Below are 283,574 nucleotides of genomic sequence, written 5' to 3'. Positions count from 1 at the left end.
GCTCAAGTATAAAGTAATGCATTTTACATCATCTGATTATACATTGATGCTTCTGTGCTATTAAAATCACAGTGGTTTGCAACTGGCCACAGTAGCTATTGTTAGATGCCAGAATAAAATTAAAAAAAACAATTACCAATTCTCTTTCATTCTTAAAGGCAAAAGCATTTTCTCACCTCCTTCCTCTAAATTATTCCTGATGGATAGGTAGCAAAATGAGCTAGCCTTTCGAATTTCAGCAAGCTCTGCAGTGGTGATCAAAAAGAGAGAAGGGGCTTAAATGTCCCCAAACCCACTTGATAAGGTCAGAAGGTCTAGAGCCCCAGCGTTCAGGTTTATTTTTAAAGCTTTTTATTAAGTTTGCCTGTGTGCTTGCCATAGACTAATTTAAAAGCAAGAGTATTAGCAAATGAATCAAAGATTTACAGCAAAAAAAAAAAAAAAAAATGCCGGAAAGGGATTCAAACCTGGTTTTTAGCCTTGTAACCTTTCCCCTTATATTGAAAATACACCCAACACAGTATTTTTAGATATTTTATATAGCAAAAAATAGTACATCCTACTGCCAAACATTTTATTGCATAGGAACAAAAGGGCTTGAGTATTTTTAATTACAAAAGCAAAAATCTAACAGAAAGAATATATTCAAAACGTTTACATGGTAGATCATGAAAGGGGCCCAGATGTCAGCAAGGTAAAGGAGTTCATCCTACCTGGTGCTCATTCATCCCAGTCTTCATCTTCCTGCATCTTGCTACATCTATAGAAAAGCAACATTTGGTCAGAAAAGAGTGGGTCGCTTTTTGAAAAATTAATAGAATTTATTTTTGTAAAACACTTTTAGATTTACAGAAAAATCAAGCAAATAACATGGAGAGTTCTCATACACCACATACACATGCATGCAGTTTCTCCTATTATTATCTTGTATTAAGATGGTATATTTGTTATAATGAATGCCTCACTATTGCTGTATTATATTAACTAAAGTTCACAGTTTACATCAAGATTTGCTCTTTTTGTCATACAGTTGTATGAGTTTTGATAAATGCAGAATGTTATCTATCCATCACTATATTATCATACTGAGCAGTTTCATCACCCTAAAAATCCCCTGGGCTTCACCTGTTCATCCTTTTTCTCCCTCCCCCCAGCCCCTGGCAACCATGAATCATTTTACTGTCTCTATAGTTTTGCCTTTTCCAATATCATATAGTTAGAGTTGCTGAGTATGTAGCCTTTCTAGATTGGTTTCTTTCATTGAGCAACAAACATTTAGCACTCAAGTTTCTTCCATGTCTTTTCAGGACTTGAGAGCTCATTTCTTTTTAATGCTGAATAATATTCCATTATATGGATATATCACAGTTTGGTTAATCATTCAGCTATTGAAGAACATTTTAGTTTCTTCAAGTTTGGGGTGATAAAGATTAAAGCCTCTATAAACATTTGTGTGGAGGTTTTCATGTAGGCATAGGTTTTCAACTCATTTGGGTAGATACTAAGAAACATGACTGCTGGATTGTATGGTAAGACTATATTTAGCTTTGTAAGAAACTTCCAGACTGTCTTCCAAGATGGCTGCACCATTTTGCATTCCCACCAGCAATGAATGAGAGTTCATGTTGCTCTGCATCATCTCTGGCATTAGATATTGTCAGGTTTTTGGATTTTAGCCATTCAATAGTTATGTAGTGGTATCGCATTATTTTTTGAATTTGTTTCAGAATGCAACTCCCTAATGACATATGATGATGAGCACCCTTTCATGTGTTTATTTGCCATTTTGTGTATCTTGTTTGGTGAGATGTCTGTGTAGATCTTGGCCCATTTGTTAATTGCCTTGTTTTCTTATTGTTGAGTTTTAAGAATTCTTTGTGTATTCTGAACACAAGTCCTTTAACAGATATGTGTTTTGCAAATATTTTCTCCCAGTCTGTTTTGCAAATATTTTCTCCCATCTTTCATTCTCTTAACAGTGTCTTTTGCAGAAAGGAAGTTTTTCATGTTAACAAAGCCCAACTTAATCAATTTTTTTCTTTCATGGATTGTGCTTTTCATGTTGTATCTAAAAGCTAATCACCAAACCCAATGTCACTTAGATTTTCTCCTGTTATCTTCCAGAAGTTTTATAGTTTTGCACTTTGTATTCAGGTCACTTATTCCTTTTTTGAGTCAATTTTTATTAAAAGGACTGTGTCTAGATACTTTTTTTTTTTTTTTTTTGCCTGTAGAATTATTCCTGTACCATTTGTTGAAAACACTATCCTTTCTCCATTGAATTGCCTTTGCTCCTTTTTCAAAGATCAGTTGACTATATCTGTGTGGGTTATTTCTGGGTTCTCTACTCTATTCTATTAATCTGCATGTTTATTCTTTCACCAATACCATGCTATCTTAATTACTGTGGCTTTATAGTAAAGTTTGAAGTCAGGTAGTATCAGTCCTCTGACTTGTTCTTCTTCTGCAATGTGTTTGCTATTCTGGGTCTTTTGCCTTTCCATATAAACTTTAAAATAAGTTAGTTACTATTAACAAAATAGCTTCCTGGGATTTTAATTATGGTTGTGTTGAATTGATAGATCAAGTTGGAAAGAACTGATATTATAAAAGTATTGCATTTTTCTACCTATGAACATGGGATATCTCTCCACTTATATAGACCTTTTATTTCTTTCATTAGAGTTTTTGTTTTCCTCATATATATTTTGTGTATATTTTGTTAGGTTTATATCTAAGTATTTTATATTTTAGTGCTAATGCAAATAGTATTGTGTCTTCAATTTCAAATTCCAATTGTTCATTGCTGGTATATAAGAAAGTGACTTACCTACAACCTTGCTATACTCACTTATTAGTTTCAGAAGTTTTTCTTCAATTAAAAAAATTTTAGATAGATAATCATGTCCTCTGTGAATAAAGACAGTTTTATTTCTTCTACCTTAAACTGTATGCCTTTTCTTTTCTTTTCTTATCTTATTGAATTAGCTAAGATTTCTAGCACAATGTTGAATAGGAGTGGGAAAAGGAGACATCATTGCCCTCTTCCCAATCTTAGATGAAGAGCATCTAGTTCCTCACCATTACATCTGATGCTAATAGTAGATGTTTTTTGCAGAAGTTCTTTATCAAGTTGGGGAAGTTCCTCTCTTTTCCTAGTTTGCTGAGAGGTTTGTTTTTTTTTTTTATCATAAATGGGTATTGGATTTTGTCAAATGCTTTTGTACATCTACTTATATATTAAATAATCATATAATTATTCTTCTTTAGCTTCTTGATGTGATGGATGACATTAATTGAATTTCAAATATCAAACCAGCCCTCACATACCTGAAATAAATCTCACTTGATTGCAGTGTATACTTCTTTTTGTACATTGTTAGATTCTATTTGCTATTATTTTGTTAAAGATTTTGTATCTATTTCCATGAGAGATATTGGTCTATAGTTTTTCTTTTCTGTTATGTCTTTATCTGGTTTTAATATTAGGGTAATGCCATAGAATAAGTCAGGAAGTGTTCCATCTGATTCTATTTTCCAAAAGAGCTTGTAGAAAATTGGTATAATTTCATTCATAACTGTTTGGTAGAGGCACCAGGGAAACCATCTGGGCCTGATGCTTTCTTCTTAGAAGGTTATTAGTTATTGACTCAATTTCTGTAATAGATATAGACCTATTCAGAATATCTATTTCCTTTTGTGTAAGTTTGGATAATTTCTTTCAAAAAATTGGTCCATCACATTTAAGTAAGAAATACTGGGACATAGAATTATTTATAACATTCCTTTATCACCCTTTGAGTGTCCATGGGATTGGTAATAGCAACACTTCTTTCTGATATTAGGAATTTGTGTCTCCTCTTTTTTCCTTAGTTTGTCTGACTAGAATATTATCAACTTTATTGACTTTTTTGGGATGACACAATTTCCTTGTGAAAAGTGTACCATACCAATGTAAGATGTTAATAATAGTGAAAACTAGGTGGATCTATGGGAACTTTCTATACTCACAAGTTTTCTGTAAATCTAAAACTATTCTGAACATATGATATGAACATACCATGCTCGCAGATCAGCAGAATCAAGATTGCTAAAATTGTCCATTCGACTCAAAGTGATTTACAGATTCAATGCAATGCTCAACAAAATACAAACATCAATTCTACAGATCTAGAAAAAAATAACTCTATGCTTTGTATGGAACCATAAAAGAGCCTGAATAGCCAAAGCAAGCTTAAGCAAAAGGAACAAATCTGGAGGCATCACCTTACCAGACTTTATACTATAAGGCTATAGTAACCAAAACAGCATGGTATTCGCAAAAAAATTGAAGGTATAGACCAATGGAACATAACAGAGAGCCCAGATATAAAACCATCCATGTATTGCCATCTTATCTTTGACAAAGCAGACAACAATATACACTGGCAAAAAGAATCCCTATTCAGTAAACGGTGCTGGGAAAATTGGATAGCCAAAATTCAAAGATTGAAACAGGGTCCATATCTCTCACCACTCACAAAAATATTAATTCAACATGGATAACAGGCTTAAACATTAAACATGAAACCATAAGAATTCTAGAAGAATATTTTGAAAAAATTCTTCTAGATATCAGCCTAGGCAAAGAATTTATGAAGAAGATCCCAGTGGCGATCACAGCAACAAGAAAAAATTAATAAATGGAACTTGATTAAATTAGAAAATTCTGCACAGCCAAGGAACCAATCAACAGAGCAAATAGACAACCTGCAGAATGGGAGAAACTATATGCATGCTATACATAACCAGAATCTACAAAGAACTCAAGCAAATCAGCAAGAAAAAAAATCAAACAACCCCTTTAAAGAGTGGGCAAAATACATGAACAAGAAGATTTTCAAAAGAAGGTAGACTAATGGCCAATAAACATATGAAAAATGCTCAATGTCACTAATCATCAGGGAAACACAAATTAAAACCACAGTGAGATATCACCTAACTCCAGTGAGCATGGCTTTTATCCAAAAGTCTAAAAACAATAGATTGTGGCAAGGATGCAGAGAGAAAAGAACACATATACACTGTTGATGGGACTGCAAACCAGTACAACTTCTATGGAAAACAGTATGGAGATTCCTCAAAGAGCTAAAAGTAGACCTACCATTTGATCAAGCAATCCCTACTGGGTATTTATCAAAAGAAAAAAAGCCATTTTATCAAAAAGACACTTGCACTGGTGTCTTATTGCAGCACGATTCACAATCACAAAGATGTGGAATCAATCTGAGTGCCCATCAATTGATGAGTGGATTAATAAAATGATATTTGTATCATTGGTATACATATATTTGTGATATATATATACCATGGAGTACTACTCAGACATTAAAAAAATTAATTAATACCTTTTGTAACCATCTGGGTAGAACTAGAAACCATTCTCCTAAGTGAAGTATCACAAGAATGGAAAAACAAACATCACACATACTCACTATTAAATTGGAACTAACTGATCAGCACTCATGCACATATGGAAGTAAAACTCAATGGACATCAAGCAGGTGGGGGGGTGGAGGGGCTGGGTGAAATCATACCTAATGGATACAGTGTACACTATCTGGGTGATGGGTGCACTTACAATTTTGACTCAAGCAATACAAAAGCAATCCATGTAACCAAAACATTTGTATCCCCATAATATTCTGAAATAAAAATAAATAAATAAATATATAAATAGTTTATATAAAGATAAATAAAATAAAGAGTATTTAAATAAATAAATATAAACAAAATTCATGTATATAATACATACAGTTTATAAGATACATGTGGAACATATTGATAAGAAAGTTTGGCTGGGCGCGGTGACTCATGCCTGTAATCCTAGCAATCTGGGAGGCTGAGGCGGGAGGATTGCTCGAGGTCAGGAGTTTGAAACCAGCCTGAGCAAGAGCAAGACCCTGTCTCTACTATAAATAGAAAGAAATTAATTGGCCAACTAAAAATATATAGAAAAAATTAGCCGGGCATGGTGGCACATGCCTGTAGTCCCAGCTACTCGGGAGGCTGAGGCAGGAGGATTGCTTGAGCCCAGGAGTTTGAGGTTGCTGTGAGCTAGGCTGATGCCACGGCACTCACTCTAGCCTGGGCAACAAAGCGAGACTCTGTCTCAAAAAAAAAAAAAAGAAAGTTTGAAAATGAGATCTATTTATACTCAATTTACCTGGGTAAGTGAATGGACAGAAATATAAATATCAGTAGCATAAACAAGTTGAGATATTGATAAAACATATGTCAAAGCAAATAATATGCCTTCTTTTCACAGTCTAATAAGACATTAATTTTCTGACCACAATGTAATAAAACTAAAAGCCGACAACAAAATAAGATTTTAAAAGTATCTTCCTGGAAATAAAAATTTGATCTGTAAATAATTCTTTGTTCAAAGAGAGACTAAAACTTGGATTATATATTATTTAAGAATTAATGGCAATAGGAATACTCCACAGAAAACTCAAGAAATACAACCAATGTCATTTTCAGAAGAAAAATCCATTACTTTTAACATTGTCATCACATAAGAAAAATTTTAATTCAATTAAAAAAGCATTCAACTTAAAAAGCTAAAAAATGAACAAATAAAAAAGTAAGAGTAAATAAAGAATAAAAGAAATAAATTATTTATAAAGAAAACAAAAGTATCAGAATGAAAAAGATTTATCAGTGAACAGATGCCCAAAATAAACTAACCTGTGAGAAGAAAAAGTGCAACTATACAATATTGAGAATTTTTATAACTATGTATAGGTCAGATTTTTTGTAAAAGAGTACTATGTAAAAACTTATAATTGTTGTAATTATTTGTAGGGAAATTGAATTAACAGAATTTACCCCAAAACAGATAGAAAAACTATTTTTTTACATTGAAAACATAAAGATGTACACCCCTGAAAGTATATAAGACCTGATTATTTTTATATGTAAGGTGCAGAAAATCTTCAAGGAATAGATAATTTCTGTGATATTTATTGGTTCTGAACAAATAAAAAATCTGGAAGTTTCCCATGTTTTTAGACTTGTATAGCTTTGATCCCCAAACCTGACCATGACTACAAACAGAAATAACTACCCTCTAATTTTGCTCCTGAATATTTATGCCAAAAATAAATTAAATATTAGCAAATATTTTACTAGCCAAAAATAAAAAAATAAATATTAGTAGTACATTAAAGGAATAATGCACATAATTAAAAGGGATTTATTCTAAGAATGCAAAGATCATTCAACCTGGGGAAAATCTACTTACAAAATTCACCATGTAAATTAGTTAAGGGAGGAAAAAAACCATATGATCATCTCTATAAATTTCAAGACTTGTCTACTGATCAAAATACTCAGTAAAGTAGGAATAGATGGATACTTCCTTATCATGATAGTTATTTGTGTGTATGTGTCTGTAATCAAGAGTCCAACATAAGTGCTCCAAATTAGTTAGCAACTAGAAAATTTTCCTCAATCACCATTTGCATTTAACATTGAATAATCTAATCAATGTGATTGCACAAAAGCCCACAATTAGAGTCAATATTGGAAAGGAAGAGGCAGAATTAGCATTATTTATAGCTTAAATAGTGAGAGTTCAATAAAACGGAAATATACTAAACCAATATGTGGAAAATTAATTGTTTTCGTGTAGAAAAACAAACACCGGTTAGAATTTTAGTGTAAATTGCATATGCCCATGCCCAACAGCAATCAAACCATGAGCTAGCCATTAGGAGAGAAGAGCCAACTAGCTCCTAGATGCCTTCAGCTGTCCTTCAAGGAGTCAGAAATTCCGCCTCAGCAGAAGGCTCTGAGCCCCGACAGGCAACTTCCCAAGTGATTAGTGAGTGCCCACAGGATTTGTGTCACACCAGCAAAGCTGTGATTTCACTTGCAAAACTCAGGTCCTGATAACCTGAATTTTTTTGTTTGTTTGTTTGTTTTTATTTTTTATTTTTTTATTTAATGTATATTATGGGGGTACAAATTTTAAGGTTTCAATAAATGCCCATTTCACCCCTCCCCCCACAAGTCTGAGTCTCCAGCATGACCATCCCTCAGATGGTGCACATCTCACTCATTATGTATGTATATACCCGCCCCCCTCTCCCCTCCCACCTGCCCAATACCCTATTACTGTAGTACCTCTGTGTCCACTTAGGTGCTGCTCAGTTAATACCAGTTTGCTGGTGAGTGTAATGTGGTGCTTGTTTTTCCATTCTTGGGATACTTCACTTAATAGTATGGGTTCCAGCTCTAACCAGGAAAATATAAGATGTGCTATATCACCATTGTTTCTTAAAGCTGAATAGTACTCCATGGTATACATATACCACATTTTATTAATCCATTCTTGGATTGATGGGCACTTGGGCTGTTTCCACAGCCTTGCAATTATGAATTGTGCTGCTATAAACATATTTGCTTAAATAGTGAGAGTTCAATAAAACGGAGGTATACTAAACCAATATGTGGAAAATTAATTGCTTTCATGTAGAAAAACAAACACTGGTTAGAATTTTAGTGTAAATTGCATATGCCCATGCCCAACAGCAATCAAACCATGAGCTAGCCATTTGGAGAGAAGAGCCAACTAGCTCCTAGATGCCTTCAGCTGTCCTTCAAGGAGTCAGAAATTCCGGCTCAGCAGAGGGCCCATGCAGGTGTCTTTTTTGTAGAGTGTCATTGGATCATTTGGGTAGATGCCCAGCAATGGGATTGCTGGATCAAATGGTAGATTCACTTGTATCGCTTTAAGGAATCTCCATATTGCTTTCCACAGAGGTTGAACTAGTTTGCAGTCCCACCAGCAGTGTAGGAGTGTTCCTCTCTCTCCGCATCCACGCCAGCATTTATTGTTCGGAGACTTTTTGATAAAGGCCATTCTCACTGGAGTTAAGTGATATCTCATTGTGTGATAACCTGATTTTGACTCTGCCCCTCCCAGCTTCTCTATAAACACGGAAGGCAGTGGAAAGATCAGGGTTCTACTGGTGTTCAAACTGCGTCCTGTTCTTGTGTGAATGACTGTGTGCATACCGTAAGTCCCCATCTGAAGCTCTCCTCACAGGTTTGCATGAGCCTGTCTTGCTCGTCATTTTTCTCTGCCTTTTGTGTGCCAGTTAGAGTCTGATCAGACAAGCAGAAATACTGTAAGTACTCAGGAGTAAGGAATTTATTATCGGAATAAGGCCTTAGATAATCAGGAGAGGATAGGAAAGTAAAGGACTGGAAGGGACCAGAGAAAAGGCACTAACTAGCCCTGGGGCGAATGAGTCAGAGCTTGCAGGAAGCTAGGCACACCCTGCTGCTGGATGAACAGAAACTGGCGTAGAAGTCCATGGAAAGTTGGCAGCTCCTCATGGCTGCCACCTGTGTGAGCTGAAGGGACACACATAGTGGCGCACCTGGAGCCGGTGTCAGTGGGGTGAACCAGAGTCACCTGGAGCCACTGTTCATCAGTGGGGAAGAAGATAGGGCACTGGGAGAAGCCAGGACAAATTGGAGCCCACCAGGTCCTTTGCATCCGTCCCTAACCACCTCTGACCAATAGCTGCTGATTCATTTCTGACTCCCAAATTCCATGTGAATTTCTCTTGTGGCCAACCCTAACCTGGGTCAACAAGAAAAAGAAGTCTGGAAAAAGTAGTTTCTTATTAGCAGCCTTGACACAGTATATATAAAACATCACACTTTGCTGAATAACTAGAAATAAACTTCATCAGTAATGCACAGGACTTTTACCAAAAAAAATATGAAACATAAAACATTAGTGAAAGACATAAAAGAGAATATGAACAAATAAGAAAGGTATTCATAGATAAAAAAAGAACCAATATTATTATGATATCAGTTCTCCCAATTGATCTATGAATTTGATGTGATCCAAAAGTTAATCAAAAATATTTCTAGACTGGGTGCGGTGGCTCACACCTGTAATCCTAGCACTCTGGGAGGCCAAGGCAGAAGACTGCTTAAAGTCAGGAGTTCAATACTAGCCTGAGCAAGAGGAAGACCTCCATCTCTACTAGAAGTAGAAGAAATTAACCAGGCACGGTGGTGCATGCCTGTAGTCTCAGCTACCCCGGAGGTTGAGGCAGGAGGATATCTTGAGCCCAGGAGTTTGAGATTGTTGTGAGTTAGGTGGACGCCACTGGCACCCTAACCTGGGCAACAGAGCAAGACTCTGTTTCAAAAAAAAAAAATTCTAAAAGGCTGCTGGCAAAAAAACAAAACCATGAAAACAATATCTATCTGAGAAATAAGAGAGAATGGAGATAGGGTTAGCAATAGGGAGCTTGCCCCATCAGATATTTTAAATTACACAATAATAGTAATTTTATAAATGAGTCACTAGTGCAGGAATGGATAAACTGATAAATAAAATAGAAAAAATACACAATTTCATAATAAGTCCAAATATATGTAGAAAAAAGGTAGTTTTTAAAATCATTAGGAAAAAATGATACATTTAGTGAAAGATGTTGGAAAACTAGGTAACTATTTGCAGTCAAGAGAGAAATACAAGATCCCCTCCTCTTTCTTTATGTCAAAATAAATTCCAGAAGTCTCAAAAATTTGAAGACTTGAAAAATAAAACTATATAAATACCATATAATGATTTGGTGGAATATTTCTACAGCTGTTGGAATAAGTATAAACTTCTCTCGCACACACAAACACACATACATAACACCAAACCAGAAATAAAAAGACTGATAAGTTTAAACATATAAAATTTGCAATTTTTATTTAAAGAGCAGAGCATAAAAAAAATTGAAAAAAATATCCTAGAAGTAAGTGTTTGCAGTATATAGTACATGAAAGACAAGGAATTTATTATACATCCCCCAATAGGGTGTGGTGAACAGGCATTCATGTATCACCGGAGGAAAGTATATAACATGTAGCAAAGTATAAATTTATATAAAATGAGAGCCCAGTTCAGAGTTCTGACAGCCTCTTCACAAAGCTTTTATCTGAGGAAGGAGGCACACATTTAAAATGTTTATAATAATTATATCATACATTCACGGATTCACGGAAGTTTAGAGAATGCAAAACTATACCAGCAATTTATGTACGTTTTTTAATTTAGCAAATGGCCAAGAGTGTAGCTCCTATGAATTCACATGAGTGCAGGGCCAGGGGGGACCAGACCCAGATGGGTTCACTTGCATGCGGGGAATGACGAGGAGACCTATGGGGATGATGACTGCCACCCTCTGAAGAAAGATATCTGTTGACCTCTCCAGCTTCCTATGCGACTATTGCTGTTCCTCCACCAAACCACACCGTCTCACCTCCTTTCTACACACATCACACCCACGTCCTTTTATGTAGCTAACTCCTACTCATACTTCAAAACTTGGCCAAGGTATCACCTTTGTCTTCATTAGGTTTGCCTACTGGGTGTCCATTACACCATATTATAATTTCTCCATCACCTTATCTGGATCTTTGGGGTCTATTACTTTACCTTTTCTCTCTGTATCTCTAGTTTCTAACACAATGAATGGACACCCAATAAATGATGAATCGATGGGTGGATGGATGGATGGATGGATGGATGGATGGATGAAGGGAAGGAAATCATACATAAGGAATGGAAGTGAGCAGGTGTTACTCTTATACCAAAAATAATGGCTAAGAATAGGAGGAATTATAAGTCAGCTTTTGCTGCATAACAAATGCTCCAAAACTTAGTAACTTAAAACAACCATTTATTTATCTCACAGTTCCATATGTCACACTTTGGGCTGGGTCATTGAATGAGCTGAGGCATTTTTCTGGTCTAAGCTGGGTTCAGCTGGTCTTGCCTGGGCTTTTTTTATATCTACTGACAGTTGGTGGGTGGCCTGAGGTTGGCCAGTTTACGACAGCCTTGCTAGGCTGGTGGAGGACAGTTGGGGCCTCTCTCCACGTGATTCTTCAACCTCCAAAAGACTTCCTAAGTGTGATTACATGGTGGTTTCAGAGTTCCCAGCAATAACAGCAAAAGTTGCAAAATGACCTCTCGAGACCTAGTGTCAGAACTTCAACAGAAAAAACCTAATCAAAGAAAATCACAAGATGAAATTCAAAGACTGAGAAAATAGACTTCACCTCTTAATAAGAGGGGTTGCAAAGTACTATGGCCATTTTGGAAATCGACCTTAGAATGGGATGGAAGGAATAACTGAGTTTCAATATCTCATGCTACACTCAAATTGTCCTTTTACTCGTTAATATATCTTTTTATTCCCAATCTTCACTTCAATTTCCGTCCTCCCTACTTATAGGCAACCATTCTGATTTGTTTATTCTGTACCTTTTTGTTTGTATAAGTTCCTCAAAAGGTATATTGGTGTCTTGTGTACATGTGTTTTCAACTTATGTGAAAGGTATTTCATGTATATCTCACCTATTTCTTTACTCAGCTTTAAGCCTTTAAGATCTATCCTTGATGCTACGATCCATTTAATGTTATTCTTGCGTTTATCGATATATCCTACTTGACCATGATGGTTTATGAAAACATTGTTGCATTCAGTTACCTAATGTTTTACGTAAGGATTTTGCATCTATATTCAACAGTGAAATGGGCCTATATCAGTTTATAGTTTCAGAACACAGTCTATATGATACTCACCCTTAGGTCTTTAAGGTGACTTTCTTTATGGCTTAATAAATGGTCTATTTTCTTTGTCTCTGATGTTCTTAAATTTCACTATAATCTGTCTAGGTGTGGGGTTCTCACTATCTTGCTATGGGTCTTTTAATCTGTTTTTCCATCTGTAATTCTAGGAAGTTAATCTCCATGATTTCTGCAAATATTTCTTCTTTTTTTAAATTTTTATTGTTCTAGGACTCCTATTAGATGAATAATGGTGTTTCTACTTTTATGTTCTGTGTCCTTGGCTTTGGCTTTTCTTCTCAATTTTCTATCTCTTGACTCTTTCCTACAGCCTCCTTGGGAGGCCCTCAAGCTGGTATTCTAATCCCCAAGTTTAGTCTGGATTCTTCTATGAAGTATTTATCACTTCACGGTGCTATTTATTTCAACTATTAACTTTCTCATTCATATTTTCAATTTGTTCTTTTTTACTTCTCAACTTGTTTCATAGCACCAATATTGTCCCTGGTCTCCTCAGGTGTATTTCATCATACTCGAACATTCCAATGGTTGTTTAGGGTGGTGAATGCTATTCCATTCATTGTCCTTGAGGTAGTTATTCTAACTTGGGAGTCATTTGCCTAATTCCTGTTTTCTGGAAATGTGTTTTGGTGAAGAGCTAAAAGTTAGCCCCTAGTCTGTGTCACTGTGGATGATCTTAAAGAGACAAGGGGTTAAACCCCAAGGTGGGGACTCTCAGGCCCCATAGCAGCATCGTTGGCAGTCCCCATTTGTGGCTCCTCCCGAAGCCACTACTCCAGCCAGAGCTGTGCATGGAAACCCTAGGGATACACAGGGCTAAATCCCATGGTCTTCCCAGCCTGGAGACTTAGAAGAAGGGTGCTAGTCAGCAGGTCAGTCTGTTCCTGTTTCCCCACCTCCTCAGTCGGGCAGGATTTCCACACCATCCTGAAGTTGCCCCAGACCACTGGTACCAGGTGTCCCATGGTGCAGTCTCCTGCTGCTGCTGTAACAAATCACCACAAATCTCATGGCTTCAAATAACCAAAATGTATTCTTTTACAGTGCTGGGGGTCAGAAATCCAAAGTCAGAGTCACTGGGTAAAGTCAAGGTGCTGGCAGGGCTGGTTCTTCCCAGGGACCTAGAGGGAAACTCATTTCCTTGCCTTTTCCAGTGACTAGCAGCCACCTGTATTCTTTGGCTCGTGGCCCCTTCCTCTATCTTTAAAACACCTCACTCCAACCTCTGATTGTGTGGTCACATCACCTTCTCCTCTGACCTCCTCCTCCTGGGTCCCCTTGATAAGGACGGCATGGTGACATCAGACCGACCAATCACACAGGATAATTGCCCCATCTCAAGATCCTTAGAACGGTACCATTTACAGGTTCCAGAGATTAGGATGTGGACATATTTGAGAGCCATCATTCAGCCTACCACAGACACCCAGCCTCATGTAGGCTGAGGGAGCTTAGATTACACAAACATTTTTGAAGCATCCGCTATATATGAAGTATTGGACTGGGGGTGTGTGGATATTAGAAAGCACAAAAAGCTATAAATATAATTAAGATTAGAACTCTACCTAGAGTAAAAAACTGTAGAGCACAGAAGCTGTACAAAATCCAGACATGGAGATGAGTAGGATGTGGGCTGAATATAAAATTAACCAGATTGAAGGTTCACAATCATCATGTTCTGACTCTGTCCTGTGGCACAACTATCCCAGAAGGATCTTTGAATTCCGAAGCACCGGTGCTATGTTGGGCATGACACTATGGATAGTGCACTTCTTGCACTATCGATCTTCCTTATTAGGCAGGTTCTGTGCTGGGCACTTGGGCCTCAGAATGGTAGGAGGTGTAAAGACAGATAAAGCCCAGCTCCCTCCTGTCCTTAAAGAGTTCAGGCTAGTGAGAGACACAGACACACAATAAATGGTAGAAAACAACACCATGTGCTGGAGCTGGAGGTCAGCCCAATCCCAGTGAAAGCTTCACCATTCCAGGTGAGGAGGGAGAACAGGGCAGGCCTGGCTGAAAGGACCATAACTGCAGAAAGGCTCAAAGGAACCTGATGCATCTTGGAAACAGTGAGCAGCTAGAGGCATTTGGCCATTTTAGAGCCCCTCTCCTCCTTCTGACCTTTTAGGAAGAGATCCTCATCATCAAAGCCTTCTCCTTTCCCCCCTCCAACCTTCCCTCTTTGCTCCTTTCTTCTTTCTCCTTTCCCCAGTGGGGGATGAGGGAGGAGACCATCAGGGTACCTTTCTCCCCCTCAGCTCAGGTCCTTACCTGACAACAAACCGAATGCCAGGGGTTTGGCGAGAAAGACAAGGGGAGGGGGAAGTCAGCTGCAGTGAAGTTGTCAACCCTCAAAAGGCCTCCTGACCACTGATTCCTCTTGGGAAACTTTTATCTCACATTCTTACAGCACCTGCCTTCAAAGGCCTAAAAGCCTCACAGATACTCTCCCACCCTTGATCGCAGGCAGGGCTCTGCTCTCAGATCTGCACTTTGCAGGTGAGAAAGGAGCCCCAGCAGGGTCTCAGGCCTCCTGTGCAGGTCTTCCAGGGAGCTGCAGAGCGCTCAGACGCAGGAGCAGCCCTGACTCCAGGCACCGGGTCCCAAAGGGCACACAGGGCACACAAAGCCGCAGCTAGGTTGTCACAAGATAGACTCTGAAAATAACAACCATTCTCCAAGTCAACTTGGGCCAGGATCTTTTTTGCACCCTCACTCTGCTGGCTAGAGAATAAAAAAAAGGACTGAAAAAGCACCATCTCCTTGCATCTTCCACCATAGTGTTTATTTCCACAGTCTCACAAAGAACACTTTAAAATTACCATAGCAAGGGAAAATGAAAAATGACTATTGTAGGATACAAATTGGACCAGATATCTTAGATTATTAATAGTGTGTCTCCTTCATAAACACTGAGTCAGGAAATCCACAAAGACCAAGCTGACATCATAGCTCCTTTCCAGCTAATAATGACTCCTTAACTAGACAGATGCAAACAGCACCCAGCTGGGGTGCTGAGCCTGTGTGTGCACTTCTTTCTTGGAGGAAACTTGGAGACTGCCCATGGGAATTATTCCATAGAACCCCAGCCCCAAGACTGCTCACTGCTTGTGCTGCGTTGAGGTTGGAGCATGTGTCTGCTGCTCTCTGTGCTGATCTGACGGGCAGCACCCACCGCAGAGGATGTGCTGACACACAGAAGGCTGCCCTTGGTCTGTGCACACATACAGGGCATCAGACAACCAGGTTCAAGGTCTACATGAATTATCATGAACAATGCAGTCAGGTCAGGGCAGTGACCGTACATTGGCCACAATTCAAGCCCAGCTCAGAAGCACAGCTCCAGAGGAGGGGGACTCTGGCAGATCTCCCATGGTGGAATGACTGGCGGCATGCAGAAAACCACCATCACAAAATCATTATGGTAATTTTCTTCACAATTTCCATGGCTTGCTTGAATGGGTTATATTTGTTACATGAGTAACACAGAAGGCACCGCCATGTTTTCACCCCAGATGTATAATTAAGTCATCCTATTCTCTCAGTCAGGTATTTCATATGCTCCAAAAAACGAGAAGGTGGTTGTGCCTCATAGGATCAGCTCAGGGCTTTCCAAGGAGCCTGTAATTTTTAAGCATTTGATTTTTGTAAATTTGCAGAATCCAAGGAAATAGCTGAATCAGATAATGTGGGAATCTCTAAGAACATGGATGCTCTTGGAAGCATATTTTGCAAGTACAAGAGAACAAATTCCATGATTTTCAATCTATGAGCTTGTAAAAATTAGAAAGGAAAACATTAGAATAAAAATTGATCTGTATGTACCCCCTTGTGAGGACCAGGAACCACTCCTAACATCTTTAATTCCCTTATATTTCTTAACCTACTTAACCAAGGCAAAGTAAATGTTGCTGCCATACATTCATTCATTCAAAAATATTTTTTGAGTAATTTATTATAAGCCAGGCACTTCTGGGCACTGGAGATACAACAGGGAACAAAAGAGACAAAAAAATTCCTGCCTTGTAGGTCCTATATTTTAAAAGTTTCCAAATCATCATCAACAGTACAAAGATGAAGAACAATAAAATCACTAATATCCCTGAGTAGACATTTCTGAAAAGATGACACACATACAAATGGGCAATAGGTATATGAAAAAATGCTCAACATCACTAATCATCAGGGAAATGCAAATCAAAATCACAATGAAATATCACCTTATACGTGTTAGGATGGCCATTATCAAAAGGACAAGGCCAGGAGCGGTGGCTCACACCTATAATCCTAGCACTCTGGGAAGCTGAGGCAGGATGATCACTTGAGGTCAGGAGTTCAAGACCAGACTGAGCAAGAGTAAGACTCCATCTCTACAAAAAATAGAAAAATTAACCAGGTGTCATGGCATGTGCCTGTAGTCACAGCTACTCAGGAGGCTGAGACAGGAGTATCACATGAACCCAGGAGTTGGAGGTTGCAGTGAGCTATGGTGACACCACTGCATTCTACCCAGGGTGAGAGGGCAAGGTTCTGTCTCAAAAAAATAAAGGACAAAAGATAAGAAGTGCTAGCAAGGATGTGGAGAAAAGGGAATCCTTGCACACTGTTGGTGGGAATGTAAATTAGTACAGCCATTATGGAAAACAACATGGAGATTCCTCAAAAAAGTAAAAATAGAACTACCATATGATCGAGCAATCCCACTTCTGGATATATATCTAAAGGATATGAAATCAGTATGTTGAAGAGGTATCTGCACTCGCCTGCTCATTGCAGCACTAGTCACGATAGCCAAGACATGACATCAACATAAGTGTCCATTAATGGGTAAACAGATAAAGAAAATGTGATACACACACACACAGACACACACACAATGGAATACTATTCAGTCTTAAAAAAAAAGAAAGAAAAGAAAATACTGTCATTTGCTGCAACAACATGAATGAACCTGGAGGACATTATGCTAAGTAAAGTAAGCCAGGCAAAGAAAGACAACACCACATGATTCCACTTACATGTGGAACCTAAAGAAGTTGAACTCATAGAAGTAGAGAGAGAAGAATGATGGTTACAGGGGCTGGAGGGGATTGGGTTGGTGGGGCTGGAGAAATGTTAGTCAAAGGATACAAAATTTCCCTTATACAAGAGGAATAATTTCAGTAGATCTCTTGTACAACATGGAGACTATAGTTAAAAACAATGTATTATATTCTTGAAAACTGAAAAGAGTAGATTCCAAGTATCCTCATCACAAAAAATCATGAGTATGTGAGATAATGCATATGTTAGCAAACTTAGTTGAGCCATTCCACAATGTATACATATTTCAAAATACTTGTTGTACATGATAAATGTATACTATTTCTATTTGCCAATTATAACTAGATAAATAAATAAGTGGGGAAAGGTCACTGGGATCACAGACCCTGAGCCTTCTTTGAGACCACGACTCTATCCTACTGAAAGAAGGGGGAGCAGGGAGGATGGATGAGATAGAACTTAGCAGGGAAGCAATTGATTTGCTGGGACCTGGATTTATTGCAGCCATTAACAATGCTGTTGTAAAATGCATGATTTTTCCTATTGCCTAATCCCCTTTCAAGAATGTCTGAATAATTTCTTTTTCTACTTATAATGCAAATATAAATTTTTTAAAACCTTATTTCAAATAATATGCAGTAGCTTTGCTAGTTGTATGAACAAAATTCAACTGGCCCAGTGAAAAAACCCCAAAATATATAAGAAAAAAGGGGAACTTATTTGCTCACATGATTGGGACATCTAAAAGGTCCTGCTAGCATCAGTCACATCACAGCCAGGAATTTCTAAAGCTGTCTTCAGGATGTCCGTTCCTTTCCCCAGTCTCTAAGCTCTGCCTTCCTCTGGGTGTTTCGTTCCCTGGCAAGCTCACTCCAAGTGGTGGCAAAAGTAACTCCTACAAACTCCAGGTCTGTGTGATCCTTTGCCCTTGTGATCTTGGTAAAACTGGCCGTAGGGACACCAGAGACTCCAAAGATGTAATCTGGTCAGTGTTTGTGTCGGTGCCCACTCCAACCAGTCTCAACTCTGCTTCTGTCAGTACATCAGCCTTATTCTCCCTGCTGTGGGTGCACTTCCCTTAGGCAGAGGGAGAAGGGGGCACGTGGGGACAGAGAGCTCCCATCTTGCGAAATCCTAGCTCAGCAACTCTAGGAGATAAATAGCTAGCCCAACCATTTCCATGGTTATACTAAATCCCTGGAGAGGACCCAGATTGGTCCAGCTCAGGATGAGACCATCAGGCCAGACACTGTGGCCTTAGGAATAGGGTACCATGATTGGCCAGACACAGGTCATGTGCTCATTACTGTAGCTGGGGTAAAAGAGGGTTAACTGCATTTGGCAGGAATCTCTCCCCTACCCCCAATGGCTTTACATTACTCTTTTAAAAATGACCCAAATTTCTTACAGCCCCACTTCAGTTGCACTAGCCAAAGTGCAACCTACTTTTGTTTTTGTTTGTTTGTTTGTTCGTTTTGAGACAGGATTTTGCTCTGTCTCCCAGGCTAGAGTGCAGTGGCTTCATCATAGCTCACTGCAACCTCAGACTCCTGAGCTCAAGCCATCCTCCTGCCTCAGCCTCGCAAGTAGTGGGAAGCTGGGACTACAGGCATGTGCCACCACACCTGGCTAATTTTTCTATTTTTTGTAGAGATGGGGTCTCACTATATTGCTCAGGCTGGTCTCAAATTCCTGCCCTCAAGTGATCCTCCCATCTTGGCCTCTCCAAGTGCTAGGATTACAGACAATAGGCACAGCACCTAGCCCAAAGTGCAACTTTCAAGCCCTCAGTAGCCACCTATAGCTAACAACTACCTTACTGGATAGTATAGTTCTAGACTCTTGGCCTGGGCTCTCCTCTTTTACTCTGAGGAGTGCAAAGCATTTGCTCAAATAAGAAGTTATGGTAGTAGTTTCCTATTGCAGTAACAAATTACTATAAATATAGTGGGTTAAAACAACAGAAACTTATTCTCTTACAGTTCTGGAGATCAGAAGTCCAAAGTGGGTTTCACAGGGCAGAAACCAAGGTACAGGCAGGGCCATGCTCACTCAAAAGGCTCTGAGGAGAATCTGTTCCTTCTCATTTCACTCTGCCTCCTGTGTCCAATCTCCCTCTGCCCCCTTCCTACAAGGATCCTTGTGACTACACGTAGGGCCCACTCAGGCAATTCACCATAATCTCCCCATTTCAGGAGAATTCCGTTATCCATATCTGCAAAATCCATGATATCATTTAAGGTAACATTCACAAGTTTTAGGGATTAGGACCTGGATATCTTTGGGGGCCATTGTTCAATCTGCTACAGAGGGGTGGAATGAACATTCCAGAGAAGACAGCCTGTGTCAGGGTAAGATTGTGGAATGGAGAAGGCAACCCCTGAGAACCACAAGGCCACTGGTACCGAAGTCTAGAGAGAGGGGATGGGTGGATGAGATGCGGCCAGAGGAGTGGGCAAGAACTGATCACTCAGAGCCTGTGCCCTGTGAAAGATTTGGGTCTTTTCCCTGAGAGCAATGCATATCCATTGGGAGGGGTAAGAGGAGTGCATTTGTATTGTTTAAAAGATCACTCTGCCTGTAGAGTGAAAAAAGGACTGAAGGAGGAGGGCCATGGAGGAAGGTAGAAGACCAAAATAGGATGCTAATGCAGCCGTCTCAGTGCGAGGTGGTGGTAATGTGAGCTGCGGTCATGGGTGGTAGAAATAGCGAGAAGAGATAGAGGGGAGAACTAATTATTGGAAATACTGGTAGGAGTTGGTAACGAATTGCTCCTGGAGGAAGAGTGAAGGACTAGGCAGTCCAAAGGATGGCTCCTGGGTTTCTGGTTCATGTAGGTGATGGGGCCATTCAGGGAAACTGGAGACGGCACTGAGGATAGAGTGGAGAGGATGAGTTTAGTTTGGTGCCCTAGAGACACTGAAGTGGAGATGTCTAGTAGGCAGGCTGGTCTGGAGCTCAGAGATAGGAATTTAGGAATCATCAGTCTAGAAGTCGTCACCGATGCCTTTGCCTTCAATGGTGACATGTAGGGAGGGAGGGAATGAAAACAGGAGAGCGTCTAGCAACAAGCTTTAAGAAACACCAACCTTTAATGGTTGGGTACAGAAGGAAGAATCTTCAAAAGAGACTGAAAAAAAGTAGCCACAAAGAGAAGGACATGTTACAAAAGCCGAGAGATAGTGTTTCAAGGAGGATGCAGCCAACAGAGTTGAACAGTGGGAAGAGACTCAATAGGAAAAGGGCTAAAAACCACACACTGGGCAGGAATGCAGCATCTAAGTACTGTGTTTTACAGCTTCCTCACCACCACCAATCACATACGCTACACTCTGCACATACCATGTATCCACTAAATATCAGTGTACCTATCAGTCTAACTCTATGCACTGCACAGTATGGGGCAGTGTGGTGTAGCTAAAGAAAGATGAGCTTTGCATCCCAGACCATCCACTTGTTAACTGCCACGCCTTGAACAAGTCATCGAATATTCATGGGACTTGATTTTCCTCACCAGTAAAACAAGGATGGCAAAGATAGAATTAGTACAGGCTCAAGAAATAGTGACAATTTATAACTCTATTCTTCAAGGTGACTTTGGCAAACTGCAGGTTAAGCTTGGACCCATAAGTTGCCAAACCACTGTTTCTTGACTGCCAATCTAGGGCTACGGTAAGGAAAAAGACAATCTGAGGATCTCAAAGTCATTGCTTTTTACTACTGCTGTTCTGGTTCTATTCAATGGTCAGTCATTCCTGGGTACCTGTGGCATGACAGATTCTGGGTGTGGAACTGGAAATATAAAGGTGAGTGAGATACAGTTCCTGTCCTCTAGGTGGTCATGGTCTTATAGAGGAGACAGATAATATAAACAGATAATTATAACATCACGTGATTAACTCTCAGGGGTAAGTGTGGGAGGTGGCCTGTGAGAGCAAAGCACTGTGGGAAGCCAGTGGAAGGAATGCTGGACCCTGGAATGTGGGGGAGGGCAAAGAGGGCTCTGGAAAGTCTTAGTAAGTGAGAACAACACATCCTGACTGAAGCTATAGATAGGACCATTTGATTGCTTTCCTTTTTCTTTCGTTAGAATCATAGAATTTCAGATCCAGAAAAGACCTCTTAAAATTATTACCCCCTTATACCAAAGACGGTGGAATTGAAGACCACAGAGGTGAAGTAATTTCCTGAGGTTAAGAGTTGGTTAAAAAAAAAAAGAAAGAAGAGAAAGAAATACAGGAGTCCCAACGTCCAGTCCACAGCTCTTGAGGCTCTTTCTGTCTGAGTCAGGAATGTAGTCACCTTGCACAGAGGGCTCTGCTCGGTGCTCAGATGGAGGGCCCATCAATTCTTGCAAGAATCACCTGCCTTCATCTGACAGGCATCAACTCCCAAAGGGGCCACTTAAATCACAGGGATCAGAGACAGGAGGCATTGTTGAGCATGCACTGGAAGACTGTAAGAAGTATATCATTATATCTGTATGAGAGACAACAGCAGTGTCTTTCCTGAGTAGTTGATACGTCTGGTTTTAGAAAAATAGGGGGAAATGGCAGGGTAGGGGAAGGCCCAGCAGAACCTTCATTAACACCGGAGATAAAGACAGATTGGAAAGAAGGAGAAAATGGTGACTCGCTCCATTTATAGATCAAAGTAAGAACCATTGCGACAAAATCTCTGCATTAAAAAGAGATTGAAATCCAAGGCCCATAATTTCAAGAATATTCAATACAATACATTCACAAAATGGGCTACTAAAATGAGACATTAGCCTAAATAATTCAGACCCATTTAAGGAACGACAGAGGGTTAGTTAGAGGGAAAAATCTGACCCAGAACAAAACAAAACAAAGTCTATCATTTCATGTAGACTAATAACCCTTGGAAGTTGAGTTTAAAACTTTGTTAATTAGTCGTGTCACATGCCACACACCATTTGTTTGTGAACAGACACCTGTAGCAAAACTTGATGATGCTTAAGGAGTTTGTTTCCTGAAAGTAAAACATATCATTTGCTTTGTAAACCCTGTCTTTATAGATTGTAAAAACATAAGCTTCTATCAGCCCCATTCTGAACTGAAAATTCCAAATGGAATGGAAATAAATTAATTTGGAAAGTCCCTTGAATTCTTTGGAGTGGAATTAGACCCGAGGGTCATTTTTCTGAGTCTTGCCACGGCCACCATCATTATTTTATAGTGACACTTTCTTAAACAATTTGAATGGAGAGAGAATAGTATAATCAAATATAGTTAAACCAAGTAATAAGCAAACAGATCTGTCTGGAGATAGCATTTTAAAAAGCAACAGTATATTTTTTAAGAAAACTAAATACAGTAAAGGCCTCATTTATCCAGTATTGTTAAGCAATGAGGTTGTCCATACAAGTGCATTTTCCAGATAGCAGCTGATCTGCCCTTTAAATAACAACGCTTCAAAAATTATCTTGATGGAGATTATTTTTAAATGGATTATGCATGTCCCACACTTCCCACTAGCTTATTTAAGCCAATCTATTATGTCTTTGCTATGCCTTTTTTTTCAATGACTCAAGATCCTCAAATATTAATATCTTCTGTGATATAGTTTTATCCACAGGGCTGCCTGGAGTTCCTAGGGTTTTAGCTGTAGACCCAACCGCTATGCTTTCTCAATTCTTATGTGTCACTTTCTCCTTTTGTCCCCTTTTCTTAAAATTATCCACGTCTTCCTCCTGCAGTTGTTTCCCTTTTTTAATCTGATACTTCAAAAAAGTGTCTTCCACTTTTTTATTTTCTATTATCAAAACAATGTATGCTTATTCCATAAAACTTGAAAAAATTATGGAAAATTTTAAATTCCTCCTTGTGTTTTTCTTTAACTCATGGATTTGTTTTCAAGTATACCGAGAAAGCCATAGCTGCAATAAAACAAATAAAAATGTGTATTCTGCTTTTTGAGCTTAATATGCCAAGATTTTTTTCTTTAAAAAAAACATTATAAAGGCAATAGAATACTCCATCAGAGAGAGGGATTTTTCTTCATTAAAAAGATTCTCCTTGTAACCACACATGAGTAACCTCTGGTTTTTCTATACCACCTTGACACTGAATGCCACACTTCACATCACAGCCCTCAAAGTAAATCCACCTCACAAAGCATGAGTGAAAAATGTAGATTGCACTGAAGATTTTATGGAAAGACAGGGAAGAATCTGCTTCATAATTTACAGTTAAATCATATGCATCAAAGTAAAAATGTACTAAAATAATCATTGCAATGTTTGTAACACAAAGCCTGGATGCAATCTTAATAATCCATTTATAAGGGACTGATTTTATATACCTATGAAATGAGATACTACATTGGCATTTAAAAAAATGTATAGATTCATATTGCAGATATGGAATAATCCCTAAGATATATTATAATATGAAAATACAAGGTGGAAAACTATACATATATATGTACGTGTATGTGTGTGTGTGTAAATAGGTATGTATACACACGCATTCAGATTCGTAGACAAGGAGGCATACACATATATATGCTCTAGAAACTCAAATTGATTCTGAAAGGCTACACAAGAAATGTTAACAGGGACTGCCTCAGGTTGGGCAGGTGATTGGGAGGCTGAAGGTGGGAGTTGCATTTACTATTCACCCTTGGGTGAATAGAGAGCTGTGGGTGCTACCTTTGTTTCACCCTGTGCATGCATTACTCTCTTTCAACACCATTATGAATTCATTTAATTCATTTAGTTTTTAAAAGCATAATAAAAACAATGAATACTTCTTGTTTTCTCTGTGTCAGAAAGCGAAAACTTGCTCGTGTATAATTCCACTTAATTCTCACCATCATTCTGAAAGGTGCATATAATTATTATTCCCATTCTATAGATAAAGAAACTAAAAAATCAGTGGAGGGAAGCAGGTAAGTAAATATGCCCAAGAATAACAGAGCTGAGATTTAGACCTAGGCAGATTGGCCCCACAGTCTGATTCTTCAGCCCCAAAACATACAGACCACAAGCACAAAACAAAAATAAAAGCCATAAAGCCATTTACAAAGTCACAATAGACTTAACACATGAAAGAATGTATTCATTTTAGAAAGCAAAAAGAAAAAAAAAATCCAGGCAGGTGGCAGGTACTAGGATACTGGTGCATATTTTTTCCCACATCTTCTTAAAACTCAAAACTGAAACAACAGGATAGTGGTGAGTGACAGCTATACTGGATAAAGAATTATGCTGGACATTTTTAATGTATATGTAAAGTACATTTTACATACTCCACACTGGGATAACTGGAAACATGTCTCTACTACGGAAGCCTTCAGCAGCCCCACTCCAATGTCCCTTCCCTTTCCTATTTCCCACACTGCTCCACAAGTGCCACAGCAGTCACAGAGACCTACTGAGGGTCCCCAAGGGCAAGCCCTGACATGCCCCACTCCTGTGCTCTGCTGTGCCTGAACTGCCCTTTCAACTGTATGTTCCTGCCAGTCAAAGTCCTAGATGTCCTTCAAGGTCATAATCAAATTCTATCTCCCACAAGAAAACCTTCCTGGTCATCTAAATCAAAGCTCATCTCTCCCTCCTCTGGGGCTTTCCTTTTTTTTTTATTTTAGCGTATTATGGGGGTACAAATGTTAAGGTTACATATACTGCCCATGCCCCCCTACCCCCTCGAGTAAGAGTTTCAAGCATGTCACTCCATTCACTAGAAATGCAATGGCAAGAAATGGAATACAAGGAATGGCATGAGTCATCAAAAATCACAGGTCAGATGGAAGCGTGCAAAGTGTGAGCAGCCACTTCTGGGCTCTTGGAGGTTAGTCATCTTTGCTTGCTCCAGGGAATGAGATGGACATGCCCCTCACACAAGAAGCAGGAACTTGCTACCAAAGGAAGCATGTGTTTTGAAAGAAACAGAGATGACTGGGGCACATATTTTCTGCCATAGTGAGACTTGTATGATGTAGCCAACTTCCAAATCTAGATTGATCTGAGAATCCTCCAGGCTACTGGCAAAAGATGAGCTTGTCTTCAACCTCACCCTCCCAACCTCACCCCTCATCTGTGTGCTGTGTGTGTTTAGTAGGGTTGGTAGGTCTTAGTACATTGTGCCTCCAAATTTTATATTAGCAAGAGGGGTATTTTTTGTTGGTTTGGTGAAGGGGGTTTCATTTTGCAGGTCATGGTGCTGAAAAACATTAAGAATACAAGATTAACAGGTTAAGAATCCAGAGCTTGTCCACATATAAACTAGAAGAGAAGCTGTCCTTCCTTGCTGGATGAGGTGGAGCCCTGAAAGAGAGAGAGAGAGAAAGGGAAAATGGGAGCAAAGGCCAAGACAAAAGGAGATTCTGGAAGTCTGTGCACGGTAGGCTTGTTCTGATCCAAAGGAAACCCCGGAGGAAACCCCCAAAGAAATGCCTGAACCACACTCTGGTATCTGGGTATGTTCCAAATTGGCCATAAGGGAAATGGGACCCTTTTAATAATGGACCAAGACATCCATGGGCCTTTGCAACTATTGCAAGGTAGGACCCAAGAGCCAGGTTGCAGCATCTGAATGCTGAAAGAAGCCAGCCTTCCTGAAGACTAGAACATGCCTTCATCTTTGGGTGGCATTCTAGATGCTCTGTGACAGTTCAGAAAGAAGAAATGAGTGAGAGGTTAGGGAAGAATCCCACTGAGACCTCTGAAAGGAAGAGAATGAAGAAGGTGACTGCTAGGTCAGAGCTGGGTGGCTGGAAGCCCAGAAGAGCTTCCTTGGGGAACAGACAGGAAAGTACCTCTTCAGAGGGGGGCAGGCCTGGAGAGGAACTGGCAAAGGAAAACACAGGCAGAGGCCAGAGGAGAGGACCCAGGCAAAACAGGCGAGGAGGCAGATCCTGGGCAGGAGCACTGGGTCACCAACGTAGAAGCAAGACCACTAGCTCCGCCTAGCGCTTCCTTCAAATCCACAAAGATGCACGAAGATCTTTCTTCCTTATTTGTATCTCTATCCATTTTACACTAGCTCTCTTACAATTCAATTGCTCGATTTTATTTATCTAGCTCTTCCAGCCAGATTATCATTCTCCATCTTTAAGAGCTTTATGAATACGAAGAAGAAAAATCCTTTGAGTGGAGACTCAAAAGGGTCACTTGGAAGTCTTGAGAGATCCTTGATAGACGTAGATAATCAATCACACAATGTGTTGGAATTGCTGTTCTGGAGTTGTTGGAGTTGTTTAGCACGGACTTGCATTAGATTATTTCTGATGTGGTTCTTTTTCCTCTTTACTGTAGGAATGAAATGACAAATTTTTCCCAGGTGGCAGCAAGAAAATTAAAAGTACAGCCCATCTGCACTCTTGCCTCAAATGGGGAAAAAAAAGACAAAAATCCCATTTCAAATGAATTTTTGCCATAAACTCAAGTACAGCAACAGATGTGAAAAAGCCCTGGGAGACAAAACATAACACTCCCAATTCCCAATAAAAATAATCAATACTGGTTAAAGTGCTAAAAAAAAAAACCCCACACATACACAATTGTTTCCAGAATGCTACAGGGTGCACCAAGAGTCATACCTGGAGGGTAGCTGCTGTTGACAATGTCACCTGCCAGACGAAGATTACCTGGAGGAAGTTCACACATTTCCTCTGCAGGACTAAGGAAGTGAGGATGGGTGGAGGAGTGGTGTGGGGTAGAGGAGGAGGAATGATCGAAACAGGTAACAGGAGAGTGTACGTAATAATAACTGACAAATGATTCCCGGCTATGAAACCAGACATTCAGCAGCTTTAAAATGTCTTAATGCCAAGGAGTTGACATAATTTGTTGTTATCACTTAACAGAAACACTGCCAGATGCATTCTGAAAAGGTAAACCCACATTTAGCCATGGAATGGGAGCCAAGGCAAACATGGAAACCAAGGAAGAGCCAAGAAAAGCAAGATCCAGGTGCTTGCAAGCTAGGGTGGTTTTGTGTGCTGTGGCTGCATTTTCATCATCACTGTAGAGTGTTCAGTAGAATCTGAAGTGGGTACGAGGGGCACCTCCATGATTTGTTGGGTCGACAGACATGGCACGCACGTTCTGCGGCAGCTGCCTCTCAGTCTAATCCAGTTATACGAAGGTAGATGGCAGTTATCAGGGTAGATTGGAGAAACACAATGGACCCTTGAACAGTGAGAGGGTTAGTTGCACCAACCCCCTGAGCAGTGGAAATTCCACGTTTAACTTTTGACTCCCCAAAACTTTAACTAAAAATAGTTTACTGTTGACTGGAAGCCTTACCAACAACATAAACAGCCCATTAACACAAGTTTTGCATGTTATATGTATTATGTCCTGTATTCTTACAAAAAGTAAGCTAGAGAAAAAAATGTTACTAAGAAAATCATAAGGAAGGGAAAATATATTTACTATTCACTAAGTGGAAGTGGATCACCATAAAGGTTTCCATCCTCATCATCTTCACATTCAATAAGCTGAGGAGGAAGGGGTGGAGTTGGTCATGCTGTGTCAGGGATGGCAGAGGCAGAACAAAATCCATTTATCAGTGGACTCACACAGTTCAAACCTGTGTTGTTCAAGGGTCAGGGTTGATTGTATCTACCCATATGCAAGAGTGCATGAACTCACATCCGCACATACGCACTCGATACCCTGTGCCAACCAGAGTCCCAACCCTACAGCACAGGCTCACCCACACCCCGGCCTTCCTCTGCACAGCCCCTCTCTGAATGGCACCCAGCTCCACTCCACAGCCAGCCGTCAGTGTCACTGTCCATCGGTCTTTTCTGACCCTCCCTCTCTGGGAAGTCACCAGAAAGCCCTAAATAGCAACTGACACTGCTCGAGACCCTCTTTGCTAGTGGCTGGGCTGATACAGAGCATCTGTTGTCCTCACCGGTGATGTGCCTGTGCCCAAAAGCCCTGCTGCTCCCTGGAAAACGCTTCACTGATGGTTCTGGTCAGTTCTCAGACTCTCTCTCTTTTAAAAAATTATTATGTTTTAATGGACAAATAGAAAGTGTATATATCTATGGTGAACAACATGGTGTTTTGAAATATGCATACATTGTGGAACGGATAAATAAAAGTTTTTAACTTATGCATTACCTCACATATGTTTTTGTGGTGAGAACACTTCAAATCTACTCTCTTAATGCTTTTCAAATATACAATACATTGCTGCTAACTATAGTCACCTTGTTGTACGATGGACCTCTTGAACACTCTTTAGTCTGGATTTGAACAACTGCCTTTCTGTACGTGCACTGGCTTTAGATGTTACCAAATAAACTAAGAGAAGTTTTGAAGATACGTATAAATTCTTCCATGAGATATTTCTTTTTACTACTTTGTCTCACATCTGCCAATAAACAGGATATTTGGAAATTTCTGGTCTTGATGGCTGAAAATGATAAATCTTGAATTTTAGAGTGTGATAGAGTTTGTTGAAAATTTGGATTTCTGGAGTATCTTAGAGTGGCAGAAAATGCCGGAAGTACTCCCAGAATACTACAAGAAAGAGGATACATCAAAGAGTTATGGGAGCCCACTGAAAGAGCTCCCCAAGGATAAAGCTGGAACAATTTGATTAATAAAGCAGTACTAGATTATAATCCAATATCCATGTGTCCAGATTGATATAAGTAAATGATTAAAGAAATATTAATAAGTGGGAGAAAGTAGACAAATCTAGCAGAATTCCATAATTTATGTAGCAACCTTCTTCTCAGAGAGGTGGAGTATAACACCCCACTCCCTTCAGGTGTGAGCTACCCACAGTGACTTCTTCCCAAAGAGTAAAAAATGAAAAGGTGGAAAAAAGACTCACTTTATGGTAGAGAAAGCTATCAAAAGTACCTCAGTCAGGTGATCAAGGTTAACATTGACAGTGAGGCATGCTGGTAGTGCTTCTCTTGATGTGATGGGACCAGAGAGGCCATTTAACCTCTGTGATCTTTCTTCCAAAAACCCATAACACCAGTCTAACCATGAGACATCAAACAAACAACATGAGACATCAAACAAACTCCAGTTAAGGGACATTCTACAAAATACTATCCAGTACTCCTCAAAACAGTGAAAGGTCCTTAAAAACAAGGCAAGTCTGAGAAATTGACACAGCCAAAGAGGAAGCCATTATGGTAATACGACCATTAAAGGTAATATGGTGTCCTGGATGGAATCCAGTCATAGAAGAAAGACATGAGGTGAATAAAGTAAGGACTTTTGTTAATAATGATAATCTATCAATATTTGTGCATTGCTATAAATGTATCATACTAACGTACAATATTAATAAGGAAAACTGGGTATGATGTATATGAAGACTGTCTTTGCAACTGTTCTATACTATTGTAAAATTAAAAGTTTATTTAAAGAAATTTGGGTTCGTGGGTGCCTCATCCCCAAGAGGCTGTGATTCGATAGGTCTGGTGCAAGACTCATCAACCTGCTAACTAACTAACTAACTAACTAACCTGTTAGTCAGCTAGCCAAGTGATTCTGTTGCCAGTTGCATGTGCAGTCTTTTAAAAGGTCCAAGATGTATTTGTTCAAGCACAAAAACAATTGGCCATTGAAATGTCCACCTCCCTCTACACATGAGTGCCAGCAGCTTCGAGGAAAAAAGTGACTGCCTCTTACTCGCTTGGCCCAACGGTACCACTCCCAGTGCTGGACCACTCCGAAAATGTTGTCATATTATTCCATGGCCTTTCACCAAAGGCCACATTTCCTCAGGTTTTCTACAACCCTCAAGTACAATCACATACACAAAGATAAGTTTTAAACAGTGATGACATAACAGACTGCCCTGTGGCCTCCAGCTCTGCAAACTACCAAAGTAAAGAAAATGAAAAGAGCATAAAAGACAGTGCAGTAGCTCTCAAACTGAAAGTAACGTTACATGGACAAAAGCTATTCATTTACTGGGAAGAGAGCCGGGGAGGCGCCATATATATCTTCAAAGTTTGATCCAACTGCACTCACTTGTACATTGTCTAATGGTATTCTTCAAAACCTTAAGGTGTTTACTTTATATTTGCTCAATTCAAGCATAATTTTCGCTAAGGAGATGATCTTCAATACTAAATAAGAACCTTGTGGGACTATTTAAACAGTTCGGTTGAAGAGGATAAACATACATGGCTATTATAAACCCTGTCCATATCATTAGAATAGGTTGCTATATACTATTACAGAACAGTTGGATTGCATCTGTATTATTTTCTATGTGGGTATTTAATGCCTTGATCCCTTCATGTATAGCCTGTTTTTTATTTTTGGCAGGCATGCTATTAATTTCCTGTGAATATGACATTTTCATAGTGACAGGATGGTCAGTTACTCCCAGGCTGTATCGTTTGTCTTAACTTACAGACTTTCTTGAAGCATCAGGAAAAACATAACTGGTGGCGATGGTGCGTGTGTGTGTGCATGTGTGTGTGTGTGTGTGTGTGTGTGTGTGTGTGCATTTTCACACTGGCCACCCACACCATGCCCCCGTGTGGGTGCCAAACTCATGAGCTCAGCCTGTGTACCAGGCAACAGTCTCCATTGACAATGTTTTCATTACTAATTCTTTCTTGCTCTTGGGATTAAATTGTAACACTCTCTGTTTTTGACCAAAATGTAATGAATTCTCAGCCTAACTAACCTCAAAGAAGGATTTACTGTAATTTTGGACAGGCTGGCAGTCTTTCAAGAGAGCTCATGGGCAGGTTTGCTTTTGGAAAACAGCCTAGAGTTGAAGATTTTTGGTCCGAAGTAGAGAGACATAGAAAAAACTTCATTGAAGAAATTTAGCCCAAATCCATGTTGCCAACCTCAAATGATTAGTTTCCATATAGAAAACAAAAATAAAGATGAGGACAAGATAAAGTTTATCCCCCAGACTGCTCGACTACATGAATCATCCAAACCCAGTAACCAGGATATTTCCGTCCACAATACCTCAAAACAGACTCAAATGGCATTGAAATAAATTGTATTTCCCCATTTTTAATGGCTGAAAGTTCATTCGAGTTAAACAAATGACATCATACAGGGGGAAAAACAGCAACATTTAGCTGCCTATAACCACGGTGGACACTTTCAAATACAATCTTTTGGACTTATCTGTTAAAGCACAATAGATTCCGCAAACGTCAACGTCGGGCTGTTAGTGAAGCAACTGATCAGAATCCCAAATCCTACACTGCCAGGATAATTTGTTACTGAGGCAAATTATTTCCTTTTAAGTAGAGTCACTAATTAATCCTCACAGTGCTCACTGTTGATAAATATAAACACTTGCCTCCTTTAGCAGGCATGAGCTACAGCGAAGCTAAATTGTTTGTGGAGCAAATCAGAGGAGAACTGAAATTTCAAATGAAATGTTTGTCTCCTAATTCTGAACTCAAGTCATTTTTTTTTTCTGCACTGCTGAGAAATTGCTACAGAGATAAGAAATAGGCCAAACAGAAATCATCACTACATGAATGTTTCTTGGTATCTGTGCTTAGACACCTGAGGCTGCCTTTTGGTTTCTAACTCATTTTGACTCTTTTCTTTCCTGGGTATGGTAAATGACCCTGTCCAGGAGGGGTGAGGGAGGGCAACAGATAACTGGCCAAAAGGGAAAAGACCCAGTTGTTGCATCCTGTTTTCTGTTAGACCACAGTTTCAAGTTCCTTCAGGGCAATCGTTCAAGACAAATGTACCATCTTGCGGTATCTTGTCAAAGCACTTTCTAGAGCCAGCAACATCAAATACACTCTCTGCACTCAATTACAGATCACGTGCTTTGCTAGGTGCTGAGAATACAAAGACCAATACGACACCTTCTTTTATGGTCCAGGCAAGACGATGTAAGAAAGCCTCACCTTTCCTCTTGGAAACCTGTACCTGAGTGTTTTTGTCACTTGCCACTTGGTTGGAGAACTGTCTGCCATTGAAATTACCACCACCCATCCCTCAGTCCAATAGAAGTATAATGTGGTCCACAAACGCAAGCCACATGCATAATTTAAGCTTGCTAATGGTTACATTTTTTTTAAGTTTCAAAAAACATATGAAATAATTTTAATAATACTTTCATCTAAACCAATATATCCAAAGTAATGTCATTTCAATATGCAATGAATATGAATAAATTATTGAATTAATGAGATATTTTTATCTTTTTACACTAAATCTTTGAAATCTATGTTTAGTCTATGTTTACAGCACATCTTAATTTGGACTAGCCAGATTTCTTTCTTTCTTTTTTTTTTTAAAGGAAGGGAGGGAGAGAGGGAAGGAAAAAAAAAGGAAAGGAGGAGAGGAAGGGAAGGGAAGGGGAAGAAATTCTGGACTAGCCAGATTTCAAGAGCTCAGAAGCCACACGTGGCTAGTGGCTGCCATATTGAAGGGTGCAGCTCTAGACCCCTGGCCTGGCCTCTTTTCTTTCACTCTGCGGAACTCAAAGCATCTGTTCACACAAAAAGGTAACGTATTAGCTTCCTGTCACTACTGAAACAAATTCCACAAACTTAGTGCCTTAACACACACAAATTTTATTATCTTACAGTTCTGTAGGTAAGAAATCTAAAATGGATCTCAATGGGCTAAAATCAAAATGTCATCCGGGCATCAAAATGTCATCTTCTCTTCTGGAGGCTCTGAAGAAGAATCCATTTCCTGACTTTTCTAGTTTCTAGAACTTCTAGCACTCATTGACCCCTGGGCCCCCTCCTCTATCTTCAAAGCCAGCAATGTGGCATCTCTCCGCCCCTCCCTCTGTAATCACATGGTCCTCTGGGAAAGGTTCTCCCAATTTAAGGAAATTAGATTGAGCCTACCTGGAGAATCCTAATCTCCCTTTCTCAAAGGTCCTTAATTTTATCCCATCTGCAAAGTCCCTCTTGCCATGTAAAGTAAAATATTCACTGGGGACGTGGACATATTTGAGAGACCACTATTATGCCTATTGCAGGTACAAAGTTTTGCGTTGTTTTCACCATAAATAGAGAGGAGTAAACATTTTAAGTTGGGGACTTGGGGAACCCATCAGGCTACACTGGAAAGGCTTTGTCTTTTCCACTTAAGCTCATTTAGGAAGAACAAAGATTTCCTCCCCTGCATAAGAAAGACAGACTCACTTTCATGAAGTTCTACCTATATCCCAGAATATCAATTTTGTCTTCTACCTGCCACTATTCGTTCAAAAAATATTTTAATATCTTCTAGATACCAGACATGTACCAATCCTACAAAACAGCCACAACCAAATAACAAAAAGGAAAATGATGGCATAAGGCAATAGTTCTTTTTCTAAGGTTGGAGGTTTAAAAATTATTTTTGTCTTATTTTGTAACCTTTTTTCATGTTGGAAGCACACTAAGAGCACAGTATCTTTCCCCAAATAATGTTTCATATTATGAGAAGAAATATCCTAGGAAGAACCCAAATGAAGAAAAACAATTTTAAAAAAACCCTCTAATTGTCATAAAAATAAGCACCATTAATATATGGAGCCAGAGATCAAAACAGAAATACAAGCAAAGACCAACACATTGGAGATTTTCTTAGGAAAATAATATTTTAAAGACTTAATTGCTCATGAAGCAATTATGTGTTTATCTACATATATAAATGTATTTTTTTGATGCTAGCTTATTAGTTGCAACAGCATCCTGCCAAGAATGCATGTTGTCTGTCACCTGGATTATGGCCTTGGCCCCTTTTGGAAGCATAAACATAAAACCAAAAACTGTTGGGGCAGGAAGGAACTTCAGACCACATCATCCAGCCCACACATTTTATAGATTAGGAAACAGGCCAAGTAATTTGCTCAAAGTCCTATAAGTATCTAGTGGCTCAACTTGAGCCAGACCCTGGACTCCAAACTCCCAGCGCAGTGCTTTTTCCACTGGCCAATGGGGAGGGGTGAAACTCTCTCGAACCATTCATTCATTCATTCATTCAGTCATCCATTCAGCAAACATTCGCCCAGTGCTTACTACATGCCAGACAGTGGGGACACAGCAGGAATAAAACTGGCAAAGTCCCAGCTCTCAGAGACCTTCTGCTCTTGGGGTGAACAGGTGACAAAGTCACACTTAGGTGGTGAAAAGGGTAAGAAGGAAAACTAAGCAACATAAGGGGGTTCAACAGTGATGAGAAGTTGCTGCTCTTTGGGTAAGGTAACATTTGGGCAGAGAGTGAATTTGGAGTAAAATCTGGAGACACTTAGAATAAATCTAATTATAAAAGGTATGGACATGATGAAATGTTGATGGAAAATTCCAGAAAGGCTAGTGAGGAGTGGGACTCAGGACATATGTGAAGGGGAGGCAGGTGGGGAATGGGTGAAATACAGAAGGAGGTGACCTGACCTTAGGGGGGGACGTTGGTGGTGACAATCTGCTGTCTGCTCACCTGCACTGGGCACACCTGAGCAGGATGTGACCTCCAAGGAACCCCCTGGAACTCACCTCTGCTGTGTGCCTGGCACCTGGCACCACTCCAGGAGCTACCTCTGAGGACAGGCCCTGGGAACACATGGGAGCAGTTCTGACCTGAATCTGAGGGGTGAACCTAGACAAAAGAGGCTTTTCCTTTTCAACTAGCAAAAAATTAAGAAAACCATCCAGATTCTGAGTGGGGATGAAAGTGGATGAACCAGCAAGGAAAGACCTCAAGGGTCAGACTAGATTAGGAGCCAGCCTATTTGAAACAAGGAATGCAAGCGACTGAGAAACGAATGGTTCAAGAAGTCAGGCTCATCACGCCCAGGGAAGCTTTTCACGAAGTGTGATTTAGGCTTTGGTAAGCCCGTAGCCTGGGCTGCTGTACCACCTTGAGGCTCAAGGGAGCAACTGCAGCTTTGAAAGAGCAGAGTGGATCGTGGATGTTTCTGGACAGGGCTGATGGGCTATTTGCAGTCCCTTCCCAAAGCCTCCTTCTCACTGGAATAAAACTCCATATGGCCCCGGGGTGGTGGCAAGTACTGCCCTGTCGTGAACCGTGCGGGAGAGGCTGCAGGGCTCCCTGTGGGTAGAAGGGCAGTGTGTCCCAACAGCTGCCGGCTGTCCTGCGGCTCTAAGACCAGTGAGGCCCGGCTGCGGGGTGGACAGGCACCTCTGTCCACTGTCCAAGCAAGCTGCCGAGAGGACCGCCCTAGCCTGCCCCCGAGGACCTCCAGTTCCTGTTTCTTCACGCTGATTTGCAAGCCAGCTTCTGATGCAAACACTTCCCTACTAGTGGAGAGGACCACACTGCCCATTCTGCAGCCTTGTCCTTCTACATACCTTGTCCCGCCCTCTCCTAGTATTTACTCCTGATAAGAACCCTGGCTCAAAGCCTCCTCCTCCATCTTCTCCCTGCTCCTGTTTCTGCAACCTCCTCCTCCAATCCAAGTCCTTTACAGCAGCCGTCTCCCACCTTTTTGGCACCAGGGACCAGTTTCATGGAAGACATTTTTTCCATGGAGGGAGGGGAAGAGGTGGTGTGAGGGAGGTTTCGGGATGATTCAAGCACATTACATTTATTGTGCAACCCTCTCTGCTAATGCTAATCTGTATTTGCAGCCACTCCCCAGCGCTAGCATCACCGCCTAAGCTCCACCTCAGATCATCAGGCGTCAGATTCTCATAAGGAGCACAACCTAGATCTCTCGCATGCGCAGTTTACAGTAGGGTTCACAGCTCCCAGGAGAATCTGCTGGGGCTGCAGATCTGACAGGAGGCGGAGCTTACGCGGTGATGCCAGTGATGGGGAGGGCTGTAAATACAGGTGAAGCTTAGCTGGCTCACCTGATGCTCATCTCCTTCTGTGCAGCCTGGTTCCTAACAGATCACAGACTAGTAGCAGTCTGCAGCCAGCCAGGTGTTGGGAATAGCAGCTTACAAGCCAACAGGCACTTCCTGTTTACTACCTCAGGGTTGGAGTTTGGTCTGGAGTTTGGAGAGCCACGCCTCCAGGTCAGGAGATGGGGCCGGGCTCCAAATGTAGGAGGAACAGGGGCTGGTGGGGTTCAAGACCGTGGCAGAGATGAGACAGGCAAGTGCACCAGCCTCTCCTTGCCTGCCTTCACGGACAGCAGCCTTCCCCTCACCTGCACTCACCCCAATTTTAAGAGACTGAAGAGAAAACTCTGGTAATGTGTGCTTTCAGGGGGCAAGTCAAGAAACGCAGAAAAATTTTCTGGTTGGTTTTTTCTTTTGAATGAACTCTTTTCAGTTATGCTTAAACATTATTTCCTCTTCAAAGTTGTCTCTTTGGTTTTTGCAAAAATTTCAAAAACCACCTAATTAACACACCCATAACCACTTTGAACAAATCTTGTTGAATAATATATTTCAAATGAATTTTCCATTGAGAAATACAGGATACATTTAAAATATTATTTAACATATTGGCTGCCATACTAAAAAAAAATTTTCCTTGAGGCCACAGTGTTTAATTAGGAAAATAGAATAAAAACTTCAAAAACAAAATGATCCTTTCTAATGTAATGAAAAATTTGTTATTTTTTATTGTTTTCTGTGCATAAGTTATATGCAATTTGAAAAATGGTTGTCATGGCTCCCAAGGTGAAGACACATGTGAGTTACATGTGCTTCACAAGGCCCTGGACTCAAAACTAGCGTGAGTTAAATACAATTCACATGGCCGTTAATGTGTTAAAGGATGTATTATAATTTGAAGAAAATATAAATTAAAAATCCAGGGACATACCATTCATAAATTGAATATTATTTGTACCTTAGAAGCCTGGGTTGCATCCTCCTCCCTTTCCTCACCTCTAGATGTAATTCACTATCCAGAATTTTGCATTAATTCATTTTCATAGTCATACATATTCATATATGTATGGATATATATTTACATATATGACTAAATGGGTTTGCATATATATACATACACATATGTGTATATATCCCTAACATAGTGTTTACTTTTGTCTGTTTTTGAACCTTGTCTAAATGAATTCACTTTTTTGTATTCTTCTGTGACTTGCTTCTTTTGCTTTTTGAATAATGCAGAAAAGTAGACAAATAACATGTACAGCTCTCTGTAGAAAATTTAATGTGTATTCTATTTTTGCTTGAGAATTGTTAGGTTTCTTGAATTTGTGGATGGTTATTTTTCATTTCTGGAAAATTTCTAGCAATTATCTTTTCAAATATTAATTCTGCCCCATTCTCTCCCCTTCGATAATTATTAAACATGTGTTAGATCTCCTTTCCCTTCCTCCTTTTGCTATTATGCTTTTACAGCGCATTTATGTTGATGCATGTAGCTATAGTTCTTTTTCACTGTTGTATAAAATTCCATTAGAGAAATATATCACTATTTATTTATCCAGTCTACTGTTGATAAACATATTGGTTGATTCTAATGTTTTGCAATTACAAACAATTCCACCATAAACATTTTTGTACATATCTCCTCATGTATATGCAAGATTTTCTCTACAGTTTGTATTCAATAGGAAAATCGTCACACACAAGTCCTACTTAACTAGGTAATGCCCAATCATTTTCCAAAATGATTGTCCTAATTTCCACTCTTCCACAGACAGGGTTGCCCTGGAAACAGACTGAGATATTCCTGTGCAGGAAGTTTACTGGGGAGTGCGCTCAGGAACACCTGTGAGGAATGAGGGAAAGAGGATTTATATCTACCATCTTATTTTGTGCTTTCTATTTTTTGTACCAGTTCTGTTTCTTTTTCTATCTTTTCTTCTCATTTATTTTTTCCTCTACTAATTTTGAATATATATAATTTATTTCTGTTCTTGTATTGATCACCCTCGAAATTTTAACTTTTTGAGTAATGCAGAAAAGTAGACAAATACATGTACAACTCTCCTTAGAAAATCTAATGTGTATTCTGTGTTTGCTTGGGAATTGTTAGGTTTCTTAAATCTGTAGATGCTTGTCTTTCACTTCTGGAAAATTTCTAGATCTTTTCAAATATTAATCCTGACCCATTCTCTCCTGCTATAATTATTAGACCTGTATTAGCTCTCCTTTTCCTCAATGTCACAAACTTTCCTTCATATACCCCATTTTTTGTCTTTCTGTGTGACATTCTAGATTTTTCCCAATTCCCTATTTCTTTTTCAGCTATGTCTAATCTGCTGTTAAACCCAACTGTTGCATTTTTATTAATACATTTCAATTATTTTAGTTTTCATTTTCCTGAAGTTTCTGTTTTTTAAATATGTTCTTTTTCTCTGCTCATATTTTTATAAGATTTATTGGATTTACACTTCACAAAATTCACCCTTATAAAATGTACAATTCAGTGGTTTTTAGTATATTCAGAGTATATTTAGTATATTCAGAGTGTAAACATCACCACTAATTCCAAGATAGTTTCATCAACCCCAAAAGAAATCCTGCACCCATTAGCAGTCACCCTATTTCCACTCTTCCCCCAGCCCCTGGCAACCACCAACCTACTTTCTGTTGTTAGGCACTTGCTTATTCTGACATTCTATATACATGGAATCATACAATATGGGACCTCTTCTGTGTATCTGGCTTCTTATACTTAACATAATGTTTTTAAGGCTGTAGGAAAACAGCCTCCCACATGGCAAGAGTGATGCCATCTTGAAGCCAAATCACCGTAACGACTGATTCTTGACTCCCGCATACCAAGATGTTCCGGTAGCAAAGATAACCCCTCATAAAGAAACAATGCCGATAGCATAGGTAACCCCTTGTAAAGGTGCTTATCTAACCTCCTCAGTGTTTCTCAAGAAAGTTGGAGGTGTGACCAGATGCCCATGTTTTACCAAAAAGCATGCTATGTAAAGGATATTTTCTGGAGGGCAATGAGGGAATCCACCATCTTGCAGTCGCTCAAGATATCACTGCTGTTTGTAAGTCGCTATTGGATGTTTCTTGCTGAGAAACTGGATGTGACACCCTCTTCCTTTGGCCTCTCAGCTCCCTTGGCCTTTGGGGGTAGATTTGCACATCCCTGCTCATTAAGGACGACAGAACAAAGGATTATTCAAGTTATAGCATGCGTATTTCATTTCTTTTAAAGGCTGAATACTATTTCATTGCATGGATAAGCCAAATTTTGTTTATCCATTCATCAGTTGATTACAATTCAGTTGTTTCCACTTGGGGCTATTATGAGTAATGCTATGAACATTCACGTACAAGATTTTGTGGAGACATGTTTTCATTTGTTATATGTTATGTGTTTCATTTGTTCCATATACCCATTGGATTGGAATTGCTGGGTAATACGGCAACTCTATGTGTAACGTTTTGAGAAACTGTCAAACAGATTTCAAAGTGGCTGCATTATTTTAAATTCCATTCATACCAGCAATGTATGTATGTGGGTCCCAATTTCTACACATCCTCGCCAACTCTTAATATTGTTCCTCTTTTTTATTTTAGCCATCCTAGTGGATATGGAGTAGTTCTCCGCTTATATTTGAGTTTCCCTTTATGTCTGAAAAAATATCAAACACAGTTACTTTATGTTTTATGTCTGATAATGCCAACATCTGAATCTTTGAGCTGGTTTCCACTCTGTCATTTCTACTGGTTCTCACTCATGGTTTTTATCTCTTCCTTTAAGTACCACTCTGTACTTAAGCGAGATTTAGTGCTTACCCTCACCTTATTAAAGCACTTAGCCATTTGGGCCTGATTATTGGATGTGATTGTCATTCTACGCACTGACTTTATCCCACTATCTCTGCATCAACTGCAGACTTTGTCGCTCAACCAAGGGCCTCTCCCTCTGGAGCCATGGCTTTCTAGGGTTTCAAGGGCAGCGGAAAAGTCCACTCAGTTGCACAGGCTTAGGCAGCTGACTTCCCAGAGTTTGCCACAAGCCACCTAGGACTGTCTCAAAGACAGAGACTTACAGATTGGAAAAGCTACTGTAACATTACAGTCTCCCCCAACTCCACGCTTGCCTGCCCCACAACCACCCACGTCTTGCTATAAACAGAAAAGAGGTAAGAGGTTGGTTGCAGACATTCACAGTTCTAGCAGCTTCATTTTTTCTGACAGCCCTGTGACTCTTCAGAAATTCATGGTATTTTAAGCCCTTATGGGATCTTAGCATCAGTTCCCCTATATTTAGAAGTCCTGGGTTTATAGGATTTATATAAGTAACAGGGAAAGAACTATGTTAATATCAAATATCATATAGTATTTGAAGGAAAATACTCAAGCATAGTTTTAAAAGGAGAATATGTAAACACAGAACCTTCCCACCTTTGGAAGAAAACGTCAAATTCATGATTTGGTCAAAGGACAAAGGGAGGAAATAGACTTGAAAGTTCCTTATCTGCTCCCCTAGTTTCTTTCTATGCTGTTCTAATATCATCCTCAGTGTGCTTGCTGTGCAATGCTCAGTAATGTGCTTTGACACACCTGTTCGGCACATTCCAACAAAATCTTTGCCCCAAAGTTGATTAAAAGGGCTACACACGACATGGCCTGTGACACTCACAGCGTTGACCTCCAGGTAGACAGTGAGTGACCACAAGTCTTCAGGAACACATTCTCAAAACATTAGGAAGCCACAGTTATTTGCTCCTTCTCTCCTTATAAAACGCCTCATTGAAATCTAGATGCTATGTCACTGGCATCCTAACATGCCAGGAAAATAATTCCACTGAAAAATGAAATGTAAATCTGATGGAATCTGTTCTTGGTAAACCTATTTTGGCCCTTCCTTCCCCACAGACTGAAAAAATTATACTTTTGACAATCACTATTTATTTTTTTGCTCAGGAGCAATAAACTCATCAAGACTATAATTTCTAGAATGTTCCTCTCCTCTTTGAGCAATCCTAGAGAAGGGAAGAGTTGCCAGAATGTTGTTGAGATTTTCTGAGCACATTAATGATCTCATCTGCTTTAAGTTGGAGATTGCGTGTCTCAATTGCATCTCGAATGCGTCTCAAAAGCCTACACAGCCCCAGCAGGCAACAGAAATGAGGGAATTGACACAGGAACTCACTCCGGGACTAAAGGGACAATCATTATTCAGTTCCTGCCAAACTGTTCTTCAATCTGGGTTTCAGCGCTTTCAATGTTTGCAGAAGCTGAAAATACAAAAAACATTTTTGTATTTGAAGTCTCATTTTTAAGTGTTGGTAATTACAAAGATCACATGTCCAACCAAAACAAATTAGTGGGCAGAATTCAGCACTGGTTTTAATCCCTTGTCTTAAACTAAAAAATCCATTTAGGTGTCTGTTTAAAAGGTGGTGTGGTGCACAGGGAAGAGCTAAAGCCACTAATGGGGCTTCAATCCCCTTGAAAATGTTTCTTTTTCACTCTTCCCAGTTTAAAATATTACCCTCCCAGACCTAGAACTCAAAAGTAAAATGAGATTGAAGTAATTACAAAATTATAAAAATAATTATAAAAATTATAAAAATTTTTCAGAGGAAAAAATGCAACATATTCTTTACTGTTCCTGCTATAAATAGTATACTGCAAAAAAACTCAGATTTTTACCCTTATGCTTTTTGCATAATAGCACTAATAGTAGGATCCATCCTTGGATACATGACCACTTTTCACACTTTTAAAAATCTGTGGTACCGGTAACTCGGGCCAGGTGCTGTGGCTCACGCCTGTAATCCTAACACTCTGGGAGGTTGAGGTGGGGGGATTGCTTGAGCTCAGGAGTTTGAAACCAGCCTGAACAAGAGAGAAACCCCATCTCTACTAAAAATAGAAAAAATTAGCCGGGCATAGTGGTGCGTGCCTGTAGTCCCAGCTACCCGGGAGGCTGAGGTAGGAGGATGGCTTGAGCCCAGGAGTCTGAGGTTGCTGTAAACTACGCTGATGCCACAGCACTCTAGTCCAGGCAAGAGTGTGAGACTCTGTCTCAAAAAAAACAAAAAAAAACAAACAAACAAACAAAAAAAACAATCTGAGATAACTCTTCAAGCCCTGTCCCTTACTCCTCCTCTCTGTCCCAGCTAAGATACAAATCACAAATGATCCTTCTGTGTAAAATTGTCAAATGTCCTTTGCCACATTTCCCATTCCCTTTGAGCCATTTTTCTTTTGGAATTACAGTCTTTGGAATATTGTTTACTTTTTGTCAGCATTTTTGTTTTCTTAGTGACTGGGATATACTTATACCCAAATCTTCCCATGTTTGCTATTATTACTTCCTAGCATTTTGAAACATTCATGAAAAACTAAGAGATCATTCCCTAATTTCTGGGTTTAAAATACTTAAGGCAGTAAAATGATGTATATGATACTACAATGGTGGATACATATCATTATACATTTGTCCAAACCCAATGAATGTACAACATCAAGGGTAAACCCTAATGTAAACTATGGACTTTGGATGATAATGGCATGATTGGTGTTTCAATGTAGGTCCAAAGATTGAAACAAATATCCCATTCTGTTGTGGGGTATTGATAGTGAAGGAGGCTGGGGGTGAAGTGAGGACAGAGGGTACATGGGAGCTCTGTACTTTCTTCTCAACTTTGCTATGCACCTAAAAATGCTCTAAAAAACAAAGCCTATATACAAGGAAAAAAACAAAAACAAACTGAAGACAAAGTCAAATTCCGTTAGTAATAAAAAACCAGCAGCTAGTCTTTAAGTATCTCCTGTACATGGTATGACAGACGAATGATCTCTACTAAAACGAAAGAGTGCTCAAACCAGGCCAGAAGAATTTCATAACTATGCTCATATTCAAGGCAACCATAAAATTCTACTTTGCATTAAGTCCAAAACAGATTGGGCAACTAGCCTTTTAAATCACTTACATCAGCATTTGGGGGCACCCATAAGTAGGTAGACTCCAGAGTAAAATTTAAAACATTCCTAAGTTCTCTCATTCTCAAAAACCATGGTTTGAGCATTTGGATCCTTTTATGTGTCTTCTATCACAGCAGTCCCACTTGTATACTTGCGTTTTAGTTCAGTATGGAGTAGTTAATAAGATATTATAGAATGAAAACGAAGGACAGGTATTTCTTAAATTTATTGAAGAACTCTTAGTTGGGAGAAGAAAGATCACAGGCTTAAACAATTGTAAGATAAAAGAACAATTAATTGCAAATTATTACAAAAGAAATTTCTGAATTTTTTTTGAGCCACTGCTAAAACAAAATTTTAGTGCATCCTGAAGTTCATATTTCAGTAAGTGAACATATTAAATTACTGAAGAGCAAAAAAAAAAAAAAAGTTACTGTTACACAGTACAAAATCTTAATGTAGTAATTGAGCACAGCCAAATAAACAGCTATAATTATTAAAAGCTGCTTTTGCTATATATCTGGTATATTAAACAAGAATGTAGCTTTTTTAACACTGCACAAGTAACCAAAGGTAGCAAATCCAGCAATATTAAAACCTGATATTAAATAGTATTGAAACATCACAACAAAAACAAAATAAGAATCTCTAGAACTACTATGAAAGGAATGTACACAGATGGTAAAAAAAATAAATAAATAAAGTGACAAGAGTGACTAACACTGTATCTGCATCTTCAGAGCAGGAATACAGTCAATGAGTAAATGTTTACAAGATTTTTGCTGAAAATGAGAAAAAATGCTTTTCACTCTAGTACAATTTTTATAATTCCCACCGAAGCTCTTATTCTCTTGTGCCGGTAACAGGCAGACAGGGTTTTAAATGGAAAGTTTTTTCCCTACACCCAGACTATGGGTGTGTCTTTTTAAAAATAATTCTATGGAAAGATTCCTTTGAAAAACATAAAATGTAAAGTAATATATTGGTGGAAAACTGAATATATTAATTCTGGAAGAATAATATTAGGTAAATAAGTAGACATTTCAATCTGGACTCTGATGATGAATCAAGATTAAACTTTGCATTTGGGGAACGTGCACTAATGTCAAACTCACATGGGCAAACTATCTTTCACTTTATACACAGTGACATTTAATAAGTAATTAAATTCTCTTAGCAGCCAACGTAAAACCCTTGTTTAAGCAAAATTAAAGTATTATGAATTAAATTAATTCACATCAACTATCTGAAAGGGTAAGTGAAACATTTTCCTAAGTATAAAGATGTTATGTATATTCACTGGGTGAATACTCTTAAAGGTTTTATAACACCATTAAATTGTATTAAACCATCCAACAGATACTATCTTTTCTTCTGCGACTTATAAATGAATCACTCCTTTTGTATAAATCAGGAAATATTTTCAAGATCACTATCAACACCAAAAATATCAATGTAATTTAAACTTGGCTTAGGAAAAGAAGAACATGAAAGAACTGCCACATTTCAGTCTGAAATAAGATTCTGAAAATCCCCTATCAGCAGTCTCATTCACTTTCTTTCCACACATTGCTCGAAGGTTTTGAAAGTGGTTAGCAGAGAATTCAGCTCAATGCACATCACAACTGTAACGGTTCTGAAAAAGACATTTCTCATAAGGGCCAAAATGTGCAGAACGGCAATATTACAAAGTTACAATATAAATATGTCAAGCAGATTTGTAATAAAATATGACTGAGCTGTCCTCAACAGAGCTGTTCTGAAGATGGAGCAACCAAACAAATCTAGAACGTCTTTGGAAAATCACAAAGTGCCTTTAAAGAAAGTTCAGTTTAGACTATATTTTATTAAAAGATACTGCTCTAAACCCGAATGTTTTCTCTCTATATGAGAAAGCTTAACTCATACTTCTCTTCACATCTTCCAATACTTAATATATTTCTCTATGCTCCTGCACTGAATTGATGGACGTGTGGAGTTCTATTATTATTACTACCACACCTGCTAATACCTAATGACTGGCCTGGCATTAGGTAGTGGTTAAATTAGGAAACTCCGAATCTAGCACAGTTCCAGCAATAATACAAAGGAAATAAGAATATGAGGAAAACCTCACCTCAAAGTGATTATACCATTAACAGAAATAAACATAAACATTTTCTAACACAGAAAGTTTTACAAAACGAATATATTGTCACTTTAATTTAAAAGAAATCAGTTCCAAACAAGGTCACATTCAGAGAAAAAAAAACAATAAAATAAATTCAGAATTCAATTTTGCTGTTGACCAAACCTGTACATATACCCAAGCGACTAAACACAATTTGATAGTTAGACATTTATAAAAATGTAATCTAAACTTAATGATCAATTAGTCCATGTTATAATTAACAAAAGCAACCATTCCTGGTCCTAATGTTCAGAAATTCAGTTCAGTACTGCCACATCTCAAGTTCTAAAAAGCTAAAGGGAGGAACAATCTTGGTTATAAATTTCCTACATTGTTCCACCTTAAAAAATACTTGAAGAAACTTTAGGAAAATTTATGTTTAAGGCTTGCTCTATTTCTGTATCTTAAATTAAGAAAAACCAAAGCTTACAATGTAACCTCAAAATATTTAAATAGCTTTTTGGCATTTTTCTTAAGAAGCAAATTTGAATCTCTCACTATAAAACACATTTCTCTACCATAATTATTAATTCACATTAACGTTAAGTGCCCTTATTTCCTATTCCCTGGCAGGTGCAATGTCTTCTACATTTTGTGCAGCTTTCAAAAGCCAGTGCTTAGGAAAAAAGAAAATGTGAAGGAGCAAAATCAAAGCTCTCACAAAAAGTGATTTACCCTAGATTACAAAAATCCACTAGTGGAAGAATCAAAACTGTACACACACCCCCACACATACAAAACCAAGACACAAGCTTGGTCCCTTATTCACATCAACTTGCAGTTTCTAAAGACAAAGTAGTAGGAAACGTAGAGCCCAGGAAGATCATGGTAGAGAACTTTACAAAATAGTGCAGATACATTTTATAAGGGGGGAAAAAATTCCCATTTTTTTTCTAGAAAAAAACTTATCCTCTTTAGTAAAGTGGAGATTTTTTTTTTCAAAAATCCAACAATGAAAACAATTATTGGGCTTCTCCAAATGCATTTCCATATTAATATTAATTTTTAAAATTTCAAAATGTTTTCCAATTTGAATTTTCACTTACAGGATAAGCTGGGGCCCCAAAATAGCCAAAAAGACAAATAAAAATTCTTACTGCACAATCTTTATAGACATTTTATTTTAAAGCACCTTTTTAATATTAACAGTGGGTTTTTAACAAAGAAAACACTAAAATAAAAGAAGGAACACACCACTGGCAAGGTTAAAGTACTCTTTTACACACACAGGGACACACACACACACACCCATCACTTTCATGCCAGAAAGACTGCATAAGCAGCCAGCATTGGCAAATATGTCATTGGATGAAAGGCTGGGGAAACTATCACAGTGTTCATGGAAACCAAAAATATTAACGTTTCTGCTAAGAAATACTTTGGGGAAATCAAAAAACTGCCAATAGCCGAATACTATGAAAATAAAATTAATTTTCAAAAACAGGACAAAAAAATCTACCAGAAACAAACAAAAAAATTAGCCTCAATTTTATTTTTTTGATCTCAGACTAGTTATTAATGAGATGCCATTTGTTTGCAAAGGAGCAAAATTACAACTGCATCACTGGAACTATCCTCAGCCTCTTCAGTGCAGCAGCTAGCAGCACAATTTGGATGCAAAAAGAACGCTGTCAGACAATGCCCCTGAAAACCTCATGGTTAGACTTTTCTTCAAATACATGTTCTTAGGGTCTTATCGTACTACACACGTGTGTACAGAAGAATACATGAAGATAATATTTTTACAGATTACAAAAGTATGAACTATATACACTGTGTGATGACATAAAGCACTTAAAAAGCTCTATTTAGTTTCCTCCCAATTCACTTAAAATGTTAATAATCACTATTCGAATTTTATCCTAAGCATCTTTATCTGTTTCTTCCCCTCCCAAAACAAATACTATAATACACTGGCTTGGGGTTTGTTCTATGCATTTTCCAAGAGCCAATCAAACAGGGACTTGCATCTCTCCTCACTGGCAATTTTTTCCTTCACTTCGTAGTACTGAAGCACAGCTTGCAGGAGGTCTCCCACTTTCCATCCTTTTTCTTGTAATTGTTTTGAAAGCTAAAAAAGAAAGACATAACAAGCATAAACTAAAAACGATTTTATAACAGCTGAGTTTTCATTTTTATTTTTAACATTAGATAAAACTAAGAATCCTGTTGTTTACCGTTAATTGTTGTTTCCTAGCTGTAAAGAGGTCTTCTGCCCTAAACCACCACCCCTTTAACCCAAATTAAACATTTTCCTTTCCTGCCCTTTATAAACACATCTCCTCCACAGAATGACAGTCTGGGATTGTTGGAAACAGAACTCCACAAACCTCACCAAGCAGATAGTCTGTGTGGGAGTGCAGAGGATAATTTCTACAGGAAATCCTTCACCTAACTAAATACATCTGCCACACCCTCAATTAGGAACATAAAATAATAAAGACAACGTCAAGCTTAATAAAAGGATGTGGATTTTCCTTCCACAACATATAGTGTGGTATTTTTCTAGAATACACACTCTAGCCTCAATGGAAACATGGCTTTTGAAAAGTTAAGAAATGTTAATGTTTCAACAAAAAGAAAAATACCAAAAAAGTAGATAAATACAGATTTAAATGAACTCTATTGTCAACAATCAGAACATGCCTTGCTCATTTTTTTTTCCTATTGAGTTCTATAAAAGTTCTTACGTTTTGAAAGATTGGTAAGTGAAATTCTGAAAAATCACTTTAATTTTTTGTAATATAAATATGCCTAATCTTTTTTAAACAGTTTTATTGAGATATAATTCACATATCATATAATTCACGGAAAGTGTACTAGTCAATGGTTTTTAGCATATTCCCTGAGTTGAATGCAACTATCATCACAATCAATATTAGAATAATTTTCATCACACCAAAAGGAAAGCCCACCCCATTAGAAATCACTCCCCATTTTCCACAATCTCCTCAACTCTAGGCTACCACTTAATCTGCCTTTGGTCTCTATAGATTTGCCTATTTCAGACACTTCATGTAAATGGAATCATAAAACATGTGTGTGGTCTTTTGTGACCGACTTCTTTCACTCAGCATAATTATTTCAAGGTTGCTCCATGGTGTAGCAGGTATAGTACCTCATTATTTTTTACAGACAGATATACTACGTTTTACTTATCCATTCACATCAGTTGATGAACATCTAAGGCTGTTTCCACTTATTACCATTATGAATAATGTTGCCATGGACATTTGTGTACAAATGTGGACATATGTTTTCATTTCTCTTGAGTATATACCTCAGGGGGGACATGCTGAGTTACCTTTCAGAATGTTTTCCAATGCAGCTGAGCCACTTTACATTCTCACTAGCAATATATGAAGGATCCAATCTCCCTGCATCCTTGCCAACACTTCTAATCTGTCTTTCTGATTATAGCCATCCTAGTGGGCGTGAAGTGGTGTCTCATAGTGGTTTTGATTTGCATTTTCCTAATTGCTAATGAGGTTGAGCATCTTTTCCTGTATTTATTTGCCATTTGTATATCTTCTTTGGAGAAACAACTATGCAGATTCTTCATCTATTTTCAATTGGATTCTTTTTATTTTTATACTGAGTTGCAAGAGTTCTTTATATATTCTAGGTACAAGAATGTATATGTACATCCCTTAATAGATATATAATTTGCAAATATTTTCTCCCATTCTGTGGGTTGTTATTTCACTTTCTTGATGGTGTCCTTTGAACCACAAAAGTTCTGAATTTGGATCTACTTTTTCCTTTTTCACTTTTTTCTTGTGTAGGCACAAGAAAGTCTTAAAATATGTTATATTATCAATTATATAATTATCTCTTACCTTCTAGTTAATGCTTATGGTAATAGTGCTTATTCTAGTTAATAGTAAAGCTATCAGAATTAATTGTATATTACCTAGAAAGATACAAAATAAAGTATTTCTATCATCATCATTATCACTAAAAATATTCTCTGTACTTGCTTCTTAACTTTATAGCTTCCTAGCTTCCTGGGGTTTTAGCCAGATATGGTCAATGAGGGTCATTATTCAGAATAAGCCATAATCGGGCATTGTCATCCACATTTAAGCATCTCACTTCACTCCATCATCAGGCATAGGTCTCCTGAGCTCGGTAACATGGGGTATCCAGGCCTTGTCTCTTTCATCTCCACCTAAGGCCTTCCTTCACTCTCAGTTTATCCAAGACTAAATGACTCCCTAAAGTCAGTTCTAACATTTCCCCTAGCCATTCTTTCCCCTTGGCAGTTCATTTCCCAAATATCCCTTTCTGTCTTATTTTTTATTTTTGCCCCAAAACAGAAACTTAAACTGGAAACATCCAAAAAGTCTAAGTAAAAATAAATGACAAAATACAAAACAAAAAATGTTTGTATAATGTGTTTTTAAAAAATATCTTCATAAATTCTGAACCAGAAAATAAAAGTAACTTTATTGCTCCTTTTTTGTTATTATTGATCAATCTACATTCTTATTCACTGAACTATTCTATATGCTATGATAAAATTAAACCAAAGCTCTGATAAGGAAAATTATGGGACAAAAACTTTAAGACTATAAGCTGAAAATCTTGACAAATAGTGTGCTTGGCACATAGAAAGCACTCAATAAAAGTATTGTTTAAACTTTTATTGGCTTTGATTATGCCAGCTTCTCATACGAATGAAACTGGATTACCAGAGAGACATATTAATTATTAGGTACAATTATGAGTCAATTAAATACAGAGAATAACAACCTTCTCATAGGAACACATGCACTTAGTGTGTGCCAGGCTTCAGACTAAGCTTTTTTTCTTTTTACAGTATATATTTAATCCTCACAAAAGCCTATAAGGTAGATTCTATATTCATTTCCATAGTGCAACTAGGGGAACTGAGAAAGACTAGTTAACTTGCCCCAGGTTACTCTGCTAGAGTGGCAGAGCTGACAAATGAACCCAAACTGCTGGATGCTATAGCCTAAGCATTTAACCACTCAGCCATCAAGAGGCATCTTATTAGATCAACCACATTATAAAACAAGAATTATTACATGTATCCTCATAACCACTACACGCGGTAGGTACTTACTAGTATAAACTCCTTCTTTGCAGGGTCATGAAAATAAAGTTCTGCAACTTCAGCCTCAGAGGCAACAAGCCACTGAAGAATAATCCTTAGCTGGGGGTCTACTGTGCATGGCTCCATGTCAATATTCGTAATTAGCAGAGTCTTTCCATCTTGCCTCAAACCTAATATTTAAATTTAAACAATATGAAGTAAAACTCATCAATTCAACTTTCATTACTCTGGTTGCCAAATATGTACAAATATTTTCTATTTCTTAAGATTTCAATGAATGCTGAAAAAAAAAATTCATTTTTTCTTAACCACATCATAATATCAGTTAAAATATTTCTTTGAAAGGGCAAAACAATGCTAAAACAAAGGAATAAATTTCATAATTTAATGATAGCAAAAATTTAAGACACTATTTTAAGGTACTGAATTCATAATTTGTGTCATAAAAGAGAAAGAGAAAACAAAACTCTAAAGCTATCATTACAATCAAAATAAAAATGCAACACACAACTAAAAACCTCAAATAAACAAAGAACACTAGCAAACACTTGCACGTACAACACATATTACAGCCTCAGCACTGTTCTAAGTTCTTTATATGTATAAACTCCATTAATCTACATAATCACTTTATGAGGTAGGAAGTAGTACCATCTCAATTTTATAGGTAAGGGATCTGTGGCAGAGAGAGACCAGTCTTACAGGGGGAAATGGCTGAGCCAGGGTATGAACACAGGCAGTCGGCTCCATGCTCCTAATCCCTTCATTCTTTAGACAAAATGTCCTCTGAGACCATTTACATCCCAAAAGCCAGACTTTTCTGGCATACCTCTAGTATAAATGAGATGCTGCTCTCAAGTTTCTTTTTTTTTATGAGAATTATATTTTCAACAAAAAGAAAGATGTATCTCTATTGACTGAAAAAACTGGGCCAGGTGTGGTGGCTCACACCTGTAATCCCAGCACTCTGGGAGACCAAGGCGGGAGGACTGCTTGAGCTCAGGAGTTCGAGACAAACCTGGGCAAGAGCGAGACCCGTCTCTACTAAAAACAGAAAAAATTAGCCTGGCATGGTGGCACAGGCCTGTAATCCCAGCCTCTCAGGAGGCTGAAGCAGGAGGGAGGACTGCTCAAGTACAGGAGTTGGAGGTTGCAGTGAGCTATGATGACACCACTGTACTCCAGCCAGGGAGACAGAGTGAGTGAGACTCTGTCTCAAAAACAAAAACAAAAAACTGATGCCTTGTGGACCAATATCAATAATGTGTTCAACATTCCTGCTTAATGATGAGCAATAAGGAGTGCTGAAACCCAGACCTGCTACACCACAAGAGGTGAGCACCCTGGGCATGCTGGCAGACACCATGCCAATATGTCCCAATAATGGAAATGCTGTTGATGGATGTCCCTGATTCTCTGTTACAGTTTGCAGGCCATGCCAGACTACTACTAATCATTTTTAGGATTGGTGTTAGCCCCTAATTTTTAATCAAAAAATTACCTGTCCCACATTACTCTCTAAAAATAAATTTATTGTCTTTTCCCTCCCCTCTCTCGAATGATTCTAAATCAGAAATAGGTTTGGGACACAATGGAACAAGACATGGTCTCTGGGCCTTTTGGTATATCCAGCAGAGTTCACAGGGCTGGAAGCTAGGTCACCCCAATGCTTCTCTGTACTGCCAGTGTTTTCTCGGTTCAGAAGTCCTGGTTGCCTGGCTTGATGAGAACGTTCAAACAGCTCTCTTTACAGAAGTCACTAACCACTGGTGAAAAGAGAAGGGACTGATACCCTGCAACTACAAAAGAAAAAAAAAAATTGTTGGGATTTCTGTAATTTTGAATCTTTCTGTAAATCCAGACCAGTCAATCACCTAATTTACAAGTTATTGATACGCTAGGTAATACTTGCTTTATTTCTGTTCACTAAGAACCCGTTGACTTTGTATATAAAAGTTGTGTACTTTTTCCCCAGTAAAATCTGGGAAACCTTTAAATTTAAGAAATTTAAAGTTGGCTATAACTTTCTATATAATGAGAGATGCCTATAATCTCAAAAGCTGAGTAATGACATTATCTAACTACACATAATTAATCTCCTTATTTCTACCTACTCACAAAAGAAACCCTGAACAGCCTAACTAGTGTTAAAAGTAAATTTTTTATTTTTATATTTTTTTTGAGACAGAGTCTCACTTTGTTGCCCAGGCTAGAGTGAGTGCTGTGGCATCAGCCTAGCTCACAGCAACCTCAAACTCCCAGGCTCAAGCGATCCTTCTGCCTCAGCCTCCTGAGTAGCTGGGACTACAGGCATGCGCCACCATGCCCGGCAAATTTTTTCTATATATATATTAGTTGGCCAATTATTTCTTTCTATTTTTTTTATAGTAGAGACAGGGTCTCGCTCTTGCTCAGGCTGGTTTTGAACTCTTGACCTCGAGAGCAATCTGCCCGCCTCGGCCTCCCAGAGTGCTAAGATTATAGGCATGAGCCACTGTGCCCGGCCAAAAGTAAATTTTTAAAATGAATGTCATATTTATTTTAATTTGTATATTTCTTTTCTCTTAATCATTGCTCAGTAGTTAAGTAACAACTTAACTAATTCATTAGAGATTACCCACCACATGCATTTCCAACCATGTATAGTTTTTGGAGTAACTTTGTTCACAGGTTTTACTTGGGAAAAAGTACACAACTTTTATACACAAAATCAACATGTTTTTAGTGAACACAAATAAAACAAGCATTACCTAGCCCATCAATAACTCTTAAAAATACTGCACTACCTCAACTTTGTATCTGATGAGCAAAACTAACTTCTAGAAGCCCTATATGAAGAATGCCTACTTTCAGATGCATTATAATTAAAAAATAATAATCTTAAGTCTGAATATTTTAGCTTGAAAATTGGTAGATGACTTCCCTAAACAAGGAAGTACAATTGGTGTTAAATTGACTAAAACTCGGGTAGCAAAAAGTACATTTCAAGAAATTCTTTGTAGCAATTTTCTCAGTTTGCCCACTTCTAAAGAAAAAATAACAAAAAATTCACTGGTTCAAAAATATCTCAAAGAGTATAAATATTTTTTTATTTATATGTGCCACTCTATAGAAGACATTATTGATATTTTCATAATTAAGAAAAAAAGGCCGGGCGCTGTGGCTCATGCCTGTAATCCTAGCTCTTGGGAGGCCGAGGCGGGCGGATTGCTCAAGGTCAGGAGTTCAAAACCAGCCTGAGCAAGAGCGAGACCCCGTCTCTACTATAAACAGAAAGAAATTAATTGGCCAACTGATATATATATATAAAAAAAAAAAAAATTAGCCGGGCATAGTGGCGCATGCCTGTAGTCCCAGCTACTGGGGAGGCTGAGGCAGAAGGATCACTCGACCCCAGGAGTTTGAGGTTGCTGTGAGCTAGGCTGACGCCACGGCACTCACTCTAGCCTGGACAACAAAGTAAGACTCCGTCTCAAAAAAAAAAAAAAGAAAAAAACATTTTTGGAAAAAAACAACCATCTAAATACAATAAAAACTCAGCTTCAACATGAAGTTTCTATGACTAGAAACTCATTCAGGTATTCTCATATTCATATATTGGAATACCTGAATGAGAATACTCATTCAGGTATTCCAATATATGAATTAAGGATTACACACTATGCTCCAAAACTCTGTGACCAATGATTTACATATTGAGAACTATGTTCATTAAAAGAAGATTTAAATATTTTCTTCAAATATGTGCATGCATGTGTGTAGGATTGAAATTAAGGGACAGATGAATTGATTTAGAAATATCTTTTTGTTTTTACTTATTGATTTATATAAGTTTGACATAAAACCCTAATTCCTAAAGTTACCAGTTGGGAAGGAAAATACTATGACAGTAATATGCCATAATTTAATATATCTCACAACATGAGTAAGGATTTTAGATTTTATATTTTGAAAAAGACAATCATGTAGAGAAATTATGGTAAACTTCTCTCTCAAATAACTGAATAATTCTTTTCAAAGTATTTTAGTCTTTACATCAATGAGAACATCATTAGTATAGCAATCAAATACAAACTGCTCAATAAAGGACCTAAAACTGGATAAAGAAAAACTCATTCATAAATACCCTGATTTGTAATGTTTTACACAAATAATTCAGGGCCTATCTGATAAAAATGCACAAATACAAACCACAAAGATTCTTCTAGGGAAACTTATACAAAAAAAACACAAACACTTTGAAAAATAAATCATAGTTTACCTTCTACATCGTCCTCATGTTCTTCATCTTTATCATCATCTGGTCCATCACTTTTTGAATAAAATAACAGTAGTTAAAAAAACTTTAATTAGTAATAGTATTAAAACCAATTCTAAAAAATGTAGTAAGGAATGAATGTTACAATATGACATATGACATTTAGAAAAGGGAGACATGACAATAAAAAAGGAAGCTTTGCTTCTCACATCATTTCATGTTAAAATCTGAATTGCAAATGATATCTAAAGTTATTGAAACCAAGAAGTCCTACCTTACCATGATATATAGAGACAAGTAATTTAATGATAAAGTTTAATATAAAAACATTTAAAGCTGAAATACTCTACTAATTTCATTTTAGATGATATAGCATTTGAATATCGTAGAATGCCATGAATAAGTATTTAGTGATGCTTTGGCTGATGCCATTTATGTATATTTTTAACACAGTAAAAACATATTCTTTTCTACACTTTTCTTATATATAAAATAAAACTACATACAAAAGCAAAACAAAAGAAACCAATAGAAATCCTGTAGGAAGCAAGCTCTTGAATGAAATAATTGGTAGCATGAAAAATAGCAAGCAGAACAACACATGCATAACAGTAACACATTTTGCAATTAGATGTCAGTCATCTCAGCATAGTTGAATTTTTTCATTAGATGTGAATTTATCAAGCAGAATCATGTCAAAATATAAGAGAAAAGCAGATTGATACATACTGGCACTGTAACCCACATTCTTTTAAGAATATGACATCATGCATTAGTGGTGAAAGACCCATCCGTTTTTAAGTTTCTAGACTGGACCAACCTGTCTGATGTTGGAAAGGATAAATTGTCCTCATACAAATCTCCTTCTAAACCAAGACTGCTCCAGCTACTGCTGTTACCATTACTGCCGGAGGAAGAAAAGAACAGAGCTGAACTAGAAAATGAATAGCAAAGACAACCTTCGTTTTCTTTGGAACAGCTTCTGTCCTTGATAACTGCAGATGTTCTGAAGCTGCCACAGTGGAGTGGAGCTTCCATGGAGGTAGAGAGAGACCATCACTGCTACTCTAAAAGGTACTTGGCAGGTCCGGAGATTTGGGAGTTGAGTTTTCCTTTGTTCTTACTTACATTTATTTTACAGATTAAGAAAACAATGACAATTGAATGTATGAAGTAAGAAGTTTCACGATGAAATTAACGTCTTATGGCAGATCTTGGGATACAATTTGTAAAATGCAAACACTCTTCAGTTTGGATAAAGTTTTTAAAAAAACACCGTAAGTTAACATTCTCTTGCGCCTTTAGATAGTGCAAAAACAGTGATAGGCTTAAGGGGGGAAATTTGCGGGGGAGAGATAGGATAGAGAGTGCTAAGACATAGTCCCCAAAAGACCTTTTCTAACTACTTGAAAAAAGGATGTTTTCTAATTTTAAAATATTATTATTATGTCAATTACCTTCATTTTGTATATTATATATAATTCAGTAGATGGCAAACAATATATTTTCTTCAGAATAAAGCAGGAATAATCAAGGCTTAATTAAGGCATTACACTTGTCTAGCGGGCCAGTCACTAATGCCACACACAGATAACTTCTTATACTACCTAATCAAAAGAAGAAGCAAGCAACTATATTCTGAAACTGCAGCAAAGCAATTTTTTTAAAAAGCAACTGTGTTCAAAAACAAAATTAAATTCAATTTTTAAAATTAAAATCTTCTACATGCAATTTTTAAAAATTCTAATCATTCCTAATTATTAAAATCATTAGTATGCGCATTAGTTCGCAGTGATAAGCAGCTGTATTTCCAATATTAGGCTATGCAATTATAAAAATTAATATTTACACAAACCAAATTTTTGGTTCTAAAAAATGAATTAACATAAAATCATTTTATATTCATCAGTAAATGTTGACATGATTACCAAAAAAAAGATAATTATTTAAAGTTCCAAATAGTTTCCAAGCAATCACAAATAATTTACATATCCATATTCACTCTCTAACACTATCAAATTGTCACAAACCATAATGTATTAGAGCAGCAGTCCCCGACCTTTTTGGCACCAGGGGCCGGTTTCATGGAAGACAATTTTTCCACAACTGAGGGGGGACAGGGCGGGTGGTGGGGGTGGGGGACAGAGCTCTGCAGCCCAGACCCTAACTTGGACCAGTACTGGTCCAGGCCCTGGGGGTTGGGGCCAGAGTATTAGAAAATAAATGTTAAAAGTGATCAGAGTCTTTTTAACATATGTTCAAACAAATACAGCTCTATTATAAAGCCATTAAATCAACCAGAGTTTAGCCCAAGTAGTCTGTTGTCAAACTAAAAATAAAAAAATATAGAAATAAAGAATGGACAGATAGCTGTGAGCCAAAGAGAAGAGAAAATTAAAGATCTCAAATACTGTATTTACTTTAATAAAATGATTAAACAAAGAAAAATATTATAAAATTAAAATCATACTCATAACAATAATTATTCCTCCATGTAATTAACAAAAATCCATCACCTAAGTATTACATGAACACGAAAAGACGTAACAGTTAAACAATGAAAAGACTAAAAACTCAAACTTCCTCTAACTAACCTCATTTCCCCCCTGCTTTTCTATCTCAAAATGGGTCAGTTTTGAAGTCAGTTTTTTATAAACTACCACTTCTAACTAAGGTGACCATATTAATTTTTCATCTGGCCAGCACACTTTTGAAAATGAAAGAAGCCACCATTAACAATTACAACAGAGCAGCAGAAGTAAATCAGACTACCCTGAGTAAATCGGGAGGTGTGATCACCCTATATTAACCCAATATAAAATAAGATAATTTCTCTACTTAATAGTCTTCCTATTTTGTTCTTGAAAAATTGTCCTGCTTCCATCATTTTCTTTCATGTCCTTTCCTATTTTCTGTGTTTAGGACAGGAGTATTTATTTATACCTTCAAACCAGTGGTAGTCCAGTACTAAAATTCTTTACTGTGGCTTTCAGCCATAGGAAAACTAGTATCAATTCTGATATAGCCCATAAAAAGTTATCTCAAACTCTGTAAGTCTAGCCCATCTGTTACTTAATCTAATTCATAACTTCTAAGAGAGTCACAAACTACCTGAAATATGTAAGAAGCTCATATACACAGACCAGTTCTCTTTCTGATCAAATAATAATATAATCCCCCTAAACACTTGTGAAAATCTGAAATTATTGGGTTTTTAAGTTGTTGCCCTCTTCTGAACTTCCCACTCATGACAGTGCACGGTGTTTCCAAAACTGCCAAAGTCTTCTACATTGATTTCCATACCAGAAAAGAACAGTACCTACAGCTAATGTCATCAAAAGACACAATGGGTAAAGCAATATATCTTCAAGTGTGATCTCGGAACCACATGCATTAACATCACATTGAAGTGCTTATCAAACATGCAGACTCCCAGGACCCTCCACTGACCTAACAAATCTTAATCTCTGGAGATGAGGCCCTGGAAATTATATATTCAACAAGCACACCACCAGCCTTGGATGAACTCTACTATCTTTTTCTGAATGCCTGAACCTTAATACTACATGGCATCCTTAGCTCATACTACAACTGTGGTCAATTGAAACACAGGTCTTTATATCACAAAATACTATCAAGCCAGGTTTGCTCCTACCTGAACTCCAATAATTTTCTGAACCTAAATGCATTTCCCCATACTAAATATAATTATTCCATTCTATTCTCAGCCTGATTTGGTCTTTCTGAGCCTTTGTTCTGTTAATGGGATTATTTTTTTCAGCCTTATTTTGAGTCATCCAGAAATGAGTATTCTATATCACTAATAAAATAATGCCAAGGAGGACAGAACCAAGAGCAGAAACTGCTAAGACTCCTCTCACCAAATCAGATAACATTGTGCATGGAGCTGTTCAACTGGCTACAAATCCTCTTAATGCCACAATCCTCTACCTATAATGCTCCCATTTTAACACCAGGATGTCCTAAGCAATGATGTCAACCCCCACTGAAATCCTAAAGACTATGTTTCTCAAAGATGAGAGAAGAAATTAAATGTTAATATTCTATTCTAGATAAAGTTAGGGAAAAGGGCCAAATTATGATTTATAGCATTGCCCCACTTGCTTCTATCAGTTTTAAACACTGCCTTTTTGGACTTAGATTTTAAGAAATATTGGTGGTTTATATAGCATTATAAGAAACTATGACAAAATAAATATTCTATAAAAGTATCAATACTTACTAGTTAATCCAAGCATCAAACAAAATACTGTGGGATGAAGTATCCTAACGGGTGAAAACCCATTTCCTTTTCTTATGCTCCCTCTTCCTCCTCAATCATCTTCTTCCTTTCCCCCTCCTAGTCTGTCATTTCCAAGGACACTGTTCAACTGATGCCTCACAGGGTCCCTTCCCCATATGCCTGAAACTGAAGTATGCTGAGAACCCTTTCCTCTCTCTAGACTCAGCTACAGATGGTATGTATTATTTCTAATTATCAGTTAATATGGATAAAGATTTTATAGAGTTTTACAGGTGAGTTAGGAATGCCTTTAGGTAGAGGTAAAAACATCAGAAACAACTGTATCCTAATTAATAAAATATTTTAAAGACCACTGTTCTGAACAAAGTTAACAAAGAAAAGTTATATATGCAATAAATGCCTTCTGCTACACAAAAGACTCCTCTCAAACTTTTATAATAGTTTTGATTTATGTATTTTTCAATCATTCAAGTATAAATGTCCCAGGTCATTTTGTTCCTAACAGCAGGACAAAAAGCTGCTATTTTAACTAATATCAGAAAAATTACAGGGCTATTTTTATGTCTTTTATAGATAACTGTCTTTTTTCCTATCCTCTAAAGTAAAAAAAGGACCCTCTTTCAAGTGAGAAAATATTTTCCTCAAAAGCTCACAAAAAGTTCAGGAAAAGCTTAAAAGGTATAAAATTAAACATATGCAATATTTTTCAAATCAACTACTGGCACACCCAAAGAAAATTAGCTGGGCTAATTACTATATTTAGTAAGTGTCAAAAACCATTAGAAGCACATTGTGAATAAAATACATTTTGAAAATATGGTAGATTTTCAAATTTATAATTTTTAAATAGTCAACATAAAGTTATAGCTCACTCATGAGGTCTGAGGATCTAAATTATACAATTATATGCAAAATTTTAGTTACCTTTCACTTAGATGATGAAAACTACTGCTTTCATCTTGGTGTTCATCTTCAAAACTTAAATTGGACCAGCTACCAGTGCTGTCATCACCAATACTGAGATTCATCTGCTGGCTACCAAAAGATTCAGTTGACTGAAAGTCTATTTCTTTTGAACTAAAAAGAAAACAAAACAAAAAAAAATCAAACTGAGAGCATCACAGATTCTGAATTTATAAGACCATCAATTTGATGATAAAGATGACAAAAACCAGAAATGATAGTCAGACTCAAACCAGTGGTCCATTTAATCCTTTAGTTGTGTCTGCGAATAAAGAGACTCTGCAGGATAGCATGTTAATTTCCAAGTTAACTAAGGTATCCACCAACACCCCTAACTTATCTTACTAATCTCTTATGAATCTATCTCTAGTGCATCATTTATCTAAATTCTGTTTAAAGCAGAACACTGACGGGCAATGGAAGTTCCTAAGTTTACCATCTGCTTTGTAATACAGTACTTTAATTTGTACCAGAGGAGATTTAAGAACAAAAAGGAATCTAGCATCGCCAATCAAGCCTATATTCAAACTGGCCAAATCTCTTCAAGATTTTGAGCATGAACCATAAGACTTTTCATTTTTTTCAACGAAGAGACATTTATGTTCTTACTGCATCGTCACGAGAAAGTCCGTTTACTGCTGTCATTGCCCACTCTACATTTTTTTCTCAACATAGTAAAAGTGATGTTTTTAAACATGAAGAAAGAAAATGTTTTCTGATCAAAACCTTCGATGGCTTCTCAACAATCAGAATAAGAGCCCATTCCTTAAAACTGATGCCCTCTCATAATGTCCACCTCATCTCCTACTGTTCTCCCTGGCTCACTCCACTTCAGCAAACACAAGCCTCTCTGCTGTTTCACAAACACACACAGTCCCATCCCTTTGCCTGGATCCCTCCTCTCCCTGACTCCAGCAGGACTTATTCTCTTTTTCCCTTTGTCTCTTGGTTCAAATGTTCCTTTGCCAGTATTACTTTCCCAGCTACCTCTTCAAAACTGCAAACCATCCCTAACTGCTGCCACCCACTGCCATCACAAACACTCTCTACCTACCTTCCTTGCTTTATTTTTACCCTGCAACACTCATCACTACATGATGTACTATATATTTTACTTATCTATTGTCTGTCTTAATCTACTATGACATAAGCTCCAAGAGAACATAGATTTTGCTTGTTCTACTTACTTCTGTATCCCCAGTGCCTAGAATAGTCCCTGAACTGCACCCCCCCATTTTTTTTTTTTTGTCTATTCTCATTTTACATTTAAGATATAGAAACCAGAAATATACTGGGCCTTCCAGCGACAGGCACTCTATAGTTTTGAGCCATAATAGAGTGCTACTTTTTCTTTTTGAACACTTTTCCTGATATATGCCACATTCTTATGGTTTTTGGCTCAAAGGACCCACAGGATGAGATCCAGAGAAGAGTTTTTAATGACTACTAGGTTATTTAGGTTTACAAATGACAGCTTAGAATATAGCTGAGATGTTTTGCTCTTTTATAAATGCACTATAATTTCCCATTTGACATTCATGAGCTACCCTTCTGTATATTACAGCTTTGTGAAATATTTATGGTTACTTTTGTGAATCAAATATTTATAAGAAAAGCGACACTAGTGAAATAATCCAAACGCCTGAAAGAATAACCCATTTGAAGGAATTTCTCTTCAAGCTTGAAAGATAAACAATTTTAATGTTAGAAATAGAAAATGTGAAATGGTAAACTGTACACACTAGGGGCAACTTTTCACAGTCAGCACTTACAGTCCCCTGGCACGACCATTAAGAAGAGAAAAATGAAAAGAACTACAAAGTAAAATCCTGCCGACCTTTATAAAATGTTGGCACTGGAAGCCCTGGCTTACAAGAACTCCAAGGGCCTATCTACTCACCCAGCTCTAAGAAGGAAAAGTGAATATTGAAGAATTAACAGCAAAGGCATCTGCTAGGCCCTGGAGTGATGCTGAAACTTTAATCTAGACAGAGGATGGTCTCTTTCCCTCCCATTAGGGTGGATGTGGGGGCAGGCACTGAAGAGGAGGGAAAATTAAAATAGCCTGAGGCCACTTATATGAGGAAAGTTGCTTTGATTGTAAAAAGGCCTATTCATTTGAATATTTATTAACCACTTATTATATGTCTATCAGTGTATTAGGCACTAATATGTAGTCATGAATAAAGAAAATGTGGCTCTAGGACACAGGTTCACAAACTTTTTCTGTAAAGGGCCAGACAGTAAACACTTAAGGCCTAAGCCTTAGGCACTGGAGGCCATATGGTCTCTGTCGTGACTATTCAACTCTACAATTAAAGCACAAAGGCAGCTATAGACAACATGTAAATGAATAAGCATGGCTGTGTTCCAATAAAACTTTATCTATGAATATTGAGATTTGAATTTTATATAATTTTCACATCACAAAATATTCTTTTGATTTTTTTTAACCATTTAAAAATATAAAAACGATTCTTGGCTTGTAGCCCATACAAAAACAAGCAGTAGGCCACACCTGGCCCACAGAATACAGTTTGCCAACCCCTGGTCTAGGAGCAAGGAGGCTGCCTGATGAAGGCAAACAGAGACCTCCTCTAGTTCACCAGAAACCTGTAGCATCTCTCGTCTCAAGTGGATGCTACGGAAAATTGGGTTTAAGAGTCCTGACCAAACCGCATCTTCCTATTTTAAGATGGCTAAGAAAAGAAGCAGTCCTTGTCATGACTTTGACAAAAGCTACTAAAAAATCTTGTATAACTCAATTAAATCCCACCTCAACTCGAAGCATCTTCTTTCTAATGAGACTTACAAATACAATCCTACAAACCCTGATGTTTTCTCAGGAAGAAAGAAGGTTAAACGTGAGAATTTTAACTAAGTTGTTAGAATCACTACACACAAAAGACAGCTAATGAAGAACAGGACCCTGTAGAGCTACTGAAAAGAATTGTCCCCTTAGAATATGAACTAATCAAGAGAGGAGATGGCAGTGGTGAAAGTATTTGGAGAACTTCTGCTTTCTCCCTCGGCGTAGTTTGATTAAACCATGCTCTTTATAAGAAAACTTACGTGGTGAACAGAAAAAAGAAAACACTGTAGAAAATTTAAACTCAGAGTAGTTAATTAATATGGTAATATTCTATATTTGCTATACAATAGTGCCTGCCTTATCTGCAGAGGATAAGTTCCAAGACACCCAGTAGATGTTCCAAGACACCCAGTAGATGCCTAACACTGTGAATAGTACTGAACCTTCCCTATACCATTTTTTTTTTAATCTGATAACCAAGACTGCTACTAAGTGACTAGCAAGTGGGAAACATACACGCCATGTAAAGAGATGATTCACATCCCAGGTAAGATGGCATGAGATCTCATCACACTACTCGGGGCAGTGTGCACTTTAAACCTCACGAATTATTTCTGGAATTTCCCATTTAATATTTTTCAGCCTACAGAAAGCAAAACCAAGGATAAGAGGGGACTACTGTATGAAATTCTCCAGCTGTTTCTTTGATTCCACTGTAACTACTTCACGGCTCTGTGAACTTGGCCAAGGAGATTATCTTCTTGCCCTCATCTTTCAGCTCTGTAAGTGGACAAAGCCTTTCCTCAAAAGGAATCAGGAGAAAAGATATATGATAGTCATGTGTAGGATAGGAAATAATATACACAGGCAATAGGAAAAATTTTTGTGAAATTAGGGTTAAAAATAATCATCCCTTTCTGAACAAGATCTAAGACATATGTGGTTGCATTTACTTTTTTGTTTTATCGTAACAACCAAAGAAACTTGAAATTTACCTGCTAACGGCATGTCCAACGTTTGTCACAGCTGATGTCATTATTTCTGTGGCAAGGCTCTCAGCAAAGCTGGCACCATCTTGTCCAATGCCACTGTCAGCCGCCAAGCTGGCATTGCTCAGCTCTCGCTCTGCTTTTTCAATAGCTTCAGCAACTATCTTCTCAGCAAGCACTGTCTTATCAAGATTAACATGAATCTGAGGGACATCGAGGTGAAAAATTCTGGATTTCTGATAGATGCTGCTAAATTTTGAGTTAGAAGCTGGCTTACTACATGTAAGTGAACCCTGTCTGAAAAAGTGGTCAGATGAATTTCCGGTGCAATCATGGAGTTCTTTAAGGTCACAATATTTGCAAGCTTGACTTATAAGAGGTGATAACTTTTCGGCATAAGTGATCCTATCTGCTGACTTTGTGGTCTCAGACACTTGGAAAACTGTGGATCCTAAACTCAGCTCTAAAGTGTCATCCGCTACTTTTTTAGCATACTGTTCTATAGCTTGAACGATATTCTCTCCATTTAAGCTGCCTGTACTGTGGTAAAACCTATGACTTTGCGAGGAAGGCTGAAGAGAGTTAGGCAATTCTGGTTCAACGTGACACTTAGTATCTTCATCACATACTGATTTTTCATACAAGCAAGAATCTGTTAAGGATTTTGGCAAGCCAAAAACTGTAGATGCTATAAGCTCTTTTTTAACATCTCTTGTTATGCTGTGAGCAAGAGAAGTTGAAAAATTACACAGTTCAGAGCACTCATTTCTGTGTATATCCTGGGTCCTTTCACAAGTTTGATTTTTACAAAAGTAACCTCCATTTCTTTTACTTTGTATTTTTTTATCTACTTGGTGGTAGTCTTTATTTGAGAATATCAACAGTTCCTGGTTTGTTTTCACCTGTACACTTTGTACAGGGAACATTTTTGAGCTGCACTTCACTTTGGTTGTCTTAGCTGCTTCTTGCAATCCTGATTTAACGGATCGGTAGGCAAGTCTATTGGCATACTGATCCATTATTAACTCACTGTTACCACCTTCCTGTTTCAGTATTTGGATAATGTGACCTGCATATTCATCTGTTACACTTTCACAGCTGGGATACTTATATGTCAAACCTGACATACAAGAACTTGATGGTAATGAAAGAAAAAATGGATCTACTTCTCTTGGGTGTGCTAGGGCCTCTACGTCCAAATTCTCTTCTGATCTATAATCTTGGTCGCTATCAACATAGGAACTGCTCTTTTGGCTGAAAAGCATACAGCTTTTAACTTTTGCTATTTTCCCAGCTTCTGTAATGACTTCTGCTGCCATATCACCTGCAAAATTGCATAATGTTTGTAAATTTTCAGCTGAGTGATTTAAAAAAGTAGGTGATATACTTCTTTGACTTTGTGCACTTAAGCAAGGTCTGTTAACTTTGGGTTCTTGAATTATTTTACGATCTAAATGGGAAGCTGCCATTTCAGTTGCAAGAGAAATGATGTGTGTAGCTAATGCTTCTGCAAACTGGACTTTCTTCCCTGAGTGCTCTGACTTCACGTCTACTTCGGAATGCTCTTCGCCTTCACTGCTTTCAACTTCTTCTGAAAGAGATCGCATGAGTTTCAACATGAACTCTTCCTTTTCTATAGTATTTTGTTCATTTTCAGACAAACTACCAACAGATGAGTTGTGAGGTGTAGAAGGTGGTGTAGCAGGAGCAAATTCTTTGGCCAATTCCCCCTTGAGCTTTTTGGTTAACTTTTTGATGTCCCATTCAGAAGTAGCCTGGGATGGTACGAGAGGAGTTGATGGAGGAGTATCAGGTATTACATTTCTGTCTCTGATTTTCTGTTTGTCTTCCACATGCAAACCATCTACACAAGTAAGCACTGTAGATGAGAACGTATGTGAATGAGGAAAGGTGCTTTCCTGTCCAAAAGAAAAGGGCTCAAGTGATGTATTTTTCAAATTATGTTTTTTCACTGGTTTATCTTTAGCAAGTTCCTTCAAATCTGGTTTCTGACCCACCATAGTTGGACAAGGTGGTAGTGTCTCTAAAGAAAATCCATGAACCACAGAACCTTTACATTCTAGAACACAATCTTTTCCAACTGAAAGTGAACAGTGAGTTCTGTGATCTGGTGAGTCAAGAAATTTGGGGGACTTTTCCAGTGTCAACTGTGATTCTTCTCCAGGAACAGGCAAACTTTCCTTATCTGCTGCACTTCTATCTATATTTGGGATCACTGATTTGCTTTTATCTATAGAATGTTTAATAATAGATTTAGATAATTGGTCAGCAAACACGTCCTTATTGTCAGCTTCACTCCATTGCAGTGTTGCTTGCTCACAGTGGGAAGGAGAGTTTTTTCCTTTTGTTAAATAATCTGTGCATTCATCACTTGTTTTTGTAACTTCAAATGATGTCACTGACTCTAAAGTATCGTTTACTATCGTATGCACCATTGCTGCAGAAAAGTTGCTAATAATCATGGGATCACTTGTTAATTTTGAAGAACTTTGCATTTCACTATCATCATTAGTTGGTTTAAAATCATTCTGGTTACCTGGATTGTGTTCTGAAGGTAAGCAAATATTTCTCAGACAAGCTACTTCCTCTTCATTGTTTTTTGTGGTAACATGCGCTTGGGTAGAATCACCATTTGAATCATTATCCTCAGATGGCAGATGAGACTTTGCTTGATACATACCAGATGAAATATGATATGGGAGAAGGGCACTTCCTGCCAAGGGCACTGGTATAGAAGTAGCAATTCCAGAAGTACAAAACAAGGCCTGCTGCACTGTGTATTCCTTTTTATATTCCTGCATTGGTTTTGTCACCATAATTGCTTGATTGTGAAAAGAAGGGGAAAACGCCATGGTCTGTGCCGGTGGCGCTACGCTTTCTGCACTCACGTACTTGATGTTATCTGTAGAGACACTAACTGCTGCCTTTGTTGTGAAGGTCACATCAACTTGTGATAGCTCAATGAATGCTTCCTGTATGACAGATTCAGATAAATCTTTTGCATACGACTTCACTACTTTGTCTTCAAAGTCAAACGACCCACACTGTGGAGATGCAGGTGTTGGAGGATATGAAAACTGACACACTTCCATGATGCCTTCAAAAACAAGCTCTTCAGCAAGATCTGCAGCAAACCTAGCAACTGTGTTTGTAAATATCTGCTTCTTTACATACTGTAAATCTTTTAAGGCATTTGATAAAGCTTCACTCACCAAAAAATTAGCCAGGCCACTAATGGCACGTTCTTTCAGTGAAAATGCACGCTGTCTTCTCAGTTCATTAAATGCCATCTGAAAGACAGATGATGTCAATTTGATGGCTAAGTGGCACAAGGCATTGGTACATGAAGAGACACCTTTCTGTAAGTCTTTAAATGCACTGCCAAAACTTTTTTCCACGAGATCTGCTGCAAATTTCTGAATGCTATCTGTAATCATTAAGGATTTATTTTTAGATTTACTTTTTTGATCAAGGTTTCCATGCTTAAGAGCTACAGTTTTATTTTCACCACTTTTAGAACTATTAATGTTTGATATGGCATTAGCATGTTGCGTATGAAGAACTGAGCCCAATACTTCACAGGAAACACTATTTGCATAATCTTCATAGGTGTAATAAATAGAATCGTGATTCTCATGAATCCTATCTCCACCATTACCTGCTTGGCAATAACACTCAGCTGGTGTGCAGCCTCCAAGAGGACTAAATGCAGAGGATCGAATAGGGCTAAACAAACCACTATCTTCCCCAGCTGCTTTCACTGGGCGAGGAGAATCTGGAGCATCACAGGGGTGACCATACGGAGATTCTGGTTTACGAGGAGTTGGCTTTCTGACGTTAGCTGGGAGAGCTGGACGATCGAATTTAAATTTTTGAGGATTCATACAAGATTTTCCATGTTTGTGCCCTTTCTTTTGTGACGACTTCCCTATGACAGGATCTTTTATAAACAGGCAAGAAGTCTCTAGAGTTTGTTCTAGTTCATCAAACTGATCAAAACTATCGAAAAATTCACTTACTTCTGAGTCTGAATCCTCTATATCATCTTTCATCACAGGAATTTTAGGGAGCTCAAGTTTTGCTCTTAAACTTTTTTGATATCCCTCTTCATCTAGGAAAATAACAGGACTTGGACTTGAGCATTCTGATTCAGATGAGTAGGCAGGAGAAGAAGAAAAAAACATTTTCTGTATATCATTACCTTTATCTAAAGCATTAGATGACCTATAGAAACTCTTTTGGATCCAAGGCTCTGAAATTGATGTTGTGACTGAAGTTTTCACAGAAGGTAGTTCTTTATGTCCCTGAACATTTGTTAAGGAAGTTGAGGGTTTAGCTAATGACTTCTGCTGTCCAGAACTAGCCAGAATCCTTAAATCATTGGTTTCTAAATGGGGACCGGAAACAGTCTGAGCAGCAGCATCACACTGGCTTCTAAGTGTAGTGATGTTTATTCCTATAGGAAAAGAGTAAAATGATTAAATTATTCTTGAACAGAAATTTTTAGAAATTAATTTAAATCAACTGAATAAATTGACTTTAAACATGAAATATTCATTTACAATACCAGTATCTTCTAAACCATATTGTTTAACAGAAAGATTCACCCCAAGTAACACTGGAAAGCAAATACACCTTTTACTTAAATAATTTCATTTTACCCTGTATCTAGGGATACCTGATATTTGGAATGCTTCACATACTGTCACGCAACTTAGAAACATTACTGTGGTGACTCTGCCAGCTAACTCTTCTGAAACTTGGACCTACGCATGCTCCAGACTCTTAAAGTAATGGCGTAAACAGCACTTGAACAGTACTGCCTAAGTAAGAACAGATATGGCAAAACTGGAAACCAGATAACAATGAACTTAAAATCACAAGCAAATTAATTCTTCAAGCAACCAGAAAAAAGGCTGAATTGTTTAAATTGGATCAAATGTCAACATAAATTTCAACTGAACACATCTGCCTTAAAACTTTCAAAAGTGAATGTTAAAGTTTATCTCCATTTCAGGAAACAGTGTAACAAAATAACACACCATCACAAAAAGGCTTTGAGGTCTCTTCTTCCTCTAAGTGCTCAAAAGCAGTGACAAAGTCATCCTCTATGGAAGACACCGACTGGTTGGTATCATCATCGTCTTCGTCAGCGTTCTCAAGCTGGCACTTCTGATGCGAGTACGTGTCCAGGGTGTATCTCATACCAGTAGCATATTTACTTAGGAGACTAAAGATGAAATCAATTCGGAATCTTGGTAACGTAGGTGACACTCTCATGACACAAAGCATTTCAGAATGACGACTCTTGGGAAACATGAAAGATGATAACAATAATTTTAATTTCAAATACAAAATATATTGTCTGGAAATAAAGCCTAGAAGTAAAGATAATCTCAGATGAGAAAACAAGCAAACAAACAAGAAATACACACATACTGAAGGGCTCCTGGTTTTGTAATCTTTAATCCTTTTCTTCATACTTTCTCTCCATTTCTCGCTTCCCAGTCTCTTTTTCTTCCAACTTTCTCTTAACCAGGTATTCAAATTCTGCCTAGTTTGTTCTCCTTAAGTGTTATAGAACTTACTACCTAACCATTCCTTTGAGCAATTATGTTTTCCTGTATTACTATCCAGCCCTGTAATTTTCCTTAATCATTCACCTATCTCACCAACCATATTGCAAACTGCTTGAGGGCAGGAACCAGGTTCTATTTTATTTTTATCCCATTTTCCCATACCTTCCAGAATGATGCCATATTCACTCATATCACGATAAAAGAAATGTCTCCTCCTTTTACTTAAATTTCCCTAGTATTACAACTTAGAATAATGTTTACAGCTTTAAGAATACAAGTTACCAGATTTTTCCCCATATATTATCTAAAAAGTGAAAACATTAAGGAATGATTTAGCTAAAAAACTAGAAACCATATATAATAGCTAATCACCTCTTATATCCTAGCAAATACAGCAAAGTAAATATGAATGAAGAATATAATTAAAGAAATGAGGCAGGCAGTTCTACTTTTATCAGATCTCATAAAGAACACAGCAGTTTTTTAATACTTAGAATAAGTAATCCTTAAATCTACTGGTTCAATTGTACATGTTTTACCTCCTAAAATATAAAGCATTTTTCTGTGATACATTATCAACAAAATCATATACTTGGTAAAGAACTAAGCACTGAGTATTTTAAAACTAACCATCTATTTGAAATGGTAACATTTTTGTTTAGAAATAAAGAATATATTATCAGATACCCACTTTAGATGGAATTTTTTTAAAACTGAAAAAGGAGCTGAAGTATATTCTCTAAAACATATAGCACATTTGATTAATTTAAAACTGGCCATAAAAGGGAAAAATCCCTATACCTTATATAAAGGTAAAAGTTGTTCAAGAAATCCAGGGAAAAGATTTTTTTTAGAAAAAAATTAATACGTATTTGCATACATAGTAATGTATGCAAAATATGTATATGGAACTTCACAGATGGAAAATCTAATTTATAAGCTATGACTAAATTTATTGTATTCTTCAGGGATGTCAACACTTCATGAGTTATATTTCTTAGAAATTGTATTACCTTAAGATAGCGTTAAAAAAGAAAAGAAACTTCATCCAAGCATTTAAAAGTTTAATACTCTTTATCAACCGAAGTAAAATTTTCTCTGACTCATTAGAAATTATCTATAAAAGTTACCTGATTTAGAGGATCATTGCTTATTTCTGATGATTTATTTATATCCTTCATACAAATAATTTCATTTTCATTTAGACTGCAGACGTGGAGTGAATTCAGAAGATCTGGAAGTTCCAAAGAAACTGCAGCTAAATCCTAATTTAAAATAATAACAATAAATAACACTGTAGAAAAACACTTTTGTTAAGGTTCCTATAACGTGGGCCATACTAAAAAATTATAAGGTCTACTGGTTAATAAATTTTCTGGTTCATAACAGTTAACATATGCAGTTTATTACCCACAGATAATTTTTTTAAAATTCAAATATGTACTAAAATTATTTAACACTGGCTATTCCTGTAGCCTTTCAAATGTACTGATCTATAAATCTATAAATAAATCTATGAAATTTATTTATCCATAAATAAAAGTTTACATAACACCTTGCACATCCATGGCAACTAGGCACTTAATACTTTCTAGAAGATGTCAACCTACAGTCCTCAGGTTTAACTCTGGAATTTTTCATACCTGATTTTTGGCTAAGAGATTTAAGTTTTAACTTTGTAAAATACAAATCCATTTTACTGTCTTTCCTCCCCCAGTTATTGTATTGCAACTTTAACAGAAAATTTGATGAAAATTAAAGGAAAAGAAAATAGCTTTTATTTTTTCTTGTTTGCTCTTTTTATGAAATAATTTACCCAGTTAAAGACTTGTTAAAGCCTTCAACCCCTTATAGAGTACGTTCCTTTATAAACATGGTTTTATCAGTAACTCTTAAGGAGAGTATTAGAGAAATACTTTGAAACATTTCACTTCCCAGCCACATATGTTCTCAGGAATGACATTTCTCTTGTTCCTTCTGTCCAGATTATTTCCTTCAAGCAAGGGCACAATCAGAACACACAGCAGAATGTTTATTCATAATCTCCTGATATGCATTATTCAAAAAGCACTGAGTGTTGTTATCTCTTCCTCTATTAGAAGACACTTTATTTCCACAAAAGGAAACATGTAGTAATCACAAATTTTTAAGAAACAGCATGAGGGAGAGAAAAAATAGTATGCCTACCATGTCTACACACGCTTCAACTACTGTTCACATAACTGTGAAGGTTTCCTTTGTCGAACCTAATCTCAAATATCAGTCCAGATGTACATAACTGTCTAAATCAAACAGGCTAAAATGTTTGCATTGGCTAATTGTTACTTTTCACAAATTTTATTTTTTAAATTTAATTCTAGCTCAACTAAAAATAAAAAAATTTTCTACTAGTGAAGTCAAATTATGAAAACCATCAAAATAAGGAAACAAGGCTTACATTTTATATTACACACAGAATGAAAAAAAAAGTCAGCCAGCCTGCGGTTTACGACCTTCTCACATAAATGACTTTTGTGCTCAATCCTAAAGCTGCTTTTCCATAACAAGGGTATTCAGTATATGCTAAAAGTGAAAATGTCCAAAGCACATTCAAAAGTTGACCTCAAAATGTCACCCTTTTAACTTTTAAAAGGAACGATATCAGAAGAGTTTAGTGTAAATTTGGGGCATTAAGGCAATTTTTTTGTGTGGCCTCAAAAATCTGCTCCACATAATTTCTCAAGGTCCTTTCCAGTTCAATAAATTGACCATACCTGTATATGAGCAGCATCTGTCTCTTCATTAAAACCCAGAAAGGTGACCTGAATTAGAAAGGAAAAAAGCTCCATTAATTTGAATTTTTAAATCTTGTCTCAGATTGTTGACAGAGCTAAGAGAGAGGAAAAAACAGAAAAGCATTAGAATGCTGACTACCTTGGACAGGATAATATTTTCAAAGATAATAAAGATAATCAAATATGTTTTTCACTAAAGATTTGGCTCCAAAATCCAGTTCTTGAAGTTCATTCTTATCTCCCTCACTAGCAAGTTCAATCAATTCTACCCCCAAAACATTTTTCAAATACATCCACTTCTTATGATTACCCCTGTGACCCTTCTCACCTGCATTTCACACTACAATCCTCTCTCACCTGGTCCCATTACCACTGTTACCATGCACTTCTCTTCTGTGCTTTCCACTGCAAAATCCTAACTGGGATAAGCTGATACCTTCAGCCTTCCCTCATTTTCATTTATATACACAGGCCCCTGGTCTGGGTCTAGAACATGGCCTGTACATTTTTGCCTAAGGGCTTTGCAGCTGCACCCCTCAGTCTGAATCTCTCTTCTTTGGATGCTTATGTGCCTGGCTCCTCCTCATTCTTCAAGTTTCTACTCAAATGCCACATCCTTATAGATGCCTTCCCTGAGTAGATCCCCAAGGCTACTTCCTCACTGGCTCCTGTGACAGCATCATTTATTTCCTTCAACACCCTTATATAGAGATTACTCTGCAGACATTTATATAAATTTCTCAAGCAGATCTAATGGCATAAAGATATGTCACATTATTAAGTAAAAAGGACAAGTTACAGAAAAATGATATACACATAAATTTAATCTTATTTTTAAAAACATATGCATGGAAAATAATACTGGAAGGTGAGACATCAAACTATACATGTGGTGATGCAGTGACTAACTCTGGTTGATGGAGTCATAAGTGATCTTATATTCGTCTACTCTGCTTTTTTCCCCCTAATTCATAAGATCAATAATAGTCATTTTCTTTTTTATACTTTCAGTATTTATTTTTCTACAAAGAATATGTCCTACTTTCATAGCCAGAAAAAAATGTTATTTTTTAAATATATATTTTCTTTATATTTTTGGCATCATCATAAGAAAATTTTTCCATTTAAGGATAGAATAGTAAACTGTCTACTAAACAAGTACTGTGGCTAAAAATATACAATACTTAAATGATAGCAATATGGATGATCAGTTCTCAAGAGTCAGGAGAAAACAGCATAATTAAAATGTAAAATATAAGGCAACACTGAATATACTTTCAATCTGTTTCTGATGATTCAGAAGCAAGTCAGAATCTTAAATTATCCCAGGATCTTTATTCCGATTAAATATGGTTATTACTTCACACAAGTGTTTCAGTTAACTTCCAGGCATCTAGTAAATTGTTAATCTCTAGGATCCTGTCTCCTAATCTATAAAACTTAAGGCAATATAACTTCTCTCCCACAGTTATGTGGGTTAACTGGATAATGTAGAAGAAAGTACCTGGCACATGATAGCCCCTCAATAACAAATAGATACACAAATAACAAATTTCCTTCCTAACTTTGAAAAAATACTTGGAGATTTGCACATCCTACAAAGATGTTTGAAAATACATTGCGCATTATCAGGAAAGGGGTTAGAAAGTAATATGTCAAACCTCAGTTAAATTGGCATGTTCATCCTGCTTTAAACAGTCCTCTGCTGATACACTGCATAGTTTCTTCTCACTCTGTAGTAATGACTTTACAGACTGGAACACATCTTCACTGAAGCTCTGGGGAAAAAAGACATTCTCAATTTATTTAATTATAAGATAAGAAATCCTGGAGATATTTTAGATGGAGAGTCACTCATTCTCCAATTTATATTCATTTTGGACTTTTTGATAATTGCATGCCAAACTTAATTCAACTGAGAAGAAAAAAAACTCCATTCAGCTGAAAAGGCTTTAGTAGAGTTCCACATGCCCCAAACACATACATACACATACACAGGCTAGACATTCAACTCCCTGGAAGACCACATAAGACCTCACACCAAGTTCACTCACTTTTACCTGACACTAAAACCTAACAGATGGCATATCTGATTTTCAAGTCACTAGCAGAATAGAAGCAACAACTTATACAACAAATTGAGAGGATGCAGAAGCCGCTGTAAGGCATACTAACAATAGTGATTACTCCCTTAACAAAGATGAAGACAGAAAAGGAAGAGACGGTAATTCAAAATAAGGTTTTTGAGGAGTATTAAGGCAGCTATATGATGAAGAGGAGGGTGACGATTCCAGATTTCGAGGATGGGGGGCAGTGGCTGTCACAAGTGCAAAGGAACAGAGGGAGGAAAAAGTTACATAAAGAAAATGATGACTATTATATTAATAGGCAGACACAAATAGAGCACTAATTTCCTTCTACCTTATTCCCCTTCCACTGATTTGTTGATCTGTTCTTCTATCAGAAACGTCCTTACTCCCCCATATTCCCCTGTAGAAATCCTACCCATCCTAAGACCCATGAAGATTTTTCCCATATCTCAAAGTTCCTGCTGTATTATTTGTACATCAAGATCATTTAGTTCATATCACAACATACTACAGTTACTACACTCATATATATTTGTCTTTCCTACCCATTAAACCAGATCATGCAGGTGAGAGACTATTTCACTCACTGTGTTTCCCCAGATTTCGAACCTCATACTAGATGAACTCAACAAACCGTTGCTAATTTTAATAAGTTAAAATTAATGGAAATCTTTAGTCTAAGGAGACACAAATATAAAATCAAAGAATTTAAGAAAAAAAGATGTAATGTTGAATTTTACCTATCAATAGGAACTCATAATTCATAAATAAAAGTACTACCTTTTTTCGTTGAAAAGTGCAATGACCCCCAGTAGCAATGAGCATACCCAGTCCCTAAATTTGGGTTTCTAAGTACCAATCACCAATAAAAAGAACTTAGAGTGCCCTGGGATTATGGCTGGTTCCAGGTCTGAGGTAGAGAAAATATGAAGTGAGCTTGGAAAATCCAATAGTACCAGAATGCTACTCAAAGACTAATAGGGACATTTCAAAAAACACAGAAGTCAGCTTGAAGAATTCTCATTGTTCAAATTTAGGACACTTGGAGCATCAAGAAGAATAAAAATGGTAATAGATTATAACTGCTGAATTTTTTTAAAAAAATCTGAGTCCATTAAAAAAGAAAAAGGGCAGAGCTCTTCTTTATCTAAGAACCCTGGCTAACAAATATGGACAGAATAACAAAATTAGAAAACCCCATTTGTAACTCTCAACATAATTACTGATTTAGGAAAGGATCAGCAGTGTATCCTAAATCTACTCGGTTAAAAGCTATTAGGGAACAGGATACTTGCACTGTCTCAAAGTATCATCCTACAGATTATTTATTAATTGTATTATTTACAAAGGAATTATGTGCATTTATATTGAAGATATCTGGTGGTTATAATCTTAACCACCTGGTCAAGCTTGGCATAAACAATATGCATCTCATGATCTGATAGAGTAGAAAGAACACAGTATCACATTTGGGGTGTTCCTGCTGAACCTAATTATAGGGAAAAAACCGGATGAACCCAGAACATGAGAATGTTCTACAAGACAGCTAGCCCAGACTCTTCCAAAGATTTATTGTCATGAGAAAAGAATCTCAGCCATTGGAATGATCTAGAATGGGGGTGGCCAAAGAGACACAATACCCAAATACAGTGTATAAATCTTGACTGGATCTTAGAGGAGAGGCAAAAAAAAAAAAAAAAAGTTACAAGAATATTTGAGACAATTAGGGAAATCTGTGTATGGACTGCAAATTACATGACGTGAATTGAACTAATGATTTTCTTAGGGGTGGTGATGCTGCCATAATTAGAAGTAAAGTAAAATAATGTCTGTAAGCCTACTCTCATACAATCATAAAAGTGAGAGAAGAGAGAGGGAGAATGAGTATGGCAAAATGTTAACAGAGGGTGAATCTAAGTGAAGAGTATATGAGGTGTTCATTGTACTGGGTTTTTTTCCCAGCTTTTCTGTGGACTTGAAAATATTCAATATTTTAAACCATTTTGTTTCCATTAATGAATGGAGGCTTTCATGCTAATTTACAAGCATTAAATCAAAATAGAAAAATATGAAATGTGAAATCTGAACTTGAACTATCAACATAAACTCATGACACTGTAGGAGCAAAGGGTACTCAAGAGTACCCAAATCTTAGTTTCTAAATACTATTCAGGGATCTTTGAAGAAATAGACAATTCCAGGTTTGAAGAAGAAAGTAGGTGAAACTGGGTCATCCTATACCAACAGTATACAACCAGAAAGCAAGAAGGATATCAAATAATTGTGAGCTTAAGACAAAGGGAAAGGGCACCACCTCAGAGGGACTCCTAGGTACCAATTTTGGGACAATTTAAGCCTGCGGTCCCCAACTCCCAGGCCACAGACCAGGCCACACAGCAGGAGGTGAGTGGCAGGTGAGCAACTGAAGCTTCATCTGTATTTACAGCCACTCCCCATCGCTCGCATCACCGCCTGAGCTCCGCCTCCTGTCAGGATCAGCAGCAGCATTAGATTCTCACAGGAGCACGAATCCTACTGTAAATTGTGCATGCGAGGGATTTAAGTTGCTCGCTCCTTGTGAGAATCTAAGGCCTGATGATCTGAGGTGGAGCTGAGACACTAATGCTAGCATTGGGGAGCGGCTGCAAATACAGATTATCATTAGCAGGGAGGTTTGATGACTGCACAATAAATGTAATGCACTTGAATCATCCCGAAACCACCCTCCCACCCAACCCCTAGTCTGTGGAAAAACTGGCCTGGTGCTAGAAAGGTCAGGGACCACTGATTTAAGCAACTTAAAGAAATGAATGAATTGACAGGTGAATAACTATAAACAAAGATTGTGAAGTATATAATTGTAAAAAATCCATGTGTCCAGAGCAATACAAATAAATAAATGAATGGATGAGGAAAAATGAACTCACTTGCCACCACTGGAGATGACTATTATGCTATGTCAATAATCTAAAATTGGTAGATTAAAAGATTAAATTTGGTAATTAAAAGCCATTTACCCTTTTATAGGAAACATCATAGTTTAAGGAGATTGGAGAAAGCCCTTTTTAAGAAGAATACCAGCTAATAAATGTAAAAGGAATGGTAGAATTAGGAAAATCACCATTTTGCAAAGCCCATGAAATAATGGATCCAGGAAAGGGTCAGCAAGGGGTGTCAAAAACATTAGCAAAAAGGTTTTTCGAAAAAACAAGATATTTGTACACAGCCATGTATCATTTTACAGATTATCTGCTAAATAAAAAAACAGAAAATACACTTTTACAAGGGACAGCTCTGGAAGGGTTATCACCTTAGTCAACTGATCCATCTTAGCATCACTGATCATACGAAAACCTGAAATTATGTCCTCACATCACCCTATAAAGTATTCTTGCAAAATGTTTAACCTGATCCAATTAGGATTTTACACATAACTTCTACTTTATATGAAATATAGAAATGGAATGAACAAATTAAATAGCGCCACAAGAAAACAATCAGACAAATCCACATGTGGGACACTATATAAGAAAGTGGCCTGGCGTATTCAAGAAGTCAGTCTTTCAACTCTTTCAATCTAAGTCACAACTGCCAAACATAATGAGTCTAGGAACCTAGACTGGATCCAAAATGGGGGAGGAGGTGAAGTATAAAAGACATTTCAGGGGCAATAATGGCAATCTCAGTGTACCTGGGTATTAGATATATGGGAATTTTATTTATTTTTCTTGGATGTGATAATGGTATTATTGTTACGTGGGAGAAGGTTGTTATTACTAAGAGAAGCATAGTGAAGTTTTTAGGGGTAAAGAGACATTATGGCCACTACGCCAAATGGTTTTACCAAAAAGTAAATACAGGCTGGAAGCAGTGGCTCACACCTGTAATCCTAGCACTCTAGGAGGCCAAGGCAGGAAGATCGCTTGAGGTCAGGGGTTCAAGACAAACTTGGGCAAGAGTAAGACTCCATCTTTACTAAAAATAGAAAACATTAGCCTGGGATGGTGGTGTGGGCCTGTAGTCCCAGCTACTGGGGAAGCTGAGGCAGGAGGATCGCTTTAGTTCAGAAGTTGGAGCTTGTAGTGAGTTACAATGATACCACTGCACTCTAGCCAGGGAAACAGAGACTCTGTCTCAAAAAAACAAAAACAAACAAACCAAAAAAAAAAAAAAAAACAAAACAAAAGTAAACATACAGACACAAAGCAAATAAGAAAAATATTAAGAACTGCTAAATACAAATAGTAGGTATATAAGTTTATATGTGAGTATACTATGTTTGTAACTTTTCTATATGCTTAAAATTTCTCATAATAAAATGTTAGAAAACATGGGGTGGAAACTATAGCTATTTTTTATTTCATAATATTAATTCCCAATAAATATTCAATGTGTCTCTAACTTTAATACAAAGAAAAGTGAAATCTAGAGAACTGAAGTATACCTTTCAATTTCCACATTAGCCATTAGGGAGGTTTTTGTCATTAAGTGGTACCAAGACAAGACATAAAAGGTGGTGTATGAGTGTGCATAACTGCTAATATAAATGGTATATAATATTTGGATTCACATACTTTGATCTAAAAGGGTATCCAAGGATTCAAGTGAATTCAAATAAAATCTTTACTGTATGCTTAATATGGATAATGTGCTGAAAAACAAAAGACATTAACACAATAATAATAATATAAAATTTCAGCCACTGTCTAATCCTTTAATCTCTGGCAATATATGGGTAAATTTGAGGCAGGCAGCAAGTATCATGGTTGGAGAACACTATATATCAGCTCACTATTATATTTTGTATATATATTATTTAGTTACAATTATTAATTTAAAGCAATTAGTATAACTTAATCATTAACATAAAGCTATGATCCAATTGCTAATCAGAAAAAAGTATAATAAATACACTACAGTTCACAAAAAAATACAATTACAATGTATTTACAAAATACATTACAGTCTGTACTTTTTTCAAATTTGTACTTTTTTCAAATTAAAAAGTGGACCTATTAAATGTAAGCGTTATTTGACTGAAAACATATGGAGCATATTACTTAAAAATGTAATTACCATACTGTTTGAAAATAAGTTCACTTTCCATTTTCCAACTCTGCAGGCATCCTGTACATTTAGAAACCATTCTCTTAGAGTTAGCAGTCAAGCCCATACATTTCTTAGCTCTCTACAGAAATGAATGACTAGATCAAAAAGTGGACTTGGATGCTTGTAAGAACACTGACAATGAGAAGTTGCAAAGCAGATCACCAAAGGAGACAGGAGTTACCATAAAAGAGAAGGGAAGCAAGAAAACAATTTAATGAAAGAAGTCAAAGACCATCCTCACGTGTAAGGACTGGTGAACAGTTTTATATGCTGCAGAGAAGATGAAGTCCAGAAAAAGGGCTAGGGATGCTAACCATCCTCCAGTTTTTGTTCTTCCCTTCTTCCTTTTAAGTAATGCCTCCTAAGTTTTAGCATGACAAAAATGTCAAGAAATGGAAGGTTAACCAAACTGTTTTAAGAGAGGAAGTGAGGAGGTTCTTCTTTAGACTAGAAAGAAGAAACGATCAAGAATCCTATTTCATTTGTTTGCTACTGGTTACCCAAAATCTATCACAGGGTCTGGCATATACTAAGCACTCAAGTGCCTACTTGGTGAATGAAGGAATGAATGGTAATATTTCTTATATATCTTTAGAGTAAAGTTAAAGGTATGTAAAAAAGTGGCCTATGTTGCTAAAAAGCAGACAGAAAACTATCTGTTAAGAAGAAAAGGGAAAGGAGACACTGTGATCTTTAGGAAATAAATCGTTGTGATCATGATTTCATATTGCTATTTTCACACATGCCGATCTTTGCAGTATTTTATTGTTACTAATAAGATTCATTTAAAGACAAAATATCATAGCTGTAGGACTTTAAAAAAAATCAACATATTTTTAAAACTGTCACTTAAAAGAAACCTAAGATAGTGAACTTACTTTTCTGACAGATGATCTAGTCTTCATGCGACTGTTTCTGAAAGGCTGGCAAGTCGCCATGACTATATTGCTGTCGTGTGTAATCAATGAAGAATTAATCTACAAAACACGTAAAGAAAATTAAAAGAAAATAATTTATTTATTAATCTTAGTAATTCAGGCAAGATTTTATGTTAAAATAATTTCTTTAAACTCGTTTAAAGAAAAAGAAAAATAAAAGCAAACAAAGATACTCTGAGCCCCAAAAGTTGACTTAGTAATCCAACATATTTGAAAAATATATGAATACTGGTACATTAACGAGATAGAAAATTATTACAAAAATCTTACTTTTAGGTTCAAAATTATAAAGTATTTTACTCTTACATCTATTCAATTTCACTGCCCTTTTTTTATTGCTAAACTTTGGTCTGAATTGAAGAGCCTTTAAAAAATCTTAAATAGAAAATATCACAAAAAGAATTCTAGCTTCCCTGTCTCCCCAAAGTCACTTTTATCTCTACAGCAACAATGAATGCTCTAGACATTCTTATTTCTTGGGCAGAAGATTTGATAATGCACGAATGAGAATATGAAATCTGTACATATCAAACAAGACAGATGAACTAAATCAAATTCCTTTTGTAAGTAGCTTAGGAGCATACCAACGACTAAAGTTCAAAAGACATCCAAGTTAGTACTTTATACACATACATACACAACCCTTGGAAGAAACTCTAAAACTAAGTCTTAACTTCTTAATGATGCATTAATAAAATACCTCTGAGAACTTAAATCGACTTAGGGCATTACCACTCAATTTCTACATTTGACCCCACAGTACCTTTTCCATTCATTTAAAATTTGTTCTACATACTATGGATACCAGGGAGACAAAACAGATATGACCCTCTTGGGCCCAGAGCCTTCTTGGGAAAAAGTTTTATTACAGTAAAAGGTAGGAATGGGGAACTGAATTCTAAAAACCAAAAACTTACAAATCAACAAGGATATAAGAAATGCTTAATTAGTTCCAAGTATTTTCAGAAAATCAAACTGGTCTTATCAAGAATTATCTAGTTCAGGTTTCGAAGACATTTGGTTAGTATAACTTTGAATTATGAAGAGATTTATGTACACAAGCAAACTTTTATCTAGCCCCGCCCCCATCAGTTCAAAAAAACTAAATTTTAATGACGTTCTCATGTTATATTCTTTCACTGTAGACATAAAAACTGAAGCGTGTGGGGGCAAACACACACTCCCGTTTAGCGATTTCAATATTTTAATTTTTAAAAAGAGAAAGAATTATGACGGCATTCTATTCTGAACTAAGATAAGTCCTAGTGGTATGTATAACAATAAAATTTAATTAATTACAGAAATTGAAGCAGCATCATGAGAAAGGGTCAGCATGACACAAAGGAGTTCCCATCAGCACAAGACAAATAAAGACAGGCCAGGATGCAGAAGAGTACCATTCATGTCCCAGTTCTGCCTCTCATTAGCTTTATTTCTTTGGGGTATACTGCAATATCTCTGGAACTGTTCCATTGATGTACATAACATCCAACTTACCAGACAAGTTTATTGTGAGAATCAAATGGAAAACAATTTATGAGAAGCACTTTGAACTATAAAACACAGACAAAAGAAGAACTAAAATGTTTACCAACAGACCAAAATGATCAAGAGGACCAAAACTATCAAAATAAGTTAGGATAATCCTTTTATTTGTCCAGGCCAACTCACTCCTCTTTTTTCCTCAACGGAACTCCTTCAACTGCCAGAAACTCTCAGTGGCAAATGGACTTGCCTCGAGCTTCACATAAAACAGAAAATGCAAGGATCAACACAAAGATTCTAGGAAAGCAGAAACTCTCAAAGTCAGCTCCTAAGTAAAGTAGCACGACCTTGCTGGAGAGCAATTTTGTAATGCACATCAAAACTCTGGAAATACTCATATTCCTACTCTCTGACCCAGCAATTACGTCTGGGAATTTGACAAGGCAAATAATGATCCTGGAACATCTAGGGTTCTAATGAGAGCTCATAATGCAGCAAGTGCTTTGCTAAGAGGTTTACTTTAACATCCTATTTGATCCTTAACCCTTTGCACTCGGATGTCGGGTGCGACTCGACACGGTCAGCATCGGTAGCAGCTCGTATGTCGACCCACAGTCGAAATGTAGTTTCACCGTGGGGGGAAGGGGGATTTTTGTCTATTTTTCCTGTATCTTTTCTTGTTTTCATTAGCATGAAAGGACAAGTAAAATGTAAATGCAGAGATGGTACACTAACTTCCAGGGGTAGATTATTATCCACTAACTTAGAGCAACGTTTAGATGGAAAGCTCCATATAATCATACCTCACCCCAACAAAAAAACACAAAGATTGTGTTGTTTGTTCTAACAGAAAAATCAAAGGAGGAAGAAGAGAGACGATTTATATTTGCCCAACATGTGAATGTAAACCAGGTCTTCATGTAGGTGAATGTTTCAAAAAGTATCACACCATGAAAAATTATAGAGATTAAAATTACTCTTTGAATGTATCAGTAATTTGAAATATTAAAATATCCAAATAAATAAGTTTCTATGAAAAGAAACTCCGGTTTTCTATTCTACTGCCGTGCTTTGTAAAATCTGGGGTATTTAAAAAATTAAATCCCGAGTAGAATAAAGGAATCGAGAAAAAAGCAAGCAAGTGCAAAGGGTTAAGACTGGCAGAACAATATTTCAGTTTGACAATGAGAAAAAATGAGGCAATGGAAAGTTGAGCAATTTGCCCAGGCCCACACAGCAGGTGGTAGAGCCGAGATTCAAATCCAAACTTTCTAACTCCAGCACGGGGGCTCTTAACCACTCCTCTATAGTGTATAAAGGTTTGATAAACTGTACACCACAGCTTATAACAGAAATAAACAGCAATCTAGATGCCAGAAACAAGAGTGACTAAATAACCTTAAATTCCTTCCCACAATGCCACAATGGCAGCCATTAAAAACAATGCTGAAGGACAGAGGAATGGCACACCTAACATCGCTTTCTCTAAGTGGACTCCTAACCTAGCCTGAAAGTAGAGTCTGGAAATGAAATAGGAAACAGCAATTACCTTTGCAGCTGAGGACCAAAATCAATTGTAAAGATAAACATTAATTCACCAATCACACTAAGGTGCCACATGACATGCCCCTGGGGCAGAACAAACAGGGTACTCAGAGACAACAGCCTGGATTTGACAAGGCTACTTCACTTTATTCCCCGATATTCCTGAAAAGCACACCCAGATAAAACACCTTTATCAAGATTGAGTAATTAATAAATAGAACCCAATAAGAGACCTATGAAGGAACACTGAAAAAACAAACAAAAAAACACATAAGAATACAGGGAAAAAGAAAAAATAATCCAAATATAATCATGCCCCTCTAACTCATATTACCCAATAGTTCCTCAAAATTTATAACATTCTTTGAAATTATTTAAAGGGCAACTAAGTTTAATTAAATATTTACACTTTGCTTCACTCAAAGGAAAAGAAAAAAAAAAACAATTTACTGACCCCTACTACACCACTGTGTGTTTCACTTAAACGTAAGTAAAATACTGTTTCATGAAGAAAAAAACATCTATTCGAGAATATGTGTGCAAAGTAAAGGTGAACCCAAGATGAGATGATATCATGTACTCCCGGCAAAGCAAAGAAAAATAATCATCTTTGGAAATGATGCAAAGCCAGATGAGGTAAGAACGAATAGCAGCTAGAGCAGGGGTTCTTTAGCCTCTGGTAAAATTAGAGAGAATGTAGTTTTAGACAGATTTCACAAGAGAAGCAAAAATACAGTGTTTTCCCCTACATACCTTTGTGTTATGATAAACTTCACTTAATGCTTTTTTGCTTTGTGCTCTATTCTGGGTGAATAAACAAGAGTCCTAAGCAGGGACTAAATATGTTAGTTATAGTCCAAGAAATTAAAGTGAACCTAGATCATTTGAAAAAAAAAATAGATGAGAGACAAGAAAGTACAGACGAACAAGGCAAACAACCAAAACATGAGCTGCCAGAGCTCAGGAAAGACACAGGGGGAAAAAATGCCACTAAACAAATGAAATCCCCTTATAAAGTAACAAAAAAGCAGAACAGACATTGCTAAAAACATGAACGCCAAGGAAGTTTTAAGAAAAATCACAGAACACAAAAGAAAAATGAAAGCAATTAGAAAACAATTATAACAAATACAGAGAACAGAGATACAGGACACTGAATAAATACTCGTAAACCTTTGATCCTGCAATTTCATTTCCTAAAATTTATCCTGTGTATATACTTCCACAAAAGTCATAAAGATATGTGAACTATTCACTGAAACAAAAACTAACAAACTAAAAATAACCTAGAAGTTTGTTGATTCAAATAAACTACAACACATTCATGCAATTGTTACCCAGCTGCTGGAAAGAATGTATTAGAGTAATACATACTGGCATGAAAAAGTAAGTTGCAGAATGGTGTGATGTGCTCTCACTTGTAATTTGAAATATACACATACACACACATACAGCTTTGACACAGCGTTTGTACATGCCTAAGAAATGTCTTGAAGGAGGTACGCTAAACTGATGACACTGGCCATCCATTATAAGTGAGATTTTAAAAAATGTTGTAAAACATCATCTATCTATAATATGAGAAGATGATAGATTAAGTAAAATAGGTTCATGCAAACATGTTTGCATTATCCCATTTCGTGTAAAATCTGTGTAACTACATGTGTTTTTATATGTGCAATATAAAAGAAGACAGACACTAGATAGGTACATTGGTTTTATCTGGGTAGATGCAATTATAGGTGATTCATTTTTTGTCTGTGTACATATGTTTTATATTTTTCTGGATGAGCACAAATTCTTTTATAATTTAAAAAAAAATTCCCCAAGTCTTTCCTCCTCTCCTCTGGCATAAGAAAAGTTCAAGTCAACATCATCTATTACTCAACCTTTTTTATATGAGGAGAATTAACCTTCCCAGACAGTCTCTGAAACACCTTTCTAGTCTTCTATAGACATTGCCCTAACTTGACTGTCCTCCTCTAACACTGGTTCTCAAACCTTATAACATATATGAATCAACTTATTTCTAACATACACACCATCCCCCGAGGAAATACACATTCAGTAGGTCTACATGGAATCCAGAAATTTGTATTTTTTAACAAGTACCACGTTAGTTCTGATTAAGAAACACTTGTCTCCATATATATTAGTCTCCTTCTTTAAATTCTATCATAACTTGTTACTCAAACACTAATATTTCTAACCTTCATTCTTGTCCTCATTTGTTCCCATTTTATTTCAGTTTCCAAGGACATTTTATCTCTACCTCTGGTTTTAACTAGCAAATAACTCCCTAAATTATATCTTTGGTTCAGTTCTTACACTTGAGTTTCAGTTCCATTATCCAGTTTTCTACTAGACACTTCCAACTAAATATCCCAGTTGCTCCAAAATTAGTATGTTCAAAAGCTGAATAAAATTTTCTCCCTATACAATCTCCTCCTGTATTCTCTCAGTAAGAGCCAGCAAACAAACCAATCCCAGCAAGTAGGCCAAGCTGGAAACAGGCCTTTACCTCAATCCCCACAACTATCATGTCTAGTAAATCACCAAGTCCTGACCTGTCATCCTCCTAAACTTCCCTCAGATCTACTGTCTCTCTTCCATCAGCTGAACTGCTACTTACTCTTCATGCCACAGTTCAAGAACCTCCCTCCTTGAAGGCTTGGTTCATCTCTCCTTTATCTTCTTGCTCAAATAGTAGTAACCTCCCAGACCCTCCCAAAGTGTTTTGCCCTTTATCCTATGGTGCCGTTGTTTGCATAATTTCTTCCTGCTGCAAGTTCTTTGAGGACAAAAGTGTTTCATAGATTTGTATGGTAACGCAGTAGGCATTCAAACATCTGCTAAGTCATAAAAGTAAATTATTAAAAAGCAAAGCATGCCTTTAAATGTTTAAATGGATATGTCTACATTTGTTTGTAAAAATACATTTAAAAGTTTCCAATAATCTCTATTTTATAATATCTGAGATTATATTTAAAATAAATGCTCTAAATACACATTTTGAACAAATGTCAAATGCCCAAGTGTTAAAAAATTAATATTCTGTTTAATATAACTATAATAAAACATGACAAAATAGGTATTAAAACACTAAACAGGCAACACAGGACTGTGATCCCTGAGAGAAGGGAAGCATTGGCTGACAGCTACTTCCAGGTCAAAATGCAGGGACAGGAAAAGCAAACAGTCTAGCAGTCTCACTGAGTTTTGAAGAGAGGGATCAGTTTGAGGAGACCAAGGTATTCAGAATTTATAGGGCACAGTGCTGGAGGGAGTGGGCAAGGGAGCGAGAGCTTTAGAGATCCGCAGATGGGTTCCTCCAGAACCTCTGGACAAATACTCTGCAAAATACCTGAGGTTAGGGAAATTACAAAAAGAAAGAAGCCAAGCAATACCTGGAACCAGACAGAGCTTAGAATAGTTTTCACTCTCACTAAGCAAACTGGAAAATCCTTGTAATATATCAGGCAATGGATAGATTCCTTAGAAAGAAATCACCTTAGTAGGGGGAATAAGTCAGCACTACACTAAAGGCTGTTCTAGACCCACACTAATAAAGTCTCAAAAAAAAAAAGTCTCTAAAAGCAAGCCTTAAAATATTCCAACAGATTCCAAATAACTGGTATACTCCAACTAAAACCAACATGCTTAAGGACTATAACAAATCAAGCAAGCAATAGTATAAAATCAATGGCTGACACGCAATCAAAAATTAGCAGGTATGCATGGGAGGAGGAAAATATGACCCATAACCAGGCGAAAAAAAGTCAAATGTTCTAAAGCCGTAAACTGACAGAACCAAGAAAGCTCAACAGACCCTAAGAATAAACATAAAGGAAACCACACCAAGACACATCATAACCAAACTGCTGAAAACCAATAATGAAGAGAAAATTTTTAAAGTGACCAGAAAAAAAGTACACATTACACAGAAAGGAACGAAGAAGGTCAGCAGACTTCCTGTCTATGTAAGCCAGAAAATGGAACATCTTTAAAACAAAGAGGGGAAAATTGTCAATACCCAATGGAAATAGCTTTCAAAAATTTAAACAAAGGCCAGGCACAGCGGCTCCCGACTGTGATCCTAGCATTTTGGGGAGGCCAAGGCAGGAGGATTGCTTGAGCCCAGGAGTTCAAGACCAGCCTGGGCAATAGCAAGATCGCCATCTCTACAAAAAATTTTAAAATTAGCCAGGCCTGGTAGTGCACACCTGTAGTCCCAGCTACTCAGAAGGCTGAGGCAGGAGGATCACTTGAGCCCAGGAGTTTGAGGTTGCAGTGAGCTACGAAGACACTACTGCACCCTATCCCAGGCAACAGAGCAAGACCCTGTCTCAAAAACAAAACCAAAAAACACTTTAGGCAAAATACATTTATTCAGACTAATAAGAGCTGTGAGAATTCACCTCCAGCTGACCACCACTAGAATAATTGTGAAAAGAAATTCTTCAGCCAAAGAAAAACAACACCAGATGGAAATCTGGATCTACATGAAGGAATAACGAATACCTGAAATGGTAAATATGAGGGTAACAGAAAAGTTATTTTCTCTTTTTTGATCTCTTTTTAAAAATAACCATTTAAACTAAAAATAATAATAATATACCATAGGGTTTACAATAGATGTATAAGTAAAACGTATGACAAAAAAAGTACAAAAAATGTAGTAGGTAGGAGATGAAAAAATATTGTCATAAGGTTTCTATACATGAAATGAAAGATTGTAATAAGTTAAAATCATCTTGTAAACCCTAGAGCAACCACTAGAAAAATAATACAGAATAATACCTAACTAGTGAACAGTGGAATAAAGGTGACATTATCTCCTTTTTGCAGATAAGGAAGCTAAGGCTCATCTTCACAGGACAGCTGTGAGACTATAATGCAATATTTGTAAAAACAGTACCTGATGTGGTAGGAACTCAAATCTTAGCTCCTTCCTTGGGTACAGACCTGTTGTTTGACTCGCAAAATCTAAAAATGCTACAGATGGCAGTTACTGTTTCATCTTTCAAAACAATAATCAACTGTATAAAAAAGATCTGAGTATCCTAATATCTATTAAGATACCTGCTTCTTCCTAGTTTCTGCCCTTTTCCTTTTTAATCCTAAATCAAGCTCATTCCTGCATTCACAATATACATTTTGTTCTCACCACTACCGGGTTTCTCAACCTCAGCACTGTTGACATTTTGGGTCAGATAAGTCTTTGTTGTAGGGAGCTGTCTGTGCATTGCAGGAATTTACAGTAGATAGTATCCTTGGTTTCTACCCACTAGATACCAATAGCATCCACCCAGCAGCAATAACCAAAAACATGTTCAAATATTGCCAAACATCCCATTGAGGGGCAAAACTGCCACTGTGTATTTTAGCACTTGAACTAGGGTACCTTATGTAACAGTTAAATGTATATATACAAATCTATGCCCTATATTGTAAAGCACTAACAATATTCAAGGCATATATTCACTAAGTGTCTAAGTAACAGTGACTGAGATACAACAATGAAAAGTCCCTGCCTTCAAGAGCTTAAATTCTACCATCATGCCTTACTCATCTTATCTCTGCATTCTCCAAAGGCCTTACCCATAAAAAACCACATATTTGTTGAACAGGCTGTAAGGTAAGGGAAATTCATCAAGAACATGAATTTCAGAGGGGCACCTGGTGGCGAGAGGGACACCATTAAATAAATGTCTCCCTACCGAACAACTTTTTGAAAAATTAATCCAGGGATATTTGCTCTATCATCTTTATTGTCTCAGAGAGAAAAATTATTGGTCTTTCAACTGCATTCCAGGTTGGGAGCCACTCCTAAAGTATGTTTGAGCCCAACCACTCACTAGTATTTACAGTAATAGCATGGGCCTAGTTGCCAAAGTACTAGTACTAAGTGTGAACTGCTACTGACTTCAAAACTCCTTGTACAGGAACAACAAACACAACTTAAAATAAGCATACACACGAAAACTAAAATCTTGAGGTTGTGTTTTCAATGTGAATATGCTGCCCAGAAGTTGAAGTTATGTTCTTAATTTTATGCGTAGCCCCACCTACAAGATTATTTTTAACAAAAAATATGTTCAGAATTTTAACCCAGAAACACAGTTCTCTTTATCAGTGACATCTGCGACTCCATGACTCTAAGAGTATATTGCTGAAAAGGCATTTAAGCAGCCCTTGCAAATATGGCAAGGCTGTAGCCTAATCCGCTAGTAGCAGAAATGAATGAACAGATCCATTTTGTAGTTGGTCCAGCACTTGACAGATACAAAGCACACTATATGCCCACACGGAACCTGTTAACTGACAGGATATATAAAGCACAAAAAAAGAAGAGTGTGAAAGACATAACCTCAAGGTTTCAAGCCTAAAGGGCTGGAAGAAAAGTAAAGTCTCTGCCAATTAGAGGGTAATTAGAAGATAGTGTTTTATTTCAATATGATAATATCCAAAAGCAATTAAAATTAACAGATTTAGTTGGGGGTCAGGGCTGGAGATGTTACTCTAAGAATCACCCCCATATACAAACCTTGAAAGCCAATCCCAGAAACTGGGAAAGAACAGAAAATCAAGAGGGAATCTAAGGTGATAACCATGATAAACGATTCCATGCAGGTATAAAAGAAACCACAAATAAATGGCACCTGAAAGGTAGGTGAGGTAGAGCTTTAGAAGAATTTAGTGTCACTGAAGTCAAGAAATAGTTTTAAGCACGAGTGGTCAGCACTAGACTTCTAAACTCCTTGAGGGCAGAAATGATACTCTTTCCTCTATGAACACTCCCTATCACAGCACCTTCCACACAGCATGCATTCAATAAATGCTAATACCGTACTCTTGCACCGAGCCTGCTATGTGCCAGCCAGACACTGTTTAATTGCTTTACATATAGGAATTCATAATTCTCACAACAAAAGGTGCTGATATTATACCCACTGTACACATAGGAAAACTGAGGCATCAAATGTTTAAGTAATTGCCCTAACTAACACACCTAGAAGAATCTGTCCTGAAGAGACCACTGGATCTAGTTAGATCATTACCAAGATGAGAACAAGTTCAATGCAGTGCCAGAGGAAGAGCTAAAACTGCAGGATGTTAAAGTACATCTGAGGTACCCTTCATTTCCTCTCTGACCATATTCCTTTTCTTTAAGAGCTTGCTGTGGGGCTGGTCTAAAAAGCACAGCCGTACCAACTGTGAGACACACCTACGTCTCCTCCCCATACATTTTCTCATTCCCACCTTCTTCCACGTCCAGCCAATTAAACTAGATACCTGACCAACTGAATTCGCTCTCCAGAAATTTAGAATTGAGACTTGGAGATATTTACTGAGAACCATGTTACAAAGTCAAAGTGAGTCTGGTGTGGCACTGTGGAAAATGAAAGGTTCATACAAACCAAAGTTATGGCGATGCAGAAACCAACAGACTTAAAGAGAAGGCCAATCTGAAAGAAACTGGAACAGAACTGCAGCGAGTAGCAGTGATATAAGACCATGTATTTCCTGAGAAAAACTGAAGTAACTGCCTGAGCTAGACTCACATGATATACATCATATAACAAATACCTTTTTTAAGTAGGCTAATTTAAATGGCTTTTTGTTCCTTGCAGCCAAATAATTCTCAAGCAATTAAGGGAGATCAAAAGAAAAAACACTGAGGAAGCAGCTACTATGTGCTTCACACTAACTTTGTAACTCTCATTTCAAGGATAAGGAAGAAGAGACTCAAATATATTAACAGATATTAGTTGTCTGACTCCAAAACCCAAACTTTTCACACTATACATCATTTGCACTCATGTAACATCCTCTCTGTTCTAGGCTGCTACACCATTTACCTTATTTCCCATGAAACATTCTCAGACTAATCCAAAAATGTTAATTTTTCTCCTTTTATCATGTCCAGTCTACCCTAAAAGTCTGAAACCCTTGCCAAAAGGTTACGAAGATCAGCAAAAAAATTCTGTCTCTGTAAATCAGTTTGCCAAGATGGAAGGATAAGGACTTTTCTAATTTAGATTGATTTCCTTTGCCCATTCATGAAGAGATATTTTCTCAGTTTTTCACATTTTTTCAAGTATAGACAGAATTCCTCTACCTACTTATAACTGGAAATTTCCCTTAAAGTGGCCTTTAAGGGAATCATCTGAATTGGTTTGAGTTTTTTTCCAGACAGTTACGTTCCTAAAATTAAAAAAAAAAAAAAATTAAAACTATGATACTTTTTCCAGCCTCCAAAGGCAAGGGAAGACTTCTTCAGCTTCTAAACTTATCCCTGGAGTTCAGAGACTAGAGAAGGACACAGAATTTCTCACTGAGGTTCTGGGTCTTAGGCAACTCCCCTATCATCAACATCTGTGAAATAATATCACTGGCTTAGTATTTTACCACTAGGCCCTTATCAATCTTATGAATAGTACAAGTTATGTGACTAGTCACTAGCTCAGATTGAGAACCCACTTTTTCCCTGACTCCCTTACATTCTCTGATCTCTCATAAACCAGTTACTCATAGCTACAACCACTTGTAAAATTCACTGTCCACCCCCGTCACAGTTTTGCTGGAAGGAACATAAAAAAAGTATAAATAACCAGGTTACTACTTGAAAAATGTGACTGTGTTTTAAAAGATTCATCAAATTACACTATATTAAGTGATACTAATCATGCAGGGCACTGGACTGCCATTTACTCTAAAACCATGATATTAAAACAAAATCATCTTTTAACTACTGAGTACATCTTTTCTGAGTGGCACTCTATTTTCTGAGTATTTTTAGACACAACAAAATCAGTATCAATCAACATAACATCCCTAACAAGGTGAGAAGAAGCTGAGGGAAATTTGAGCATTTTGCAAGTGATTGAATAATTACAAAGCTGAAACGAGAACAGGAATTTTTTAACTCCAGTTTGCAGTAAGGCCATCAGATTTATATCTCAGCAGTGTGTCTTACCATGAAATTCCCTAACATATAAAGCTAAACCATCTTAAATTTAATAAGATTTTACAGGAGAGGGAAAGCAGAGGGGGGAAGAAAACCGTTACCAAGTCATACCACTGTGGTGGTTCAGATTTTTACTGTCACTGTCATATACCAAAGTTTTTTTTTTTAAGTACTTCAGTTACATCTACATATTTTTTATAAAGAAGCTTAGATGCCTGGAATAATAGCAGTATACTCAATCCCTTCGTAATACCCTATGGCCAGCATTTAAGCCATTAACAGCCCAGGAGTGTTAACAGCCTGGGAGTGTTTGACAGCAATTGCAAATATCAATACTGCGAAGAACCGCTTGATGCCTTCCGTTTCTGTCGCAAGCTGTGAGTAGCGACCGGTTCCAGGGCTCCAGCGTTCTGACAGTGAAGGATGCTCGCTGTTCGGCGATAAAGTGCAACGTCCTCCTCCTCCTGCATATGCTCCTGTGCGCGCAGCACGAACACAAACTAAGCACACACACCACCACGCAGCCTGGGGACCCGGCTCTGAAGACCACCCCCGGGGGTGGAAACTGAGCCTGTCATTCAAAGGGGCGGCAGCTCCACCGCCACACTCGGGACCCCAGAAAGACCCGTCCCGAGCCCGAGAACCCCTCCTCCCCTCGGGGCCCAGTGCCTCGGGCTTCCTCCCTCAGCCCCGCTCCTCCCGCCTTCCCCCCACTGCCGTGCGAAGGCGCAGCTCTCGGGCGGCCCCGAAGCCAGAGCAAGGACTGCGGGCAGGCGGAGGGGCTGGGGCGCCGGAGCCGGGCCGCTCCATCCATCCCGGCCCCGCACCCCGCCGCCACCCCAGCCAGAGCGCTGCTTACGCCCCGGGGGAGTCCGCGCCTGGCTCACCTGGGGCCGCAGCCTCCGCAGCTCACAGGCATGTCACCGGCCCGCAACGACCTGGCGCGCGAGCCGGGCGAGCAGGCTGTTCGCCCCCTCCCTCACCAGCCCCCAGCCCTCCCCCCTCCCAGCCCCGCGGCCCGCCCCCGCCCTGCCCACCCCCTCGGCTTCCGCCGCCGCAGCTCCAGCCTGCAACACCGCCTACCCCCCACGCCTCCCACTCACTCTCGCGAGAGCATGGCGCGCCTCTCGCGAGAAGAACTCCGCGGCCAAGCCCGCGCAAAAGTAGGTTGGCTTTTAAAAGGGGAAAGAAGGAACAAGAAAAAAACCTTCCCACGTGCTCCCGGGCAGCTAGCGGGTCAGCCCGGCCAGTCACATGACGCCCAAGCGGCCTCCCCACTGGCCAGAACCCGCCCGGCCGTGGGAGCTTTAAACTCGAGGCTGACCTACGAACCTGCGGCGGACGTCTTGCGTGCTTCCTGGTCCGTTGCCTTGGAAACGGGAACCTTTTCCTCTGGCAAGTACCCAGGCCTTGGCTTGCTCCGCAGGTTTGGTTTGAGGCTCTGCCTCCTTTCCTTCGGCCCCTCAGTCTTACAGCGTGGAGCCAGCCGGGCTCCTTCTTCGCCGCAAGGCTAGTTTTGCCTTCTTCTGAAACCCCAGGCCCTTCCCGAAGTGGCCGCCCCACCACGTCTGACGGTCCAGGAAAGGCTCATCCTTTTGGATGGCTCCGCCCCTTCTCTCCTGTGCCTCCAACGGGGACCACTCAGGGCGCACCGGGCCGTCGGCCCCATCTGGACCGCAAGAATGCGCACCACGGGTTCGCCGGGCCCTAGTGCTCGACCTGACGTCTTTCCGTGGTATCGAAATCAGAAAGTAAAGCTTTGCTCACAGAGAATGAAAAGCTATTATGTTGACTATTTACACTTAAAATCGGAAGCCCCACTCCAGTCTAGCTGCACGCCTCAAGGGCATCTATTCCTCAAGGGTGGAAATGCCTGGTAGATGAGAAAGACATTTTTAAGTGTATCCTCATTATGACTTAAGTTTTGCACTATTTGGAGGTGATGGGCAGGGAAGAAAGGGTGCATTCTTATGTTCGTTTCTTCAACGAATTTTGGGTTAGTTCCTACATATATGTTAGGCAATACTCTAGGCTGCCGATTGAGCCCTGATGAAGAAGAATAGTGGGGGTTCTAGGGAGCTTATCTGAGGAGGAAAGAAGAAAAAAAATATCTGTTGGTGTTAAGCTGCGTGCAAAGACATTACAGGAAGTGATTCGTGATGGTGATTGTAATTGGGTGGCTACTTGAGCAGCCTTTTAGAGAAGGAGACATTTAAGCAGTGATTTGAATAATAGTCATGCAAAAATCAGAAAGTAGAGCATTTCAGGCCAAGGAAAAGGTAACTCAAAAGGCCCTAGAGACCTATTATTCTAGTGCATTTTGAGGGTAGGGGGGGATGAGAAAGTAAACTTGCATGAGCTTGGAGAGAATGAATTTGGTCCACATCCTCCAAGGCTTTGTTAGCCAAGAAAGGAATTGAAAGTTCGTTCTAAATGCAATGGAAGGTATTGAGGAGTTCTAAATAGAGGAGAGACATGTTACGTTTACTTTAAAAGAAAAACAAAACACTCTTCTGCAGAGACTGGATCCTAAGGAGTCCAAACAGAAGCAGAGGCGAATTGTAGTACAGGTGAGATACAATCATGAAAGACTTAATTTCTAATGACCTTGACATTCCTCTTCTAAAATCTTACAAGGTCAGATTCCTGGTGGTGTTTGCTGCCTTTTGTTAAAAACACGTGAGTTTACCCTATTCAATCAGAAATAAATGGGATTTTTTTGTTGTTGTTACTTGGGAAAATGGCCCAAAAGATAGGCCCTGCTGTCTACATTACACAGATAAACACCTCTTCTATCTAGTCTTAAAGTCAATTCGAAGAAAATGGAACCTAAGATGATGTTCCATGTGGATACTTATTCCTTAGTGTAAAGATAAAGATTGAAGGCTGGAAAATGAAGAGGCTGTTTCAACTAAAAGAAACAGAAGTCAGGAGACAAGTTCCAAGCCCTCTCATTAGCTAGTGATGCAACTAAATCAAGGTTCCTTATCGTCCCTGAGTCTCAGCTTCCTCATACATAAAACAAGGCAATTTAACTAGCCTACATTCAAAGTGGTTAAGCCTGAATTACCCTTTAACACGCACACAGTAGTAGAACGGAAGCTGGAAAAGGAAATGAAATGAATTTTTATGAAAACCTAACAGCGGCCAGCTCAATGAAATTAGACACACACACCAGCTGAGGAACTATGATACTGATTAATAGAGATACCAGGAATACTTCCCTAAGAAACCTTGGCCTTCTCAGAGCGTGAAAACGGAAGCACTGCCACCTGCTCAACCTCATATTCCCTTTCTCTGCAGCTATTTTGAACCTTTGTAGTATTTAATAAATAATGATTCACATGTTCCTAATCAGGGTTTAAGAACTAGATAGAAAATAAATTTTTAAAAAGGTCTGAGGCCATATCTTAAAGTTAAGCTAACACCTTAACTCTAATGACAGCAAGATTCCAAGAAACACCACAGGGTTACTTTTAAAAGGAAAAATGCTAAAAAGAGAAGAGGTATTATTTTAACAAATTAAGACCATTCTTTTAAAATGCTAATTGAGTACTTTTTGAGTGTTGTTTACAGCCCTCATAATGATTAACTGAAACAGCTGCTTAGTACTGCTAATTTAGACTAACAGTGTGCTCAACTCTACCATTCTAACATGTATTAATAGAGCCATAAATCTTCCCAGCCCACCCTAGCAAGGCAGTCATTGTGGTCTCTTGTGCTAGCTATAGTAATTTGGAGTACAATGAATATAAAGTATGAAGAAATTTAGGATTGAGATCCAGTTCTGTGATGTCTCTAGTTCCTGGTTTCTTTTAAAATTCTTTTAACAGTTTTATTGACACATAATTCACATACCATACAATTCAGTGCTTTTTGGTTTATTCACAGGGTTGTGCAACCATCATCAAAATCTAATTCTAGAGCCATTAGTAGTCAACCCCCCACTTCATCCCCAGTCCTAATCACCCATTAGTCTACTTTTTTTTTTTTTGAGACAGGGTCTCCCTTTGTTGCAGAGGCTAGAGTGAGTGCCATGGCGTCAGACCAGCTCACAGCAACCTCAAACTCCTGGGCTCAAGCAATCCTGCTGCCTCAGCCTCCCGAGTAGCTGGGACTACAGGCGTGCACCACCATGCCCGGCTAATTTTTTCTATATATATTAGTTGGCCAATTAATTTCTTTCTATTTATAGTAGAGACGGGATCTCGCTCTTGCTCAGGCTGGTTTCGAACTCCTGACCTCGAGCAATCCTCCTGCCTCGGCCTACCAGAGTGCTAGAATTACAGGCGTGAGCCACTGCGCCCGGCCCCCATTAGTCTACTTTATGTCTCTATAAATTTGCCTATTCTGGACATTTCATATAAATGGAGTCATACAATATGTGGTCTTTTGTGTCTCAGTTCACTTAGCATAATGTTTTCAAGGATCATGTTGTAGCATGTGTCAGTACTTCATTTCTTTTCATTGCTGAATAATGATTCCATTTTGTCCATATAGTACATTTTATTGATCAGTTTATCAGTTGATAGGCATTTAGGTTGTTTCCACTTTTTGGCTATTTTGAATGCTGCTTTGAACATTCATTTACAAGTTTTGTGTGGACGTTTATTCTTTTTAATACTTTAAAAAAAATGAGATGTTAAATTTATCCAGTTTACAAAGTCCATATTCTTTTCCTAGCACAGTTACTTTGCTTCTACGCTTTCTCTTTTTTGCTGGCTGTAGGAAATATGTGTACTCTGTCCCCAGAGGGGTGGCGTTCCTCCTCAGGCAATCAGTCACATCTGATCATGTGACTCCCCTGCTTAAAACCCTTCTGTGACTTCTTATGGTTCTTCCCATTATCTGCTTAACATTCTCCTCTGCTCTCCTATCATTCTCTCTCAGGCTGTCCCCTTTTCAGTTCCTCAAAATAGGACTATATCCTCCCTGCCTCAGAGACTTCCCACAAGCTGTTCCTTGAATATCAAATATTCTTTCTCTGTCCATCCCCCTTAGCCTCTGAATGTCCACAAATCCAGCTTTCAACTCTATTGTCATTTCCTCAAGAACTCTTGTCCTAACTCCCCATACTAAGTAGGCTACCCTTTATCTAGGACTCTATTTTTTCGTCAAAATATTTGTCAACTTACTATGATTTGTATTTGTGTGATTATTTGGGGAATGTCTGTCTCCTCACTCCACTAAGCTGTAGGATTCAGGAGCAGGGACCAAATCTGTTTGTGCTTACTAGTGCCTGGCACATAGTAGGTACTCAATAGCTAGTCAAAGGAAAGAAGGGAGGAAGGAAGGTGTCTTCCCAGATTGTTGTGTGTTTTATTTCCCTGTCTTGCTAGGAATCTTCAGTAAAGTCTTGATAAATGTTACAAGCCAAGTCTGTACTATGGTAAGGGGAATTAATGGCAAGGACTGTCCCATGCTTGAGATGGTGCAGCAAGAGGAAGACAAAAAGGGAGTGGAGAAAAGGGAGACCAGTGTTGTACAGAGGAGCCAAGGAGCAGTGTGGCAAGTCAGAAACACAGCATCTAAGGGGCACCTAAGAGAATACCTGGGAAACCCTCTCATGTCCCCTAGGGATATTTTAGTAAGCTAATTTCCAGCAATCAAATTGGTTGTGTCTTTTCTACTATAATTTTGTAATTTAATGGAAATGTTACTTTCATTTGTAGACATAGTCTAGTGGAACCAAGACATTTGGGTTATAGGCACATGGAAGAATTATAACCCAGCAAGGTTGAATGATTTGTTCTAGATCACATGGGGCTAAATGCAATAGTTCAGACTAAAATTAGCTAGTTCTGTCTGATCTTACCTTTCAATAAAACTAAACGTACTACACAAAGTTAGCCTCTCAGCTTAATCCCCTTGTTGACCTTTGACTACAAAGGCAGGCATCATCTTTCCCCAGGAGCTTTGGAGCTTTATACTAGCAACTTCTGACAGCCAGAAGCAGATTCCATGTCGCTTCCTGTTTGAAAACTTGAGTCTCCCTTTGGCCCACTTGCTGAATTCCTGCCTGAGTGATGTTTCCTGCCTGAGTGATGGCCCCAGCTGGCAGTTCACTTGTGAAAGACAGAAGTCAAGTCCTTCTTTCTGCATTACTCAGTTTTTGGATTTTCTTTTTTAATGATTGTGAATTAATACACCCATTATGTAGAACATTGGAAAATACAGGAACAGATAATGAAGCAGACCACCTTTTTTGGCAGTTGCTTTACATGGATTATTTAATAATACTTATAAAAGTAGAAAAATGTAGAAATTATAATTTTGTCAGCAATTTAAATATATAAAAATGCATATTAAATTTAAGAGAGGAAATATCTCCCTCATGCCTATGTTTTGAAAGCATGTATATTATGTCACAGTCTGCTTGTTATACAGTTTATAACTTATACACTTACCTAATTCTTTTGTAGGGGGTCTCTTGAAGGACAGAAACATATCTTAGCCATTGTTATGATACTTAGTAATGACTAAATATATAGTAGATGCTCATTAAATGTTCAATGAATTCTAAAATCACAACTATACTTACTAGTAAATATGGTATAGATGATAATTCAGAAGTGCCACTCCAAATTAAAGACCTCTTGAATGGCAAAATAAATCTGAGTGCTATTATGTTATATATCATACTCAAATATAATGACTCTTTTGATTTAAATCATCAATAGCTAATTACTGAGTTACTTAACTTCCAATATGTAAAATATAGATATACCTTCTTTTAATAAAATATATTTGTCTGAAATTCAGAAACAAATAATTATGCCTAAATAATTACTTGATAAGAGAATTTTTAAAAATATCATTGCCCTGCTGATTTTAAATAGTTGGTATATAGTAAAATTAGAAATGCAAAGTTTTGTAAAAAGCTTATGGTACAAATATTAATAATTCAAAGAAGCATGAATGTTGTCAAGCATTACAAAAACATTTAACATAAGTAAAATAAAAAATAATTTACAAAATAAAATTCATATACAACTTTTCAAAAATGTCTTTTGCAAAAGGTGACATAGACTTCCTCTTGTGAGCCAACAGCATACATGCTTACTACTTTTAATAAGGTATTAGATAACTTTGCCCTGAATCTAAAAGGCAAGGACAATCTTTTGAATATTGTCATAACTTTATGACAAGATAAAACAGATCCTAGAACAAGTTGTTCCTGGATCTATCGTTCCTATTGCTTGACTGCCTTGCTTTTCAAATGAAACATTAATTTAGCATGTAGATAAGAGCATCCTTATTCGTTAGTTAACTCACATGAAATTCAACAGAAATATCCTTATGTGATTAGATCTTTAAAAAGAGATAATACTCATGCATATAAAACATGAATATTACATGCCTAATTCTGGTCCAGGAAGTCATAAAGCACTGTGGTAAAAATCTGGGCTAAAAAGTAGCAGAGCTTTTAAGATACCTTGACTGTTTCATAGCCTAGGCTTTAGGAGATTCCTGTCCTATTGGAGATATTAAGCCATTACACTATGCTAGAGATGTCTAGTCTGGTCCCATATTAGTTTTGATCCCTATTTTCTTTGGATTTCTTAAGGTCATCTTAAACAGATTTGTTCCCCTTCTCCACGATGGAATTTGTGAAATCAGCTGAGCTTCAGAAAGACAGACTAAGATTCCTGATGGCCAGTCTTACCAAAGTAACCCACCATTTCTGATTTGTTGGTTTACTGACCTATATCACCTCATGGTTAGTCCAATCTCCTTCATTAGAAGGATATCGCTACCAAAACAATAGCAAATGCAACCTTAGGCTACCTGAATCCTAGTGTGATATTCAGAACAAAAGAGGTGCTGGTCCTATTCTACTCTAAACTAGTCAGTCCATGCCTGCATTAACCAGAGGTGTGGGGACTAGGGAATATATCATATGTGAAAATTACCCAGGAGAAAGGAAGACTTGGAGGGATATACTAAACTGAAGTTAAAAAGGTAACATACGTGATATGTCTTAGGCTTTCTCTGGTCTTCCGGGGGAAAAGAACAGATTTTGCTTCAAATATAAGGGGGAAAAATAGTAATTAGCACTGTCTTATAAAGGAATGGGTTATCTTATAAGCAATGGATGTCAAATTTTTGGGCATCTGTGCAATTTATTTTAAAAATATTCTTTGTAGAGCCCAAATTTATAATTTGACAAATTTATAATTTGTCATATTCTGCTCTTATCTCTAAACTGATTTAAAAGTTCTTCCTTTTTAGGTGTGTCCTTATCTCACATTTGATTGTGCAGATTGCTATCCTTATCCGTTGGTTTAATAAGATTCATACACAGATTTTGTTACTTTCAAATACCATGCCTATAAACAGGATATAATGAGTATAACAAGATTCCTAATGACCAAGGATGACCAAGAGCTCTTATTTAACAGTATAATGACCTGAATTTCTGTTTCTTTTTAAGATGGTCAGTATCTATTTCAAAATTGCCATATAAACTCTTGATGAAAGTAAAGTCTGCAGTAAAATAAGGTGTGATAAAATACCACACTAATTTTTGTGTATGGTTTGAGGACATGGCATTCTTTGGTGGGAAAGAGAAGTCAACATTTGCAAGGTGCTCCTTGGCTTTAGTGTCAAGCCCTATGCTTTTCAAACTTTAATGTTAGTCCACATTTTTTGTAACTTTTTAAAAAAATTCTCATGAAGATTTCTTACGCACTTTACTCTTTATGCAATTCTAAGAATTCTCAACTAGGTTCCAGGGGGAATAAAGTCCCCCATTGAAGTCTACTCAAATACACATTATCCAGTCTGGTTCTTGATCATTATTTCTACATCAGCACCCACTGAAGTACCTGTATTTCTGCCTGGCCTCTGGCTATATGATCAGTGCTGCTTTTTGCTACAGCATCTCCTCAGTAAGACATGACTGCACAATGCCATCTTACAAACAAGAAGCCCTCTCTGCAGAAATGACACTTGATTTTTAGATACCATAAAGAGTCTGTGTTCCAGTCCCTTCTGCCAGGACGTGGCAAATGCTTCCTCTCCTTGTTTTCAGTGATCTGATTCACCACCTACATTGGGTACAGGGTTTTGCGACACCACAACATTTCATCCTGTGATCCAGCCTGTATTGAACCTCTTGTTCCTCACCCAGGAATGGCAATAATACATTAAGAGGGCCAGCAAATCCTCTGCTTGCCCTCAGAGAGAAGCCTCTCTCAATGTGATGCATGTCATAGAAGATTATAATGGATCTTCCCTCTGTTCATTTGTTCACTTTGGCCAACTTAAGATTCTACTTTCCTTGACTGTGACTTCTAATAACCCCAGGTCACAAAATGAAAGTAAAGGAATGCAATGATGCACAAGATACATACAAGTACAGACACCTGCTGGGAAAAGCCAAAGGCTTTGTGTGCCCCCTGCCAAGCATTCACTTTCCCTGGGCCACCTTCATAATGGATTTCCTCACTAAGCTCCCTTCCTCTCTGTAATCTAATACCACCTTCAGTGCTGTTCCAAGAACAAGTGGTTCACTTGCACTTATGCCAGGGAACCCCGACAGGAGTCCCTTGGATAGACAGATTGGTCATCTTTACCTCTACAAAGGCATCCACAAGATAGCTCTGGCCTGAGGACCCCTCTATATTTATATTTAGGATGACCTTACATCCCATTTTGACTGGTACAATCACAGTTGTTGCCTGTAATTAGTACCTCTTTTCTTTCTCAAAAATATTTCAGTTTGGAAAATAAAGTACACAGACACCCTTTTTAAATCCTGTCTTATGTAAAATCTCTTCTTTACCTGTCAAGTCAAAATGGGCCCATCCTAGGATACCCCCAGACTGCTAGTCATACAGAAATAACTAACCAACCCCTAAAGCTATATCTATAGTCCCACTACAAATATAACTAAAAAATTGATCATTTTTCCTTCCTACCATCTAACTCATTTATTTAAATGTCATTTACTTTTTATCAAAACAGCAAATGTGCATGAACTACATTTTCTAACCAAGGTACTTCTTGAGCTGAACTCTCGTCAGTGTTTGCAGCTGTAGAATACAATGAGGTCTGTCTGGAAAATATCCAGCCATGTAATGTAAAACATTATGAAAAGCATGGCTGGATACTTCCTGGACAGACCTCCTATGTTGAGGAATTCTAAGCCACAAAGCATAACAGACTGACTTTCTCAGGAAAGTTAAGACTTTCAAGTGATATATCAGCACTGGTACCCAGAGACAACTGTAAAAGCCTGCTACTGGTCTTCATACCATACTGGTAATTTCTCTCCCTACAACCCTTCACAAACCTATATGGTACCATTCTCATCGTTTTGACCATAATGTTGGTCACATACAGATACAGCTCCTGATGCTTTCAAATTCTACAGTGTACTTCATCAGACCCTCCCTCATCCTGCCAAATCCATGTCCCAGTCTTCATACTATAAAAGATGGGAATATGTAGTTTATGACAAATCCAGTATTTCAGCAAATGGATTACAATCAGAAGACCAGTGCTGACAGCCTGCCTCCTCATCTCTACCTGCCATCTGGGGTTTGTTGGCCATTGCCCTACAGTGAAGATATAGAGACTCATAATGCTGGGATTTCTATTGCCATCTAATCCCTAGAAAACTCCTTTGTCCACTTGGAGGAGGTAGCATCACCTCCTCTCCGAAGGATCTGACTCCCCTTGAGAATTCCTAAAAAGACATTTGTCAGGAAGCCTACTTGGGCTAAATTTCCCTAGCCTCTGACTCTGGCCCACCTCCTGCTTCACCCATTATCTTTGCTTCCATACAACCAACTGGACCCATGTACCACTTGAAGGCAAGCCTTGTTCATCATTGATTCCCAAGGGTCTGTCGCAGAACCAGGCAACTGGTATCAATTGGGCAACAGGCACATATCTCCTGTTCCACAATATCTTTTAACTTTCTCTTTTCAGATACTTTCTTGAGACTTGGCCTGAGGAATGTGGCCAAAATAGCAGTGGAGGTCTGGATGAGAGTAAGTAGTCTTGAAGACAGTAGGGTGCTCGGGTTGGGTATGGTCCATTTGCTAAAGAGTCTAAGTCAGGTGTGAGCTATGGTCTCTAATAGGGTAGAGCTAGGGTAATGAATGAGGGGTCTTGAAGAGAAACAAGAAGCCAAGCTAGCATACAGCTAGACAGAAATCTTCAGATATCAGAAGGGCCAAGTTGTTCAAATGCAGAGCTAGTCAGGTGACCTAAGGCACAAGAATTGCTAACAGGCCAGTAGCTTGGGGGGCATGCCTTCCTGGGTGCACACTTAAAGGACTCAGTATGCCTCTATCATTTCCAAGACAGAGTTACAGTTCTAAGAAGTACTTTATCTCTAGGTCTGGGAAGTGAGGAAAGGTAATGAAAGACAGCTGTGTCCTAATAAATTTTCTATTTTAAGACCCTGAATCTCAACAGTGCTTAATTTGATCAGTCTGACACAGGTTAGGAAGGAAATCAGAAAGCTTAGCAAGTGCTGAGAGCTGTAATTTTCATCACTCTTGGCTGGGTCTATTACACTCATACACTAGATTGTGACAGGTTTTAGGCAACAGAGGTGAGTGGAAATCCAGTCTGGGGCTCAGAGTTCCACATCTCCAAACATAGTTCACGAATGCAGCAGGTGTCAAAGGACCCAACAAGAAAGTATAAGAGGTGATCTAAAAAGCAAACACAATATAGCATCAGGGAATCTGGGCTGAAGACACATTCATAAATCCAGCCTGACAATCGGCAGGCACTAAGAAAGTGTGTCAATAAAATAGCCTCTATCCATATGGGTGTGGGAATAGGACACGAGTTGGGAAGCAGGTATGGCCAAAATAGTACTCCATCAACTCTTTACCAAGGACCTCAACAGCGTCAATGAAAAGAGAGGACTCAAGTCTTATGAATCAGGGAACCATATTATGAGAATGGGGGCATAAGATTAGAGCTAAAGGCAACACCAGGGTATTTTGTGTACTCTAAGGTGGTTTTGAAGTAAGGACAAACCTTAGGACCTGGGTCAACGTTGTTCCACAGGGAGAATATGGAAGCAGAAGGTAGGAACTAGGTAGGGTACCATTTTAAATTAAATGCTTAAACAGAAAATAATATAACAGTTCTTTTTTTTTAAGAAGTAAAATGTTCCAAGTACACCTAATGCCCCATTTCAGAATCCCTTTACCCTTCCTTTCTCTCTGTAGGAAACCACCATCCTGATATCGATGCATATCATTACCATGAATGTTTTTGTATTTTTACTATATGTGTATGAATCCATAAACAAGATATATCTATTTATGCAACCTGCTTATTTTTCCATTCAACATTGTTATTGAAATTATATTCATACTGATGCGTGTAAATTTAATTCATTTAATTGTATTAATAAACGAGTTTGTTCATTCTACTAGTAAATGTCTCTATTTTTCATTAATGTAATCTTACAATAAACGTTCGTATACACATCTCTTTGTGTTTATATGTATATAGCAAGGAGTGGGATTGTTAGGTCACAAACCAGATGTATCTTCAACTTATTAGGTATTACAAAATAGGTCTCTAAGTAGTTGTACTGATTTAAACTCCCACCTGCAGTATGTCCAAATTCCTGTTTCTACTTATCTCTGCCAAAAACTACCCAATTTTGCCAGTCCAAGGGTGTCTAGGATGTCTGACAGATTCTGTCTGGGTTTCCTAACTGTCAATTCTGGGTTAGAGGATGTCTGGAGCCTCAGCCCACTGACTTCTTTTTTTTTTTTTTTTTTTTTTTTGAGACAGAGTCTTGCTTTGTTGCACAGGCTAGAGTGAGTGCCATTGGCGTCAGCCTAGCTCACAGCAACCTCAAACTCCTGGGCTCAAGCAATCCTCCTGCCTCAGCCTCCTGAGTAGCTGAGACTACAGGCATGTGCCACCATGCCCAGCTAATTTTTTTTTCTATATATATTAGTTGGCTAATTAATTTCTATTTATAGTAGAGACAGGGTCTCGCTCTTGCTCAGGCTGGTTTCGAACTCCTGACCTCCAGCAATCCGCCCGCCTCGGCCTCCCAGAGAGCTAGGATTACAGGCGTGAGCCACCGCGCCCGGCCCTGACTTCTTTTAAGTGAGTGAATTTGTCCCTAGGACAATCTGAGACATCCTAGACCAGAACAGTGGAAGCAGGAGAGAGCTAGCATCCAGGGATTCGGTGGGTGCTCAGGCTTGAAAGCAAGCCCCCCAGACACTAGACCTACCATTGTGCACTGATTCCATGTACTAACCCCCACAGGACAGAGGGCTATGGAGACTGAGCCTGTTGGGGAAGGTCTCATACATCCCACGATGTTTAATATGTAGTCTCATTATTATCCTATACAAGCATATGACCATCTTAAACCCATAAATAGGCCCGGAAAAAAAATAAAAAAGAATAACATTTAAAAAAAAAATCTTGTGGAATGCAGCTAAAGTAGTACTTAGAGGAAAACTGATAATTTTACATGATTTTATTATAGTAAATAAGAGACTATATTAAACATGCAACCCAAGAAGTTAGAAAAATGAAACAGAACAGATCCAAAGGAAGTAATAAATCTATGACCTGAGAGTTTTACAGATAATTCTACCACGCATTAAAAAAAGATAATTCTTACACAAATTGTTTCACAGATTGGAAAATAAGGAAATGCTCCCTCAACTCATTTTATGACCTACTGTCACCTTGACTCCCAAACTAGACAAAGACAGTGTAATGTCACAAGCATAGAGGTAAGAGTTTTAAACAAAACATTCCAAGTAAAATACTGTTCACCAATTTCAAAGATGTTTACTGAAGACCATCAAGCTTTGCACAATATGATGGGGACAAGATGAATAATATATGCTCTCTGCTTTCAAGCAGATGCTCATTTAGTGGAAAGATCGCTGTGTTAATTATGATGTAATATGGCTGGTCAATGGCTCATGCCTGTAATTCCAGTGGTTTGGGAGGCCGAGGGCAGGAGTTCCAGACCAGCCTGGGCAACACAGCCAGATGCTGTCTCTACAAATAATAATAATAATTATTATAAAAATAACCAGATGTGGTGTTGGTCTCCTGTAGTCTCAGCTACTCAGGAGTCTGAGGCAGGAGGATCCCGTGAGCCCAGGAGTTAGAGGCTGCAGTGATCTTTGATCACTTCACTGCACTCCAGCCTGGGCAACAGTGAGACAGTCTCTTAAGACAAAAAAAAAAAAAAGATGCAATATAATTGCTCTAGTAGTGGTATGTAATTGGAAGAAAGTGTAATGGGAATAGAGATAAAAATCTCTAAGTTTTAGACATTCTCCATGAGTTTTCAAAGGTTCTGTTGGGGGAACCTCTTGAGCTGAGACTTTGGATGAGCAGGAGCTTCACAGGTGGAGAAGAGGTGGTGGCGGTTGTGAGGAGGACAGTAGGGACGCACTTTACAGTGATATATGTGTGTTCACACATGTGCACGTCTGTGTGTAGCGTATAGAGAGGGGAGAGTGAGAAACAGACTTGGATGAGAAAAAAGCAGCAAACCAGAGGAGGGCTTGGAAGCTTTCCTTTTGACTCAATACACAGAGGAAAGAAATGACTCCAATTAATACATAAAATACTCTATAAAGTTATCAGAGACTACATAACAAATATGAGTAGGTATAAAGGAATAGAGATTAAAATAAATATAAATATTTAGATTCACAGTGCTTTATGATTAAGTTTTCACTAATCTTAGTTTTTAACTTTTTGTTTGCTTATTTTTACCCATTTTATTCTTTCACTATATAGAAGTTCATATATAAAGTCTGCATTGAGATAATTTCTATCTTGATAAAAATAGAGACCAAATTTTACTTTTGAAATTAAGATCGTAGGCCAAAAAAAGCATCAAACATATTGCCAGTGTGCTATAATCACTTTCCAATCACCTGATACTTTAATAATTTGATTCCCAGTTGAAATCACATAGTTCATCAAATTATAATTAAGCTAATTAGAGACCTACATATTAGTGTTTCTTGTTGGTTGGAAATTTATCATCATAGAGTAATGAGCTTTTAGACATTTATGCCTTTGGGCTGAACAACCTTTATAGTAGCCTTGAAATGCTTAATATTTTTATCAGTTTAATGGGCATTGGCTTCTGTCCTTTAATTGGTTTATCACTTTCTGCTGAATTGCTGCAAGGATATGTATTGAACAAATTATGAGGTGATTTTTATGTTCTGTCTCAGATTCCTTGTTATTAATTTCATATGTGACTGCACTGTTGTAAGAGTCCATACTTTGTCTGATCTAAGTTCTTTAAATTTCTTGACAATCATTTGTAATCCAGAACATAGCCTTTGAAAGCTTCAGTTTCTCATCTGTAAAATAAAGGCTGATGATAACTTTCAAGATCCTCTTTTCTAGCTATCTTGAAAGTTATTACAATAAAGAAATGATAAAGGTCTGAGGTAATGGACATGCTAATTACGCTGATTTGATTATTATAGAATGTATACCTATATTGAAACATCACATTGTACCCCATGAACACGCATTAATACAATTATTATGTGTCGGTTATAAACTAAATTTAAAAGGCCAGGCGCGGTAGCTCACACCTGTAATCCTAGCACTCTGGGAGGCTGAGGCAGGAGGATTGCTCGAGGTCAGGAGTTCAAAACCAGCCTGAGCAAGAGCAAGACCCTGTCTCTACTATAAATAGAAAGAAATTATTTGGCCAACTAATATATATAGAAAAAAAAAATTAGCCGGGCATGGTGGCACATGCCTGTAGTCCCAGCTACTCAGGAGGCTGAGGCAGGAGGATCACTTGAGCCCAGGAGTTTGAGGTTGCTGTGAGCTAGGCTGACGCCACGGCACTCACTCTAGCCTGGGCAACAAAGCGAGACTCTGTCTCAAAAAAAAAAAAAAATATATATATATATATATAAACTAAATTATAAATAGGAGCTAGGGTGAATAAGGAGGTTGGATCATTCAGTGATTCCTAAACCTGTCCACCTAAGAATCACCAAGGGAGGGTGCTACAAATAAATGGCAATTTCCCAGACCTCTTCCCCAGAGATTCTATTAATAGTTCTATAGGTCCAAGGTAGTCCCTGAATTTTTTTTTTTTTTTTTTTTTTTTTTTGGAGACAGAGTCTCGCTTTGTTGCCCAGGCTAGAGTGAGTGCCGTGGCGTCAGCCTAGCTCACAGCAACCTCAAACTCCTGGGCTTGAGTGATCCTTCTGCCTCAGCCTCCCAAGTAGCTGGGACTACAGGCATGCGCCACCATGCCCGGCTAATTTTTTATATATATATCAGTTGGCCAATTAATTTCTTTCTATTTATAGTAGAGACGGGGTCTCGCTCTTGCTCAGGCTGGTTTTGAACTCCTGACCTTGAGCAATCCGCCCGCCTCGGCCTCCCAAGAGCTAGGATTACAGGCGTGAGCCACAGCGCCCGGCCTGAATTTTTTTTTTTTTTTAACATGCTCTCCAAATGATTCTTAGACAGTCAGCTAAACATTAGAAACTGTTAAACTAGCTCTGCGTTTTGAAAAGTTAGTACTGTGGGCTGTGACCTATTAGTGCTATTGTACTATAGCTCTGCAAGACATTAACATGGGGGGACATGGGTAAAGGGTGCACAGGCTCTCCCTGTATTATCTCTTACAACTGCATGTGAATTTACAATGATCTCAAAATAAGAAGTTTAACAACAACAACAAAAAAGTTTCCCACCAGAAAGAACATAGGCTCGACACGTTCATCAAATGCATTCTTTTTTATTTGAGAAGGACAATCTCAAGGCAGTGCCCTTTGGGAAAGACATCTCCCATCATCATGTACATCGAGATCAACCATTACTCTTAGCAAAGTACAAAAATACACACATCAGTGACTTCCGTACAATAAATACATAATCATGCATCCCACAATAAAAGGCACCGAAAACTTGTCACTTAGTAGTCATAAAAATTACTAGCTACATTAACAAAGCCACCCAAATTATCTGTACAAGGAAATGTAACAATATATTCCAAAGGTGAAAACACATAAAACATCTTTAAAATAGTATGCAATAAATATCTCAATTGCTGTATATATTTTAAAAAGTATGCCATTGTAAACAGCATGTAAACAAACAAAACTCACGTTGTCTTACCATTATTAAAAGTAAGTAGAGCCAAAGTTATAACCTCTGCTCTGTCAGGTATATTTCACTGGCAAGTGTGCTAAGCAGTTAAAAGTTTCACTCTTTTCTGCAGCAAACAGAGCCCACTGTGTAATAAATAGATAGATATTATCTGCATCTTTCAGATACAAGTACTTAGTTTCAAAACAGACTACCAAAATGTAGTAAATACTTAACTATAAATAATATGGCAAGGCTAAATTTAAAATATCCTTTGCAATGTAAGGGATAAAAGGAACTATATGATTATGTTTTTCACATGATGATAAATAGGAGGCAAATAATTTCTTATGATCTTTGTTGAAAGGTAAAATGAATTTGCTAAATATAAGGGGGAAAAGTCCAGATTTCTGAGCTGCCTCCTTTTGTGGACATTTTGCAAAACTGAACAAAGAGTAAAGTTGTATCAAACTGATAATTTTCTTTTGCTAGACAACATAGAAATGGTTGATACTGTAAATACTCACAAGTAAGGTTTTTTTCCAATACTTACTATTGACAATAGAGATAAAGACAGTTTTTTTCCTTCTCAGGAAGGAACCCTATTGCCTAACCATCAATAAATAGAGAAAGTTAATTTTTTATAACTCAAATACTTCTGTTTTGTTTTATCTATCTATCAGTGCCTTGTGGCACACAAATACTAGTATTATATTTACTATGTGCTTAAATAAGTATGCTACCTGTTAAATATTATTACTTCCTACTCCCCATTGAAAATAACTGAGGTGGAAACATCAACTCACAACTTCAAACAGAGCCTTAGAAGCATATTGGACACAGAATTTGCTTGGTTTTTTGGAGTGGAAGTAGCCTCCTCCAAAGTAACCTGAGAAACACTTGGTTTAAAAAAATGTCATCCTAATATCTTAAACAGACTGCAGAAAATTAATTGTGAAAACAAACTTGAACTCTACCAGATAGGAGCTCTGTCTTATTTTACTTGTATCCCCAGTATCTAATTGGATGCCAAGTGTAGAGCAGGTAGAAAAACATCTATCAAGAGAGTGAAGGGAGAGGGCATTTCATTTAATTACATACATTTTGACTGATATGTAATTTTAGAAATTACTAACTTTAAAGGTTAAACTTTCAGTGTTAACCTTTATCATTATTTGGAGACATGGTAGAAATGCTTTATAGAATCTCAAAAGAAAAACAGGCCCATAAGTAATAGGTTTTAGTCTTTATGGTCTATAAACAGTGGCAATAGTCACAAACAAGCCTTCTTGCATTTACATTAAAATGACCATTAACTATAAATGACCTGAGATCACCCAAACTCAGTCTATATCTCCCTGGATGAATATTATTTCAAAAAGTTTCACCTTCATTATTGCTTTTAATTCTTTCTCAACTCTCATTAGTGTGTGTAGGTTATCAGTGTATGTATTTATGTGGATCGTATACATTGAATGGCTGTAAAAGAGAAAGATAATTTTTAGGGCATATTTATAAATGACACATAAGAATTTGGCAGTTATGTGAAAATTCTGTAATCCTCATTCTTAGGAAAAAGCACTCTGATTTGGTAAATATTTCTGATGGACAGCTAACAAATGAATACCCTTCGTAAAACAATTGTTCTTTCCTGCTGTTTATCTTCTGTTGGCTTGCCCAGAGTGCATGAATGCTCAGGAATGCACTCTCACCTCCTGTGGACTTTCAGGGAATTCTAAGCTTTTATTTGTGAAAATATACAAATATAGGTTTCGGCTTTATATTACCTTCAATCAAAAATATTTATCAAAGTCCTACTGTGTCTAACTAGACATTGGGACTACAAAGATGGAGGGGGAGATTCGGTGGGAGAGGTAGATGTGTGTATGTGTAAAAACTATATAATTGAAATGTAACATGTTAGCAAAAAGTTTCAAGATACCGTGGAGCAAGGATGAAATATCTACCTGGGGAAGTCAGATAGGGCTTCACAGAAAGTTAAATTCAAACTGAGTCTTGAATGAGTTGATCTATGGCATTTGATTATGCCAAGGCACTAAATTGTGATTTGTTCCAAATTCTTGGATGACAAAAGCTCAGCAAGAGATGGCGAGCGAGGATGCTAAAAAGGTGGGCAGAGGAAGGGTCAAAGAGACTCCTTTCCATCCTGCTAAGGAGTTAGGTTGCTATGCTGTAAAGAAAAGAGAGCGTACTTACGAACTTTTAGCAAAGAGATGACAAAGCAAATTTGTTTTAGAAAGACTTCTCTGGTGGGAAAGAATCAAAGTAGAAAACCTGGTGGCTAAAAAGCTATGGCAAAAGCATAAGAGGAAAAAAAATGGTGAAGATTTGTACTGATGAAGGCTTGAACCTAGGCAATGCAATTATCATGTTACTAACTAATTAGAAACAGAACATAAAATGCCAGTTCAACTTCCAACATGGTCAAAAAATGGAATATGCAACTGCATAAATAATGAAAAAATGATATATGAAATGCTTTTGTTTGTACAATCCAAAACCAAGCTCAGGATTAAGCATTTGCGTTGTTCCATATTTCAGCTCATGAGTTTCTTGGCAGAACATAATTTACATAATGTTGCTATGAAAACTGTGTCATCTTTCAAAAGCTTTCCAAAACCTTTTCAAGTAAAAGGAAGAAAGGAAACAAAAGAACTGTTCAAGTTTGCAATTCTTTCATGCTCCTCATCATGTGTATTAAAAAACTGCTGCACAATTGAAATCTGTAAACAGGGCAGATTCTAATTAAAATTATAACTAATTTCAATTATACTAAGGTCATCTATATATCAGGTCATTGTGAAAAGCAAATTCCCAGAAAAATAATTTCTTCCAGTCACCATACCAAATCATTCTGGAATAATCATTTAGAGATCTGTCATCATGAAAAGTAAGTTGTGTCATTAAGACAAATCAAAATACCATGCTGATGAACTCCAATTCAGTCTTTTCTCTGTCCTACGGCTTATACCCTCTAATAATTCCAACCTTTTTCAGGGAGTGGGATTCAACAGGAGCTCCACATTATCACATTATGCTATAACAAATTCAGATTTAGCGGAGAAGACTTTAGGTCAAGAATCAGATAGTGATTGAATTCAAATATGTAAAAATAAAGTCGTCATTCACTTACCCTCATGTATAACTAATTTAATGATTTTAACTAGGTTATTCTAATTTAATTCCCTTAATCATTCCCAGATTTCCATTAATTAATAATTAAGACAATTCTAGTTTAGTTTCTTTATGGGAAGTTTTGGAGATACTTTGCATGAGAGAATACCATTCCATAGCCAGAGACCAAAGTCCTGGATCAGATAGCAAAGCAGCCATTCAGAACTGACAGCATAGAGAAAGTAATATCACAGGGAAAAACAAGGTAAGGGAGTCTCATACTCCATCTTTTAAATCATTGATTTAAAGAGACATTTTCCTCTTTGATGAATTAATCTAAAAAAAAAAAAAAGACATGAAGGCCTTAATTGAAAAAAATAAATATACTCACCTCTATAAAATGGTTGTTTGGGGTGAGGGTAGAAAAAACTGAAACTACTTAAAATTTTTGCAGATTTTAGAAGTATGTTTCTAGCCTATCCTAAAATGAATAATATGAACCTGTAGTATACATATGAAAAAACTTACAACCTCTGGTATAGAGGTACCAATTTAACTTCACTCTCATTTTTAAGCTGAACATCAAGAAATATCAATTTGGACTTTTAATTTTCAAATTATAGTCTGGGAAGCCTTACTTTATTAAAATGACAGTGGGAAAGGAATGGTGAAATTAGGTATGGTTCACACTTACATAGTTCCTTTTGTAAAAGAAAAATTACTAAGTGCCTACAATTGAAAATATTGTGTGCCATTTCTAATTGGGGAAACCAAGGCACCAAAACATACAGCTTGTTGAGAGGATATAAGGAGCCAGTGCCAAACTCACTGTAGAACCCAGTAAAGCTAAACCATATTCCCATCTCCAGAATTAGAGAATTATATAAAATTTATAATAGTGTAAATTTTAATAATTTTTTATTGTTTCAATGAAAGGAAAATATCCATCATCGCTAACAAATTTCAAGGCTTAGCAAGTCCATGAAAATCTCTTTGGTCTGCCATGGTATGGTCTGATCCACAATTACCAGTGTTTTTCTATAGGAAACCACCTCAGCCCTTCTGACTAGCTCTCACTGTGTTGCCCAATGCAGTAAACATGTGTGTGGACTATATCCAATGTCCGAACTACCTTCTTAACTAACTTCTAAATTTCAACAGTAGGATGGTCTCCCTGAATTCACTAGTTACTCTGATAAGATCTAGATATAGTTTTCACCAGTGTAACATTTTTTGTTTTCTGCTACTGTGCCCACCATACCATACATCTCATATGTGCTTTGCGTTTCTATAAGGTGAAAGATATCTAATGTTTAAACTATTTGTTCCCAAATGTTTGCCAAATTACCAACTCAAGTTCTTTTTTCCTGTAACTTCCATGTAATGTTTCTCACATATTTTCTTCTCTCCTGCTTTTTGATAATTGTTTGTGCAACAGTAAAGTCATTTTAAAACTCTATGCCTTTACAATAAATTAATTCTTAATCTCCTACTATGAGTTCTTAAATAATTTACAATCCATCTAGAATAAAACAGTTGAAGTCAGGGCTTGTTTGTGATTTCTTTGGTATACCACACAGTATTTTTTTCCTCCCTTGAAAACATGTGATTTTATTCTGTGTGGTATATTGTGCCATTATGTTTTAAATTTTTAGTTTTTTAAACAGTGAAACCGAAAATACATTTAAAGAGAAATATTCCCAAACAATAAAAATCTGATTGACTTACTTGACAGAAACAAACAATTATCCATGATGGTTACTATTTGTAAAATAGCCCAGGGTCAAATGCAAATGTGTGTTATAAATATACACCCTGCAACTGAGAGCAGGATACTAGAGGTATGTGGTATTTTTTTGAGTTCAAGATTCTTAATGGTCATTTGGATGTCATATTGGCAGTACAATCACTGAGATCTCTCTTACAACAAAAATTGAAAATCTACCACAAAAAAAAGTTGAAGGTAAAATAAGTTAACCTTTAAGTTGAAGGTAAAATACATATTTGCATGATGAATCCCTTGACTATATTAAGTTCTTAATATTGGTGATTTCATTTTAGCTTTATGCCTTTTTATATGTATTTTGAATATAAAACCTATTTCTTAAACAAAGTATTACTATTCATCTGTCTATGATGGTAAAGAATACCACTTTTTATAAGAAAAAAATGGGCATCTGTTTGACAGAAATGAGTACTTCAAGTACATAAGTAAATCATTAACAGAGCTATTACACTCTAAGCAACAGCAGTAAAAAGGAAAAGAGCCAAAATATGCATTTTGTATAAAGATTAAATTTCACGACATAATAAATAAATGCACTGATTTATACAACTTGTGAAAACCTTTTGACGATTGCAAGTAATACTGTTATTGACTTTGCTGATATCAGCACTGCCTCACATAGAGCAATTCAAAGGTAAAATTCTTGCCCCTAAAGCCACAAAATATACAAAGCTTTTATATTTGTTTGTTATTAAATATTTTATCTGCCAAAATTCCTGCAAACTAAAATACATCTTGACAGTTTGAATAACCAGCATGATAATTATTTTGGTATAAAAAGATAAGAAAAATTTTAATATGAAAATTAATAACACCAATAAAAGGAGAAACCTGTTGTATAAATAGACATTTTAACATAAAAGCAAGACTTTTTTTATCACACTTAAGAGGAAGAAAAATATCCGGTACAACTTACTTGAAGGTTTGAAAATAATTATCATATTTTCCCAGCTCTAGATAAATATATTACTCCAATTTACTAGTCATCTTCAATATACAATATATAACTCACAAAACTGGGAATGTTACAATATCAAAACCTTTCACAGCACGAGTTACCAGTTACCAGAACTGTAAGAAATCTTTAGCTACATATCAGTTTAATATTTAGAATATAGAAATAGACATGGCTAAGCCATGGGAAACAATAGTGCAATCAAACATTAAGGATCACAAAATATATCCTCTTTCCTTTTTAGCTTGTATATCTAACTGTATTATCCTACTAATGGCATTATCAGCTAACTATGAAACTCCTTTATTTCAATGCATTTTAAAAGTAACCCTATTTTTTTTAGGTTTGGTTAATGTACTCTTGAAATACAGTTCCTATGAAATACCCAGACTATTTATAAATTCCTATACAATTGAATAACTTGTAGCTAAAGTGAAATATTCTTTGTGGAGTTTTTATAACTTTTAAGTAGTGGCTTGGTTTTTGTTTTTCCAACTAAAACTTGGAAGTGCATAAAAATATAAGAGTATATAAATAATGTAAATACAATATCTTAAATCACATGAGGGGAATTCATCTGTTCACCTATAGTATGTAATAGCGGGTTTATCTTAAACATTGTTAACTGAGTTTAACAGTCTCCGTTACTCTGTTAAACTTATTTTCCTAAAAAGAACAAACAATTATACAAACAGGTACAGTCCAGCTGTCTTTGATCTCTCTGTTCTCTATAATGATAAATTTGTATGGTTTTTTTCTTCTAATATAAATGCCTCGAGACAAAACTTGGAAAAAAGAATAAAGAGAAAACAATAATAAAGCTAAGAAAAAATTAATGTTTTGCATATTATAAAAACCAATAATCATCAACTTCTAAAAATTTTGGTTATTTCTTTAGGAAGGAATCCTATTGCAAAGGCATCCTGTTAACTGATCTGACACAGAGATTGCTATACAAGTCAGCTGGGGGATGTCACAGCAAGGATAACAAGTCCCTGGGTCAGGACAGTGAGAGGAGAGGGAGACATGTTGTAGCCAAGCACTGTGGGAACCACTCAGGGAGGCTATTCCATTGGCCAGCTGTTACTATTTGAGGAATTTTGGGTTCTCACTCTTCATTTCAGCTGATTTAAAGAACTTGGTGTTTTAATTCTGCCTCTTGTATTACCAAACTCCAAACCCACTGTCTTATCCAGGTTACATTTGAAAGATGTAGGATGAGTTCATTGGGCTGGGGGTTGATGTAGGGGGGACAGGAGAGATACTGGATGTCAAGGTTGAGAGATGGATCATTTTTACAGCTTAATTAAAAGCTATATTCTTAAAGAATTCATATCCATAGAGCATGAAAGTCCACTATGCTGTCAGCCCAGTCAGAGATAATAGATGTTTTACTTTAGAAGTGATGTATAAAGGTAACTTCTATAATTTTCTAAGGCATACCTTTGCATGACTATTTCCATCCTTGATTCTTATTTTAAAATAACTTCCATGAAGACAAACATATTACCTTCTTTATTCATAGAAATTAGCTAAAGAATCTCTAAGTAGTTATGTTTTGGTAAATTATGTCAATATGTAAAAATTACTAACTAAAGGATTTTTGACAACAAGTCATTGGGGAAGATCTTATGATAGAATTAAATCATTTGTATTTTGAAGTCAAGAATATGATATGTTATTTTTAGGCACTATTTTAAGTAATTATTAACCATGTGAAAAATCAAGATAAGTTAGCATAAGAAAAACAGATCTCAATCTAGCAAAACATGCCACATGCCTTCTTTGAGGGCTTAAATGACACATTCACTTTACTTGTACTCATTTTGGTTCTTTCCTTTTTTTTTTTCTTTGCATGCCTAATGATTCATTTAATGTGTGTGTGCTGCTATGTGTCTTCAAGCATGAACTATGTCAAGAACATAATCTAGATAAGAGAAAATTAAAATGCACAAGTTGTAGGCAACTGACCCCGTTTTTACTTATCTCAGTACATATTCTTCCGAAATGTTCCCTATGACTAAGTTGTGAACAAATGAACATGCCACATGAGCAACAAACTGAGCAAATGTGGGTAGTTAGTGAGTTAAAGGCGGAGGGAGGACTGGAGGGAGGCCAGCTGTGTTGGTCGGCTTGTCTCCTGTGTTTCACATTAGCTACCAAAATACAACCACCGAGTAGGTAGGGCTCATCTAGAACCAGAATTAGGAATAAGAATTGAGAAGAAAATTCAGCTATGATAATAAATGAGTTTCAGCTCATTTCTGGGATTAGCCAGAGAATAAATGGAAAACAGTGGCTTAGGGAACAAGCTATTCTGGGGACCTTCTGGAGACCTCAGACCCTAGATCCCCAATATCTAGGAAACATCAAATGGATCCAGGCCAGTGCTAATCATCTGAGGAATCTTGTTAAAAGGAAGATTTTGATTCAGTAGGTCTGGAGTGGACCTGAGATTCTGCATTTCTGTAAGCTCTTGGATGATATTGACGCTGCTGGCCCATGACCACATTTTGAGTAGCAACGATCTAGACCAGTGCTGTCTGACAGAATTTTTATAATGCCGGAAATGTTCTACATCTGTACACTCCACGATGGTTCTTGAGCTCTTGAAGTATGGTTAGTGCAATTGAGAATGGATTTTCTAATTAAATTAAATTTAAATTTGCATAGCCACATGTGGCTGGTAGCTGCAATATCAGCCAGCTTAATTCTAGACAACCATGGGTCACCTCATCTCAGCCAGAGCAATATGTATTATAGTCCCCAAATTATCTAATCCATCAATTCATTTAGATTATCTAGCAAGTATCCTTTTATAAAATGCAAATGGTAAAATTAGCTTCTTTAAATTGTTTTCTTCCTAACACTTAGCTCAATGACCCACCATGTGTGCTTAAGGTAGGGAGAGATGAAAGAGGTCATTCTGTACAGGGACAATTGTGGGGAAAGGAGAGTAGACAGCAGCGAGAATTTGTGCAACTGTGACTATACTAGGTATGTGGGAAAATGAAGAGCCAAAAAGTAGGAAAGAAAGTCAGTAAGGGAGGTGGAAAGACACTGAAGAGAAATAATGAGTACTTGGGAATTTTACTTAGGCTTGACCCTATCCCTTCCCTCCTTGGAAAGCAAATTCTTCCTTGGGAAAATGGAACTGAAAGAAAACAGATTCTGGCTGCGATCCCCTCTCCACCAATCATCCAGGTGTGGGAGAGCCTATCAGGAAGAAGAGGTGACAGTGACAGCCATTGCAGCCACAGTCAGGTGCAGGCCAGAGCTGGCCACCTGGCTCATGCGTGGAGCAAAACACAGCGGCCCCGTGTGCACTCCCCAGAGCCATGATCCAATCCCATGGAGAAGCTCTTCCTACTTTTCTTTGTAACCCCATCTCCCTTAAGAAGATCGTTTCTCTGAGATGCTGACAGGGGCCTGGGGAGGCTCTCAGGGCACCATTCTGGCAAACAGGAGTCAGTGAGGTCATTTGGGTCCTGTGCAGCCACATGTAAACACAGCACATAGAGAAAATTGCTCTCATTCGGGGGGAAAAAAAATCCAAACTGTCATGTTAAAGAATTTCCTTCATCCAGAAGCCATTTTCAGGAAAATTCTAGCTCGTTAAGGCTTCCATTAAGGGATTCAGGCTCTATCCACTGACCTAGCTGGGAATTCACTGTACGATCCCACTCACTGAGATTGCAAAGCATATATATAAAAGCATATATATATAAGATTAAAAAGATCAACAAAGAAACAAAAAAAATTCAATCTTTTACATCACGGTCTTAAAGTCTGACTATGTTACAGGTCGGGAAATTACTTTCTATTGACAAAAGGATATTTTGGGGAGGTGAATGAAAATCAGTAAAGATTTTTATATTAACACATGCTTTGTGTTAGAGTTCCTCCCCTATTTGCCCCCCACTTTACCTACTGTGACAGAGCTAGACAGGGACCTGTGATCTCAGAGGAGTTCTGGGAATGGGGCACCTCCCATTTGGTTTCATAGGAAAGTGTTTACAAGAGCAGGACACCACTCTAGGTGGGACTATAGGAGAGCTGAAAAAGGACTTCATAGGTGTGGACCAGGGGTCCTCAGACTTTTTAAACAGGGGGCCAGTTCACTGTCCCTCAGACCGTTGGAGGGGCAGGCTATAGTTTTAAAAAAATTATGAACAAATTCCTATGCACGCTGCACATATCTTATTTAGAAGTAAAAAAACAAACGGGTAAAAACACCCGCATGTGGCCGGCGGGCCCTAGTTTGAGGACGCCTGTGGGGACCAACCCAGGATAATTAAGTGAGTAGCTCATGACTCTTTTTTAAACTACTAGATGTAATTCCCTTTGGAAAATTTTTATGTATCCACAACCTATTTTACCTATTATTTGGTAAAATATATAGTCAGACATACTTGGTCAGAAACTCATCAGGTTCATTCATTTTTAAGATATCCAAATTTTGTGATTTTACTAGTAGTTAAATACCCAAGTTATAAATAAGATGTCAAATAGTTAAACTCCTTTGATATAATTAAATTCTATGCCTGACCTTGGTTCATTTTAAATGCTCTCCTATTAATATTTCTCTTTAAACACTGGGCAAAAAATTGTCTAGAAAATATCAAGGATACTATATGTCAATATTATACATATGTATGTATATACATATACATGTATATGTGTATGGATATGTTTATACACATATACATGTATATGTATATATCTGGGTATATGTATACCTACTGAGCACTTAGCAGACTACTTTATGAAAATTGTCACCACTTGGTCAGTACCCTGTTTACTTCTTTTATATAGAACATTTAAAAATATTACAATTTAATTTTTTGGTACATAATGGCTACAGAAAGCCTATTTAAGGATATTTTTGTGACTTTTTGATATGTATGCCTTTGGCTTTCAAAGATTTGATAATTGTAATGTTGACTTCTAATGAGGTACACTGAAGTAGAGTGGTTTAGAAAAAGGAAAATCATATCTACCTGATAGGAATTAAGAATTGAGAAAGAGAATAATAACAATGTAAAGCCCTTAAGAAAAAATTTAGATCTCTTCTTTTGGGAAGTTCATGTCAGAAGTTATTTTAGCTAGTGGGTGAGTCTGGGTGATCCATCAGTACACAAATCTTAGCTGAGACCTTGGGAAACTCCTGGAGGTCAACACTACACTATATTATAAATTCAAATAGAATATTAAATAATTATTATATTGAAATGAAACAATAGAAACAAAATGTGGCAATTTGGGGTTGGAAAGCTATAGTAAGTTCTGTTAGGCAACGGGGCATGTAATTTTAGGAAAATATCCAGAGAATTTTCTTAATGTGCATACCTACTATTTATGATAGACTGAAATGAAATTGACTTGCATAAGATGTATATCATTTGTTGGTTATGGCACAGACACATGTTCACAAAGTCTTAAGTACAGAATATTTATAAAAAATTCCACATTAAAAAACAGAAAAGTGCAGTGCCCTTAGCCAACAAAAATGAACTTGAGCAATAATAAATTAAATTCCATTAAAACTGACATTAAAGCTATTAAAGTGTTACAATATTAGATGTGACATGCAAGAAAAAGAATGACATTTCAGGTAGGAACATCGTGCACTTAGATTTGCAATCATTCATAGTATTTGACGGGTTTTAACTATATTCTTTGCCCACTGAGCACTAGGAACCTGAGGTGATTCCAATCTAACATTCAAAACACAATTTATATTCCAGCCTCCTAACCAATGATTTTAAGGAAAAAGCTAATGCTTCCAATAGTGAAATCTAGTAAGTTTTAGCCACATACTGTTATGCAGCTGCACAGTAAGAATATTCCATCAGACCAGATCTAAGGAAAGGAAACATTTTACAATTCCGCCTTTTAGACAATGCAATCATCTCAGATTCCTCCTACCTTTTTACCATTGCGAACATATCTGAACACGTCAGGTTTGCACAATAAGAAAATGGCTTTGTGGAATGTTTTTGGTTTTTTTTTTTTTTTTGGCACAAAAATATTTTCTAATACCGCAAATCAAAATTTTCACCCACAACAAAATATCAAACCATAGAGGTGTTTCACTGGTGCTTACTTATCTGTGTAGAAAACTATAAGAATGGCCAATTGCTTCCAAGAACTTTGTATTAAGTAGCAATCACTTCTCTTTCAAGGAATAGCACCAGTATGATCACACCTCAGACTGGGGAGTGCTCCTTCCAAGCTCTTTAATTCCCTGGAGAATTCGCTTCACATGGCCCACTTTCGGTATCCCCAGGTCCTAAAAAAAAGAAAAGAAAAAGACCAAAGGTAGAAAGAAATAAAAAAAGAAAGGAAAGAATGAAAAGAAAGAAAGCAGAAAGAGAAAGAAGTTTACTGATAACAGAAAACTGGGGACTAAATATCTAACCAGCAGGCAACACAGTTAGCATTCAGTACATCCATTTTAGTATATTTTCAATGATTCAAGAAGTGAAAGCTAGAAAAATATTAATAAGCTAATAAAACAAAAACAACCTGACATTGAAGAATTACCAACTGGTAAAAATCACATCTTACACAAACTCTTAACTGTGACATACACATAAATTATATACAGTGGCAGTTCTTCAAGAGTCAAAACTAATTTAGTTTCTCCTTTTTTTTTCTTTTTTTCCAGATAGGCTCTTTGGGATCTCTGAGAAAAATGATGTAGGACACCAGGGCATCCACAATTAACTCTGAGGCAACATTTCTTGTGATAAAGTATTGAATTTAAAAGTGAGGCTTAATTCTAGAGGAAGATACCAGTGCCTGCTACATAGATTTGGACTGTAAATGTGTTTGTGATTGCATTAAAAGTCTTTGATTTGAGAGGAATATTCTTTATACATTTTAATGGGCAAAAAGTTGCTTAAATATAGTTATCTGTTGGTTAATGCTTTCTCTCAAAATACTATTGGCTCTTTTCCCTCAGAATTGTCTTTCTTGTTTCTTAAAGAACTATCTTTCTATAAGTGCTAAGACTTCGATATTTAACTTTCAGAAATGGATGATGACTTCAGAGTGTACATAACAGGTGCTTTGCAAATATTTGTGGCATGAATGAATTAAACCCATCCAAGATAACCATGATATTCACTATGTGAAAAACTAAAAGAAAGAGTTAAGGCCTCTAAACTCTACAGTTTCTTTAAATGCAATGGGTATAATGAGTTTGCTAAAATTTGAAATATTTAAAAATATTAAAAAGATGACTTCCAAAGCAGCCTAAAAAACAGTCATAAGATTACTCATCTGGGAAGATAGATTCCAAATATCTACCCTACTTTGTAAATTAAGAGTATTATTTATTTTTAAACTTGTAAATGAAATAGATCAAACTGGTTTAAATCTTCTCTCCCTCTCTCCTCCCCCACACCCCCTCACCCTTTATGAATTCTTTGCGTTGTATAGTAGCAATGCTACTGATAACTTTGAATCCTTTTGGAAAATATTCTTTCCATACCCAGTGCTATTTTCAAACTCAAGATAATTTCAGGATAATATTTTTATAATATTTAACTGACCTAGAAAATAGAAAAGTATTTTCTCATATGACACAGGACATCCAAAATTAGTCCTAAGGCAACTATACGTTTCCTGAATATGTGCTAAATATCAAACTTAAAAGCAAGTTCAACTCCTAGAGGAAGATGCCAGTGCTTGATATCTAAATTTGGGATGTAAATGCATTTACAGTCATATTTAGATTCTTTTGAGTGGAATATTTAATATTTCTTTATACTCTGTGATAACATAAGTATCTGATTATTACATATATTTAAATATTAAATATCTTATTTTTAGGCCATATACACACACTGTATTCTCAAGAATAAAAACTTATTTGGGGGAAGTAGACTTTACTCAGAATTACTATCTTGGTGTTACAGGATGAATGTTTTCCGTGGAGTTATACTAACTTACTAGCTATATTTTCAATACTTCAGTTTGAAATCAATACTTTTGTGTCTTCTAGGGTATAGGCTATGATAAAGCTATGTCATAGCATTTGTTATATCTTTATTTTTATCATATGTCATATATTTTATCATATATCATTACATATTAATTTTTGTCATATCCTTTATTATTGCCTTTTTCTTTCTTTGAACGAATAAGTCTAATTTTGCCAAAGCGCACTTTATGGTTATACTTCTAGCCATATGCATACAACTTTCCAAATAGGAAAAACAAACAAACAAATAAACAAAAGTCATCCCTCCCACCACCATGTCTTTACCATTTCCTTTGGTGTCCCTCCTACGAGTGTTCTAGCAGGGAAAATACTGTAGTCAGTTTGCTGCTTTTTTTTTTTTTTGAGACACAGTCTCGCTTTGTTGCCCAGGCTAGAGTGAGTGCCATGGCGTCAGCCTAGCTCACAGCAACCTCAAACTCCTGGGCTCAAACGATCCTCCTGCCTCAGCCTCCCGAGTAGCTGGGACTACAGGCATGCGTCACCATGCCCGGCTAATTTTTTCTATATATATTAGTTGGCCAATTAATTTCTTTTTATTTATAGTAGAGACAGGGTCTCGCTCTTGCTCAGCCTGGTTTCGAACTCCTGACCTTGAGAGCGATCCACCTGCCTCGGCCTCCCAGAGTGCTAGGATCACAGGCGTGAGCCACCGCGCCCGGCCCAGTTTGCTTCTTTATCTGCTAAACCATATTACAAATATTTTCCCTTTCCCAACTTTATACTGTCACGTTCCTATCTCTAGTTGTTTCTGTAATAAGGAAGTGACACTTGGGCCGTGGTCTGAGCAGGAGGTAGCCAGGTGAAGGTAGGTGGAGAGGACAGCCAGAGAGGGTCTGCTCACCCCTAAGGTGAGAAAAAGTTCAGCATTTTTAAGCAACTGAAATAAGACCAGGGTGGGTGAGACACAGCCCTGTGAGGGCCCAGAGACTGCACAGGAGGTTGGGTAAATAGGCAGAACCTTGTAGGTCTCCATAAAGATGGGGGGTCTTCATTCTCATTAAAATGGGAAGCCACTAAAAGGTATCAAGAAGAGAAGTGACAGACCTGATTGATGATTTTTAAATACCACTGTGGTTGCAACGTGGATAATGGACTGAGAGACAAAGAGTAGCGGTGGAAAGACCACTTGGGAAGCTACTGACTTCACACAAGACTGGACAGTAGCACCCAGCAGGACTGTGGACAGCAGATAAAGAGAAATGAGTACAGATTGGAGTCAACATGATTTGGTGATGGGCTCGACAGGTTAGGGGAGGGGTTCTCAAATTTTTAAAACAGGGGGCCAGTTCACTGTCCCTCAGACCATTGGAGAGTGGCGCACTGTGGGCCCGGGACGAGTCAGCTGCTAAGCAGGACAGGCAGCGGCAGCAAAAACACCCGGCCCCTGGATAAATGTGCTAGGTGGCCCGTATGTGGCCCGTAGTTTGAGGACACCTGGGTTAGGGGGAGATGGATGAGGAAGAGGAAGGTGCTAAGTATGACTTTGGGTTTCTCTGCCTGGAGTACCCAGAGGACCAGAGGAATGACTTATTAAAATGCAGGGCACTGGAGAAGAGGCAAAATGGGAGTGGAATGGGACATGAAGAGTTTGGTTTTGGACATGTTAAGACTGACATCTCTGTGCCATATGCAAGAAAGCAAGTGGTCAGTTGGCAACACAATGTCAAGTTCACAAATCAGGTCAGGCAGGGCTGGAGAGATAACTTGTGAGCCATTGATCTAAAATTTGAAAAAATGGGGATGGACAAGATTACCTCGGGAGCAGGTAATCATTTACCAACATGCAGAGACTACTGTCAAGGGTCTGCCCCTGAGGACAGCTACAGCCAGAGAACAATGGGGGCTCCTTCTCTAGCTTCGTGGTTTTGTGCTACAGAAGGCTCTTTTCTTTTCCCATCCTCCCCCACCTGTCTCAGAGCCAAAAGAGTTGAAAAGGACAATGTCAACACAAATTTCTGACAGAAGAGTTTTAAGGGAGAGAATGTAATTTGCATTAAAAATAAAAACAAAACAGAACAACAAAAAAAAAGCCCCATGAAGAGCTAAAGAGAAAGTTTACTAAAATAATTCTTAGCCATCACCTTTCTATGCTCATCTTCTCAGTAAGGTCTTATCACTCTAACTTTGCCTTAGTGTATGTTCGAGCTTTGTTTTTTCATTCTGCAAATACTTGCTTCATTCACTGTGTGTGGATTATCTGTATATTTATATGTGTTTGTATGTATGTGTGTTTATAAGCATATGTTTTTTATATATACACACAGTCTTTTCCTTGAATGTATGCTTATTCATGGCAAATGAGAGGCCAACTTCTAGAGGGCAGATACTTCCTAGAGAAGCTAGTATAATATATTAATCAGTAGCTACTCGACAAATATTGCTGTTTGCCAAGGATATCAGAAGTTACACAAATATGTCGGATATAATGAGCTCCTGCATTTACTTTTTTGTGTACTCATTTCAAGTTTTGAAGCCAACCTTTGCTTTATGAACTCTAATACTGTATGCTTTGCTATGTTCCAAATTTAGAACTCTCAGCTAAGGTAATTAATTAATCTATTATTTTTATGGCTAAAAATGTTTAGGTATAAGTGGTGTTCTCCTGTTGATGTACCAAAACTCTCTATTACTCTGTTTAATAAAGACCTTTGCTTCATACTACCCATTATCTGTTCTAAGATCTTTGCTAACATATTTATTGATGAAGGCACAATAGTTCATTAATTTGTTAGAAATTCACTGTATCATAATTCAAAGCATTTTAGAACCTGGTCTAGAGGAAAGGGATCAACTCCAACAAATGTTATTACTTATTGGAACTTTCAAAATCACAGTGTGTGGTAACAAAAGATGACAAAATCCTACTCCCAACCCATGGATAGAATACGCTCATTTGGCTATTTCTACTATTGAATATCCACCCAAAAAATAAAAGGAAATTGCCACAGATCACAAATTAATAATTTTCCCTCTTTGTCATAAATAACAAATAGGATCTGAGCTACTTTCTAGCAAAAGCTAGGCGTAGATTTTACCCTCATTTACTAAAGAAAATATTAAATTTATTTTTGAGAATAAAAGAATTTTAACAATATGTCATGGGAAGGAAATTTGAATTTATTGGTCTAGCTGTTTGTGTGACTTAGGAGTGGCCAATTTAGAAACACAACAAAATCATAGGACTTTAAGTAGCTTTTACTTTAAGTCTCTCATTTAGTTCCATATACTAGAAAGGCTTTTTTATTAGTATTTTGAATTAACTTTTAGTTGTTAGTATTAGAATTTTTTTAGTCATTTTTAGGAACAATTATCACCTTCCATGTTGATCCAGTAAAATGTGCTGATGGAAACATGATCCATTTGGAAATACCAGCACAGGAACAATCATACCAATGGATGCAGAAAAAATTTACTAAATTCATGCTGAGCGTTAGCTTTAATAGAGAGCAATTTTGACAGGAAAATATTGCTGACATTCTTATTTTAGACAGCGTACAAGGAACTCAGCCCACAGGACAGTAAATGTTAGATTACATAACATAAGCCAAGCTAAAGCACATAACAGAAGAGGCACAGGAGAAAGGATTCTGTTTTGCAAGAACATTTTCAAGAGCAGAAGAGTAGCACAAAGGAAATACCTTAAGATCTCGCCTTTCCAGATGCAAAAGTTCAGCCCCTCTGATGTCATGACGGATGAAGGTATCTTTGTACTCTCCCAAATTGAGCAGATCCAGCCAAGCAGCAACTTCCTCTGTGCCCCATTTCTGAACTACCAAAGTTAAGAGCAAAACCCCCATAATTTCTACATGCTCAATGCATTACAAAGCAAAGGTTGGCCAAAGAGGATGCAAAACAGAGTGTAGCAGCAGTGCTAGCAAAGGCAAGGTTAAAGGTCTCGTTTCAAAAAAACTATAATTTCACTTTTTCCCATGCAGGTGACAGACTCTCAATCAACACAAGAATCTGACTATACAAAGACATTTACGGCCATGCATCCATGCTTAGCTTTATTCCAATATCCTCATTAAAGCCACCCAATATCCATCCAAAATTTATTTCATATCATTAGGATCAGTGGTACAGGGTCTACATAAGCTCTGATGATTTTCCTAAAAGCATGTATGAAAATAGCTACAGACTACAATGAACTACAAATGCTAATTAAAATTTACAATCTGATGTGGGCTACTCAATTTTAAACAAACTTTTATGCTTAAGGTCTTGCTAATTTCAAGTGTTGACTATATTGGTTCCATTATACTACTATTGATAATAACAATAATCAATTTATCAATTTAATATCATTTAAAAACCTCATCATCACTGCTAAGATTAGTTATGTTATTTTTCAGTATGTATAATCATTATCTTATATATTTTATTCAACATTGATTAGCTTAATTAAAGCCTACTTATTTGTTTTTTTTTTTTTTGAGACAGAGTCTCGCTTTCTTGCCTAGACTAGAGTGAGTGCCGTGGCGTCAGCCTAGCTCACAGCAACCTCAAACTCCTGGGCTCAAGCGATCCTCCTGCCTCAGCCTCCCGAGTAGCTGGGACTACAGGCACAAGCCACCATGCCCGGCTGATTTTTATATTATATATATTAGTTGGCCAATTAATTTCTTTCTATTTTTATGGTAGAGAGGAGGTCTCGCTCAGGCTGGTTTTGAACTCCTGACCTTGAGCAATCCGCCCGCCTCGGCCTCCCAGAGTGCTAGGATTACAGGCGTGAGCCACCGCGCCCGGCCTATTTGGTTTTTAAATGCCCTTCAATAGCTACCCTATGAACACCACAAATAAGGTTTTATATCACTTTTTTAAAAATGAGATAACTGGCCAGATGCAGTGGCCCACGCCTGTAATACTAGCACTTTGGGAAGCTGCCTCAGGAGGATCACTTGAGGCCAGGAAGTCAAGACCAGCCTTGAGCAATAGCAAGACCCCATCTCTACAAAAAAATCCAAAAATAAGCCAGTCACAGCGGCATACATCAATAGTCCCGGCTACTCAGGTGGCTGAGGCAGGAGGACTGCTTGAGCCTAAAATTTTGAGGTTGAGTGAGTTATGATAATGCCACTGCACTCTAGTCCAGGTGACAGAGGCAAGACACCGTCTTAAAAAAAAAAAAAATAGATAGCTAACTCAGAAGAATTTATAAAATGATTTGATTATGAAAGGCAGCTACCATCATATACGTAGAACTTGAAGATGCTTTAGCACTAGTACAGTGAGTAAATTTAAACTTTAAGGAAAGGCGAAAAGGGAACTAGAAAAACAGCAACAAAGAGAGGGTTTAATCTTTGCTTGAGAATGCAAGTATTACAGCACATAGTCCTGATTATCAAGGGGTTAAAAAGTCCTTAAAACAAGGGAAAGAGAATATATAACATCAGGAGGAAAATATATTTGGCAAGTTAAAGGAGTAAATGAAAGTTTCTGTGTTCCATGTATCGTGATCTAAATTGTGAACTTTGAAGAAGAAAAACAAATCACACACTGATGCTTTGAATTGCTGATGAGAAAGATAAAGCCATCTGAACAGAGACACCCACGGAACAAAGTAGAAGCAAATTAGCAACCACCTCATTTTCTTGTGTGCTTCGTTACTACAGATTCCTACTGAGACTTTAGCATGTTTTAGGTATGACATGATTTTTTATGGTAAAATTCACATAACAGGAAATTCACCACTGTAACCATTTTAAAGTGCACAATTGAAGGACATTTAGTGTACTCATAATGGTGTGCAATATTCACCACTATCTAGCCCTGGTACACTTTCATCACTGCAGTGATATCACTTTAATAAGTTATTTTTTCATAATGTTATGCTTTCCCCTTCCCATGTGGACAACCTACCAGGCTGTGAACTTGTCTTCTGCTTCTGAACCTTTTCCTTTTTAAATTTTGGCACTATGCGAAATACTGTGCTTCTGTTGTTTCTTTTGGTGCAATCCATAGGAGGCTCCTGTTCAAATCAAGCAAGAAAAGAATTTTTTTCAGGGTATTAAGAGAACAAAAACCCACTCTGATAATAGAGATGAAATGGGAATAGGTTATAAACACTAGCCATTGTAGAACAGTTTTAACTTCTTAAAAAAAAAGTTCATGATGTACTACTGGAAATGTACCAATTCCCATAAATTGCCTTTGTTCACATAAATGCCTTTTCTTACTTGCTTAAGAACAGTATATTTGAAAGTAGTATTCAAAATGTATTTTTCCCTAAATATCTCTTTTTCAAAGATGAGTTCAAATGCTACGCTGATAAGGTGTACATTTCCAAAGAAAAAGGCTGAATTTACATACCTCATCCTCGTTTGGGTGTAAGATATAGTAAAGCCAAGGAATCTCTGTTAATTTCTGCAACTCCACCTCCACTGAGTGTAAGGCATTGGACACCCGCTCTTCATGGGGAGATTCCAACTGCTATTCACCAGCAGATTAAAAAATAAAACAAGACTCAGTAACAAACCTCAAATAGAATAAATTATTTTATTTTGACAGTGAATACCCTTACCTCTTATTAGGCTAGTATTTTTAAATTAAGGAAATTTTTTAAAGGAACATTCCTTTTTATTAACTTCATTTTTAAAAATCTGGATAGATTTAATTTTATCCTTACTTCCCAAAGATTATATAAGTAGCTACAGTGACTTTAAAAACTTCACAGAAAAAGTATTGCTTTTGGTGCTTCTTCTATGTAAACCCCTTCCATTCCTCCTTCCAAGCATCTATCTACTCATTCTTGTTTGCACAAGTGATTAGTCTCATTATTCTACTTATTTGTGCCAAAATTCCTTCCAATTTACATAGGTCACCAGGGGAACAAATAATATTTCTTAAATTGGCCAAAAACTTGTCATATAAAAATAGCCAAGAAGGTGGCACTCTCCTGGTCCACAGGCAAATAGAGACACCAAGCCCAGGCACTCAATAGCTAGACTGTGAGATGTCCCTCCCAATAGCTAGACTGCAGAAAAATCTCCTTGAGAATTTAAAGGATAAGTTTAAGAAAAACAAAACCTATGAATCTCAGAAAAATTTGTGATGAAAAACTGTTGTAAAAATCAGGACAAAGAAAAAGGCTAAATGGCTTGTTATCTGGAATAGGGTTTGGATACTTTAAAGAGAATTTAACTGGTCACGTGTTATATACATTAACCCATTAGAAACAGTTATTAAAATACATTTACATGTTCAATGCATGAATAAAGGTGAAATAAACATTGTCATGCACAGAATTGGAAGGCAGTTGATTGGATTCTAGTTCTGGCCTTGTGACTAACTAAGGGAACTAACTGTGGGAACTAACTAGTTCCCATCACTAAGGGAAGGTTAATTGATTTCAGGAGACTTAGTTTCCTCCTCCAGAAATAGCACATTGTGACTAGATTATTTCTGATGTCTCTTCTAGCTAACCAATGCTTTTATAAAGTACTTTAAAATTATAGAGTCCCGATATATAGGTTCATAGAATTTTAGAACTGAAAGTTCAGAAAGAATATTACTATTTTTTATTATAAACTTCTTTTTTGTTTCTTCTTGCTATCCAAAGTATCTTCCACTTCTAGTAGTTAATAAAAATATGAAGATTCTTCACTCTGTTGTACAAAATTTACTACTTTCCTTTAAGTCTAAGAATATATGTCTTATAAAATTGATAAAATGGTTATTATTCATTCTAGACGTAAAATAAAAAGTAAACCTTAGTTGCTCTCAAACATAACCAACTCTTTATTGTGATATAACTATTGTCAAAGTTGTTGGTAAAATTCTATATAATAAGCCAAACATCCACATTTGACAACAACAGAGAATTAAAAGTGGGGGGATATCGTTCCATACTAATATAAAACAAATGGTAAATATTAGCAACGTTGTATTCAGCAGATACTTCTGGTGTATAGAGAACAAAAGTACAAAATAATTTATGCTTCTACTTCTTGTCAGAAATTATCTTAAATATATTTCAAATAACACAAAAAAATACATGTAACTCAATATAAAAATTGAGACCCAAGTCACAGCTCACGGGATTTTCTACAGGACTTATTTCAGAAGAGCAGCAGAATATTCTGGTTAAAAACAGTGGTGGCAAAAATAGCCAAAAAGGTGGCACTCTCCTGGTCCACAGGCAAATAGAGATGCCAAGCCCAGGCACTCAATAGCTAGACTGTGAGATGCCCCTCCCAATAGCTAGACTGTGAGATGCCCCTCCCATTCAATCACCCACTGTGCCACATACTATGATTTTTAATATCACTTTTATTTAGGTATATATATGTGCTCAAACACGAGAGGCAATTACTGTCAAAAGAAATGTTTTAAGATCACCACCTATCAATTAGTCAGAATTGTAACAAGGATTTAAAAAATAACTAACACATCAAGCCTTCTACCCAGTGCCAACAGCGTGTGTGACTAAGCCACAATCAAACTCTAGGTGGCGACAAGACCCAGTAGGCTAGAACACTGGACACTGGCGAGGTATCTGTAAAGCAAGGCTGACTCTGGGGCTGAGCAAACAGGGCATCCGCCGGCTTCTAGCATTTCTGATTGAGGTCCAAGAACTGCAGTCAGATTCAGGCTTTGCCTACATTTGATTTCCAGGACCAATCTGAATGAAACTAGGGATCGTTCTTGAATTTAGTTCTTTAAAATTGTGTCTAGAAAGCGTCCTCTTGTAAGCAAATCTGGAGGACCATACCGGTCATATTTCAAATGTTAATGGAGGGTTTAATAAAACCCACGGCTTCCTCTACTCGTGTGTGGTAATGAGTGCCTGAGGAACGTCTATTAGGCTTTATAAAGCTCAAGTCTCTCAAAGCTGACTGGGGAGAGCGGGGCTGCATAAAAACATGATGGTACACGTGAAGGGAAATCTTTATTTCTGTTAGAGCCTAGCCTGACTCAGAACTCCCAATTTCAGTCAGACATGTGGTTGAAGACAAAAGCTAGGTAAAAAAGAAGCTCTAAGTATGGAGGCCAAAAGGCTATTCTGCCTTCGAGTCTGCTGAATGCATGTTCTCTAATGAAGGTGAGGCCCATACATTTATTTCATCATTCTTATGTTATCAATCATTTTCCTTCCTTACCAAAGGAACCCTGCCAACTAGTAGGGACTCCGTTTCATTATACAGCGCCTTCACATTGATGGCTATTTCCGTGGCGGTGTCTCTCGTAAGACCCTAGAAAAGAAGAATATCAAGGACGTGTGATTCTATGTTCAGTTTGGATGCCATCACTAGTAAATGCTTTCAATTTTATTCTCACAATTTAAATTTACAGCACAAATATTTTTAAAATTTACCAAAATTCTATAATTGCAAAATTTCATACTCGCATTTATTAGTGTGAATATCTCTTCTAATTTTGTATCACAGAACTAAAAGAATGCTCTAATTACAGTGAATACACTTAGGATCACATCTCCTTCCTACAAATATGTATATGCTAATACCAACTTGTATCTATTTCCATAAAAAAGCTAAGTCAAAGAAAATGGTATCTTAAAAGGGGCATTATCTGATTATAGTTCTAACTACTGATTTTCACTTTTAGTAACTCCAACCAGAGTGCTTTTTATTTTTATTTTTTAATTTCTTTTTTTTTTTTTTTTGAGGTCTTGCTCTATTGTCCTGGCTATAGTGCAGTGTCATCACAGCTCACTGCAACCAAAAACTCCTTGGGGCCAAGAGATCCTCCTGCCTCAGCCTCCCCAGTCACTGTGACAACAAGTGCGCACCACCATGCCTGGCTGATTTTTTCTATTTTTTTGTAGAGTTGAGGTCTCGCTATGTTGCTCCGGCTGGTTTTGAACTCCTGGCCTCAAGCAATCCTCCTGCCTCGGCCTCCCAGGAGTGAGCCACTGTGCCCCGCCATCAAATTGCTTTTAGACCCTAATCTTGAGAATAAGCATTTACTTATATATTAATTCAGGTAACTTCAATTGAATAATTAAAAGAATAAAATAATGCTATCAGTTTTCTCTATACTATAGCATTCTACCATGTACCACATTTCATAGCACAAGAGTTATATTCTATCCATTCTATTATTAGCTTCTACATTAAAACTTTTACAGAAGCGGGCCGGGCGAGGTGGCTCACGCTTGTAATCCTAGCACTCTGGGAGGCCGAGGCGGGCGGATTGCTCAAGGTCAGGAGTTCAAAACCAGCCTGAGCGAGACCTCGTCTCTACTATAAAAAAATAGAAAGAAATTAATTGGCCAACTATATATATATATATATATATATATATATATATATATATATATATATAAAATTAGCCGGGCATGGTGGCTCGTGCCTGTAGTCCCAGCAACTCTGGAGGCTGAGGCAGTAGGATCGCTTGAGCCCAGGAGTTTGAGATTGCTGTGAGCTAGGCTGACACCACAGCACTCACTCTAGCCTAGGCAAGAATGAGAGACTCTGTCTAAAAAAAAAAAAATTTTACAAAAGCATCAATTTCCAGTTTAGTAAAACAAAATGAAGTAAGAATAATTTCTGTGCACAACCTCAAAAATGAATGAACATCTCTAACAAAATGCACACTGACGATACCTAAGTTTGCCCTTTATCGAGGTGCAAGGGAGAAAGAAAAAGAAGTAAAAAAGGAATGCAGCAGTTAAAAAAAAAGAATTAAAGGAATATGGTAAGGTGACAAGTGACTGAAAGTGAAAGAAGAAAAAATGTAGAGAATTTAAGGGCAGTAATGGAAAAATGGCAGGAAAAGGAAAATAAAGAAAAAATTGCCAACAAATTTACTATAAACTTCTGGTAGAGACTCATATAGACTACATATATTTCATTCATAAGGTGTGGCATATTTTACAGTATTAAAACATAAGTGTAACACCAAAAGAATCTGTGGAATGAGAATTTACCATTAGATCCTCACCTCCGCGCACCGTGGATTGGCTTTATTCAGTGCATGGGAACAGGCATTCACAGCGTGGGCCAGTTCTTGCTCCAAAAGACAGTGAATTGTGGCTGCATCACAAATCCTAAAAGCAAAAATGAAGCAAATGAACAAAAAACTTTTTTGAACATTGCTGATTTTTTTTTTGAAGTATAGAAGTGGTAGGATAAAAGAAGTGAAAAAAAGTAAAGATAAATAAAAAAATATTTTTTTACATGGTTGCTCAATTAGGAATGGCAAGGAGTAGATTTACAAGTTTAAAACCCCATTGCAACAAAGAGTTTTAAATTTAAAATCTTTATATAGTTGGGTGTGGTAGCTCACGCCTGTAATCATAGCACTCTGAGAGGTCCAGGTGGGAGGATTGCTCAAGGTCAGGAGTTTGAAACCAGCCTGAGCAAGAGGGTGACCCCGTCTCTACTATAAATAGAAAGAAATTAATTGACTGACTAAAAAATATATATAGAAAAAATTAGCCAGGCATGGTGGCACATGCCTGTAGTCCAAGCTACTCGGGAGGCTGAGGGAGAAGGATCGCTTGAGCCCAAGAGTTTGAGGTTGCTGTGAGCTAGGCTGACGCCATGACGCCATGGCACTCACTCTAGCCTGGGCAACAAAGCGACACTCTGTCTCAAAAAAAAAAAAAATTATAAGGCAATAGATAAGTGGTAGTTTAGCATAATGATTACGTATAAAGTGGGAAGCTAAACAATAATGGAAGGAGTATGATGTGGCAGGGTAAGCTAAGCATTGTATTTCAGGACATCTAAGGTCTGGACTGCAGAGGACACGTGTGTGTGTGTGTGTGTGTGTGTGTGTGTGTGTGTGTGTGTGTGTGTGTGTGTGTGTGTGTTGAAGAGGACCTGATAAAGGAGGGCAGCAATTGTGAGGCACAAACAGGGCAGGCAGTGAAGAAGAGTAATTGTGTCTCTTGACACCACAAACTACTGAAACCATGTGTTACCATTAAAGAAACAAAACTGGCTGAGAGCAGAGTTCTCACAGTCTAAAGAGCCAGCAGAGCTTCCATACCTGGTAATAAGCTCCTCTGCAGCCTGGGAGCACAGCTGCATCTGGGACACCTCTTCCGTGGCCAAGTCATTGGGATGGATGTACAAATGGGTTCGGAGAACTGGTTTACCAGAGTCACACTTCTGTTTATCTTCCCAAGACTTCAGAGTGTTTTCAAAGGCCTATTTAAAATCAATATTGCAATGAATTGTTAGTTTACAACTCTGAGGCACATATAAATGGGTGCTAAAGTAGAACTACGATGGCTTTTTCTCTAATCTAACACCTCATTAAACAAATTGCAAGCATAAAAAAAGACATTTTAAAGTTTTTCAGTGTATCACAACAAAAAGTAATAGAGTCCATGATGATGAATAACATAGAAAAGTTAAGAAAAAAGATTTTATACTTCAATATTTACTATTTTATATATATTAGATGGGAGGAATATTGGCAGTCTTATTTGCTAAGGTTATTTGATTGGTTCACAGGATGATAAAATATTTTGGCTTATTTGCTAAAGGTCAACCTTTCTTGGAAAGGCAAAACTATAAAGAGAGTAAAAAGATCAGTGATAGACAGGGCAGGAGTAAGGGAGGGAGGTAGAATGAATAGGTAGAGCACAAGGAACTTTTAGGGCCATGGAACTATTCTCTATGACACACTAATACAAGTGATTATACCTTTGTCCAAACCCACAGATGTACTCAAAGAGTAATGTAAACTATGGACTTTGGTTAATGATAATATATCAATATTGGCTCATCGACTGTAACAAACATGCCACATTAATGCAAGGTGTTAATAACAGGGGAATTTATGTATACAGAGAAGAGGTAGGAGGAAGTATATGAGAATATAAATTAGAATTCTCTGTACCTTCTGTTCAATTTTTCTGTAAACCGAAAACTGCTCTTAAAAAAGCTTTAATTTTTAAAAAAACTATTATAAATAAATATTTATTCATATTTAAAACCACAATGACCTCAATGTCAGATTTAAAAGACTTAAACTTAAAACTTAAATCTTTTTCCTTGTCTTCGATTTTGCAGAACAATTTCAGATTTATAAAAAACAACTTGAACCAGAGCAGCCCGGAGACCAGCAGCAAGGGTAGGTGGATTTTCTGTTTCCCCTCCCCTCCATTTGGGACTGCTGGTGGGCTCCCCAGTGGGTGGAGAGACCTGCGGACACCAGCCCAGAGACCGCCGCCGCCAGCCAGCGGTGAGCCTGTAGCATACGTGGCACCAGGTTCCCAACTTCCTCCGGGCACCTCCGTGTGCACAGACCCGAGCCGCGCGGCAGGCACCATATTGCCTCCTCCTCCCCTCCGCCGACCCTACCCACGGCTGCCCAGAGAGACAATACAGCCACCAGCCAGAGGCACCTCCAGGTAACGGGACCTTCCCTTTTGGGACCCTACAGCTGACTCAGGGGAACTCAGACTGTGAGCTCCCTACCCGCCCGCCCTCCCAGGTGCTGCTGGCACCGTGTTCCCAGGAGAACGGGGCCGACTCAGAGGCTGAGAGACATAGACCCAGCTTGGGCTCCCTGTGGGTGAATTGAGACCGGAAATCCTCTCCCTGGTGGGGATACAGTTTGAACTCTGGGACCCAGAGGTCGGACCTGCAGACCAGATCCCCTGCACCGAGGGCTAGCATTGCCCGGGGCACAGAAGGGTTATACGTGAACAGCCTACTGAGGTGTGTGTGCCTCCAGGGGCGGATCGGCGTCCTAGAAGGCAACCCCCCTCCCAGGAGAAGGCCGTGCGCCCAACCCAGGTGGCGTTCCTGTGCAGGGAACCTCCCCGCCGACATCACAGTCCCGGGAGGCCTGGTGGCTTGTGGTCTGGCCTGCTGGCAGAGGCCCAGGAGTAGCTGTGGACTTGGGGAGGGTGGAAAGAAGCAAGGCCCGCTCCAGACTGCGGGTCTCAGACAGCCCCACCCCCACACCCAGACTTTCTGGCTGAGTGGGACCATTCCAGCCACACCCTAACAGCTTTCCCTGGAAGCAGAGAACAGAACTTTGACCCCTGCTAACGGCCTGAGAGCAGGCTTACCCAACCCAGCTCCGCCCAGAACAAGAGCTGATAACAGGACACAAAATTAACAGCATAGCCTGTTCCTCCAAGCAAACGCCACCTACTGACAGGGACGGCATCTTGCACAGCCTTTCCAAGGCACCCACTGACTCAATATACAGGGAGTGGTCCAATTTCACCCACACACACCACCTAACGCCTCAGAAACTAAACAAGGTGTGTGAATACCCAAACAATACCCAAACTTAAGGAAAGAAACAACAACTGATCGACATGGGAAGAAATCAGCGAAAGAATTCAGGATATATGAAGAAACAAACGGAAAACACACCCCCAAAGAAGAGCACCAGCCCCCTAGAAATGGACACCAACCAAAATCAGGCAACCAATATGACAGAAGAGGAATTTCGTATGTGGATCATAAGAACACTCACCCAGCTGCAATAACTCAATAACCAACACAAAGAAACCACAAAAAGCCTCCAGGATATGGAAAAAGAAATAGACACAATGAAGAAAAGTGTAACCGAACTCCTGGAAATGAAGAATCAATTCAAGGAACTACAAAATACAGTGGAAAGTCTCAAGAACAGGGTAGATCAAACAGAAGAAAGAATCTCAGAGCTTGAAGATAACACCCTCCAATTAAATAAATCAGTCACAAAAATAGAGCAGAGAAAGAAAAGAAAAGACCAAAGCCTACAAGAGCTGTGGGATTATGTGAAGAAACCTAATGTGAGGGTCATAGGGTTACAAGAAGGGGAAGAAGACAACACTCAAGGGTTGGACAAGCTGTTTGAAAATATAATAGAGGAAAATTTCCCAGGCCTTGCTCAAAATCTTGATATACAAGTTCAAGAAGCTCAGAGGACCCCTGGGAGATTCAACGCAAACAGGAAGACGTCATGACATGCAGTCATCAGACTGACCAAAGTATCAACTAAAGAGGCCCTTCTAAGAGCTGTAAGACAAAAGAAGCAAGTAACATACAAGGGAAAGCCAATTCGAATAACATCAGACTTCTCTAATGAGACTTTACAAGCAAGGAGAGACTGGGGCCCCATTCTTACTCTTTTGAAACAAAACAATGCCCAGCCTAGAATATTGTTCCCTGCAAAACTAAGCTTCGTATATGAAAGAGAAATAAAAATATTCTGAGACAAGCAAAGGCTCAGAGAATTCACCAAGACAAGACCAGCCCTACAAGAAGTACTTAAAACAGCGTTACGCACGGATCATAATAATAATCCACAAATATAAAAACAACCAAAACCCAAAGATATTAAAGGCCAGATATTACAATGGCTCAAGACAGAAATCATACCAACAACATCCAACCCAACAGAATGATCAGTAATCTACCTTACCTATCAGTTCTCTCAAAAATTGTGAATGGCTTAAACTCTCCACTCAAGAGACATAGGCTGGCTGAATGGGTAAGAAAATACAGGCCAAGTATATGCTGTCTTCAGGAAACACATCTAACCTGCAAGGATGCATATAGACTAAAAATAAAAGGGTGGAGATCAACATTCCAAGCAAATAGAAGCCAAAAGAAGGCTGGTGTGGCAGTTCTAATTTCAGATGATTTAGTTTTTAAACCAACAAAAGTAGTAAAAGACAAAGAGGGTCATTATATAATGGTGAAGGGCACAGTCCAACAAGAAGAGATAACAATTTTAAATATATATGCACCCAACTTAGGTGCACCCAGATTCATAAAGCAAACCTTACTGGAGCTAAGCAAATGGATTAATAGCAACTCCATAATCGCCGGAGATTTCAACACCCCACTGACAGCACAAGACAGATCCTCCAAACAGAAAATTAATAAAGAAATAATGGACTTAAACAAAACTCTAGAACAATTGGGTCTGACTGACATGTACAGAACATTCTACCCAAAATCCACTGAATATACGTTCTTCTCATCAGCTCACGGGACATTCTCTAAGATTGACCATATCCTAGGACACAAAGAAAATCTCAAGAAATTTAAAAAAATAGAAATCATACCATGTACCTTCTTAGATCACAGTGGAATAAAACTAGAAATCAACCCTAACAGAAACTCACATTTCTACACAAAAACATGGAAATTAAACAACCTCCTACTAAATTATTACTTCATAAATGAAGAAATCAAGACGGAAATAAAAAAATTCTATGAAGAAAACGACAATGGAGAGACAAGTTATCAACTCCTCTGGGACACAGCTAAAGCAGTTCTGAGAGGAAAGTTTATCTCCATAAATGCCTATAACCAAAAGACAAGAAGATCACAAATAGACAATCTAATGAAACGACTCAAAGAGCTGAAAAAAGAAGAACAGACCAACCTCAAACCCAGCAGAGGAAGTGAAATCAACAAGATCAAATCAGAACTAAACGAAATTGAAAACAGGGAAGCTATTCAGGAGATTAATAAAACAAAAAGTTGGTTCTTTGAAAAAATAAACAACATTGACACACCATTGGCTAAGCTAACGAAAAGCAGAAAAGAGAAATCTCTAATAAGCTCCATCAGGAATAAAAAGGGAGATATCACAACTGATCCCAAAGAGATACAAGATACAATTTATGAATACTACAAAAATCTTTATGCACACAAACTGGAAAATGTGGAGGAAATGGACAAATTTCTAGAAACACACAGCCTCCCTAGGCTCAACCAGGAAGAAAGAGATTCCCTGAACAGACCAATGTCAACAGCTGAAATAGAAACAGCAATTAAAAATCTTCCTAAAAAGAAAAGTCCCGGTCCAGATGGCTTCACACCCGAATTTTACCACACGTACAAAGAAGAACTAGTACCTATCTTGCAGAAACTATTCCACAACATCGAGAAGAACGGAAACCTCCCCGACACCTTTTATGAAGCGAATATTACTCTGATACCAAAACCAAGAAAGGATGCAACAAAAAAAGAAAACTACAGGCCGGGCGCGGTGGCTCACGCCTGTAATCCTAGCTCTCTGGGAGGCCGAGGCGGGCGGATCGTTTGAGTTCTGGAGTTTGAAACCAACCTGAGCAAGAGTGAGACCCCGTCTCTACTATAAATAGAAAGAAATTAATTGGCCAACTAATATATATACAAAAAAATTAGCCGGGCATGGTGGCACATGCCTGTAGTCCCAGCTACTCGGGAGGCTGAGGCAGAAGGATCGCTTGAGCCCAGGAGTTTGAGGTTGCTGTGAGCTAGGCTGACGCCACGGCACTCACTCTAGCCTGGGCAACAAAGTGAGACTCTGTCTCAAACAAAAAAAAAAAAGAAAACTACAGACCAATATCCCTAATGAATATAGATGCAAAAATTTTCAACAAAATCTTAGCTAACCGAATCCAGACACCTGTCAAAAAAATAATCCACCACGACCAAGTGGGCTTCATCCCAGGGATGCAGGGATGGTTCAACATACGTAAATCTATAAATGCAATTCACCACATAAACAGAAGCAAAAACAAAGATCACATGATTCTTTCAATAGATGCAGAAAAAGCTTTTGACAAAATTCAACACCCTTTCATGATACGAACACTTAAGAAAATAGGCATAGAAGGGACATACCTAAAAATGATACAAGCCATATATGACAGACCCATAGCCAACATCATACTGAATGGGGAAAAATTGAAATCATTCCCACTTAGAACTGGAACCAGACAAGGCTGCCCACTATCTCCACTTCTGTTCAACATAGTGCTGGAAGTCTTGGCTACAGCAATCAGACAGGAAAATGGAATCAAAGGTATCCAAATAGGGGCAGAAGAGATCAAACTTTCACTGTTTGCTGATGATATGATATTGTATCTAGAAAACCCCAAAGATTCAACCAAGAAACTCCTGGAACTGATCAATGAATTTAGTAAAGTCTCAGGATACAAAATCAATACACAGAAATCAGAGGCATTCATATACGCCAACAACAATCTAATTGAGAACCAAATCAAAGACTCAACTCCCTTCACAATAGCAACAAAGAAATTAAAGTACCTAGGAATATACTTAACCAAGGACGTAAAAGACCTCTACAGGGAGAACTATGAAACACTGAGGAAGGAAATAGCAGAGGATGTAAACAGATGGAAATCCATACCATGCTCGTGGATTGGCAGACTCAATATCATCAAAATGTCTATACTACCCAAACTGATCTACAGATTCAATGCAATACCTATTAAAATCCCATCAGCATTCTTCACAGATATAGAAAAAATAATTTTACGCTTCGTATGGAACCAAAGAAGACCCCGAATATCAAGAGCAATTCTAGGCAACAAAAACAAAATAGGAGGCATTAATATGCCAGATATCAAACTATACTACAAAGCTGTAGTAATTAAATCAATATGGTATTGATTTAGGAATAGGAAAAATATTGGAATAGGAATATTGACCAGTGGAACAGATGTGAGAATCCTGATATAAAACCATCCTCATATAGCCATCTAATCTTTGACAAAGCAGACAAAAACATACGCTGGGGAAAAGAATCCCTTTTCAATAAATGGTGCTGGGAAAACTGGATAGCCACCTGTAGAAGACTAAAACAGGACCCACACCTTTCACCTCTCACAAAAACCAACTCACGCTGGATAACAGACTTAAACCTAAGGTATGAAACTATTAGAACTCTAGAGGAAAAAGTTGGAAACACTCTCCTAGACATCGGCCTGGGCAAAGAGTTTATGAAGAAGTCCCCAAAGGCAATCACAGCAGCAACAAAAATAAATAAATGAGACATGATCAAACTACACAGCTTTTGCACAGCCAAAGAAATAGCCATGAAAGTAAACAGACAACCTACAGAATGGGAGAAAATTTTTGCATCCTATACATCCGATAAGGGACTGATAACTAGAATATACTTAGAACTCACGAAAATCAGGAAGAAAAAATCAAATAACCCCATTAAAAACTGGGCAAAGGACTTGAACAGAAACTTTTCTAAAGAAGACAGAAGAATGGCCAACAAACATATGAAAAAATGCTCAACATCTCTAATCATCAGGGAAATGCAAATCAAAACCACAATGAGATATCACTTAACCCCAGTGAGAAAGGCCTTTATCAAAAAATCTCCAAACAATAAATGCTGGCGTGGTTACGGAGAGAGAGGAACACTCCTACACTGCTGGTAGGACTGCAAACTAGTTCAACCTCTGTGGAAAGCAATATGGAGATACCTTAAAGTGATACAAGTGAATCTACCATTTGATCCAGCAACCCCATTGCTGGGCATCTACCCAAATGATCCAATGACACTCTACAAAAAAGACACCTGCACTCGAATGTTTATAGCAGCACAATTCATAATTGCAAGGCTGTGGAAACAGCCCAAGTGCCCATCAATCCAAGAATGGATTAATAAAATGTGGTATATGTATACCATGGAATACTATTCAGCTCTAAGAAACAATGGTGATATAGCACATCTTATATTTTCCTGGTTAGAGCTAGAACCCATACTACTAAGTGAAGTATCCCAAGAATGGAAAAACAAGCACCAGATATATTCTCCAGCAAACTGGTATTAACTGAGTAGCACCTAAGTGGACACATAGGTACTACAGTAATAGGGTATTGGGCAGGTGGGAGGGGGGAAGGGGGCGGGTATATACATACATAATGAGTGAGATGTGCACCATCTGGGGGATGGTCATGATGGAGACTCAGACTTTTGGGGGGAGGGGGGAAAATGGGCATTTATTGAAACCTTAAAATCTGTACCCCCATAATATGCCGAAATAAAAAAAAAAAAAAACAACTTGATAAAATTCTAGAAGCACGTTTCTTTTTACATACTCTGTCCCTTGTTAGCATCTGAGCTCTGTTTTTGTGCACAATCTTGATAATCCCTGGAGGCTGAACCCATGCTTCGCCATCCACCTGCACTGGGACTCCCTCATCGCCAAATATAGTGATCTTTACTGTACGGCACTGAAATAAAACACACAAGTTACTTTTGAGTACAAATCATCCTGAGAAACTGACACTCGACCTGCATTCAGGCTTGAATATTAGTCTGTTCTGTCAGGTGGACTGCTATCCTCTACCACTTATAATGACATGGTAGCAACTGACATGACAAGAAAACCAATATTTTATAGATGAATATCCAGTGTAGGAGTCATTCGGGAATAGCTTCCCCGCAACCCTCTGTGGCCCAAGGAGTGCAGTCAGGTTTGATTAGAGAAACCAACCTGGGCTATTCGATGATGCTGCAATTTAATGACCCTTGAAACTGCCATTTGCATGCTATCAAATATTGCAACGACTTCCAGGATCTTGTCATCAAATGATGGTGCAGCAAATATCTGAAAGGAAAAACTACATTACACTTCCACTGAAGGTATAGGTGAAGTGGTGCATCAAGCAATGTAAACTCTGATATGTAGAGATATGTTTAAAACTTATGAAAACAATAAGCATAACAGTAAATAAATATTATTAGGCAATGAAACTCCAAGAAAAAAAATCTCTAAAGATGGCTTAAAGTAAACAATTATAGTTAAAAAAAAAAGGGGGTTTTCAAACACACATGGATATGATATGCATATCTCTCATAAAACACTCTTTGGACCAGTGAACGAATATATTTCTAAATAATTCATCCAGGTCTAAAATGTGTTAAATATCTGTTTATACATAATTCAAATGTCTTAATAAGATGCTGCATGTAAATTTGGGGAAATCTAAAAAACCTGAAAGGTGTTATAGTTTCATAAGGTTAAAATTAATGAACATGCAAATTATAATCCAGTTCACTTGGTATGTCCTAAAAGAAATCTTTCAAGGTGTTACAAACAATATGCATATGTGCTTTATATTTTAATACAACAAATTTTTAGGGTGCTTGAGAGGATGGAAACAGAAGCCTCAGGATCAAAATCATGTACACTTGCTTTGCCTTTACATTAGATGCATTTTCACAAAATCAGTTTACTCTAAAATTTTAACTTCAGGCTGTATTACTTTGTCTTTTTTACTTTCTCTTTTACTATATCATAAGTAATATCCTTGTGAAAAAATATTCAGTATAAAGTAGTATCCTAGTTAAAACTTTCACTGAAAATATCAGGACATGAATTTGCTAACATTGATAATTTCTTATAATTTTTGTTATCAGATTGCCACAATTTAAAGCCTGTGTCTGCTATTTACTAATTGTGGAAACTTTGCCTCAGTTTCTTCAGTGGTAAAATTCAGATTAAAAAATGTGGGTATTAAATAACGAACATGAAGCCATGAAGCTTTTACAATATCATCTTACTTCTTAGTGGGTGTTCAAGGATTGTCAGTTTTATTTATCTTTTATTTTCTTTTTTTAAACAGAGTTTCACTGTTTCCCTGGCTAGGGTGCTGTCACATCATCATAGTTTATAACAACCTCAAACTCCTGGGCTCAAGATCCTCCTGTCTCAGCCTCCCAAGTAGTTGGGACTACAGGTGTGCACCACTCCCACTGAGCCATGCTAATTTTCTATTTTTAGTAGAATCAGGGGTCTCGCTCTTACTCAGGCTGGTCTTTAACTCCTGACCTCAAGCAATCCTTCCGCCTCAGCCTCCCAGAGCGTTAGGATTACAGGCGTGAGCCCCGCACCCAGCCAGCTTTATTTATCTTAATCTCACTGATTTCTCCCCTTCAAAATATTTCAGAGCAGTGACAGGTTGACAAAAAATGTTGACTGCTAGTGTAAGTTTTTGTATTCCAATAGAATTAAAATACATTCATATCATGAAAATTGCAAATACTTTCCAATTTATCTTATACTTTAATCCCTGCCTGTCCATTCAGAAGCCCTGAGAAAATAGGTCAGTGGGAACCATTATATCATAAGCTCAAATCAATGTATATGACTCTTCAAATAAAGACTGAAATATTGCATTTCCTCTTTTATTGCTATATTTGCTTTAATAATTGTGCCATCTCTTACATTCTTTTTAGAGCAATAACATTTGTGAGGCTGTGTTTTTTATTTCTTTTTTAATATAGGAAAGTATAAAAAGAAAACAAAACTAGCCCCAAACCTTACTGGCCAAATGAACCCTCCCAATATTCCTAAAAAATATATATATTCATACACACACAACCAAGTTTAGAAAATGAAGAGTACTGAAAGGTATTGTGGTAGGCAGAATAATGCGCCCTGCCCACCCCAAAACGGTCCATGTCCCAATCCCCGGACCTGTGAATGAATGTGTTACCTCACATGGCAAAAAGGAGCTTTGCAGATGTGATTAAATTAAGGACCTTGAGATGGGGAGATTGTCCTCGATGATCTGTATGGGCCCAACGTAATCTCAAGAGTCATTAAAAGCAGAAGAAGAAATAGGTCAGGAGGTCAGAGCATGCAATAGGAGGATTCAGCCTTTGTTGACTTTGAAGATGGAGGGAAGAACCTGGGCAGCCTCTAAAATCTGGAAAGGGCAAGGAAACATTCTCCCCAGAGCCTCTAGGAGGAAACACAGTCCTGCTGACACCTCGGTTTTAGCCCAGTGAGACCGTGCCAGACTCTATCAGACTCTATCGTAGAAAACTGTAAGGTGCTAAATGGGTGTGATGTGGCTAAATTTGTGTTAATTCGTTACAGCAGCAGTAGAAAACTAACACAGGAAATAAAAAAGTGAAACCTTCCTTTCTTTATTCTCTAAATCTACTTTCGCAAAGTAGATTCTTTTATGTTCATCCAGAAAATTATCACATACACCCCAAGATATGCATACCTATATATTTAACATGAGAAAATTTAGAGTCTATCCATGAGAGACCATGCAAATAAAATCCTAAATCTATTCCACACCGCATCTTCCCCATGTAAAATATTCTAACGTGAAATTAAATTACTATTAAAAAGCACATTTTTTTAATAAGTGAGGTATTCCAGTAATTTAATTATTTTTGAGGAAACAATTTACTCCCATTATGCTACTTACATCATCCTCTTTAGTTCCACCCCAGAAGTTAGTGCCTCCCGCATAGCTGGGGATGTTCAACACTGCGATGCCTTGCAGACTGGGGAGGGGAATATACTGCCCATCACACTGTAAGGGAAAAACTTAAGAGATTAGGTAAAAAGGGTAAAACCAATAGTTTGAAAGATAGTAAAATACCAAAGACAAAAGGCGATGGAGCAGAACGTGTTGGTAATGTCTGCTCCCCTGTTAATACATTCCTACATGTTGCAAAAGCTTTTATCTTATTTTTTGTAACTAAAAAATTTGAAACTATAAATAACTATAGCAGAAGCTGTTTCAGAAAACTGATTTTTTAAAAATGTTATATACCTCTTTCCTCCAAAGCCAGGCAGTACTTTTCTTGAGTCTTTTTCAGGTCACTTAATGATATTCTCACTTATATTGTAGTCTTCTCTGTACTTATTTTAAGTATCCTTTTGAAAGCAGGCTGTGTAAGGGGAGAATCTGGTCCTAACCATCTCACTTAGCACCTCTCACGGTCCTGGTACATTGCTGGTGCCCTATAACCACCTGGGACTGTCTAAACTCAAAAGCTGAGTTGTTCAAGTAGTCACAACCAAAGCCAAGGAAAATTACATTACCACTTAAAGGGGGTAGAGGGCAAGGATATGGCTGCTGAAATGACGTGACATGAATAAATTCTTACTCAGTAGAAGCAGAATTGTTACCTTTTCATAAAGGTTGTTTCTTAATTTTTAAAAATTAAATTAACGCTGTTTGCTTTTTTTGCGAAGAGCATCCTTTAGAGATGGGGTCTTGCTCTGTCGCCCAGTCTGGAGTGCACTGGCATGATCACAGATCACTGCAGCCTCAAACTCCTGGGCTCAAGTGATCCTCCTGCCTCAGCCTCCCAAGTAGTTGGGACTACAGGCACATGCCACCATGCCTGGCTACTGTTTGCTTCACTCTATTAATACTTAAATAAAGCCTAGTTGACTATTAAGATGACAGTCAGTTAAGAAACTGATTTTTTTTAAATCTCTTAAGAAAAATGACCATAATTATATAAATTATATGATGTTATATTTAATATTTTAATCAGCATTTAAGCCAAACCACTTAATATTTTTCTAAGTGAACATTTAATCCAATGGAAAGATTTAAGCCTTCATTTTAAGAGAAGAGCCTGCAGTTGCTACACTTAAAATATATGCTATATTTTCATTCAATAATTTCTCATACTAAAAATAACTAACATAATTTTAAAAAAATGCATTTTAATATGCAATCAAAATTGTCTCCTACCTTTAGAACAAAGGAGAATCCAGTCTGAATCTATTTTCAACCACTTTAAATAATTCAGACTTCATAAATGATTTACCTCCACGTGCATTTTTTACAATTCCTTTTTCATGAAAACCATTAGACCAGGTTGAGCATTTCACATTCAAAGGTCCACACTGTAACCCAGCACCTAGGAGTGTGCCTGACACAGAGCTGGTGTTCAATGTATATTTGTTAAATGAATACATATTAAATACTTACTAGAATAATAAACTTTTTCTCCACCCAATGCATTAAACGAGTACCTTTGTGTGCTTTAGAAGAAGCTGTTTTAAGTCATATGACTAACTTAAAGGAAATGGAAAAAAAATACTATCTCTATAAATGGAAGAAGTATTTTTTAAAATAATTCAGAGCAGTCTTTAAAGATTTTAGAAATGGATGCACTTTATTTACAAGCATGGCATGAAAAAAGAACATTTTCAGAAAGAAGTTTCATGTGTAGTGCTAAATTTAACATATACACATTAAGCAAAACATCTGGAGTTAAGTGCTTAATATCCACTTTATAGATTCTCATAGGAAAAATAGGAGAAGCACAGATAAATTAAGGTCACATGACTCAAAAGTTTTTTATATTCAAGAAAAATTTCAGGAATGTTCTACTCATTTATAATCTTCCCTATCATCCCACGTTTCCATTTCTGGGTAGCAAAATACTACAAAACTGCAGTTAGGCTTTTTTTCTGATCAGTGTTTTTCTGTGCTTATTTCACCAGGTAATATGGTATGGTGATTAAGTCTGTCTGTCTTAATTTTATAAGCAATGATAAATCAAACCGGCTGATTATGCAGTTGTTTTTAGAGTGAAAGGTATAACATGCTGATCTTGAGCAGAACATTTAGTTGATAATGAATGAGCCTGGCACCTCTTTAGCCCACATTCCAGTGTTGAGATAACATCTAAATAATGCTCTGTTTAAATTGTTGAGCTGTAGACTTAACATTTATACATTTTTCTATATGTATGATATACTTTAATTAAAAATATCCGGTTATAAAAAGACATAAGAAAGGAAAAGACATGCCTGTCAGCATAGTGATCCCTGAAACAAGAGAAAAAGAAAATAAAATTCATAGAAATTGATAGACTTTTCAGAGCCATGTCCCCAACCTTCTTTTTCCTGTTGTGGAAGGAGATTAAATAACTTTTGCTGTCCTTCATTTCCTATTTAAATTAGTAAAATATATTTTAAAAGGTAAATGCTCAAAACCTTTTTCTTTTACTAATATCTTATTAGAAATAATTGGAACAGAAAATAAACATACATTTAAATTAAGTAATTTTATTTAGTATGAATGTTATTTGCAGGGATCTATAAAACTTTGTGTGTTAAATGAGAAAACCCATCAAAAACCATCTCCTATATGTACCCCCATGGCTCTGTCTTCTCCTGGGGTACTGCTACTACCCCACAGAAGACCCAATTTCAGGAGCTAATGAGGATGATAGTTAAGTACATCACTCATATCCAGTATCTATATCTCCTTTAGTATAAAGTTGATCAGCACTTCCATTTTTCCCCTTGAATATATAATCAATAATCAAGATGAATTTAGGTCAAATTAGCTCCACAAATGAAATTATTTTTCTAAGTAAGATAATCTATGTAAGTAAATGATGTCTTTATTATTTTGTGATGAACTTACCTCCAGTTGAACCCTTTGTTCTAAATTCTTGTATGACCTCTGTAATAACTCCCGGGTTCCGAGGACGCCATACCACATCAAGTTTTTGGTTCGGCTTCTGAAAATAAACGTTGACAGGCAATTTCAGGAAAAAATTATTTATTTGCTTCTTAAGGGCAGAGCAAGCAAAAGAGATAATAAATGAAATTAAAGTAAAATTGCCCTTATGTAATAACATTATTATTATTACCAAAATTACCTGCATTTTTCAGGGTGCTCCTCTCTCTTATTATTAAATTCTAATGAAATTTTTGCATCTAATCCAATCCCAAAGTAATTGTTCATGACACATTTTTCTGAATATCCATCTCTATGGTCATAAGGAAAAGTACATTAAAGTCAATTTCGGGTTCATTACAACACTTAAAATTTGTACACAAAATAGCACTTAAAACCATTTAAGCTTCCATTCCTTATACAAGGATTGTAAAGATTAGCAATAATCACTTCCTATTTAATATCCATATGTAGAACCACAGGAAATGTGTACAATTTCTGGTGATATAAAGGGATGATATGCAAAGCAAAGCTGAGACACCTATGGTTTGGTTTTCTATTAATTGTAACAAAATCTTAGTGGTTCTATCTCCTATATAAGTCCCTCACTACTCATATAAATGAGGATGATTTTCAGAGGGTCTTGAAGTCAGGAGCCAATACTCCTCTTTTTTTGATCATTACAAGGTTTCCTCCACTTCTACTCTTAACAATGGACAAGCATTTATTGAGCAAAAACCTACTAGATCCAATCCATTCTTCTGGGCATTTTGGAAAATTTAAAGTATGGTATTGTCCTTGAGGAATGTCATTACATAAATGAGATATTTCAAAAGCAAAATTAAAAATGAAAGTAAAAAATGTATATCTTGAACTGTGAAAAAAAAATTGGGGGGGGGGGGGAGTTTTGAGAAGGGAAGAGATCGGTGTGGGCCAGAGGCTTCCCAAATAAGTAAACCTAGAAGCTGGATGTGGAAAGATGACAGATTTGGCAAGACTTGAGAAGAAAGGAGGTAAAGGCAATAGCATAAATATAGGTCTAAAGGGGCCATTGAGTAAAATATTCCAGAGAAAGTGAGTAGAGCTGTTCCTGTCTTCCTGAGGGCTGGTCTCAGAGAGAACAGGCTGAAAAAGGACCTCCCTCAGTGCCAAAGCATGGAGACCACTGAATTTCAAAGGGCTCAATGTTCCCATCATTATCAATTTTTGAAATGTGCTGATCATCCTTTTTGTATATGGAACTATATTTATGGTAAGACAGTTGAAAATATTATAATTCATATAAAACAGAAACAAGAAAAGACAAAAGATTTGCAAAGGCATTTTCTTACACTGAATCTGGCTCTGGATCAATAAATGGTGTTGCACCAAAAGGATCAATGTTTGCTAGTAACATTTTATTGATAATAGAACTCCCAGCAATTGAGGCAGCTAGTCCTGCTCTTAAACCTGGATAGAAAAATAAACACACACAGGATCACATGTTAAGAAAAACCAAAAAGAGCCAGTTCACCCAGGCCCACATTCAAACATCTTGCTCCAAAAGCATGATTTTCAGTGCCTCATCTTCTCATTAATCAAAACTAAGAATTATGACATTTGTGAATATAAGGTTTTTGATGCTTCCAAGGATCTATATGTTATCATAAAGATTTAAGGAGATGCAGACCTAAGTAGAAGTTGTTTTGTGACATTTTCTCATTTGCCATCCCAATAATTCTATAACTCCAACAAAGACATGTTACTTCCTTTGTTACAGAAAATAAGGTATTAAGTCTGTAAAGAATTTACAATAAAGGCTGAATTACCCAAAATGTCATGGAGTTACCACTCCATACTCTCAAAGCATAAATAGTAATACTCAATTAAAAATGTTAAGAAATGTAATAAGGTGAAAATGTAGTTTAGTGTCAAGAAAGTAGTAAAATATTAAATGTACATATTTATGAATTTTAGAATATATTAATAGAATATAAAAAATGAAGATTCTGTTTTATCTCTGAATATGCAAAACTTCAAATTTATTTCAACATTCTTTCCACTAACTGGTTATGATATTCAAGGCTAATGAATTTTATGATCTACTCAATCCAATATTAAGGCTAGAAACACTATTAAGGGCCTATGGGAACAAACAAAAAAGGAAAGAATAGTGAAGAAAAACATGTCATGCAATTGAGAAACACCAGGAAATTAGAAAAACAAGTCCTATCTTTACCAAAAACTCCGTTTCAACAATGTCCTCTTCTTAGAAGATTATTCATTATTTTAATTAATATTGTTTAGCTGATTATCAAATAATTAAGATAAATTTTATTCTGTCATTCAATGTCATAGTTTTGAATATGCCATGCCATGCTTTGTTATGCCAATTTCTTAATGTCTAAACAAGTAAATGCATAAATATAAACAATAGATCTGATGAGAGTAAAGAATAATTTGGAAAGGTGAAGAGCCATAGTCTAGCTGCCCCACAGAGAAGTGTCATATTTTCTAAAATGTTTTAGGGTTAGGCATAGAAACATGACCTGTAAACCTGGAGGCCTTGCCAGAGTCAAGCATGTTCTGGATTTATCTTTTTTCTTTTAATATTTTTATTATGATATAATTCACACATTATAAAATTCACCCTTTTAAAGTTTTAAAATAATTCAGTTGTTTGTAATATATACACGAAGTTGTACGACCCTCACTACTAATAATTCTAAAGCTTTTTTATTACCCCCCCAACTCCTGTACCCATTAGCCATCATTTTCCATCCTTCTAAGATCTTTCCCTGCCCCCAGTTTCCTAGAAACTACTAATCTACTTTCTGTCTCTATGGATTGGACTATTCTGCATACTCCATATAAATGGTATCATATAATATCTGGCTTTTATGTTCACCTTCATTCAGTTGGCTTGTTTTCAACGGTAATCATGTTGTAGCATGTATCCGTGCTTCATTCTTTTTAATGGTTGAATAATATTCCATTGTATAGATATACCACTTTTGTTTATCCATTCAACTGCTGGATATTTGGGTTGTTTCTACTTTAGGGCTATGAATAGTGCTATAGATAGTCATGTACAAGTTTTTCGGTACACATTTATTTTCAATTCTCTTGGGTACACATTAATAGCTAGTACTAGAATTGCTGGGTTACATGTTAACTCTATGTTAAACTTTCTGAGGAACTGCCAAAATGTTTTTCAAAATGGCAGTGCCATTTTACATTCCTAGTAACAATGTGTGAAGGTTCTAATTTCTTCACATCCTTGACAATATTTATCTGCCCTTTTTGCTCCTTGCCATCCTGTGTCATAAAGGTGCACCTCACTGTGGCTTTAATTTGCATTTACCTGATGACTAATGCTGTTGAGCATCTTTTCATGTGCTTTTGGTTACTTGTATAGCTTCTTTGTGAAAATGTCTACTTAGATCCCTTTATCATTTTAAAATTGAGATATTTGTCTTCTTATTGTTGAATTCTAAGAATTCGTCATATATTCTAGATACTAGTCCCTTACTAGATATATTAATTGCAAATTCTTGAGCTGTCATCTCACTGTCTTGATAGTGTTATTTGAATCACAAAAATATTTAATTTTGATGAAGTCCAGTTCTCTATTTTTTTCTTTTGTTGTCTGTGCTTCCTGTCATATCTAAGAAACCACTGCCTAACTCAAGGTTATGAACGTTTATGCCTATGTTGTTTATAGTTTATGACTATGTCTTTTATAGTTTCATACTTTAAGGTCTTATATTTAAGTCTTTTATCTATAATGAGTTAATTTGTATATATGGAGTGAGGTAGAGGTCTAACTTTATCCTTTGCTGATGATATCTTGTTATTCCCAATACTACTGGTTGGAAAGACTATTCTTTCTCTGTTGAATTATCTTAGCACACCTGTTGAAATTAACTGACCATAAATGCATGAGTTTACTTCTGTACTCTCAATTTTATTTCGTTGATCTATATGACTGTTCTTATGTCAGCACCATGCAGTCTTGACTACTGTGCTCTGTAGTAAGTTTGGGAAATTGGGAAATGTGTGTCTCACCTTTGTTCTTCTTTTTTCAAGATTGTTTTGGCTATTGTAGGTCCTTTGCATTTCCAGATGAGTTTTAAAATCCACTTGTGTAAAAAGACAGCTGGGATTTAATACAGATTATGTGGAATCTGTAGTTCAGTGTGGGGAGTACTGATATCTTAATAATATTCAGTTTTTCAACCCAGATGTTTTCCATTTAGCCATTAGGTTTTCCATTTTTCCATTTCCAAGTTTTCCATTTTCCATTTTTCCATTAGGTCTTCTTCAATTTCTTTCGGCAGTGTTTTCTACTTTTTGGTGTTTGAGTCTTTCACCTTCTTGGTTAAATTTACTCCCAAGTATTTTCTTGTTTTTGATGCTATTGCAAATAGAACTGTTTTCTTAATTTCATGTTCTGAGCACTCATTTCTAGTGTATAGAGATACAATTACTTTTTTGTATATTGATCTTTTATCCTGCAACCTTGTTGTACTTATTTATTAGCTCTAATGGTGTGTGTGTGTGTGTGTGTGTGTGTGTGTTCCTTAGGATTTTATATGTGCAAGATCAACCTGTGAAGACATACAGTTGTACTTCTTTCTTTCCAATATGGATGCCTTCAGTTCTTTTTATTTTGCCTAATTGCCCAGGCTGGAACCTCCTGTATAATGTTGAATAGAAGTGGCAAGAGTAAACATCCTTGTCTTGTTCCTTATCTTGGAGAGGAAGCTTTCTGCCTTTCACCATTATGTATGATGCTACCTGTGGGGTTTTTATAGATGCCCTTTCTCAGCTTGAAGAAGTTCTCTTTTATTCTTAGTTTATTGAGTGATTTTTACTACAAGAAAGCTCAACACTTGTTTTTTCAAGTATCTATTTCTTTGCTGTTCATCTCTCTAGTTGTTCCATCCACTGTTAAAAGTGAGGTACTAAAATCTCCAACTATTATTACTGAATTGTGATTCACCTTTAAAAGAGCCCATAGGAGACACTGATTTTCAGGGTCTAACGGATTCTAATCTGAATGAATCTGGAGGGTTTCCAGTAAGTCAAACAACTGGCACTTAATAAGGCTCCTGAGACACTTGAATTTTCCTCCATCTCCTGCCCCACAGTCCTTTGGTTTCCACTAGGACTAGCCTAATCCCAAAGTATATTCCCTTTAGCAGGGCTAGAATAGATGCCTCATCAGGCGTCCTCAAACTACAGCCCTCGGGCCACATGCAGGCTGCCTAGCACATTTATCCGGCCCTCCGGGTGTTTTTGCCGCCACCGCCTGTCCTGCTTAGCAGCGGACTAGTCCCAGGCCCACAGTGCACACTCTCCCAATGGTCTGAGGGACAGTGAACTGGCCCCCTTTTTAAAAAGTTTGAGGCCCCCTGCCTCAGATATTCAAAAAGGAAGCAATATCACCAGTCTACAAATGACTACAGAGAGATTTGTGGCTTAAACCCCAAGCTGTGAAGACACTTAAGAAGTAGTAGAATATGAGATCATATTGACTTTGGGTACGTAATAAATGCAGATTCCTGGGCTCCACTCTAGAATTACTGAATCACAATTTCTCAGGGCAGGGCCTAAAAACATGTATTTTATTATTATCCAGGCAACTGTTATACACAGAAGACTCTAAGGAGCTGGATTATAACTATCCAAGTATATACCAAGAACATTCTCCTAAAGGAACATTTAAGAACACGTTGCTATAGTTCATGGAAATGAGTACTTACACATTTTCACTGAAATACTTAAAAATACACCATGTGTCAGAATCTGTACTACCTGGGCAGATTATTCTGGTATTGAGCACGGGGAGATTTTCTTTGCTGGCTGCTACAGCTGGACCAGGGACAGAATCAGCCTGGGAATGGCCATGACTTGCCCGGGAATCTGGAGACCTAGGAGCAGTTTTAACTGTTGGCAAAAAGTCCAGATTAAAGAGAGATAATGATAAAGCTACAAAAATAAACAAGCACCTATACATAAAATAATTGAATACCTGTTTAAGTCAATCAGTGGAACTACAAATATTAATTGAGTTTACATATCCTTTTCTATTGTTTTCTTTTTCTTGAGATGTATATAGAGGGAATCTGCCACAGGTGGCTGGATGAGAGATGTCTTGATCTTTCATCTCACATAGATGGAAATCAGTAAAAAATAGATGTCTACTATAATTAAAGGTCAGTAATGCTCATAATTTGAATACTAACCCACATTTAAAAATAAATAAACATTTTGAAGCCTGATAACTTTTGAAAATGGAACATATGTGTTAAAATGTACACTACCATCATTATCCTTTTCACATAAATATTGAGTGAATAATCAAATTTAATTAATGTAATTCCCATAGTTAACGTGTAAAACATGAGTTAACATTCTCTTCAATAAATGGAAAGGTAGTATTTATTTTCACGTGAAACCAATATGCTTTTCCTGTACGTCTCAATTATTTGTTTAAAATGATGATTTTCCCAAAATAGTTCTATTATATTCTTGTATAAGCTCAATATATTTTTAAAATTCTTGCAAAACACAATTATTCTCAAAGTAAATAACAAAAAGAAAGATTTAACTCTATCTAAACTGAGGCAATTTAATTCAGAGCAAATAGTACCATTGACTAATTTAGGAGTTATTGGCAGGCATTTTTTTAAAAAAACTCAGTAATTCTGACACTTGATTTTAAAATACTCTACAAACTTAATTATCTTCACTCTTCCTAAAACTAATTATAAACTAACTATATTAATTTTACACTCTATTCTCTCTGTTCAAAAACAGTCCAGTTACACTAAAGAAAAGTAACAGAACAGCCACTCTTTTTCTTGTTTGTTTGTTTTTTGATGGATGGGACTCCTGGGGCTAATTTCTAATAAAAACAACTTTTTGATGTTCATCTGATAAAAAGCAGAGAGCATACTAATGACTAAGATTGATGTTCCACTGCAAGTAACTAAATTAATGTTTCATGGTTCTTCTTAAATAAGGCAACTCATTGATCATATTAATATACTGTATTTGTCATAGCTCAGAAATATGAATTATTATATAATTTAATAATGGTACAATGTGCTTGAAAATATAATGATTATTGAAAGCAGAAACACATCTACTATTGCTACTGGTTTCCTCATAAGTTGAAGTACTAGCCAAAATTAAGATTAAATACTATACCATTAAAGGCTTTTCTAAGTCTATGTCTATTTCAGTATCAATATCTGTAGCACTATATCTATATTTTTTAGTTTCTTTTAAAGACTACAATGGAAGTGTCAAGTTTAAGAGATTATGGTAAGACAGGATGACAGCTGGTTGGACAACCATTAGCAATGAGTGTTGAAAACCCAATCCTGCAAAGAGAGTCATCATCTCAGGGGGATTATCAAACAGCATTCTGTTAGGACATCATTGTCAGCCCTGCTTTAGTCAACATGTTTAATGGATAAAAACGTCTAAGTCTTGCTTATCAAATTCACAGATGGAATAAACTTCAGCTGATAGAATCAAACTTCAAAAGATTTTCAGAGGATGAAATGATAGATCTAAATAAAAAAGATAAAAGTTCATAGGGATGTGTGTAAATGACTATAATTAGATTTAAAAAAAAAATCTTGGGTACTGTTTGTAACATCCAAAATGTCTAGAATGAGTATAGTATGGGTATCAATGTGCTATCAGAGTACAGAAAATATCTCAAGAATTTTGTTCAAAATGGCACATTACATTTTAAGATAAACATTGCACTTAGGATAAATCATCTGGAAAAGAAGGCGTAAGGTGTGGGAAGGAGATCTAACGCCATGAAAGCTGTTTTTGGTATTAGTTAAGGGTTGCCACATGGAAGAACAAGATACAGTTCCAGAGGCAGAGTCATCTTCAATATAGTGAAATAATGTGTGTGAAATTGATCTTTAAACTAACCATAAGCACTACACAAATGCCAGTAGTCGTTACTGTCAACACCAATAAAACCTAGTAACTATTGTAATCGTGGGTAGAAATTTAAAGGAGAAAACAGAAAACTCAATACAAAGAATACCTTTCTAATAATTAGAGCTGACCATAAGAGTGGGATGTATTGAAAGTGAGTGGCCCAAGGCTCAATGACCATCTGTCAAAAAGGTCCTACAATGTGCCTGCATTGGGTTGTATGCTGAACACGTGAGGTCTTCAAGGTCTACTTTCATAGTTCTTAAGTCTTTTAAATACAATCAAGTAATATTCTCTCAAAATTAGGCTGGGCACAGTGGCTCACGCCTGTAATCCTAGCACTCTGGGAGGCCGAGGTGGGTGGATTGCTCAAGGTCAAGAGTTCAAAACCAGCCTGAGCAAGAGTGAGACCCGTCTCTACTATAAATAGAAACAAATTAATTGGCCAACTAACATATATAGAAAAAATTAGCCGGGCATGGTGGCGCATGCCTGTACTCCCAGCTACTTGGGAAGCTGAGGCAGCAGGATTGCTTGAGCCCAGGAGTTTGAGGTTGCTGTGAGCTAGGCTGACGCCACAGCACTCACTCTAGTCTGGACAACAAAGTGAGACTCTGTCTAAAAAAAAAAAAACAAAAAAACCCCACAATTAATGTAATTAGTACAGCAGCAGCAGTAATAGCAATAATAATAATAATAATGACAGCAAACACTCATACAGCACTGTGTATCAGACACCATTCTAGGCACTTTATGCATAGTAACTTATTTAATCTTTACAACAACCCAGTGAAGTGGGTACATTATTTTCTCCATTTTAAAGAGTTGAGGAAACTACAGAGAGGTTAAGTAATTTGCTCATGTTTATATGTAATGAAAGTGAAAGCAAAAATGACTGCAAATAGTTCTGATATAACTGTGTTGCCTTTTATGAGTACTGTGTATTTATTTTCATATTATCTTCTCACCTTCATTAATATTTTACTTTCTGCTTTGGTTTATTCCAGTAAGTTGGAAACTTTTCCCTTATACAATGTAAAATATTAAAAGTATAAATTATCTTCAATTATCACCAAAGAGGTAGAGAAATAGTTAACATTCTTCAGGCAATTACATATTAACTTCCTTGCAAAAAAAGGGTTGGCAAAGAAAGGGTTGTAACTATAAGTCCTGTGATTTTAAAGCTTAATTTATTCATGTGGACTATCAACCTAGAAGGTTGGTGAATGGAACTTAAAGGCTGAATCATTTAAATGCCAAATTTAGTGTTATGTGTGGCCTGCAGTTTTCTTACATGTCAAAGGAATCTGTGAGCTAAAATAGATTAAAATTGGATGATTTAGGTGTTTCTTCTCCCTTTCTTAGGAAAACCAAGATATTTAATCATCCTTAGTCCCACAAGCCTCAGTTTTTTGTTATAATCTCTAGATGACATGATGAGAAGGTGTGAGAGTACCCAACAATAGTCTAAATAATCTGTTATCTTTTAATATTCACGAATAACTAAGCTTTAACTTGGTTATTTCCTTAACCTTTTCTAAAAGGAAAATACAAATAGTTCACTTCAAACTGATAAGCCTTTTGAAAACTAAAAGCAAAATTGTATTCTATTTAATTCAAAAAATAATCTTATCATGGTTTCCTTACCAGTTGATGAGTCTTTTATATCATCGTCTTTAGATTCATCGGTTTCAGTGCTATCATAATCGGACGAGTGAGTAGCTGGCTCACAGGGGTGAACTGTCTGATCATCCGTTGCTTTAAGCAGTAAGATAAATATGTTCGGACAAGTAACAATAAAACCCATTCATATTAAGATATGCTCAGGAAAGGAAAATTAACATATATTGAAAGAAATTCCATATTTACAAAGAAACATTATTTAGGCAATAAACTTGAGGGGGATGTCTATAAGTACTAGAGATTATAAAACTAAATAGAGTTGTTCAAATTATATGTCTATCAGAATAAAAAATAAAATGAGAATTTTAGAGAATGTAATACAAGTCCAATTATCAATTACAATCTATAAAGGAGTTCTTGAACATTCATCATTCATATTAAAATTAACTTTTAGTCTACCACTAAAATTCTAAGGGAAGTACATATATTATTTAATACAAAAATTAAAATATAGGCAGAGTTTTTATAAATTCTTAATAAAGCAACATGAACCTTTAGAAAATTAATGTTAAAGTATTTTCTATATCTTCAAAGTAGTTTACAGATTTCATTTTCTCTAAGAATTCGACATCTTCCAATTAAGTAAAAAATATCTCAAATTATAGAAATACTATTTAAACTCATTTTCTATTTTAGTTTACAAATATTTCAACTTATTTTTGAGATTTTATTTTATGCATCATTAATATGTTGATTCTTACTACTGCTGCTACTAAAACAATACATAAGACTAAGTATAAATTTCATTTCAATGACTTTATCTTCTATCTTGTCTTAAAACAATTTTTTTTAATTGTGTCCACTCTCACCACCATGAAAACTGTTATGCTTGCGATAGGAAATGCTGCTAACTTCTTCCAAAGCCAATTTTGTTAACATGTACCTTTTCCAGCTTCTTCGATGACTTGCCTCACCGCCTTCTTTAAACTGTTTGCCCGAAGCATTATTTCCCTTGGTCTGACGGCTTTCTGGAAGGCAGGTTTTGTAACATCATCTGTGAGGTGTTCCTTGCTTTCACCCAAGGACTCTTCACTTGAAGACTCCACAGCATATTGCTCCACAATGAGAGGGCCGAGGCCCGGGAGGACGGAAGCAGCCTGGGCATCTGTGTGTAGAGCCTGGAGCAGTTGCTCAAGCTTCTCGTTTAGGACTGAACACTGAGAAAACAGAAATACAGCAATGAGGAAGCAATCCAAAAAGAATTAAGATCAGCAGACAAAATACGACAAATTTCTATGTAAGATATTTCAAAGTTTAATCGCTAAAGAGAAAAACACTAAAATTCAAATGGCCACCACCTGTAATATTGTAGATGTTTTGGATCAGGAAGCATCTAATTATAAAATCTCTATTTAGTAGAGATAGAAAATAGTAATTTAAATGAATGACTTTTGATTTAGAGGGAAGAAGCCTATGGTGATGTCTACTAAATATTAATAATTAATATTTTTTTTAATTGGCACAATTCTTATGTCATTTCATTGATTTATGCTTCCAGAACCTTTCAGATCCTATTTCATGGGTAAAAATAGAATCTTTACAATCGGCTGAGCAAGGTGGCTCACGCCTATAATCCTAGCATTCTGGGAGGCCGAGGCAGGAGGATTGCTAGAGGTCAGGAGTTTGAAACCAGCCTGAGCAAGAGTGAGACCCCATATCTACTAAAAAATAGAAAGAAATTAATTGGCCAACTAAAAATATATAGAAAAAAAAAATTAGCCAGACATGGTGGCATATGCCTGTAGTCCCCAGCTACTCGGGAGACTGAGGCAGAAGGATTGCTTGAGCCCAGGAGTTTGAGGTTGCTGTGAGCTAGGCTAATGCCATGGCACTCTAGCCCAGGCAATAAAAAAAAATCTTTACAACCTTTGTACAGCTATTTTTCTTAGAAGAACACAACAGATACTTTACTATGACACATTACATAAAAAATTATATACTACTCAAAATTTTCTATATATTGCACAAAACATTAGATAAACTTTTTTTTTTTTTTAAGTAATTGACTTATGGCACTATTTTGAGTATCACAAACTCCAGTTCTGGCTGAGTCTTGGCAAGGTCACCTGTAAAGCAGTAGTTTGCAAACGAGTGAAGATGCCTAGGAGATTATCGGCTCAAAGAAAATATAAGAAGGAAAATGTACAAGGATAAAGAGGGAAGAGAAGGGTGATGCAGAAAGAAAAACAAGCAGTAGGCAAGTCCTGTTTCTTCCTGCTTTTCTTGTATTACTAGGTGTGAAGAAACATTCAGGATTTTACCCCCAATATACCTTTTACCTCCACACAATTCCCAGGCCCTTTCCTCCTCCACTTACTTCTCTTTGATGACATGCAGAGACAAAGTTACAGCAGAAATAGTTTAGAGACAAAAATGTGGCCAATGAAGGTTTCTGTTTTCTGAAATGCTCCACAGAGTGGAAAGACAAGAGAAAGAGGCTGAAAACTTCAAATATATGTTTATTTCTATCTTCTTTTCCTTCCACTCAATTACACCACCATCTACAGCATGAATCTGGGGGAGCAAATTCCTTTGCAAGCCCAAGCTATCCAAGCCCTTTGGTAAGAATGCCCTAGCATGAACTTATGAAAGCAAAGACAGTAGCTTTTAAGGCTGAGTAAACTGCTCTTATTTTAGCACCCAAAAGCTCATGAAGCGGAAAAATATCTGTAAACAAATGCAAGAAACAGCACTCTGAAAGGGACCAAGGACGGCGATATCTAGGGAGCCCAAGGAACCGTACACGGAAGGGAGCTGGACAGACCAAGCCTTGCTTGGAAATGGAAAGTCCTTCCTCACCCCACTGGAACGCCGGTGGCACAAGATTCCCCCCTCCCTTCCTACCGCTACCCGTTTCCCCTTCAAGATGTCAATCGCTGCAAAAGGGATTTAAGTTATAAAATCCATTTGTCAGATGGTTTTAAGCAATGCAGCTTTCCCACTTACTAAAGGGTAACCATAAAGTAGAATATTTATTAAAATCCTCATATCTCACTGAAAAGTAATTTTTGTCTTGGTTTAAGATGTTCTGGCGGGAAAATCACTTAATCAGTTCAGGTTTAATGCACAGTTCAATGTTGACATTGTGAGTAAACAACTTTCATGTTGCTCTTACTTTACTGGCCACGGCGTCTGCGACAACAGCATTTTCCAAAGTTTTGTCATAAGCCTTCTCGACTTTGGCCACAAAGTCCTTTACAGTTTCACAGAGCGTCCTTTGAGGAAAAGAAATTGTACGGTTCAGTAAAGTTCACAGGTCGATTTACTTTGATTTATAAGATGTATTAAAAAAATAAGCACAATTAGGGAAACTGTCAAATATCTGCAAAAAAAAAAAATCTAAGTCATTTGTATATAAATCCATGCTTCTATCTGCTGTGTATTCATCTCAGATAAGTTCAAGACATCCCAAGTGACAAATGCATACATGAATAAACTTTGCTCTACATAATTTATAGTAATGTTAATGTTAGAATAAGCCTCTCTCAAAAATTTAAATTACATTATTATTTTTTTTTTAATTTCTTATAAACTCTACTCGTGTGGATAAATTACATTATTAAGAAGAGTACTTTTAGATCCCACTTTAAAAAGAGCATTATCTCCACAGCGGGTATATTTTCATAATAGAAAGTGCAGCGTTGAACAAACAAGATAAGCTATCACTTATGTTGTCGCTATTGAACACGTGGGTACCTTGGTAATATATTATTCCTGAAGAGGAAAGAGATGGGGTATTAGGATGGAAACTGACATGCCACTTGAATTGAGTTATACTCTCCATACATCCATTCATTTTTTTTTTCCTTAAGATAACCAATGCAATAACATGTGACACTAATTTAATTTAAGTCTTGTTAGTGTCAGCAATATATGTTTACTTGTTTGTTTCTTTTAATTACATTTGGCTTCTTTGCAATAGAAGTAAACCAAAAGAAAAATAACATGAAACACTAAAAAAAAAAAAAAAATTTATTTCAAAAGGCTTTAGATCTGGTGTTGGATTAAACAGTCAACAGAATAGTATATGACCAGCTTTTTTTAAAGCAAGGACTTACAATGATAGAATCAGACTATTTTAAAATCATAATATTGCTCCCTATCATTTATATAGATTGAAGAATTTTTTAAAAAATAGGTTTAGCAGTAACTTTTTCTATTTTACTTACAATTTTCTCCGGTAGGTGAGTGGCATAATGGTAAATTTCTAGATACTTAGGTATCACGAAATTAAGCCATTCAATAGACACAGGACACATATACATATATACACGCACATTTACATGCACAAACACGCACTACAAACCTTCTCATTTATCATCTAGGAAATAAGCATTACTCCTAACAATTTTTATTTTGTTTGTTGTTTCTTGGCAACCATTTCCAGATTTCTCTTGGACAAAAGGTAATATTTCCTAACCCTCAACCTTCTTAGTTGGTTTTTAAAACTCAAAATTTCCCCAGAGAATCTAGCTTACCATTTACTAGTGATACATTCAAATACTTCACCTCAAGTTTCGTCTTCTTTGTTTATGTAAAACACTTTATGGGATTTTTTGAAATATAAGTCAGGCTATCATGAAATCTCTTCTCTGGATTTTACTGAAAGTTTCTCTAAGATGTGCTACTTTGAGGGAGAGGAGATACTGGCATTCTTAACTCTTGGCATAACTCCAAAATAGAGGCTTTTCTTGTCGTTATAATAACAGCATCTTGATATAATTTTCTCTTGGGTTTGTAAAACGGCATATGGCATAATATTATTAGGAGTAGGAGTAGTTTATTAACTCCTAGGAACTGAGCCCTTCAGTCCATCAGCTTAGGAATGAAAGGGGCAGAGAGGTTGCCTTTCCTCGGCTGTGCCACGTTGCTAGGGCAGACAGAGGCTGAAGGCGACAGTAGGATCCTTGCGGAACCCGTGGCCAAGAGAGCTGCAGAGTGGGAATAGAAAGCCAGGAGAGTGCTTGCCACATATGTGTGGGAAGAATCCAGAGAAATGCTTCATCTGATGGTCCATTAGTTCCATATTCCAGAAGGAATATAGGATATTTATATTCTGGAAGAATGAACTAACCTCCTATTACACCTAAATAAATAGTGAATGTAAAGGTTTCAAAATAGAAATAAACTATACACTTAAAAATAGTATGATATCAAAGTCATGCCAACTCGGAACTTGCCAATTGGAGAAAAAAACAAATGAGTGAGATGTGCAACGTTTAGGGGATGGTCACGCTTGAAGCTTGGACTCAAGGGGGTAGGGGGGGGCAAGGGCAATATATGTAACCTTAACATTGTACCCCCATAATATGCTGAAATAAAAAAAATTTTTTTAAAGATATATTTACTATAGTAACACAAAAGAAATTCTCTAACTATACACAGAGTTTCCTACTTTATACATAAAGACTTCCAGAAAACATGTGCAAAAATCCAATAAATGAAAATGGAACATGGATTTTCCTGGAGAGCTAAAAAATTTTTAAATCCCCAATTACATCTTTAATCTGTTAGAACTTTTGCTGAGATATTTCCAATATTTTATTGCTTTAATTTTGTTCTCTTTCTTAAAAGTTGAACACAGTCAGTTGTGCACACCAAATATTCAGCTGGGACTCACAGCAGTCCACATTTAATATAATATAGTTAATGATTTCTACCATCATCTCAACTATATTATATTGTGAGACCTATACTTCTTTATCACTAGTATCAGTACCTTCATTCATCAGCTTTCCATTTATTGTTTTCTAAATATGGGCAAATGACAATAAAATATGTAAACACCACACTAAGATAAATATAGCTATGCGGCCCAACAGAATTGGCAGACAGGGTTATCCTATGAGAACCTGAAAAACTCATTTTACATCTGATATGAAAAGTTCCAATTAGAAATTAAAGATGATCTATAAGTACCAATGCATAATTTTTTTAAAATCCCTAGCTCTGTATGTGCTCTGAGGAAAGATTTTTAACAACAACCTCACCTCACTTATTAAATGAGGGGGTTGCCTACCTTATCTCTAAAGTAGAATCCAAATCTAAATTCTACACCTCTATGACAATGGCTCCAATCTTCTTGCCAGTTATCCCATTTTCTGAAAGTTTGTATAAAGAACAAATTGCATTTATTTTAAAAGTTGGGCATGAGTAGAATGAGTGAGTAAAAAAACCTAATTAACTCCTACTGTTAAAGCTAGAAAAGTTTAAAAACTACTGACTAAATAAGAGAGACATGTATTGCAGTCAAAGACAACTTATTTAATAATTCTGTCTTTCATTTTTATTAATAAATAGCACCTACTATAGATAATTAGAGCTGGGATTCTAAGACGATAACTCCTGTTACCATATGGAATTGATAAAATTTCAAAGTCAAAGAAATGATGTTTTCAGTTAACCTACATTTACTATATAAGTTAACCCACATATTATTAATAATTATGCTAATGTAATATAGCTTAAGCATTTCAACATTTTAAAAATAGTTGAAAACAGTTAAGGCTACAGGGAACTATTATTTATGAAATAAATAGAAACATGCACAAGAGAGGTAAAACATTTTGCCTTAATATTCTATCATTCAACAAATAAGTGACATTAACACAAAAGAAGGCAATTCTTTATTTTATCTAGGTAGTGGTTATAAGTGTGTTTAGTATTTTTTCACTCACTGAGTCGTACCCTTGTGATTTGGGTACTTTGCTGTATATATGTCATGCCTCAATAAGGAATTTTTTTTAAAAGCAATAGGAAACATTATAGACTTTAAAAGTCCTAAAGAGATATATCACCCAAGTGCAATGTGTGAACCTTGTTTGGATTTTGATTTGAACAAATAAACTGCTTAAAAAAAAAAAACCCTTCAAGTTTACTGGGGGGAAAATGGGATATGGATTGAGTAATATTGATGGCATTAGAGAACTATTATTGTCTGGTTTCTGCAGTATAGTGGTTATCACGTCTGCCTCACATGAGAACTATTATAAAAAAAAAAGATTATATACACACACACATACATGCCGTTGGCCCTTTAAAGAAATTATATATATAACATATATTAATAATATATGTAAACACACACACAGTATATATACATACATATGGTGTACACACACAAACACACACACACACACACACACACACACACAGCTCTCTATATCCATGGATTTCACATCCATAGATTCAATCAACCACAGGCTGAAATATTCAAAAAATGGATTGTTGGTGTCTGTACTGAACATGTACAGACTGTTTTTTCATCATTATTCTCTAAACAATACAGTTTAACAACTATTTACGTAGCACTCACATTGTATGAGGTATTATAAGTAATCTAGAGATGATTTAAAGTAGATAGGAGGATATGTGTAGGTTATATGCAAATAGTAACACTACACCATTTTATACAAGGGACACGAGCATTGGTGGAGTTTGGTATCTGTGGGGGGTCCTGGAACCAATCCCCCATGGATACCCAGGGATGGCTGTATACCAAAAACGGAATAAAATGATGTCTGAGATTTGCTCAGAGATACTGTAAGCAAATCTTACTGTAGCAAAATAAAGTGGTGCGTAGGTGGCAAAATATATATAAATACTGGAGCTGAGTGATGGGTATGGTGGAAATCATTATCCAGCCTCTCTACTTTTATATGTTTGAAAATGTCCCTAAAAATAAAATTAAAAATATATTACTGGTATAAAGTTATTACATATTGTCCTCTCTTTTCTCTCTTGAACCTCTTTATGGCAATCTTCTAGAATTTTAATCTGGGGCTGTAAAGGCAGGCCAGCCAGGCAGGCCTGGGAACACAGATGAGTGACAAGAGGGGAGCAGGGTTTGGAAGGGAATCTGCCCATAGGGAAGTAAGCTGTTGGGGAGAGACTCAAATCTAGGGCTAAGAGCTGTGCAGAGCCTTAGACAAGGAGTCAGATCAAGGTCAAAAAAATTTGAAATGTAATTGGGTAAAACAGGAGGTGATGATATCATAATTTAATCCTATAATTTATGAGCTCTATATTTATTTTATTACTCAATTTAATTCTCCTAACAGTTCTATGAGGGAGGAATAATAGGTATTCCTTACATTCTTACATATCTATAACCTTATTGCTTAATTTTTCTCATCAGTGCCTAATAATTCAATCTTATTCAATTTATTAATGCCAACAAAACAGAATTTTAATTTTTTAAAATATTAGAAATCTGTGTAAGATTTTATTTGAAAAAATATTTCCACTGCTCAAAATGTTATACTACCCAGGGACTATACAGGTATTAAGATTAAGAATGATAGGGAGGCCGGGCGCTGTGGCTCACGCCTGTAATCCTAGCTCTTGGGAGGCCGAGGCGGGCGGATTGCTCAAGGTCAGGAGTTCAAAACCAGCCTGAGCAAGAGCGAGACCCCGTCTCTACTATAAATAGAAAGAAATTATACAAGTCAGATCAGGTGACAAAAAAAAAAAAAAAAAAAAAAAAAAAAAAGAAATTAATTGGCCAACTGATATATATATAAAAAATTAGCCGGGCATGGTGGCGCATGCTTGTAGTCCCAGCTACTCGGGAGGCTGAGACAGAAGGATCACTCGAGCCCAGGAGTTTGAGGTTGCTGTGAGCTAGGCTGATGCCACGGCACTCACTCTAGCCTGGACAACAAAGCGAGACTCTGTCTCAAAAAAAAAAAAAAAAAAAAAAAAAGAATGATAGGGAAAGAAAGGTGTGGCTGCTATAACCATCCTGTTTGCATTTGCCGAAATTTCATAATATGAATTCCATTTAATTAAAAACATATAAAATGTACAGGAGGCAGTTAATCAAACACATGAAGGTCAATATAAAGACTTTGCTAACACCCAAACTATAAAAGGTAGCCAGATAAAATATTTACTCAACTATATTAAAACAAAAAAAAAATTCTTTTATAACTTGTTATACCTTAAATAAGCTTGCATTTCGACTTTCTCTCTTTCCTAGCAATGTCCCCTGAAATGAACTATAAAGACACATTTGATTCACAGGGTAAAGGTAGCAAACTCAAACGTCTACAAGGAACAGGCAAATTCACTTAGGTATATGAATTGGGCCTGGGATAAGAAAGACAATGGGGAATGCTGAGGACTGGGACAAACTAGAGATCTGTACATTTCTCCATAGAGCAATACAATTCATTAAAAAAAAAAACCCCATCCAAACAAATGAACATAAACCAACCAGCAGGGATGCCCCACAAACAGAGGCCCACCTGTGCCTGGGCCAACCAGTGTGCTTCCCCATGTCCTAAGCCATTCAACTCTTTTTCCTACTGTTCAGTTCGGTTTCCTGTTCCTGGAGGGTGTGTCATCAAAAGCAATTGTCACAGTCGTACTTTCATCACAAGCAAATTTGTTTATAATGATTTATCTTGTCTTTTCTAGGCTTTTTACAAATTAAATACATAATACACTAAAATTTGTGTATTTTTCCTTCACCACTTTCGCACTCTCTTTCCTTCTTCCCCTTCTTTTTCTCTTCTTTTTCTGCACAATAATATTACTTCCTTGCTAAGCCAGATCTTTTAAGCATCCTTTTGCTTATCAATTGAAATTATCAGTTGTTTTACCCCCCTTCCTCTGGTTTGCTTTCCAGTTCTCTTGACATCAGCATAGCATGCTTCAAAACTAAATTCCAAATTCCAGCCAGGCAACATTTGGGATAATAACATCAAGTAAGTAGCTTTGGCTCCATGTACAGAATCAACTTAACTAAAATCTGATAACTGAATTAAAATATAATTATGCAATGTAAACATGCTGAGAAATGTCATTTTGAAAAACCTCATCACTATTTTTCTTTTACTGATGTAAACAGTCCCTAAATAGTAGTGTTTATGGAAATAATGAATTATAAAGAAATGTTTTCCATATTATAATCAGAAATACTTCCTTAAATAGACGGTTAGGTTAATTAATCTCTAGACATTTATTATACCTTTTTGACAAAAATGTTTCAAATTAAGCATCAAAAAATATACCCTATAAATATACTCCAGTGATAATAAGATGCTAATGTGATTTTTAAAAAATCAATTCAAATTTAGTATATCTAATTCTACAAACTACTTCAGAGATATTTTTTGAAAAGAAAAATCACAAACAAATGACATAAATGATAGGAACCAGCTTCCCTTTCATTTTCACCATATAATTATTTCATGACTTAAACTCTACAACTCACTTGGCAGATGATATGACCACTGCATGTTCATCAGAATTGAGGATTTTTGTAAGATGAGTTGCAACTGAGTCTTCATAAATTGCCATCTGAAAAAAGAAAAAAACCTACACTGTATTACTGTTGCTGGCATTTATACAGCTCAGTTATCACTGCAGAAATGGAACCATTCATGTCACATGCAAGACAGGGCAACGGCTATCATGAAATAGATAAAAGAATCACTATGCAAAATTGATTAAATATTTCCTTTCTTTGAAAGACTTTTGTTTTTTGGAATCCTTTCATTTAAATTCTTAGAAAAATTCATAAAAACCTTTTTAAAATAATTTACAAGGTCAAATGCCTAAATAAATTAATCCAAAGAATTTCCATAAGTTAGTGTAATAAAAGCTAATCTAATAGAAATGGGCAAAAAACTAGAAATTTAAATATGAGAAAATGCAAATGGTCCATAAACAGATAAAAAAGCATTCATGCTCATCAGCCATCAGGCAAGCTCAAACTAAAACCTCAAGGTGGTATCACTTGACTATATATATATATATATACCAGAATGGATAGAAGGAAAACCACAAATGGAAAGTTCCAAGTGCTAGCAAGGCTGTGGAGCTACAGAACTCTCATGCACTGCTGATGGGAGTGCAAATTGATAAAAATACCCTAGAAAACTATTTGATAGGATGTATTAAAGGTGAACATATGCATTAATGCCATAGGATTCAGAAATTCACTTCTACATATATACCCAAAGGAAAGGCCGATGTGTGTGTTCACCAAAAGGTATTACTAGAATGCTCACAGCAGCATTCATTCAGTAATAGAAGGAACGACAAACTGCAGTATAATTGTGTAATGGAATATGACAGGACCATGACAATGAATGATTTACAGCTACGCCACAATGTAGATAAATCAAATACAAAGTTGAGTGAAAGGATAATGAAACAAAAGAGCATAAAAACTGATTTGATTTTATTAAGTACAAAAACAGGTGAAACTAATCTATGCTGTCAGACGTCACGATAATGGTTATTGGGGTGGGAGGTGTGGATGGTGACTGAGGGGGACGCATGGGGTACTTGAATGCTGTCCTCGGTGTGGATTACATACATTTGTTTAGTTTGTGAAAATTTACCAAGCTGTATGTTTATGATATGTGCACTTTTCTGTAGGTATAGGTCAATAAAAAGTTTTTTTAAATGCTTAATGCACTGTCATACAATCGTGTAAATAAATATTTCTCTTAAACAATGAAATAATCAAAATGCCAAAAAGTGTCCATACCTCCTTTCTATTTGACTAAAATCTTAACATCCTGTTGAAAGAACACATCTTCCCAATATGTAAAAATGTACGCAACATTTAAACAGCCTCATATTTAGAGCCTTACATCCAATGTTTGCATCAAATGATATTGCAAGTCACACAGCTCAAAATTTTCTACTGTGAATGGTCTGCACTATGCAAGCTGCCTCCTGTGCTCTTCTGCCTGACTCAGATGTCTTTTCACTGCTTTTTACCAATTAGCATCAGTTTATTCACACTTAATTGAAGATTCAATTAACATCCCTCCCTACATAAAGCCTTCCTGAGTAGCCTCTTCCCATAGGAATCTCATTGCTAATTTACATTCAGTTCCACCAGTGGGTAGTCAGGTCAGTATGTTACTCTTTTAAATTTCCATCCTTCAAAGGCAGACCACAATATGGGAAAGCAATTTTACATCAAAGAATGGAGGGGAGGCAGGAACTCCAAAGTTATACACAACATTGTACTGACCCGCAAATCCACTCTATTGATCTCTTTGTTTAAACACTAAAAACTGCATCTTTATAAGTTAAACTCACAAAAATGAAAATACATCTAAAAATGCAAAAAAGAAAAATGTTTTTCAGATATTTCTCTTCTCTATAACATAGAAAATATTTTAAATGATCAATAAATGCCATTAATTAATGAATTAATTAAAGTCAGTTAATTAATTGATGTCATTTGATTAATGCCATGTGAAACTTACACTTGAAAACCCAAGATTTTGTCCAGTAAAAATATTCAAGGACAAAAATACAACCTCTTTCAGAAGAAAATGAAATAACCTCTATGTGGAAAGGATAAAATTATTGATATCACTTATTAACCTACTATGTAGTCACTTAGCAGGGTCAGGAAGGTCAGTAATAATGAGTTAACATTCTGCATTGTATACCAGATACTACGATTAAGCGCTTTGTATATACATACCCCTTTAATTGTCCTGTTTTACAGTCAAGGAACCTGAAGCTTAGCTGAGTTATTTGCCTAAGATCCGCAGCTACATACACTCAAGCTAAGAAGGAAACTTTAGCTTACTTTTATTGCAGTTTTCAAGGTGAAAAAGTCACATACAGTAAAGTGCATTCCTGGTGTCAGCCAGAAGGTATTCAGGCCTTAGTCAGGGCCATTGAGAACATCATTTAATCTGTAATCTTAAAGTATGCTATCCATTTACTATAAAAATAAGTTTAAAATAATAAAGTTTCATTCAAAATCCTTTTGCATTAAAACAATTAGATTCCCTTCACATCCGTACAATTGTACCTGATATTTAGTGACTATATATAAGTGATAAGAGTAAATTATCTACCTTTATTTAATATGCTAGGAAAGAGATATTTTTGAAGTATATAGAACAAAAGAATTCCCCTTTTTGTCTTTTTGGAAAGAAAATTAATGACATTTACAAACATACAATTAAGAAAAAAGACTGGTTCTATAAAAACATATTATGTTTATAGTCAGAATAATATTACAACTAAAAATGTTGCTTGGAATAAAGTAGCAAATATATTAATCTTTAATAGAGATTATCTCTGGGCCAGGTGCGGTGGCTCACGCCTGTAATCCTAGCACTCTGGGAGGCCGAGGCGGGCAGATTGCTCGAGGTCAGGAGTTCGAAACCAGCCTGAGCAACAGCGAGACCCCCATCTCTACTATAAATAGAAAGAAATGAATTGGCCAACTAATATATAGAGAAAAAATTAGCTGGGCGTGGTGGCGCATGCCTGTTCTCCCAGCTACTCGGGAGGCTGAGGCAGAAGGATCGCTTGAGCCCAGGAGTTTGAGGTTGCTATGAGCTAGGCTGACACCACAGCACTCACTCTAGCCAGGGCAACAAAGCGAGATTCTGTCTCAAAAAAAAAAAAAGATTATCTCTGGGTCTCTGGGTGATATTACTACACGTGACTTTTTTTCATATAATTTTGGATTTTCAAAATTTTTTAGAAGCAATTTTTGCTACCTTTATATCGGAAAAAGTTTTAAAAATGCAATTATCTTCTCTAAAAAACGTATTTCTGGTTATCATCCCTTGCCTTAGTTTTGATAAGATCATAATTTTCTTAATGACAAAACAAAGATTTCGACTGTAAAATAGACACATTTTCCTAAAGGGAAAAATAAGCTTTCGCAGATCAAATGGTCTTAATGAGTCAGAGAATAATCCTTTGAAAGTCAGGTTCTGTTTTAAATCTCCGCTGCTTTGAGGTGTAATCAGAATGCTGAATCTTTAAAAAACGTCTAAAAACTTTAGTCCTCTGGCTTGTGGCAAGGTTGGAACGAAGTACGCTCTTTCTTCCTTTGTTTTATGTGGGTCAACAGGCTTAACCCGGAGACCTGTCCTACTGCCCCCTCCAAAGAGCAGGCAACGCAGTAAGAGGGAAGATGTATAATATTCTGGCCAGAGTATTGGTGTGCTTGGACATTGTTCAAGGGAGCTGGGCCAATACCTAACAATCACATAGGTGCTCCTGGCCAACACAGAAGCTGAGTACAAGCTAGCAGGGAACTGTTACCAGCTGGCCTACCTGGAGCCCTGCTGATAAAAAGGAAACAGGCAGGTAGAATATTCAGGGAGAACTGCATGCCCCGTGCTTCACACACATTTGTTATGTCATTTGATCCTCACAATTTTGTAGTCTCATTTTACAGATGAAGTTAACAGAGGCTCAGGAGGGCCAGTGCCTGGGCTAAGTTCATGTTCCCAGTGTGGGTGGTCACGGGAGGACTCTAACCTAGACCTTCAGGATTCTTCACTCCAAAAGAAAGGACTGTAAGTAGCTAATGGGTCCACACTCCAAAAAATAAAAATTAAATTAAATAAATATGCTACCATTTCTTACAAGTTTTCTCATTTGTTTTTCAAGATAGCTACTCCCATTCCAAATGACAAATAGAAAAAGGGTTAAGTCTTACATAAAGTTCTTCAGATGCTTCTGGAGGTCCCGGAAGTAGAGAAGCCTTTGGTGGCAATTTGAGTTCGTACGTCATTATACTCCACCTGAAGGGAGAAAAATGTTTGCTCTAAAATTGCTTTAAAATTTAATAAACTATTCCCATCTCATATATATATATATATATATATATATATATATATATATATACACACTTATATTCATGAACTATGGTTTATTATATCTGAAAACAGCCAAAAATGGGGAAGGAGATGGAATTTTGGTCATTTCATAAAAGGTTGAGTTTGTAATTTATGATTTCCACATCTTACCATTTTTCTTATTAGTGGCTTCCAAATGTTTTAAGGCCATGGCCCACAGTAAAAAATGTACATATGTAATAACACTGTCCCTTCTCCATTAGGTGCAATGTATTCTGACATTTCTATTCTACTCTTCAAATAATGCTCATTATTTACTTATTAGATTACAAATTATAATACCAATGAGTCACAATCCAAAGTTCTAAAACAATGTCCTAGATTAAATAAATGCATACTACCTATGAAAAGAAAATTAGTGAAATGTTCCTTCTTAAATTCAGAACAAATGAATATAAGGATGGGATTAATGGGGAAATATTAATAATATCTAATTGAAGCAAATTTATTTCAATTAGCTATAAGTATTAATTTCAAAGCAAATATTGAATCACTTGGTGAGGAAAGCAATCAACTCAGAATAAGCCCAGTCTCCTATCTAAAATAATAATTTCCAGATTTGGGAAGAAAAAGTGGGCAAGAACATTATCACAGACTAATATTATAAAAAGCTGTGAAATAAAGTTTTTATACAGAAATGAGGCATAATAAAAGCAATACTGTAACACATGAATTTTAAGAAAAGCGTAACACAGCTGAAACCAGTAACAGAACCTACAGGAAAATCCCAAGATCAATATTTAAACAGAGCCTAGTGTATCATTAAGACTAATGAGAATAAATCTTTGCATAAAAGTCAACATTCCCAAAAAATTCCCCAATAAACATATATGTTAGGATATGTAGACTGAATAGCACTACTATTCAACTCTTGACATAAAAATACTATAAAGAAATATATATTTGAGCACCAAAAGCCATTCATCCACTCATTCATTCATTCACTCATCCATGCAACAGATACACTGTAATGGGCATCCCAAAGTGACAGACAGGGTTGAATAAGGCTTCCCTAATGAAGCTTCTAGTCTAGTGTAGAAAACAAGTATAACACAAGTAAACAAAACAATTAAACTTTATCCAAACAGGGAAAACTGTAATTGCAGACATAAAAGTCAAGTTCCTTATAGGTGGAGATACTTCTCAGGTCAAAAGACAGTTGAAGAAATGGGAATGTCAAACGTCTAAGCTCCTTGCACCTTCCTCCTCAAAAGGAAATGGTTGGAGCTGATGAAACAGGAGAAAGTGGCAGCAACAGAGGAAAGAGTGAGGAAGAGACGAATATTGGCACCAGCTAAGCAGAGTTAAAGGCCAGAAGCAAAGGACCCCTGGCACTTAACATGCATTAAAGGGGAGAGAGTGAAATGTTGAGAAAAGACCTTGAGATTCTGATTTGTGGTGCCAATTCAATCACTTACTAGCTATATAACTTAGATAATGTAAAAAATAAGGATTTTTTTTACTGGAAAAATGGAGAAGACAATATTAGCTATCTCTAAGAGTACAACAATGATTAAATGAGACAATATATAAAGCAAAGCAACTACTAGATGTGCCAGGCAGACAAAAATTATTAGTTGCTGTTACTCCCATTGTCTCTACAAACTTCAATTCTCATCTTTATAAAATAGTCATAACAATGCTTTTCTGAGCCACCCCACAGTGTTGTTTTGAGAATCAAATAAATTAATATAGGAAAATATTTGGAATGTTTTATATAATTTGGAATGTTAAACAATGATTTTTTTCACCTGCTCTTTACAAACAGCAAATTAATAAGGAAAACACAAGAACAAAATACATGTATGTTTTTAATAATGGTTCTAGGTTTTTGAATCCCCTTCGAATTTTTTTTTCTTGTGTTTTTTGCAAGCCTGTAGGTATCAAGGAATTTCATCAAGGGTTACTGTTTCTTGGCTAAACACTGGAGAAGTGATTTTCTGTAACACATCAGGGAAAAGTATACACCCAGAGTGGAGGAAATGCCTAACAGCTTTTCCTAGGATGAACTGAGAGTGATCTTTAAATGTGCAATAAAGAGAGCATTTAAAATACTTTGTGTTTGGTAAACACAGAATTTGACAGTTGTCTGGGAAGTCACCTCCAGGCTCTTTTACACAGAATTGTGATTTTACTTATTTATTTCCAGTTTTTCCCCCCAGCTTTAGTAAGGTACAGTTGACAAATAAAAATTGTATATATTTAAGGTATACAAACTTGATGTTATGATATGCATATACATCGTGAAATAATCACCACCATAATGCTAATTAATATTTCCATCACTTCACATAGTTACCTTTTTTTTTTCTAACCTCCAAGCTCTTTTAAAGACTAAATCCAGCACCATATTAGATTATAAACCTTTATGCAAAGGTTTATAACTACTGGAGTGTCCCTCTCACACAGGCATTTTAGATAGTCACAAACCCTCTGCTGCCCAGCTCTCTTTTAAGATACTCTGTCCACAAAAGAATCAACCATTGCAACGTTACCTATGACAGGCAAGGTTACAATTAATTAGGTTATAGCTCCTCATCGTAATTACATTTTAGATTGGTGGCTCCCTGATGAGATTTTGTTATTTTCGGGAAGAGTTCCACAGATGGCTAATTCTATCAAAGTTGTTTTGATGCATGTAAGCTCAAGTTTATAATGATATTTTGACATTTGTCTTCTGCTTACAGCAGACGGTGGAGAGTTACAGCTAACTGAGTCCTGTTGTTCCCTCTTCCCAAATTCTAAACACCTCCTCCATAATGCTCAGGGTACTCACATTGTGATTTCTTCTTTATACATGGACATTCAGAGAGAAAGCAGTTAAGAGATGTGATCAGGAATAGCATAAACCCAGTGGCAGTTCTTTCATTTGAAGCTATCTTTCTAATACTTCCCTGTCCCTAGGAAAGGATTTTTTTTATTAATATTTAGTTCTTTGTTGCATCAATTCATTCTTTTTTTTTGAAACAGGGTCTCACTGTGGCCTGGGCTGGAGTTCAGTGGTGCAATCATATAGCTCAATGCAACCTCGAACTCGTGGGCTTAAAGGATTGTCCTGGCTCAGCCTCCTGAATAGCTGGGGCTACAGGTGGTGCACACCACCACCTCTGGTAATAAAAATAATTTTTTTATTTTTTGTAGAGAAAGGGTCTCTCTATGTTGCTGAGACTGGTCTTGAACTCCTGGGCTCAAGTGATCCTTCCTCCTTGGTCTCCCAAAGTACTGGGATTACAGGCGTCAGCTGCTGCACCCGGCTTATTCTTAATATGCATGATTTTAAAAAGATAGTCCAATATATCTAAAGGCATTCTGTTTTTGTTTTTTTGTTTTTCTTACCGAGAGACACAGATTTCGGTACGATACCGAGGTGTATTCCCAAATATAAAGACTTTTTTAGCTTTTCTGAAACTGCAAAGTAATGGGAGCCTACCTATTATGCATATCAAAAGCACCCCCCAAAATTAATTATTTGAGCTTTCTGATCTAAACAGTAAATAAAAGTAAATAGTATCAACATATTCTTCTGTCACTAAAATAATGGGTTCATTGGACTAGGTTTTTTTTTTTTTTTCACGATTCAACCATTCACTCAAAAAACACACTGAGGGAGCATCTTCTCTGTGCCAGGGCCTGTTCTTCATCCATTTCAGGAATGAAACGGTGGACAAGACCAGGAAATCTCTGCCTTCGTGGGACTTCTAGTCAGTAAAATTTAAATTTCTAAAAAAATGATTTCAGTGTGCCACTTTCAACCTACTATTTAGCAAAGAATGCACTCTTACCTGTCCAGCATTTTAGTGCTGGCCCGTTCCAGCTTCTCGAGTATCTGAGGAAGTTGAGTGTCGTCATCATATGAGCCTCCCCAGCCAAGAACTCGAGCAAGGTCATTTCCTGTACCCAAAGGCAGTACTCCTAGCTGACACTAAAAGATGGCACAACAGGGAGACGTTCAGACAAGTTGAGAAATAGGGGCTATTGCATTGCTGCACCCCCCTGGCAAATATGTTAGCACTCATTCATGTTGACCAGCCATAAAAAGAATCAGCACTTGCCTGTTTGTTCAAGTTGAGCTTATCGATTTCTGACAAAACCCAACCTACACTTCCATCTCCTCCACACACAAGAATCCGGAAATTGTCAAACTTCTGAAATAATCTTAAGCTGAAAGTAAAAAAGCATTTCATTTTAGTATAAAGAAATAAAAATCATTTTCCTTGATTCTTTGCTATTCTGTATTTATTGGTGTTCATGTTCAGATTAGATACAAGAACTCCTCCTACACATTAATTATACTGTAAAAATTAGGTGCAATTTTATCATTCAGGAAACTTCTGAATGATAAGCAGTGGAGGGAATTATAAATAGAAAAGAAGATAAAAATTAGGAAAAAAGAGGAGCGAGAAATAAGAAAACAAAAAAGCAGCAGAGACTGGGAAAGGTAAAGTCATACGAGATGGTGAAAGCAGTGTTTTTTCTCTTTCTATTAACAAGGATAAATTATTCCCTTAAGAATTACAAACCATGGCTGGGGAATCCAAGGTGCTGGTACACTGAGTGGCACTTGGGCAGTTCCTAAAGAGACCAACGTATTAAATGCCACTCTTAGAACCCCCAACTCACTTTTCCTCCTCCTCTTCTCCTATTCTCAGGCCAATCCTTTGTTTCTATCTTACTTCATCTCAACTTTTGACACATCCCATCTCCTACCAGTACCTTTGTACACCCCAAGTATTGTGGAAAATCTGAAAAATGTATTAGAGGATCAATCTCAAGAAGTTTCACAGCGAGATCCTTGGAGTCTTAGCAGATGAATGGGAAAAATAAATATCAAGACTATACAATTGTGGAACTTGAAAGGATTATGAAAAGCAGATGTGTTCAGAAGGGACACAAAACCACCCAGAATGGCAGAGACAAAGAAGGAGAGAAGAGAGGCTAGAGGAGGAAACACTAGGCCCCCAGCAGAGGACAGGAAAGATGTGCACAGAGAAAAGGAAGAAGGTAGATGTCAAGGAGAAGACCCACCACCCATGTGGCCAGAAAAGCCCGACACTTGGCAAGGAAAAGGCACTAGAAACAGGAAGGCAGATCCCAAAGGGACGAAGAAAACAGGCAAAAAGAGAAGACAAAGGGAAATATCATACAAAACATGAAAGGCCTAGTGAGGCACTGGTATCTAAAATTCTCATTTCTACTTCTGTGTTCATGCTTTAAGGTAATAGTGAAACCCAAGAGAAAGGTTGACTTGGCCTAAGTAAATCATATAGAGACTAAAGACATAATAGTACCTCTTAAGAAAAATCATATACATACAATAAAATATATTAAAAGTTCCTCAAGGTATATTTCCCTCAATGAAAATATTTAGTTCATTTTTTTTTTCAGATTTTAAGTAATGACATTTCAGAAAGTTAAAAAGAACAGTCAACAAAAGTATTTCTTTGTTATTTTGTATGAACTGAGTCTGATGAACTGTCCTTGAGATTCATGATAGTACCTGTACTTTGGTGAAATAATTGATTATATTACATATAAATCAATATTGGCCTTCCAGGCAAATCATTTTCTAATACTATTTTTGCATTCTATAGTTAGGCAAGTTGATCTTTCTTGCAGCTGAACAAACAGTATTGTTTGATACAGGATATATTCTAAAACATTTTCTAAACAAATTTGGGAATTTGTCAATTTCAATATCAATTTTGGAATTTATATAAGGCAGTTGTAGAACCATCAAAAAGTTTGTGTTAAAACTTATCATTAGAGCTTTAAAAAGGGAGGGAATCTAGAGGAATCTACAATTTTCACGAGCTGAAAAGCCAGACACATTCCATGCATAGTGTGACACTGCATTCAAATACGATTTATCAATAATCAATTACCCTAAATGAGGGCCTCCATTCATCAAATCAAACACCTGAGCCGGATTTAGCAACTGTTTAAAACGACGCAGGAACTTTACTCCCTGATTATCTCCGCTCTTAGAATTGACAAAAACCAATAGAGGACTAACACAGAATGAAAACGTGGCTCTACAGAAACCTGTTAAAAAAAAAAACAACACAGTACACAATCAATACATACAGCTTTCTCTTTTGAATTAGTAACATTCAAAGAAAAGAAGACAAATTCATAAAAATAAAGAACCTTGTTTATTACTGAAACATTAAGTTATAATTTAGCTTCCAAAATGGAGATAGGTTAATTATTTGCATACTAAGAATATAGAACTAATCTTTTAAAAATATGCTGTATAATGAAAATCATACCAAAGATGATATTAATAAAATTATTAGTCACAGATAATTTGAGATATACCAATTGCCTCAGCTAGATTTAATTATAAAAAAAAACTAATCACAGGCTGTAAATTCACATTCGTCAAAGAATTCATATGTTCCTATTCAGTATTTTAAAATATTTTAACTGCTCCTTGCTGAGGCCTGGGAAAATATTTTTAAATTTATAGTAAACAAAAGAACCTTGATCTATTAGTACAGGGAAGAAAGACCTGTTAATAGCACAGGTTTTAAAAAAACATTACATCTTTTGAGGTTTATATCTAAGATACCTGTTGGCATAAATTATACAAAAAGTTTGGAAAACATAAAGAATGATATCAATGCATGACATTAAAAATAGTACAGTCCTCCCTTGGTATCCATGGAGAATTGGCTCTAAGACCCCCATGGATACCAAAATCTATGGTTGCTCAAGTCTCTTACATAAAATGGCATATTAAACGGTAAAAGCCTTTTGTAATATGGCTCGCTTAGAAGGAGGTTATTAGTACGCTATACCAAAATCAGTGTTGTAAAGGAGTTCCTATAGCACTTACAATTAAGTTGTAAAATTCTGGAAAAAGTGCATTATAGGAATATAAATTCCTGTGATGAAATTATAGAAAAATAGATTTTAATAACAGCCATGCTAAAGGGAAGTTTCAATTATGGAGGGAAAAAAATGCTTATAAAAATTAACCTTTTCAGATTGCATTTCCATACAGAATAATGATCTTATTTTATTTACTGAAACATTAAACCTAAAAGACCTATACACAGTAATCTCACCAACATATTAATAGCTATGTTATAACTTTCATTAAAATATATTCTTTCAAAATTCTTTTAAATGTACTGTTCAGCAATTTAAATGGAATTATTTTATAAAAACTGACCAGAGCAACCAATTACAGTTATATTTATTCTAGGAAAATAACTGTACATATCAACATTAAATATACCAGAAATATACATACTTACACTACTGCTACATACCATCGGAATCGGTGCTATTTAGTGCAATTGGAGGTATGATAGATACTTTACATTGGCCAAGTGGACATATAGGATGGTATAAATCTTTGCAGGCAGTGTGTACCTAATAACAAACAAATAAACCTTCAAGAATCATAAAAACAAATTTGATAATCTAGGGTCAACTGCATCACAAAATGTTCAGTAATGCATAAACTGCTTTAATGACACAATATTCATGCTTCTATGGAACAGATTAAACATTTTAGATATGGGAATTTGAGTTTGGTTTGTGCCGTCTATTTTTGTGATTGTCTGGGGAAAGAATATATGGTCAATGAACACCTGGTGAGGGCAAGGAGAGAAAACGAGAGGAGAGGGAGTGTAGAGGGGGGAAAAGAGAGAGGAAAAAAAAAGGGAGGGGAAAAGAGAAAAAGGGAAGAAGGGAAGAAGAAAGGGAAAGAGAGAGAAAGCTGGGAAGCTAACCAGTATATCAATATCACTGTCCAAAAAAATTAATTGGTGGCATCTACCTTATAAAATTCTTACAGAATTTAATAAACACCAATAAAATCTATAATGTGCCTGCTCTGTCTGCAGTAATCCTATAACTTTCTATTCACATTTCTTATATGGCATTTTCTTATTATTATAGTTACAAGGACGCCTATGCCTATTTTCTTAGCTAGACTGTTGTTCTGTGAAGGCAAGGAAAGTAACGGCCATACTAGGTACTCAGTAAATGTGCTGAACATTTCAAGGTCACTCAAGATACTTTTCAGAGCAAAAGCGGGGCTAACTTAGTGAGTAGGACCCAGGCAATTTAGAATACTTTCTGTGCTTAGCCAGAGAGCCTTTCATATGTTTTAACCAGTACAAGCAGACACTTCATCACACACTTATTTATTATGGCTTTATTTTGTTAGTTCTTTAAGAAAACTGGCACACTAATTAAACCTGTATTTTTCAAAACTCTTAAGAGAATAACTGAAATTCAATAGTGATCCTTATTCTGCTGGTGACCTGTTTTTGGACAGTTTCCTATTATGAGTTACAATAATTAACAATCCAAATGCATTTTAGAAAAATGAACATGCACAGACAGTTTTAAAAGGAATTAAAAAATGCACGAGAATCGTGGTACAAAACAAAGATATTTAAAATAATGATAAATGAGAAAAGCAAAAGATAAAATTATATTTTCACTATTTTTACAGAAAAGGTAAAACTATGTCCCAGAGACTGGACAACAGCTGGAAAGATTATGAGTTGACTCATTGGGGATGTGGAACTGTGGGCTTTTTGGCTTGGTTTTTATTTGTTGGTTTTTTTTTTTTACTGCATGACTATGTTTTAGGCACTAGATATCATGCTGTTAGAAATGCATATTTTAAAGGCAAAATAGTATTAATATGTAAACAGATAAATGATAGTGTACAGGAAGTATAAGAATGAGCGAGGTATTACAGGGGATGGTGACTCAGAAACCAGCATGTCTAACTTAAATAGGGGGAAGCAGGAATGATATCACAACAAAGATGAGATTTGAGTTTGCTAGGAAAAAAGAGGGAAAAGACATTCTAGAATGTCCCCCCTGTTGTCATTTGTAATACTGCTGTTATTCTTTTCGTGAAATTTTAAAAAATTGGGGGCAAGTAGAATGAAAAAACCTAATTAATATCCACTGTTAAAGTTAGGAGACTTTAAAACTACTGACTAAATAAAAGTAGATTATATACATATATATATATATATATATATATATATATATATATATATTCATCACATACATGATATGTTTTCTTTCTAATAAGTTAGAAATGAACAGCTGAAGCTCTAGAAGTAGAAAAATAGACAAGCAAATGTATAGACTGATAAAGATAGCAGGAAGTGCTGTCAGTGGTTGTCCCCTCAAAAAGAAATCTTAGGTGGGATGACGATTTAAAATCTCATTTATGGGTAGCACTCCTTTGAAACCAAAAATGACGTGAGAGGGTTTTAGGGGTTAGTATGGTACTAAGATTCCAAAGAGAGACATCTGTAACAGTATCTATATTAAATTGCACAAGAGAAATAAAAAGTAACACACCTATGGCTAATAAAAGAGGCAATTGATGAAGAATAACAAAAACATGAAAACAAAAAGAATCACATTTGACTTAAAAATTAAAAAGAAACACAGATTAACTACCAGGCTTAACTGAAAAGTTGTAGGACTTATTTTCTTTTGTGGCCTATGGAGACAGTCTTATTGATTAGGAAATCAACACAACACACTCACATCCCTTATGTTTGCTGATCTATATCATACTTACCACAAGCAGTGGCTTTTTCCACCTTTTTAAATTTGGGGTTGACTTCCAAATTTGGGGCAGCAACTTTAAGATTACAAGACTCAAAACAACACTAAACAGATCAGCCCCCGTGCAAGGCGATCACTGTCATCGAAGGACAGCATCGTCCGGTGCTGAGATGAGGGCTTACAGCTCTGGCCTCCTCACCCTGTGGCTCTCAACCCCACACCACTGTCTGTGTGGCCTCCTTCCTGCTCTGCCTGCCCTCACGCAGTCCAGAGGTACTGTCCCCAACACGTCCGGCATGAGACCATTCCTTGCTGCTGGCTCAACATTACGATGTACGTGCTTTTCACCTGTTTCTTGCACATGCAAAGAAGTTTTTAAATATTTACTTATTTAACATAAATGTACATAATTGAAATTACATCAGTGCATGGCCTAAAAAACTCAGTGTTCCATCTGCCAGGGTTGTAGCAAAATTACATTTTGCGTGTCAACCAAAATTTGGTGGCACACCAGGGCAGGGCTTTCTGGGTGCAACGGGTGGTAGAACAGGCCTGAAAATAGCAAACCTCTGTGTGGATTAAAAAACAATGAAAATCAGCAAAACTGTAGGAGACACTCTGGGAGGCCGAGGCGGGCGGATTGCTCGAGATCAGGAGTTCAAAACCAGCCTGAGCAAGAGTGAGACCCTGTCTCTACTCTAAATAGAAAGAAATTAATTTGCTAACTAATATATATAGAAAAAATTAGCCGGGCATGGTGGCGCATGCCTGTAGTCCCAGCTACTCGGGAGGCTGAGGCAGGAGGATTGCTTGAGCCCAGGAGTTTGAGGTTGCTGTGAGCTAAGCTGGCGCCATGGCACTCACTCTAGCCTGGGTAACAAAGTGAGACTCTGTCTCAAAAAAAAAAAAAAAAACCTGTAGGAGAGAGATCCTGAGACATAGAAAATATACGGACAAGAGTAAGTATTACAAAAAGGGCATCTGAAAACATTACAGAATTGGAAGACATACACTTTAAGAAAAGAAGGATGTCACAATAGGGGGTGTGCATTACTAGACTCTGCTCTGCCATAAATTCTTTGCTTTACCTGCAAACCACACAGACAACAAAGTTAGGGAAAGAAGCTAACAATTAAGAACGACGAAATGATTCCAAAGCCCTCACCATCGTTTTACACCAAAGGCATTTCCAATCTTGTAGACGGAGAACACTGCCGCACGTTTTGTCGCAGACAGCACATTTGGCGCTCACAGGCAAGTTGCCCTCGAGCCACTGGTGAGGCATAGCGACCTGTGGAGCAGGAACAAAGGGCAGCCAGAGTGAAGACGTGGCAGACACCACGCTCACCCCAGGGAAGGTGCTGAGTGACTTCTTACACTAGGGAGTCGCTAATACATATAATGCATGGCCTTCACTCATTCACCCCATATTTACTGAGCATCTATCAAGCCTAAACCCTGTAGGGACACAAATGAAAGGATGAAAGCCCTACCCTCTGAGATTCAGGCAGCAATCTAGCTGAGGAGAAAGGCATGCAAAGGGATTGTGATCACGTGATCACTAAGTGCTATCAGAGACTCCTATGCAGGGTGCAATGGCGGCAAGGTTTTGAAGGTGGGGGTACTGTGGAGAGGAGGCCCCCAAATCTGGAGCGTGATCATCTGAGCTATGCCTTTAAGAATATCTCGGAGTGTGTCAGATAAAGGTCTACAACACTAGCCTAGCACAACAGCCACTCCTACGCCCTATTCACAACAGATTTCCCCCAAAACCTAAGAGCTGAAGAAAGCTATGAAGGATTGAATTAAAAATAAAAGCATAATCAACTAAAACTTCCCATGTAATCCTAACAACAAACATTCTCACTTATCTCTCTATCATTAGTTTCCACAAGAGCACAGGATAAGAGATGAGGTGCTAAGAGAGATCAGAGGCAGGGCAGCTGCTCACCCCATCTTCGTCTTCTATGATGTCCTTCCCAATGGAGGCCAGGGTGGTCCATTTGCAGTTATTCGTTGCCCTCACTGCACATCTTTTGTGAGCCTTGAATTTACATACTAAAAAAAAAAAAAGCATCCATTTTTAAGTGAAGAAGTACTTTTGGATCAATTGAAAGGAAAACACAGCATGAAATGATAAAAGGGTAAGAGGAGACAGAAGGAAAACAACTATTTTTTAAAAAATTTAAATTACTCTCCAACAATAGTAATGGTATTCTAAAAAACAAATATGGCTCTGCGTTTATGAAGCACCTTTATCAAGCTGTAGATAGATTGCTGAGAAGTACAGAAAGGAAATAAATACAAAAGAATTAGTGCTTCAAGAGAAAAGAGACAACACACACACAGAGAAGCAAATAACATCTGGTAACAGGACTGCTGGTAACATTCTACTTCTAAGTCTGGGTGCTGATTACATGAATGTGTCTAATTTGTGAAAATTCATTGAGCTGCATGCTATTTGTATTTTCCTCTATGTATAACATGCTGATAAGAAGCATCTTGAAAATGCAATAAGGTAAAGATAATTCAGGAGTTTTAAAGTGCAAGTACAAGAAAATATCCAAGTATCACAGAAAATTAGTCGATGAGGGTCACAAACACGGCACTATCTTTTAAAAGTATTATGTTGCGATGACCAAATGACAAATGCAGAAGAATGAATGACGAAGCGATGTTCCCACTACAGGCTTCACTAATTCTCCCCAGCCACGTTATCATAAAGGAGCTTATAAAAGAGAAATAAGAGGAAATAGCTAAGTAAGAAGCCACCCATAAATGGAAAAACAAGTAAACTACAGGTTATTTGAAAAATTACCCATGCTTATGAAAATCAGAACTTATCTACTACTAAACACATGTATCCCTCTAAGGATATCAGTTATTCAAGTATTAGTGGATACTGATGTTGTTAATACATCTGTTCCTGACTTTTCAGGTAAATAGTTTAAAGTAAAGGTCATTTCCATGGAAACAATAAGGTAATTATTGCTCCATTTAAATGTAAAGTGACTCATTCTCATGATTTTTTTGAATTTCTGATAGTCAATCATTAAAAAATTTTGAATGATTTCTTATACACCATTCTCTTTAATCTGTCCTAATTCGATGTAACATGAAAATGGAAGGTTCAGATAAAATAACTAAGATGTCTATAGCCAAATTTCACAATGCCCAGCTGTCATGACTCGCCTATATATCAATGGCCACTTAAACTGAGCTGGCTTATCCTTGAAAAATATTAGTTTGTACACATGGAAATGTTTCACTTGCCTCCTCTTTTGTGTACTTTGAACAAACAGTAAGTGTGAAGACACAGCACTACAGGAAGTAAGCTTAGCTTGAATAAAATGTTTATCATGACCTGCTCTCTTTTGCTCCAATACTAGTGATTATTTCAAACTGTGGTCAGTTAGCATCTCTAGGACTTTTCATTTATTATGGCATTTTTCAAAAGTGGAATCCTAAAACTACCTGCAACAGAGTCCATAGAGTGATTTATAAGTACAAATAAGGACTTGATATTAATAGTTGATATTTGGTTTCTAAGAGGAAAAGAAGGACATACAAGAGGGTAATGATATTAAGATAATTTCATGGTTTTTTGAAAATTTTGCCATTAAAAATCAAAAACTAAAAATTAAAAATAATTTAATAATAAAGTTATTATTAACTTTATTATTAAAGTTAATAATAACTTTAACTTCTGTAATAATAAAGTGCTTCATGCAATGAGCCTCAAGAATAACAAAGTCGCTTAATATAACATAAAATGATAATAATAAAACAAACCAAACTATAATTATGGTCACTAAGGAATGGAAATGATCAAAAGCCACCTTAATTTTGTTAGGTGACAATTAAATTTCTCCAGACAACTTATTCTGAAATAAAGCACTTTCCCCTGACCTATTTAAGCATTATTTAAAACCACAGAACTTAAAACATATACTGACATGTAACAAAATTATGATTTTTATTAAAATATCCAGTCTTTACTGAATCTTTATGTGAAACATCAGTTAAGATAAAAATTCATAAGTACCAATGTTGACACATGATGCTGTTAACTAAAAAAAAATTACCATTTAACATTTTCGTTAAATTACTGTTTAAATAACTGTGAAGGACAAATATGCTCTGAAATTATAACTAAGATTCTCAATTGACTTAGGGCATTATTTATGAAAATATTATCTGCCTACTATTTTTCATTCATATAATATTTTATAAATGCAAGACTTTAAATTAATAAATTTAGTTATTATTCAACAGAAACCTAGAAAACAAACTAGTACAGCTTTATTTTATTGTGAAAAACAAGGGCAGAAAGACTAAATTTATTGATGGCTTCACACACTGGAAGTCTAATTCTATTCTAATACAAAGTTATTCATCTTCACTGTTAAACAAATTCTTATTATATTTGCATCTCCATTATAACTTTTAAAGCTTCCTACATCCAATATATATATATATATATATATTTTTTGGTTTATCAAGCAAGTAGCTTATTCAAATTTGGGTGGGGGGTGTGAAATTTAACTTTGACTATGATAAAAATATCAGGGTAACCATATTCTCATAAAATAAAAAGGTAACTTTTAAAAATATTTATAAAACCCTTTAAAAAAATCTTCTGCTAAAGGTCTGAAAATACTAATGGGCAAGATAATACAGATTTAAAATTTTACTGGCAGAGAAAATGAATACTAATACACAATTTTCTAAAAAAATTTTTAATCCAATAACTGAGACTTTAAAAAGTCATGAAAACTACATTATTTTCAGAAAAATATAATAAATTAAAGACTTTTAAGTTTCTTATTATCACCACTAATGTAATTTTCATTTTTCTTTTAAAATGCTTAGAAAAATATTCAGTCATTCCACTATTGACTGAATTCCTAAATAATTAAATATATTTAATAATGCATAACTCTCAAATCAGAAGAGTACCATAGAGTATCTCAGATCTGGTATGTCTTTTAGCATTTTGGGGACAAGAAACTAGGAGGTAATATACCACATAATATTAACAGACCTGGTAGCAGTTATCCAGTTCTACATGAACCCTTTTAGATTACTAAAGTCATAAAGGACAATTAGATTTCTTTTTGCAATCATTCTTTAACTCTAAAAAAAAAAGTTTAAAGCCTTCTCCATTTTTGCGAATTTTAATGCATCAGTTCCATGATGCAATCTGGAATCATTTACTTGATAAATTTCTTAAAGAATACAGTTACAGACTTCTACAATTTATTTGACTAGAAAAGTAGTTTTATTGTATGTATTATCTCATTTAATTTTTACAGTGATTCTATGAGGTAGAAATTATTATTATTCCTGTCTTGCTGATGAGGAAAGCAAAGTCTAAATGATTTAAACTATTCTCCTGGTTACATTTTATAATAGTGTAAGAGAAAAAGGGTTTAGTTGTGGAGCTCAATTTTAGCCACTATGCAGTATCACATTAAAGAGTTGAAACAATGATATATCACAGATTTTATAATTTAAAATCAATTAATGCTATAACTCTATTACTACTTTATTACTTAATTAAAATTAAGTAATTCAAAATTACTTAAGAAATTTTTGTATTGGAGAAAAAAGCTGGTATTAGCATTATATATAGTCCAAAAGTAGTATACAGTGGTGTGATCACTGAGGTATGAAATTAAATAAATCTAATGAAGCTATAAGTTTTCTTTTCATAATTATTAACGTATTTGCTTTTGGTGGTCACTACTCTTAAAAAAAAAACCTCCCAAATCCTATAATGAAAACAACATTTTAAAAGAAGGCATAGGCCTTCTTTTAAAAAAACTGTAAAGAAATTAAAAAGGATGACATCCATTCCAATTAAACATAAGTGAAATAAAAGAAAACAATGTTTAAAACAATACAATCAGAAATTCTGCCAAAGAATATACACTATCCTCACAAAAAGTTTTGCTCTCCATAATCAATCAGCATAAAGAATACTAGAATGATAGACAAGATCCAAAGATTCTTTTTTAGATAGTAGTTTCTAGTTCCTTAGGTGTGAAATACTATATTTTGATTTATGCTTCCTTTCAAATGATTCTGTTATCTTTTCCTGAGCAACAATATTTCCGAAGCTAGTCCCATGTGTGGAGAGCTCAACTTTAAGCTACAATAAAACCAGCGGTGGCGTGTCTGCAGTTTGGTTGGTGACAGTTCGGAGGGAACGCGGGTTGGGGGCTACAGTACCTTCACAGGACAGACCATGGGAGGTGACTCCAGAGAGACTCTCTCTGCACACGTTGCAGAAGGTGGGCCGGGCATGGGAGCAGGCGTACCAGTTATGCATCCCTGAGAAATGTTCCACATTAAACTGGGCCACCTAAAAAGGAGAGGTTAGGACAGATGTGCCGAACAGAAAAAGGACAAGACTATAGGCGCTGAACTATTTGTTAACATTCACGGCTATGATCAAATTTTCAAATTCAACATTTTTTAAAAACCAAAGCACTTTAAGTTCAAAGTCTCAGAAGATAATTTAAACAAGTTGCTGGATGAGTCCACACATACTTCTGCACAGTAGAGCCTTAGCTCTCTGGTTAACATTTATTCGGTAAGAACACAAGAGGACAGGACAGATGCTGTTTTACCTCGTAAGGTTCTCTGGTCTGTACAGACTTCAGTGAGCTGATCCAGTCCTCCATCTCTTTTCTGTTCTCAGCACACAGCATTAGCCTTCTGAAGGGAGTGATTATCTGAAAGGGATAATTCATTCTAATGATTGTTAACACCCAAAGAGAAAGATTACTGTAAAACCTAACCTCTTGCGAGGTAATTCCATTTCTAACCTGAGTCTTTATTTTCTTGTTGAAGGAAGAAAGATTCCCTGTAACACAAGTGAGTTTTGTTCTCTGTGTATGATATAATGGTGTCTAGGAAAGGAAAATTCTAAGGAGTTTTTCTTCTCTTTGATCCTTTTGCTACTAACTCAAGCTTTTTAGCCCTTTTCTAAGGCTGTGAACCCAAATAAATAATGCATTCTTATTTCATGGAATATATCTTGAAAATTGATTTTAAATACACTTCAAAATCATTCACAGTGAGCTTAGAATTAATACATAGTTTTCAATTGGAAAATATTTTTTAACTTAAAAATAAAAGGAATACAATATTAAATGATTTCATAATTGATTTACTATGGTATCAAGAATATTCTGTTAATAGTTAAATAATATTGAGTTTACACAGCATTTCTACTGTCTATTTTAATATGATTTATATGAAAATTTTTTCTTCCATTTTGTAGAACTCCATTGTACTACTTTTCAGTAAGAGCAGGGAGGAAGAATTAGCATAAAAATCCTTTAGTTGGCTTTAGGGAAGAAAATAATTGTGACTTTCATCTTTTTTCATGTCATTAAAAAAGGCAAATTAATTATATTAAGAACCTTAAAGCAAGAGGAATAAAAACTCCATGTTTATAGCACCAAAAGTGCTTCAAAGTAAGATTCTGAAATAATTTGAAAACAGCCCTTATTTACTTGTGAATACAATATTCTTGTTGTAATCTTCAAGTGACTAAATCCTAAGCATTTACTGCAAAGAAGAGATCATTTACTTGTGGAACAAGAGCAAAATGTTACATCCCTAGCTAGAAACTATTTCCCAATAATAAATTACATATTTATTTATACAGAAAATAGGATTTTTTTCCCTCAGGTTAAAAGCCTCTTGATCAAGTGATAAATCTAAATGTTACATTACACTATAGAGCAAATTTTACAAGTAATAAAAAAGTAATAATCATCTAAAAAGAAAAATAGAAGGAACCCTTCCCAAAAGGAGTAAACTAACAAACCTAAATCACTTCTATTCATCTCAGAAAATAAGTCCATTATTCAAAACAGTAGAGAGATCAGCCAGTCTTAGGTACTCACGAGTCACTGCCTCCTCTCCTTTGTCATTGGTTAAGGCTACACAGTCCTTCCTTAAACCCAGCAGCTTTAAATACATCTGACAGGCACTCGCACTTAAATACAGCCGGCCAAAAGTCACATGGAAGAGCAGCACCAACCGGTCAGCTCTGGGTGTTTGCTAATTGCATATGAAATTGAAGAGAACCTCACTTTTGCAATTTCTTCGTTTTCCACGACCCTCTTTGGATAAAGCTTATTAGCAGTTGGTCACTTCTCTTCCTGAATAAATAGTTAATGCAAAGAGCAAGGCCTCTCTCATTACTTAGGAGCCAAATGGATGCTTTATTGCTTCAAAATGTTTTGCTAGGACAGCTCATCAGATGCAGCAGAGAGGTACCATTAAATCATAATATACTCCTGGCTCCGAGGACTGGCACAGCATTCTAGAGATCTCCAAGTTTCACTGGGGCCACTGATGTTATCTGAATAAATATCACCTTCAGCATTTATTTTACTTATTTTTGCTATACTAGATGATGTAACTATAAGTATTCCTTCTCTTGCATTTATTATTTTATCATGAGACAAGTATTATTCAGACAAATAAACCAGGCTTGCTATTTCATTCTCTCATTTTGTTCTTTGCTGAATTCTAAGCAAAGCATGATGACTAATGGTTTTAACTATCTTTAATGTCTTTACATTAACAGTCTTGTAAAGTCATCGTGAATTTGATCAAAATGGGAGAAAGAAGTATAGAGAATATCTTCTAATTTTTAAATAGTTTTTGGAATACACAAATGCCATGATTCTAACTGATTTCAGCAATATAACTTAATCATGCAGGTAGCTTATACACTATAAAGTAAAATGTACACATTTGCAATTTCTCCTTTTTAATAGAAATTTGTCTTAAAATGAATAGTAATAAAAATGTAAAGATTGGCTGGGCATGGTGGCTCACGCCTGTAATCCTAGCACTCTGGGAGGCAGAGGTGGGCGGATCGTTTGAGCTCAAGAGTTCGAGACCAGCCTGGGCAAGAGCGAGATGCTCGTTTTTATTAAAAAAATAGAAAGAAATTAGCTGGACAACTAAAAGTATATAGGAAAAAAAAATTAGCCGGGTATGGTGGCGCATGCCTGGAGTCCTAGCTACTCAGGAGGCTGAGGCAGAAGGATCGCTTGAGCCCAGGAGTTTGAGGTTGCAGTGAGCTAGGCTGACGCCATGGCACTCTAGCCCAGGCAACAGAGTGAGACTCTGTCTCAAAAAAAAAAAAAAAAAAAGTAAAGATCATAATACATTTTAATAGAAAGGTTAGTTTTTCAGAGTAAAAAAAAAATAGAAAGTTATTTTGATTTATAGGCCTTATGAATGTGATTAAGAAATCTACTGATTATAAAGTAACATTGTAAAAAGTATGAAAAAGAAATCCTTCATAAATCATACAATGCAAAGATGTCTGGATTTGTGGTCTCAGTGCCAAAAATACCTCAATGAGAGGACGGAGTTGTCTGGGCTAACTAGACCGGCCTGGCTTAAGGAGCAAACCTGTGACATTTCCCTCATTGGCCCCGTCCCTCCTGGGGCAATTCCTTGGCAGGCCCCTTCAGTGCTCTGAGGCCCTTCCCCCTCTTATTTAAAGTCTTCCTCATCCCAGACCTTTGTAAGAAAAGACTTTAACAGACACAGCTGTTGACTGACAGGCTGATTTGACTGATGAAAGTCAAACCCTAATGGAACTCCATCACATTATAGTGGTTTCTCACCCAAATCTTTATTAGGAAAATATCTGGAGGGGAGAAACTCTGAAAATTATCTGGTTCTTACTCTGAGAGTTTATCCACTTCAGCCTTTTTATTATGACAAATGAGTAGGATATGAAAGATGCAAAGATAGGACACGAGCCCATCACCATATTTGGGAGGGGAGGAGGAGCTATTCCCCAGGGAAGACAGAGCCCCGTGGGGGCCAAGCCCAGGAAGTTTCTGGAACCAGAGAACGTTTTACTCTTCTTGAAGGATCTGAAACTTACAAATCCTAAAATGCCCCCTGGCATCTGTCCTCATTTTGACCCCACTCTATCCGTCTCTTGCTACTACCCCTACATTCCCAGATGATTTTTTTTTTCAGGAATGTCCGAATCTACTTCAGTAATTTTTTCAAGCTGTACCCACCATGCCCACCTTGGATCCTGGAATACATCTTTCTGTCTGCTCATCCATTCGAGCATTTACTGAGCATGTCCCGCATGCCAGAGCCAAGGGATAAAAACCACATGGGACTTGCCTTAAGAGTCCATAAAGGAGACAAGAAGTAAACCAAGGATTTACTTATCTGAAAACATGCTATACAAGGAGGTCCAAAGGAGAGACATCTAAATCAGCTCGGTAAGCGCTACCTCAGATACCATACAAACTCTCCATTAATAGAGATATTGCCCCACGTTGGGAGTTACTGGCCTATAAAGATTCAACAACACTACTATGTACATATAAGAATCAAGAATTCTTGGTAAAAAAAATACATAAAACAGACATAAGGCAATCTGGCATTAATTATAAAATTCTACAGAAGAGTAACATTGTAGTTAAGACTTTAAATATATAAATGTCCACAGGGAGAAAAAAGGTACATAGCCAAAATTTCACTGTTATCTTTCAGTGAATGGATTACAGATCATTTTAATCAAATTTTTCTTGTTTGTCTGCAGATTCTAAATCAAATACTTAGTATTTCTGTAATTAAAAAATCACTACATTTTTACTAATAAAAAGATGGGAATTTAGAATTTAAAATTTTGCATTGTTCCAAAGCAGGAGTTTGAAAACTCTGCAGCACAGTAGAATCACCTGGGAGTGGGTGGTTAAAATCTCAATATCAGCTGGGCATGGTGGCTCACACCTATAATCCTAGCACTCTGAGAGGCCAAGGTGGGTGGATCATTTGAATTCAGGAATTCAAGACCAGCCTGAGCAAGAGTGAGACCCCATCTCTACTAAAAATAGAAGTAAATTAGCTAGACAACTAAAAATATATAGAAAAAAATTAGCCAAGTGTGGTGGCACATGCCTATAGTCCCAGCTACTTGGGAGGCTGAGGCAGAAGGATTGCTTGAGCCCCCAGGAGTTTGAGGTTGCTGTGAGCTAGGCTGACGCCATGACACTATAGCCCAGGCAACAGAATGAGAGTCTGTCTCGGGCAAAAAAATCCCAAGGTGAAGGCCACACTCCATACCAATAAACTCAGAACATCTGAGAGTAGGATCCAGACACCAATATTTTTCTTTTTAACTCCCAAGTGATCCAAAGTACAGCCAAATTTGAGACCCAGTGTCTAAGATGTTTTATTATTCTCCACAACCACGTTAGAACTTTACAAATGAGAGAAGTTTCTAAACAGAAGCGAATTAGAAGAAATTGTTAGTCTGCAAATTCTGAATTGGAAATCACTAATATAAAAGCAGAGTCTAATTCGGTGTCTAAACTCCAGAGTCAGACCAATCTAACCTGAATCCCAACAGCATCCCTTCCTACCTGTCTGCCTATGGACATATTTCCTGGGTTCTCTGAGCCTCGGTCTCCCCTCTGGTAAGTGGGACTAGAGCAGTAATTCATAGCTCTGCAGAGTCAGGTGTGGCTCCATGAGTTAAACCAGGTAGAGCATTTAGCATAGTGTCTGCCATGCAGTCAAAGCTCAGTAAATGTTAGCATCACAAGTCTTCTCAGCAGTGAAAGAAATCACATATACATTTACAGATTTCTTCTGTAAAGGTATATACTTCTTGTGTAATCGTGGTCCAAGATGAAAGTCAAATGAGCACAAGTCAGAAATAGAGGAATTTTGCCAACAAAATAGTCACTAACTAGCAAACCACCAAAAATAGGAATAATGATAATGACCTACTGATCTACTCCTTAGAAGACATTAGGAAAATGTCACCCAACAAATTAGGAAAAAATTGACTCCCCTTAATTGCACTGCATCTAGCCTTGCCCAAAGCAACATTACAAAATGGCAAAAGGCTTACCAAAATTAAGAGCACCAGAATCTCTGCACATCACTGAAAGAATTCAGCATGCAGTCTCTGGTAGGTACCACACCTAAACTATTCAAGATAGATGGCTACTTGTTTTAACTCCAATTTTTGATTCAGCCATGAAGGAAATTCTGCAGCCTTCTCTGGTCATTTTAAATGTCCAATAACTTTTTCCATTAAGAAATTCTTATTTCTAATAAAGTTCCTAACAACAAACTGATCACATCTGCCTGAATGCAGGACTTATTGCTGTATCTTTAGTGAATAATCCTGAGCTGCCCTTATTGAAATAAAAATCCACATGCAGTGCAATGCCTTTATTGGAAAGCAAGACCAGCAAAGAGTTAATTGTACTATAACAATTTTTATTGTCTGCATTTATTATAATTTATATTGTCTGCATTTGATATAATTTGACTTGTGTAATAGTCTAATCAGGCATAATTATCTAGTCAGGCATTAAAATGTGCCTTTTTATCACTAGCTTTGCTATACCTGAAGTCACCAACTGCTCAGTCTTAATATACCTCTTCCATCCTTCCTCATAAAATCTATACCCATCTCTTTAATTATGTATGTTGCTTTTTCTTTTCATCCTTTATGGAGTGAAGCAAATCACTCTGACAACTGAAATGTGCCAAACTACAATGTAGTCATGCATCTTAAGTGACTATTTTGAGAGCAGAGATACTTTCAAAGAATAAACTGCAGAAGAGACCTCTACATCCAAGAGCACAGGTCTGCAACTGCACGTGTGCACCTCAATCGAGCCAAGTATTTTTCAAAATACACCCAAACCAAGCTCCAAAGCAGACTTGTTGAACAAAATCTTGGTTTGTGCAGAGGGAGGGTATGTGGATAATTTTAGATGTAATTTTAGATGTTGCTTGGCAGAGATACCCCGGTGATTCTGTGCATACCTATTTATCCACCACGAAGGCTACTAGAAGCATCCAACTTTCCTACTCAAAAAGGCAGGGCCTGGTATAGTAGAAATAATGTCAAGAAAGTGCTCTTATTCTCTATGGCTTCCTCTCTTTTCAGCACCCTTCTGCTCCCCAATTCCCAATGTTCTTGTCTGCCCTCAATAGGATTCCAATCTGTGGGACCAATCTGAAATAGCCTTCCATCTACTGCATCCGTGTAATATAATAGCGGTCACAAAAGTATAGTCTCTGATATTTTTGCTTTGCTATTGTGTTTGAACCCTGAAATGTAGTGTTATTAAAAAAAATTAAAATCTACCATAATTAGGTACAAGCACAAGCAGATTATGCCTATTTTCTTCAGTTGGTCACTTTACACACTGATATATATTGCCCAGTGGTCCTGGAGGCATTTGAGTTTACAAGTCCTCCCTGACCCTCTGCTTTCTAGGGTCAACACTTCTCCCATTTTATTCACCAGTTGCCTTAAGCCCCATCTGTGTTCTGGCACTTGTGTTTGGAATTAAAATCATTTTGTGATTCCAAAATATTAAGTTATCGTTTATGGAGTACTCTTAACAGGTCAGGTATATAATCTCATTTCATCCACACAATTCGAAAAGTAGTGATCCCATTTTTCTTTGGAGGAAAATGGGTTCAGAAAGGTTTCTAACTTGTCCAAGGTCATGAAGCGCAGGTAGGACTTGAAACTAAATTCTGTCTGCCTTCCTAGCCATCTACCAGAGAAAGAAAGAATGGCAAAGAATTTACTGACATCATCCTGGAAGGGCAGGTGGAAAAGACTGCATGTACTGCTTACTTTTTCTCACCTTAAAAATATAATCAGGGCAGCTGCACAGTTGCATCTCAATCCTATACCTACCTATACATTCTTTAAAGGTGAGCAAGAAAGGGATACAAAGATGCTGATATATAATAATAATAATTTCATTTACTAACATAGACAAGGTGCAAACCAAGCACCTTCAGAGAACAAAATATTTGCAAGATATATAATCATATACGGCATTGAATTGGAAGCATTACATTGTACATGAGAAACTGAGAATTTTTGTAGTATTAATAGTAACCACAAGGATCACAGATATTTCAGAAATTATTTATGTAGGCTGTCACATACACTCCCCCACTGTCAATTAGCGGTATTAGTTAATGGACACATTAAAAGTTTTACCATTCATTTAATATTTTCAGACTGTACCAGAGATTGGAACAATGCATTAGCCTCACTCCCTTGGCACAAGCTTTGGTTTGTAACCGTAAATGGCTTTGTACAGGACACATATGTAATGGGAAGTTTCAAAACAAAATAATTATCTTGTTTTGTATCGGTCACCACAAAACTAAAATATTTCTAAAACCCTAAATTTTCCATTACACCATAACCATACTTAAGGAATGGAGAAGAGATTTGAATATGCTAGAAACTTAAAAGGAGCCATGAAAATGATACCAAAAAAGTACTTTAAGCCCTTTTAATAGTGTTTAAAGCACTTCTCTGAATTGCCTGCTAGGCATTGCCAGGATATCTTAGCGTCACTTCAAACTCACAATGTCTAGACATGAAGTCTTCCCTACACTCTCCCTCCCCCCACAAACCTACTTTTATTCCCATTTTCTACCCTTAATTAAAAGCATCATTTATATACCATTCTCTCAAATTCAACAACTCTACATTAGCTTCCTCCTCTCCTTCTGGCCTGCCTTTGGCCACGGCTCTCCAGTTTTCCTGCACAAGGTCTCTCCTCCAGCCCTCCCTTCCCTCCCATTGCAGACAATCTGACATGTGCCTCTACCCTGTTTTCCCTGGACATCATGGCAGCATCCAAGGTGGCCTTCCTGCCAAATCCATCACTCTTGTCAAATGCATCTGATAACACGCTGCCAAAAGGGGCTTCCCACATAGCATTTTACAAATTTTTGAATAGATAATAAACATTTGATAAAAAAAAAAATCAAAATGTATTTAGAATAAAAAGTATGCCTCCCTCCTAAGCCTGCCCCCAGTTACCAACTTCCCTTCCTGAAAGCAAATATTGTTAGCTTCCTGTATATCTCTCCAGAGATATTCCATCTATATATAACAATTATGTGCTCTTCTGAGGTTTAAATGCATGTCTGCACACACACACAAAGTAACTTTTTTTTTTTTTTTTTGAGACAGGGTCTTGCTCTGTCAGCTGGGCTAGAGGGCAGTGGTGTGTCATCATGGCTCACTGCAACCTCAAGCAATCCTTCTGTCTCAGCCTCCCAAGTAGCTGGGACTACAGGCACACGACACCAGCACCACAGCCTGCTAATTTTTCTAATTTTTTTTTTTTTTTTTTTTTTGAGACAGAGTCTCACTTTGTTGCCCAGGCTAGAGTGAGTGCCGTGGCTTCAGCCTAGCTCACAGCAACCTCAAACTCCTGGGCTCAAGCGATCCTGCTGCCTCAGCCTCCCGAGTAGCTGGGACTACAGGCATGCGCCACCATGCCCGGCTAATTTTTTCTATATATATTAGTTGGCCAATTAATTTCTTTCTATTTATAGTAGAGACGGGGTCTCGCTCTTGCTCAGGCTGGTTTCGAACTCCTGACCTTGAGCAATATGCCCGCCTCGGCCTCCCAGAGTGCTAGGATTACAGGCGTGAGCCACCGCACCCAGCTTAATTTTTCTAATTTTTGTAGAGACGGGGTCTCGCTCTTGCTCAGGCTGGTCTAGAACTCAGCCCCAAGCAATCCTTCCATCTCTGCCTCACAAACTGCTAGGATTATAAGCGTGAGCCACACGCCTGGCCACACAGAGTAACATTTCATACATGCACATTGTCATATATCTGGCTTTTCCCACTGAATAAAACTGGGAGTTTGGTATGCATTGTTACAGATAGTGCTGATTCATCTTGTAAATGACGGTATGTCATTGTGTGATATATTTTATAATTCACTCCAACCAGTCAGTCTTTAACTTGCACATCTAGGTTGTTTCCAACTTTGGTTACTACCATGTGCAGCTGATATCCTTGTATCCTTGTCTTTGTACACATCGATGGTACATTTCACTCCCCTTGCTGATTCTGGATGGTGGAGACAGTGAAGGCATTGATGAAGAAGACTCAATCTATCCTATCAAGTGTGTGTCTTGATATTGTGTTCAACCTCAAGTTAAAATCTTCTAGAAGTTTATCTACAGTCATTTTGAGGGCAGTCACGTCAGTCCTTGCTGATGAGCATGACTCTATCCATCCTGAAAAGGAACATCCAATCTAAAATATATTCCGATGAACACTTTACCTGTACGAAAAGCCCAAACAATCTGAATTCTTACAAAGGCCCCAGAGGGAGAAGGATTAGCTGCTTGGTCCTGACAGCTTTCCCACGTTATGGGACTAACAAGCAGGACAGCCCTAATAATGTTGAGTAATGGGAAAATTAATTATTATTAGCATCCTTTATCAATGGAATTCTGAAAAACAAAATGGCCGAGGATATGCAGAAACCAGACCACAGAGGCCAAACACTCAAGTCATTGCTCTTACAAACACGAGATCTACAACACACAGAATCCTGTGACTCTGGCCACTTGAACTATTAGTGGCAGGCCTTTGTGACTTCTGGTTATTGCCCCAGTAGCTGCCCATGTCAGATATTCATACTAAGTAGTGTTGTGCTAGATTTTTTTTTCTTTTTTTGAGACAGAGTCTCGCTTTGTTGCCCAGGCTAGAGTGAGTGCCATGGCATCAGCCTAGCTCACAGCAACCTCAAACTCCTGGGCTTAAGTAATCCTGCTGCCTCAGCCTCCGAGTGAGTAGCTGGGACTACAGGCATGCGCCACCATGCCCGGCTAATTTTTTCTATATATATTAGTTGGCCAATTAATTTCTTTCTATTTATAGTAGAGACGGGGTCTCACTCTTGCTCAGGCTGGTTTTGAACTCCTGACCTTGAGCAATAAGCCCACCTTGGCCTCCCAGAGTGCTAGGATTACAGGTGTGAGCCACCGCGCCCGGCCTGTTGTGCTAGATTATTACAAAGCATTACAGAAGTGTAAAAGCAACCCAGCTGCAGAGACAAGAGGCCCTACCAGCTGATCCCAGCAGACAGTGTCACTGGGCGATCCTGGTGTCTGGATCAATGGAAGACATCACTCAATCTTTGCTGGGAGAGTCCTGATCCAGTCCTGATGTCAGGGGCCAGGGCTGTTGTATAGCCACAACTTCTAAGACCTCAGTTCTCTTTAATATTCTCTTACTACTAATCTGTTTATCTCTAAGATACAAAGATTAACTTCCACCTTGAATTCCATACCAGTGGGAGCAGCTTACCGGAAGCTTCTGAGCGTATCCTTAGACAGCTGCCTGACCCTCCACCCCGCCCCTGATCAGCTAACACAACCTGGATTCAATAGGGCAGGGTCACTGGGAAGGTCAAGCCTCCATGATACAAGGTTAAAACTGATCAAACTTCTCATCCGGACGGCAGTCTACAAGGTGCCTAAGGCTAAAGGCCTCCTTCATAGCACATCGGTGTCCAGACTCAGGGATAAAAACTTCTACAGAGTCACCATATTTTGGCCTCAGAAATACTGGGTTAGGGACATGTTTGTGGAGAAGAGCAGATGCAGCAGTCCCAGAAGGAGTCTGTCTGTCTATGGCATCCTGAATGGTCTGGGCCCCAAGCGCTAAGAGAATTGTAATCCCCTCTCTTTCCTGTCACCTGGACCGGACAGTTTCCAGTCCCAGTTGGGAGGTGTCCTATTCCCAAGGTCACATAGGCACCTATCCCTGCAGGCAGGCACCACGTTCTTTTTTTTTTTTTTTTCAGGCACCACATTTTTTAAAAAGTGTTTAGATTTGAGTAAAAACTTTTTAAAAATTGGGTACTCAATGGCCAATTCCTTTTATTCACCGCTATATACCCAGAATCTAGCACAATGTCTGATACATGTAGTGAACTTTCAATAAATGTTTGCTAAATGAATGGATGAATGAATTCTAGGGGCAGTTCTAGAAGTGGAGGCTGTGGTGGGGAGTGGGCCACTGTGCAATAGCCCAGGAGGACAGAAAGAGTGCTGGAGGCAGCAGGTTGAAGGTGACGGATCAGGAGTGCCAAGATTTCCCTGAGTCATGGATCTTTCACAAGACCAGGCACAGGGGAAGGGGAAAGTGGTAATGACAAGCACGGCAACTTATCATCATACCCTGCCTGAGCCCCTAAGGACACAGCTCTTTGGATGACAACCCCCACCCCAGCTCCAGCTTATTGATAGTATCTATTCAGAACACAACAGACCTTTTTATGAAACTGATCTATGTGCTGAAACTACCGTGGTCTGATTTTGCAAGGGAGCCCCAGGTTCCCAGAACTCCAGAGTTGGCAGAATACTCATGATTATTGGGTCTTGCCTTACTTTGGAAAAGCCACTTGAAAGATCTATAGAAAGCTACTAGTGAAGGTGGAGACAAAGGCACTGTTCCTTCTGCCACACCTTATCTCTACCCCAAGATTTTAGTCTTGCTACAAAACTACCAATGGTTTCTTATACCCTAAGACTTTGTTCTGAGTAAGCCGATAATAACTTTAAGAGCTATTTCTCTTGGTTATATTCTTGGAAAGGATGCTATATCACTAAATGAAAAGATAATTATGGCATGCCCACGGAAACAATGATAAGATATTTGATTTCTAAAAATCTCTAATGTTTAAGATATAAATTTCAAATTTGACTTATAAATTAGCAACTTTCATTGTATAAAACCATCTAAAGTGTATATAAATCAATTTTCAAAGGCAAAGCAACACTTAAATTGCATTGATATGGTATCATTTTAGAGTACCATAAAATATGTTAACCAAAAATATTAGATTTGCTGCTATCAGACATCTAATAATGAATAATGTAAACAAAGGTGGGACTAACTACAATGATTAATGAAAGACAAAAATTGTGTTCGGAAGACATGGTATAAAAAAGGTCCGATTATTATATAAAGACTTCAGTGAGGATGCAAGTATTTATGGGCATATTATATATAACCCAAGATCATGGGGGAGGGGCCAGGGAATTAGGAAACTGTGTTCTCTGGGCTTAAACATGAAATGATGCAAAGAAAAACTAGAGTTTACAAATATTCATTCATTCATTCAATAAAAACACATTCCTTCATTCAATCAACCAACATTCATTGGCTTTCTCCTCTGTGCCAGGCACCGTGTTAGCCTTGGGCATTCAGTGGTGAGGAAGATATTGTCTGTGCCTACAAGGAAATCTCAGTCTTCACCATCTCCCCTCAGCCCCTCTCACATACACACATCACATAAAGATTCTCCAAGTGCATTCTTGAAAGATGATCATTTAGCTCATGCTGTCTCCAGGACAGCGTGTGTAAGTTTCTAGTATAGAGCCCAGAAATCTCTAAATCCACTGCTCCTTGTCTGTCTCAACAAACACCAAGAACCGAGGGGCCCAAATTCTGCACTAGCTATGCGTGGCTATCAGCCACTCAACCTTGAGAAATTCATTTCAGCATTTTAAACCTGAGTCTGTTCTGAGAACTCTCTCCTTGAAGGCCCCTTCCAGCTCACAGGGAATGAGATGACTGAAGATTTCTAATAATGGGCAGAGTTATTACCTCACAAGGGGCCTGTTCTATCAGATGACTCAAGTTAGAAAGTTCTCTTTGACACTGAGCTGAAATTGTCCCTCCATGAATTCAACCACAGGTCTTTGTCCTGCACACTTCAGGAACACAAAACCTGCACACTTCAGGAACACAAAACCTATCTATCTGCTGCTTCTCCTACTTGAGAATTCTTCAAATATTAAAAAGACAACTGTCACATTTTCCCAAGTCTTTAAAATAAAAAGTACCCTTAAATGCCAATCAATCCCATGATTCACAGACCTTTATATCGTATCTGTTACCTTCCTTTGTGAGCTCTTTAGTCAACATTTCTCTTTAAAATAGAGTGCCCAAAATATAATGTCATATCCTAGATTTGTAGTCTGGCTGGCAAGTGCTTACTACACACCTGGCAACGCAGCATAAGACTCTAATTATTTTCTAGAAAAGACAACTGAACATGTAGTGACCAATTAGAGGAAAACTATCTGAACCACATTTATTTAAAACTCCCCAATAAAGAGGCAGGATAGCAGAGTGGTCAAGAATACAGACTGAAGCCAGATGACAGATGGGTTCCGATTCTAGTTATTACATATACTAGATGTTAGCTTCTCTGTTGCAAATTCCTCATCTACCAAATGGGACCATAATAGTTCTTACCTTACAGGATTCATAAAACAAATTGAGTGGGTTATCAGATGCAAAGCATTTAAAACATGAATACAGTATAATAGTTACAACAAATATTATCAAATAAGGTAAGCCATTTATTTGTCTCAGTGATTTGTGTCAATTTATTGAGATAATAATCTAAATATTTTTTGTGTGTGCATTCACCAGTGATATCAAAAAAACCCCACAACTTTTAGTTACTTCTTTTGTAACTAAATATTGAGATATTAATGGATAAAAGTAAACTGACACTTTCTTAAGTTCAAAGGATGTGATATTCCTCTTAAGAGAGAGATGAACTGAAATATATTAACTGAGAGGATGCTAGTAGGAAAATAAACAGTAAACATTAAAGAAACAAATTTCTTAAGAACATTTTCCCTCCCATTAAAACCCAGCCTGTTCACTTCAACTATACTATGAATGCACAGTTCCTGGCATTTTATGTGCCATAAAAGTATGTTCTCTTTGTCTTTTTGTGTCTTTTTTCCGTTATACTTAGGAAGAATCATAATCTAATGCTAATCAACTTTTGGTCACATCTGCTGTGGCAAGTGACCCCTGAACTAAAATCGTCCTTTGTTCTAGTGCTCATTTAGTTCTAAAAATAAGTGCTACCACAGGGTGCCTGTGTTTTATCACCAAGCAAGCCAGTGTGGATGTGTAGTACCCACAAAACTTCACATACACTGCAGACTCCTCACTAAAACCATAAAGCGTGGTTAAATAAACAAAATAAAGTACCTCTGTATTTCTTTCCACTTCAAACAAACAAAACACATTCTACTTTCTCTACAAGCTTTCATAAGAGGTTTTAACAATGGCAGTGCAATAATTTCTTTAAAATAATGACTCATTTGTTTAAGGTTTAGCCTGATCTTCATTAAAATTTAAAGAAAACAGTCATTTGAACAGCATGCTTTAAAATCACCAATCACCATGTGATTGTGATGACTTTCAAATCCTTTAAAAGCTCTTCTTTAGCAAACAACATTTACCTAACAAGGTGAGATTATAATTTCATTTATTGCCAAATGGTTGCTTTTCCCAGTAATGTTTATTATTAATAATATGAGATAAAAGTAGACATAAATCTTTGCTATTCCCCCTGAAAGACAGGGCAGATGGAAATCTTTTCTCAAGACAAAGTTCATCCACATTCCCCTTCAAAATTCCCCAACTTTTAGGAATTGGCAATGCACTACTACTTGTAAAGGAAATAGAGGGATAATAAATTCAGGAAAATAACAGCCACTAACACTTATTAAGCGGTATGTGCTCATCACTGTGCTAGGTATTTTAGTGTATTATCACGTTGAATTTAATAGTCATAACACTAAAAGGTAGGTACCTTTATCATCCTCAAATTGCAGGTGAGGAAACTGAGATTTAGAGAGGTAAATTAGTTTGTCAAAGGTCACATAACTAGGTGTGGCTGAGCCAGGACCCAAACCCAGGCTGTTTGATATCAGAGTCTAAGCTCCTATCCTCTATAATTTGGTAAATCAAAAAAAACCCTGGGGATATACATATTCTGATTAACGAGAAAGAAACAAAGAGAGCAGTGGGTGAGGGAAGAAAGAGAACAGCAGAGACAAAGACTGTCCACACAGAGAGGATACTGTGTGATTAGAAAGAGCCTTAGATTAAACTTCAGGACATCTGGGAGCCCCTTTCCAGGGTGGCACCTGTGTGACCAAAAGGAAATTAATTCTTCTCTCCAGCCTAATGAAAGAACAACACGTTTACATACAGCATGGGACTGTGTTAAAGATACAAAGGTTAGAGGGACAATGAAACTCCAAAACAGCATACAGACATCAATAAAATAAAAAGAAAATGAATAATTTTAAAAAATTAACAAAAAAGAACATACTATAGATTTAGCAACCATATAAAATGCCATGGTAGAACTTAAACTACAAATAAATAACCTTAGCCTACAGGCTTATAAAATGACAACAAGGCTATCAGGGATTGTCCTTTTCCATTCCCTGATCATATCACTGCCACCTAAAATCATAAAAAAAAAAAAATGCTTTCAAGGTTTGCAGGTTTTGTTGTAGTTGCCTATTGCAGAAGACACTTGTAAAACCATGAACTCAAACCACGGTCAAAATAAGCCCAATTTCGGGCAATTAAAAAGTGTGTTTATATATAAATATACACACACACACATATTTAATTTATCATATCCATTTATTTTAATACCATAAGACCAGGAGAAGCCGGGCGCGGTGGCTCACGCCTGTAATCCAAGCTCTTGGGAGGCTGAGGCGGGCGGATTGCTCAAGGTCAGGAGTTCAAAACCAGCCTGAGCAAGAGCGAGACCCCGTCTCTACTATAAATAGAAAGAAATTAATTGGCCAACTGATATATATATAAAACATTAGCCGGGCATGGTGGCGCATGCCTGTAGTCCCAGCTACTTGGGAGGCTGAGGCAGAAGGATCGCTCGAGCCCAGGAGTTTGAGGTTGCTGTGAGCGAGGCTGACGCCACGGCACTCACTCTAGCCTGGGCAACAAAGCGAGACTCTGTCTCAAAAAAAAAAAAAAAAAAAAAAGACCAGGAGCAGAGAAATCTACCCATGCTACGAGACCTACAAAAACTGTGAGATAAATGGGGATTGTTTTAAGCCACTAAGTTTGTGGTGGTTTGTTACCCAGCAATAGAGAACTAATACAATACCTGAGCCAATGTAGACAATGGAAAAAAACAAGACGGTTATTAACTCTGGATGGGAGTGACTGTGCAAAAAAGGAAGAGTAATCCTACTGTATATAGGTTTTAAAGTATGTCCCCGACTCCTTTGACACCACGGTCTTGATTGCCTATGTCTGTATCCTCTGTAGCTTGGCTGGCCAGCCTTAGTGACATGCGCACACCAATCAAATGCAATGGAAGTGACGCTGAGGAGCTTCCTGGGGTAGGTCAGTTGCTGCCCTGGTCTCTAACAGCCCGTTTTACCAGAGAGTTCAACATGGGGCTTTCGGGCAAAGCATAGGTTTTCCATTTTTCAGTTACTATTTATATTGTACTCTGTCGATATATCATGCTTAGGAACTTCACAAGAGACAAGGGATGGACGTAACGAAGCAGAATTTGGCCATTCCTGCATTCTCCAGCCATACGCCATCACATGACACCACTAACCTCTGACGTGAACTGGCCACAATGGCAGCGCTGGCAGCAGTCAGGACAGTGGAGGACAGGGAAGATTGCCAATTACTGGTTGAAAACATTCTCTCCCTCCTTTTCATACCCTGGAAAGTTCTAACAAATTCATGTGCTGCAGAACCCTAAGCAATCTGCCTTAACTTCTTAGTCCCTACAATTCTAATCTGACAAACTTCAGAAATAACATTTGGATGAATGAAGAAATTTCTTGAAAATATTTCAACAAAAAGTCTTCTCAAGCCTGAAATAAACTTTCATCTTATTAATTAAAATCAACAAGTACATATGGATAAGGCACACTGAGGGAAAAAGATATCACAGTCCCTGCCCTCAAGGTTATAATAAAAATAAGTACTTAACTAAGTATGAGGCAGAATATGGTAAGTTCTATAAGAAAGATACAAAAGGAGAGATCACATGCCATTGGACAGCAGAGAAACAGCTGTACAAAGGATCTGAATAACCTCTCCAAACCCGTGCTGTTCGGGTCCTTTTACTTTATCTACTCTGACACCTTGTCTTCACCTGAAATTAATCCATCCTTCAAATTTTAAACTTTGAAACCCTCTCTCAGACTAAATTCCTAAAGGTTACGAAATCATAGCTGGATAAAAGGAATAAGTTCTAGCATTCTATAGCACCATAAGATGACCATAGTTAACAATAACATATGGTTTCTAATAGCTACAAGGAGGATATTAAATGTTCCCAACACAAAGAAATGATAAATGTTTGAGACGATGGATATACTAATTACCCCAATCTGATCACTATACAGTATGTGCATTGAAACATCACTATGTACCCCACAAATATATATGATTATATGTCAATTAAAAATAAAAAGTATTGAAAAAATAAATCTCTCTTAGGGGGGAACTCTTATCTCCCCCTCTGAAAAGCTCCAGAGTGGGGAGAGAACTATTGTTCCCTGCAGAGGGGAAGACAAGTGGCTGATCTGACTGGTACGACTGGTGAGACTCTTTCTACTCCACCCTAGTCCACCTTCACTTGCAAGAAAAAAGGACTAAGAATCACTTGGCCTTACGCCTCCAACAATGTATCAGAAGCCCTGTGTTCAGTGGTTATTGGATTCTGTTCAGCCATTAACAAAGTTGTCCCTTACTCCTTATATTTTATTCTCAAAAACCAGGACCTAAGAGGGGGAAGATGGACGAGTTACGGATCCCTCAAACATCCAGCAATCCCTTTAACTTTCTATCCAATACGCCCTATAAGCCATCAACCCTGGGTCACCTCATTTGTTTGTTCTCTACTTCCACTTAAAGAAAATATCATAGGCATAGGAATTAAGGACATTCCTGAACTTGATCTCTAATCTTTGGTAGACACTATTCACTACTTAGCAATCTTCCACAGGTCCCTGTTCAGTTTCAATTCTCTTTTTCTACAGAAGCTACCCCAAACCATCCTAATCCTTCACTCACAGAAGACAAGCTTGGCCTTAACGTTCACTGAGAAAATAGGAGGATGTGGGTCTGAAACATACGAACCTCCTGGCCCCATCTGCTTCCTTAAGCGTTCTGTGTCCTGTTCATTGCCGACCTCCTAACCTGCACTCTGGTTCCTGTCCCTCCACATGCTCCAACAGTCATTGCCTCTCTCTCCTGAATCTTCAACTTTGGGTTCTAGCAATTCTTTCCTCTCTTCATATCACTACACTCAAAATCCATGTTTAAAACATAGCAAAAGAACAACAATGACAAAACCAAAACTTTCTTCTGGCCTAAGCATTCCACTAACTATATCTGTTCTCCTTCTTTTAACAGCCCACCTTTAGAAAAAATCATCTAGCCTGGCTCTCTTCCTGCCTCTCACTGTGTATTCTGTGTACACCCCGAAGCAAGCCACCCGCCGAAACTACTCACATCAACGGGGCCAGATGAACACCAAGTTATTCATATCGCACTCAACAACCACTTTTCCAAATCTTCTTTGACTTGACCTCTCCACAGTATATGGTGTTTAACAATTTCCATCGTAAAACTCTATTTCACTGGGTTTTTAAAACATCATCATCGCTTTCTGATTCTCCTTCTTTGCACTTACTAAGTCTTTATGAGTCGGACCTTGAATTTTAACATTTTCCTGGACCTTGAATTTTAACATTTTCCCAGGACTCTATTCTTGGCTTTCCTCTTCTCAAACTAAACTCTCCCTGGGGATGGGGGAGAGGGGGAGGAATATTTACACTATGAATTATCCCACATGCCCATAAATCAATAAAACTAAATCCAAGTTCATATGCTTCCTCCCCCAGCCCAGCCCCCGACCCATGCACACCTCTGTCATGGCACTGCTCTGTCCTCCCTGCCCGGGGCACACCTAGGGGATGTGCACAACACACTACTGTCCTTAGTGGGAAATTTCTAAAGAGGGGAATGGGAGTGTGAATGGGGTGACAACACAGCTAGAGCAATACATCTTAGAGGACCCAAGGAATATGTAGTTACAAAAAGTACCCCACATGAACTTCACTGAACTGTACTGTGAATATCTCGAGGGAAATACGAGGTAAATTCATCTCTGAATTTCATGTGGTTGCACAAGTGCCTGGCACACAGTGGAAACTCAATCCATATTTTATAAATGAAAGAAGTAGGGGAAAAATGGGGTATCTCAAATAAGCTTTGAAGAACTTATTTCAACAGCTACAGATGGTGGAGGAATCACTCAAGTCTGAGAGAACTGTTGGGAAAGCATGGGCACACACAGAACTGATAAACCGGTGGGGCATTTAAGGACAAATAATTGTCAGGTGACACTAAAATACTGCAGCATGATCATATCAGACTTGAAGACTGAGCTGGAGATGCAATCTGCAGGCAATGTGGAACCAGGGAGGTCTTTTCAGCAATGTGATCTGTGATTGGAAAAGAAGAAACTGGAACACGGGACCCCTCTTGAGCAGCTGCCAAATGAATTACCTAAGTGAGAAGAAACGAAGGCCTGAACAAGGCAAGTGCCCCAACAACGGCAACTGGAGTGAAAGTAAACAGATGTAGAAAATATTATTTTTAATAATGAAGATAAATAAACTTTTTAAACATTCAAGAACAATGAAATTAATTGAAAGGTGGTGAAAATTTGAGGTACTAAAATTAAAAAGTCTAAAAAGGAAAAAATATAAATTCTTTTTTAAAAGTACATTTAAACCCAGGTTAACTGAGCCAAATGATCACAAATGGTATTGGGTGTTAGAAATGCAATGTACTTAGAGTTTACTGTGTTGGGAAGAGCTCCAACATGCACACGTTGACACACATTTGGTAACTGAACAGGGTATTCTGTACATGCTTTGGAAAGGTCTTTCTAGAACTTTTGAACAGGGAGTTAGCAGAATATAATCATACCGTGAAGCTGTTGTTAGCATTTTTTGTGCTTGCTTCAGCTACACTGGCATCTGAGAGGTCAACTTCATCAAATATCAGAGACTGTTAATGAAAAAAAAAAAAAACACAAACGCATTAGATGAAAACCTAGCTCAATGCTCTTCAATATGATTTTACCATCAGTTCATGACTATGAAGCTATGTCAGGAATTAGGAATAGAAAATGAAAAAAAGGTTAAGTTAGTGATGCTCTTGAATTTCTTCTTAGGAAGGATGAATAAAACCATAAAGTACAACTAATCCATAAATCCCAAATTGAAAAGGACTTCAAAGAACCTCTGGGCACACTGTTTCAATGCAAATGCGCTGTGCTTTCTGGAAGTATAACAGCTACTACTTATGGGGAGCCTGCTGAGTGTGTGACACACACACACACACACACACTGTCTCTAAAGCTTGTAACAACACTGCCAGGGAGGCACAGAAGTTCCCAGGTTTGCTCAGTGAGAACTGAGAACTAGTCCTGTCTGAGGTTATAATGAGTTACTGAACTTTCTGAACCTTATTTTCCTCATCTATAAATAAGTGTTCAAAAGAGATGATGAATGTGCTCTGCAAGTAAAAGATGATGGAGTTTTTTTATACTCTTAAAAGCTGTTTTAACCAAAAAAGTTTCAGTGATAAAAACTCCATAGAAATGGAATGTTTTAAAACACACGAGGTAGCAATTAGGAAATTCTAATAAATAAACGTATGCTTCCACTTCCAGTCAGTCATTGCTCACACTCATTCAGGGATCTTCCAGCAAGGCAGGCATAACAGTGCACCTCTAGAACTGCAGAAAAAGGGTCCCCCCTTTTCTGACAGCTTCCACACCCCCCACAAACTCTCCAGAGGGTTACGTGAGTCTACTTCAATTCAACCAACCTGACTGTAAGACTTGCTCCTCGACTGCAAGGAATTTACAATCTAGCACAGGAGATGAAATAGATGCAACTAATTTGAAATGTTAGATAGACAATGATTATAAATGTGAAAGAGAAGAGATATAATGAAGTGCTTTAGAAGGTCACAGAAGATTTCTCCAGCAGAAACAAATTAACTCTTTCTCTTGTGAATGATAGAATCAGGATTACTGGAGGTGGATCTTAAAAAAAAAAAAACAGGGAATTTCGTCAAATGTAGATAAAGGAAAAGTCATTCTGGAGGTGGTCTGCATGGCCCAAAGCTGAAGGCTCAATGCTGTCTAGAGATAAATGTGAAAAATCAGGATGGAGCCAGATCAGGGACAAGCTTGAACATAATCACTTATAAAATAAGATTATTTTATTTGGTTATTATTTCTATAGCTGTATAATTTAAGAATTAGGTTTGTTTATTTGTTTTTACCTCCTGGTATATAACTCTACTAATTATATCAGGAATATTCATTTTTTTAAAATGGAAATGATTAATTATTCAACTGGCATAGTAGCCAGAAATCTTAATGTTTATTTTTGAGGTAATACTAAAATATCAGTTTTAATAGAGGCTCATAATTACAAATTTTTCTCCCAAAACTGCATGATTATTATTTGGCTGAACTGTTATTATATATAACAATCATTTTGTCTTGATTTTATTTCAATATGATTTTTTATTCTTAATTGCTAGCATACTGGAGTGATCATTCTGTGTTGGGTACTATGGAAGCACTTGATGTATATTGTCTCCTGGAAGTCTCCTCTCAACAATATGTGCTAGCCACAGCTACTCTGCTGGAATGTGCTGGAAGTGGGATATGAACTCCTGTCTGAACCCAGACAGAGCATGAATTCTTAGCAACTATAGAGACTCTCTCCCTCATGGTCAAGGAAAGATTTATAGGGTAAAAAGTTGCAGAAAAGGGAGAAGCCCAACATGTTGAGTTTATTACATCTCATAAGGCTACATTTAATTAGAAGGAGAAAGGAAAGGAAGAAATAAAGAAAAAACTACACTGAAGCATTCCTAAAAGATTATCCTTAGGGACATGTCATGGGACTGACTCAAATAGAGACCTCCTTACAATGGGGTCCAAGACAGATCACATTTATACTGAGTTCACACAAGAGCAGTAATGCTATAGTGAGCAGTAATGCTATAGTGAGCAGTAATGCTATAGTGAGCTGGCAAAAACAGCTTAAACAACCAAAATTTTAAATCTACCCCCAACCTCAAGTGCTTGGAATTAGTGGATTCTCCTGCATTACCTTTGAGTCCTTTGCATAGTACAGTGTACGGCCTCGAAGTTTGAAGTATCGCTTTTTCCACCTTTGGAAAGAACTGGTTTGCTTCAACAGTTGTCCCTCTTTAATACTGGTCTGGAGAGAAGCAGAAGCACAACAATATGATTAAAATGAAATTCAAGACAAAATGAGATTCAGAATCAATGACATGTGATCATTTGCATTTTGAATAATATGCCCCATGTCTTACAAATTACATGAAAGAATATTTTATTTTCATCACAGTTGAATTAAGGAAGCATGTGTGTACAAAGCCCCAAAGACCAAATGTGAATTTAACATGGTTCCCTGCCCTCAAAGAATTCACAAATAATACACGAGACACACGCACACACACTAACATTTGCAATACAGTGTGATATGCACACTGCCTCATGTATAGTAAGTATGGTGAAGGTGAAGTATAATGATTATGAAAGCCCAAGGGCTCTAGATCCAGACGCCTTGTGTTCACCTCCTGGCGCCATCACTTAGCAGCAGAATGATCTTAGGCAAGTTACTAAATTTCTTCATGCCTTTATTTATTCATGTGTAAAATGGGGATGACAATACAATAGGATATACCTTTTAGGGTTGTTGTGAGGAATAAATGAAAAACACACAAAGGACTTAGTGCATGGCACACAGTAAGTGCTCATTAAATGTTAGTTGTCACGAGCCATCAGTTATTTATAACAAACATATAAACAAAGTACTGTGCATGGTGGTCCAGGGAAGGAAGTATCAGCTCGCCTTAGAGAGAGTCAAAGAAGTCTTCCCAAGGCTGGTCTTGAAGGAGTTTATCAAGGCCGGGCGCGGTGGCTCACGCCTGTAATCCTAGCACTTTAGGAGGCCGAGACGGGTGGATTGCTCAAGGTCAGGAGTTCGAAACCAGCCTGAGTGAGACCCCGTCTCTACCAAAAATAGAAAGAAATTAATTGACCAACTAAAAAATATATATATACAAAAAATTAGCCGGGCATGGTGGCACATGCCTGTAGTCTCAGCTACTCGGGAGGCTGAGGCAGTAGGATTGCTGAGCCCAGGAGTTTGAGGTTGCTGTGAGCTAGGCTGACGCCACAGCACTCACTCACTCTAGCCTAGGCAACAAAGTGAGACTGTCTCAAAAAAAAAAAAAAAAAAAAAAAAAGGAGTTTATCAGAATGACAAGAGATGGGAGACGGGTATCTTACGTGTGTGCAAAAGTAGAAACGTTTAAAACAGCATGGATATTGGGGGAATCCTCAAAGAGCTTTCTGTTATAAAATGCAGCAAAGGGTTTGCAAGGGGGAGTAGTGGAGATGTGGCTGGAAAAGGTAGTCAGGGGCTCTGTGGCTCTGGGACAGGCCCTGTGTTAAGTGCTTTACATATGCTAGCTCATTTCACTGTCACCAACAAAATACTTTGAACCTCTCTGACATCATCTAGTGTCTCTCCCTCTCGGTCCCCTCCGGCAACAATGGCAGCTTTGCTCTTAGGTGGTCATATCTGTTCCTGCCTTAATCCTGGCACTCATTCATTACCTGTCCTCCCGGACTGCTCTTCCCTCAGATGGCCACCTGGCTCACTCCTTCACCTCCTTCGAGTCTTGATCTTCTCAACAAGACCCAGCTCACTGACCGCCTGTTTAAGGCTGCAACTTGTTCATGTTCTCCATATCCCCCCCCGTCTGATCTGATTACCCACGCCCACAAAGTACTTCCCATCTTCTAACATACACTGCAATTTATTTACTTATTGTGTTCATTGTGCTATCCCCTATGAGAACATGATGTCCCTGAGTTTGTTATATCTAATAAAGTTAAATTTAATGTTTCATTTTAATTGGAAGGAAAGAAAAAAGAAAGCAGACTATACTAGAGCCTTCCTATAAGATTGCTGTTAGGAGACATGTCACAAGACTGGCTCAGATAGACCCCATTATTTTAGACCTTTCTACTTTTGCATACACCTAAGATGCTCTTCTCACATCTCTTGTCATTCTGATAAACTCCTCCAAGACCGGCCTTGGGAAGACTTCTTTGACTCCCTCTAAGGCGAGCTGATACTTCTTCCTATGGACCACCATGCACAGTAATCTGTTTACATGTTTGGAGATAGATCTCATTTATACTGAATAAAAAGAGTAACAATGCTATAGTGAGCCTCCAAGACAAAAACAGCTTATAGGACCAAAATTTTAAATGATCCCACTGGATTGTGCAGATAGCAAGTGCCTAGAGTGGAACATTATCTGGTACATATGTTAATGAGATCTATACGAACAAAAGGCAGATGCTTCTGAGATGGAACCCTATCTGTTTGGTTCCAGCGTTTATTCCCAGCTTTTACACCATACTGCCTCTTATTATCAAAAAGACATAAAATATTGAGAAAATTTTGTTGTCTCCAGGAAGGTAGTTAAGTTATATTAATGCTTATTTCCAATTTCAATAAGAAATCTACTCTACAGCTCGCTCCAAGATTGTCCTCCAGGAATTGTTGTGAGATCATTACAATTTAATGGTAACAAGATATTTCTGAAACTTCAGTACCAAAGAGCCAATTTAGAGTCAGACAGACAGACTTCAAGCCGGGCTCCAGCATACAATTACAGTAGGAACCTGGGCGAGTCACTCCAACTCTCCTACACCCTAGTTTCCTCTCATTAAAAAAATGGCCATTACAACACCAACTTCACAAGCTTGCTGTATCTAATTTAATTATAAGATAATGCCTGTAGAGCACTTAGCACACTGTCTGGGTTGAAGAAAACATTCAACAAATGGGACAAAGTGTTATTATTATGATATCATTATGCTATTAAGTCCAAGGAGTATTTTCCAGGCATCGAATTAGACAAGCTTCTTGGAAGAAGTAAATAAGTGCTCGCAGGCCACTGTCAGGACAAATAACAGCTGGAGTAGAAGGAGAGTATCAAGAGATAAGGTTAGAGAAGACAAGAGCCAGTACATGTTGGCCACAGCGGGGAGTCTGCTTTTCATTCTAAGTGCAAAAAGCTAGTGAAATGTTTAAGGCAGGGAAGTGACAGGGGGAAAATGGGTGAGAAAGGCAGCGGTGATTCTAATAGCAGTCACAGTAGACAACCGCTGCCTTAGACCACGGGTGGGGTCTACCTGCACATTTAAACCAATTATAGCTGCCTGAGTCCACACAGAAGCAAGGTTCCCAAGAGGAAGCAGTGAGGAAGTCCAGGTGTCAGGACAAAATCCTGCCCTTAATAAGCCTCATGTGGCAGCAGCAAAAAATGCTGCCGGAATGAAATTCCAAGCCCCATTTTGCACAACTTCGTAAGAAAAGTAAGATAGAATGCAAAGCATTCTAAGGCACTCCTTCTTCTCTTTTTTTTTTTTTTTTTTTTTTGCTATCTAGGACTAATTTTTGTATAGAATAAATTTAAATACACCACCATATGGTACCAGCTTAATACACACAGGGGCTAGGTTATCTTCTATCATCTCTCCCATCCCTGGGGCCCATGATCCAGGCAAGCATAAGTCAAACCCTATTACCAAATACACTGTTACAACCACCACTAATGTAGCAAGAATAAAAAAGTCCCCAAGTACCATCCAAAAGCCTATTTATTTTTAGCAATATGGAATAAAATGGACTCCTAATACAAAAAGGAAATATTAATAACATAGACCAGCCATTCAAGATGACTTACATTCAATACCTCTACTTTTTTATTCCATAAACTACACTAAAGTTTTGCTTATAATGACAAAAATTAGGAAAACATAAATAATGGTGCAAATTTCTAAATAATTTGATATGATTTACATCAATTGAGGCTGAGAGTGTTGTATTAAGTGCATATGAATATTAACTGCAGGTCAAAATTATCAGAAATTTTCAGATTTATTATATAAAATTTATACTAGAGAGATTAAAAAAATCCATGTTTATGACCTAATAATTTGTATATTTTAAATGGTCATGTATCTTAAGGATTTATCCCTGAAAAAATCTATTTTAGCATCAGGTCAGAAATATAAGCCAAAGGAAACCATATTACAGAAAATTTTTTTTACAGCTTTGAGATGTAATTACCATCTCATAAACTGTACATATTTAATGTGTACAATTTGATTTGTTTTGACATAGGTATATGGCCATGAAACCACTGCCATCATCAAGATACTGAATTATATTCTCCATACCCAAACTTTCTTTATATACCATTGCAATCACTACCTGTCCCCACGTGACCACTGATCTGCTGCCAATCATAAGATATTACCTGTTGTATTTTCTAGAATTTTATATAAATGGCATTATACAGTGTATACTTTTTTTAGTCCAATTTCTTTCACTTTAAGTATTTTGAGACTCATCCATTCTGTTATGTATCTCAGTACTATATTCCTGTTTATTGCTGAGTAGTATTCCATTGTATAGACATACTACAGTTTGTTTATCCATTTACCTATTGCTGAACATTCGGGTTGCTTCTCATTTTTAGCTATTAAAATTGTGCTGCTATAAACATTTGTCTATAAGTTTTCATGGACAGATGCTTTCATTTCTCTGTCTTCCCCCACCCCTTAGCTTCTCCCTTCAGTCAACCAACATATTATACAACTTCCACTAGAAATTACACAGTTTAGCTACAAAGAATTATCGTGCCTCTCATCAAGAACCTAATTGAGGAAGGGGAAAGAAAATTTTCATACTGTACCTCAGAAAGAAAAGTCTGACTTATAGAGATTTGAAACACAAACGGTTGTTACTAATGAAAAAGTCTTTTTGTTTTAAGAGAAAGAGTCTCTCTCTCTGTCACCCAGGCTGGAGTGCAGTGGCACAATCATGGCTCACCTGCAACCTCGAACTCCTGGGCCCAAGCGATCCTCCTGCTTCAGTCTCCTTTATACAATTAGCCAGAAAATCCTTGGCTTATTGTATAAAGGGCTCCTCAGGGAGAGATCCCATGGCAGAGGTGAAGTGGAACCCCATGCATCACACATAGGGTACCCACTAATGAGGCTCTAAGGGGAGGACACTCTGTGTCCCAGAAACCTCAATTCCAAGACAGAACTAGGAGTACATCTTCCCATAGAAACCATACCATATATTTGCCTTAATGATTAAGTCTCCATGTTATTCTACATTGTATCTGAATCCCCAGGATACCATTAACCTAATACCTCTACGGGTGTCAGAAGCACACCTTTGTGCTAACAGAAGACAGACTCTGTCCTCTTTCTTACTGAATTCCTGATAGCAATTCCTCCTTTTCTGAAATGAACTTCTAATGGTGGGAAGAAATTAATCCTGATATAGCTGAAGAAAAATGAACAGGAAGGTCACAGGTAAATTAGGAGCTCAATTTCAATGGAGGATCGGTTATACATGTCTTTTTGCCCCAGCATGGATTATAAACTACTTAGGAGTCTGGGAGGCCTACCTCATTTCCCTTTGTACCACCACTGGGAACATTCTATAATATTTATATAAGTATAATATATATCATTGACTTACAATGGGGTTACATCTCGATAAACTTAACATAAGTTGAAAATAGCATAAGTCAAAATGCATTTAATACATCTAACCTACCAAACATCATAGCTTAACCTAGCCTATCTTAAATGTGCTCAGAATACTCACATTAGCCTACAGTTAAACAAAATCATCTAATACAAAGTTCATTTTATAATAAAGCATTGAATGTCTCACGTAATTTATTAAATATTGTACTTAATATGAAAAACAGAATGGTTGTATGAATACTCAAAGTATAGGTTCTACTGGATGCATATTGCTTTCACACCACTGTAAAGTCAAAAACTCAAAAGTTGAACCATCAGAAGTCAGAAAACATCACTGATATATATATATATTTATAAAAGTAATGTGTATATAACACTTTTATGGAAAAATGTGGTCTAAGTTCCAAACAACCAATTCATAAACTATTTCTAAAACAAAATCTAGTTGTGACTTAGGATCTGTATATAAACAGGAAAATGGGCAAAGTAACCTCTGGGAGAGTGGTTTGTACCTTGGCTTGGATCTGATGAAAGCTGTGAATACTCTCTCTCCAGAAACAGCCACACACACACTTACACACTGTAAATTACCTACAATTTTAGGGGGTTCGTGAACTTTCAAGATCCACCATAACTAAAAATCATGGCCTCTATATAACATCAAATTGGATGAATTCTTTGGTTGTTTTTTAAATAGATCAGGGCTTAATATGGTTATGAGTAACAAATACTATTTTTTTTAACTTTTTTCTGGTTAGTTTATTAGTCTCCTATAGCATCTGAAACAGCATCATTTAATATTACTTAAGAGATTAGAGAGTAATAACTAAAAATTTTTGAGTTGTAATCTTCTGTTGCAATTTCAGCAGTTATTAATAATTACAACTCATAACCAGACCCATTCTAAAATACATAGGCATTATCTAATTTGAAAGTTTAATAGATGTTTACTTATTCAATTTGAAAATTTGATTTTTGAAGACATATTACATAGTTGTTCTTCCCAAGATTAAAGGAAAACATTATTTTATAAAAAATGGGAAGCTCATTTTAAGAAAAATTAATTTATATTAGAATATTCACTCCTTCAACACACAAAAAATGTGATATTTTTATTCTGTGTTTTCAGTCCTGGTTTGTTTTCAAACAAAGATTAGAGATTTGGAAACTTCAGGGCAGAGTAGCTCATGTCTGTAAGGCTAGCACTTTGGGAAGCCAAGTGGCCTCCTCACTTGAGGCCAGGAGTTTGAGACCAGCCTGGGCAACATCGAGATCTCTAAAAACAATAACATTTTTTAAAAATTAGTTAGGCATGGTGGTGTGTGCCTGTAGTCTCAGCTACTTGGAAGGCTGAGGGAGGAGAATCACTTGAGCCCAGGAGTCTGAGGTTACAGTGAGCTATGATAGTGTCACTGCACTCCTGCCTGGGCACAAGAGTGAGACCCCATCTCTTAAAAAAAAAAAACACACAACAATCTTGATTCAGCACTTATGATTAAAAAGAGAACATGCAAACAATGAGATAAGAGGTATAGAAATCAAGATTTAATAGTATGTTAAACAAAAATAATCATTAACCTGATTAGAAAGAAATATGAAATATTAATATTAATTAATTTAAAAAGATTACATTGCACAATATAAATGTACCTAACACTACTGAAACATACATCTAGAAATAATTAAGATGGTAAATTTTGTTATGTATTTTTTACCAAAATATAAATAATTTAAAAGGAGAGAAAGAAAAGAAAGATTACAAAACTCTGTTAGCCCAGAATGCTCCTGAAATGAGGGCTAAAAACTCTTATGAGGGCAATGTCAGAATCTTCAAATTTAACAAACTTAGTGAGAGGAGGAGAAAGAAGGAAACTACATTGAACGTCATGGAAGAACCATTTCACTGTGTTCAGAAAGAAAACTTATGGCCTGGTGCCTACAATAGGACTGCTTTTTGGACTGGACTGTAGACGACCACTAATGCCACATGAAGGCATCTCAGCTAAAGCGGCACCTCTGAACTTTTACTATGTTACATCGCACTAGACCTTTAGTCTTTTGTTACTATAAATTCGTTCCTCTTCTTTTAGACCTTTGCTCATGTTCTTTCACATACAAATTTTATATTTTTTTCCTGAAAATGCTGCACATACGCAGAATAGTCGTGCCTGTTCAATACAGTCCTATTGCAAGATGCATTGGGGAAAAACACAGGCAGCCTGCTGTCAATGCCAAGGGAGGATTAGGGAGAGTTATGCGGTGAGCTGCATCGCCGTGGCACCTGATGTCACCCAAGGTAGGCAGTTCATAATTCTTAAACCCAAACACAGAGCATTAAAGTACTATAAAAATATCGCTTAGCCAAAGAATAAATCATTTGGAAATTCAAATGACAGACATGGGTGTATTGGGATTTTTGTAAGGTTCTGTTTAAGGCCATGAGTAGGAAAAATTAATGTCTGGTCTATTTACGTTCTATAAGTACTGTTTTAAGAAAGTATAAATAACCTACTTCATGCTCGCATGGTTATTTGCGTAATTTCCTAAAATGAAAACCTGGTTAAAATATGCCACGGCTTCAAGCCCTTCATTAGTTCTCTTCTGCTGGCAGCATAATGTCCAAGCTCCTATTTGTACTGCAGAAGATCCTGAATAACACTCTCCACCTTCACGGCCGCCCCCTCCCAGGCTTCCTCCATCCCTACGCATGCTCTCCTCTATCTGCCTGGCTTGAAATCGCCTCTTCATCTCACCTCTCATCCAGCACCACCGGCCCTGGGAAGGCTTCCTAACTCCCTAGGAAGAAGTGACCATGCCCTCCTTCGCCCCCCAATGTGTCTTCATCCTGTCTGCCTAACAGCACCAGTGACACTGGCTGGCAGTGGTTTACATGTTTATGGTCCCACTAGCCTGTGGCCTTCAGAAGGGCAAACACTGTGTCCTGCCCATTTTTGCAACATCACTCTCTAACATGTGAGGCAACACATCAGAGCCACAAATAAATGTCCGTTGAGTTGACCTGAGCGACTTTTAAGTGACAGTATAAAATGGTTATGTATGTAAGGTAACTTTCTATTTTAAAACAAGGGGGAAAAAAATTAGCAAACGGGAAAAGCACTGGGATTTTGACAGGAAATGGTATCAATGTGTCAACAAGAAATAATGGCTGGAAATGCTTTTATGGTTTCCAGGGTTCGGCAGGTCCGAGCCTGTTTCTTTTCCTGTGCATGAAACCAGCAGTTACAATGCTCAAAGGCCTACATGTCCCCACGGGCATGTCCTGGGTGAGGGGTCAGGTAGGGACAGGCAGAGGGGCAGAAAATAAAATAAAATGCTATCCTGATTGTATATGAGAATATTGCTCATTTAGAGATGTTGCTTATAGAGTCACTTTCAAAGCAAATAATTTATCTGTTTTCTATATAATTATCATGTTCTTCCTTAAATCTTGCATAAGCATGGGTTAATCTCCTGCAGTGTGTGAGGCCGTGGGGACTAGAGTGATGTATAAGATACAGTCTTTGCCTTCACAGATTTACAAACTTCTCAATGTTATAATATACAAACAGTCAATTTTAAATTCTTGGGGGAAAAAAAGAAAAAAGAAAAAACATTCTTGCTTTCCACTAAGAGATGTGATTAAAAAGACTTAACAGGGAGGCAAGTTATTCACATGAAAGTGAATCCTCAAAATAAACTTCTGTTTATATATGGCTAAACAACACTTCTTATGATAAAAGATGAAGCATAACAAAAAAATGATTAATGTATAACAGCTCTACCAAATATAATCATATAATTAAAGTGTGGCTAAGAAAAAAAAAAGACATTTAAAAAAACAAACGTGGTTCCAAAAATTTCAGAATAATGAGTATACCAATAATAAAAATAAATAATTAAAAATAAATATTGCATTTTAATTTTTTTTTCACAATTTCCAGGATAAGTGATAAACTCCTCCATCCCCCCAAAAAGGGCTTAGAGACATTTACATTCAACTGGCACTTAGTTATATAATCTGTCAGATAATTGGTTTAGTACTATCTGACCCTCATAAAAAATCCGTAAAGCCATGCAGATTCAAACTGTAATCCAATATCCTAGTTTCAAAAAATTAAAAACAAAAAGGTAAATAAATTTAGCCTTGAAAAATTATTTTAAAAAAATAAGCTTTACCAGTTGAATATACTCTTACCTAGCTGGCTTTCCAAGACTGTTTTGAGTCCAATATCTTAAAGCTGTAGAATTGCTTATTTCATGCCCTTTGCTTAGAGCAAATAAAAGCAATTTCTCTTTTACATGATATACACACGAGAGTGCTCTACGATTTTACCTAAAATTTCAGAAACCCATCTGTGTCATGGTTGAGGTTGTTTAGATGGAATACTCCTTTAATGCCCTAGGAGAATGCAACTTTACAAGCAGCCATTTGATGAGCCTTTTGTAAAGCTAAGAATCTTTTCATATACTGTATTGACTTGGGGGAGGGCATTAAACTGGCATGGTGAAGTGCAAAGGTCAGTGATGATTCCTGTCTTTTACAAATGCCTACAAGGATTCCAGAAGAATCTCTAGCTTCCACTAGTCTTGTACCAACAAGACTCCTTTGCTACTTCTCTAGGGAATGGAATTTGGTGAAATGGGAGGGAGGGGTCAGGGGAGTTTTCACCACTCTACATTTACATGTGACACTTCGTTTCTATCTCTTCTAACTACTGTCTATTTTGTCTTCCACAACAAAGATTTTTTCTTTGCCCTATACATTTCCTTACCCATTTGTCAAATAAGCTCCAGGAAAGCTGTGTCATGCCTTCCTGGGTATCTGTACAAAACTGTAATAATTGGTCTATTTGACCATCTTTAATGGTCAAACTAAATTTCTTTAGTTTATAGACTTTAATCTCTGAAGTGGAAATAATATCTGCATGCCACTATGTGCTACGACAATATGTGAGGCCATAGATATGAAAGAATACATTAATTCTTTAAAAATGTAGTATGCCAAGATATTATTATCATGAACATTAGTCCTCATCATATGCATTATTTATTATAGAAAAGGTTGGATTTCATAAATCCATCACTTTCCACTCCTCCTGTCATTGCCTTATTTCAAGTCCCTCCTTGGAACTCCTTGGAACCCAACCATTTTCTAAATGTTCTCCATGCTATGAATTTTCCTACTGAGAGCCCATTCTTCCCACTGTGGACAAAATTATCTCTGAAATAGAGATTTGATCCTCCCAAACTCTTGGTTTAATATCTTCAGAGTGTGTCCCATTACCCACAGTATAATTCTAGACTTCTTAGGTGGACATACAAGATTCTTCCTTCCATAAGTGACCCACCTTCTTTAACAACCTCATCTTTAGCAAACTGCATAAGTTCACCTAACAGGAGCATGAAAGAGAAGTAGCGCTTGGTAATCTCCATATACACCACACTTCCTTATATCCAGGCTTTTTCATAAGCTGTTCCTTCTACTCAACGGTATCCTCTACTTCTTGAAAATGCTTCCCCAACTCTTGCACCCTTCAAGGCTCAGGCCACTATCACATCCTTGGTGTACACACAGCAGTATACTCACAGATAATTATAGCATTATTCATGCTGTATAGGAGTTTAAAGTGCCTGTGCCTCTTTCTCTGATAAGAATGTGAGTTTCTCCCATAAAAATTCTAGAAAGCAAATGTAGGAAAAACACTTCTGCACATTGACCTAAGGAAAGAATTTATGACCAAGACCCAAAAAGCAAATGCAACAACAATAAAAATAAATAAATGGAACTTAAACTAAAAAGTTTTTTCACAGCAAAGGAAATAATCCACAGAGTAAATGGACAACTTACAGAATGGGAAAAAATATTCACAAACTGTAAATCCAACAAAGGACTAATATCCAGAATCTACAAAGAACTTAAACAAATCAGCAGGAAAAAAACAAATAACCCAACCAAAAAGTGGGCAAAAGACATGAACGGATTTTTTTTCAAAAGAAGATAGACAAATGGCCAACAAACTTATGAAAATATGCTCAAGATCACTAATCATCAGGGAAATGCACATTATAACCATAAGGAGATACTACCTTACCCCTGTCAGAATGGCCATTATTAAAAAGTGAAAAAACATAGATATGGGCACAGATGCAACAAAAAAGAAACACACACTGTTGGGGGGAAATGAAAATGAGTGCGACCTCTATGGAAAACAGTTTGAAGATTCCTCAGAGAACTAAAAGTGTATCTACCACTTGATCCAGCAGTCCCACTACTGGGGGACTTTTCCTTTAATGGAAAAGAAGTCATTTTATTTAAAAGGCATCTGTGCCAGAATGTTTGTCACAGCACAAGTCACATTTGCAAAGATATGGAATCAACCTAAGTGCCCATCAACTGATGAGTGGATAAAGAAAATGTGGTATTAATATATATTCATATATACCATGGAATACTATTCAGCCATAAAAAGGAACAAAATAATGTCTTTTGCAGCAACTTGGATGGAACTGAGACTATTATCCTAAGTAAAGCATCTCAGGAATAGAAAAACAAATACCACATGTTCTCACTTATAAGTGGGAACCAAACAACAGACATATACTGTCATAAAGTGTTTACATGGACATTGAAAACTAAGATGGACGAAGGGTGGAAGAGAAGTGAGGGATAAAAATCTACCTATTGGCTACAATGTACACTATTCTGGTGACAGGTTCTCTAAAAGCCCTGACTTCAGCATTATCCAATTCATCTATGTAACAAAAAAATACTTGTACCCCCTAAACCTATGGAATTAATAAAACAAGGACTGTGAGTTTCTCAATGACAAAAACTATATCTCATTTATTTTTTCATTCCACATATAGCCAAATACCAGATACCTAGAAAATAATGAATATGTGTTAATTGATTAATTGAATAATCAGGAAACAAAGTGTAAGAAATTAACAGGGCTAACCATTTTTTTCTTTTGACTAATAGGAATTTGAGGAATTTGATGGAGAAAGATTGACCTTCTTTCTAGCAAGTCAACATACCAGCAGAAAATATAAAAGAAAGAGACTTGACTCCTGAAAAGAGCCCCAGATTGGATTCTATTTCTGGATCCACCATTTACTAGCTTTATAACCTCAAATAAGTAATAACATTTATGAACCTAAGTTTTTCCCATCTATAAGGTGAAATGTCACCTGCACTGTACTCCTCAGAGTTGTTAGGATGAAACAAAAAGATGTGTAAATGTCTCTACTAAACTCCCAAGTGCTATATAAAGTATCATAAGTAAGGTACTATTGGAAAAGGTTGTTTTAAGTGAGACTGATACTAGTTAAATGAAAAGGTAACAATCTTGAACAAGGGCCCAATGTTCTATTTAGAGACATTATCATATAAAACTCACGTTTAACCACATAAAGAATATAGTCCCAAAATGGATAGTTTTCTAAACTTTAGACATAAAAGCAGAAATCAATCATGAAACTGTATTTAATATAATAATGGGGCATAGTTTACAATATTACTATTATTTTACTTCTGAAAATACCAATCTTGTTCACCAGTAAAAATTAGGAAGTGACTAGACTTGCTCCTGGATATCTCCACCTGGATGCCACCTGGATCTCCAAAATTCAATAAGCCCCAAACTGACATATCTGTGTCCCCAAGCAGCCTTCGAGCCCAGTGAGAGCAGGGACCGTGTCCAGCCTCTCACCACTGAAGCCCCAGCACTAACCAGGGTTCCAGGCACAGACAACAGCTCTTAATAATTATTCATTAAACGAATGAATGGAGACTGGCATTCAGATAGAGCAGGTGAAATGGGGCTTAGGGGTAAGCTTGAACAGAAGACTGTGTTTAAGAGCTCTTAAGGAAGAGCCCAGGCAGGAAACCTGACAACATTCTGATAAGTGGATGCAGAGGTGCCTATTTTGTGACTAGTCATCGCTTTCTCATTTGCAAATGTCCCTGTGGCAAATATCAGCATTTAGTTGTTGTCTATTCTGTTTTTTTCTCCAAATTAAAACCCATTTTTCTTTTATTCGTTACCATTTCATCATTATTAGGGGAGGCTATCTATCCCATCAGCATTAATACTATCTTCAAGTGGTATACAGAAGAGATATACTGATAAAATGTATAAATCAACTACTATTTATAGATAGTGAAATGAAAAGCACGGTAAATTTTGTATCCTACCCAACAGTTCGACGTAACATAATTTAGCTTGAAAGTGGTCAAACACAAACCAGAGACCCACCCTTTACCCCGCATTTCTGAAAGTCTATCTTCCTCACAAGTGTGCATGTTAATGTGTCTCCTATACAACACTGCTTCCTTTTCTTTTATCTGCCCTTCTAAATATTTATGTGTTCATAAAATAAGAGCACAAATTTTTCCCCACCACCATGCCAGGACTTACAACTGAGTGATTACTGCTCCTCTCTGTCAGCTCTCAAGGGAAGCCATTTGATCTCTTTCTGATTCAATCTGTCAACCTCCTTCATCAGCCACCTGTGAAATTGCTCCCAGCAATGGCTCTTCTATCAGCCTCCACAATTTCCCAGCGATTCACTTTGATTCCAGACCCTTTTAGCTTTGTGTCTTGTATCCTTCCCTTCCCTTCTGAATTTTGTCCCACCATGAATTTCCTACTTTCTTCAAAGTAAATTTAAGCCTCTTTATTAAAATAAGTATACATGCATTATACGCTAAGCCCTATTAAATATGCCAGCTGTTCTAAAATCTGGCTGATCATCCCATGGAGAACTTTGTAAACCATTAATGCGCCTCAATTCATCTGAGAGATTGTGATTCAGTAGGTTTGGAGTGGGGCGTGAGAACCGACATATACTAAAATCTCTTTCACTGACTGGAATTATCAGGCTTAAAAGATACTCTCACGAACAATATTTTTACGTACAATAACTTACATAAATCCTTTAAAAAGATATAATCCGGACTTTTGCTCCTATTTTCCCATTCACCTTTAACTGATACCATTCAGTGTAACCACTTACTCTCTTACCCAGCTTTGAATATTTTAAAAATGTGGTGTCCGAATCTTCCTAAAACACATTTTTAGGTAGGTATCGCATTTCTCCACTCAAAATGTTTCCCTGCCTGTGTGTGGAGGCCCATTAAGGTGCCACTCTTGTCCCCTCTGCGCCCCTAACCAGGGGACGGGGGAGGAGGGGAGAAGAGTAATTTGGGAGGAACGACTGCGCATGCTCACTCGAGCTCTGGAGAGTCAGCTGCCCTCAACGAACAGAGCCGCGCTCAACTATAATCCAGGTAAAAGCCAGCTTTCACTGCAGACGAAGACTAGAATAAGACCTCAGACGAGGAAATAGAAGCTGTGATGGGTACCGGTACTCTGTGTGTTGGGAAATTTCTGGAGGGTCGTAGAAAGAGCAACCCTAGCTGCTTTTCTCTGTCCTCCTCTGTCTCCAGCTCCAAATTGTCACTCCGGCCGGACCTAGCCAGGAGAGCAAATGCTGGCAGGGGAACTGCAGTGGGAATAATGAGGGGAGTTTAAGAGAGTGACATCCCAGCTTATAGAAGAAGTATGATATCATATGTTTAATGATATCAATATTTAATGATAATGCAATAAGGCGACAACGGTGCTTTGTCATTTACAGTATCACAAAACACTTCCCTTTTTATAAACTGCCACTTAAAACAGTTGTCCTCAAGCAGTTTGGTGTATCTGGATAATCCGAGGAGCTTTTCCCAAATATATATGAGCAGGCACTTTGAATAGGCAATCCAGAACCCAACCGGCAAATCCTCCCCATCTGGGGATACCACTGAGGAATGCGACAGGTCTGTGAAATAGAGTTCAGAAGCCACTAGGCTAGACGATATGCCCTGCATATCTAATATTCACACAAAATCTTGACACTTAATATTTTAGAAGTCTGTAAAATAGTCATTTGTTTTTAGTCCCCCAAAAATATACAACCACTATTTCTTTTTTAATTTTACTAGAAGTCATTGTTTACTTTCACATGTAAAACACACACATATACACACATTCTGATTCTGATTGTCTAGGACAGGTGTCCTCAAACTTTGGTCAGCGGGCCACATGCGGCCCACCCAGGACATTCATCCAGCCCACTGGGTGTTTTTGCTGCCGCTGCCTGTCCTGCTTAGCAGCCAACTCCTCCCGGGCCCACAGTGCAAATGTGTGGAATGTGCACCGCCACACTCTCTAACGGCCCTCCAACGGGCTGAGTGACAGTCAAGTTGCCCCCTGTTTAAAAAGTTTGAGGACCCCTGGTCTAGGATGTCTATGGGACTGAAAACTGCAGTCTGGCCACTCTGCAGCACTGGCAACACACACCCTCTGTGTGGAGAAGCAGACTGGGAAACTCTGCAGTGGGCCTGTGGCTCTGCAGTTTTCCATCCTGCCATGTTCAACCCAGCGACAGAAAAGGTTTGCCAGCACAATTCCTATGACGTCTTCCCAGTCCAGAAAGAAAACAATTCAACCTGGCAAGCAAAAGTCAATTGTGCGGCAGCCTGCATAAACCTGAGAAGGCATTAGGTCTGCCCCTTGAGAAATTGAGGGGACATATGTAAGTATGCACAAGGAAACGTAATGAAGATGTGACAGTATCTCCTTATCTAATGAAGTATTTTGAACACCTCTGAATATATACAGAATATCTTCATTATTTGGTTAGAAATACTATGAACTCTAATATTTGGGACATCTATATGTAAGTATAAATTAATGCATTCTAAAGCAAAATAATGGAGATTATCCAATATAGTCTATTAATAATTACCCTCTACACCAATAAACCATCTCGTGATTGCTAATATGCTGTGTATAATGGTTTGTAAATTTCTTGAGAAAAGCTATAAACATACGATTACCTTCCTGAAACATTATTTTGGGAACATTTGTTAATTCCTAAAATTAAGCTCTTTCCATTTTTAATATGTACCTTCTTCAGAGAAGTTTCTAGATGCACTTTTCTAATTAATATTAGAGAGCTAAAATATGTGGTTTTATAAGGTACTGTTATACTGAGAAGGTACAAAATGTGCATGCTGTAAAATATCAGATGTACTTTTGTCATAAAATACAATAGTTACAACAAATTACCACAAGGTGGCAGTGGTGCTATGCTATTCTCAGGATTTTCTTTCTGTGTTGTGAATGTAGATGGGCCTTTTTCAGTCACACAAATCCTTCCCCATAACTGATGAATGGCATATATGTAACTGTTATTTAAAACAAAACAAAACAAAAAACCTATCCTTCAAATTTTGACTTTACTTCTTCCTTTATCAAATATCCTTCCTCACTTCCAAGAATAATCCCTTTGCCCACCCCATGACATATTGATGTAACCACTTTCCCACAAGACCACAAGGATACAACTATTTTGATGTAGGGACATGTTGACATGGCCTAAAATAAAACAACTAAACATGAGATTTTTTAAACTAGTAATCCCACAGCAAACCTGGGTCCCACAGTGCTGCTACACTCCCAATGTCCCCACTCGGAGAACGCAGTTCATGTTGGGACAGGAGTTGGAGGGCAGTGGCATGTATGGTCAGGGATGGGAAGCTGGCTGAAGCACAGGCATCTAACAGCCTAACCACAGATAACCAGGAGCCATGTCTCTACCGCATACAGTTATCCCAGAAAGGGTTATACCTCATTCCATGCCAAATCTACATATTTTCTAGAATTTCAATTGTACCTTCAATAATCTGCCTCTCAGGTTATCTAGTTCTTTCCCCAGAGAATATCTGCGTCCCAACTGCATAGGAAATTCTCAGTTAGAAATCTGCCAGTTCTTTGAACTCCTAGATGGATGGACAGATAGATATGCACACATACATACAGACATACAAATGTTATATTTAATGTCATTAACTCCAATCCAACAATGGTTTTGATGGACAGGATTGATACTTCTAAAAGATAACCCAGTTCTAGTAGATTTTTTTTTAAATATCTTAATTGTTCACAGAAATTAATAGAATCAAATGTGACTGTCCTCTGTGATTAGGATGGGGCAGAGGAAAGGTCAGACCTGAAGGCTGAGCAAATTACTAATTGAAACAGCAACATGCATACACATACACGGGTTCTATACTTGGGTCACAACAGTATGTTCCTTTGTCTGGATCCATCCTTATCTTTAATTTACCCTTTCTCAGAGATCTTCTTTCTCTAGCACCTGCCAAAAAAGATGTAACCCCTCCCTCCTTTATGCAACTTCTGTACATTGTCCTTACTTCTGTCTTTGCACTGTAATGCAATAACTTGTGTACATCATGCACAAAGGTGCAGAGCTATGGCCTGGGTTCAAATCTTGGCTCCATAGCTGACTAGTTGTTAAAGATCCTGAGCATATTATTTAACTTTTCTGTGCCTGAGTTTCCTCTTCTTTATGGACAATAAAATAATAACTAACTCACAGGGATGTTGTGAGGACTCAATGAGTCAATGCGTGGAAGTATTTACAACATTCCTTGACACACAACACTCAGTAAACGTTAGTCATTCTGTTATTCTTGCTCCTGTCCTTTATTAGACAGCAAACTCCCCAGTCAGGATCGTGTTGACTCCATCTCTGCATCTTGGCACCCAGCACTAGGCCCATCCCCTCAGTGTACTTGTAATTTGTTTGCTAAGCTAAATTGAACTCTTCCATCTGTCTATCTTCCATCTCTAACTGTTCCCTCTCTACCCATTCCTTCCCCTTGCCACGTCTGATTTTAAAAACTTTTTTTCACCTCCTGATTATGCCCCAGGTTGCAAGTTATAACCTCCTCTCCACTACTACAAAATTTCTTTAAAAGAACATAGAATCCTCTTGCCGCCTCTTTGCTTTTTTTCAGCCTTACTGCATGCATTAGAGCTTTCACTGCCTCCTTTTCAAGAAAACTGTCTCTTGGCTATTTCCAATTACAGCCTATGGGTCAAATCTCTTTGAGTGAACTTCCTCCCATAGCTCCAATTATCTCTTCTAAATATATATGTAACTCCTAAAATAAATTTCTATATTTATTCTCAATTTTTCACTCCAGCCCCATGTACAACTGCCTACTTGACATCTCCACTTGGAGATGCTGTCACCACCTGCAACTCTATATAGGTACATTTTATTTCACGTAATACATGTCTTAGGATCATACAAAAACACTCTCCTGACTTCAGGAAACCTAGATTCTAATTCCAGAATTTCTAGTAACTAACTACACAGCACTGGGTAAAAGGCACTTACAGTACTCACTCTACACAGAACTCAGAACGAATTCAGCACCTCCCCCTAGCAATTTTGCTTCTCTTCTGTGAGCTCATCTGTTAGCAGCAGCATTGTTTTCCTAAACACACAACCATAATCCCAGAACTCCCAAACTATCTTTTACCTTCCCTTGCCCTTCAATTATTTAGTCTGCCACATCAAAAGGTTTCTGAAAACTCGTCTTCCCTTTTGCTCCTACGGCCAGTGCCCCAATTCTTGTAACTTTATGACTTCTCACCTAGACTATCACAGTCCCCTCCCCTAGGGAAACCCTTCGGGGACCAGCACTTCGGGAAGAATCACCACCACTGCCTGCAGCATTTGGAAGCTACTGCTTGCCATTGAAGTTTGGCCCAAGTGTGGAAAACAACTCTCGATAATGCATAATAAAGCAGAGGCAAGTCAGAACACTCAAACAGGACTACTAAAGGCTGCCAATAGCATAAGGGAGGTAAACAGAGAGCACCATTTTAGACAACAGAACAAAATCTCCCCTTGTCCTCCATGCCTGTGAGCCCAAAGAGGGACTCTAGGAGCTTCCTGACTTAGCTCCCCACCAGGGACATACCAGGCGGTCCCCTATGGCCAAGGAGCACAGGCTCAGAGAGGCCCCACACCTGCAATCTACACACCAAAACCAGCCAGCCCCTCTTGCTGCCTGTCTGTGGTCTGTCCTCACCATCCTTGTTCCTCTACTCACAGGGATGCTGCCTTACTCAGGCAGGCCTTAACTGAGCACCACAGCCCCACAAAAGTCACCCTTATTCATAAAAGTCACATGGACATAAACATGAAAAACACATATACTTCCTTGCACAAAATTAGCCCCACACACCCAGAAATTCTCCATACTCCCTCCCTCCAGAATTATTTCCTTAAGACACAGATCTCATCCGCTCACTTCCCTGTTCAAAATCTTTAAAGGTTGTTCATAAACCACAGCATAAAGCACAGCACTTCAATTCTGCATCTAAGGCTCTTGCCTGGCTACATCACTATTGCTTCTGCAGCCCCCTCTAAAGGCCTCTACCAGCCCCATCCCCCCTGCAGTTTCTGCTCCTGGCGTACTGGTCTCCTGGCCAGTGGCAAAAAAAAAAAAAAACCATACATGCTTCCATCTTGGGCTTTTTATTTGGGTGTCTATCCATAGAAACTAAAAGCACCTCCCCAGCACCTTTCCTCCCACGACTCACCCTTCAATGCTGGGCTTACACACCATCCTTCCAAATGTCACTCAGGCCAGGCGCAGTGGCTCATGCCTATAATCCTAGCACTCTGGGAGGCCGAGGTGGGCGGATTGCTCGAGGTCAGGAGTTCGAAACCAGCCTGAGCAAGAGCAAGACCCATCTCTACTATAAATAGAAAGAAATTAATTGGCCAACTAATATATATAGAAAAAATTAGCCGGGCATGGTGGTGCATGCCTGTAGTCCTAGCTACTCGGGAGGCTGAGGCAGCAGGATCGTTTGAGCCCAGGAGTTTGAGGTTGCTGTGAGCTAGGCTGATGCCATGGCACTCACTCTAGCCTGGGCAACAAAGTGAGACTCTGGCTCAAAAAATAATAATAACAATAATAACCAAATATCACTCAGGAGTGCCCGCTCATTTGCCATTCCATGTCCTCAGTCCTCCCGGAGCCCTTTTTACTGTTCTAAAAAGTAACAGATTCACACAGGAGAGTGACATACTAAGATTATGTTTACTTTAAATGGTTTCTCTCTCTCTTACTTTTCAATATTTTTAGTGGTACATGAATTCTGAAATCTATATCACAGTATGATGAGAAAATAAATCACATAGCAGGTCAAGTTACTCACTCAGTCTTTAGAAGCATGTCTAGCCTCATCTCCCTAACCCCCGAAAGGCATTCTAGGATACAACTTATTTTATTCCTTCTTTATTCTACCTAACCTCCACTCCACGTAAGAACAGCTGTCTTGGTATAGAGCAGTGGCCCATGCCTGTAATCCTAGCACTCTGGGAGGCCAAAATGGGAGGATCACAGGAGTTCGAGACCAGCCTGAGCAAGAGCAAGACCCTGTTTTTTCTACTAAAAATAGAAAAATTAGTCAGATGTCGTGGCACGCACCTGTAGTCCCAGATACTTGGGAGGCTGAGACAGGAGATTGCTTGAACCCAGGAGTCTGAGGTTGCTGTGAGCTATGATGATGCCTCTGCGCTCTACCTGGGGTGACAGAGTGAGACTCTACCTCCAAAAGTAAAAAATAAGAACAGCTGTCTTGAAAAGAGTAGATGTTTCTGTTGTTGGGATAGAATGGAACTTTTCCTTTCCCTCTCTTCAGTTCACACATCCCTATGTCCTGGATGTTAGGCCATATCATATATGTTACCCTTATTATATATGATACAATGTAAAAACTTTGCATCACTCACTGGGAAGAGAATTAAGGCAGCACCACAGGGTGGGCAGATGTGCATTTTGCATGCAAGAAAGCTCCTGTAGAAGAAATTCCTGTGCCACCCAGGAGCAAGCGCCCTTGTAAGTAACCTCTGATAAACTCACCTAACTCACAAAGCTGGACTTGGTCAGAGTCATTCTTTGGTATCTCGGTTCTCTCTCCGTTTGGAGGGCAGTTTTTCTACACTGTTCTGGGATTTTCAAGAAATACCTGGCCTCCCAGCTACAGACTTAATTTCCCGACCTCCCTTGTGTGTGGCCATGTGACCACGTTTGTGCCAAGAGGATGTGAGTAAAAGTGATGAGTGCAACTTAAGTATCATCACCTGAAAAACACCTGGCCTAGGTGTTCCCTCTTTCTGCTGGCTGGAAATAGTGATGACTTGAACAACCTTGGAAGCTGCCCAGGAAAACCGCATTTCGGAACCTTTTTGAAATTTGATGTCCCCATGTGACCAAGGTCTTACCAATGCAATGTGAGCAGAAGTCCTGGGTGCCACTTTGGCCTACGCCTTTATACATGGGCCCAACTCCTCCTCCCTATTCTCATTTTCTGCTTTCTAGCTGGAACCTGGAAATGGTTACATAGCATTAACCACAGAGGCAAGGACAGTCCTCTGGCAGATGGCAAGGAAACAACATGGGAAGAACCTGGGTCCTTGAATAGCTCCATGCAACAGAGACACCCACTCACCTCAGAAGCTTGGACTGTAATGTATGAGAGAAACTTCTTTGTTCTCTAAGTCTCTGAAAATTAGGAGTTTCATTATTACAACTTGGTAACTCTAATAGTCAAGCTATATTACAGCCACCTCACCACGTCTGCATCACATACCCCTGACCTGTTATTGGTGAGAAAGAAATACACTTTTATATTATTTAAAGCACCATCTTTCAGAGTTTTATCACAGCAGGATAGTCTGTATATTACATAACATGTTCCTACCATCTAATTTGTAATTAGTCATTTCCAATTAATTATATTACTCATTATATATAATTATAGGAATAGGTGCAAGACTGTAGCCAACCATCTCCTTTTTCCTGCTTCTTAGCAGAACCCTGATGTGGTTCAGGTATCCACTCTTTCTTCCTAAGTCAGCTGCTTAGGAAATGCTGATTCTCTTCCCAGCTCTAGTGAGTACGTATTAATTAGTCTAACAATTCGCTTATAAGGATACCTTTCCCCTTGCCATCAGTAATTAGCTCAGAGGTGAGATGTGACCCAGTTCCAGCCAATGAGCTACGAGTGGGGGTGTCCTGGGGGACTGCTTTTGGTCCTCCAGAAGACAGAGCACATTTTCGGTCTGTTGTCTTGATATGACTCCTGGAATTGATTCAGGCACTTTGCTAACAGAAATGAAAGCACAGCCTTAAGAATCCCAGAAAGAAGTGAGTTAGAGCCTGCCCTCCCTCCCATTGGCTTAAGCCAATATGATTTAGGGTATTTTGAAACCTGCAGCTGACAGCATCCTAACTGATAAAGTATATATGACAAAAGTCCCCCATGTAATGTACATAATCAATAAACCAATCTTAGAAGTGAAATAGAAATAATATACTACCTTTCATCCCAATCATAATAGACTACTCCCACCCCAAATCATTAAATATGGAAGAAACATTTAATTACATCACTGGAATAACATCAAAGAGCACTTGAACCACCACACACAGAAGAAAACCCAGCTATGTTAAAGTAGCACTCTCCGTTTACTTTCCTCTGAATTCAAAATGACAATCCACAAAACTATGAGGCTTCAAATTACCTCAACTATAAACCCCAAATAAATAGATAACAATGAATCTCTTTATCCCAGGCTACAGAGTAATCCTGGAAAGGGAGGCAAAAATCTTATCTGACTAGTCCACTTAACTACTGTTGTTTCTCTGCAGTCAGGCATATTACAGGTTATTATTCTTTCACTTGCTTCTTATTAATTCTCAGCACATCTCTTAGAGCATTTCTAAACATTCTCATCAAACTCCAAATCAGTACACCCATTGCCCCTAATAAGTAGGATCCCCCAGAGTGCAAGCTACAAAGAACTATTCTTTCTCCATGTGTCTTTAAACCCATTCGGAAGCCTATTTGTTTCTTGTCCTGGATGAAATCTGTTCCAAGGCTTTTCTAGGCGTTCATCAAAAAGTCAAAGTTCCGGACCGGGCGCGGTGGCTCACGCCTGTAATCCTAGCTCTCTGGGAGGCCGAGGTGGGCGGATCGTTTGAGCTCAGGAGTTCAAAACCAACCTGAGCAAGAGCGAGACCCCGTCTCTACTATAAATAGAAAGAAATTAATTGGCCAACTAATATATATAGAAAAAATTAGCCGGGCATGGTGGCGCATGCCTGTAGCCCCAGCTACTTGGGAGGCTGAGGCAGCAGGATCGCTTGAGCCCAGGAGTTTGAGGTTGCTGTGAGCTAGGCTGATGCCATGGCACTCACTCTAGCCTGGGCAACAAAGCGAGACTCTGTCTCAAAAAAAAAAAAAAAAAAGTCAAAGTTCTCTGGTCACAAAAAACATTGCACATTTCAGCAGGGAAAATGTCCAGGCACAAACTCCAAACTTTATGCAAAGTTAAAGTTTCTCCTCTCCCCCAGTCTTGGCTGTTCCAACCACAGCAGGCTCTTTCTGATAAAGGTGTCAGCTCCTTTCTTTAATTCACTAAGCAGAACAATCTGACTCCTCAAATGGGGCTTCTCCATTGCTTTACAGAGATGTTCCTGCTGGAAACAGTCTTTTACAGCTCCTGGGGCTCAAGCAATAACTCACCTCCAGGTAGTCACTTAGAACGCTGCCCACCCTCCCACGTCTGCATCCGATGGACACACCTCCAGTCAAAGTCACATTGTCCTTGGCAGGGAGGGCTACTTTGGAAAAGACTGCCAGGCCCTCTCCTGGTCCATGGAAAGTAGGTCCAGCTGCCTTGTTTTTAGTGAAAGCACAGCTGACCTCCTATGCAGCTGCCGCTCCTTGTTCTGCAGCCAGGCAGGCGGGTGTAGCTCCAGTATCTGACCTCTAAACTTTTCTAGTCCCGGTTTACTGTCTCCACAGGCTGCAGAGAGCAGAGGTCTCCTTCCAACCCCCTCACTCAGCTTGAGGTGAGATGGAATCATCCCGTTCCTGCTTTCCGAGCCCCTCTCTTGGCCTCTTCAGCGCCATCACACCATGAAGATATTGGGCTAAGGGTTACGAACCTTCACTAAGGAATGTGATGTCATTGCCACTTGTTGTTGTGTTTGCAATGTTTCAGGGCCTCAGCCAAAACTGAGACAGAATGAAACCTACCTCAACATCCTGTTTCACTTGTTTTCCTGAAATCCAGTATGTTTATCTCCTCCTACAGACTCTTCTTCCAACGTCTAGAATGGACTGTCTTTCCATTGCCACACACTTTTTCTTTGCCTTTAATAAATGTTCTTCTCTCTCTGTCTCCCTCTCTCTCCCGCCCCAACACACCCCTACCTCTTCTTACTAAGGCAATATTTTTTCCCTATGTCTCTCCTTCTCGCCACTGTCAGACCTCTAGAATCAACTGCTTATACCCTTCACCCCTGTTTCTTCATCAAACATTTCCTTCTGAACCATCTGCAAATATATTTTTCCTCTAGATGTCCCTGAAACAGAACTCTCAAGTTCCCCGTGGCCCGCGTTGTCCAACAACCTTTCGCAATGATAAAAACAAACTGTCTGAGTAGCCACTAGCCAAACGCAACCACTGAACTGTGACTAGTAAGACTAAGAAACTTAATTTTTCATTGTATGTCATTTTAATTGATTTTAATTTAAATAGCTGCATGTAGCTAGTGGTGACTGCACTAAACATGACAGCTCTCGACAAATCAAATGGCTTGTTACCAGTTCTCAATCTATCTTAATGCTGTATCATTTGGTACTGCTTTGCTCATCCAAGAAATCTTCTTTAACCATAAGTTCTAGAAGCCTATTTTTAAAGAAGGTGAAGAATTTAAATCAATGAGCTAATGAGGTCAGTCTGGGCTGGGGAAATAACATGAATATATGCAAAGCACAATTAATCAGCAAATGGTGTGTGCTTGGGGAAGGGAAGAGACAGGAGTGACAAGAATGGCCAGACTAGAGCAGAGGATAAAGGCATAGATTAGTGGGGGAAGAGAGGGAACTAGGTGGATAAGCTAGAGACAGATCATTAAGACCACCAGCAGCTAGAGGGGATGTCATGGGAGGAAAAACTTAGAGGAAAGAAGATGCTTACAGATGAGAAAACAAAGACTTGCTCAGGGTCACAGAGCATTTTGTGGCAGAGCTATAACTAATATCTAAGTCTACTTTCCCCCAAAATAGGGTTTGGGTTTCAAGCATTTAATTAAAAGCTTTAGTATTTTAAGAAAACTAACTCCAGCAATGGTATGCAAGAGAGATTAGAAAGGAGAAAGTTTGAAGGCAACTATGCTCACCCAAGAGTAAGGGGGGATTGAACTCTCTACAAGGTGGTTTTCAAATAATTTTAGCAGTAGATTCTCCATAGACAAAATGTGTAAATGAGATGTTTTATTAATGTAAGTGGGTGAAGTGAATTATTATGAAGTCAATTAGTACAAACAAAATTGTTTTGAAATCCACACCTTTTCTAGACATGACTATGGCGGCACAAGTTAATGCTTTGGTGGTGCCTAAAGTGTAAATTTTCATCTATAACATATACGTTTGTTCGTGCTGTTTTTCATTACAGTTTTTGAAATGTTTTAAAGCATATTTAAAAAATGAAATTTGGCACAAATTCTTACAGAGCCCCCTGAAGCACTTCTGCAGTCCCCGGAGCTCTGTGGATGCAACGTGAAAAGCATTCAGCCCCAGGTCAGGCACTGAGATTCCTCAACGCCATCATCCTGCTTTACAGTTTTCCATGGCACTTTCTATCTTCACAGGAACATTGACTTATTTACCACACTTACGATTTACTGCCGCATCTAGTTACAAATCAGTTGGCTGGCACATAGTTGGCACTCAATAAATATTTGTTAAATGAATGAAATATCTTTCAAGCAATTACCTTTGCTCACTAGTGCTGCTTCACCTGCAGTGATAATGGCCTCAGCATCGCCACTTACGCTTCAGCAACACTGAACTATGCCCAGATACCCTCTGCTGTTTCAGGTCTTCTCCTCAGTCCTCCACGCTGCCATAGGATCCTACGTGAACAGTGTCCTGACACTCCACTTTCTTCCTGAAATGTTCCATGTCCATGTCTACTGCACCCATGAAGGGGTACAGCCTCCTTCGGGACGCTTATTCAGCCCCAAGCCTCTACACAGTAACTGGCACATAGTCAGTGCTTAAACAAACATGTCAAGATGCTAGAACTGAATGGACAAACTGAAGACATTTTCCAAAGGAAGAATTAATAAGGCTTGATGGTGTGGAATAAAGAAACATAGGCAGGATGGGATGACATCAGCCAGGAAAGAGCCAGTGAACTGAAGCACCTTTCAAGTGACTTGCAAACCTGTGTCTCTCTGAATCAGAGAGGATGAGAAGATGAGGAGCTCAATTTTAAACGTGTATTTTTGACAAGAGGCTACTCAAGCTGAGATGAAGCTTCCTTTTGCCATAATGGCCCACACTGATTTCTCTCTACTATGACCTACTATAGCACTTACGTCTAATATAAAATTTGGCATTTAATCATGTTTCCTGTGAATTTGTAATTTTTCCAATAAGAAAATGCTTTTAATAACTTCATATGCACTTGGGTATGCTTCTAGAACATGTCCTTTCATATTAAAAGTTGTTTTTCTCACCTAACGGTAACTCTAAAGTGCTGACTTTAGCTTAAGAATATAATGACCTCATATAGTACTAGCACATAATATGCACTTAAATATGTGCTAAATTGATGGATTTTTAATATAATACAAATATATATTACTAAAAAAGTTAAGGGTAAATGTTTTATACTTACTAAGTATTCACTACATCATTTAGATTACAAAGAGTAGCATTACACTAAAAACATGAAGAACAGGAAGACTTGAGGAATCATACACTTGAGTCTTCTAATTGATTTTAGAGATGTCATCAAAAGGAATGGCTCTTAAAATATGGCACCAGTGCCACTATACGTTAACAACCTTTTAAGTATTAATTTTTAAATTGTGATATTACTTAATCACCCGTGTGAAGTTTTAATTTCCCAAATTCCCAATTAAAAATAGCTGATTAAATGCACGCTTTTAGCTTTACTTATTCCCAATACTTCCAAATTATAGTAGAGACATTTCTAAAAAGGCATAAAACTACATGGATAAACAAAATCGAAGAGAATAGAAGAGCTGCAAAATTTTCTAAGATAAAAAATATATGGACAAGTGAGAATTGACTTAGCACAACCACAACAGCAGTGGGGAATAGTTGAAAAATCATCCCACTTGAACAAGCAATCCTCAAATGGCTCAAAAGCTGGCAGTACCAGATACCTCTGGATGCCAGGGTAAAGATGAAGCTAAAAAAGGCTGGTTGAAAATCTGGTTTAGAATCATTAAGTTTCCTTTTCTCCCCATCCCCTCAACACCTCTACTCCCAATTTCTTCAGCTCTACATAGCCCACAACTGCCCTCCCTCACCTCGGAATAAGACTGGGGTTTTCTGGAGTAAGTCATACACAGAATGCCTAGAATAGCAGACCCAAGAATAACCAAAGGCAGGGATATATCATTGAAAAAAAAGGAATATTACACAAAATTTTACATGTTGAATATTGAGAGCTCCCCAGACTCTCTGCTCACTGGGCCAAGTCACTGGCAGCCAGGGCTACAACTTTCCATTGGAAGAGTCTTCTCTGAGGATCTGACAAAGTGACGAGAAAAGACTTAAAGATACTGATATCAGAGGTTACCAGCAAAATGACTAGTCTGATTAAACAGTGAAGCACACAGATGACAAGTCCCACCTGCATAGACACAGAGATTCCAGTCAACTTCAAGTGTGTTCTTGTCCTGTGTGTGTACTGTACATAGGAATATATGTGTATTTATCTATCTTTATGTATTTCATCAAGAAATGTTTTAAAATGCAGTCGAAGAGTCGGAAAATAAAATTGAGAAAATCTCCCAGAAAACAGAATGAAAAGACAAAATGATGGAAAATGGGGGAGGTAAGGAGGATAGGAAAATTAGTGGAGGAGGCCCAACATTCAAATAATAATGATTCCAAAAGGAAAGAACAGAGAAACAGAAGGAAGAGATAATTCAAGATGACTTCCGAGAACTGAAGACTGAAAGGGGATACAAAAAGCCCACACGATGCATAAAAATAAACCCATAAGAATTTCACTGCGAAGTTTCAGATCCCCAAGGAAAAGAAAAGATCCTGAAAGTTTCCAGAGAGAAGGGGGGTGGGGGTTGCATGAGGCATTAAAGATCCATATTGTAAAAGATTTCTCGATTCTGGAAGCTAGAAGACAATGGAACAATGCTTTCAATGTTCTGAGAGGGAAGTGGTTTCCCACCTAGAAATCTAAACCCAGCTGAACTATCAGTCTAGTGTAAGAGAAAAACAGAACCACCTTCACACATGGAAGCCCACTGCACAGGACTCTCTTCCTATATGATCAAATTTGTCAGTCCCTGAATAATCTCTGCACATTTTCTTTTCTCCTGTGTTCCCCTCAACCCCACTTCGAATAACACCTTCACCTTCAACTGGTCATCAGTCAAGTAACAAGAACATTATCTTCTAGTAGGGCAGCAATTTTATTCATCTTTGCAAATTTTACTACACCTTGAAGAATGTGCCATGCATTACATTATTGAATAGAAGTTATTGAAATTCATTGATAATAGAAAACAGGCAAGTCTGGAGTGACGGTGATAAGCTTACCACATAAATGGGATCTGAATTAAACTTGAAATCTCTTTAAAATTACTTGTCATAACCTAAAGCTACTGAATTTACACAAATCAGAACATAATTATTCATAAAATCAAAAACTTTTTATTTCTATTAAGAGAATAACAAGCAACACGAAAGCAACATAATTTCAAATAATTAGACATTTGTTCTCTAAATTTAGACAGAGATTTGGTTCTATCAAACTTTTAAACTAGAATACCAACAAATGCATTGTTACCTGTCAATTAGTGAAATAGGTTATAACCTTAATTAAATTGTAATTATGGCAATTATTAGGCTAAAGGTTATTCACAAATACCAAATCAAAAACTGTCTTATAGAAGTGGAATATATAAATATACATTCACAAAGATATACATTCAAAAAGATACATAGAGGTGGTAACATTTTAAATTCATTTTAAGAATAATAGAATAGGCTATGTTGGCTTTTCTTTGAAGGAGAAGGAAGATAGAAGAAAATTGCAAGGAACAAAAAATTACTAATCACCAAATTAAAACACAGATGAACACTGCTAGAAACACAATTCCTAACTCTAACATTTAATTTTTCCTTCCAACAGGTATTAAGCACTCATTAAAAGTAATCAACATTTATTGAGCAGCTGCTATATTTAAGAGAATATTATAGCAAAGCTTTCTGCAGTCAGAATACAAACAAGTTATAAAGCAGATAAAGTGTCTTGGGAGAGAGAGCCCACTGGTCTTTCCATGTCCCCTTCCTATCTTGCTCCCAGCCCTTCCTTCCTCTCCCACATTATGAAGTTTGTTGCCTTATTTCAAGGGTTTCTATAGTCAGGGAATCAGCTGACACACACCCCACTATCCATTTGTTTTCTGCTACCTTTCTACGGGTTTTCTTTTAAAACACAGTTACTAAAAAGCTGGCAGGAAATAAATGAGTGGTAGCTATGCTGCATATGTATCCTGTGGGATACAGATGTAGGAATCTGTCAATTTGCACGTCTTTCTGAGACTGTGGAAAACAACATATGGGTTTGGCATAAACAAAAATTAATTTGGAATCTCTCTCTTGGCAGAGACTTGACTGTATAAAAATTCAAATCTCCTTTTTAAATAAAACTTGTAAATGGTACACTGTTGCACGTTTGGCTCTTAACTCTACCCAACACAGATAACGCTCAGTTCATTATGCAGATCTAGGCCTGTGAGAAATAGGAAGATAAGACATAGCCCCTTTCTGAAGCATGGAAATTCAACAAAGCATTACTGCATAGATACCAAAACAGACCTCTTTGAAGGTCTTGATGCTTTTCACAGACCCACACTAAATTCTAGTATGTCCCCCAAATCCAGCTCTAATTTATGATTGGAAAAATGTATATTTAAAGATGAAAATTGTACTAAAAATTCTGCATCAACGTTTGCATCTGAAAGCTGCTTAAAAATCTCAAAGTATAACCAGATCTGATCAATTGTTGTCGAGCACTATTTTAACATTGTCTTTCTATAGTTTCTGCAAGTTTTTTTATTGTGGTAAAATACATATCACATAAAATTTCCCATCTTAAACATTGTTAAGTGTGCAGTTCAGTACTGTTAAGTACATTCACATTGTTGTGTAACCAATCTCCAGAATTCTTCATCTTGCAAAACTGAAACTGTATCCATTGAACAACCCCCACGTCCTCTTTCCCCTGTCCCTGGCAACTGCCATTCTACTTTCTGTCTCTATGAGTTTGGCCACTCTAGGTACCTCCTATTATTAAGTGACATCGTATAATATTAATCCTTTTGTGACTGGCTTATTTCACCTAGCATAAAGTCCTCAAGTTTCATCCATGCTATAGCATGTGTCATATTTCCTTCTTGTTTAAGAATGAATAATATATGTGCACACCACATTTTCTTTATCCATTCATCCATTCATTGACACTTGGGTTGTTTCCACCCTTGGCTATTGTGTACAATAGTGCTATGAATATGGGTGTGCATATCATTTTGAGACCCTACTTTCAATACTTTGGAGTATATATCCAGAAGTAGAATGACCGAATCATATGGTAATTATATATTTAACTTTTCTAGGAACCACTATACTGTTTTCCACAACGGATGCGCCATTTTATATTCCCAGCATCAGTGCACAGGGGTTCCAATTTCTCCACATTCCAACAAACACTTACTATTTCCTTTTTCTTTTCCTTTTTTTTTCCTAATAGTAGGTTTTGATCCTCATTTCCCTCATGATTAGTGATATTGAGCACCTTTTCATGTGTTTGCTGGTGATTTGTATATATTCTTGGGAGAAATGTCTATTCAAGTCCATTTTTTAAATTGGGTTGCTTGTATTTTGTTGTCGGACTGTAGGAGTTCTTTACATATTCTGGATATTAACCACTCATCAGATATGTGATTGCTAATATTTTCTCCCATTCTTAGGATGCCTTTTCATAGTTGATTATGTTCTTTGACATGCAGAAGTTTTTCATTTTGATGTGGTTCCATAAATATTTTATTATTTGTGCTTTTGGTGTCACATCTAAGAAATCTTTGCCAAATTCAGTGTAATGAAGCTTTTCTCCTGTTTTCTTCTAAGGGCTGTATAGTTTTAGCTCTTATGTTTACATCTTTGATTGATTTTGAGTCAATTTTTGTATAGAGCGTAAGGTAATGTTTTTAGTCCATTTGTGCCACTATAATGAAATATTACAGACTGGGTAATTTATAAACAATGGAAATTTATTTCTCACAGTTCTGACTGTTGGGAAGTCCAAGATCAAGTCGAGGACTGCTCTCTCTGCTTCCAAGATAACTCCTTGTTGCTGGATCCTCCAGAGGGAGGAATGTCGCATCCTCACATGGCAGAGAGCAATGCCAAAGCAAACCTACTCCCTCAAACCCTTTCTTTCTTTTGAAGAGACAGGGTCTCACTCTGTTGCCTATGCTGGAGGGCAGCCTTGAACTCCTGGGCTCAACTGGTCCTTCCACCTCAGCCTCCCAAGTAGCTAGAACTACAGACATGTGCCACCACGCCTGGCTAATTTTTTTTTTTTTTTTTTTTAGAGATGGTTTCTCATTATGTTGCCAAGGCTGGTCTCAAACTCCTGGCCTCAAGTGATCCTTCTGCCTCAGCCTCCTGAGTTGCTGGGATTACAGGCATTAGCCATTGTGCCAGGCTCAAACCCTTTTATATGGACCCTAACCCCATCCATGAGAGCTCTGCCTCCATGATTCAATCATCTCTTAAAAGCCCCCTCTCTTAATACCATCACATTGGCAATTAAGTTTCAATGCGAACTTTAGAGTAGACAAAAAAAATATTCTGACCATTGTAGTAAAGGTCCAATGTCATACTTTTGCATGTAGATATATAGCTTTCCCAGAACACTTTGTTAAAATGACTGTCCTTCCCTTATTCAATAGTCTTGGTACCTTTGCAGAAAATTAATTGACCATAGGTTCATCAGTTGATTTCTGGGCTCTCCATTATATTCCACTGGTCTATATTGTCTTTATGCCCATGCCACACTGTTTTGATTACTATAGATTATAAATTTTGAAATCAGGAAGTGTGATACCTCCAACTTTGTTCTTTTTCAAGATCATTTTGTCTATTCAGGGTCTCAATATAAAATCTCATATTTTGATTTTATATGAATCAATTTCAGGATGAATTTTTCTCTCTTTCTGAGAAAAATGCCATTGGGATTTTGATAGGGATTATATTGAATCAGTAGTTCACTTTAGGTAGTATTGATATTAATATCTTAATAATACTCAGCCTCCCGAGTAGCTGGGACTATAGGCATGCTCCACCATGCCCAGCTAATTCTTTCTATATATATTAGTTGGCCAATTAATTTCTTTCTATTTATAGTAGAGACAGGGTCTTGCTCTTGCTCAGGCTGGTTTCGAACTCCTGACCTTGAGCAATCTGCCCGCCTCTGCCTCCCAGAGTGCTAGGATGACAGGCATGAGTCACCGGCCCAGCCTAATCAGAGCTTTCAAACTACCTACTGCCACAAACTCCAAATCGCAATCACTGTACTTCTCCCTTTATATCAATGTTTCTCAAAGTATATTTGACAGAGCCATGGCTTTCCTGGGTGGTTTCTAGAATAGTTCACAGGCAGGATGGCCATTTTGGGAGGAGAGGCATAGGGAGAAGGGAAGAAGGGAACCCATGAAACTATTTTGTTCACCTATACTTCACACATATGAAATGTAATATTAATTACAATTTATCTACACTGTTATATTCTCAAAGGTTTCACATGCCCTATAAAGATTATACTGGTCAGTATACTCCAACTGTTATTCAGACGATAATAATCTAGCATGTCTCAGGTAACATTTTTATATCATTTGCATAATAAAGCCTAAACTTACATTTTTATGTTGTATCACAGACTCAATTCATAAAATGGACCAGTAGCTCAAAATGGATGACTGATGTTTAATACTAGGTAAATTGGCTCATGCCTGTAATTCCTAGCACTCTGGCAGGCGAAGATGGGAGGATCGTTTGAGCTCAGGAATTTGACACCAGCCTGAGCTACAGCAAGACCCTGTCTCTAGAAAAAATTATCTAGGAGTGGTGGCATGCACCTGTAGTCCCAGCTACTTGGGAGGCTGAGGCAGGAGGATTGTTTGAGCCCAGGAGTTTGACGTTGCAGTGAGATACAATGATGCCACAGCACTCTTATCTGGGGCAACAGAGTAAGACTCTGTCTCAAAAAAAAGAGAAAAAAAGTAGGGATAAAAATAGCAATGTAGTACCATGAGCAAAAAGAGTAAACAGAAATCCAAAGTGAACATACAATATCTATTTATAGGATTAAAGATTACTTTTTTACTAAGAACAGTCATTATGAAACTTTTCACTGGGCTACTAAAGCAAGATTAATTTAGCCACTAACATCTGTTTTCCAAATTGCTATATATTTCATGTATTATTGGAACCTAGGTCCTTGTCCTTCTGCCAGAACACTGTCAACCCAAATTATTAGAGGTATATAAACTATGTTCATGCTACCAGTCTGGGGGGAAAAAAAGGCTAATCCTTAGCTCCAACCTACACAGGATATTGTTAACTGTAAAATTATATTTCAAAAAATATAGGCATCAAGGTTATTTTAATATTTGTTCAGACTGAAAAGAATGCAATGCTCTACTGCGTTAAAGCTTAAATACAGGCCGGGCCTGGTGGCTCACGCTTGTAATCCTAGCACTCTGGGAGGCTGAGGCGGGGGGATTGCTCAAGGTCAGGAGTTCAAAACCAGCCTGAGCGAGACCCCATCTCTACTATAAAAATAGAAAGAAATTAATTGGCCAACTAATATATATATATATAAAAATTAGCCGGGCATGGTGGCACATGCCTGTAGTCCCAGCTGCTCGGGAGGCTGAGGCAGGAGAATCCCTTGAGCCCAGGAGTTTGAGGTTGCTGTGAGCTAGGCTGACGCCACGGCACTCACTCTAGCCTAGGCAAGAAAGCGAGACTCTGTCTCCAAAAAAAAAAGCTTAAATACATTAAAATACATTTTTTAGGTATCTTATGTTTATATAAAGTTAACCTTAGTATCAATTTTTAATTGTAAAACTCTTTAAGATGAATGAGGCTATTGTGAATAACTTCCTTTAAAAAATCTGGTAGCTTTAAATATTTACACCTAAACTAAAAAACACACAAGCACTCTTATATACAACACTGAATAGCAGATGGGATCATTTCCTAAGATGTAGTATCAGAGAAAAAAAGAACAGATTGTACTATTTCGGTTTGGACAGCATTAACATAGAACAGCAAAGAACTTCCAAGAGATACCTGCGAATAAACATGGAAAAAAATTTTTTATTCTTAAATCACTTTAAGGTGCAAGCATCAGTAAACATATAAAGTACACATATGTATAAATGTCTATGTGCTTTCTGTTAAATATTTAATATATTGGCCGGGCACGGTGGCTCACGCTTGTAATCCTAGCACTCTGGGAGGCCGAGGCAGGCGGATTGCTCGAGGTCAGGAGTTCAGAACCAGACTGAGCAAGAGTGAGACCCTGTGTCTACTATAAATAGAAAGAAATTAATTGGCCAATGAATATACATATAGAAAAAATTAGCCGGGCATAGAGGCACATGCCTGTAGTCCCAGCTACTCGGGAGGCTGAAGCAGCAGGATTGCTTGGGCCCAGGAGATTAAGGTTGCTGTGAGCTAGGCTGACACCATGGCACTCTAGCCTGGGCAACAAAGCGAGACTCTGTCTAAAATATATATATATATATATATATATATATATATATATATATATATATATATATTTAATATATTGACATGAATATGGATGACCAGGAGTTCTTTTATCACTATACTTTCATCTAGATTGTGATTAAAGTTTAGGGACCAGTTTCTACTTATGGCTTATCTAAGTCTGCACAACCGCCCCTCACCCCCCCACCCCACCCCCACTGGGTCACTGTCTCCACCAGGGATGCCCAGGCTGCTCCTGTTCCCCTAGTGCTTCTCAGAAATGGGCTTAACACCAATTCTACTTTTATTTCTTACTTTGTATAAGTCTTGAGAAAATAGGGTCGGTTTGGGGGGGGTCTCTTTCCCTTTTTTTGAGGGGTGGGGGGGTCTGGGGTTTTTTTCAGTATTTCTTTAAATCTTTTAAAGACAGAGAAAGTCCTCTGTCCTACTAGCTCAGGCTCCCCAGAAAACAGAGCCCCAGGCAGCAGCAAGAGGACGGAAAGGACTAAGTGGAAGGAAATGGGGCCAGCAAATACGAGGGGGTGGGTCCGTGGGCCAGCCACGGGTTCCCAAGGAGCAACGACGAGTTGCTCAGGGAGGCCACCGAAACCCAGTTAGTGGCAGGTGGCGCCTGGGCGCCCCCTCCCCAGCTTATGGTGTGTCCCCGCTCCCTCCGCGGGGCGCCCCCTGCCGGCAGCGGCAGCGCCAGGTGAGGAGGCGCTGTGAATCCGGGCGCAACGGGGACTCCCTGCATTACCAAGCAGGAAAAATAACCCCACCTTGCATTTGCATAATTCTTTATGGTTTCTAAGATTTCTCCATTTGAGTCTCACAGCTGAATAAAATAGAAAAGGAGGATGTCACCATTTTGCAAATGGAAAAAAAAGAGTTTCAGGGACCTCCTGATGTCACACTCTCCATCACTACCCTCCAGATTTCTCCCCATTTAAGCTTGAAGCACAAAACAAATCTCTCTCTTTTTTTTTCTTTTTGTCTATTTTGCTTTTGTTTTTTGCTTCTCAAACATTTTAAAATGCCGACAACTGGCAACATATTTACTAAAAGTGCCTTTTTAAAAATAAACATTCTCATTTATATTCACTAATCTTTTAAAATCTCCATTTTTGTTTTTACAGAGTCCCGAAGTACTACATATATTCAAGTAAGTTACTAGGATGTACTCTAGCTAAAATTGAATTTAAGCTTTTTTCCTAAAGATCAAAACCAGAAAAGTCTCAGCAGTAAGAGCCTCTGGCATAAACCCTCTTAGCTCTCCATTATCCTGAAGACCTAGAACTGACTACTCATATTCACATTTCTTCAATTCATTTCAAAAGAACTTCAACAAGCCCTGTGCTAAGCCCCAGGGACACTTAAACCAAGCAAGCAAGGTTTGGAGACTTTAGTGAGGAAACTAATATAAACTGACAATGCAATTTGCAAGTGTAAAGAAAAGGAAAATACAGACTATTATTGACATCCATAGTAGGGGTATCTAACCTCTGAGAGATGTCAACATAGAGTGTTGACATCTCTTAATACATTATACATTAAACAGATAGCATTCTAGAATGTGGCAAAAAAAAAGACAATTTTAAAATATTAATGATTACTTGGAACAAGCTAGAATTATTTTACAAACATGAATCCTATTACAGGACAAGCAGAGAGATACAAACATACATAAGCTAAAGCACACACACACACACACACACACACACAAAAATGACTGCACCATAAACTAAAGTTTTTAAAATTGGGCCTCTGCTTTATAAATGTATTAACTCTGGGAGGAAAAAAACCCCGATAATATGAATAAAAATTGATGACTGAACATAATTTGAGATACTAAGGGAAATAACATAAGAATAAATACTAAGGCATATGAAAATCTTAAGAACATAGAGGAGGTCATTAAAAATATAATTGGAAGGTCTAGAAAAATATTTCAAAAAGTTAGCTTTACTTTGTGCTATTATTGCTACCAGTAAAAATGTAATATGTTTTTCCTTCTTTTTTTTATTTTAGCATATTATGGGAGTACAAATGTTAAAGTTATATATATATTGCCCTTGCCCCCTCCCCCCGTTTTTCCTTCTTTAACAACTCAATCCAAAAACTATTAGGTGGGGTTGAGCAAGGTAGACAAGTGTGGGGTGTCAGGGGGCCAAGAAGGACAATGAAGGTCTCCACACAAGCCGGCGCCAGCTGAGAGCCCAAGCCGAACAGGGAGGGTACGTGTACAGCCCAGCATCAGGCGTGGGAGCCTCGCTGGAGTGAGGACAGCAACAGAGGGGACTGATCTGAGAAGGAAATAGATTGAGGATATTGGGAGCCTAGTTTCTCACTGTTTGAGAAGAGAGAAAAGTTGAAGAAACCTGTGGGGTTGGACTGGAATCAAAGGTACCTGTATGAACTCGTGGTTTCCAATATGAACTGATACAGAAATATAGAGGTAAATGTGTGTGTAAATACTAATCTTTATAAAAACAAAGCAGGGCTCTTTGGAGAAAGGGCTTACTTCAAGGCTGGGGCAAAACTGGTACTAACTAAGCAACACTTAAGTGCACACATGGAAGTATATTCACCGGGTGCCGGGCAGGTGGGAGGTGGATGGAGGGAATGAGTAAACTCACAACTAATGGGTGCTGAGCTCACTCTCTGGGGGATGGGCACGCTTGTGGCTCTGGCTTGAGCAGCAGTGCATATATGTGATCCAAATGTTTATACCCCCATAATATCCTGAAATTTAAAAATAATTTTAAAAATTTAATTTTTTTTAAAAAAAGGCTGGGGCAAAGAAAGAACAAGATAAACTTGGGATGTCTCAATTTGCCAGAAAGCCAATAGTTTAAGAATGATGGGGACATAGCAGAAGAATTGAGAAACCAGCCTGAGGGGGTTCCTACTGGATGACCTGAGATAATTTGGACAACCAAAGAAATAATCATAGTAATGGCTTACTCAGTGAATAAAACAGGAAGTCATACTGATACACACAAAAATAATTTTAAAAATAGAAAACTTTTCCTTAGTAGCATGGCAACCTATGATGAAAATATAAAAAATAAGGATGAAATTGTGAAATTCATTTGGTAATAATTACAGTTACTTCAAAACAAAAATGTATCTCTAGTATTTAGAAATATGTACGTAGCATGGTAAATTTTGAACAAAGAAGGATCTAAGCTTTCATTTCCCAGCGCTATTTGGCTAAAGAAGCATAAAAATTAGGAATCAGGCTGTCTGGCTTACTGGCTGGGGTGAGGCAGATCACTTACTTCTCTGCTTCTTAGTTTCCTCACCTAGAAAGTGATATTAACTTAGATTCATGCTAAACTGCTAAATTCAATAAAGCCTTTTTGTCAAATAAATTCATATATATAAAGCTATAATATATAAAATTCAGATAAATAATGGGATAAAATTGTCTAAGGAAAACTTAAATAATAATGTGTCTACTTTCTAGAAAATGCCTGGAAATCTGGAGCTTACAGATTTCAAGGGGAAAAAAAAACATAGGACAAGAAAAGAAAGAGTCCTAAAGAATTCTCTTTATAATTTAGTTTTGTAGATATGACTTTTCCTTTATTTACAGTAGTCAAATTTAGTAGCCTTCTCAGAATCCAAAATACTTAGAAGAAAATTTCTGAAAGATGAGTTGATTCACAAGTTAGTTTTTAAGAGATTATTATCAAGAAATGAAAATAGTTCATTTCATTACATCAAACATAATGGCCAAAGGATTTCTCTAGAATATTGCCTAGGAATGAGCTTATACCAGACGGTATACTCATTAAGAAATACTAGAGCTGGGAGGGAACTTAAAGGTCACCTATTTCAACCTTCTATCCTAGAGGACAGAACCCCATCTCATAAAAACAAGCACTCATCCACCTATAAAGTAAGAAACTCAGCACTTCATAAGGTACAGAATTAATTTGGAACTGAAAAATGCCTTCTCTAATACTCTCTTATATTTGGTGTGAAAAACAGTGGCTATTCTATGGAATGCATTATGTCAAAAAGCATAAAGTAAATGGATACCAATGGGTGAGGAGAAAGAAATCTAAATTACTGTGTTAAACAGCAAGTTAATTTTTCTATTTGGGTAGACATTAAATTATTGAACTTCAGGTTAAAGAAAGAATTGTTCAAGCATCCAGATAGAAAAGCAACATGGGAAAACCAGGCTGACCTCAGATTTTTCCACAATCAAAAAGAAGACAGTGGAACAAAATTCTGAGGGAAGGAAAATGGGACCCAAGAATATCATTCAGCCAAATTATTCATGTATAAAGACAACAGACAGACAGTTAAAACTTAAAAGAACTCAAAAAAGCACCCATGCACCATTCTTGAAAGTACATTTGACAATGAAATAGAAGGAATTAAGAATAGAGTTGAAATAAAAAAAACTCAGGAGTATGGAGATATCTCAAAGACTAAAAGTAGAACTATTATTTAATCCAGCAATCTCACTACTGGGTATTTACCCAAAGGAAAAAAAGACATTCTATAAAAAAGACACCTGCACTTGGATGTTTATTGCAGTACAATTCATAATTGCAAAGATATAGAAACAACCCAAGTGACCATCAGTATATGAGTGGATTAATAAAATGTGGTATATGTATACCATGGAGTACTACTTAACCATAAAAAATTAATTAATACCTTTTGCAACAATCTGGATGGAACTGGAGACAAAGCTAGGAGGTGTTGGGAGAGAACAAGGGAGAACCATGAGAGTGAGAATAGTTCACAGTTCCTGGCTGGAAGTCAAAGGAGCATATCTAAACCGGAACGGGGCAATGAGCAAAAACCCATTGACCAAAGCAATTGAAATGCTTTCTTTACTCTTTTACTTAAATCTAGAGGGTTAAGAATATACAGGTTCTAGAAAATAAAAAATACATATACTTGACAAACATTCTATCAGTATGTTAATTAAGGTAAAATGAATTTCTTTTAATTTGAATACCATTTATTGCATGATCCTATTTTTTAAAGAATATTTGTCAATCGATCTGTATATATGCATAGGAAGTATGTCTGGAATGAGGTACACCTATTAAGTATAGTTATTTCTGGGAAGTGGGATTTCAAGATTTTTTTTTTTTTGAGTTTTCAGTTTTATGTTTTGGTTGAGTATTGTCTCAATCAATTTGGCATCCGTGTGCACCTTCTCTGTCCCCCCATCCCTCAGAGGACAATGGGCCAGAAAGCTAAAAACTACATTTCCGAGACACCCTTAGACTGGGATGTGATTTAGGTTCTGTCAATCAGATGTACTAGATTTGGAAGGTTAAAGTGGAAAAGGACCACCTTCTAGCTGTTGGGGTAGCCAACAAGCAAGGTCCAACCACTGTAAGTTTTTGCAGTGACCAGAATCCTTATTCCAGAGTCCGCTCCCCAGCCCTGTAGGTATGAGACAGCTGTGGCAGTGGCAACGGTGCTACCAGTAACAGCAGCAGCCTCCTAACCTCTGGATAGCAACTTAACATTTACTATCCAGTGGTAGCCTCTGATTTTTACTCATACCGACCTCTCAGAGATTTTCTAACCTCGCAAGTGCCCGAATTAAATATCTTTCTGCTTAAAATACCTAAAATGTTTTGCTTCCTGCAGTGAAACCTCACTGATGCAGTGCTTTTGCATTTCTTTTGATTGTTTACAACTGCATGTATCGTATTTATATTTGCCAATGCAATACAGTAATTTTACTTCAAGAAAACCAAAAAAGAATGGAAGCAAATATGACAATATGTGCAGGCTATTTACTTCTGGATGAGGAGAATACAAAAGACTATTACCTTCTTTTTACTTTTCTATACTATTTTTCCAAAATTATTTCTCTTAGATCATTTTAGCCATAGAGAGAGGACCGGAGGCAAGCAGGGCTGGAATCAGAAAAACCACTTAGATTGCTGATGCAATAACCCCAAACTACCCTTGCAGCCCACATTATAGCTGGATATTTTTATCCTGATTCTATTTGGTTGAAATGGAAGTAGATAATATTTAAAACTGGATGGTCAGCTGTCCCTTTTATTTTCTTTAGACAAAACAGAATGAGTCCCTTCAATCAAGAGACAAACTAGTCTAAGTTGTTTCTAAATAGGCTGACCTTAATCACCCTAACATTTCCATTAAACAGATAAAAGTTCAAGGCCAGGGCCCAGGATAGTAAAAGTTATTTTCCAATTTCAATTCTGCTTCAGTTGAATAATACTCAGAAAATTGTCTTTGTCATTCCTTGTATGAACATATTATTAATCCTTTTTATTTCTTGGGTAAATGATTTTATTCTTTCTTGGTATTGCAACATTAAGCCAAGTGTCACCAGTAATCATCAGTAGTAAAGCTTCATGAGGCTTTCAAAGGTTCTGACAAAAGACTTTCCCTAATGATGTATTTCTGCTCTGAAGTATGCAACATCATCCTTTTAAGTATTACTAAAATGGAGATCTAAACCACATCAGAAAAAAACAGTTATTTTTAGAAATGTTGTTAAATTCATAATATGGGGAGAATAATGAAGCATCTTTTAGTCTTTCTACATATTGTCTAGTTTCTCAAGGCCTATGTTACAGAATTTATTAAATGTTCCAGTGAAGGGATTATTACAAACAAGAGCAATTCATTAATAAAAGCATCAAGAAGAATGTCTAAACTGCATTGCCAAGAAAGAGCGAATAAACATTATAAAGAAAGAGAAAGTGATGCATAATTCTATATTCTATAAAAGTTGATGAAGAAAAACATTAAGACTTTTATCCTGTTAAAAGTTCCAAAAGCATTAAGACTTTTATCCTGTTAAAACTATCAAAAGAAAAAAAGTACACACATACAAAGACACATTTAAAACACAGAAATAATAACCTGTAACTTCTTTCTCAATGCTATAGAAATAGGAGCTATAACAAATTATTTTAATTAGCAGACCTAAGCAGCTTCCCTTAGATGAATTGTACTGTCATATCTGTAGGAAAAAAAAAAACAACTGAATAGCACATTTTTTAAAACCAATATTCTCTTGCTTCTCTATTCTTCGAAAAAAGCCACAAACTACTTGTGATAAAATAATTCTCAACATTATATGTTAAAACTCTATGGTCACAGGAAATAGAGTTAAAATAGAGCCAACTGTAGAGAAAAAATAGATAACCTCAACTTGAATAGCAGTAAGACTTCTAGAAAATGGGCAATAAAAAAGAGGGTTATAATGTTTTCTTACAAAATACTTTCTTTATATAAATTTCATGTCTTTCCCCTTCTAGCTCTATGTTGGAGGTTGATTTTTCTCTTCTCTCTTCAACTGGTCATTGTCCAAAAGGCCACTACAGAAAGTCTGCTTGACAAAAATATGACAAATAATAGAAAACAAATTGCTACTTTAGATCAACTGCATATCCACATATACTACACATGAACTTTATAATATATGTAATAATTCTTTTATTCTTAGGCCAAAAGAATTGAGCTGTCTCCTGTCTAATACAGTAGTCTGTCACACAGGCTGCATACAACATGAGTAACAATTTTACTTGTCAAGTAATTTTTCAAAACTTCGTCAATTCATGAGTGGATTATTAAAATTTGGTATATGTTCACAATGGAATATTACTCAATTGTAAGAAATGACAGTGAGCTAGCACTGCTTGTACTATCCTGGATTAAGCTTAAGCCCATTATCCAAAGTGAGGCGACGTAAGATCAGAATAATGGGCTCCACATGTACTCGCCATCAAATTGGTACTGACTGATTAACACAATGGTGCTCAAATGGTGGTGGTGTTCACCAGGGATTCGGGGAGCGGGTAGACCCACATCTTAGGGATGTGGTGAGCATTGTGGACGGGAAGGGCATATCTCTAACCCTTCCTAGAGAGAGGCAAAGATATAAAATGTAACCAAAATGTCAAAAAAAAACCCAAAAAACATTTATCGGGTGTCAGTGGAAGGGGGGAGGAGAGGATGGGTATATATGAGTGTGATTCGCACCACCTGGTGGATGGACATGCTTGAAGCTCTGACTTGAGGGGGGAGGGGAGGCAAGGGCAATATATGTAACCTTAACAACATTTGTACCCCCATAATATGATGAAATAAAAAAAAAGAAAAGAAAAAAATCTTATTTTAAGTTAGTGTCTTGGTGCCTAGAGACTTGGACTTTTAAATTAAATCACAGACTGAATGTTGAAAAATTTATTTACCAAAACCACTTGCACAGTATTTACAAACACCATCTGGAATTTCCAAGGCTATGAGAGGATTACATGCAATGATCCAAAATGGAAATCAGAATCACACTGAAAGTGGGCTCATATTAAAAGGAAAAGGCTATTATTGTATGAGATTTAAAGCTTACTGTATTATACGTTGTTTAAAATTGTTCAGGAGATTTAGTTCCTCCAAAAATAAAAATAGGAACGTTCAATTAGGAGCATAGAAATCAAGGATGGAATTAGGTAACACTGGTGGAGCTGAGGTGACAATGAGTCTGTAGAATGTAGATAGCAGTCTGAAAATAGGAAGGAGTAGGAGGAAGCTGCTGAAACAGGTAGCAGCCTGTGCTCGCCATGGTAACCATGATACCTTGATGAACATCCGTCATGGCACAAGGCTTATGACAGTGCCCACCTGCACCTTCCTTACATTTCAGTTAGTGGCTCCCGCAACCCACAGACATTAACAAGTAACGTTTAAGTAGACTAAATAAGGTGGCAGCAGTAATAGGGACGAGTCAACACATCTGTTAAGGGCTAAACTTTAAATGGATTTCTGAAAGATCTGCAAATTTAAGGGAAGAGAATGACAGTGTTTTATTTACAGAGTAACCATAGCGCAAAAATAATGATGGTCGAAGTGGAGCCCAATCCTTATTGCACTTTCACACTTAGATCTCATATTCACAGATGTCCTTGGACTCACTGATGTCCTTCATCCCAAGAGACACACTTTCGTGATGAAGTAAATATTTTAGTGATAAAGTTCTTTCACTTTAGAACAGTGAGAAACAATGCAACAGCATGACCACCACAAATATGCTAGCACCAAAAGCACCATTCTAATTGTATTGTCAAATTGAAGGGATTATCACACCTTCAAACACCACTAGAGGATTTATACCTGAACTGAACAAACTGAAGAAACATGACCTAAAGCAGGAAAAAGTACAAAGGAAACAGAAAGTAAGATGGAAGCTCTCACTTGTACTTATCTCATTTAATCTGCATAACAATCCAACAAGGTGAATCTATCTCAATTTAGAAATTAGGAAACTGGGGCTTGAAGATGGCAAACAATTCTCTATCATACAACTAGTAAGCATAGGAGGCAGAAGGGCCTATTTGCCTTAAAAACTAAAAAAATCTCCATGACCACCCATTGCCACTCTCATGTTCAATGTGAAACAAAGCACCACGTAATACTCATTTCAAGAGTGGGATATACTTTCAAATTTCAATTCTATTTTCCCAAAAACTGTTTTGTTAAATTAAATTACATAGTTATTAAAAGCAAGTCTCCAGCTTTTATTCAACATCAGATAACCACACCGATAGTGAACAGCTAAAATTGTAGACGTGTTTTATTAATCTTTGTAACTTCAGCACATAAATAGGACCTGTGTTCAAGATGTTAGGAGATGAGTGGATGGATGGATGGATGGATGGATGGATGGATGGATGGATGGATGGATACTGAACAGTGGCCTGTTTTGAAACATCATCTGCGTTAGGAAATATACAGATACATTACAGCCTGTATGCTATGGTAGGACAAGGATGCCTATTTTACCCTTCCATATGCACTGTTTCAAGTGACATCTTAATAATAATAATTTTTTTTTTTTTTGAGACAGAGTCTGACTCTGTTGCCCAGGCAAGAGTGCGGTGGCGTCAGCCTAGCTCACAGCAACCTCAAACTCATGGGCTCAAGCAATCCTTCTGCCTCAGCCTCCTGAGTAGCTGGGACTACATGACATGTGCCACCATGCCTGGCTAATTTTTTCTACCTTTGGTAGAGGCTAGGATTACAGGCGTGAGTCACTGTGCCCGGCCTTAATTATTTTAATATGTCAATGATAAATAAAAAGTTAACAAATATGTTCTTTAATTTATTCAAAGGGGAAGAAGATGACATGTAGATGCTTTTCACAAATGATTTTGAGTGAAATACCTGAACTTTTATTGTCCTCAGGATAGAGATTTTGATAAATGATGTGGAAATCTGGCAGAGAATGAAGCTATAAGAATAATAGGCTTTAAAAATGGCAAAAATCATATTCTGAAGAATCACTTAATACATCTAAGCTCACTTTTTAATAAAAATACACATTACCCCACTAATAATTTTCTATGTCCAAAATATAAGAATGTAAATAGATCAGCTTCCTTCAACTGTTACTGAGTTTTCTACATACACCTCAAGACCATGAGGACTATAATGAAAAGAAAAATCTCTAGTTCAAAAACACATACTTGATCATAACAAGAGTACAAATGGAACTCAGTAAATTTTCTAACTCATCTTTCCTATTGTAGACAGCCTAACAAAAACACCATGGTAATTTCTATAACTCCTGAAAAAAGTCCCATGAATGCAGGGGACACTAAATAAAAGTGCTTTCCGGTGAGGGTAAGTAACAAAGTCCTCATAGCAGAGTACTTTGAAGAAAAGCAATTGTGCAGTTCAGTCCTGCTGGAGGGTAATCCTGCCCCTGATGCCCTACTTCCATCATTCATATTTTCAAGACACAGCTCAATGAGACCCTTCTCCCAAAGCCTTTCCTATCTACCCAATGGCGCCCTCTGTTAGCCTCTGTGACAGCACGCATCCATTTCCATATATATTGGCACGCATGGCTGTGCACCACATACAGATGCTCCTCCACTTACCAGGGGGTTACATTCCCAATGAAGCCATCATAAGCCGAAAATATATCCTAAGTCAAGAATGCATCTGATACACCTAACCAAACAAAAGGGCTTAGCCTAGCCTACCTTAAACATGCTTGGAACACTTACATTATCCTATAGTCAGGCAAAATCATCTAACACAAAGTCTGTTTTATAATAAAGTGTTGAATATCTCATGTAATTTATTGAATATTGTACCAGAAGTGAAAAACAGAATGGCTGTATGGATAATTGAAGTATGGTTTCTACTCAATGTATATTGCTTTTGTACCATCCTAAAGTCAAAAAATCCGAGGACTCTGTTTATATATTTGTATACATGGCTGTCTCCCCCAAGATAAGAAAGGACTGCATTCTACTAATTTTATATCCCTGGCGCAAAATGAACCCTTAATAAATGGCAAAGAAAAAAATGTATTCATATGCTGCGTATCCTGCTATAAAAAAATCTTGAGAGTGTATCGGGAAGGACATTGGCCTAAAACTTAATTACTCTTACCAAACAGATATAAAACAAAAGGATGAACATTACCACAACAGTTAAAATATATAAAAGAATTTCTCCAAATTAGAACTATTCCTTTCTTCATTCAACAAATATTTTCTAAGCAATTACTATGTAACAGGCAGTGTTCTGGGCACAGGAGATAGAGCAGGGACTAAAAACAGACAAATATCCTTGCCTCTTGCGGTTTCTACTCCAGCATTAGAATATGGACATTAGAGAAAATAAAATGTATTAGTGTATCAGATGGTGATCAGCGCTAAGGGTAAGAAGGAAAGGAAGTTTGAGCATGCCAGGTTGGGAGAGAAGATTGCAATGCTAAGTGGCATTGCCAGGACAGGTCTCACCAAGAAGGTGACACCTGAGGTGAAAAAAGGAGTTTTATTACCAGAAGATGTATTTTTCTTTTGTTATAAAACTCATTGGTTAAAAACATTATGTTCTATAAGATGTTAATTATAAACAAAACCCCACCTCCATCACTCTGTCTAGGTTTTCATAATGAGATTTCACAATCTAGTAGTAAATTTGGAAACCATCTAAAACAGAGTTAATGTGAAGCCACTGTCTTCATGACCATGGGCAGATCTATACTTCTTTGCAAAGTGAACATTTTTTTTCTTGCTCATCACAATTAAAGTTTGTTTTAGATGCTGATTTTATTTATTTATTTATTTATTTTTTTTTTTTTTTGAGACAGAGTCTCGCTTTGTTGCCCAGGCTAGAGTGAGTGCCGTGGCGTCCTAGCTCACAGCAACCTCAAACTCCTGGGCTCGAGTGATCCTTCTGCCTCAGCCTCCCGGGTAGCTGGGACTACAGGCATGCGCCACCATGCCCGGCTAATATATATATATCAGTTGGCCAATTAATTTCTTTCTATTTATAGTAGAGACGGGGTCTCGCTCTTGCTCAGGCTGGTTTTGAACTCCTGACCTTGAGCAATCCGCCCGCCTGGGCCTCCCAAGAGCTAGGATTACAGGCATGAGCCACAGCGCCCGGCCGCTGATTTTATTTTAAACATCAAACTATGGTACATCATCTCTATTCTTTTAATATCAAGATAATAACTGGCCTCTTTTAAGAACCAATAATGTTCCAGCCACTGTTCCAATACTCATATTATCTCATTTAAATCTACAAGACAACTCTATGAGGTAAGTACAATCCCTATTCCAATTTTACAGATGAGACTAGGTTAGAGAGATTTAGTAACTTTCCTAAAGTCACTTCAATGGCAAGTAAAGTAACTGGGATTTAAGGCCAGGCCTTTCTCAAAAAACAAATTCCACGAACTTAACCACAATACTCTACTACCTTGAAGGTAGGAACAGTTATGCTATGCCACATTTCAATATACTTACTCATTAACTGTTCACATGTAAACCTAATATGGAAAGAGACTTCACAACAAAATTTTTCTTGTAATTCAAACATTAAGCAATATGAACCCACAGGAGCAAAACACAGACCCTATTTTTAAAGACCATCTTGGGAATCTATTATATAAACACAGGGAGTAGTGGTGCCAGGGGTCATTATGATAAGGAAAAGGAAATAAAATGTACTGATAAAAACAAAAGTAAACCACATCCTTCTGTCTCTAAGAATATCTCTAGTCTCGGAGTCGTTCCTTTTAAATTAAACCAACACAAAAGTGAGAAATGTACTATCGATTGCTAGATCGATTACAGCGATAATTAATAATTAAGCCTAAAGATTAAAAACTAATGTAAAGGGTTGGCGTTAGCACACACCATGCTATCCATTTGTCACTTCAAACCTTTATGACCTTTCTAGGATAATAGCCTTTATTCATAGATATGAACAGATAATCTTAAAGCCAAATGTGTTTGCTGAGGAGGAAAAAAATGGTCTTCTTAATGAAATGAGTAATTCTGTGCTCTAATTTCAAAATCCTTTTTTTAAATATTAATATGTTGAAACTTAAAACGTAAGTTAGTGTCTATTCTGACAGAAAAGATTTTTTGATATACTATTTTGATTTGATGAGTTCTGAACTGATCAGTTTCAATTCAAATACTGGTTTTCCTTTAAAAGCACAGAAATTAATGATAATTTTTTTTTCTTTAAAATAGTTTAACGTACAGTTGATTCTCATTATTTGCGGTTGTTAGGTTCTATAAAATCACCGCAACACTGAATTAGCAGATATTGAACCATTGCCCCTTGGGGAAATACAGGGTTAATTTCCTGCAGACCTCTGTCACAACATTTTTGTCAACCAGTCAAAATAAAATCTTGTTTTATGTTTGCTTCTGTTTAAAGGGAAAAAATACACACACACACACACACATATATACATGTATATATATATATATATTCTTTATATATATATAAAGAATAAATATACGTTTGATTCATTAACATTGAACTCAGGGCCAACAGCACCATAACTCATGCCTGAAAGAAGCTTGTCTAACAAGTCTTGTTTCCATAAGGCACACCACAGCCTTCTTGCTTTCAGGAACACTACACAGCACTTCAGCACTAAACTTGGGGCCATTCTAAACAGTGAGATCACCAGGAAAAAGCACAAAAGTGTGAAAAACATGTCCCTACACAGATCGTGAAAGGACACTTGTTTACAGCATGAGAGCTGAGACAAGAAGGCAGAGCGCTGCTGCCAGGTTTAACCTCAGCTGACAGAGTGCACATTGGGCAACTCAAATTTTGCACCAATTTATGTATATCCACAAATGACCACGAAAGCACCGCAAGTATTGGTTTTGGAGTGACAAATAAATTTTAGTGAGTAGGTAAATTAGCAAACGGGAACCACGAAAAGAAAGGTCGACTGTAAAAATGTTAAGTACGTGCATGTAGTATTTTTTATTATGTGAAAAACAATGATAAATGTTGTGCTCTGTTCAATAATGTCAGCAAGTTGCACTAATCTTTAAGTCAGCAATCTTTAGATTGCTCAGCACCCTAAGGCATGACTTCTGGCCTCACAGTGATTCCACATTTCACTAATATTTGTCATTTGAGGTATGTCATCACTGATCTGGGTCATGCATTTCGTCTTATAATGTGAAAATAAATTTCAGTGGTTTTTAAGCATGTGAGGCATTTCTAGTAGTCACACTTATACTGTTTCAGGGCCTGAAAGAAAGGAATTTTTCACAAAAAGGGTAGATCTCAGCAAATTAGTTCCTGTTAGTATTCTGTCAGTACATTATCCATTACTAAGTATTTCTTGTTCAAGTAAGTTTTACAAATGTTACCAATAGCCAAGGCTTTTTATTATAAATATTTTCTTAAGAATTAATATCCAATTTATTAAAGACACAAATTAAAAACCTAAACTGAACTTAAAGTAAGTTCAGTTTACAAGACAGATTATACTGTTTACAAATCTGGCAAACTTTAACAACTCTTTTTAAGGACTGCTGATGTTTTTATAAATTTTAACCCTTACTTATCATACAAATTAGTCTATGCAGACTTTATTCTTCAACATCTCAGTAACATTTTAATAGTAATCATGTTTATAAGTATAGATCACACTACAGGTTTTTTTTATTTTTTGTTTTATTTTTACAGAAATTATAAATGGTTGGATTATTGAAATATTATTATTCCTTTATATAGAAACAGAGAAATTAATGCATGCTGTTAAGTGGATAATGCCATTTATCTTTGATCATTCCAATAGAAATATTTAATCCACCTCTAGAAATATGAAGTATTATGCCATCTATTTATTAGACATGTTTTATTTTAAAAATGGAGTGGTGTTTGAATTCCTTTTGTATATGAGAATTTAAAGTTTGTATTTGTACTTTTTGTAATAAAATGGAATATATTTGAATTTAAAAACTAAAATTTTTCTTATTATATAAGCAACACAATACTGGCAAAATAATGTTTTACTTGGAAATAAAGAGAAGAAAAGAATAAACACCCATAATTCCATAATATAGTGAGAAGCCACTATATCTCTCTTATCTCCTACCATACCTATTTCAATGCCTATGTACTTAAGTATATAACAAAGAGGGGATCAGAGCCTATACATAGCATTGTAATCTTCTTTCTCTGCTTAATATATTGTATTATCCATGTTAATATGATACAAATTAATTAATTAATTTTTTATTTCTCCAACTCATTTAATATCTTCTGTCTGCCAGGTACTGTACAACTGATTGAATAGTGATTTTTTTTATATGTCTGCAGCATAATTCATTTAACCAATATTTTATTATTGGATATTTGTATCAGAAGGAATGAGAAGAATCTTCCTAGCTAAACACTAGGAAGAGTAGGAAAATTATTTGCCTTGTAAATTGGTCTGTGATAAGTTTCAGTATGTCAGGATTAACAAGCTTTTTCTTTCTGTTTTCTTCCTTTGGTGTTACATTTTAAAATTCCCTCCAACCCTGAAACTATGCAAATATTTGCCTATATTTATTTCAATATTTTTGAAATTCATTTATTATATTTTAATCTTTAACCCACCTGGAAATTATGTGATCCATAGTGTGAGGTAGGGATTGGGCTTCAAATTTTTTTAACTAAATGGTAATCCAGTTGTCTCCAAAGGAATTATTGAATAACCCATCTTCTTCCCCACTGATTTGAAATACTATTTTTATTGTAAAATATATTCTTATATGTATTCATGGTCACATTTCTGAACTTTTTATTCTGTTCTCATTGACCTTTCTGTTTATTTCTACATCAGAGCCAAATTAAATTTTGTTGTTTACTTGTGCTACGTTTTATCATCTGATTGGCTAACGACCTCTTCATTACTCTTCCTTCTCAAAATGTAACTAAATATTATTTTATGATCTTTCAAGTCATTTTAGTAAATTAGCTAAATTCAACAGCAATTATAGTTGTGTAAAATTTGCAGTTAGACTGGGCAAAATGTATAGCATTCAAGCAAATTCTTTTTGTCCCTCAGCAAAGTTTCATAGTTTTCTTGATGTTTGGCACATTTCTTAAGTTTATTTTTCACTTTTATCTCACTAAAAAAATTCTTGTCATATTATTTGAGTTTATAGAAGTCTCTTCCTATAAGCTTGCTTTTTAATTTTTTTAATTATGGTAAAATATAATGAAATTTAGCACCTTAAACATTTTTAAGTATACAGTCAGTGGCATTAAATACAATCACATTGTTGTACTACCATCACCACCATCCATCTACAGAACTCTTTCATTTTGTAAACTAAAACCCTATCCCCATTAAAGGATTACTCCCCATTCTCCCCTCCCCCAACCCCTACCAACCACCATTCTTTCTGTCCCTATGAATTTGATGACTCTAAGTAACTTTTTTTTTTTTTTTGACAGAGTCTCACTCTGTTGCCAGGGCTAGAATGCCGTGGTGTCAGCCTAGCTCACAGCAACCTCAATCTCCTGGACTCAAGCAATCCTCCTGCCTCAGCCTCCCAAGTAGGTGGGACTACAGGCATGCGCCACCATGCCCGGCTAATTTTTTTTCTATATATATTAGTTGGCCAATTAATTTCTTGCTATTTATAACAGAGACAAGGGCTCACTCTTGCTCAGGCTGGTTTCGAACTCCTGACCTCGAGCAATCCGCTCACCTCGGCCTCCCAGAGTGCTAGGATTACACGTGTGAGCCATCACGCCTCTAAGTACCTCTTATTAGTGGAACTACACAGTATTTGTCCTTTTATGACTGGCTTACTTCACTTAGCATAATACCCTCAATGCTCGTTCATGTTGTAGCATGTGTTAGAATTTCCTTCCTGTTGAAGGCTGAATAATGTCCCATTATATGTGTACACTACATTTTGTTCATCCATTCATCTATCAATGAACACTTGGGCTGCGTCCACTTTTTGGCTTTTGTGAATAATGCTACTATGAACATGGTGTGCAACTGCACCATCATTTTAATGTTTTATATATCACATGATCACACTGTATATGGTTAATTTAAGAGCACATCAAGCTCCCCAGGCTTTTTCAGCCTGTAGATATACATAGGGTCACAATGATGACAATGATCCACACTTTACTGGTTATTTCCCTTACTTATTCATATGGCACCCCAGTCCTCCTCCCTTGCCCAAATATTTCCCAGGGAATGTCTCACATGTGCTCATATTTGCTTCCTCCCCACCAATCCCCGCCCCCATTATATAGGAAAGTCAAGTACTCATGACTCACCTGTTCACTCCAGACTCTCAATTACCCCACACACACTGAGGCCTTAAGGTAATAATGCCATACAGTGATTATTTCCTGTCCGTTCATTATATTCACTTCCCTGTTCCATAGAAAAGGAGAATGAAGGAGTTGATCCAACAAGCTAAAGTGCTGCTTCTTTAAGAAGAGGAGGAAAAAAAGACCAAGAATACTCAAATGCTAATTATTCAGAACTGTTGAGACATGTATGGATGATGATAAGGTAGCAGTGTTTATTACCAGGGGAAGGTTGAATCTCCCTCAACATTCTTCCCTTCCTACTCTGGAATTTTAACTGGATCTATGATAAAATCCATCTACTTCTCAGATAATACCCAACCTATAAGAAGGTTTGCAATCAAACAGCTCTGGTTTCTGGCTTGCCCAAGACAGAACAAGCGCGGGAATCCTTTCCCTGTGGCTGGAAGGTTTCACTAGCACCTCACTCCCTTGCATCCTACTGGTGCACAGAAGCATCCTATTGGAAAAAGTGCCATCCGCCTCAAGGTTCTTGCATGCGTAGCTGGCATTTCCTGTGCGCCAGGCATGAGCTGGAGGCCTTTCTCCCTTTAATCCTCACTACAGCCTTCTGAAGGTTTACAGATGAGGAAACTAAGGCTTGGAGAGGTTCCGTAACTTGCCCAGTAAGAACTGGAACCGGGACTCGTGTGTTATTTCATGCACATAAGTATGTTTTTTTAAAAAAATTCCAAACCAGATTTATTTATTTCTTTGGGAAACTTTCTTTTTCCTTTCTATATAAAATACTTTATGAAAGGAGAGACTCAAGCTGTACATTCATGATATAGAGACTTTCTTAGCAAAACCTGTTATCCATGCATCTCGAAAACATATTTAAAATAATTAGGCCGGGCGAGGTGGCTCACGCCTGTAATCCTAGCACTCTGGGAGGCCAAGGCGGGCGGATTGCTCGAGGTCAAGAGTTCAAAACCAGCCTGAGCAAGAGTGAGACCCCGTCTCTGCTATAAATAGAAATAAATTAATTGGCCTAATATATATAGAAAAAATTAGCCAGGCATGGTGGCACATGCCTGTAGTCCCAGCTACTCGGGAGGCTGAGGCAGCAGGACTGCTTTAGCCCAGGAGTTTGAGGTTGCTGTGAGCGAGGCTGACGCCACGGCACTCACTCTAACCTGGGCAACAAAGCGAGACTCTGTCTCAAAAATAAATAAATATAAATAAATAAAATAATTAAACCTGTATAGCTTCTTTTCGTAGTCTGTCTTTCTTTCTTTCTTAAAATTTCTATGACCAAAGTTTAATTCTTGGACTTAATCTTTGCCAAAATCTTCTCCCCCTCTGAGGTCAGCAGCTTGGTCCCGTGGTTATCCCTAAGCCCCGACTCAAGCCCTCACTCTTTACCCCACATAAATTCCAGAGCTTGTCACTGTATCCACCTCCTTTGTACCCACCCTCACACTCCCTGTCCCTTCTCGTCCCGCCACACTCACTCAGTCAAACCACAACCGTGGTTTAACCCAGCTCTCCTCTTGCTCCACTTCCTGCACTCATCACAGAGCTGAACGTGCTCCCCCAGCCAGCCCAACGGTGCTTCCATTATATTCATGGTCACCCCCTCAGATATGCCTCAAACGTGGCTGAATGTTTACACTGCATTTCTCTAGTCCATTCCCTTTCCGGCTCCCCTGTTCAGGTATTCATACCTGTTCTCAGTCCTCAGTTTTTGACACCTTTTCCCTCCACTTGACTCTCATCTGATGACCTAGCTTCCTATTCCACTGAGAAGATCAAAGTACTCAGAGAAGAAGTACTCAGAAGTACTCAGAAAAGAACTTCCAGGAGCGCCAGTCCCTGCATCTACCACATACTGCGAATAAACTGGGACTAGTTCCCGGGGGCAGCCCAGCTCCTCACAGGAGCCCGCCCTGCCTCACACACAAGGAAGGACACTTGCTCCAGTCATTCTCCTCTCTTCTGCGTCACTTAGGCTTCCCTCTCAACTGGATTGTTCTTCTCAGCCCACAAACATACTCTTCTTCCTCCTGAAAAAAATCATTTTGCTTAAAATAATCTCTCACTTGCCCCCTGGATCACCCTCCAGCGATTGCTTCATTTTTCTCCTATCTTTTAAAGGGTTTGTTTTAACCACTCAGGCGCAGTGGTTCACGCCTGTAATCCCAGCACTCCGGGAAGCCCAGCAGGGAGGATCGCTTGAGCTCAGCAGTTGGACACCAGCCTCAGCAAGAGACCAGCCTGAACAAGAGCAAGACCTCTATTTTCCACTAAAAACAGAAAAATTAGCCGGGCGTGGTGGCACACGCCTGTAGTCCCAGCTACTGGGGGAGGCTGAGGCAAGAGGATCCCCTGAGCCCAGGAGTCTGAGGCTGCAGTGAGCCACGGCACTCTAGCCAGGGCAGCAGAGTGAGACTCTGTATCAGAAAATTAAAAAAAAAAAAAAGCATTTGTTATAGGTGCTGATTTTCATCTGAAAAATCAAACTTGATATGAAATAGCAACTATATTCTTTTAATATTAATATGGTAACTAGCATCTATTAAGTGCTAATTATGTGCTAAAATGTCAAAGAAATTGTCACAGCAAGCTATCGGCTGTCCTCTCTGACCCCTCTACCTTTTTTTTTCCTGCTACTCACTTCCCTCTCTCTCATTCACTGCAGCCACCCTCAGCCTCCTAACATTTGCTCTCAGAGGTTTCAGGTGTGACTCCGGCTCAGGCCTTCGCACTTGCTGTTCTTTCTGCTTGCTCTCATCTTCCTCCAGACGGGGATCTCTCCAAAAAAGAAAAAAGGTCCAGGTACACTGTGCTAGCAAGTTTTCCAAGTATCCCCACCAAGATCTTTGCGGGGGTCCATGAGGTCAACACTATTTTCATCATAATCCTAAAACATACACATCTTTTAATATTCTGCAATGTGCTCATAAAGCTCTACATTTTTTAAAAACCTGGCTGTAGAACCATTTTATCATTTTTTATGACAGCCACCAAGAAATGTCATTCTTCCTCTTTCCATACTAGCTAAGAAGCTATCACTCACCCTCTGTTATCAATTGCACCCAAATAAATAAGTAAACACAACAGATAACCTGAGATTCTACAACACTTTCAAAGTATTTCAGCAGGTGCCTAGCTTAACAGGAGAATTGTTGGGAGTACATGCCATTTATTCAGTCTTCAAAAATAATTTGGATTTTATGCCTGGGGTTAGCCATAACTAAAACCTCCTTACTTAAAGCTCCTACATAATTGCTGTTACAAAGATGAAGCTTGGATTATGTCCAGACCTCACAAGGTAGACATTATAAGGACACCTTCCATGTGTTACCATGTAGGTGAGGGGAATGTCTACTTGATCCCTCACCCCCACCCATGTGAAACAGAATACATTTCTTTCTTGGTTCCCCCAAGAAAGGCTAGAAAACCTTCTTCCCCCTAAAATCTAGAGGGCTTTTTTGCCACCGACGATAAAATTTTATAATTGATCTTGTTGCTTTGGCTGCCAGAAAGCTTGGGACCAAATCTACAGCTCATCCTTAACTAGACAGCACACCCTTCTCTATATATGATTAACCTACTGACCTTCCTCTTGGTCCTCTCCTATCTGTATTTTACCTAAGCTTGACACACAGTGTGGAATATAAGCCACTTCAAATATTTTGAGGAATATAGGGAAATAATAGTATATAAAAATAAATCAGAGAAACAGGAGAAGTGGGACATTTCAGATGGATAAAATAACACATGCAAACACTTAGGCAGATGAAAATGCCTGCCTTACTTTGGGAACAGAGAAGAGTCTGGCAAGGCTGGCCAGAAGATGACAGTGACAGAAAACACAAGTGGAATACTTTGGCATTGACTCTGCCTGGGTTGCTCTGAGCCCAGACATCTGCCTAAGTCATGTCCCTTCACTGAGATCTCTGTTCAAATATTACCTCTCAAAGAAAGTCCACCCTGGATCAATTCAATACTTCACACACACACACACACACACACACACACACACTACTCCATCACTCTCCATTTGTCATTTTTACCTTCCTCCACTATGAACACCTGCTAGATTATATAAATTTGTCTGTTTATATGTTTATTAACTTCTCCCTTGATAGAATATAAGCTCTATAACACCAGAGATTTTTATATTATTTTACCATCTCAGCATCTAGAATAGTACTCAATAAATATTAGTTGAATGAATGGAAAGGCAGTTTAGTATCAGGTTGAGAAAGACCTAATAAGCCATGCTAAGAAATTCAGACTTCATCCCACTGTCAATGGGCAGTGTCTAACAGCATATGCAAAATGTATCATGTATAATACTTCTCTCTTTCAGACAGATAACACTGGCAGTGGAATAGAGAATGGGTCAGAGAGGAAATCCATGGCAAAAATCCAAATGACAGATAATAAAGAATAAATGGGTAAGCATTAGTTAGGGTTACGGTAAGCGGCGAATGGAAAGGGGGAGAGGAATTCATGAGAGCTGTTCATATATACAGCAGACAAAGGGACAGTATATCATAATAGCTCAAACAGGTCACTTGATAGCTGTGTGACCTTGGGCAAGTTACTTATCTAATCTTCGGTTTCCCCATTTCTAAAACGGGGAGAATAATTGTACTTACCTACATCATAGTTTTATTATGAGAATTAAATAAGACAATGTATAAAAATACAGAATTGATCAAATTGTCAGGTGACCACTGACAGTGAGTGAGTTCCATGAAGACAGGGACCGTGTCTGTTTTATACGTGACTAAATCCCCAGTGCCTAGCACTCTGCCTAGCCATAGGCACCGAATGGATATTCATTGAAAGCAAATAAATTAATGATGATGATTAGCAAGAGGTCAAGGATAACTAAAAGGCAATTCCTTTTATAGGATATAAAAGTTGTGAAGCAAACTGGGCTGGGGTTGGGGAAACTGTGCACAAATCTGTCCAGTTTGAGAACAGTGAGGCTGAGATGGCTATGGACCCACTACAGGAAATGTCAAGTAGACATAGGACCTACCGGCGCAGATCTCAGGAGAGAAGTACAGGTTAGAGAAAGACTGATGGAGCTGGTAGTCGAAGCCTAACCTCATTGATCAGATCAACTAAGGAAGAGGCAGAGTTAAAGTAAGACTTCTCGGAAACAAAAACACTTGCCCAGTAGGAAAAGGAATCAGGGATGGAGACTGAGAGGCAGTAAAAGGCAGTAAGAAAGATGAGAGAACTTTGAAAGCAAAAGAATATATGAGAAGAAAATGGCCAACAGCATCCAAACTGGCAAGAAATGGTTGACTGAAAAGTAAAGACTACTGAATTTTAGCAATTAAATTATTAAGGACCTTTTCAAAAGAAGTTTCATGAAGTGGTTAGGGCCAAAGCCAGATTGCAGTTTACTAATGGGTAAACAGAAGTTGAAGAAGGTCAGACAAGGAGGATCTGAGAAAGATCATTTCAGGATAAGGCCATGAAAGCTCCCAAAAGCCAACCTGGCCAATTATTTCCACCACCACCTCTAAGAAGTCATTCATTCTCATTATTTTTTCATAAGACACTTAAACAGTCAACAAAGCATAGTGGTCTATATACACTACTGATTAAATTATTTAGAAGCCACATGTATCAGAAGTAACTGAGTTATTAGCATTTTATACCAGTTTTTAAAAACAATTTCAATAACTATGGATATAAAAGTGTGTTTCTTTAACCATCATTACTACCCTAACAGGTAGGAATCACTATATCCAATTTGCAAATGAGAAATCCACAGTTCAGAGTGAAGTGTATTGATAAGACCATGCAAACTGCGGTAGCAAACAATGCCCAAATCTCAGGGACTTAATAAAGGTCTATTTCCCATCATGTTACAATCCAATGTGGCTAATGGGGGTCAGGGAAGGAGCACAGAGGGCTCTGCTCCATAAAGTCATTCAGACATCCAGGCTCCTTCCCCTGGATATTCTCCATTTATCTGGCAGGTGGAGGAAGGGATAGTATATGGAGAGTCCCAGAAGCAGCTTTAGAGACTAAGTGACAGACACTGCTCTCACCTGTATTTCACTGGCCAGAACTATTAAATAGCCCCACCTATCTGCAAGAGGGAAAGGAAGTCTAACAGTGGGCCAAGAAGAGAAGGAGAAACATATTGATGAGCACAGCATTCTCTGACCCATTAAGTAACAGTGTCTGAGGTCACCCAATAGTACATGAATGAGCTAAGAATCAAACCCAACACTACCTAACAGCTCCAGGGAACCCTGCTATTCCACGCTGCTGCTCACTTCATTTCATTGATTCTACCCCCAATTTTAGCATTTCTCCACATGACAATGACAACAGATGGTTTATATTCCAAGAATTCAATATTACTGTAGAATTATACTGTGTGTACAGTAAGTCCTCATTTAACATCACCAATAGGTTCTCAGAAACTGCGACTTTAAGCGAAACAATGTACAGCAGGTCCTCGAATAATGTTTTCATTCAACGTCTGTTCATTATAACATTGATGAGGAAAAAGAATTGATTTCAGGCCAGGCATGGTGGCTCATACCTGTAATTCTAGCTCTGTGGAAGGCCGAGGCAGGAGGATCACTTGAGGTCAGGAGTTTGAGACCAGCCTGAGCAAGGGCTAGACCCTGTCTCTACCAAAAATAGAAAAAATTAGCCAGCTGTGGCGGCAAGTACGTGTAGCCCCAGCTACTCGGGAGGCTGGGGCAGGCGGATTGCTTGAGTCCAGGAGTTTGAGGTTGCTGTGAGCTATGATGATATCACTGCACTCCAGCCTGGGCAACAGAGCAAGACTCTCGTCTCAAAAAATAAAATAAAAAGAATCGGTTTCGTTATGCATCATTTAAAGTCACAGTTTCCAAGAACCTAGCAACAACATTGAGGACTTATGATATATATATATATATATATTTTTTTTTCCACCTTTCATTTTCTAAGCTGCCATTTCCCTTTACAAATCAATGGTTTTAGTCTTCTATGGGGCATACGCACAGGCATAAACTTTGAAGGGACTCTTTTAAGTCCGAACAAGCTCAGGATGCACCAACCCCAGGCTAAGAACCCTTCTCTATGGTATCTTACCTTTGACACCATTAACTCACTTCCAACTTTCTACCTGCTTCCCCCCACCCCTGGGCTACTACAGCCCCCCTTGCCCTCTTCCCTGTGGCTCCTGTCTCTGGGTCTTTGCTGCTACTGTTCCTTCTGCTTAGACTGCTCCTTCCCCAGAGGCCCGCATGGCTGACTGCCTGAGATCCCTCCGCACTCCACCTCCTCTCACAGCCCCGCTTTATTTCTCACTACAGCCCTCCTCACCTTCTCCTGTACTGTGCATTTTACATATTTATTAGTTCATAAATCCCCCCGCATTAAAATGTGAGCTCCATGGAGGCAGAGAGTTTTGTCTATTTCGCTTACTGCTCTAGCCCTGGTACCTACAACACTGTAAATATTTTTTGAATGAGTGCACTGAGGGAAAGGAAAAGAGTAAAACTGAGAAGGAGCACACGGGAAGATGCATGATGTTGAAAATGTCGTCCTGAGACTGGATTCAGAGGTGTTCATCTTACCATTGTCCTCTGCAAACTACGGACACAGTATATATACTTATAAATATTGAATATTATAATTTCCAAGTACTACAAGAGTGTGAATGAATAATCCAATTCAAAGTGGTATGTCTGCTCAACAAACTCTTGCACCGTTTCTCATCTAAATAAAATAGTCAAATCCTAGCACTCTGGGAGGCTGAGGCGGGAGGATCGTTTGAGCTCAGGAGTTTGAGACCAGCTTGAGCAAGAGCGAGACCCTGTCTCTACTAAAAAAAAGAAAAAGAAAAAGAAATGAGCTGGACAACTAAATATATATAAAAAATTAGCCGGGCATGGTGGCGCATGCCTGTAGTCCCAGCTACTTTGGGAGGCTGAGGCAGAAGGATTGCTTGAGCTTAGGAGTTTGAGGTTGCTGTGAACTAGGCTGATGCCACGGCACTCACTCTAGCCTGGGCAACAAAGTGAGACTCTGTCTCAAAAAAATAAATAAATAAAATAGTCAGATGGAGAAAACTGGGCCAAAAAAAAAACCCTGTCCATTTTCATTCCTTAGCAAGGTAAAAATACATTTTACTCATCTTTTCTCCTCAAATATGTCTTAATAGGCCACATGGAAAATTACATAATTCTTTTTAAAGCCATATCATGACCTTTTGAAAAATAGCATTTTACCTTAAAGAAGTGAAACTGTTTTCTTTGAAAACCTATGAGAGAGTCAGGTACCCACAAGTATTTTCTTCTAAAATGGTCCTTCTAAAGACATTTTTTAAACGACTTGATGATTTCTGCTCATTTCAATTAAAATTTATATAAATTTCAGCTGAAGTTTTTTACTCCAAAGTTCACTTTTCAAATGTATAACTCTTATACTTGGCACTAAAAACATAGGATCCGAATGGCAAAAAGGCATATATGAAACCGAAAACACTGATGAGAGATATACTCATTGATTAAACAAATTAATAAAGGAAGGGGAAGGAAAGAGGGGAGAAGAAAAGGGAAATTTAAGGGTGAGTGGGAAGGGCAGGGGGAAGGGAGAGAGGCCAAGAGAAGTGTGCGGCGGATTGCCTGCACACACACCACACGTTTGCACGCTGCAGATTAAAGCTTCACAGCCTGAGAAGTCACGGCACCACGGAAAGCAAGGCATTTGGAACCCATCCACTGGAATCCACTGTGTGAGGGACATGGGTCCCATAGTTAGACAGCCTGCTTTTGCGTTCCAGCTCTGCCATTTACTCAGCAGATATTCCAACTTGGCCTCAGTTTTATCGTTTATAAAATGTAAGTAATTGTATGCCACGGGTAAATAGGATCATGTATATAAAACTGTTCTGCAAACAATAAAATGCTAGGTAGAAAGATATTTTTAAATTTCTGAATTAAGAGCACCAAGCTTATATCTAAAAAGATCTATTATACTAAATTACATTCCGGTGGTCCGAAAAAGTGCTAGTACTCCAATGTCACGGTGAGACGGTAAGAGATTCCAGCTCCACACATGATAAAGTTAATCAGATTTCCTCAGTATAAAACTAGAGCCTTACAGTCTTCCAAATAGCCTCATAATAAAAAGCGGGAGGGAGGGAATTACGACCGTATATGTTCATTTGGGGGGAAAAACAACTATATAAAATAGAAATGATGCACGTTGAATCCTAAATTAAAGCTATTATCGATAGCAGCTGTTGACCATTTTAAGCCACTTAACCAAATCAAAAAATACAAATGTGTTTCAAGTGACTAAATAGTCACAGAGTAAAATACTCAAAACCAAACAAATTTACCAAGTGAAACTGTAATGTACTAACATGTTATGGTCTTTTACAAAGGTCTATTCTTAGATGTAAAACAAACACTCTTTAATTAAAGCCTGGGATTATAAACACATCTCCTGAGTAAGTAAAGCCTAATGAATCCAATATAAGTGAAACACTGTACCCTGGAAACAGATAGGAGCCCTGAGTCCTTTATAATAGCAGTTTCATATAATCTTTCATCACAATAGCAAACGTACAGCCCTAAACTAAGTGAAAGCTTTCTAAATTTAGATACTTTCAAATAACACATCTTAAGTTACAGGTAAAGGTTTAGTAAATTATTTATTATGTCTCTTATCTTTAATAACGGGATACATGTTTAACTTGTAATCAAAATGGAAAGAAAGCTGTTATACCATATATTACTGTACTGAGAGTCAGAGTTTCCAGTCTATATTTAGTTCACATTAAAATGGAAGCAAAGACGCAAACCAAGCTAAAAATAAAATGTTCTACAAAGATGAGATTTTTAAAATGGATTGAAATCTAGCTTTATTTGGTCCCCCTGAACGCTGATCATATTTAGCAGCACCTTAAGTTTGCAATGCTTGGCAAACTAACTATACCATCCTTCATCTTCTAGAATACGGGGCAACAAATGACAGCCCACAAGACCATATCCATGAGCCATATCCTGACAGCCACCTGATTTTTTATAGTCAATGGGCTAAGAAGGTTTTTACATGTTTAAATGTTTGTGAGTTTTTTTTAAAGTAATAATATTTTTTTTTTTTTGAGACAAAGTCTCACTCTGTTGCTCTGGCTAGAGTGCAGTGGTACCATCACAGCTCACTGCAACCTCAAACTCCTAGGCTCAAGCCATCCTCCTGCCTCTGCCTGCTGAGTAGCTGGGACTGCAGGCACATGCCACAACATCTGGCTAAATTTTTCTATTTTTGGTAAAGATGGGGTCTTGATCTTGCTCAGGATGGTCACAAGCTCCTGGCCTCCAGCAATCCTGCTGCCCTGGCCTCCCAGAGTGCTAGGATTACAAGGCATGAGCTATCCTGCCTGGCCAATAATATTTCTTAATGCATGAAAATTACGTGCAATTCAAATTTCAGTGTCCTTAAATAAGGTTTTATTAGAACACAACCACACTTAAGTACTGTCTATGCCTGCTTTACACTACAATGATAGAGTTGAATAATTTTTTTCTTTTTCTTTATTAAAGTATAATTGACAAAAATTATATATATTTATGGCATGTGACATGGTATTTTGACATATGGATACATTGTAAAATGATTAAGCTAATTAACATATCCATCACCTACTTATTTTTAATGGTGAGAACATTTATGATCTGCTCTCTTCACAGTTTTCAAAAACATAACATTCTAATATTAACCATAGTCAAAATGAAGTAGAATAGAACTTAATCTATTATCCTCCAGAAAAGTTCCAGAATGTATTCATCCTGTCTAAGTGAAACTTTGTACCCTTTGACCAACATCACTCCACCTTCCCATCCCCTCCCTCCCAGCCACCATTCTCAGAGTTGAGTAATTTTGACAGAGACATTATGACCTACAAAATTTAAACTATCTACTGTCTGGATCTTTACAGAAAAAGTTAGCCAACTTCTGCCCTACGTAAATTTATTATTTGAGATCTCTCTGCTCATCACCTATCAGAATGCAAAAGTTCCTATTTGCCTCTCATTTCACACTGAACTTTCAAACAAACCTGCCTATATCATTTTATTCTCATTTCTTAACACTCTTCTGGCCATGTTTCTATTTCTCATCCTGTTTAGATCAGCACCTAATTCCAGTGTTTCTACCCAGAACTATAGCTAAATGTCTTAAATGATATTTTCTAATTTATTCTGTTTCTGCTTTACATGCTGGATGTGAACCACCATGATCCACATCGGCTGCCACCTACAATTTCAAAATTGCTGAGCAAGTCTTCCCTAATCTACTCTACTTAGGGTTTGTGGTAAAAGATAAATGTTTTAATTGCACAAATTGCATCTCATAAGGCAATTAAAAACACAAATCTGTATTTTCACATTCTGTCTTACCATAAAGATACAGGATTTTATTTATACAACCTTTGTGTTAAATTAAAACCAAGATACCAGTTGAAGAATGTGATCATTATTCTTGCTGAACTTAAAGAGATGCCTTAATCCAGATATAATGTTGTTGTAAAGTTCTGAATATCATTTCAGTGTTTAGGTATGTTTTGCCTAAACTTAGAGTCTTATTTATGACCATGCAAAATTAAATGTAAGAAGATATATGAATGTCAAAAATAAATAAGAACACAATAAATCTAATCAGGAACTATTTTTGACACATGAAGCTTCAAGACTTTAGCCAAGATAACTTAATGGCAGAAATAGTCATTTGTTCACATCATCATTTTGTTTACAGTAGTTGAACAATCCGAGTCTGCAAGCCTGAACAAGGTTCTTCCAGCCATTCCTATAAAATGAAAGATTACAGTAATCATGGGCCAACAAAAAGTATACCAGGCCTCCTGCACATTCATGTTCAAAACCCAACTGGTCTGAGTTGGTATCAGTGTTGTTTCAAAATGTCCCATTCTCAGTAAATACCTGTAAAACAGTATTCTCTACAACAGTATGTCTAATGCAAAAATCCACAAACTCAAGAATAATAGAGAAGGGTCAAGAGGAAGAAGAGATAGGACAAATACTACAGCTCTTTATTGGCTTTCCCAGATCAGCATCACTTTCACTTTTGTAACTAAGCAACTTTTTGCCTTTGGGAAATAAAGGTAGCCATAAAATCATCCAGTGTTTAGCAGCTGGGCAGCTAGGTGAGACCACCCGAAATTCCACTTAGCTGCTAAAGAGAAAGGAAAAAAAGTGAAAAACAGAAAGATTAAAAATAGTAGAATAGACAGCATGGACATACAAAGAAACCAGGAAAAAAGTGGAAAATTAAAAGGGAAACAAAAAGTTCACAGTATGGGGATGTGATGAACATACTAAAATATACACAAGGACTTATTAAGTCACACTAATTTGAAAGGTACACCAGTCCTATTCTTTATTTAAAAAGTCATCACATCCATTAGAAAAAAAAAAAAAGCTGAAATTAGCATGTTGTCCTAAAACAACCATATTTCTGTCCATAGAGAACTGGTTAATTAAATGATGATATACCATATTAGGTTGAAAAATGGGAAATTTTTCCTATTTGATCAATTTTGACTTACTGGCAAAGCAATTTCATATAGCTCAATCTAACATTAAAAACAATGTGGTAGATGCATATACACCATTAAAGAAATGATCTCCATATTATATCTCCAAACAAGACACAGAAAGCTTACAAAATGCTCCCATTAGCACTTTATTAAGAAGTATCCATATATAATAGATTTTAATAAAGAAATAGATACCCATATATAATTTATATACACACACACACACACACACACACACACACATATACACATACCTGTATGTGCATAGAAATTTCTGAAGGCACACAGAGAAAATGTCAACAATGACTGCCTCTTAAAAGTTAGACCAGAGGTCTGGAGTGAGGTTACTTTTCATTGGTTACCCTCCCATCACTGTATGTCCGCTGTTGCTGTTTGAATGTTTTATACGCATGTATTACTTTTTCAATTAAGAAAAAGTCTGGCCATTTTTCAAATACCACAATTAATGTCCTTTACTAACATTCAAATTATTTGAAACATTAACCAGTACTTACAACAAAGAACACTTTACATAAGGTAATTACTTAATTTAGTAGCTTTTTTTACTCCAAACCTAAACTGCCTACCCAATAGTTTTATGATCCTAAGGATTTTAAAAGAAACTAAAATAAATACTACTTATGTTTTAATGATAATTTTCACTATATGAAGCATTATATGTAAGTATGTACTACAGGTTTAGCATCCCTAATCTAAAAATCCAAAGTCCAAAATGCTCCAAAATTCAATACTTTTTGAGCATCAACATGATGCCACAGTGGAAAATTCTACACTCTACCTCAGGTGACTAGCCACTATAGAAAGGCAGTCAAAACTTTAATTCATGCACAAAATTATTAAAAATATTACATAAAATTACCTTCAGGCTATGTGTATAAGGTATATATGAAACATAAATGAATTTTGTGTTTAGATTCATTCAACGGCAAGGAGATTTGGGTCCCATCCCCAAGATACCTCATTATGTATATGCCAATATTCCAAAATCCAAAAATTCCAGACCCTGTTCTGGTCTCAAGTATTTTGGATAAGGGATATTCAATCTGTACGTACACGTAGTCATTTATTTAAGAAATATTTTTTACTTCTATGTGCAACTCACTCTGCTGAAAGCCCTATGTTATATCTATGCACAAATGCTTGATAAAGAGAGGGCATATATACACATATGTTCATAAGCATGTATGTGTGTGCATGTATAGGGGTGTGTGTGTGTGTGTGTGTGTGTGTGTGCGCTACAGACACCATTCCAGGCTGCTACTCAACCAAGAATGAAGATGAGTAATCACAACCTGTCAGACCTAGGGGCCCTTTGGTGCATCTTCAGGACGTATGAGCAAGAACTGCTAGTGCTGTCTTAAAAGTGACTGGACTTTGAGCTGACCCTACAGCCTACCTCTCCCCCAGATGCTCCCATCTTACACACCTGCGGAGGGGATCAAGAGATCATTTGTCTTTTAAATTATCTGGATCATAACTGAACACTGGGAACCAACAGTTCAATTTAACAGTTCTCTTTCTATAAACTCCCCTGCTGCCCTCGCCTTCTTCCCTGAGAATCAGTGCAAGTGATAAGAGATGTAACTGACGGAGTTCTCGCCACGCAGGTGCAGTTCAACAGCGAGCACCATTTACCGCTGACATTGCCTAGCATTCCTGCCTTCCAGATGGCAACAGGAGGCAGAGGGAAGGGTGTCGCCTCCCAGCCACCCGCTCGCAGCGGGCCAAGACAAGGGCAGACAGCTGCCCGCGGGACGGGAAGGCTGCGGGGCTCACCGCTCGCAGCTCGGGCCGGTCGGCCTGCACACGCGCACACCACCGAACGGCAGGGAGGAAAAAACAAAACTCTCCTTTTGAGTTCCCTAAGTGGGAACTCGCAACTGCGCTTCAGCTTTTTCCCACGCCCCTGCAGAGCCGCTGGTTCACGGCTCCTCCGCCCTTGCCAGCCAAGCCCACCCGCGCCGCCTCCCGCGCGCCCGCCGGGAATCCCTGGCCTCCGCGCCGCGGTCCAACTCCCGGCGCCACGCCCCGGCCACGCCCCCGGCCACGCCCCGGCCACGCCCCGCGCCCCCACCGTCCCCGCGATCGCCGGGCCCCGCCCCGCCCCGCGCCCCCGGCCCCGCCCTGCCCCGTGTCCCCACCTTCCCCGGGACCGGCCGGCGCGCGCCCCGCGCCCCAGGCGCCCTCGCTCCACCTCCCGGCCCGCCGCCTCACCTTGGTCCGGATCTGCCCCGAGGTCGACACTTTGCGGATCAGTTTCTGGGGTCCCTCTTGCTCCGCTTCGCTGTCGGACGAGTCCTCTCCCGGCCCCGCGGAGGGTGCGGCTGGAGTGACCACGGCGCCGGCCCCGGCGGCCGCTCCTCCAGCGGCGCCCGGGGGGTGGTGCTGGCCGCCGGCCCCGGCCATCCTCTCCGACTCCTGCAGGGACACAGCACCGCCCGGCGGGGGCGGCGGCGGCGGTCAGCGGGTGGGCTCTGCCCGAGCCGGGCCCCGAACCCCGCGCCTGGCCGCCGCCGCCATCTTCCGCTCCCCCCGCCGCTCCCGCTCCCGCAGGGGTAGGGTCGCTGAGGGCCAGACGCCCTCCGGCAGGGGCCCTCCGGCCTCCTTAGCCCGGTTCCCGCCAGGTCGGCGGCCGCAGTGGGGCCCCGGGATCGCGGACCCCAACCCCAGCCCGGGACCCCTGCGCTCCGAGCCTCGGGACGTTCTGGGGTGCCTGACCCAGAACGCACCAGCGTGGGTGGAGAGCACGGGGTAACGGGCATCGGGCAGTCTCCCACCCACTCCCTCTGCGGTCTGGGTCCGCGGATGGGCGGGAGGGCCAGGGAGACGGGAACCCTCTGCGCAAACCGCGGCTCCGGCAGTGGGGATGCCCACCCGGCGTTCTGGGCAGCGGGAGCAAGGTCAGCTCCTAGGGAAGAGCGGGAACCAGGAGCTTCCTCCCGACACCCTTGGGGGCACCCGCCACCTCCTGCACCCCGGCTCTCTCCAGCGACTCTCGGGCCTCGCCGCTCGGTCCCAGCTAAATAAAAGTCTCCACTGCCCAGACAAGGTCGGTCCGGAGCTGCCCCTTGTCTATCTCTCGACACCCCTGCCCCAGCCCCACTCCAAGGACCATACCTCTCCCGCCTCTGCCTGGGGGTCTCCGGTCCTTCCTGCGCTCGCTCGCGACCGCGGCGTTTAGTTTCTGGCCCACCCCCACCCCCATCCGGCGCACACGGAAGAGAAGAGCATTTTCCGGGAGGTTCAGGAGAACTTTGCGTTCAGAAAGAGCGATCCCCCTCGGCTAACAGGAAACTGGGAAGGGCGTGGAGAAAGCCCAGAAACAAGAGAGTACACGCAGCCCAAGACGACAGAATGCACAATAAAGGTCTAAGCTGAAGCGCTATCCGAGACTGCTTGGAAGAAAACAATGCACTCGAGCCCTGTGAACGCCAGTACCCGAGACAAAAAACACTGGAAGTCCTGGGAGAGCCACTCCCTAACCCGGACTGGAGCAGGAGGAAATGGGATCAACAGGCTGCAGCCACCGCTGCTAACTCGTCCCCTGCGAGCTGGTGGAGCGGGCACTTGGAAACTGCAGACTCGCACGCTTAACGTCAAAGAACCCCCGCAGGGGTGGGAGGGCGCCGGGAGAAGCTACTAAAATGACAGATCACTCTTGTCATCGAAAGAGAACTCTAAACTTATGTTAACTGTAATTTTAAGTAGGGCAAAAAGTCCCTGCCAGACTGTGCAGTCTCTCCACCTGAATAAAGCATTCAATTTCTTTTAGCATGTTCACACCCTTCCTTTCTTATATATTTTTCAGTTGACGTGACCTTTAGGGTTCCTCCAAACTAAGATTCTGTATTTTGTTGTTGTTGCAATCTTACTCCGACAAGAAATTTGATTTCTGTGTTAGAGCTGACAGTTCTACGAGGTTTTCAGAAAAAGTATGCAATCCCAATATTGTACATCACATTGCAGACTAAATTCATTAAAATGTGCTAATGTGCTGTTTAGTTTAAAACTTCAAAGACAGGAGATTGTAGCCATGTAATTAACACTAACATAGAGGCTACTTCTCCAGCTTCAAGTTGTCTTTTTTTGGGAAAGGAAGGAGTTGGGCAAAATGAACTTTAAGAGCCCTTATGGCTCTATAAATATGTCTACAAATAACGTATTGCTGGAAATTCTTAAAAAGGAAAACAACCAATGAAAATAATGGTCTTTATTCCTACTTACTGGTTTGGTCACTGACACGTCCAATGGTTTAGTGATCTAGACAAGGATACCTAGTATAGGGTCTTTTGAAAGAATAAACTTAGTTCAACCCTCTCTTTAATGTGAAGAAACTAGAGCCCCAAATCACAAACTGGGACCAAAGTCAAAATCATGTGATTACTATTCCAATGTTCTATTTACATTACCACACTATATAACAAAAGTCAGTTTGTCAGTTATCATATACATATATTACTTTATGTGTTTTTATGGCAACATTTTCCAGAATTCAGGAAGAAAGTGATTAAACCAAAGGCACTATCTAATAACCGTGGTGATTTTGTGATTTTAAGAAAAGGAAGAATTACATTTCTCACTCTTTGATTTCAACACTGATTATTTAAAGACACTTTAAAACAGTTTTGTATCCCAGAGCTGGGCAACTGATACCTCAAAGTAAAGGTATTTGTTACTTACAAAGATTTAACCTCAGAGCCAGCTCTGCTCTTCAAAGACTCCTAAACAAGTTCTAAAACTTGGTTGTGACTTTGAAAGCAAAGCCAGTCTTAGCTTGTTTGTGCTAAATAAATGATTGTTGCTCTACAATGTCCCTAGCACTTTGGAAACTCAGGATGAAAATACAGTGTAGGCAAATGAAGGAATGTCACCTCATTTCCTACAACAGGCAGCTCATAAAAAAAACCCTCTTTTTCTTCAGTCATCTACTTTGAGGAAAGATGGTTTCTAGACATCCCTAATTTAAGGTACCTGACCCACAGCTTCTTCTCAGGTCTTATCTGTAAGCTAGAAGTTTCTAGAGTGAATATACAATCTGTGCACTGTATACCTATGATGCACTTTACCTTCCTTAAAAATATTACAGCCACATCAAGATCTCTCAATATTTTTAACCAGTTTAATGTAGCTCAAAATGGCAATTGAAACAAATTTCAAATATGTGGTACTATTTATTTGATTTGTAAGAATTACTTGATCTTTTCCTTGGTGGTTCCAGATTCTCAAATAATTTCTTAGATGCATCTTACATATTTCTTTTATTATTATAACTCTCAAATCTCAATTTGAAACATAGCCTGTCACAAGCACACTATTAAAAATTTGAACATAAGCTGTGAAAACACTGTATTGATGACGAAATGGAAAAAGGTAAAGTTGCTCTTCAATTAGGTTTTTACTTATGGGGTTTCCTGCCTCCATTTAAAAAAAAAAACACACACACCTATTATACTGAAGATGCATAAGTCACAGCCAAATTTCATGCTGATACCAACTTTATGAATATTACTGTACTGTTGTCTATAGAGATATTTTGAATTATATTCTTACTGATCACTACTCATAAAAAAGGGGGGTTAATATCCATTTGCAACATTTAAATCTCATGTTTTGTAGTTTTACATTAAATATTACACCATAAACATACAGAATGCTCTCTTTTATATCCTGAAGACCCCAAGTAGGCACTTTAAAAACTACCATATTCCAGGACTCACATTCCTAATAAGGAACCATACAATCAAAGAACATTGCAGGTTGAACAAGTACAGGCCTTAGGAGACTGCTTTCATTAAAACTTTAGAACGATTTCCTCAATACACTATTTGTTACATGTTCAGAATTTAACATTCAAAACTTTAC

General features: G+C 37.7%; 2 protein-coding genes across 6 annotated transcripts; both read right to left on the bottom strand.

Annotated features, from left to right (window-relative positions):
* Nucleotides 1-43,666: 43,666 nt before the first annotated feature.
* Nucleotides 43,667-94,107, bottom strand: AKAP11 (A-kinase anchoring protein 11). 3 transcript variants are annotated; one of them, XM_012755453.3, is made up of 12 exons: nucleotides 93,840-94,107; nucleotides 80,447-80,545; nucleotides 74,031-74,147; nucleotides 72,349-72,396; nucleotides 70,726-70,860; nucleotides 69,059-69,323; nucleotides 64,002-68,472; nucleotides 60,156-60,308; nucleotides 55,788-55,871; nucleotides 54,971-55,020; nucleotides 50,719-50,879; nucleotides 43,667-47,700 (listed from the first exon to the last, which is right to left on the bottom strand). In XM_012755453.3, the coding sequence occupies exons 2-12, from the start codon at nucleotides 80,504-80,506 to the stop codon at nucleotides 47,560-47,562; spliced, it is 5,685 nt and encodes a 1,894-aa protein (XP_012610907.3). In that variant the 5' UTR covers nucleotides 80,507-80,545; nucleotides 93,840-94,107; the 3' UTR covers nucleotides 43,667-47,559. The 3 variants fall into 3 exon arrangements, with proteins under 3 accessions (XP_012610907.3, XP_020145942.2, XP_012610906.3); XM_020290353.2 differs by lacking the exon at nucleotides 93,840-94,107 and adding an exon at nucleotides 93,395-93,486; XM_012755452.3 differs by lacking the exons at nucleotides 55,788-55,871; nucleotides 93,840-94,107 and adding an exon at nucleotides 93,395-93,486.
* Nucleotides 94,108-109,246: 15,139 nt separating this feature from the next.
* Nucleotides 109,247-280,133, bottom strand: DGKH (diacylglycerol kinase eta). 3 transcript variants are annotated; one of them, XM_076009416.1, is made up of 30 exons: nucleotides 279,927-280,133; nucleotides 212,197-212,307; nucleotides 209,987-210,067; nucleotides 189,906-190,010; nucleotides 189,505-189,637; nucleotides 185,222-185,328; nucleotides 184,436-184,561; nucleotides 180,990-181,092; nucleotides 179,595-179,754; nucleotides 177,765-177,873; nucleotides 177,495-177,634; nucleotides 173,514-173,598; nucleotides 169,284-169,369; nucleotides 162,180-162,279; nucleotides 159,948-160,221; nucleotides 159,029-159,139; nucleotides 155,228-155,359; nucleotides 150,760-150,877; nucleotides 149,631-149,741; nucleotides 149,393-149,489; nucleotides 146,417-146,524; nucleotides 143,683-143,796; nucleotides 143,285-143,419; nucleotides 135,459-135,619; nucleotides 134,406-134,511; nucleotides 132,602-132,694; nucleotides 129,813-129,932; nucleotides 129,363-129,471; nucleotides 127,142-127,272; nucleotides 109,247-121,784 (listed from the first exon to the last, which is right to left on the bottom strand). In XM_076009416.1, the coding sequence occupies exons 1-30, from the start codon at nucleotides 280,116-280,118 to the stop codon at nucleotides 121,695-121,697; spliced, it is 3,648 nt and encodes a 1,215-aa protein (XP_075865531.1). In that variant the 5' UTR covers nucleotides 280,119-280,133; the 3' UTR covers nucleotides 109,247-121,694. The 3 variants fall into 3 exon arrangements, with proteins under 3 accessions (XP_075865531.1, XP_075865533.1, XP_075865532.1); XM_076009418.1 differs by lacking the exon at nucleotides 127,142-127,272; XM_076009417.1 differs by lacking the exon at nucleotides 209,987-210,067.
* Nucleotides 280,134-283,574: the final 3,441 nt, after the last annotated feature.

The sequence above is a fragment of the Microcebus murinus genome, chromosome 13, assembly GCF_040939455.1.
Source record: "Microcebus murinus isolate Inina chromosome 13, M.murinus_Inina_mat1.0, whole genome shotgun sequence".
Lineage (NCBI taxonomy): Eukaryota > Metazoa > Chordata > Mammalia > Primates > Cheirogaleidae > Microcebus > Microcebus murinus.
The sequence above is the reverse complement of the archived record's forward strand: the minus strand, read 5'-3'. Positions and strand labels throughout refer to the sequence as shown.

Bases quoted from the DNA above. Each gene is read 5' to 3' on its own strand.
- AKAP11 (XM_012755453.3), bottom strand. From the start codon at position 80,506: ATGGCGACTTGCCAGCCTTTCAGAAACAGTCGCATGAAGACTAGATCA. The intron at 60,309-64,001 runs GTAAATTTCAAG...TTTTCTTTTTAG, and splicing joins GTTGGACATGCCGTTAGCAG to TTCAAAAGAAATAGACTTTC. The intron at 55,021-55,787 runs GTTGGTCCAGTC...TTATTCAAAAAG, and splicing joins TCCTTTCCAACATCAGACAG to TGATGGACCAGATGATGATA.
- DGKH (XM_076009416.1), bottom strand. From the start codon at position 280,118: ATGGCCGGGGCCGGCGGCCAGCACCACCCCCCGGGCGCCGCTGGAGGA. The intron at 179,755-180,989 runs GTATGTAGCAGT...TTTTTTTAACAG, and splicing joins AAATAGCACCGATTCCGATG to GTTTCTGTAGAGCCACGTTT. The intron at 143,420-143,682 runs GTTGGTTTCTCT...GTTTTATTTCAG, and splicing joins AGCATCATCGAATAGCCCAG to TGCCGTACAGTAAAGATCAC.